Source organism: Ceratotherium simum, chromosome 3 (assembly GCF_057802395.1).
Source record: "Ceratotherium simum simum isolate JZ-2026a chromosome 3, ASM5780239v1, whole genome shotgun sequence".
NCBI classification, from domain to species: domain Eukaryota; kingdom Metazoa; phylum Chordata; class Mammalia; order Perissodactyla; family Rhinocerotidae; genus Ceratotherium; species Ceratotherium simum.
The window spans coordinates 2,137,625-2,425,982 of NC_141902.1; the positions used below are offsets into that span (position 1 = coordinate 2,137,625).

Sequence of the window (288,358 nt, forward strand, 5' to 3'; positions counted from 1 at the left end):
CCATTTCATAATTTCTGATCTGTTCAACAACCACATATAATAATATGCTTATGATATTCCTGACTAAAATACCATCTTATAAGAAAAATATTTACTTTTAAAAATGGCTTGGCTTTCTGCTTTTGAAATGAAATGAACAAGTCTTCTTGAACAATAGCACCCCATGCTGTTTTCCCCTATTTCTGGAATTCCTGGAGCTCTTTAAAAGCACTCATGCTGTATGATTCTGTAGTATTTTTCTTTCTATCCCATGCAGTGCCAAGAACAATTCTGACCCCATGGTGAGGGTGCAAGGGTGCTCTGACTACATACCTGTTTGAGGAAGGTATCATCCCCTACTTATGGCTTCAGTTTGAGCCCTTCATCCAGGCTTACTCAGAATTGAGTTCTATCTAGAGAAGGCGTAGAGCCCCAGGAAATCTTATTAGCAGTAGAAATAAAGAGTAAATAAGAAGCCATAATAAAGTATATCTTTAGATAAAAAAAAAAATTACTAATCCTTTCCAGCTGAAACTAATTGAGGCTGCAGCATTAGCTCTCCCTTGGTATTGTACCTATGTGTTTTTAAGCTCTCTCAGAGAGGTGTCGTGTTCTTTTCATTTTTGAATCTTTAGTGCCAGCATAATGCCTAGTATGTAGTAAAATAGAGTTTCAAACATTTTTTGATGATACACAGTAAAAGATTGAGACTCTCAAAAATAAAACTGAGAAATCCAATGAAAACAATTCATTTATAAGTATTCTTGGTAACTTTAATGGATGCAAATATGGTGGTTCCCTGCCTCATCCTTGCCCTGTGTCAGCTGAGGAATCACTTTCTAGTTCTTCCTATTGATTGATTGATTGATTGATTGATTGATTGATTGCAGAGAAAGAGTCGCCCTGAGCTAACATCTGTTGCCAATCTTCCCCGCACCTGTTTTCTCCTGAAAGCCCCAGTGCATGGCTGTATATCCTAGTTGTAAGTCTTTCTAGTTCTTCTATGTGAGCCACCACCACAGCATGGCAACTGATGGACAGATGGTGTGGTTCGTGCCCTGGAAGTGAACCCAGGCCACTGAAGCAGAGTGCACCGAACTTTAACCACTAGGCCATCAGGGCTGGCTTTAGTTCTTCCTCTTTAACCATGAAAAAAGTTGTATCCCAATCAAAACCTTGATGATTAATTTAGTTATGCCTGAGTATGAAGACTTCATTTCATTTTTAGCAATATTAAAAGTGGGAATAATAGAACTAAAAACAAAAGTTTAAATTATAGCTGATATTTTAGCAAACTGTTTAATAGGTACAGCTTCAGACCATAAAAATAAATGCTGAGGCAACATGGTCTAGTGGCTCAAGTGAAGAGAAAAAGCTAAATTACATCCTTAAACTACTCCCAACACTTGTTGACTTAGGTTTAACTTGGTTAAGTTATTCACCTCATTGATCATCAATTTCTCTATTTCCGTGGTAGAGAAATCTCTCTTAATTGATGAGGGCGGTGTGTATTACTCCTCTTTACAGCTGAAGGAGCTCGGACACTGAGAGGGTGAGCAACTTTCTTAAGATCAAGGACTGGTACAAAGGAGATTCAAACTAAGATTTTTTGATGCAAGTCTGGTGTTCTTTTCTCTATTGTACCAAATTATTGTGTGAACTCAGCAAGCTGGACTAGATAAATGGTTTTCAGCCCTGGCTACACGTTAAAATCACCTGGGGGCGTTTTTAAACCGCACAAATGCTTGAGCCCCACCCCAGATCAATGAAGTCAAAATATCTGCAGTAGAAGTTCTACCCACCATTATTTTTTTAAGGCTCCCTGAGTGATTCTAATGTGTAGCTAAGATTGAGAACCACTGAACTAATTGCTAACTTCCCCTTACGTTAAAAATTGTATGAATTCTGAACTCTACTTGCTTTGTTATTCCTCATCCCCAAGATTCGTACTCCCACACAATTTTTGGCATAGTATAGTACAATACTTTAATCACTGGTATAACTTACCAAGACATTAGACCTGTCAGACAAAGGCATAAGTATTTCTGAGATTCTTGCAAAAATTATTTTGAAAATACACTGTAATTATAGCTAGATTTATTGAATTATTAATAGAATGCTATCAACTAGTCAGTGCCATTCAAAGAATAGAAGGTAAGATAGAATACTTGGCAACCATAGGATGATCAAACTTGTGAGCCGTAGACCCAGACCTGTCCACGCCATTCAGCTGCGCAATATGCAAACACCCCTCTTGCGTGACTTAATCCCAAATTAAGTAGAGGAAAGATGAAGGTGGGCAAATAGGGTCTCCTTTTCCTGTCTCCCTGGTAGCTAGGATTTGGGTCAGTGAACTGGGCTCAACCGATTAACTAATCAGTGTCCTAGTCCAGGCTTTGGATTTTGAGAAATTCAAAATTCCAGAGTTGCTGACTGCACCCAGCAGCATGGTGGCAGATATCCAGTAGCGGAAGTGCCAGTGGCAGCAAGTGTCATAGGGAAAGCACTGTGTCTAAAGCCGACAGTTCTATGGCATAGTCCTGGCTCTGCCTTCTCTACCCTATCTCTACGGGCCTCCTGATACACTTCCAATCAAATTATTTTCTGCTCAAGGGTCAGTTTTTATTGATTGTAAATAAGAACCCTGAATGGTACACATTTTAATTTAAAGAATGTGAAATAAAATATTTTACCAACATTGTACAAATTGGACATCTGTTAGTAATTTTCCCATTAGGTGGTCATTTGAAAATAGACAAGTAGAATTCTGGAATCATCATCATTTCTAATCTGTTAAAATTATGTTCCTTCTCATGGAAGATTATGAATGTATTGTTTTAATATCAAGCATTTGAATCATCACTAAAATTGTTGGAGTGAGAAACATTTCATATGCTGGAGCTAACTGTAACGTCCCTGTTAAGAAGAAGCATATAATCTCAGAAATTTGATTTTCCTTTTTTTCTTTTTTTCTTTTTGTTTGCTCACAAAATCCTTTATTTCTACTATAAATTAAAAAGGAAGGAAATGACAATGAAATTGACCATCATCATATAAGCCATGGTTCTCTACCTTTGGTGCACATCATAATTGCCTGGGGAATGATTTTGGAATGCATCAAATAAAACCTGGTAAGTGGTAGTCTAAAACATATCAGATAAAACACACTTTCTAGGACAGGCAAAAGGCCAAGTCTGGTATCATTGGCTTCCATGTAGTGTATTTTTTCCAGGATTGGTTTGTAGATTTGTTGTTGTTACATGCCGTCAAGTTAGCTCTGACTCCTGGCGACCCCATGAATGAGTGATATCCACAATGTCCTGTCCTCAACAGTCCTACTCGGTCAGCTTCTATAGACTCATGTCTATGGCTTCCTTTATGGAGTCAATCCATCCCATATTTGGTCTTCCTCTTTTCCTGCTGTCTTCTACTTTTCCCAGCATTATTGTCTTTTCCAAAGAATCCTGCCTTCTCCATGATGTGCCCAGAGTAGGACAGCCTCAGTTTATCATTTTTGTCTCCAGCGATAGTTCAGGCTTAATTTGCTCTAGGACCCACTTGTCCGTCTTTCTGGCAGTCCAGGGTATCCATAGGGCTCTCCTCCAACACTGTATTTCAAATGAATCAATTTTTTTCCCATCAGCCTTCTCCACTGTCCAGGTTTCGCACCCGTACATAGTAACTGGGAATACGAGGGTGTAGATAATGTTGGCCTTGGTCTCTAGTGACACTTCCTTACACTTGATGATCTTTCCTAATTCTTTCATTGCTGCCCTTCCAAGTCTCAGTCTTCTCTTGATTTCTTGGCTGCAGCCTCTATTTGAATTAATGACTGAATCAAGGTAAACAAAATCTTTAACAGTTTCAATGTCTTCATTGTCTACATTAAAGTTGTAGGTTACTTAAGAGTTAAAAGCATTACTAAATAGTTGTATTTATTTGACTTTAGACACTTTTAAATTTGACTACATAGTTCAGTAGAAATTCTTAGGAATATGGAAGTAAAATAATGTACAATGGTGTAGTGATAAGATCTAGCTAAATTCTAAGTTCTAGACATACCAATGAGCTGTGGTCGCCATAGGACTCAAAAGTGGATAATGTGAGGAGAAATGTAATGATCTGATTTCCCAAACCTTTCTCAGCTGATGGTATAACCTTAATGGCTTACCCTGGTTTATCACTGCCCCCATGATATTTCTCAATAATTAGAAAGATTTTAAAACTTTTCTAGTCATAATTTGGAATCTCATATTTGACTATTTATGCACTTCAAGGATAAAAATGTTATGCTTATGTTATTTGAGAGACCTGGCAAGTGTGGAGCCTAGAAGAAATTTGATTTTCAATATCAGAAGAGTATTTTTAAGCTAAAGCAAGATTATTACTTCAACCTAAACTGACAAAGAGTTTATGATATTGATGCCCTGAGAAACAGTTTAGTTTTGTTTTCTGAGGACCGAGAGGTTAAGTATCAGACTGCTTAACTGAGTACTCACGCTGAGTAATGATGCAATAAACAACAGGCGTGTGGTGTCTGCAGTGACAGGTGTCGGCCCTGTGCACTCAGTGACGCAGATGTGGTGTTGCTGTGCAATGACTGCTGTATGGCGGTGTGTTGGTGCTGTCAGTGTGCTCTTCAGGATGACATTCAGGGGACACTAGAGATCTGAGGGCTACAGTCCTTGTCCTATCTTTATAGTGGTTCCAGCTTTGAATTTCCTAATTTATAGATTTTGTCTTTTCCTTTGTCTTATTTTGTTTGTTTTTGTTTTCCCCTGTTGTTAGAGATACATGAAGAAAATGGCATATAAGCAGAACACTGACCTCTAACTGGTGAATGAGTCCCAATGGTACTAAACAGGTTTAAGATGTCATGCAACAGTAGCCCTCTATATGGCTTTGCCCCTAGTATAATGTTCTGCGTGTGATCTGGCCTACTTCCTGACTTGCTGGTTACAGGTGCAGCTTCTCAAGGAGATCCCTCTAATGGCTAGGCTGGTGGTGAAAGAAGAGTGGAAGAGCTTTCCATGTCACAAGACCCAGAGAAAAGAATTAATCTTCCAAAGCTCAAGAAACAGTTGGTAAGCCAGAAGATGTACAACTGTTTATAGATTAGAAACAAATAAAATGACTTTAATTGCTACACAGTGCTGCTTCAAAGAGAGAGAATAAATGAATGAATTTAAAAATGTATGGGAAAGAAGAAAGGAAGGAAGATGGCAGCAAAGGAAGGAAGGCAAGCAGGAAGAAAAGAAAGGACTGTATTGAAAAATAGGGCTTGGCCGTGTGGTAACTGATCCGAACCTAATGCAGGCTCAGCTGTGGGTCAGAAAGGAAATATTCCCTGGAAAGCATAACCAGTGAGATCCATGTGAGACTTCCTCCTCCATAGCCGTCTTTATTTTGCTTTGTGCAAACACAGCATGGTTTTGCACATGTGTACCAAGCACAGACAGTGGAGCGATTTCTGCTGTTGGGTCCATTTGGACCATCAGTGTATAATTGTCTGAGGTAGCTCCTGCTCTAAGATACAGTGTTGAGCACGGTGACCAAGTTTATGTGTGGAAATGGTTGTAAAATCTTAGGTAAATGTTACACTATAACCAAGTTAATGATGGCTTAGCTGGGCAAAATTTATGGGTTTGTTTCCATTTCAAGGAAGAAAGATTTATATTCTAACAGGCTGTGAAAGACACGTACTGAATTATATGTCCACAAATAATAGTCGGATAACAAACCTGCTGAGCTAAAGACTGGCTTCAGGGTAACATTACAGTTTCCTAAACTGGGGTCAGCGGTGCTGTGACTGGTGGACTAGAGCAACAGTTCCTGTGCCCTCTTCACTGTGAGGAGGGCAGCTACCCTGTGTGCTGACTTCCCAAGTTAACTAGATTAATGCTGGAAAAAGAAAGGTCTAAAGCCTTTGAAGCAGTTTCTGATGTTGACTTCATTTCCAAATGTAAAAACGAGTCTTTCTGCTGCTTATTTTATCGTCTTAATGTTACAAGAAACGTAAGTCATGAATTCACCTTGCTTACGCAGGAGTAATCTTGGTTATGTAAGAAAGTTAATCTGGGGGGGCCCGGCCTGGTGGCCTAGTGGTTAAGTTTGGCATGCTCTGCTTTGGTGGCCCAGGTTCAGTTTCTGGGCACAGACCTATGCCACTCGTCTGTCAGTGGCCCTGCTGTGGTGGCGGCTCACATACAAAAAGAGGAAGATTAGCAGCAGACGTTAGCTCAGGGTGACTCTTCCTCAGCAAAAAAGTAAAGAAAAGAAAAGAAAGTTAACCTGGGACTTTATAACAATTTCAGTATGGATACATCTTTAACACTATATCAAAGATTCTAGGAGTAGAACAAAATACCAGTGTATTTGACACTTTTAGGATGTCTTGGGAAATGACCAAAAACATCCATTTCACAAAACCCCATCCACAGGAATACAGGAGGAGACTGGCATCCTGGTTTTTCCTTGTGACCCCTCAACACATACATCTCTGGCCATACCAACTAGAACACCGGTAGATGCATTATCCTAATTGGCTAATCAGATTCCTATTCCTGAGAATTTAAAATCAGACCTGAAGGAAAATAAGATCCGTCTGTCTCTTCCCAGTGGATCCATATCTTACTAACTAGGGATTATGTCACAGCCATATTCTACTTTGAATACTGAGCAGCAGACAGAAGTTAGTCTTCGGGGAGAAAGAAAAAAGCAGATTACGAAGAGCAGATGTGAAACAGATTATTCCCAGGGCTCCATTGCACAGTTCTAGGCCATTCCTGGGGTCTGTCTGCATACCAATCTTTGAGTTTCTTGAGACACCCTGTATCTTTATATAAAATTACCTTTTTGTGAAAGCAAGTTCCAGTAGCCTGCTGTTACTTATAAATAAAAGTTCTAGCTTTACAAAACGTGTCAATGTAAAGTAGTGTACAAGCAAAACAAAATTTTAACAAAGTAAATATCAAAGTCACAGACTTTAATGCTTCATGGAGAATTATAATATCTATGGTATGCAAATATATAACACTTATATGCTCCCATCACTGTTACCTAATAAAACCACCATTAGGGTGGGTAGGTGGACTATTGGTAAATCTAATTCAACTTATGAAAAGCTCTACACAGTTGTGTGACCTGGACTTTTGACCCACCCCTGAATTGCTTTGTAGAGCCCTTAGAATAACTTAATGTATTCCCTTATGTTGTAACAACAGTTTTCTTTTTTTTTTAAATTTTTCTTTTATTTATTTATTTTTCTCCCCCAAAGCCCCAGTAGATAGTTGTATGTCATAGCTGCACATGCTTCTAGTTGCTGTACGTGGGACACGGCCTCAGCATGGCTGGAGAAGCGGTGCGTCGGTGCGCCCGGGATCCGAACCTGGGCCGCCAGTAGCGGAGCACGCACACTCAACCGCTAACCCACGGGGCCGGCCCCAACAACAGTTTTCTTAATGTGGGAGGAGAAAGGGATATCACAGCATCACTGGAGGAGTTTTTTAATTAGTATCATTTGCCCTAAACAGAAAGTAATGACAAAATTAATAAAATTAATACAGTAGATTTCTGCTTCCTGGCAGTGAGCACTCACCCACTATGAAATAGACAATTTGAGTAGCCCTGTAATTATTAAGGAAATTGAATTTGTAATTCAAAATTCCCATAAAGGAAATCTGATGGCTCAGAGGGTTTCACTGGAGAATGCTACCAAACGTTTAAAGAAGTTTGGGAAACAGAAGAGGAGGGAACACTTCCCAATTCATTTTATGAAACTCGTATTACTCTGATACTAAAGCCAAATAAAACAGTACAAATAAGTACAAAAAAAGAAAAGTGCAGACCAATATCCTTTGTTTATATAGATGCAAAAATTTTTAAATATCAGCAAATAAGATTCAGCAATATATGTAAAAAAAATCATACACCATGACCAAGTGGAGTTTATTTCAGGATGCAAGGCAGTTTCAATATTTGACAAATCAGTGTAGTCCACCATATTAACAGGCTAAAGAAGAAAATTCACACGATCATATCTATCAATGCAAAAAAAGCATTTGACAAAATTCAACACCTATTTATGGTATAAAACTCTAAGAAAAATAGGAATCAACTCCCTCAAGTTGATTTTTTTTTTTTTCATCTACAAAATACCCTACAGCTAGCATTAAACTTAATGGTGAAAGACTGAATGCTCTCCCCCTAAGATCAGAAACAAAGCAAGATGTCCACCTTCACTGCTCTTATTCAACATAGTGCTGGAAGTTCTAGCCAGTGCATTAGGACAAGAAAAGGAAATAAAAGGCATACAGATTGGAAAGGAAGAAATAAAACTGTCCCTATTTGTAAAAGACATGATTACCTACATTGAAAATCCCAAGAATCTACCCCCCAAAAAACCTTTCTACAACTGATTAGTGACGTGAGCAAAGCTGCATGATTACCAGATAAACACACAAAACCCATTGTATTTCTATATATTAGCAATGAACAAATGGACACTGATTTTAAAAATACAATAATATTTATAATTACTCAAAAAAACTGAAATATTTAGGTGTAAATCTAACAAAACATGTACAGAACATGTATGCTAAAAACTACAAAACGCTGACTAAAGAAATCTAAGAAGATCCAAATACACAGACATAACGTCCATGGATTGGAAGATTCAACATGGTAAAGATATCAGTTTTCTCAGTTTAATGCAATTCCTATCAAAATCCCAGCAAGATTTTTTGTAGATATAGACAAAATTACTCTAAAATTTATGTGAAAAGGCAAAGGAACTAGAATAGCTAAACAGTTTTCAAAAAGAAAAGTGGGAGGAATCAGTCTACCCAATTTCAACACTTATTATATAGCTACAGTAATAAGACTGCATGATCCTGATGGAGGGATAGACACATAGATCAATGGAACACAATGGAGAATCCAGAAATAGACCCACATCATATATATGTATATTATATAATATACATTATTTTATATATACAAAAATATATTATTGTGGTATAATATACAAAACATAAAATTTGCCATTTTAACCACTTTTAAGTGTACAATTCAGGAGCATTGGTTATGTTCACAATGTTGTGCAACTATCACTACTATTTCCAAAACTGTTTCATCACCCCAAACAGAAACTTTATATCCATTAAGCAATAACTCCCGTTCCCCATTCCCCTCAACCCCTATCTATTTCCTGTCTCTATTTGCCTTTTCTAGATATTTCATGTAAGTGGAAACATACAATATTTGTCCTTTTGTGTCTGGCTTATTTCACTTGGCATAATGTTTTCAAGGATCATCTATATTGTAGCATGTGTAGGACTTCATTCCTTTTTATGGCTGAATAATATTCCATAATACCACATTTTGTTCACCCATTCTTCTGTTGGTGTTTCCACCTTTTGGCTGTTGTGAATGATGCTGCAAAAAGATCAGTGTACAAGTAACTGAGTCTTGATTTTCGATTCTTTGGGGTATATACCTAGGAGTAGAATTGGTGGACCATTTGGTAATTGTATGTTCACCTTTTTAAGGAACTGCCAAACTGCCTTTCACAGCAGCTGTACCATTTTACATGCCCACCAGCAATGTACCAGAATTCCAATTTCTCCACATTGTCCAACATTATTATTATCTATTTTTGTTTTTTAAATTATAGCAATCCTGGTAGGTATGAGTGGTATCTCATTGTGGTTTTGATTGCATTTCTTTAAGGACTAATGATGTAGAATTAATGGATAGAGTTAATGAATGAATGAATGAATGCACAAAGGGATTTACTATTTTAATAAAATTTTTTATCATAAAAGGATAAATCATTCTTCTAGTTTATATTATTATATTAATGTACAAGAGCATTAATATTAGTTTCGATAATGATAAATCATAACTCAGCATTCGTATCTATTTGTTTTGATTATACAAATACCCTTTTTGGTATATGCAATATTTATTGTTTATCCATACATCATGGTGGCTATAGATTGTCTCCTTTAACAGAATATATTGCAACTAATGTGTAGTGGTTTTGTCTGCCTATATTTCTTGCCACATGCCAGGCCATGCCCCCCTTGGGAAATGAGCTGTGCCACAAAATGAATTAGAGCTCTGTCACTGTACAGTGAGGGGGTTCATTTGAACAGGCACAGATGGCCTGTACCTTCAGGGATTCTCTGTATAGATAGGGCTGCTTTCAGGATGCATTAGCCCTAAAAGCAGCCCCTGAGGAAACTATGAAGCACTTTGATTATAAATCATCATACACAGAAATCATAGTGTAACACAGTATATTGTGAATTGTGCTAACATAATGTATTTGTAAAGCATCCCCTAGCAAGCACCCATGGTGCTATATATTCAACCATCGCATCATAAAATCTCAACAAGTAATATTAAAAAGTTGTCTAAACCACACATCAAAAGCTTAAAATTTCCCCCTCCAAAATAAAAGTGAAAGTAGGTTGCGATTTGAACCTCAGAAGGCCTCAGTGTTCTCCCACTGATTCATGGTAAGAGGAGGAGGTCGTGGGGAGGAGATATTACCTTCCTCACCACCTCCAGGTAGGAAGATCCTGAGGATTGTGACATGAGTGTACTCGGGGCCAGCAGTCAGGCAAGGTTAGACACTCTTCCAGTCATTCCTTTCTTAGAAATGATGCCCTTTCCTCTAGGGTCCAAGGTGAATACACACAAACTTATATATTAGACTATTGGTATCATGTCAAGCAAATTCATTGTTTCCCTGTTTACACTTTTATTCTCAAAACTAACCTTTATCCCCAATATTAACTAATAGTTAATTAGTTAATAGGGCACCTAGCACATAACAGGTGCTCAATAATTATTTGCTGGATGAGTGAATGAATGATTTAAGCAAAGAATGTTATCTTGATCCTCTCTCACCTTAGTCAGTGAAAGCTGTATGCAGTTTAAAGTATTTGTTTTCCTACCAAAAGCCAGGCTGTTCAAATACATTAACCTCAGCAAATAATTAGCCTTGAAAATAGAAATTCATGAAAAGCAAACCAATTTGCCAATTATTATGGCTGGGTGTGATATTAGCCTAAGACTACAGAGTCCTCAAACAAAGGAAGCACACTTCCAAACGTTATCTGATGAAAGTGAAACATTCTAATGAATTCTAATACTTTCAAACTGAATAAATTAAATACAGCAGAAAGCTTTTGCCACACTGGTGTGAAGAGATAGAATCAATAGCTGCGATAAAGTCTGTTAAATACTGGAATTTTAATGTATGAAGTTTGGTTTGGGGACGTGATTTATTCCACGTCAGATCAGAATCAGTGTAACAAATTGCTATGCTGTAATAGAGTTCTACCAACTTCTAAACCGTTAACACATTTCGGCAGAACTGCGGGATGAAAGTCAAAACATATTCAAACTGAAGAAAATAGCCCCTCAAGTTTAACAGAGTGACACTGCATAAGTAACTTTGTCCACTGTTAGGATTTATTCTGATATTTTAAAACCTGCACAAGAAATGAGTTTCTGGATCAATATTTTGTATTAACCATAGTAAAGTCTCTTCCTCGATGCAGGGTGTGGCTACGAAGTAAACGTTTATTATGTCAAAGTGTTAATTCTCGTTAATCCATTGTTCTTTTATTAAATATAATAGTATCAGGGTCAGCCTGCAGGGGCACGTCTCTGAAATGCAAATAACCTATCGTAATGGAAAGCCTCAGGCAAGTGGCCCCACTGCGGTGAGCGGCGACGAGCAGGCCAGTCTGTCAAAGGGCGGGAACAGGGGGCCTTCGTGGCAGGACGCAGCCCAGGACTGAACCGCGATTCGGCGCCCGAGGTCAGGACGGGTACTTCGTCCGCCTTCCCTTCCCCCGGGGGCCCCGCCCGTCTCTCCCCTGGTGGCCCCGCCTCCCCTCCTTATGCCCCGCCTCCCCCTCCCCCAGGGGCCCCGCCTCTCTCCTGATGGCCCGCCCCTCCCCTGAGGGCCCCGCCTCCCCCCTTTATGCCCCGCCTCTCGCTCCCCTGGTGGCCCCGCCCCTCCCCTGGGGGCCCCGCCTCTCCCCTGGGGGCCCCGCCCGCCTCTCCCCGGGCGGCCCCGCCTCCCTCTCGGAGGCCCGGCCCCGCCCCGTCCGCGGTGCTACCCGGCGCAGGTCCCTGTACTGCTCTGCAGCCGGTCTCGGCTGGCGGTCCAGCAGGTAGCTTTCCTCCGGGCGCACCCCTTTCTCTCTTAGTCTGTGATCTCTGCGCCTTCTTTCTTCGGCCGCGTCGGGCCTCCTCCTCCGCTGTTCTCTCGGGGCTTAGCAGTTGGGGCCTGTGCGGCCTGGATCCAGCCTCAGCCTGTCCGGTGCTCCTGCCTGACGGCTGCTGAGGCCGCAAGCCGGGAGCCAGCGTGCCCACAAGCTTTCTCCCCCGACCAGTGCAGAAAGCCTTTCCGTCTGACCCCATGCTCTTCCTCGTTTAACGTCCGGGAAGGACTAATTTATAAATGTCTTGAGCCCAACGAGTGCAGTTTTGTAGACAGACTGAGACATTCCATTTGGGATGAGTGCAGTATCCCTTCTAACGTTTAGTGCCTCAAAATTAACAGCCATTCGGGTTATGTTTTGAACGAGCAAAACCCCATGCAGCCAGACATGACCTTGGTTTTTGCACTCTTAAAAAGTAAACAACCATGATAACAAATGCTGGTGAAGATATGGAAATCCTTGTGCACTGTTGGTGGGAATGTAAATGGGTGCAGCCACTATGGAAACGGCATCGAGGTTCCGCAAGAAATTCAAAATAGAACTACCCTATGGTCCAGCCATCCCAGTCCAAAGGAAACAAAACCATCATCGGGAAGAGATATGTGCATTGCCATGTTCATTGCAACTTTATTCACACTAGCCAAGGTATGGAAGCAACCTAAGTCTCCGTCCACCAATGAATGGATCCAGAAAATGTGCACACACACACACAGAGGAATATTCTGCAGCCTTTAAAAAGAAGGAAATGCTGTCAGTTGAGACATGGATGAACCTGGAGGGCATTATGCTAAGTGAAATAAGCCAGACAAAGACAAATACTGCATGGTATCATTTATATGTGGAATCTAAAAAAAAAAAAAAATTGAACTCATAGAAACAGAGGTAGAAAAGTGGTTGCCAGGAGCTGGGGTGGGGGTGGGGGATACAGGGAGAGGTGGTAAAAGGGTGCAAACTTTCAATTATAAGATGAATAATGATGTAATCTATGCAGAAATAGAAGTATAATGATGTACACCTGAAATTTTTACGATATAAACCAATGTTACTGCAATAAACAAAAAATTTTAAAAAAAAGATGAATAAGGTCTGAGGATCTAATGTATAACATGGTGACTATAACTGATAACTGTATTGGATAACTGAAATTTGCTAAGAGAGTAGAACTTAAATGTTCTCACCAAAAAAAGAAAAAAAAGAAAAAGTAACTATGTGAGGTGATGGATGTGTTAATTAACCTGATAGAGGGAATCCTTTCACAATGTATATCAAATCATCACGTTGTACACTTTAAATGTCTTTCAATTTTATTTGTCAATTATACCTCAATAAAGCTGGGAAAAAATAGTCACAGAACCGAAAAAAAGGCAGACACCGATTCAAGTTTGTGCATAATTAACTTAGCACTGGATAGTATGCATATCAATACAGGTGAAATGTACAGAATGATGAAGTGGTGGTTAGTGTAACTGACAGTGGTTCAGTTTAAGTCATCATAAATTATGCATCAAACTGAGAGACTTACACTGCCACTGAAAGTATAGTGACAAATGAGAAAATCAGAACATAGTTTTATTTACAACATAATTATAATAAAAATGGATACGAATATAAATATTGTAGGAGGATGCAGGACTCAAACTAGAAAATCAGACTCCTTACAGGAGGCTGAGGCTGCCTCATCCCATTGGGGCGCCCTGGAGATGCCTGGAGCTTTTGGTTCCTGCCCTTTCTGAGTTTTGGTTAGCTGGGTTTTCCTCTGTGAGCTTCCCTATATCTGTACAGAGTACGCTGCAATAACAGAGACCCAAAAATATAATGATTTGAATGAAGTAGAAGCTTCTTTCTCACTTAACAGTCCAGAGGTAGAAGTGGCCCAGGCGGCAGGGTGGCTCAGCTCGAGTCACCTGTGGACCCTGGTTCCTTTCCTCTCGGTCCTCTGCCATACCTTAGGATACTTTCCTCTTCTGCATGGTTAAAGCTGGGGCACTGCCACAGGTTTGCTTTGGCGCCATCTAGCTCTGGGGAAGGGCAAAAGAGCAGAAGCAGAGGACAACTGGCTTTTTTAAGCAAGTGATACAGAAGTTGCACACATCACGTTCATTAATATTCTGTTGGTGAGAACTTGACCACACTTGGTTGTAAGAGAAACTGGGAAATGTGGTCTCTAATCAGAGCTTCATGTGCCCAACTAAAAACGTATTCGTGTAGTAAAAGGGGAGAACAGACTTTGGGGGACAACTATCATTCTGCCACACTTCCCCCATTTCCTTACAATTAATTCCTTTTTTTTTTGGTGAGAAATACTGGCTCTGAGCTAACATCTGTTGCCAATCCTCCTCCTTTTGCTGAGGAAGATTGGCTCTAAGGTAACATCTGTGCCCATCTTCCTCTATTTTGTATGTGGGATGCCGCCACAGTATGGCTTGATGAGCGGTGCATCGGTCTGTTCCCGGGATCTGAACCTGCGAACCTCGGGCCACTGAAGCAGAGCACGCAAACTTCACCACGCCACAGGGCCAGCCCCCAATTAATTCCTTCTTAAGAGGAGTTCGCTTACGTCAGTTTACAGTCCTTGCCGCTTGCAATTGAAGTACCCTAACTGATGCCTCGTTCTTCAGGCCCCAGTTCAAATGACACCTCCTCAAGGAGGCTTACCTGACTACTTTCTCTAAAGAAGGTCTTCTCCCCTTTTCCTGCCACCATGTTTATCTCAGCACTTTACTTCCTTTATGGTACTTGTCACAGCTTGTAATTACAACATTTTTCTGTTTTTGTCTGTCTCCCCAGCATGTCTTTTTCTTCACCACTGCTCTCCATCACCTAGCACAGTGCCTGTGATTGGAGAGGCAAGAGACAAATATCTGGTGTTAAATGAAGGAAACAGTGGTCAAGAGTGCCTCAGAGTTCTGAAGTGACCAACTAAACACACGGACAGAGAGTGAGAACACAGGAAGTTAGGCAAGTTTGGAGGGACGGATCAGAAGATGATCAGTTTTGCTCGCACATATTGAATCTGAAGTTTTGAATGATTTCAAGGTGACATGTAGTAGGCAGCTTAAAAATATGAATCTGGAGCTCTGGAAAGAGCATCACATGGGAGCTATAGACTTGAGAGCTTTGAGAATTGATGAGATCACTCATGAAGAGCATGGAAGTGACCAGAGAAAGTTTAGGAGGGCATACACAGAACAACACCTGTAGAGTGGGCAGAGGAGGAGAGACCAGCACAGCCTGGGAGGACCTCCAGAGGCTGTCAGCAAGAGCCACGGAGCAGCTTTCAGGGGAGGCAGTGGTCACAAGCAGTACAGATGGGGGGTGTAAACTATGTCACACAGCTCTGAGAGCGCCCCTTAGATCTGCAGGCTTAGGTATGGGAGCATTACTAGCGCGGTGCCAGTGGATTGGTGGGCTGTGGACTGAAGTAATGTTAGGAAGGGAATGTAGTAATTGCAGAGCATGCTTCAGGACGTGCAGCCGTGAAAACACAGATCTCGTTTGGAAAGAGAGCCAAGGTCAAAGGGGAGTTGTTTCCGAGATGAAAGAAAGCTGGAATCTCTCTATAAAAGTGAAGGAAGGAGAGGGGACGGGTGTGGAAATGATGATGGAGAAATGCTGACCTACTGGGTTGGAGACAGGAAGGGACGACAAAGGGTAGCCCTTCCTTGAGTATGTAGAGACGAATTCAGCGAAGGCAGGAGCAGCAAGGAGTTGAGGGAGTTACCCCGAGGTCTTTCCTTTGACCAGGAAGGAGAGAGCCGTCACCTGCTGTAAGGGGGACGGGGCTGGGCTGGCGTCCAGGAGGAGAGGGTGGAAAGACGCCCACAGGAGACGAGCCAAGGGTCCGCCGGCTGCAGGTCTACTCCGGGCGGGCCTTCTCTTCCCTTCTCTCCTCTCCCTCCTGACCCGAGCTTGCTCCAAAGGACCCAGGCTGCCAGCTCCCAGCGCGCCCCGTCTACGCGGACACCAGACCTCCCCGACGGCGGGCGGCGGGCACGGGCGACACTGCCCGCCCCGCGCTCTCGGGGCCCCCGGCCCCTCCCGTGGGCTCGCCGTGCGGCGCAGGCGCCTCCGGAACGCCGCGCGCACCCCGGACTGAGGGCGCTGGTCCCTGTCCACAGCGTCCCCGGCGCGAAGCCCGCAGCCCAGGCCCGCCACGGGAGGGCGAGGCCGAGCCGCAGGTGACACCACAGCTACACACAGAACAATCCTGTGACACCAGAGCCCCGTGTCTGCGCAGAACTCCGGAGGCCAGGCCGCAACCGTAACATCCCCTCGCCACGCTCGCCCCCCAGGCAGGCGGGACGGCGCCCACACGCCCTGACGTCACCACGCCGAGGCCTCCTGACCGCCCCGCGCTGGGCGCGCCTCTCCCCGCGACAGCCCCGCCCCCGCCCCGCCCTGATGACGCCATCGAGCCTCCGCCTCCAGACCGCCCCGCGCTGGGCGTGCCTCTGCCCGCGACAGCCCCGCCCCGCCGCCCCGCCCCCGGTGACGTCAAGCGCCGCAGCCTCTAGAGCGGCCGTGCGCCGCCTCCGAGCGCCGGGCGCGGTGGCGCGCGCCTGTAGTCCCAGCTACTCGGGAGGCTGAGGCAGGAGGATCGCTTGAGCCCAGGAGTTCTGGGCTGCCGTGCGCTATGCCGATCGGGTGTCCGCACTAAGTTCGGCATCAATATGGTGACCTCCCGGGAGCGGGGGACCACCAGGTTGCCTAAGGAGGGGTGAACCGGCCCAGGTCGGAAACGGAGCAGGTCAAAACTCCCGTGCTGATCAGTAGTGGGATCGCGCCTGTGAATAGCCACTGCACTCCAGCCTGGGCAACATAGCGAGACCCCGTCTCTTTTGCTCCCCTGAAGGGTCCCTATGCTCCCTACATCAGTAATAAAACTTTGCTCCTCTCCAGACTCACATTTTTCGTTTTCGGGAGTCTACTCACGCGTGCGTTAAAAATAGACGGGATGTAACTGGGCTCTGTTACTGGCTCCCTCTTCCCTCTGTTGACGTTTGTCTCCTTTCTGACGTCTCCTTTAGGGCTAAAGCTGACCGGGAGACTGGACACTTGAGGACATTTCGCCCCCTCACGACCGACCCCTACTGGAGACGCGTGCAAACGATTCTGCCAAGAGCTGCTATCCCGCTCCACGCCGCCAGGGGGTAGTCGTTCACCGCCGTCACTCTGGAGCCCACGGGGGGTGCCCGTTTGCTCACAAACGTTTGGCGAAAGGCCTCTGAACAGCAGTGCACGATGCGGCCCGGCTCCAGAAGGCCAAGTTCTTCCCGCGTTGGTGCCGTTTGCTACTCTGTTACCACGTCTCCCTCCCCACCTCCTGACGCGGGAGGACCCCTTCCTTCACCGCCGTCCTGTCGGGGTTTTTGCTTTTAAATGTTGCAGACAGAAGATCTGGCTGATTACAGCCTTGACCCCATTCCTTTCAAATGGTCAGAAGTTCTTGGCGGTCTGTGACGGTTAATCCATCTTTATGAAAGAACTATCTTAGTTCTCTGTCAAATTCTGGCAGGTTAGAGGCAGTAGAAATTGATCAAACATTCTCATCAGTCTTGACGTTAATCTGGTAATCTATTGGGAATCTCAAGACTCCAAGCACAGATTTTCAGTACTTGCAAAATGAAGAGGCAAGGGGACAATGTAATAAGCTTTTCATAAAGCTAACTATTCCATTTTTTTGAGATGACTCGTTCCATTTGAACAAACATGACTGTTAGAATAAGGTCCTCCTTGGGCTGGCCCGGTGGCTTGGTGGTTAAGTGCGCGCACCCCAATGCTGGTGGCCCGGGTTCGGATCCCGGGCGCGAACCGAGGCACCACTTCTCCGTCCATCCTGAGGCTGAGTCCCACATACAGCAACTAGAAGGATGTGCAGCTATGACATACGACTATCTACTGGGGCTTTGGGGGAAAAAATAAATAAATAAAATCTTTAAAAAAAAAAAAAAAAGAATAAGGTCCTCCTTGAATTGAACAGATTCTCTGCCCCACGGCTGCTTCTGGGTCTGCCCTCTACAACCATATGGAATAAGTCTTATTCTGATTCTTCAGGACAACTTTTCAAGAATTTAAAAGTCACCTCCAAGTCAATGCATTTTTAACTAAATGGAAATGCTTTTTTACTTTTTACCCCATTCCACCCAAAAGATGGGAGGCAAAATACTTTGGGCATGTCTCGTTTGTTTTTCACTAAGCGGATCCCTGAATGTGGCCCAGAATGACTTTTCACTAAGTGGATCCCTGACTGTGGCCCAGAATGACTTACTTGTGGGTGTGAGGACTGCGTTTGAGTACCCCTCAGGTTCCCACCTGCCTTCAGTCTTTTCCACCACCTCTGGGAGAACTTCTCAGCTTTGTGAAACTGAGATGTGGAAGGCAGAATAATCCACTTCACCCAAAGATGTGCCCATCCTAATGTCTGGAATTTATGTTACCGTACATGGCAAAAGGGATTTTACAGATGTGAACGAATTAAGGATCTTGAGATGGAGAGATTATCTTGGATTATCCCAGTGGGCCCAATGTAATTATAGGATCCATAAAAGAGGAGGGCAAGAGGGTCGGGGTCAGAGTCAGAGAAGATGTGGCCTGGAAGCAGAGAGGGTCATGCAGGGTCACCAGCCAAGGAAAGTGGACAGTCTCTGGAAGGTAGAGAAGGCAAGGAAACATAGCCTCCCCTAGAGCCTCCACAAAGAATGCAGCCCTACTCACCCATCTGGGACTTGGTGACCTTCAGAATTGTAGATAATAAATTTGTGTTGCTTAAGCCACTGAATTTGTGGTCACTTGTTACAGTAGCAACAGAAAAGGAATACATGAGAGGTGTCCAGGTTAGTCTTTACATGAAAAAACTCTATGAGGTCAGAAAGGAATCCTTCCAGTAACTGTCTTCTTAACATGCTCATACTTTTTTTTTTAACTTTTCACATTGAACAAGTTTTCAGGGTCAATACTTTTTTCCGTGTGTGTGTGTGTGTCTGTATGTCTTTCTCTAAACCATATTTTAATGATTCATCCATCCATCCATCCATCCATTCATCCATCTATCCATTTGAAAAAAGTTTAAGGCCAAATATTTACCATATCCCATGTTGATATGAGATAAGCAGAAATAACACTATAGATAAGTCATCGCCTTTGTAGAGCATCCAGTCTAGCGAGGGAGGGGGAGCAACAGTCATTTAAAAATGAGCCATGTAAGGTGTGATTTAGGGTTCTTGTGATACCCTGCAAAGTATATTTAATCCATCAGCCTGCCTGAATGCCTGAACTCTCCAATAACGAAGACTCTCTCCTGAGCTAGGGCATGGCTTTCGGAAGGCTGTTGTTAACGGATGCATGTTGTTTGGCATTTACTCAACACCGTTAGAGGATGCCTATTACAACACCCAGCCAACACTTGGTTATACCTTACAACAGCCTACAACATCCATGAAAGACATTCGTAGATCGTGAAGTCGACCATAATTTGTTAAGCCTTTAATTGTGCGAATGGTGTAATATTTTTGACATACGATGACTTTAAAGTTTTACATATTCAAACCTATTAATCTTATTTTTTATGCTTTCTGCTTTTGGCGTTTTGCTTGGAAGGGTCTCACGCATCCCAAGAGCGTATAAATATTCACATTGTTTATGACTTTGTCATCTTTAGAGTACACATGTCACTGATTTGAAAATAATACCCAGTCTCTGCAAAACAATTCTTTTTTGTTCTTAACTCTACTTTGTTTACTATTAAAATCAGAACACTTTAAAAAAATTTTTTTGCTCAAATTTGCCTATTTTTTGTGTTGTCTATTGTATATACTATGGACTGAATGTTTGTGTCTCCCCAAAATTCATCTGTTGAAACCTAATCCCCAATGTGATGGTATTTAGAGGTGGGGCCTTTGGGAGGGAATTAGATCATGATGGTGGAGTTCTTATAAATGGGACTAGTGCCCTTATAAAAGAGACCCCAGAGACCTCTCTTGCCCCTTCCACCATGTGGGGCCACAGAAAGAAGATGGCCATCTGTGAGCCTGAAAAACAGGCCTTTACCTGACATCAAGTCTGTGGGCACCTTGATCTTGGACTTCCCAGCCTCCAAAACTGTGAGAAATGGGTGTTCATTGTTTAAGCCACCCAGTCTATGGTATTTTTGTTATAGCAGCCTGAAAGGACTAAGTAATGTATAACAAACCACTCCAAAACTTAGTGGTTTGAGATAACAACCATTTAATTATATCCCATTATTTTGAAAGTCAGTACTTTGGGCCAAGCTCTTCTGGACAATTCTGCTCCAGGTAACACTGACTGTGGTCACTCCGGGTATCCAGCTGGTGGCTGGTCTAATCTGGAGGGTCCAAGAGGACTTAACACCCATGCTGGTGCCTTGACAGGCTGGGCTGTAAAGCTGTGCTCAGTCAGGCCCATCTCCCCTCCAGGTAGTCTCCAGGCCTCTCTGTGGCAGGTTGTGAGGAGTCTCATGTAGTCACTCAGGCTCCAGGAGACCAAGGTGGAAGCTGCCAGTCCTCTTAAAGCACAGCATCACTTCTGTCTGCTGTACTTTATTAGTCAAAGCAGTCACAGGCTAGCCCAGATTCAGAGATGGGGAGGGAACAGACCCACCTTACCCATGTCAAAGAACTTGTGGCCATTTTTAATCCCCACTAGACATATCTTTTAACTTTTAGTTTTGTTTTGTTTTTTACTTTTGTGAGATGTGTCAACTTAAAAAGCAAATTTGCCTGTTATTTTATCTCAAAATGAGTTTATTTGGGAATAGCCAAAAGAATTGCAATTTGGGATATGCATGCTGTGGCAAACCAGAGGCAAATCCAGCAAATAAAGAAGAGGAGCTGCCTTTATAGAGGAAAGGGGGAGCAGGGAGGGGCTGTTCTAAAGGAAGGTCCTTTGGGGAAGACTGACAGTTCAGGGTGGCAATGGCTTCTCCTTGGCCAGGCTGCGGTGTTTCTGATTGGCTGAGCTACAGGTTTCTGATTGGCTGGGCTGTTGCTGGAGAAACCCTTTGGTAGTAAAGTAGTTTCGCTTCCTCTCCAAGATGGGAGCGTTTGTCTCTTCCTGTTTGATGTAATTGATGATGTGTGATAGGGTGTGAGAGCTCCCCCTGCAGGACTTCCCAACCCCAATTTAGTTAAGGTTTCTTTTACTAATTTCCACCATGGGAAAGGCTATAAATGTAGTGTGAAGTTTAAAGAACTTGTAGAGTGAACAACTGTATAACTGTTATCTAGAAATAGAACTGGCTAGCGTCCTGAAGCCCATCCCCATATACCCCTCCCTCTCAGACATGACTACATTCTGACTTTGTGATTTTATCTTGTTATTCTCCATGGTTTTGTTACCTGTGTATGCACCCCTAAATAGCTATTCCTTCTTTGAACAGTCTTGACTGCTAGGAAGTTCTTCTTTGTGTTAAGACTTGATTAATTTCCCTGAAATCTCCTCTCATTAGTACTAGCTTTAATCATTGGGGTTACAAATAACAAATTTAACATCATTTCCGCCCATCAGCATATCAACCATTTCTCGCCTTACATGGTTTCAATCTTATTTCACCTTTCTGTTTGTCCAGTTTGTATATCTTTCCTAGAAAGTATGATCCCCAGTACGGAACACAGTATTCTACCTCCAGTTCATCATCCGAGCATAGGACTGGAATCTCTCCTCTCTCATTCTAGATCTCACACTTCTATAGATAAAGCCAGAGAGTGGTATTCACTAGTACTGTTACCACCCAACGTGGGGCCTTCTGCTCGCCACAAGACATGCCAGTAGTCAAGAGGCAAGGTGGTAGGAGAAAAAGGACTTTTTTATTACAGCTTGCTAGCAAGAGGGAAGATGGATGACTCATGTCCAAAAGAACCATCTTAAGGGGGCACAAAATCTTACAGCAGTTATATAGGCCATTGTGTTATTGGGGAGGGGGTCAGGAATGTTGACCTTCTGGTGTTACAGACCGGGAGTGCCACACCGGATCTTTCAGTTTTCACTGACGATGGCTATCAGCATAGATTCTTTGTTTGGGGGTCATGACATTCCTAAGGAACTCAAAAACACGAAGTTATCATCGTATCGCAGCTGGGAGGTACATGCACAAGCAGGGGTCATAAAATCTACAGAGCAGTTGACCACCTGGAGGGTGCAGATCCAGGTGGGTTAGTTTGTCAGAGGTCATTCAAAGTTACAATCGAGTTGTTCTTTTCTACAATATGGTTTCCCTTATGTCAACCTTGTCTTGAGCCGGTATCAGTACTGAGCTTATTGGAGACTGAAATATCCAATATAAAACAACGCCTGGGGCTCAGTTTGTGGCTATTGAACAAACAAATGGATGAATAAAAAAGCCTGGTAAAAATCTGGCAGACTCAAATATCGTGGAATAGAGAACTCCCAGGCTTTGTATCTGTCAGCAGCAACAAATAAGCTGGCAAAAACTGTCAGAATCAACTTTTTCAGAACTCTAGAATCCAATAAAAAACTTAAAACAACCAGGGAGATACTTAATGAAGAAAGAAACTGCAGAATCTCAGTACCAGAGCTCTGTGGCATTCTGATTTTCCCCGTTACTGTTCCCCACTCCTCCGTCCCGCAGTGGCCTTGAAGACGGTTCACATTCCTGGTGCAAGGCGCTGATAGCAGAAGGAGCAGCACAGACATAATTCTCAAAGATCATAGCTGGGCCTTCTGAGCTGGCTGGTGGCTCCCCGAGGGATCAAGAGTTTGCCTTTGTTTTGACTGCGTAGGGGTTCTTCTCAGGATGAGGAGGCTTCCTGAGCAGCATTCGTTGAAAGCATTTACAGGCAAATATATCAGCTGATGCCACCTGGGGCAAGAGATAACAGTCAGGGCAAGAAATAGACCCAAAAGGCTGGGCAGGAAGAAGCTGGGTAAGAAGCTACTTGGGGGAGTAATGGCTAAACAAAGCCCTGATATTCCAGGGAAACTAGGAGCTCACACACATGCCCAGGGCAGAACACAAGCTCAAAAAGACCTGAGAAGACCCTTAGCTCTCACCTCCGGCTGACCTTCAGGCTCAGAGCAGGAAAGAAGTGAAGGCTAAGGCGGGGTTGTGAACTGCCACAGTAAATGTTGAAGAGGTGCCCTGACGTGGTCCAATCTGCAAAGTCAGGGAGAGCTCTTTTTTTGGTTGGTTGGTTGGTTGGTTCTAGCATTTAAGGAGATCGCTGTCAGACTGTCAGTGGACCATGTTAATCTAATGGAACAGAGGCTTCAGTGGCTACAACAACAAAGAATAAAGACTTAACAAAATTAGTTCAGAGGAAGAGGATCCTGGGAAGATGGTGGCATAGAAAACACCAGGAATCTGTCTCCCCACCTAGACAACAATGGCACTGGCAGAATCCATCTGCTGTAGCTGTTTTGGAACTCTGGAGTCTATTGAAGGCTTGTGACTGCCAGGTAAGGGGCTGGATGGAAAACTGCTGTTAATTTCTGTCACTGTTAGCTCTTAGCACGGGAGTGGCTGCCCACCCTCCACTCCCAGCTCTGTGGCAGGCAGATGGATACATGTTCCTGAAGCAGCTGGCACACAGCTTTCCAGAGCCAGAATGGGCAAAAAGAATCCTGTTTTCCAAATCTCGAGCATCTGTGCTCTGATTGCTGATCGCTGCTTCTGGTCCCAGGGGTGCACACAGAGAGTCAGGTGGCCCTGCTCCTCCCACCCTTGTTGGCAGCCCCTGCCTCTTCCAGCCGAAGTAACTGCCAGGGGATTTAAAAGGCCAGCACCTTTTCTCATCTCTTAATTTTTTTTCTTTTTCCCCTTTTGAGAGCCAGACATTAAAGACTAGGACACTCAAAAGCAACTGCACATACGGGGAAAATTAGAAATTTCTGCTTCAAAGCACTTGATGGGGTTCAGGGCAGGCCGACCCAAGATGCACCATTCGGCTCCGTGGATTATTTCGAGCTGAAGACAATAAAGGCTCAGCAGACTCAGGAAGGACATTTGGCTTTCCCTCAAATTGCCTAAAAGAATTTAATATAGAAGGTCTGATCCAGGAAGGAGTGAATACCATGAGATAACTGTAATATAATGTAAAACAGGTGTGATAGAAAGGCACTAACAAGCCCATCTTATCAAAATTCTGTCTCTCAGGCCACATTCTCTATAGGTGGCCCAGTAAACAGTTGTCTAACAAACATCTGCTTTTCCTTCTCCATGTGAATTGCCTTCCTCCCCTTTGAAGCCCCAAACCACTACCCCCAACATCCTCCTCTGTCTTTAGCTGAAGATGCTATTTAAGATAACAACCTCAGCCAGATGGCTGAGTTGCTCAGTTTTTTCCTGAGTTTCTCCCATGAATACATGTTATTAAACTTTGTTTTATTTTCTTCTGCTAACATGCCTTTTTAATTATTTGACCAGCCATAAGAACCTTAAGGGAAAGGGTGGGGGGGCAGGATTCTCCCTCTTCCGCTACACACGTGGATAGACATTTCTCCAAAGAAGATATTCAAATAGCCAATAAGCACATGAAAAGCTTCTCAACTTCATTGATCATTAGGGAAATGTAAATCAAAACTACAACAAGGTATCACTTGACACTCACTAGGATGGCTACTATTAAAAAAAAAAGAAAAAATAAGAAGTGTTGGTGAGGATGTAGAGAAATTGAAACTCTTATGCACTTTTGGTGGGAATGTAAAATGGTACAGCCATTGTGGAAAACAGTATGGTGCTTCCTCCAAAAATTAAAAATATAATTATCATATGATCCAGTGATTCCACTTCTGAGTATGTACCCAAAAGAATTTAAAACATGGTCTTGAAGAAATATTTGTACACCCACATTCATAGCAGCATATTCACAATAGCTAAAATGTAGAAGCAACTCAAGTGTCCGTTGGTGGGTGAATGGATAAGCAAAATGTGGATTATACATACAATGGAATGTTATTCAGCCTTAAAAGGGAAGGAAATTCTGACACATGCTACATCATGGATGAATCTTGAGGGCCTTATGTTAAGTGAAATAAGCTCATCACAAAAAGACAAATACTATATGACTCTGCTTATATGAGGTACTTGGAGTAGTCAAAATCATAGAGACAGACAGTAGATTGGAATTTGCTAGGGCTGAGGAGAGGGGAAATTGGGGAGCTATTGTTTAATGGGTATAGAGTTTCAGGTTTATAAGATGAAAAGAGCTATGGAGATGGATAGCGGCGATAGTAGTACAACATTATGAATGTATTTAATATTACTGAACAGTACACTTAAAAGTAATTAAGATGATAAATTTTCTATAATGTGTATTTTACCACAATAAAAACATTAGAAAAAAATTAGTTCAGAAAACAAACGAAAGTGTTTAGTTCACTATACAAACAACCAACTATAACAAACAATAAAAATAACATTTGACCAAATATCTAGGCACTGAAACTGTCAAACAGCCATTGATGATTAAGCAGCTAGTAACTACAGGGGATCGGAATTGGCCACCTCAAAATATGTCTCTGCCTGAAAGAGACTTTGACTCTCACCCCCATTAACTGACCAAAGGAGTTTGGGATGGGAGGCCTGCCCCCAGAATGAGTAGACACCCTCTGGTGTCTAGACACCTCTGGGTATCTGGGAGGGTCCTTGCTAAGCACATGCTTAGTTCTGATTACCTTTTGTAAGAGATATTTACATTTGTAAAGGAAATTTCCATTTGTAAAGGTATCTTCTTCCCGGTACCAGGAAAAAGGAGGGGATGGCCTTACCCAGAAACTTATCAGAATGGAAGGTGAGGACTTAAATGTGCATGATAAACTTACCCATTGTTAACTGTGCTGTTTAGGCAATATGCTATCTGACTCCCACTAAGTTCCTATAGATAACATCTCCCTGGAGTCTGGGTCACCATGATAATGGGTGTTTGAGCTATTTTTTTCAGGAAATGGAATCCCTTGTCCACTTCAGGCCAGTCAAGACCACCAACCAATCAACTGGGCCCACGCAGACATATGTCCAATAAGTGACCTTTTGATGTCAAGATGTTAGAACTGCACTCTCAGGGCATGCTAATGCCACCCTTCTGTGAACATGCATCCTACGAAGAGGCATGAAGCCTGACTATGCTTGCACAGATCATCAATTACCTCATCTCTCCTCACCTCTAATCATTTCAGACCACATGCCCCCTACCCCATAAATATCCCTGAGTCCCTATTTTTTGGGAAGTGGATTTGAGATTCATTCTCCCATTTCCTCACTTGGCTGCCTTGTGATTAATAAACCCTCTCTCTCTGCTGCAGTCTCATCATCTCAGTGTTTGGCTTTCTGGGCAGCAGGCAAAAACAGACCTGGTGCAGTAACAGCACCATGGCCCAGACACGTTGACACATAAAATTAACCATCACAAGTCCACCCCTTGTCAACTAGACACCTATACACATCTTCTCAAATCATACTTAATTTCCAAATAAAGATAATAAAAAGGTCATACTTCTGCCTAACATGATACAACTATCCTGTATACAACCAAAAATGCACTAACCTCTTCCCTAGAAAAGGATGCAAAGTCCTTGGGTGATGTTTGTTCTTCTTCTTGATGTGCTATGACATAAAGTGAACAATACTTAAATGCTATGATATAAAGTCATTACATCTTATGTTACATGATAATGGGATAAGAGAGAGAAGAAAACAAAGATATGTGCTTGACATATACATATCAAAATACACACACAAACATATTCATAACAAAATAAGAAGGAAATACTCATGACAATTACAGTCCTTGTTTCTGTAACAGGTCATGTGGCTGTAGCTGAGATTTGTAACTACCTTATTCCTACCCCACCATATTCCCTTTGCCTTCAGCAATCACCTCGGCTGGTCATGGTTCTTTAACTGGTGGAGTTACCCAAACCTCCTTTCCTGAAGGATTTGAGCCATTAGTAGTCCTGCCTGGATTGGGTTGTTGTAGTTTTTTGTTGACTTGAATCTCAGGACATAGTAATGCTAAGAGATTCCCTAAGGGATCTACTATATTCTAGATATACTCTTCCTTACCTCCATTGTGGAGCAGGAGTCAAATTTCTCCGTGGCAGTCAAGACAAATCACCCCAGCCGGCATAGTAACTCCCTTCTTTGCCTGTTGATTCAGAGGCATGAGGAGCCCAAAGTGACTAGGCAGCTGTCTAAACTTCCAGTCCAATGGAATCATTATAGTGACTCCTGGTAGAAGCATACCTCCATTTAGAACCAAGACCCCTAGGAGAGCAGATTATAAGACCATGAGGGACAGGCAGCAACATTTTTCGCTAGTGGGTCACTAGAGGAGATGGTGAGTGATACCACTCCCATTTCCACCCCTTGATTCCTGGGCTTATGAATTTTGGCTATGGGAGAAACAGCACCATATATTGGACGCTGATTTGGAGCATGTACAGCCTCCTGGAGAACCTTGCCCCAGCCCTGCCAAGTACTGCCACCTAGCTAGTGTTGTAGCTGAGTCTCTGAAAGGCCGTTCCACCATTCTGTCAAGCCAGCTGCTTCAGGATGGTGGGTAAAAGGGTAAAACCAGAGAATTATATGAGCATGGGCACATTGCTGCACTTCATTTGCTGCGAAGTGAGTTCCTTGATTAGAAGCAATGCTGTGTAGAATACCACAACAGTGGATAAGGCATTCTGAAAGTCCTCAGATGGTAGTTTTGGTAGAAGCATTGTGTGCAGGGAAGACAAATCTCTATCCAGGGTAAGTGTCTATTCCAGTAAGAACAAAACTTCCATGATGGAAGCAGCCTAGTGTAATCAACCTGCCACCAACTAGCTGGCTGATCACCCTGGGGACGGTGCCATATCGAGGGTTCAGTTTTGGTCTCTGCTATTGGCAGATTGGGCACTCAACAGTGGCCATAGCCAGGTCTGCCTTGGTGATTGGAAGCCTATGTTCCTGAGCCCACAAATAACCTCCATCCCTGCCACCACGGGGTCTTTGCTTATGAGCCCGTTGGATGATGACAGAAGTGACTGGGGAAGGAGGCTGACTGGTATTCATAGAACAAGTTGGTCATCCTATCCACTTGATTATTAAAACCCTCCTCTGCTGAGGTCACCCTTTGGTAGACATTCACATGCGATACAAGTATCTTCATGTTTTTCACCTATTCAGAGAGGTCTATCCACATACCTATCCCCCAGACTTCATCACAACCAATTTTCAAATCATGTTCCTTCCAAGTCTCTGGCCATCCAGCCAAACCATTGGCCACAGCCCGTGAATTGGTATATGTCACATGGCTGGTCATTTCTCCTTCCCAAGCAAAATGAACAACCAGGTACACTGCCTGAAGTTCTGCCCACTGGGAGGATTTCCCTTCACCACTGTCTTTCAGGGATGTCCCAGAAAGGAACTGTAGTGCGGCAGCTGTCCACATTCAGGTGGTGCCCACATATCATACAGAACCATCTACACACCGGACGCGTCTTCTTTTCCTCTGTCAACTGATCATAGGGAATTCCCCATGAGGCCACAGGCACAGGCTGAGAGAGAAAAGGCAGTGTAGCAGTGGGGACCGTGGGAATTTGGGCCACTTCCTTATGTGACTTATTTGTGCCTTCGATGTCTGCTTGCCTGATCTCATATATAGCTCTTCCATTTGATGCTGCAGTGCTGCTGCGCATCCCCAACTTCATGGGTTGGTGGGTCAGGTAACACCCAGTTCGTGATGGGCAGCTCAGGTCACATGGTAACTTGGTGGCTCATGGTTAAGCATCTAGTCTCTACTAAGGTCCAGTAGCAGGTCAAAAGCTGTTTCTTAAAAAGAGAGTAGTTATCCACAGAGTTTGGCAGGGCTTTACTCTGAAATCCTAAAGGCCTGCACTGTAATTCGCCTAGAGGGGCTGCCAAAGTTTCCAAGGGCATCTGCCACAGACACTTCAAGCACCATTGGATCTGCTGGATCATGTGGCCCAAGTGGCAGAGCAGCTTGCAGGGCAGCCCGGACCTGTTGCAGAGCCTTCTCTTGATCTGGACCCCACTCAAAACTAGTAGCTTTTGGGTCCCTTGATAAATGGGCTGGAGTAGTACACCCAAATGAGGAATATTTGTCTCCAATATCCAAAGAGGCCCACCAGGCATTTTACTTCTTTCTTGGTTGTTGGTTGACTCAGATGCAACAACTTATCCTTCACATTAAAAGAGCTATCTTGACATATCCCACACCACCAGACCCACTAGAAATTTCACTGAGGTAGGTCTCTGAATTTTTGTCAGATTTATTTCTTCCCTCTGACACACAAATGTCCTGCCCATAAATCTAGAGTAGCTGCTACTTCTTGTCCAGTCAGCATAATGTCATCAATGTAATGGACCAGTGTGATATCTTGTGGAAGGGAAAGCTGATCAGATCCCTATGAACTTGAAAGGATTATGACACAGGGCTGGAGAGTTGATATACCCTGGAGGTAGGACAGTGAAGGTGTATTGCTGGCCTTGCCAGCTGAAAGCAAACTGCTTCTGGTGGTCTTTATTAACAGAGATGGAGAAAATGGCATTGCCAGGTCAATAGCTGCATACCAGATACTAGCGGATGTGGTAATTTGCTGAAGCAATGAAACCACATCTGATACAGCAGCTGCAATTGGAGTCACCACCTGGTTAAGCTTACAATAACCCACTGCTATTCTCCAGGATCCATCCGTATTCTGCACAGGCCAAATAGGCAAGTTGAATGGGGATGTGGTGGATATCACCACCCCTGCATCTTTCAAGTCTTTGACAGCAGCACTAATCTGCAATCTCTCCAGGAAGATGTATGGCTTTTGATTTACTATTTCCCTAGGTAGAGGCAGTTTTGGTGGCTTCCTCTTGGCCTTTCCTACCATAATAGCCCTCACTCCACAGATCAGAGAACCTGTGTGGGGATTCTGCCAGTTGCTGAGCATGTCTATTCCAATTATGCATTTCAGCACTAGGGAAATTTCTAACCACAGGATGGGTTTGGGGACTGTAAGACAGACCTGAGCTAAAACTTCATTGATCACTTGATCTCCATAAACCCCTACTCTGACTGGTAGACCACAATGATGTTTTGTGTCTCCTGGAATTAGTGTCATTTCAGAGTCAGTGTCCAGTAATCCCCAAAAGGTCTGATCATTTCCTTTTCCCCAATGCACACTTATCCTGGTAAAAGGCCATATGTCCCTTTGGGGAAGGCTGGGAGAGAGATTAACAGTGTAAATTTTTGGCAGTGTGCTAGAGTCCTCCCTCAAGGGGTCCTGGACTCCCTTTCATTTGAGGGGTTCTAGATCTGTAACCTGGCTCCAGTCTGGGACTTGATTGCAGGACTGTAACTCTGTTTTACAATTCAAGTTAGATTTTTATTCATTAGAGCTAGAACTCTTCTGCATATACAGATCAAGTAAGAATTTAGTAGGCTTCTCATATATTTCATTTCTAGAAAAACCATGATCAAATAGCCAATGCCAAAAGTCTCCAAGAGTCAGACTATTCAGACTGCTGCTTTGACTGTGCTGCCCACTATCGTAATCATACCCAACTTGCCCTTGGCAATGGAGTGCAGCTGCTTGGCCCCCGCCACTCCCGGATCCAACTACTTACATTTGGGTTTCCCAATTCAGTGGTAGCAGTTCCCACTGTAAGTTCCGGCCTACAGAGAAATGTGACCACAGAGCTCTTCAAGGATATTGAGGCTCCCCTCACAAATTTATTTCTCTGTTTTCGTGAAAGGTGTGTCCTCTGGACCCTCCCAGGGTGGGTGAGTAGGTCTTGAATGACAAACGCACCCCAGTTTTATGGAACTAGATAGTGGAGATGGTTGCACAACGTTGTGAATATTTTAAGAGTTACTGAATTGTACACTTTAAAATGGCTAAGATGGGGGGCCGGCCTTGTGGCTTAGCGGTTGAGTGCGAGTGCTCCGCTACTGGCAGCCCGGGTTCGGATCCCGGGTGCGCACCGATGCACAGCTTGTCTGGCCATGCTGAGGTGGCATCCCACATACAGCAACTAGAAGGATGTGCAACTATGACATACAACTATCTACTGGGGCCCTGGGGAGAAAAAGGGAAAAAAAGGAGGAGGATTGGCAATAGACGTTAGCTCAGGGCCCGTCTTCCTCAGCAAAAAGAGGAGGATTGGCATGGATGTTAGCTCAGGGCTGATCTTCCTCACAAAAAAATAAATAAATAAAATAAAATGGCTAAGATGGTGAATTTTATGTTATGTGAATTTACCTCAATTAAAAAACATCTCAAAGACTACGCATAGAAAATTTCCATGAGTTGAGTGGAAAGTGAGATTAATAAACTGTATTGTATTTTGAGTGAAACTGTATTGGCTTCTAGTGACAGTAATCATTGCTTTCTCTTCTGGAGATCAGTGAACTTCCAAGTACGGGCCACAGGCCCCTTTCATCCTGGTAGTTAAAAATGCAGATACCCTGAGCCAAAGTTAATGAATGATTCAGAATCTCTGGGTGTGGTGCCCAGGAATTTGCTTTAATCATCTCCACAGTAATTAATGAATACACACTAAAGTTCGGGAATCACATCTCTACGTGCCCATAAACCACCCATTAATAATTTCTTTGAAGTTTTAGGTTGGGACAAATGTCAATAGCGCCTGTCTGCAGTTTCAGACACTCACTTCCATCTTCTCTTTGAAAATCAGAAGATGATTTGCCCACCTCCCGTTGCTCTTATTTTTTTCACAAGTCCTCAAGTATCCTCGGTTCAGAAATTTCTCAAAATAGAGAAATTATTTCAAAAAATAGAAATGACAGAATTCAGTAGTAAATGATGCAGCTCCCTTGCAATTTTTACACTTATCTTGATCTACCGCTCTCCTTTAGGTATTTTCTTGCATTTTCCTTCTGACGCCCATTTTCCCCAACAGACAAAGCGGAAGCCGTGTATGAGTTCGTCGACGGGCTGACCGCCCCATGTATTAGTTAAATTAGTATCCTGCTGCCATCGTGTCTGTCTAGGGCCCTAAGGTGGGGGTTTGCTATAAAGTACTTCAGTTTTTGTTTTTAAAGAAGCACTTGAGTGTGTTCCTTTCAATGCGGAGTTTCTACACGGGTTGCTTTTATGCAAACTTATTTAGGCTTTCTTTTGGGCATGCCCTCAGAGTCAGCATAAAAACCTTTGTATTGTTTATGCACAATTAGACCTCTCACTTTTACAGTTTAGACTATAGTCAACTTGGCTCCCAGTCTTTCCTAAACCCTCCAAATGGCTTATTTCATAATTTTAGCTATTCTGCGTGGTTCACTGTGCCGCGTGCGCTACAGCAGCCCTCTTGGCGTCTATAGCAGTCGGGTTCTGCTGAAATGGCAACGCGCCCGTTCTGCGCAGGGTCGCCCTCTGCTGGCGGGAACTCTCGTGGTCACGACCTGCGGCCGGAGGCTCGAGCGTCCTCGCCGGCCGGCCCCGAGCGCCGCAGCCTCTAGAGCGGCCGTGCGCCGCCTCCGAGCGCCGGGCGCGGTGGCGCGCGCCTGTAGTCCCAGCTACCCGGGAGGCTGAGGCAGGAGGATCGCTTGAGCCCAGGAGTTCTGGGCTGCCGTGCGCTATGCCGATCGGGTGTCCGCACTAAGTTCGGCATCAATATGGTGACCTCCCGGGAGCGGGGGGCCACCAGGTTGCCTAAGGAGGGGTGAACCGGCCCAGGTCGGAAACGGAGCAGGTCAAAACTCCCGTGCTGATCAGTAGTGGGATCGCGCCTGTGAATAGCCACTGCACTCCAGCCTGGGCAACATAGCGAGACCCCGTCTCTTTTGCGTCCTCGTCACCACAGAAAGGGCGGTGTGTCGTTCCCCTACACCGTGAGCCCCCCGGGAGGGCTCTTGTCGTGTTTTAACTTCCTTCACCAGTATCTACGAACAACTGAACGTGCAGGTTGCCGAGCGTCCATGGAGCCCCTCCTGTACACGGGGCACTGCGCGGAGCCGAGGGGACACCGGGCGAGGTGGGACGAGACCCCACGTCCGCCCGAAAGCTCCGGGGACGGCCCGTCGGGACGGGAACGCCTCTGGGGGCTGGTCCGCCTCGACGGCTGAGGGTAACGCGGGGCCACGGAAACAGCTCCGCTCGGGACATCTCACAAGACTACACGTCAAGTCCCGAACGGGAAGGGGTGATCGCCGGCGTCCCCAGGCCCCGCCGACCCGCCGGGACAGCCCTCACGTGCTCGCGAACCACTAGACCGGCAGGGGGCACCACGGAGGCTGCCGGAGGCCCGAGCTCCCGGGGCCAAGGTCATCCGACTAGTCCGTCAGCTTTCCAAGAAGGAATGCAGTTCCACGAGGACAGGTTGGGTCTATTTCGAATTATTCTGGTACAACGAAAAGCCAGTCGACGGCAACTCGACCGCCGGACTCTCCCGCAAAGTGACGCAAACACGGTCGCCTCGAGGAGTATTGGGCCCTCTGGGCGGCCGTAGAGCTCCGCCAAGTGCGCCTGCGCAGAGCAGCGACGGCGTTGAGTCAGGCCGGCGGTGGGGAGGTTGCGGCGGCGACCCCCGGATCTCGCCATGAAGACCCGCTTCAGCACGGTGGACCTCCGCGCCGTGCTGGCGGAGCTGAACGCCAGGTACTGCCCGACGGGTGCCCGGGCCGTGCGGGCAGTGCGGGCGCAGAGGCCGGGCCCCCGGTGGGACGGGACCGGGGTCCCCTGCTCCCCGGCGCTGTGCCCGTGGACCGGCGCGGCCCGGGCGGGCGAGCGCGAGACGGCCTCCCGGACCCTCGGGATGCTGCGGACCCGCGGTCGCGGGCGCTCGCCGCGTCGGCCTGAGTCCCCGGTGCTGGCCGCGGACGTTTAGTAAAAGCCGAGGCGCCGGGTGGACGCCAGGACGCCGAGTGGTCGTTGCTCAGAGGTTTCCAGGCTGGAGGCCTGGCGTCTTGGACCCTCCTCACCCCGGAGAGACGGGACGTCGCCGTTTTAGCAGTAGCTAACACGTTTGGCCTGAGATCTGGATTCTAGTGTGGTTCCTGTTACTCAGCCGTGTGAGCTTTGTCGTATTTCCCGGCGCCTCGTTTACCCTTTTTTCTTTTGTAATAAGTTAAGTGGATTAGATTTTACTATAGATCCTAAAAAAAATATTGGGTCATTTCAAAGAAGCAGAGCATTGTATGGTGTTCCTAGGGCTGAGACACCACTTTGTTCTTAAATAGTTACATTTAAGTTTGGGCCGAATGCCCTATGGTCTTCAGACTCTGCTCCCTGGTTGACTCCGTGGCCTTAGAGTCGGGGATCCCCCTTTCGCAGGCTCTGCTTCCGCCTGCAGCTTTACATTGTGTGAAGTTTTATGTTTCAGATGGTAGTTTGACTTGTTACTTGTTTCTTTTCTCTTTTCAGCTTGCTAGGAATGAGAGTAAACAATGTTTATGATGTGGATAATAAGACATATCTTATTCGTCTGCAAAAGTAAGACCATGTTATAGGCTTGTTTTATCTTTGATGATTAAACATGAGAGTATTCATTTTTTTACCTGCTCTTTTATTCTTTCACCGAGTTAGCCTTGGCAAATGCCCTGAAAAAAAATTTGACTCTTTTCTTCTGCAGACCAGATTTTAAAGCTACACTTTTACTTGAATCTGGCATACGAATTCACACAACAGAATTTGAGTGGCCTAAGAATATGATGCCGTCTAGTTTTGCCATGAAGGTAAATTTTAAGTTATACTTGACTAAATTTTAAGGCCCTGAGATTGGTCAGGAACAATGGAAGTTTTAAATTGTTTGATTTTCCTTCACTGTTATGAGTAAAGTAGAGATAAAATAAAGATAGAGTAGTTGATGGACACTGGGATGAATAAAGTAAATGTTTATTGTCTTCTGTCTGTTACCCTTCACACCCCATTGTGCTCCAAATCTTTCTGTTCCCACAGTCACCGTTCTAGTTCAAGCTTTTATAACATTCTACCTTATAGTCCCTTAACTATAGTCCGCTTCTTGCTATCAGAACAAGTCTGTATTAGACCAACGTTAGTTTTTCTATAACATCATTTTCATTAGTTATCTCACCTTTTATGATTCCCTAATTTCTGAATCTGTATTCTGTATTCTGGCATTCTTGGCTTTCTACAATCTGCGCCCCCCCCCCCCCGCCCTTTTCCTAGTCTTATCTTCCACAGCTCACTTTTGAGCAACTAATCTTTATTTTGTTGGAATCTTCAATGACATTAGTATGTTACCAATCATTATATCTTTTTACTTTTCATTTCTCTCTGTGCTTTTTTTTACTATTAAAACTGAGATCCTGCATTTGTGGACATGTTACCTATTTGCTTATTGACATTACAGATAGACTGAATGTTCATGTGGTACAGAGGAAAGATGTTAGAGTGAGATATACCTAACTTTGAATTAATGGTTTTGCCACTAAATAGTTTTATAATCTGGAGAAGTTTCTTAGCTTCTTGGAGCTTAGTTTCTTTAAATGTAAAATGTGGACACTGCTTCCCTCGTGGGGTTTTTGGTGAGGATTTATTGAAGTAACATGTAAAGCACCTAACACAATGCCTGACACGTTAGGGCTCCATATGTATTAATTTCCTTCTTCCTCTCCTCCTCACTTTCCTTCAGAAATTTATTTGTTTTGGCATTGTGTTATTTCATTAGAGGCTTTACAGAGAAGAGCCTTATCCCCAGGAACTTAGAATCTGTTTTGGATTACAAGTTAGGTAAGTGTTTCCCAAATCACAAGGCCTGTCCTAAAACAATCAAGTTCTTAAAATTTTAATTTACTTAATAATAACCCAGAATGGTTCTTGTGGGGATTGTCCTTAATAATAATGACACTTTATATTTGTATAGCACTTTTCAAAATAGATGAATAATATATATTTCATTTAAGTTGTTTAACAACTCAGTGGATATGAAGAACAAATATCATTTTCGTTTTAAAGATGATGTAACAGATAATAAGATATATGATAACTGGAATTGTGTAAATATCCCCAAATCAGGCTACACCAATAGGAGGTCAAACACTCTAAAAAAATCTTAGAATTTTATGAGTTAGGTGTACGTGTCAATCTAAATTTGTAGAAAGATTCCCTCCAATGGAGCAGATAGTGTAAAGTGTTTTTTATTTACTTTTTATTTACAGTGTTGTTTTCTTTGTAAATAAAGAGCTGTTGTCATATGACACAGCCAGGGTCATGTCCAGTCTGTGTAAATCACAGTGATTGTTCCTAGTTCTCACATTTGGGAATGCCAGCTGTAGCTTTGTGGCACTGACAGAAGGTCATTTTCACCACGCTACTAATAGGGAAATAAATGAAAAACAAACTTTACATATGTGCTATATGTTCCTCTATGCTTATGATCAATAATCTTCCCTTTTTCACCATTCCATGGTGTAGACTTCTGTTCCTTTCAAGGATACCTTTTATCTTCATTTTAACTTTGTTTTTCTTGAGTAAAAATATTACTGGGGGACTCTGGAAGGATTGATTGTGATTTTCCCCTGGGGATTTAAAGATCGCTCTATATGTAGGTCACTGTTTGGGTCAAAATCAGTACAGGCCACTCTGAAATCAGAACTGTTGAATTTAGGAGAGGCAGATTGTTTATTTTATGGAGTTTGAAAAGTGTTCTTATGTCTGCCTGAATATATGACTACATAAGGTGAAAATTTTAATCAATTTGAACTATTGGTCTAGAGAAGAACTCTTTTTAGTTATGAAAGAGTTGGCATTAATTCTAAGAATGACTATTTCTTGTTTGTTTGTTTTAAGATGGTTTTAGATTAAATTTCTCTGTAAAATTTGTCTTGAATTTGAGTCTTGGGAAAAAAAAGCATTCTTTCTTTTTGGTCTTGCCTAAGAGGTCTTTCAAATTCAAAGTTATAAACAATTGTAAGATCATTTTTAGGGGCTGCAGAGTAGTCTTGTTTCTGGTCGATGTCGTACTTAAATATTTGTATTAAAGGGTGGCACTTAAGTGTAATCTAAAATGATAGTTATTTACCAAATAATTTGTATTTGGGTTCAACATGCTAATTTTATTTAATTGCTAATAAGAATAAGAACCTTATGACTAGAAATAGGAGGAATGGGAGTTGGTAAAGAATAGGCGTTATTACATTTGGATATGAGCTAGTGTGATCAAAAGCTTGGAGACAGTACCAGAAAAATTCTATTTGGGTTATATTAATAAAGTTTGTGGGAATAGAGGGTAATTGTATGTTAATAATTTGGAGGACTAATTTGTAGAATCCCAACAAGTTCATGGTTCAGAATTTGTATTTGAAGTGGAAGATTAGGGAAACCACTAATTAATTTTCAACAAAAGCACTAGAAAGGAACTTTAGGATACTTAAAAATTGGGAGTAGACAGAGAGTTAAAACAAAGTCACTGTTTTGAGTGAGGTCATCAGGGCAGTAACAATGGATTTAGCAGTGGTAAAAAGCAACAAGGTAAATTTTTCTGTAGGTCTGTCACTGTCTACTTAAAAATTGAGTATAAAATACTTTTTCAGTTAGCAGTCAGAGCTGTCTGAAATAAAATATTTTTCCTCTGATTAACCTGCAAGCTTTTATTTTATGACTATGCTGTTTTATTTACTACTTTAAAATATTATTCTTGATGGTAATGGAAAGAAGAAACTTATTTATAAACCAATACCTAATGATTAAGAATTCACTTCTACTATATAAATGCCTTTTTTTTCTGTTTCTTGCTAGTGCCGAAAACATTTGAAGAGTCGGAGACTAGTCAGTGCAAAACAGCTTGGTGTGGATAGAATTGTAGATTTTCAATTTGGAAGTGATGAAGCTGCTTATCACTTAATCATTGAGCTCTATGATAGGGTAAGTTAAATTTGAAGGATGGGATGAAGGAGAATTCATCAGTATATTGTTAATTATTCATGTCATAGTGCTGTAAAACATGGGCGTGGAACATTTTTTCTGTGTTAAGCGCTGTTGATAGACTAGGATCATAATCAAGTGCCACACAAGTAAGATACAATTTACCAGTAATAACCTTCATTTTATCTGGAGGTCAGAATTTAGGCAGACCTTAGCCATTGAAAATAGCATTATAGGGGCAGGCCTGGTGGCATAGTGGTTGGGTTCTCGTGCTCCACTTCAGCGTCCTGGGGTTTGCAGGGTCGGATTCCAGGTGCGGACCTACACCACTTGTCAAGCCATGCTGTGGTGGCGACCCACATGTGAAGTAGAGGAAGACTGGCACAGATATTAGCTCGGGGACGATCTTCCTCAAGCAGAAAGAGGAAGATGGGCAACACATGTTAGTTCAGGTCTAATCTTCCTCACCAAGAAAAAAAATAATCATAAAATAAAATAGTATTATGGAGCCAGCCCTGATGGCCTAGCCATTAAAGTTCAGCGCACTCTGCTTCAGCAGCCCAGGTTTGATTCCCAGGCGCGGAACCACACCACTTATCTGTCGGTAGCCATGCTGCGGTGGCAGCTCACATAGAACCAGAAGAGCTTACAGCTATACACAACTATGTACTGGGGCTTTCTGGGGGTGAAAAGGAAGAAAAAAGGAGGAAGAGTGGCAACAGATGTTAGCTTAGGGTGAATCTTCTCCTGCAAAAAAAAAAAAAAATAGCATTATAAATGTAGGAGACGAAGATCTGAGAATTGAAGAAATTATCTGGTGCTTTACATTTCAGGACTAGTGTGGTGCATCCAGAAAATAGTCAAATAGTCGTGTCATAAATAAGACAGCAGTTGAGACTCAGGGACATTGCCTTGTTTTCATAGTGACATCAGTCATTAAGAGGAAGACTAGGGGCTGGCCCTGTGGCATAGTGGTTAAGTGCTCGTGCTCTGCTGCTGGCGACCTGGGTTTGGATCCCGAGTGTGCATAGATGCACTGCTTGTCAGGCCATGCTGTGGTGGCGTCCCATATAAAGTGGAGGAAGATAGGCACAGATGTTAGCCCAGGGCCAGTCTTCCTCAGCGAAAAGGGACAGATTGGCATGGTTGTTAGCTCAGGGCTGATCTTCCTCACAAAAAAAAAAAAAGAGGAAGACTAGTGATGGCTTCACCACTCTTGCTTCTTGCCTCTTACTCTTTCCATTGGTCACCAAATTCTGTCTTGGAAATGTTTCATGGGCTACTTAACAGCAAAATAAATTGCATATGCATCAAAAATTTAAATATAAAAATTGAAACCATAGAAGTACTGGGTTTAAATATGGATAAAGATTGATGAATTTTGGATGAAGAAGACTTCTAAGCATAACAGTGAAAACAAATATTGGTAGATACGACTACTTAAATTTAAAACCGCGTAAGGCAAAAAACATTGTGAACTATGTCGGAATATGAAGAACTGGGGAAAAATATTTTAACTTGGGTGGTAAATAAGATGTTCATAACCTTAATATGCAGTTTTCACAAAGCACTCAAATGGGGAAATGGGCAAAGTGTTTGATTAGACAATTTAAAAAAGAATAAATACACGTAGCTTATGAAAGCATGAATACATGTCTAAATTCATGAATTACTGAAAAATAAAAACAATAAAATATTTTTCTTCCCCTCCTCTTTCTTCCTTTTTTCTTTCTGTGTCAATAGATAAATGATTGGAAAGTTTGACAATAACCAGTGTTAGCAAAATGTAGATGAACAAGGGCAGATTAGAACATTATTTTTGGAAGATTATTTGATGGTATAGAACATGATTTTTAGGTTTGTGTATATAACCTTTGACCCAGGAATTCCACTTCTAGGGATTTATCATAAGAAGCAAATGAGACAAGTTCTCAGGAAGGACCATGCCAAGGATATTCATCATAGTGTTTGTAATAGTTAAAACTTGGAAATAACCTAAAAGTCTTTGTTTTTTGTGTGGGTTCTTTCCTCTATACCATCTGGCTCTAGATTTGCTGACTGTAGTACAAGGAGGTTTATATATATTAACATTTCTTTTTTTTGTTTCCTTTCTGTGAGGAAGACTGGCCCTGAGCTAACATCCATGCCCATCTTCCACCACAGCATGGCCTGACAAGCAGTGCATTGGTGCACGCCTGATCCGAACCTGGACCGCCAGCAGCGGAGCATGAGCACTTAACCACTACACTACGGGGCCGGCCCCTATATTAACATTTCTTGCTGCACCTCTGTAAATAAATCAGGCCAAGAGACAATGAGAGTAGCTGTGTGTGTCTGTGTAATCAAAAATAATTTTAGACATTATGATCATGAGATGGGACTGTTAAAAATCCTAACTCAGGGCTGGCCCCATGGCTTAGCGGTTAAGTGCACACGCTCCGCTATTGGTGGCCCAGGTTCGGACCCCGGGCGCGCACCGATGCACCGCTTCTCCGGCCATGCTGAGGCCGCGTCCCACATACAGCAACTAGAAGGATGTGCAACTATGACATACAACTATCTACTGGGGCTTTGAGGGAAAAAAGGAGGAGGATTGGCAATAGATGTTAGCTCAGAGCCAGTCTTCCTCAGCAAACAGAGGAGGATTAGCATGGATGTTAGCTCAGGGCTGATCTTCCTCACAAAAAAAAAAAAAATCCTAACTCATTAATAAATATTTTCGTTTTTCCCCATATTTGCCTTCCATTTTCTAGGATACAGACTTTTTTTGTATCCTGCTATTTTTTTACTTAACATTATATAAACATTTTCCTACTTTTTTTACATAGTCTTCATAAGTTAACAGCTTTTAAATCTTTTATTATGTTGATATATCATAATTTATTTAACAGTTTCCCCAGTTTTTACATGTAGGCTGTTTCCATTTTTTTCTATAGTAACTAAACGGCAGTAAATATCTTTAAGCATGTAGCTTTGGGTTTTATTGACTTATTACATTAGACCACATTACCAAGTGTGGAATTACTTGGGCAAAGGGTATAACTATCTTTACTGATTTTTCCACATAACTCTTGCTATCAAAAGACAAATTGCGGGTGAACGCATAAAAAGCTCTTTGCTTGGCTTCTGAAATATATGTCTGTTCTGTTCTTAATAGTAAAGTGTTTGTAGACCTGCCTCACGCAATTGCAACAGTAAGGTCAGCTGGTGGTCATCCAGGCATTAATGGCGTCCTGTGCTTTTGTTAGTGACTTCTGCAGAACCATCAGACACTGAGTTTAAAGTTGCTCTGGATTCCTTTGTTGTGTTTCAAACTTGGAGTCTTTAAATTTGTTTATCTTTTTTTTTTTCCTTAGGAGGATTGGCCCTGCGCTAACATTTGTTGCCAGTCTTCCTTTTTTTCTTTTTTTTCCCTCCCCAAAGCCCTAGTAGATAGTTGTATGTCATAGTTGTACATCCTTCTAGTTGCTCTATGTGGGACGCCACCTCAGCATGGCTTGATGAGCGGTAAGTAGGTTGGCGCCCAGGATCCGAACAGGTGAAACCTGGGCCACCGAAGTGGAACTTGTGAACTTAACCACTGTGCCATCAGGCTGGCCCCTAAATTTGTTTATGTCACAGTCTGTGCTGGGCAAGTGCAAGGGGCACTGTTTAGACATGACTTGAAAGCTTTTTGTTTGTAACTTCATTTCTTTCTTTCTTTTTTTTTTTTTTTTTTGTGAGGGAGATCAGCCCTGAGCTAACATCCATGCTAATCCTCCTCTTTTTGCTGAGGAAGACCAGCTGTGAGCTAACATCTATTGCCAATCCCCACCCCCGCCAAAGTCCCAGTAGATAGTTGTATGTCATAGTTGCACATCCTTCTAGTTGCTGTTATGTGGGATGTGGCCTCAGCATGGCCGGAGAAGCGGTGTGTCGGTGCGCATCTGGGATCCGAACCCCGGGCCGCGAGTAGCGGAGCGTGAGCACTTAACCGATAAACCACAGGGCCGGCCCCTGTAACTTCATTTCTGTAGCCTTGATTAGGTTTTTAAGAGACTACATTTTCTTTCTCAGTTTTTAAGAAGTTTCAAGAATGATTTGGGAAAAGCATTAAATTATATTTTATTCTATTACAGGGGAACATCGTTCTTACAGATTATGAGTATCTAATTTTAAATATCCTAAGATTTCGAACTGATGAGTCAGACGATGTTAAATTCGCTGTTCGTGAACGCTATCCAGTTGATCATGCTAGAGCTGCTGAGCCTTTGCTTACCTTGGAAAGGTAACGTATTTTGTTTATAAACTCATTTCATATTGTGTTAAAAGGTGAGATAGATCATATGTAAGAATATGAAAACTGTCACAGAAAATATTTTGCTTACTGGCATAAAAGTGAGTAAATTGGGACTGCTTGGACCACACAGCTGTACAGGTAAGCAGGTAAGCCTTGTTTGGGAGTAGCAGAGGTGTGTCTTTTTAATCTAAGTTCACTGTTACTTCAGATGCTTATGATTTCTTGGTAAAGTGAGGGGACTAATTAGCTATTCTGTGAGAAGACAGATGGATATCTTGGGCAGAGTACAAAAGGAGGTAGAGATTCTGGTTTAGCTAAGAAAAGGGAGTACCGTGGCATAAGGTGCCGATTGTAAGTCTGCCCTTCTGGCTGGAAGGCTTTGCTGACTAACAGGCTACAGTAGTGAGAGGGCTTGATAAAACAGAGATTTCTGCCCCTCCCTCCCATTTCTGATTCAGTAAATCTGGTGTAGGGCCCAGGAATTTACATTCCTAACAAGCTCTCAGGTGATGTGGATGCTGCTGATCTGGAGACCACAGTGGCTCACAAGCATCCTTAAGAGTTGTTATTAAATGCTTAATTAGATAAAGCCATTTCAGGTATTAAGATATAGCACCAAGCGCCACCAACAACATTTAACTGTTATAAAAATGTCTCTTTCAATGTCATATGTGGCACATTGATGATAAGCAATATAACTTAGTTGAAAAGTGTTGATTTTTCTCAGAAAACCTGGTTTAAAGTCCCAGTCTGCTGTTAGGAACCTACTAACCTTGGATAAATTACTTTTATGATACATTTTCCTACCTACAAGTGAGCTAATTCCTCTTAGAGTATTGTGAAGATCAGGCAGATTGATGCATGTGAAAATGTTGTGAATAGCAATATTGCTGTAAGGTTTATTAAATATAAGATAGTGAAAGGTATGTCAATTTTGTTTCACAGATTGACTGAAATAATAGCCAGTGCACCTACGGGCGAACTTCTGAAGAGAGTTCTTAACCCGTTACTTCGTGAGTAATCCTACATAGGGCAATGAAATATTTGCAAGAAATGTAGTTTTCAAGAATACATGTAAATCTTTTATAGTTCTAGTAGAAAATTAGAACAACTTGATAAATGTAGAAAGGAGGTTAAAATGATCTTTTGAGTAAGAGTTTATTTTCAAGGAAAGAGAAATTGTTATACCACATGAAGTTTGACCTTTGTATATCTGTTAGATTTTATTTAAAAGCAATACAGTTATGTGAACTAACAGTATGTTATCTAGCACTTTAGTGCTAGCTGTAGTATTCTAAAAAATCGTGTTTTTCCAGTGTGAATCTTCAGTTTAATAACCACTTAGCTTGTTTTTGTTGTTGTTGTTGTTGGTGGTGGGTCTCAGGGCATGCCAGGATCTGCCAGGTACTTTTGATAACTGCAGTAAAGATAATTCAGTAGCCTTTTATGCTTGAGAAAATCATCACTTATCCCCATACTAGGGAATCTGGAGAGGACATTTGGGCAGGCAGGTTCCCTTGATTACTGAGCATTAGGGAGTTACTCTTCCTCTCCTATGAAATTAGAATGCGTTACAAAGTTATCTTTAGAACTTTCCAACTGGTTAGTATAGCATTTAAATTTAAGCATTTAAATTAAATAGCATTAAAATTTTTAAGTTTGGGTTTTGCTGTTATTTCTTTATTCTGTTAATATGGTGTTTTACATTAACCAATTTTTGGATGGTAAACCAACCTTGCATTCCTAGTTTACAATTCTTTTTCTATGTGTGGCTAAATTCCATTGAAGTCCTATAACTTTTATACTGACTGCTATAATTTTATTGTAGTCTCACATTTTTGTAAGTACTTGAATTGTCATCTCTAACAACATTTCAAAATAAGTAAACTGAGTGTTATTTTCACTGGCTACTATTATTGAGTAGATCATTTATATTGGGGTATAAATTTATATTTTGAATGTTACATTTTATAGGAAAATATAAAAAATAATACCCTCTGCTTTTATAGCCTATGGACCAGCTCTCATTGAACACTGTCTTATAGAAAATGGATTCTCTGGCAATGTCAAAGTGGATGAAAAATTTGAAAGCAAAGGTATATCTGCATGTTAGAAGTTTTATCCATTTCCTTTTTTCAAAACTATGAAAATTCTTTATGGGAAAGTAATAAGTGAACAGATAGTTCTAGACTTAAAAACATTTGACCTGTGAGTGTTCTGTCCGTACGGTATTCCTGGCTTCCTACTCTAATGTGGTACTTTATCCCTAGTAACGTGTAGTTCAACTTCTTGACCTATCTTATTACCTGTCGACTTTAGAATATTCTCCCCTGCTCCCTCTAAATTTTTGAAGTGGTTACTGAACTTGAGACAGTCTCTAGTACAAGGCTTGAAGGAGTCAAATTATACACCTTTTGACTCAGAACCTGGAGTGCCTCTAGAAATAGTATAATTATGCATTTTAATTCTGTAAGTACTATAGTGTGGTTATATGATGAATTAGGCTTTTGTAATAACTGTTAAAGGGAACTTAACTGCCACATTAGGATAATAAAAAGTTAGAGGAAATATAAGGAAAATGGAAGATTTAGTCTTTGACAAATTTTCACTTGCAGATTCTCATGTAAAATTAAAAAAAAAATCTTTCTTGATATTTATATTTTGGGATTATATATCATTTCTTAAAGTTTAGGGATAATTTTTATACTGTAAAATTTTTTTGTGTTTAAAAATACAAATTGAATGTTTTAGTGAATCATGTTTTTGCTGTTGCAGTCGTTCTTGCAATTCATTTATCATGAAATAAATCTGGTATTCATGTGAAATGCATGCAAAAATGTTCAGGAAAACTTTGGAAAATAATATTAATGATGGAGAATAACCTTTTCACAGATTAAAATATATTATGAGGCTATCGTAATTAAAATAGTAAGTTTTTGGAGAAGGAATAGAATAAAGAATTCAGAAACAGGCCCAAATATGTATGGGAATTTGGTATATGAACAGAGTGCCTTTCAGATCATGACAGGAAGGAAGGATTCAGTAAGAGCTATTGGAACAACAGGCCGGCCAGTATATGCTTATTTACATATACTGATCACAAACATGAAATAATTATATCAGATTTTCTTGAACACTTTTATCATTTCATATACACTCATCTGTTTTCTACATAGTTGTTTAATAAAAGTTAATTGATAATTGATTGGCCCGCTTTTTTTTCCTTTTTTATTCCCCTTTAGATATTGAAAAAGTACTGGTTTGTCTTCAGAAAGCAGAAGACTATATGAAAACAACATCCAACTTCAGTGGAAAGGTAGCACCACATATACTTACTGTGTATTGTTATGGTTTTATTTATTTAGATTTTTGGAATTTAAATGTTCATTAAAGGATCAATATATGTACATTTTTTGTTGTCATTGGGAAGTTGGTCATCTGTAATATGCTTGTTCTAGGGTAGTTTTTTTTTTTTTTATTGCTATTGGTTTGTTATTTTTGTTGTGTTCCTTGCCTTTTATAGAAAGTACTATATAGAAAGGTCAAGTCAATATTAGCACTCCAGAAAAGTTGAAGAAGTTGAAAATATTTCCTCTTAGGTTGATTTTAGATACAGAAGCACATTTTAATCTGCCAGCACTTTTCAAAAATTTGGTGATTTACATCCATCTAATAGTTAAATATCCTCTGAATTACCTCATACCTTGTTTTTTCCCCTATTCAAAGTACAATTTTACTTATTAAAATAGTTCAGACCAAATATACCTGCCAGTTTTTTAAATGAATTAAAATTTCCTACCAACAAAGTGAATCGAAGACTTGTTCTCTTGAAAGTAAAGTGCTTTTGGCTTTCTTTTTTTTTATTATTGATTTCATAATAGTTTATAACGTGAAATTTTAGTTGTACATTATTGTTGGTCAGTCACCATATAAATACATCCTTTCACCCCTTGTTCCCACCTCCCAACCCCCTTGCCCCTGGTAGCCACCAAACTGTTCTCTCTGTCCGTGTGATAGTTTATCTTCCACGTACAAGTGAAATCATGTGGTGTTTGTCTTTCTCTGTCTGGCTTATTTCGCTTAACATAATATTCTCAGGTCCATCCATGTTGTTGCAGATGGGACAATTTTGTCTTTTTTTATATGGTTGAGTAGTATTCCATTGCATATGTATACACCGCATTGTCTTTATCCAGTCAGCAGTTGAGGGACACTTGGGTTGCTTCCACTTCCTGGCTATAGTGAATAATGCTGTAGTGAACATAGGGGTGCATAAGCCTCTTGGATTGTTGATTTCACATTGGGATAAGTACCCAGTAGTGGGATGGCTGGATCATAAGGTATTTCTGTTTTTAATTTTTTGAGGAATCTCCATACTGATTTCCATACAGGCTGCACCAGTTTGCATTCCTACCAGCAATGAATTAGGGTTTCTGTTTCTCCACAACCTCTCCAACATTTGTTATTTTTGGTCTTGGTGGTTATAGCCATTCTGACGGGTGTAAGGTGATATCTTAGTGTGGTTTTGATTTGCATTTCCCTGATAATTAGTGGTGTCGAACATCTTTTCATGTGCCTATTGGCCATCTGTATATCTTCCTTGGAAAAATGTCTGTTCATATCCTTTGGCTTTTGGCTTTTTTTAATTGCAGAACATCTAAAAATGGAAAGAAAAAAGCAAAATGCATGTATATAATTCCACCACTTTATCAAATCACTAGTTTCATTTTCTTTATTCCCTGTTTTTTCTTGTCCATATGAATAAACCAGTATTTTCTAATAATTGTTATTGAGCCTAAAAAATGCCATTTTGAGAAGTGATAACAATCAATAGACAAATGCAGCTGATTATTTATAACTAGAGTAATTTTATAAGTTAAATTAATAAAATTAATGTCAGCCATGGAAAGTAAATCTTTGTTAATCATGGATAGACATGAGTTTTATTGTTGGATTTTTGTAGGGGTATATCATTCAGAAAAGAGAAATAAAACCAAGCCTGGAAGTGGATAAACCGACTGAAGACATACTCACGTAAGCGTGTAGGCATGGGTCGACTTGCTTTGGATGTTTATTACTGTTCTTGAATGTGATGTAAGAAATATGTTTTACAGGTATGAGGAATTTCATCCGTTCTTGTTTTCTCAACATTCACAATGTCCATATATAGAATTTGAATCATTTGACAAGGTGGGTTTTCTAATTCTGTTTTTTGACCACTTAGCATGATATGAGTTGTTAAACTAATATCAACTTGCTTTGATTGAGAAATTGAAAATATTTTTGTTTTACAATCTCTGAATCTGGTCATTGAAAATCAGTGCAGTCACAGATACAAACTGTTGGAAACATTTGTTTCATCTTTCATCTTTGTTTCATCTTTCATCTTTCAAGATGAAAGATCAAAGATTTGAACTTAATGTGATTCTTGACTGTTTAGCTATATAATATGTATGCAAATGAAAGTAGAGACCATGTTTTTCTTTTCAGCTAATTATTGTCTATTTTTTTTCAATAAGGCTGTGGATGAATTTTATTCCAAGATAGAAGGTCAGAAAATAGATTTAAAAGCTTTGCAACAGGTATGGTATTATTAAAAGCATTTCTATTAAACCAACTAGCCTTAGTGTGGTTTGCTGGTAGGTGATGCTTTCATATAGGAATGGGTAGCCTTTCAGAAGTAGTATGGGAACACTTTGATCTTGGTAAAGGTCCAGGGGAGGTATCGGGTTTGAAAAGTGTACCCTCTTTTGTTCTATCAGTATATCAGACATTCTCTACAACGGAAAATACAGTGGGAAGGGGAGGCCTGTTATTTATACCCCATATGATTTACTTTATTACAGCAACCCAAAGCTTCTCAGACTTTGATGTTAAGGGAATAATGTTCCAAGGAGATTTTTAAATAGGCCAAAGGAGAGGGAAAAGTTTTTTCTGTGCAAATAAGTATATTTGTTTATCATTAAATTGTTTTTTTAAGTAGACTCTTATACTGTGCTCTGCGTGTATCATGACTACACAAGGAGGGTTTAATATGCCATGTTTTCCCAGCACATTTGACCATGTTTTGAAGCGTTTGCTGCAGAACAGTTTCAGAAATTGGCCACAAGTCACTCTTGATTTGAAGGGGATTCAATTTTTCAAAAATAGTAATAAAGTCTTAAGATATGTGTGCAAAAATTTGAAGTTATGTGAATCCTTGTGTCCTCCCTTCCTCAGTTTTAAAAAATTAACAATAGCACAATTTCACAGCAAGTGGGTTGAATGAATTAAGTAGTGTGATTGCCACATGGTGGCAGCACTTCAGCTAGTAAACAGATATTAGCAGTAACATCAAAACCCATGTTTTTTTTGTGCATCAGAATACCCACGAATTATTTTAGTAATCGTTGTGTGTTCTTTTAATAGTCATCTTTCTTATAATTTAAATCTTTTTAATATTACATCAGCATTCAAACATTCATTAATTGGTGATGCTCTTACTAGTGTCAGAAAATTTGCCCCCAAATCAATAACCTTGAAATATAAATTATATATGATAAAATGCTACATAGAAGGTAAAATAACTGCCATGAGCCTTTGTGTTGTTAATTTAGGAAAAAGAGTACTCTGTAAAATATTAGAAACAATGCTGAGAAAATTAAAAGCAGCCGTAAAATAAAAAGAAGTTATTTTGGTAATTTATGCTCTCTAAGAATGCATTCTCCCCAACTTTACTTTTATGTCATAGGAAAAAAAATGTCTTGAATTCTGCCTGCTTGAATAATGCAAGGGCATTAGGGGCCTGTCATACATACAGTGTAACCTGGACTCAAAATACCTTCCTATAGGGAATGGGAGGGAGGAAGGTGAACAGGAGAGGTAATTTTGGAGAATGAAACACTTGGGGTAGGATAGACCTGAGACTGTGAGCTATGGGGAACTTCAGCTAGCTAGGTAACAACACTGAGGGGCAGAAGCGGGGTTGGGATAAGTGAGTTTCAGGAGATGAGAGAGAGAAGATCCGGGAGGTAGGAGAAATCTAATTTTTTAAAAATCTGTTTTGTCAACAAAAGGAAAAACAAGCATTGAAGAAACTAGATAATGTCCGAAAGGATCATGAAAACAGATTAGAAGCTCTTCAACAGGCTCAGGTATTATGTTTAGCTTTTTCAGATGCTTTTTCAAAAATGTTAACTTTAACTGGCATTATAGTAAATGTTTTTGGTTTGTTTCCTAAGGAAATAGACAAACTTAAAGGAGAGCTCATAGAAATGAACCTACAGATAGTTGACAGAGCCATTCAGGTTGTTAGAAGTGCTTTAGCCAACCAGATAGATTGGACAGAAATCGGGTTAATTGTGAAAGAAGCCCAAGCTCAAGGAGACCCTGTTGCAAATGCAATCAAAGAATTAAAACTACAAACAAATCATGTTACAATGCTGCTAAGGTAAGTTTGACGCTTAGTTAAGTGGTTAATGCTTGTCTTTATTTCAATATACATTAAAAAAATTTTTTCTTTTATTTGGAAGTTTATCCTTGAAGATGCAGAAAAAAATTAATTTACATTAAAATAATGCAACTATTTAAATATTGTAAACCATTTATAATTTCATTGAGGAAGAAAATTGAAAATAAAGTGATGTCATTGACATTAGTGAAATACTATTGAATATTTTTAATAGAAATCCATACTTATTATCAGAGGAGGAAGATGACGATGTTGATGGTGATATCAGTGTTGAGAAAAATGAAACTGAACCACCAAGAGGAAAAAAGAAAAAGCAAAAGAATAAACAGCTGCAGAAACCTCAGAAAAATAGACCATTACTTGTTGATGTTGACCTCAGCTTGTCAGCATACGCCAATGCCAAAAAGTAAGTCTTAAATTTAAGTACAAATTTTAGGTAAAATATCTGCAATAAATCAATTAGGGTGTTACGGATAAGAAAAAGCATTATTTTGCCTGTATATACTTTTGGGTGGAAATACTTTTTTTTTTTTTTTCATGAGGAAGATTGGCCCTGAGCTAACATCTGTGCCCATCTTTCTCTATTTTGTATGTGGGACACCACCACAGCATGGCTTGATGAGAGGTGTGTAGGTCCACACCTGGGATCTGAACCCACGAACCCCAGGCTGCCGAAGTGGAGCACACGCGCTTAACCACTACACCACCGGGCTGGCCCTGAAAATACTTTTTTAAATCTTGTTTTATGCATTATACAACTTTGTTTTTATACAAAACATACAAAGAACAAAGAACACATTGTGCAAAACAAAGTTGCACAGTGCACAAAACTTGTTCTGTATGATTTGAGAGTCTGTAAAATTAGAAATAACATAAATAGAAAACTAAAGAATAAAGATTTTACTTAAGATTAAGAGAAATGTATTTGTCTAGGTATTATGATCACAAGAGATACGCTGCTAAGAAAACACAAAAGACTGTTGAAGCTGCTGAGAAGGTACTTAATATTTCTTAGAGTGAATGTTAATTATTTTTCTCTGCTTTAATTTAACGGCTTTAGTTATTTCTTTTGATTAAATGAGATTTTCTAATTTAGAAGTATCTTTCAAACTTACTTTTGATTTAAATGTATGTATTTCCAGTATTTATTTTCTTCCCCAAACCTGCTCCTCCCCAGTCTTCCCCATATCAGTAAATAGCACCTTCATTTTTCCCTTTCCTCAGAGTAAAAACGTTTGTGTCGTCCTGGATTCTTCTCTCATAAACCATGTCCAGTCCATCAGCAAATCCTTTTGGCTCTTCCTTCAGAATGTAACCAGAATCTGGCCACTTCTCATTAGTCCAGGCCTCCATCCTCTCTGTTCACATGGACTGTAGTACAGTAGCCTCTTACTGAGTCTCTCTCCTCCTACCCTTTTCCCACTATTGTCTGTTCTTCAACAGCAGCCACAGTGATCCTTTTAAATCAAAAATGAAGTCATTTCTCTCTGTTCAGAGTCTTCCAGTTGCTTCCCATCTTACTTGACAATTCAGAACGCTTATTCCTGGCATATAAGGGCCCCCATGATCTGCTCCTCTCTCATCTCGTCACCTGCACTCCTCTTGTTACACACTCTGACCAGCTACACTGGGATCTTAGCTTTTCCTACAGCAGTGGCCCATGCTCCTTATCAGGGCCTGTGCATTTGCCCTCTTTCTGCTGAGAAAGCTCTTCTCTCAAGATTTCCGTGGCTTGATGCCCCCCTTCATTGTCTACTTAAATGGGACTTTATCAGAGAGGCCTTTTTTCACTACTCTAACTAGAAATAGTACTACCTCAGTCGCTCCTTCTTTACTCTGCTTTGTTTTTCTTTTTTTTTGTTTTTTGTTTTTTGTTTGTTTGTTTTTAGTGAGGAAGATCAGCCCTGAGCTAACATCCGTATGCCAGTCTTCCTCTTGTTTTTTGCTGAGGAAGATTGGCCCTGAGCTAACATCCATGCCCATCTTCCTCTACTTTATATGGGACGCCGCCACAGCATGGCCTGACAAGCGGTGCGTCGGTGCGCGCCCGGGATCCCAACTGGCGAACCCCGGCCCGCCAGCAGCAGAGCATGAACACTTGAATCACTACGCTATGGGGCTGGCCCCTGTTTTTCTTCTTAAAACACCCCTCTCAACATATGTTGATCTGTCTTCTCTCTAGAATCTAGATTGCATGAAAGTAGGATCTTTGTCTGTTTTGTTCGTTGCCACGTCCCAGCCCCTAGAATACCGCCTGGAACGTAGTCTGTTAAATGAGCGGCCCTCGTGACTTAGCCCTCAGTCTGCCTCTTCACCTCCTTTCTTGACGTTTGACCTTGTGATCACTATTTGCTGGTCACACTGGTCTTTTCTTTCTGCTTGTAATGTTCTTCTTGCTATTCTTGCCCTCTTAATTCCATTCATCCTTCAGGCTTCAGCCTAAATGCCGTTTCCTCAGAAGTACCTTCTTTGACCATAATCCGTTATAAATTAGTTTCCCTTGTTATACTCTCATAGTGCCCTTAGAAGCACTTAGCATGTTTGTTTGAATAGTTATGTGTTTTGTATTTGTCTCTTTCCTCAACCCCAGTGGGGTGGGGGTGGGAGCTTTGTCTTGTCTACTGTTCTGTCCCCAGTATCTAGCCCAGAACCTGTGTGGTGGTGGGCACTCAGTATCTGGTAAATGATTGATACTCTTTAATTTGGAGGTCTTGAGCAAATATTTGTGTACAGTAAGTCTTTGACTTAGATTATTTTAATTTTTGTGTGTGTGTGTGTGTGAGGAAGATCAGCCCTGAGCTAACATGCGATGCCAGTCCTCTTTTTTTTTTTCCTGGGGAAGACTGGCCCTGGGCTAACATCTTTGCCCATCTTCCTCCACTTTATATGGGATGCCGCAACAGCATGGCCTGACAAGCGGTGCATCGGTGTGCGCTCGGGATCCGAACCCAGGCCGCCAGCAGTGGAGCGCGCAAACTTAATTGCTACGTGACAGCCAGCCCCTGTTTTAATATTTAAGGCAAAAATCTTTTCATTCTTCACTGCTTTCATGTGTGTATGGTGTGTGTGTGTGTGTGCGTGTAGATAGTGCCATTTTGTGACATTTAAAAAATTATTTCTTGCCCTATCATTTACTTGGTGTTATCTAAATAAATTCTCAACAAATCATTTAAAAACTCTTTTCTCATAAATAGGCATTCAAATCAGCAGAAAAGAAAACAAAACAAACCTTAAAAGAAGTCCAAACAGTTACCTCTATTCAAAAAGCAAGGAAAGTGTACTGGTAAGTGTTTTACCTTTTTAAAATATAGTTTTTGTGTTTACCAAAATTATACATGCACTTTGTTTAGAAAATCAAGCAGTTCTACAAAGCTTGTTGCAAAAACGAGTAGCCCTACAATTTTTTACCCCTATTCCTATTGCCTCCTCTCTCAAGGAAACCACTTGGAGATGTCTCTTACGGTATATATCAAGGGTCTCTCACCTCATAAAACCAACTGAGAAGTGTCCTTTATCACTTGGCCTTAAATGCTTGATGGAATTCACCTGTGAAGCCAAGTCCAGAGGTTTCTTCATGGGAAAGTTTTTCATTACAGATTCAAATTCTTGAGTAGACATAAGGACTACTCAGATTTTTTAGTTTTGGTTAGCAGTGTTTTTCTAAGACTTTGTCTATTTTGTCTAAAGTTTGAAATGTACTGGCAAAAAGTTTATAATATTCCACTTAACTTTTTAACATTCCTAGGATCTTTAATGACCTCTCCCTTTTCATTCATGATAGTTATTATTTATACCTTCTCTCTCTCTCTCTTTTTTTTTTTTTGTGAGGAAAATTGGCTCTGAGCTAACATCCGTTGCCAATCCTCGTTTTGCTGAGGAAGACTGGCCCTGGGCTAACATCTGTGCCCATCTTCCTCTACTTTATATGGGACGCCCCCTCAGCATGGCTTGACAAGGGGTGCGTAGGTCCATGCCTGGGATCCAAACCTGCGAACCATGGGCCGCCGAAGCAGAACGTGCAAACTTAACCGCTACGCCACCAGGCTGGCCCCACCTTCTCTTTTTCTTGATTAGCCTGACCAGAGGATTATCAGTTGTATTAATATCTTTAAAGAACCAGTGTTTTGATTATTGTTTTCCTCTATTATATATGTGCTCTTTATTTTATTGTTTTCACTTTTCTACTTTTCATTGGGATTCATTTGCGGTTCCCTTTCTGATTCCTTGAGATGGAAGCTTAGTTGATTTTTCCACAGCCTCTTTTCTTTTTAAATGTGTATGTAAGGCAGTATATTTCCCTCAGCCTGGCTTTAACTGCATCTAAAGAGCTTTATGTAGTATTTTCATTATCTTTAACATCAAGATGTTCTAATTTCCATTGTGATTTCTTTACCCATGTGTTATTTAGAAGTATATATATTAATTTCCAAATTATGGGACTTTTTTAGTTATTTTTTGTTGTTATTGATTTTTATCTTAATTTGCATAATGGTCACAGATAGTATTCTGAATTATCTCTATCCTTTGACATTTGTTGTTGAAATTCGCTTTATGGCCCAGCCTATTTATGGTCAACTTTATTTATCAAAATGTTTCACAGGTGTATTCTACAGTTGTTGAGTACATTTCTCTAAATATCAGGTCACATTTATTAATTATATTATTCAAATCTTTGGCATCTTTACTAATTCTTTTTTTTATTGATTTTTTCCTCAATTACTGAGAGAGGTGTGTTAAATATCACGTAATTGTGGATTTGTCAGTTTCTCCTTTTACTTCAGCCAGTTTTTGCTTTACATATATGAGGGTATGTAATTAAGTGATACAAATATAGAACTGTTATATCTTCCTGGTGAATTGAACCTTTTATTAACTTTAATGAAATGTCGTTTTAACTTAGAACTATTTTTCCTTCTGTGTGAGGTACTAAAGCTCATCAGTTTTTTGGTTGGTGTTTGCATCGTATAGCTTTTTCCATTTTCATATTTCAACCTTTTTCTATCCTTATATTTTAAAGGAGTATATATATCATTATTGTTTTTCAGTCTGACAGTCTTTGCATTTTACCTGGAGAATTGACTACATTTACATTTAATGTAATTTCTGATATATTTGCATTTAAATCTACCCATCTTACTACTTGCTTTCTGTTTGTCCATATTGTTCTGTGTTCTTTTTTGTCTTCCTTATTGCCTTCTTTTGACTGGTTAGTTTTTTTTTTTTGCCTGTTAGTTACGCATTCCTTTATTAGGATGATTACAAAATACATCCTTGATTCATCTTTCTCATTCTCTTTGTCATTGTGGGTTTACCTCCTTGCCATCAATAGGGGAGTGGTTAAATATAGTACATCCATTCAGCAATGAGGAAGATTCATTTTTAAGTGAAAAAAGAAGGCATTATACAGAACAGTGCGTGTTGTGTCTAAAAAAGAGAAAAGGTTTGGGGCCGGCCCCGTGGCTTAGCGGTTAAGTGCGCGCGCTCCGCTACTGGCGCCCCGGGTTTGGATCCCGGGTGTGCACCGACACACCACTTGTCCAGCCATGCTGAGGTGGCGTCCCGCATACAGCAACTAGAAGAATGTGCAACTATGACATACAACTATCTACTGGGGCTTTGGGGAGAAAAAGGAGGAGGATTGGCAATAGATGTTAGCTCAGGGCGGGTCTTCCTCAGCAAAAAGAGGAGGATTGGCATGGATGTTAGCTCAGGGCTGATCTTCCTCACAAAAAAAAAAAAAGAGAGAGAAAAGGTTTAGAATAAGCATTTTATTTTAGCTTTTGTGTGTGTAAAGAAACTCTGGAGAAGGATACACAGGAACCCAATCTCAATGGCTCCCTATTTGGTAGTAGTGGTGGGAACTGAAGAGAGATGCAGGATCTCTCACTATACCTTTTTATATAATTTAAAAAATTTTGTGAACCATGTATATGTATTAATAAAAAATCAGATTAGAAAATAGGAATAAAATTCTTTTGCTATTATATTTTGGGGGGATATGAGGGAGTTTAGTTTAATGCCTGTGCTCAATCTGTCATCTTTAACTGTAAGTTTTTAAATTGTAGATTAAATTATAAAAAGATTATCTTGGTACTCATATATAATACAAGAAACATTTATGTTCATCTCTATTGCATGTCTAAATGTCATACAAATATGCACTCTACTTTTTATCGTGATGGTACCTATTAATCATGAAAACCCAGATTACTTTGTCTCTTGAGAAAAGTTACAATTTTATACATCTGAAGGCAATTCTTGGTTTTTTGTATTAAAAAAGTGTAAAGAATATCATATATGTATACATTCAGTTGATTAATTGAGGACAGAATGGGAAAACAACTTTTCTTTCTTACCCATGGTGCCAGAGCCTGTCCAGTGCCCCACTGAAAGAAAGCTAAACCTAGGGACCATGTGACAGTTTATCCTTTTGCTTTGGGCAATTCATTATTATAAGGTATCCTTGAGTTTAAGAAGGCTAGCTTTATGAGAGGGAGAAAAGGAGAGAACATACTTTTTTAAACCATAGAATTTAGTTGCTTTCTCTAAGACTGTCTTAAGAATATCCTAGGGCAATTTGTATTACAAATTTTCAGTAAAATTCAGCTTGATGCCTTAAGAAAAGAAATTAAACCATCCATTTATCTTAACCTATACAGGTAGGATAGCTTCTTGATTTGTTTTATTTTTAAAAAGGGTGTCAAGTCAGGCAATTCTAAAGGAAAAGAAATGTTAACTTTTTTTCTTTCAATTTGCTAGGTTTGAGAAATTTCTGTGGTTCATTAGCTCAGAGAACTATCTAATTATAGGTGGACGAGATCAGCAACAGAATGAAATAATTGTGAAAAGATACTTGACATCAGGTAGGTAAGATTAAAATTCTAAAGAATTCTCTCTTAATTAATTGGATCAGTTATCTCAACATTAGGTGTAGATTTTCATCTTATACTCCTTTGTTTGACAGATTTAATTGGTAGAAAGTGTTTGATGCTTAATGGTTTAAGTTTCATTGAATGTGTGCTTTGACACTTCTCATTTTAAGTGAGTATTCCTAAAGTAGTAATGCTGAGCTTATCTGCAGTAGTGGACTTTTGATTTTCTGCTACATTAACAAAATAGCTCTCAATCCTCCAGAGTCATCGTAGATCAAATTTTTAAACGCTTAATTTTTCAGTGCTGAAGTTTATAACCTGTTTTCACATTTAGAGCAAAAGCAAGCAGTGGCTGCTTTTATCCGTTAGGAACCATGTGCTTTCCTTTTCCTGGTTGACTGTTCACTCCTGCCTTCATCTGTTTGCTCATTTGTTGCTGTCACACACTTTGAATAAAACCAGAAGTCCTTATTGTGGCTTACAAGGTGCCTGGCTTCTTCAGCCTCATTTCTTACCACTCTCTGCTTAGTCTGGCCTCCTGACTGCTCTTTGTACAAGTCAAACATCCATCATCTTCAGAACCTTTGCACTTGCTAGGATGACTCACCTGCTCCATGTGTCTCTCACCCTCCAGCATGCTAGCCTGGGCTTGCTTTCATGGTAACTCAGTAAGTTTCTGCGAGAGAGAGGAAACACAGTAGGCCTCTCAAAGCCTAGGCTGGGAACTGGCACTTGGTGACATCTGCCATGTTCTACTGGCCAAAGCAGGTCACAGGGCAGGCCCAGAGTCATGGGATGGGGAAGTGGACTCCTCCTCTTGATGGGGGAAGTTCAAGGTCACAGAGCAAAGCTGTGTGGATAGAAGGAGAGGAACTGTGACCATTTTTGTAATCTACCCTATCAACATTGCTTTCCTATAAGGCCTATGAGAACTCTCCCAGGGGTGGGAGATGGATTTTTCTTTATATACCTTATTCCTTTGTATATCCCTAATCCCATTAAACAATGAATAATTTCAACTAAAAAAGAAAGAAAGAAACAGGACTTAAAGTATTATTTCTTAATTTCTTATTTGTTTTTAAGGGGACATTTATGTACATGCTGATCTTCATGGGGCTACTAGCTGTGTAATTAAGAATCCAACAGGTAATATATTTGTTATTCAAAACTTTAATTCCTTTCTTTAAAATGTTTTTAGCATAACTATAAGACAACAAGTGTTAGTAGAGATAAAGAAGGACATTTTATAATGATAAAGGGTCAATCCATCAATAAGATATAACAATTGTAAGCATATATGCACACAACAGAGCTCTAGAATATATGAAGCAAAATCTGAACGAAATGAAGGGAGAAATAGACAATTCAACAATAACAGTTCAAGACTTCAACACCTTTCAGTCATAGATGGAATAACTAGATACAAGATCCACAAGAAAATAGAAGATTTGAACAGTATAAGTTAACTAGATCTAATACATATCTGTAATATACTCCACCTAACAATAGTATATTACTCATTCTTCTCAAGTGCAAGTGAAATATTCTCCAGAATAGACCATATCATGAGTCTATAAAACAAGTCTCCATAAATTTAAAAGTACTAAATCATACAAAATAACTTTTCTGAGCATAATGGAGTGAAATTAGAAGCCACTAATAAAAGAAAATTCAGAAAATTCACAAATGTGTGGAAATTAAATACCATACTGATAAATAACCAGTGAGTCAAAGAGGAAGTCACAGAGACTGTTAGAAAATACTTTGAGATGAAATGAAATCAAAACATAGTATATCATAATTTAGGAGATGAAGCTAAAACTGCTTAGAGAGAAATTTATGGTTATAATGCCTATAGTCAAAAAGAGGAAAGATCTCAAGTCAGTAACAAAACTGTACACATTAAGATCTAGAAAAAGAAAAACAAATAACCCATAGTAAGAAAGGAAGGAAATAAAAGAGATTTGGGTAGAAATAAATGAAACAGAATAGAAAGGCAAAGGAGAAAATTAACAAAGCCAAAGTCGGTTTTTTGAAAAGATCAACAAAATTGATAAACCTTTAGCCATACTGACCAGAAAAGTAAAAGAGAAGATTCAGAATCCTAAAATCAGAAACAAAAGAGAGGATACCTTACTACTAACTTTACAGGAATCAAAAAGATTATAAGAGAATACCAGGTACAATTGTATAGCAAAAATTAGATAAGCTAGGTGAAATGGGCAAATTTCTAGAAAGACACAAACTACCAAAACTGACTCAAGGTGAAATACAAAATCAAACCAAACCCATAACACATAAAGAGATTGGATTAGTAATAAAAAGTCTACTTACAAAATCCCAGATCCAGAGGAGTGACGTCAGCATCATGGCAGAGAGAGCTTCCGCCATTTAACTCTCCCCCTCTAAGACACAACAAAAAGGACATTCATGTTACAACATAAGTTATTCACACAACACAAGAGACGTCTGAGGCACCCATGCAGCTGTACACCCAAGGACTGAGGTCCTGGAATCCCCAGAGGAAGTGGAAGGAGGTAAGAGGAGTTCCTTCCTTCTCCAAGCTCTGCAACCCTGAGATTGAGACCACGTGGCTCTCAGAGGAGGGGGAAGGGGCAACCCTCTTCCCCCCCAACAGGAAAACTGGCACTCTGGAAGATCCCTTACAGCCCGTGGGGAATCCCCCTAAGGAGACAGCAGAACTGTTGCGAGGGTACTTTCAACAAGCTAGCCCTTTAGTAGAGCAGAGAGCAATCGCAAATTGAAAAACCTCTGGGATTGGGGAGGTGAAAGTAAGCACCCCTTCCCCCCACCTGCCCAGCACTTCAGTACAACGGTCCTGCAGCCTCAGCTCAGCCGTGCTTCAGCTTGGCATTGGCCTGAGCACCAGTGGCGGCGGATCCCCAGAGCTCCGGCACCAGCAGCAACGGCACGTCTGTGCCCCGGCGCCTGTGGCGGTGGTGTGCCTGCACCCTGGCCTTAGTGACACTGGTGTGCCCGTACCCCGGCAACAGCAGCTCTGGCTCCCTGGCGCCCCAGCCCCAGCAGCTCTGGCCTGACCGAGCCTAGGCCCCAGCTGCCCCAGCTTGACTGTGCCACAGCCCTGGCTGCCCTGGCTCGACTGTGCCATGGCCCTAACTGCATCAGCTCGACCGTGCCCTGGCCACAGCTCCTTCAGCTTGACCGTGCCCCTGCCCCAGCTGCATTGGCTTGACTGTACCCCAGCCCTAGCTGCATTGGCTTGACTGCACACTGCCCCCAGTTCCAGCTGCTTTGGCTTGGCCATGCTTAGGCTCCGGCTGACTTGGCGCCAGCTCCTTTGGCCCAGCCACCCTCTAGTTCCAGCTTCTTTGGCCCGGTGGCGCTCCAGCTCCGGCTCCTACTTCCTTGGCCCAGCCACGCTTCAGCTGCAGCTGCTTCAACCTAGCCGCACTCCAGCTCTGGCTGCGTTGACCCAGCTGCTCTCCAGCTCCATCAGTTCCTGCACTCTAGCTACGGCTGGTTCTGCTCAGCCACGCTGAAGCTCAGCCGCCCTCCAGCTCTGGTCTTCAGCCCACCCTCACCCAGGCACCAGCTGCTTCAGCCTAGCTGCGCTCCGGTCCCAGCTGTTCCCATGCTCCAGCTCCAGCTGTTCCTGTGTACCAGCCCCAGCAGCCTCTGCTCAGCCACGCTTCAGCTCAGCTGCACTTCAGCTTAGCTGCGGGCCGACCAGAGCGCCTGCAGATTGAGGCAGGCACAGAATACACAGCTCTTGATCCCCAGCCAGCGGCAGCAAGAGGAAACTGCGACCAGATGTTTTCACTATGAGGAAAAATAAGCCAACACCTACAGGCACTATGCAAAAATATATTAAATCTCCAGACCAAAAGGAAAATGACAAGCACCCAGAAGTCAACCCTGAAAGCACAGAAATGTATAACCTTAATGACAGAGAATTTGAAATAGCTATCATAAAAAAGCTCAACGAAATACAAGAAAACACAGATAGACAATTCAATGAAATCAAGAATTTCTTCACAAAAGACATTGAAACTATAAAGAAAAATCAATCAGAAATCTTAGAGATGAAAAACACAGTAGAGGAGATGAAGACAAATCTGGAAGCCTTAAGCCTTAAGCTGACAATATGGAGGAAAGAATTACCAATATTGAGGACAGCAATGCAGGAATGCTTTAGATGGAAGGGGAAAAAGAGCTAAGACTAAAAAGAAATGAAGAAACTCTCCAACAAATATCCGACTCAGTTAGGAAATCCAACGTAAGGATTATAGGTATTCCAGAGGGAGAAGACAGGGAAAAACTAGCAGAGAACTTGTTCAAAGAAATAATAGATGAGAACTTCCCAAACCTGGGGAAGGAGCTGGGGGAAATACCAGTGAATGAAATCAGTAGATCTCCTAAATATATCAACACAAAAAGACCCTCTCCAAGGCATATAGTAGTAAAGCTGGCAAAAGTCAATGACAAACAAAAGAAAAAATATTAAAGGCAGCTAGACAAAAATAACGTACAAAGGAATTCCTGTCAGGCTCGAAGCTGATATCTCGACGGAAACTTTACAGGCTGGGAGCGAGTGGAATGACATATTCAAAATTCTGAAAGACAGAAACTTGCAGCCAAGAATACTCTATCCAGCGAAAATATCCTTCAGATATGATGGAGAAATAATAACTATCCCTGATAAACAGAATTTAAGGGAGTTCATTGCCACAAGACCCCCACTATAAGAAGTGTTTAAGAAGGCCCTCATGCCTGAGATAAAAAAGAGAAAGGGGATGCAAAGTTTTGAACAAGGAGGAAGGTAGGTTGACAAAAGCAATAAAATTGTAGCTCTCTATCAGAATAGGTTGGCAAACAATTATAAAACCAAAGATCAAGGGAAGGAAAACACCAAAAATAAATATAACCTCATCACTTTAAACACAAACTCACAACACAAGATGGAGGAAGTTGTGACAACAATAACTTAGATGGGGAAGAGGAAAGGGATCGAATCGATTTAGTCAGGGAATAAGAGGCCATCAAAAAATGGACTATCACATCCACGTGATTTTTTTATACAAACCTCATGGTAACCACTAACCAAATAATCAGAACACAGTCACACACGATAAATGAAGAGAAAACTAAGAGAACCTCCATACAGAACTACCAGACTGAATTGGTAGTCGGAAACACATGGGATGAGAAACAAAAGAAATGCAAAAGAACCGGAAAATGAGTGATAAAATAGTAACATTAAGCCCTCATATATCAATAATTACCCTAAATGTAAATGGACTGAACTCTCCAATGAAAAGACACACAGTGGTGGGATGGATTAAAAAATAAGACCGTACATGGGCCGGCCTTGTGGCTTAGCGGTTAAGTGCGCGTGCCCTGCTGCTGGTGGCCCGGGTTCAGATCCCAGGTGCGCACGGACACGCTGCCTCTCTGGCCATGCTGAGGCAGCGTCCCACATACAGCAACTAGAAGGATGTGCAACTATGACATACAACTATCTACTGGGGCTTTGGGGAAAAAAAAAGGAGGATTGGCAATAGGTGTTAGCTCAGAGCTGGTGTTCCTCAGCAAAAAGAGGAGGATTAGCATGGATGTTAGCTCAGGGCTGATCTTCCTCACAAAAAAATAAATAAATAAATAAGACCCTACAATCTGCTGCCTCCAGGAAACACTTCTCAGCTCTAAAGACAAACACAGGCTCAGAGTGAAAGGATGAAAGACAATACACCAAGCTAATGGCAAACAAAAGAAAGGAGGTGTTGCCATACTTATATCAGACAAAGTTGAGTTCAAGATAAAACAGGTAATGAGAGACAAAGAGGGGCGATATATAATAATAAAAGGGACACTCCATCAAGAAGACATATCACTTATAAGTATATATGCAACGCAGGAGCACCAAAGTACATAAAGCAACTATTAACAAACCTAAAAGGAGATATTAACAACAACACAATAATAGTAGGGGATCTTAACACCCCACTTTCATCAATGGATAGATCATCCAGACAGAAAGTTAATAAGGAATTAATGGACTTAAATGAAAAACTTGATGAGATGGACTTAATAGATATGTACGTAGAGCACTCTTTCTCAACACAGCAGATTACACATTCTTCTCAAGTGCACATGGAACATTCTCCAGAATAGACCATATGCTGGGAAACAAGGCATGCCTCTACAAATTTAAGAAGATTGAAATCACAACAAGCATCTTTTCTGACCATAATGCCATGAAGCTACACATAACTACAAGGAAAAAACGGTGAAAGTGACAAAGATGTGGAGATTATACAACATGCTACTGAACAACAGATGGATTACTGATGAAATTAAAGGAGAAATCAAATCATATCTGGAGACAAATGAAGATGAAAATACACCGTAGCAACTCACATGGGATGCAGCAAAAGTGGTCCTGAGAGGAAAACTCATAGCAATATAGGCCCATCTTAATAAAGAAGAAAAAGCCCAAATAAGCAACCTCAAACTACACCTACCAGAATTAGAAAAAGAAGAACAAACAAAGCCTAAAGTCACCAGAAGGAGGGAAGTAATAAAATTCAGAGCAGAAATAAATGAAATTGAAATAAAAAATCAGTAGAAAGGATCAATGAAACAAAGAGCTGGTTCTTTGAGAAGATAAACAAAATTGACAAACCCTTAGCCAGATTCAGCAAGATAAAAAGAGAGAAGGCTCAAATAAAAAAATTAGAAATTAAAAAGGAGAAGTTATAATGGATACCACAGAAATACAAAAGATTATAAGAGAATACTATGAAAAACTGTATGCCAACAAATTGGACAATCTAGAAGAAATAGATAAGTTCTTAGACTCATACAACTTCCCAAGAAGAAATAGAGAACCTGAATAGACCAATCAGAAATAAAGAGATTGAAACAGTAATCAAAAACCTCCCAAAAAATAAAAGTCCAGGACCAGATGCCTTCTCTGGAGAATTTGACCAAACATTCAAAGAAGATTTAATACCTAGCCTTCTCAAACTATTTCAAAAAATAGAAGAAGATGGAACACTTCCCAACACATTCTACAAGGCCAACATCATCCTGATACCAAAGCCAGACAAAGACATTACTAAGAAGGAAAACTACAGACCAATATCCCTGATGAACATAGATGCAAAAATCCTCAACAAAATATTGGCAAACCGAATACAGCGATACATTAAAAAGATCATACACCATGATCAAGTGGGTGTTATATCAGAGACACAGGGATGGTTCAACATCTGCAAATCAATCTGTGATACACCACATTAGCAAAACAAGGAATAAAAACCACATGATCATCTCAGTAGATGCAATGCATCTGACAAGATCTGACATCCCTTTATGATAAAAACTCAAAAAAATGAGTATAGAAGGAAAGTACCTTAACATAATAACGGCCATATTTGACAAACCCACAACCAACATCATACTGAACTGTGAAAAACTGAAAGCCATCTCTCTGAAAACAGGAACAAGACAAGGGGGCCCACTCTTGCCACTCTTATTCAACATAGTAGTGGAGGTTCTGGCCAGAGCAATTAGGCAAGAAAAAGGAATAAAAGGAATCCAAATAGGCAACGAAGAAGTGAAACTCTTGCTCTTTGCAGATGACATGTTCTTATATATAGAAAACCCTAAAGTATCCATTGGAAAACTATTAGAAATAATCAACAACTATAGCCAAGTTGTAGGGTACAAAATCAACTTACAGAAATCAGTCGCATTTCTATATTGCGTTTCTATATGCCAACAGCGAACTAACAGAGAACTCAAGACGACAATCCAACTTACAATTGCAACAAAAAGAATAAAATATCTAGGAATAAATTTAACCAAGGAGGTAAAAGACCTATACAATGAAAACTGTAAGACCTTATTCAAAGAAATCGATGATGACTAAAGAAATGGAAAGATATCCTATGCACATGGATTGCAAGAATAAACATAGTTAAAATGTCCATACTATGTAAAGCAATTTACAGATACAATGCAACCCCAATCAGAATCCCAAGGACATTCTTCACAGAAATAGAACAAAGAATACTAAAATTCATATGGGGCAACAAAAGACCTGAATAGCTAAAGCAATCCTGAGAAGAAAGAACAAAGCTGGAGGCATCACAATCCCTGACTTCAAAACATGCTACAAAGCGATACTAATCAAAACAGCATGGTACTGGTACAAAAACAGACGCACAGATCAATGGAACAGAATTGAAACCCCAGAAATTAAGCCTCACGTCTACGGGCAGAAATGAACAGACACTTCTCTAAGGAAGATATACGGATGGCCAATAGGCACGTGAAAAGATGTTAAACATCACTAATCATCATGGAAATGCAAATCAAAACCATGCTAAGATATCATCTTACACCGTTAGAATGGCTGTAATCACCAAGACAGAAAACAACAAATGCTGGAGAGGCTATGGAGAAATAGGAACCCTAATTCACTGCTGGTGGGAATGCACACTGGTGCAGCCTTTATGGAAATGAGTATGGAGATTCCTCAAAAAATTAAAAATAGAAATACCTTATGATCTAGCTATCCCACTACTGGGTATCTACCCAACAAACCTAAAATCAACAATTCACCCCTATGTTCTTTGCAGCATTATTCACTTATATCCAACTCATGGAAGCAACCCAAGTGTCCCTCAACTGATGAGTGTATAGAGAAGACATGGTATATATATGTGTATATATATAGAATGGAATACTACTCAGCCATAAAAAAGACAAAACAGTCCTATTTGCAACAACATGGATGGACCTGGAGGGTATTATGTTAAGCGAAATAAGCCAGAAAGAGAAGGACAAACACCACATGATTTCACTCATAAGTGGAAGATAAACCAACACACGGACAGGGAGAACTGTTTGGTAGTTACCAGGGGCAAGGGGGTGGGGGTGGGCACAAGAGGTGAAGGGATACATTTATAATGGTGACTGACAAACAATAATGTACACCAAAAATTTCACAGTAAAGAAAAAAGAAATCCCAGATCCAGGCAGGTTCACTGGTGAATTCTACCAAACTTTTAAAGAAGATTGAACACCATCCTTCACAAAGTCTTCCAAACAATAGAAGAGATGGGACCACTTTCTAACTCCTTTTGTAAGGCCAGTGTTACCCTAATAACAAAACCAGATAGAGACATCACAAGAAAAGAAAACTACGGACCAATATTGCTTATGAATATAAGCACAGAAATCCTCAAGAAAATATTAGGAAACTGAATCCAGCAGCATATTAAAAGCATTATACACTGTCACAAAGTGGGATTTATCCAAGAAATGCAAGGTTGGTTTAACATGAAAATTAGTCAGTGTAATACGGTGTATTCATAGAATGAAGGACAAAAACCACATCCTCATCTCAACTGATGCAGAAAAGCCTTTGGTAATAATGAAATACCCAATTGTGATAAAAACCCTCAACAAACTAGGAATAGAAGGGAATTTCCTCAATTTGGTAAAGAACATCTCTGAAAACCCACAGCTAACAATCTTAACGGTGAAAGAGTGAAAGCTTTCCTCCTAAGATCAGGAACAAGATAAGCATGCCTGTTCTTGCCACTTCTATTCAACATTTTATCGAAGTTCTGAGTAGGCCATTAGGCAGGAAAAAGAAATTTAAGAATATCCAGCTTGGTAAGGAACAAGTAAAACTATCTCTGTTTGCAGATGACATGATCTTTTATATGTAAAACCTTTAGGAATCCACTAAAAAGTAGTAAATAAACAAGTTCGGGGCCGGCCCTGTGGCTTAGCAGTTAAGTGCACGTGCTCCACTGCTGGCGGCCTGGGTTCGGATCCCGGGCACACACCGATGCACCACTTCTCCAGCCATGCTGAGGCCGAGTCCCACATACAGCAACTAGAAGGATGTGCAACTATGACATACAAGTATCTACTGGGGCTTTGGGGACAAAAAGGAGGAGGATTGGCAATAGATGTTAGCTCAGCGCCAGTCTTCCTCAGCAAAAAGAGGAGGATTAACATGGATGTTAGCTCAGGGCTGATCTTCCTCACAAAAAAAAAATAAACAAACAAGTTCGGTAATGTCCAGGATACAAGCTCAATATACAAAAGTCAGTTGTATTTTTATACACTAGCAATGAGCAGTACTAAAAGGAAATTATAAGACATGCATTTAATTTTTTTTTTTTTTTTTTTTACCCCCAAAGCCCCAGTAGATAGTTGTATGTCATAGCTGCACATCCTTCTAGTTGCTGTACGTGGGACGCGGCCTCAGCATAGCCGGAGAAGTGGTGCGTCGGTGCGCGTCCGGGATCCAAACCCAGGCCGCCAGCAGCGGAGCGCGCGCACTTAACCACTAAGCCACAGGGCTGGCCCAAGACATGCATTTATAATAGCACTAAAAAAGACTAAAATACTTAGGAATAAATTTACCAAAAATAAATGAAAGACATACATCCTAAACTACAAAACATCATTGAAAGAAGTTAAAGAAGACCTCAACAAATGGAAAGAGGTCCAGTGTTTATCGATTGGAAGTCTTAATATTGTTTTAATGGCAGTACTTCCCACATTAATCTGCAGATTTGATGCAGTCCCTTTCAAAATTCCAGCTGCTTTTTTTTTGCAAAGACAAGCTGATCCTAAAATTCATATGTAAATGCAAAGGACCCAGATAAGCCAAATCTTTCTTGAAAATGAAGAAGAAAATTGGAGGACTCCCACTTCCTAATTTCAAAACCTCCTACAAAGCAACAGTAATCAAGACAGTTTGGTATTGGCATGAGAATGGACAGATAGATCAGTTAAAAGCCTTGAGATTCCTTGTTCATGGTCAGTTGATTTTCAGCAATAGTACCAAGGCCATTCAAGGGGAATAGAATAATCTTTTCAAGAAATGATGCTGGGACAACTAATATCCATGTGCAAAAGAAGGAGGTTGGACCTCTACTTCACACCATTTATAAAAATTAACTCCAATGCATCAAAGACCTAAAGTTAAGAGCAAAAACTATAAAAGTGTTAGAAAAAAAATAAGGCATAAATCTTCATAATCTTGAATCAAAAAGTCATTTCTTAGATATGACACCAAAAGCGTAAGCAACCAAAGAAAAAACAGATAAATTGAACTTAATAAAAATTAAAAACTTTAATTCAAAGGACACTATTAAGAAAGTGAAAAGATAACTTGCTGAATGTGATAAAATGTTTGCAAATCATTTATCTGATTAAGGACCAGTATCTTAAGACTCAATAATAGAAAGGCAAAAAAAATTTAAAAATGAGCAAAGGATTCAAATAGACATTTCTCCAAAGATATACAAACAGCTAAGAAGCACCTTATAAGATGCTCAGCATCATTTGTCACCAGGGAAGTGTAGATGAAAACCACAGTGAGATACCACTTTACACCCACTAAAGTGGTTACAATGAATAAATAGACAATAACAAGTGTTGACAAGGATGTGGAGAGGTTGGAACCCTTATATGCTGCTGGTGGGAATGGAAAATGATGCAGATGCTATAGAAAATATTTTGGTAGTTCCTCAAAAATTTACCACATGACCCAGCCATTCCACTTCTAGATATATGTACTCAAGGTAACTGAAAACATATGTCCACATAAAACTTGGCAAATATTCATAACAGCATTATTTATAATAGCCAAGAAATAGAAACAAGCCATATGTCCATGAATTGAATAAATAAAATGTGGTATATCCATATAATGGATTATTATTCAGAAATGAAGTACTGATACATGGTCTAGCATGGATGAACCTTGAAAACATTATGCTAAGTGAAAGAAACCAGACATATATGATTTTATTTATATGAAATTCCAAAACAGGCAAATCCATGGAGACAGAAAATAGATTAGTGATTGCCAGTGGCTGGGTAAATAGAGAGTACCTATTAATCAATAAAGGATTTCTTTTGGGGATGATGAAAACGTTCTGGATGGTGGTAATGGTTGCATAGCTTCATGAATATATTAAAACCACTGAATTGCACACTTTAAAAGTGTAAATTCTATGGTAGGTGAATTATATCCAAATTAAAAAATATTTGAAGTGTAACTGTAGGGATTAACATGCTCCTCATTTTGAAGATTTTAGGCAGTCTATGGTAATTCTAGAAGTCTTCAAGCTTTAAATAGATTTTTCTAAATTATCCTTTCTGGAATGAAGTTAGAATTACGCATAGAAGTGAGAGGATGTTTTTTCTCTGACTTGTTTTCTTAGACCACTTAAAAGCCTGCTGTGTAAAAACATTTTTAATAAAAACAGTAACTTGTTATAATATTGAAATAAGAATGTGGTATTAGTATTTAAGATGCAAGAGGATTGAACCTGTAATGCTGTGTGTGACTTTCACATGTTGCTCTGCAGAAGGTCTGAACTTGCTACTGAAGGCTGTAGTGTTGTTCTTGCAGGAGAGCCGATCCCTCCTCGGACCTTGACTGAAGCTGGCACAATGGCACTTTGCTACAGTGCTGCTTGGGACGCTCGAGTAATCACTAGTGCTTGGTGGGTGTACCATCATCAGGTAATAGGGGCTGTGGTCCTTTTTCTTAATTTTTTAAGAGCTACTGGGTACCAAATTTTGAGGGCACGGAAGTGAACTCAAGGCAAAGTACCTACCTTCATGGAGCTGACATTTTGCTGGTAGAGAAAAGTGCATACATAATGTCAGGTAACAAGTGCTGTAAAGATTTTTTTCTTAAAGCAGAATAAGAAGATAGAAAGTGAGAGGGGCTGCAGTATGAATAAAGTGTCAGGGAAGGTAAGATTCGAGCAGAGCCCTAAATGAAGAGAGTGATCCGTGCAATTATACGGGATAAAGAGTGTTCCAGTTATGACTGGCGCACTGACCCAGAAGGTCTTTCACTCATCTTTGTTGGGATTTTCTGAATTCTCTTTGGCTATTCCAGAAAAGTAGGTATATCCAGTGGTTTTTTATTCACTTGGTTTTAGTAATTGTCCTTCTTTGTGGTTAATGCTGTTTTATTTGGTGATGCTTCATTCCATATCTGACTTCACATTGCTGTTGATTTCGCATTTTCAAGAATTCTAATTGATAATGATATACTTTTATAAGATCCTAAAGCTTATACAGCAAGATAAAGAGTTCAATACCACTATCTTCCCTTAGATATAGTTTTGTTTTATATCTATTTATATTCATTATTTTCTGCCATGCTGTGATACTGTGTTTTTAGGAAATTAATGTCACTTCTGGGATTATATTTTCTGCATTAGTACTGTTATAAAAGTGGCTTTAATTCTTTTATGAATATGTTTTTTTAGCATGAAATTTAGTATGCTTTTAATCCCTTGCATAACTAACACTAATAAAGATACTCTCAGATTTGGGGGTTTCACAGATGTATAAAATTTTTAAAAATTATGGGATTATCTTGCTTCCTATTTTGCCAAATTAGAATATATTTTTAAAAATCTGCTGTCATCTTTATTTCCTAAAATGAAAGGTTTATTACCCCTCAAAAAAATTATCTCCGAAAAGGATTTTATTTAATAAATATAGCTTTATTTTATAAGTATAGCTGTATGATAAGCTTACTAAACTATCATTTTTTTTCATTGTATCTCACACTAGAGGAAACGTGTGGACCAGTTCTGGCTCTAGTCCATGGCTTTTGAAAATTATTGATGTATTGTATTCTCCATTATTTCTTTTCTTTGTTACTGCCAAAGGGATATGTATCATTGAACAGATATCTATCCCTTCAGTGTTGAGAATTTTGGCTAAATTATAAACTTTTCAGGAGACAGTGCTGTTTACTTGAATATGACTTTACGTTCTCTAGTGAAAATTAAAAAACCATATTTCTTAAGACGAGTATAATGTATTATTGTGTTCTTCAGGTGTCTAAAACAGCACCAACTGGAGAATATTTGACAACAGGAAGCTTCATGATAAGAGGTAATGACTTATCAGTGGATTATGGAGACAGGTTTGAGGACCATCTACTAATATTCTCAGAACAGAAACTAATTGTTCTGATTTCATATGAAGTCTGTTATGAAGTAAGGAGAATTTTGCCCTGGTGTGGCAGATTTAGCATTTGTCATGTCATCTCATATATATTTTTATGGATGAGAATGTACTTTCACATAGTTTGAAGTTATAAGGAGTAGTAAGTATAGCATGACCTTTTTTCTAAAAATAGATTATTGAGGGTCTGACTAACCCAAAAGATGAGAACATTCATATTTTTATTTATTTGTTTGTTTATTTTTTGAGGAAGATTGACTCTGTGCCAACATCTGTTGCCAATCCTCCTCCTTTTTTTTTTTCTTTTTTCTTCCCAAAGTCGCAATACATACTTGTATATCATAGTTGTAGAGTGGTAGCTCTTCTGTATGGGACACCACCTCAGCATGGCTTATGAGCGGTGAGTAGGTCTGCACCCAGGATCAAAACCAGCGAACCCTGGGCTGCCGAAGTGGAACACGTGAACTTAACCACTCCAGCCCTGAAAACATTCATATTTTTTATTTCTGAATTCCTGTCCCTATACAAAATGCCAAATTCTGTAAATGGGAAATGTTCCTTCATGACAGAAAAGACAAAACAAATGTGACCATGGTGTCACATATCTTGCTAGCGTAAAATAGAGATAACGATTTTTTAAACATTTACTTACGTACATTATCTTTTTTAGGAAAAAAGAATTTCCTTCCTCCTTCATATCTAATGATGGGGTTTAGCTTCCTCTTCAAGGTACTCTTTAGCCTCATTGTTTTTTTTTCTGATTTTCTTTTGTCTCACCTGAGGTTCCATCAGTAAAAAAGAACTATTTCCATAGGTAGATGAGTCTTGTGTTTGGAGACATCGGGGTGAACGAAAAGTCAGAGTGCAGGATGAAGACATGGAGACACTGGCGAGCTGCACAAGTGACCTCATCTCAGAAGAAATGGAACCACTAGGTACTTAACAAATTTTAATAAAGAGCTTATAATGTTTTCTGTTGTCTAGTTTTGCTTCTAAATTCTTACTTAGAAGATCATGTCTCCTTTGGGGTAATTGAAATTTCAGAAAAGACACTTGCTATCAATTTTACTGAATTTGGTTTTTGGAAATGTTAAATATACTTATTCTAGTGAATCATAAAGTACTTAATTGGATCTATAAGTGATATCCTTGAGTACATGTTTATACAGTAAAACTTCAGTATTTAATGGGTAACATAAATGTGTTTAACAGAGATTCAAATATATCTGAGCATTTACTTTTGGGTTTAGGAATTAGAAGTGATACAAAGATGAGTTGATAACAAGTGCAGTTTCTCATAAGAGAATTTAGCTTGATTTAATAATATATTTGCTTCAAGTAGAGAGCAACTATGTTGCTGGAATAAATTTACCTTCCTACCTAGAGGAACTAGGGAATGTATGCCCTCTAAATTATTTTTACAGTTATTCTTTCTCCTAGGGTCATTCCTTTTTAGGAGTAATATTGCACTGTTTCATTTACGACTACTATTGTACTACAAGATTCAGTTTCTTTGAATTTTTACCATAATCTTGACACTGTATAAAGTGCTTTATTTACATTATTTTTTATTGAATTCTCAGAACCATCCTTGTTGGATGAGTGGTGGCATCTCATTTTATAGGTGAGGCAAGTACACCATATTATTACTACTAGACAGTGTTCCTTTTGCAAAAATGTGAACAACGCCTGCTGTGTGCCATTATATTTCATGTAGTATTTCAGTTCTTGGCAAATTATGATAAAAGCGGCAGAATTTATAGAACTACTTCTGTTGTCCTTTTTGGAAATACCTAACAAAGACAAGTAATAGTTTTCATTGTAGAAATGGCTGCACTCTCCAAGAAATTGACTGTGCTAAAGGATTTTGGAGATCATGTATTGCAACCAGTTCATGATACAGAGTATCTTTTTTTCTAAAAGTACCCTTTGGGGATGATCAAGCATTTTTCTGGTGATCTTTTGGAGAAACAGGGAGTCAATAGAATACTTTTATGAAGTTTTCAAGGAAATCATGTAGCTCTGTTGTGGGGATGGCACTCTGACTTTCCTTACGGCAATTCTACAGATGGAGGTGACAGTAGCGGTGAAGACGATAAAGAGGAATTACAGGAAACTCCTGTGCAAGTGGAAGTCGTGACTCAGGGCGACCAAGAGGATATTGTTGTTCAGAGTGGTGGAGATGAGCTAAATGAAGAACTGCTTCAGGAAGAAAGCTCTGAAGACGAAGGAGAATCTGAAGAGGTGGTGAAAGATCAGGACCCTGTGGGTGAGATGAGGGATGCCGGGGGAGACACCTTCAGTTACCCTGATACCACCATTGACTTGTCCCACCTGCAGTCTCAAAGGTAATTAAAAACCGTAATTTCAAGTTTTATTTTGTAAGCTGGGAATGATGAAGAGTTGAAGATAATCCTTACAAAGACAATACCAAGGGTGACTTCGGTGCTTTTACGTCCCATTGTCCTTTTATCTTTTCACCATTCACCTGGCGGGGAGATCTCTCTAAAGAAATTCCCAGGACCCAGTGTAGAAGAATACAGTAAATATAAAAGTGGCCAAGCTGGGTCAAAATAGAAACAAGTAAATAGTTATAAATGCTAATAATATAAGAAAGGCGATTTCATCAAAAAAAAAATAAGGTGTGTTAATCTTTAATGTCTTACCGATCACCAAGTAAACAATGCCATAGTTATAAAAGCATTATCACTGGAGTGGTTAAGAGCAGCTTAGGAGTCAGACCAGAATTGAGTCTTAGGGTGCATCCTTGGGCAGGTTGCTCTGTGTCTAAGCTTCAGTTTCCTTCTTGGTGAAAATGGAATGGTAGCCCCTTCGTAGGGTTTTGGTGAAGATGATATGCATGTAAAACATCTGGTAGTGCCTGGCACATGGGAAGTGTTGAATACGTGTCAGCTGTATAAGAATATATTTAAAAGAGTAAGGAAATGAACAGTTTGGTTGTATTTTTTCTAATTTTACCAAATTTGAAAATTTGTAGGATTGCCAGTAAGTAAGAGTATGATATGGGAATGTTTTGGGACTTCGTAAATGAATGCCCTTTATAGGCTAGTGGACTCATCTTTCTGTTTGTTTTTATAGGTCCCTCCAGAAATTGGCTTCAAAAGACGAACCTTCTAATATGGTAAGCTATTTTCAAAGTTTTATGAAGAATATCACGTCCTTCTCAATGAGTGATTTTCTACTTTTTAATTTTACTTTTTGAAAAATTAATAGTAGTGATGTTATTTGTATTTGCTTGTTTTTTTGTTTTAATTTTAATAGAGTGACAGTAAATTACAGAGCCGGAGACATTTGTCAGCCAAGGAAAGAAGGTAAACATATTTGTGATACCTAACTGAAAAGCACGTAGTTGTTTTTTTTTTTTTTATTGACAACTCAGTTTTGACAGATCACTTGGCTGCTCCTAAGACCTCTCTTATTAAAATTACCAAGATTTAGCATAAATCTTGTTTAGTTTTTAATATTTAGTTCTAATATTAATTAATCTAATAATTAATATTTTTCTGTTTTAGGGCCCTAATCTGTCACTACAGTCAGTAAGATAGGTCAAGTAACACAAGACGGACTTTTTAGTACATAAATACGTACAATAATGATTGCACTGTATTAAATCGGCTGCTTCTAGGATAATATTGGTAGGGATAAATGGGAATATTTGAAATATTAATTAAGAAAGTTTATGGAAGAGAGAAGACCTGTTGTTTTTTTTTAAATATAGCCGGTTTTGGGAGGCAAATAGAAAGGGACAACTGAGACAACTAGTGTGTTGGTGAAACTAGATGAAAACTAGTGAGGCACGTCAGGTGGCCCTAGATTAGAATGACTGTAAACCCTTTTGTTTTGAGAAAGATAATCATTAAACAATTACAGAGACTCTCTGAACGCATGACACTATGCTAGATAACATGTATACAAAGAGGCAAAAACAAAGTTTGTGTCTTCAGGAAGCTTTTGAGTCTTGGATTCAGGAAATAGCTGCTCATCTGTACATAGTGTTATCTGAAAATGAGTAAGAAAATGCTGTGAGTTCTGGTGTTTTGGGAAATACCATCAGAAGCATATCTTGAAGATATATTAGGACTTAGGTAAATGAAAGTAGGAAGGGCAGAGATTCCAAGGAGAATTGGCATGAACTCAGGGGGCGGGATTTGGAAGTAGTATGGCAGTGCTTTGGGGAAATGATAAAGAGACCAGCAGGAAAGGAGCAGAAAGTTTGTTTGTGAACTGGTAGATGGTAAGATTGGTGAAGTGAATTTAGACCAAAAGTAGGGAATTAGAATGACAAGCTAAGTATTTTGGACTTGATCCTGAAAGTGATGTGAGGAGGACTTCTGGAAGGTTTTGAGTGGGAATGTGAGATAGGTGTACAGTTAAGGGATATTCATCTAGAAGTTTATGTAGGGAAGGTTATGGGGAAACACTGGAGGAAGTGTGGGTGGGAAGTGATGAGGATCTGGGCTAGGGCAGTGGTATTGGGGATAGAAGAGACTGCACATGAATAATATTACAGCCATAGAATTTCCCCTTCCTCCTTAATCTGCTCACTTTTTTTATCCACTTATTTCTCAACTAACCAACCAACAAATGTTTGAATACCTAAGATCTACCAAGGCCATGTTGATAGAAAGACAGCAGATCCCAGTGCCTGGCCATCAAGGTGTTTAGGGACTGAATGTGGTACTGAGTAAGGGCAGGTCAGGGGCACAGTGTGGTGAGCCTGGACGACACAAGGAATGATAAATCCATGAGAGAAAAATTGTCAGCTTTCCCCTGTGTGATGATTTGCGCTTCTTTGTATACTGTAGCCTGGTGATTATCAAGTCAAGCAGAAGCCAGGATCTTTTATATACTGTACATGTTCCCCTTCCCATGTAATTTTTTTTAGGGCACTAAGACTTTGAAATTCTAAGAATTAGATGTTTCCGTTTGATTCATATTTAGGGAAATGAAGAAGAAAAAGCTTCCAAGTGACTCAGGGGATTTAGAAGTGACAGAGGGAAAAGACAAAGAAAAAGAAAATGCCCTACAGATTGAAACTCATCAGAACACAAGCAAAAATGTCCCAGCTGTGCAGCCAGTGAAGCGAGGACAAAAGGTAATAAAACTTTGGGGTGAACTCTTCACGTCAGTACTGTATGATTCACAAGTTGTGAGGTTCCTCTTAAATTTTTAAAGTTTCAGTGAAACAAGATATAGGCAAGACTTTCTTTGACTGAAAATTAGTTGGAAAGATGCAGTGTGTGGGGAACACAGAGATCACTGTTCTGTGTTCTTTGAGATCGTCTAGAGAAGCTCAGAGGAGTAGGAGACTGTGACTCCCAGATACTCGGCCAGTAAGTGGTAGTGCTGGTCCTTATTGATAATTTTGCTTAGTAGTTTCGTTTTCAATTATTAATGCAATTTTGGTTAGAGTTCTTATGTATTTTATTAAAGGTGGGTGATGAAGGAAGATGTAGTGGATACAGAATATATATATTTAAAAATGTAGCAGTGAGAAAGAGGGGATTGTGAGCTCATATATCAGTGTATCTTTATAAAAATTAAATTCCTTTGAAATCTTAACAAACATCATGTTTTATGATCTTTTCTCCATCCATAGTGATCAGAATTTCCTGTTTTTTCCAGTGGGCCTCAATAAATGAAGGGACATACACATATGGAAGGGAAGAACATCAATTCTCCCCATAATAATATGTAAATTGAATACAACTTTAATCAGAATTGAGATTTCAATTAACTTGATAAAGTAATTCTAAAGTTCATTTGAAAGAGGAACTCTTGAAGATTGAGGGGGGATTTCCCTACCAGTAGTAAAACATTTAATGTTAGAATTATTAAAACAGTATGGTATTGACATACGAACAGCCAGATTGAAAAGTGAAACAATAAAATCTAGACACAAGACTGTTAATTGTATATTTAAAAATTTCGTATGTGATAAAATAATATTACACATTGTTTGGGAAGGTATGAAATATTCAACATTAGTGGCTAGTCATGTTAAAAAATACTAAAGTAAATTCCAGGTGGAAAAAAGAACCATCAATAAAACTGAAAGGCAAATGGCAAATGTGAAAAAAAAAGTGATAAAAGAAATGCTTATGTAAACAAGGGGAATTTTTTCACTCATCAGATTCATAGATAACGTGTGTTCAGTCATTCACTAGGTGTTTGAGTGCACTCCCCAGGATCCCCATCCAGAGTCCTAGCAATACATTTACCTTTTGTGTCAGCAATTCCACTTTAGGAACCTATCCTAAAAGACATAATGTGTATGCACTAAGGGTATTCATCAAGTTGATATTCATAAAAGCAAAAAACTGAAAATTATCTTAAATGAAGATTTAAGAAATCTTTAATAGCAAAAAACTGAAATTTATCTTAAATGCCCAACAAAATAAAGTAACAATAAATAATATGATACATTTATACAATGAGATATTCTGCAGCCAGTTTACGTTCTAAGGCAAATCCTCATGGAATTTTTATTAAAATACATTAAATTTTTAGATTCTTTTGTGGCGAACTGTCATCTTTACCACGTTGTCTTCCTGTCCATGAATATGGACTATATTATATAAGAACATTTTACATTCTTCAATAAAGATACATTTTCCTGTCGAGTCTTACCCATCTTGTCTGTTCCTACTTAAAATTTTTCCTACTTTCTGTGAATGGTGTATTTTTAAAACTTTTACTTTCTGGTTATTAGTTGCTGGTATGTGGGAAGACAGTTTCCCTGTGTTGATCTGGTAATAGGCAGTCTTATTGAATATTTTAGTATTTCATCTGTAGGCAGTCATATTGTCTGCAAATAATGGTTTTTCTTTCTTCTAATCTTGATATCTATTTTTCTCATGTTTTTTGCACTGGCTCAAACATTAGTACAGTGTTGGGTGGAAGTAATAATGGTATACATCTTTGTTAATTACATCAAACGGACTGTTTCTAAGATTTTTATCATTGTGAGATTTTTCCTGTGGGTTGTTGGTAGATATCCTTTATGAAGGGTTATTTTTAATAATGACGAGTTAAATTTTATTGAATGCTTTTTCTGCATCTATTATTTTTCTCCCTTAATCAGTTAATGTGGTAAATTACTTGAGAAAATCTATCAAATTGGCCTGTAATTCCTCATACTGTCCTTGCCTGGTTTTGGTGTCTAGGTTATACCAGCTTCACAAAGTAAGTTTAGGACTTTCCCCTCTTTTTGTTTTCTCTAGAACTTTGTATAAAAGGAAGATTGTTCCTTGAAATTTGATAGCATTTGCTAAGAAAACTGGGCCTGATATTTTGGTTTTGTGGGTAGGTTTTTAAGTACTAATTAAATTTATTCAGCGATGATAGCTCCATTCAGGTTTTCTGTTTTATTGAAGTTGGTTTTCCTAAGTTATATTTTCCAAGAAACTCTTTTCTTTTCCATCAGTTTTCCATTTCTTGGTTCAATTTATTGGTAACGGTGTTCATTTTATTCTGAAGATTTTTTAAAGGTATAATGTCTATAGAGTAAAATGCACAAATCTTGTGTTTAGTTCAATGAATTTTTATATGCACACATCCCTGTAAAACCACCACCAGATCAAGACACTTGAACCTTCCAGTTCTCCACAAGGCTCACTCTTGCCCCTTTCTAAATAGTATCCCCACAGGAAAAAACATTCTTACTTTAATCACTGTAGATTATTTTGCCTGTTTTTGAACTTTATATAAAAGCAATCCTATGGTGAGTGTATATGCTCTTTTGTCTGGTCTCTTTCACTCAGCGTTGTGTGCAAGTTATCCGTGTTGTTGTAGGTAACAGTAGTTCATTTGCATTGCTACATAGCATTCTTTTGTATGACTCTGCCACAGTTGATCTATTATATTGTTGATAGACATTGTCAGACCTGTCTTTTAGGTCCACAAGTCTGCATTTCTGTCGTGTGTAACTAGGAGTGGAATTGCTGGGTTATCGTGTACATGTTATGTTTGGCTTTAGCAGATATTACCAAACAGTTTTCCAGGGTGCTTGTACCAATTTCTCACCAAGCAGTGGGTCAGAGTTCCAGTTGCTCCACATCCTCACTCAAATTTGGTATTGTCAGGGTTTTTAGTCATTCAGTTGTGTTATACTGAAGTCTTATTTTGTCTTCAGTTTGCATGTCCCTGATGACTAATGATATTGAGCACTTTTCATGTTTATTAGACCTTGGAATATCCTCTTTTTGAAGTGCCCATTTTAAAACCTGTGTTGTCCAGCTTTCCCAGTGATGTATAGGAGCTCTTTGAAATCCTGAATACAGGTCTTTTCTTGGATATATGTATTACAAATACTTTTCACATTTTAAGGCTTGCTTTTTTTCACTTTTCTAATAGTGTTTTTTGATAAGCAGCACTTATTATTTTAATGAAGGCTGATTTATCAGTCTTTTATAGGGGTTTTTTTGTGTCCTGTTTAAAGAAATCCTTAAAAGTTCATAAATTTGTTATCTGGGCCCCAGCTAAGACTAATCAAGACAGAAATCTTTGGAGGTGAGGCCTAGATGTCTGTGGTTTTAAAAACCATGAGGGTTATTGGGTGTGTAGCCAGAGTAAAGCATCACTAGTTTGGTTGATAAAGTTTAGTCTTACAAACCATCTGAGGTAAGTACCCAGCTTAGCTTTGCTGCCTTGTTTCCTGTCCCCCTCTGCGTGCATATCTTGACTCCACCAAATGTGATGACTTGCTGTTAATACTCTGTCCTATCTTTCCCTCGTAATCTTGCTTTTCCTAGATTCCCAGATACTACAGAATTTACTTCCTTGAAGACTAACTTTTAAGTTTTGCTTTATTTCTTTCCCACAGTTTGTGCTCAAGCTGAAAGAAATGTCTCCTTTCTCTGAATTATCTTAGAAATTGTTTGCATTTAGAATATGTTGCATTAATTTATCCTTACTCTTATATGTATCTTCTTTTTCCACCAGATGGTAAATTCCTTGAGGGTGATGACTATGTTTATCTATCTTTTTAGCCTCCATATCGTTTATTATAATAGTGCCTCACTCAATAAGCATTTTTTTTTTTTTTTTTTTTTTTGGTGACAGTGATCAGCCCTAAGCTAACATCTGCCAATCCTCCTCTTTTTTTGCTGAGGAAGACTGGGCCTGGGCTAACATCCGTGCCCATCTTCCTCCACTTTATATGGGACGCCACCACAGCATGGCTTGCCAAGCATTGCATCGGTGCACACTCAGTGCGCGCCCGGGATCAGAACCAGCTAACCCTGGGCCGCCGCAGCGGAGTGTGCACACTTAACTGCTTGTACCACTGGGCCAGCCCCTAAATAAGCATTTTTGACAGAATTAGAGAAGCACCTTTTTTTACAAACATTTGTTGAGATTTTTTTACTGCTGAATTTTTCCAAGCAAAATCTTTTGATTTTGTAGAGTAAAATGAAAAAAATGAAGGAAAAATACAAAGACCAAGATGAAGAAGAACGTGAACTCATCATGAAATTGCTGGGGGTAAGTAACATCTAAAAACATTGTCTTCTTTTGCTTTACATGGGGCATCCAAATCACTGCCTATAACATGCCAGGCATCTAGTACATTTTTGTTAAAATATTGACAATATTGAAAATATTGACAACATTAACTGTTTTTTCCCCTGTGCATTAAAGTCTGCAGGTTCAAACAAAGAAGAAAAAGGGAAGAAGGGGAAGAAGGGAAAAACAAAGGATGAACCGGTGAAGAAACAGCCCCAGAAACCTAGAGGTGGACCAAGGGTTTCAGACAGCATAAAAAAAGAAACTCCATCCCTTGAGGTTGTAACTCATGAGTTACAAGACTTGGCTGTAGAAGATTCACATGATGACAAGGTACGGCTACCACAAATGTGTGCTGCTTGCTTCTTACTTAGGGTGACCAACCATCCCAGGGTTCCCAGGACATGGGACTTAGAGTGCTAAAACCAGGACGAATGGTAACCCTATTCTTAATGGAAAGTCATTTTAGAAATAAAACTTAAAAGACTAAAATTGCAGTATATAACCATAAAAATGGTAGTGTTGATAGCTGATAAAAAAGTTTATCACAAGCCTTTAGAAAATAATTTTATGGAGAGGTTTTATTTGATTCTGATGGGAAATGACTTGGTTAAAATAAGACATAATTAGGATTGTCTTGAAGATGAGAGGAACATAAATTTGCACTTCTCTGGGTTTTTCTGTAGGAATATATGTTACATGATCTTACATAATGTTGAAAGTAGCTACACAGTTAGAGTGCCAAGTGCCCTGGTTGCAAAATAAGTGAGAAGTTAACATTTTTCCAGTTAAGATGGTTGCCTAATTGTTCTATCAACTGAATACAAGCCCAGTCTTAAGTATATCTTCTTGCATGAATATATACATCTTGAAATTCTGAGCAAAGGATTTATTGTTTTATAAATTTGTAGAAAATTTTTGATTGTGACTGTATTTTTATTTATAACAGTTAAAGCTTTGGTTATAATTGTGTGCTCTGTTCAGTGCAGGCAATGCTTACAGGGATTCTAAATGTATTTCTTTTTTCCCTGCTGAACAGTGTTGTTTAATAATATTAAAACTTATTTTGGTCCTCAGATTTTTTACACTATTCTCATATTTGTAATTTATTCTATAAACAGACTCATAAATATTCATTAGAGGTGTTAATTATGAATATTCTTTCACAGATAGGTTATCTCCAGATAGATTTTTTAATGTGAGTAAGCAAACAAAATTAAGCTTATTTTAATATGTGAAGAATTTATCCTAAAAGTGTTGAACAGAGACTGAAAAATAAAAGTTATGTTCCCTGGAATTCTCCATTTTCTTTTCCCCTGGCAAATATATCAAGCTTAGTTGTCATTTAAATTGTCCTTATAACATTCATTGCTTTAGCATATGCTCTATGTGAAAGTCTTTTTTTTTAACTTCAGAGAACAGTGCTTTGTCTCTGTGAATGGCATTGTTTCTGAAATATTAGACAGAAATCAGTTCACTGGGAGTCTTGGGGTCCTTATCCTGTTGGTTAGGTGTGACAGTCATGGTATATCACTGTTTCTTTCTCCACATAGTTTAATGGTGTGGAATTTCAGTTTAAGTTGTAGCTGACCTGTAAAATTTTCTGTTTGGAGCAGGAAGAGCAAGACCTGGATCAGCAGGGAAATGAGGTACGATACTGCGCTGGGCCCACTGCAGCACTCTGACTGCAGTCCGGTCCCCAGAGTGCTTGACAGACAACTTCTGATTAAAACTTAAAAGGCTAAGATAAGACTCTAGGCTCTGGAGTCAAACATTCTGGGTTTGAATCCCAACTTTGTTACATAAAACTGCAACCTTGGAAACATTGTTATTTGTGCATCAGTTTCCTCATCTGAACAGTGGGGGTAATAACTGTCCTACCAGGAGAGAGTTGTTGTGAGAACTAGGATAAGATATGTAACGCATTTAGAAGAGTTCATGGCATGTAGTAAGCACTCTGCTTCAGCACCAAGCATTTTGTCCTAACTCTGCATGTACTCACATTGTTAAATAAAGATGGGCAACCTTGTAGGCAGCCCACCAAATGGGAACTCTAAGAATCCCTAGGATTTCTCCTTAAGAAGAAGCAAGAGAGGGCCAGCCCCGTGGCTTAGCGGTTGAGTGCTCTTGCTCTGCTGCTGGTGGCCTGGGTTCGGATCCCAGGCGCGTACTGACACACTGCTTGTCCGGCCATGCTGAGGCGGCGTCCCACATACAACTAGAAGCATGTGCGGCTATGACGTGCAGCTATCTGCTGGGACTTTGGGGAGAAAAAGGGAAAAAAAAGGAGGAAGATTGGTAGTGGATGTTGGCCCAGGGCTGGTCTTCCTCAGCAAAAAGAGGAGGATTGGCATGGATGTTAGCTCAGGGCTGATCTTCCTCACACACAAAAAAACACAAGATGCAAGAGAGAAGACTGTTGTAGCCCAGGGTTTCTCAACTGTTTCTGGCACTGTTAGTATTTTGGGACGGATAATTCTTTGTTGTGGGGAGCTGTCCCATCCCTGACCTCTACCCACTAGAGGCCAGTAGCACTCTATCCCCCCGCCCCTCCGAAGTTGTGACAACCAGACATGTCTCCAGACACTGCCCAGTGTTCTCAGGGGGCAAAATCCGCCTGGTCAAGAACCACTGGTCTAGCCAAACTTATCAGTCCCCTTTCCATGCAATGGATTTAAATCTGTTTGTGGTCATTATTGTGCATCATTTTAATCCATAGTTTTCTGGAACTCGAGTAATATCCAACATGTTTTTTCTCCCTTTCTCTTAAATGTATCTTCAGTGCCATTTTGAAAATCATTGTTCTCATTTCTCACTATGCTAGGCAAAAATTACAGGTAGTAAAGAATATGTATTTAAATACCATTGGTCTTAAACTCTTCGGAGCTATAAAGCAGAGTTAAGATTGTATATACATCAGAAAATGATAAAAGTATGTTAAGATATTAATTTGACAGTGTTTTAGAGTATTCCTTTTGTAGGACTGGTATAAATACTTTTATAATTGTTTTTATTTTACTTTCCTTTTTTAGGAAAATCTGTTTGACTCTCTGACAGGGCAGCCACATCCTGAAGATATACTACTGTTTGCCATTCCGATATGTGCCCCTTACACCACCATGACGAACTATAAGTAAGTCATCATCAGTTTACTCAAGGCAGCTGACACAGCTGGGGACTGATAACAAAACAAATTGTTTTGTTATCTCTGTTTAGTAACACATGCAATTCTTTTTTTAAAGATATAAAGTGAAACTTACCCCTGGAGTTCAGAAAAAGGGAAAAGGTATTTAAAATCTCTTTTGAATTATGATTTTAAGCATTTCTTCACTGAACAGAAGTAGATTTTTCTATTTTCTATTTACAGCTGCAAAAACAGCCTTGAATAGTTTCATGCATTCCAAAGAAGCAACAGCAAGAGAAAAAGACTTATTCCGCAGCGTAAAGGTAAAGTATTCCTCCAGAATTCTTTGGAGATGGGTGGTGCAATTTAAAATGTTAGCAATTATAATTTTCTATTTTTTTCTTTATGTAGTAGATGCAAACTCTAGTTATTGTTTTGATAGATACTGTCTTAGTAGAAAGAGTATATAAAATAAGTAAACTCATTTCAGGTGAAAATTTTGGAAATGCCTTTCTTTTGACAGCAGAGGATATGTAATTATCATAAAAGAAACATGATTGACCACATAGAATGTGAAGATATTCAGCAATTCTCTTTTTTTAGGACACGGATTTATCAAGAAACATTCCCGGCAAAGTGAAAGTGTCTGCACCCAATCTTCTGAATGTAAAAAGGAAATAGCTGGAATGCAACACTAAAATATTTGAGAAGAGTCAATTTTATAGCCTTTTGGAAGTTCAGAGATGAAAACACCATGTAACAAGACTTCCATATTTAAAAATGAACTAAACATTGCCTTGCTATATTCGCCAAAAGGACTTATTCCTGTTCTTTTTCCCAGTTTTATAGAGAGGAAACACTGCCTCTGATGGGATTTCCTAAAATATTTGTGGACAGTTAAATGCTAATTGTATACATCTGTAGTTATTCTCCTACATTTTCTTGCAATTTGGGAGGTTAATGTTAAGTATTCATTTCAGGTTGTAAAGAAACAGACCGGTGAAGTGTCTCCATTGCTTAGACTACTGACTTGGGGGTCTACTGTCTATACCATCTAATATATCTGTTACTGCAGGCCAATCACAGTTTGTTTTTTTCTTGGTGGGGGTGGGGGTTGGGGGTGGTTAAACATTTAGAATTAGGTCTTGAAAACCCTGAGTAGTGAAGGAGTAGATTTCCTTCTGCCTTTTACTTATACTTGTCAAAAAATACATTAGACCAGATTTAAAGTACAGATAATTCCCATGACTCAGCTTAAGAAATAACACCTAGAAGAAACTGGTGTTGATCACTTCCATGCATTTATACACCTTCACTTTTCATCTTAATTTCCTTCCACCTCTAGTAATTATCACTAGCATGTTACAGAGTATCTTAACCTATAATATCGGAAGTGCACGTTTAGGCTCAAGACTCCTGACTCAGCTTTCTTCTGTCTCCTAACAGAATGGAAAATAAAGTCATACATTATTTCCATTCTTTTATGAGCCACAGAACTGTTACTTTTTAAGTGACTGATTGGACAATAGCTGCCTATAAGTCAATACCACACTTGCCCCAGCCGCTATACCAAAGCATTGAGGTCAAAGTACTAAACAGCTGTTGGTCCTTCCAAAATTTCTTTTACTAGCTTAGTCCTATTGAGAATATTTTTCCATTTGAAATTAATGTAAAAAGAAAAACTTTATAGTTATGTAGCCTAGTGTTGTAAATGCAACATAATAGACTACTCTTGCCATTTAAAAAAATCTGAAATACTGTTTTTAAAAATAAAGTCACCATTTTGATACTGGTAAGAATAATCAGTATAATGTTTCTACAGATGTATGTCCAAAAGTTACCAAAAAGCAATTATAATACCGTTTCTTGGTGTAAAAAGCCCAAGTATTCATTTTCTTTTGCTTTAATAGAAGACAGTTACTGGTGTTAAATACATTTATTGTAAACTTGAGACACAAAAATAGGTTCTCTAGGCCATCCACATGCACATTAAAACCAAAAAGCTGCAAACTACAACAGTGCACATAATTATACAAACGATGCCATTCTCTGGTGTTTACAGAATTGCTGTCCATGCAGGTGATGACAGGCATTATTGAAGCCTTAAGATCCACAAGTGTTGTTACTGCCAAACCTCTGGTTAACACTGTGAAGTAAGTGTTTTGGAAGGCAATTCCATGAATTGGCTAACATTTCTTTAAAGCAAATCACTGCCTCTAAGCTTAGCCTGAAAGTGGACAAGGAAAGAGAAAAACAGTTTCACTTAACTGTTTAGAAGTACATTCACTTGAAGAACTACAAAGAAAAAAAACCAAAAAAACCCCACCCACTTTCTTTAAAGATTTTCATAGGAACTAGTTGTATCAATGAAGGCTTATTATTGCCCTTAAATTATCCATAAACCTGGTTTTTCAAGAGCACTAATTTAAAGTGTTAAGAAACAACTTAATCTAAGTACCAAGTAAAAAGTCACTTACCTTACAAGAGATTTTGGTTGAACTGAAAATATAAGTATTTCATTACTGTGTGCCTGAAAAATAGATATGAAGAACACATTAAAAAGCAAGTACTTCACCAGTAAGTTTCAGCACTGTGAGGAAGTGTCCTTTAACACAGGCTAGTATACTCACAGCTCTGTGATGGACAAGAAGGTTATTGGCACACCCACCAAAAACAATTACTTCTCCTTCATCACTGGCACAAGCTGTATGCCACAATCTATATGTAAAACAAAAAAAGCTTTTGTTTGAATTCACCCAAAACACAAATTGATAATTTACACTACAGAACAGAGCTGATGAAATAAAGACTAAAGATCTTAGGTCAGACCAAAACATCATGGTAAGAAGCAGTTATCTCAAGGAAAAGTAGCAAGAGCTAGAAAAATCAATGTCTGTTTTATCTGGATGTTATCATTTTTTTCTCTCTGGTCCAGTCCTAGTTTATGCAATGAGAGGTTTGAACTGAATGATCTGTTCTGTAGGTCTTTGTTAGCAATAAAAATCTTACGGGAGATGAATGGTATATGCCCTCCCTCCTTCCTCTCTTCCAAGGGAAGGGCCAGTTGGCCTTACACCAAACATCTGAAGGGTGCTGGAACTGCCTGAGTAAACTGAAGGTATCTGAAGGCCTGGAAATTCTATGGAAAGAATATTTGTGTCAAATGAAGTCTCAGGGGCATGACTGTACTTAGGTTAGAGGCTTGGAAAAAAATGCAGGCTGACGTATCTAAATGTGCCTTGAACACCAATTTTGACCATTTCATTTCCTTTAGCAGGCTTGGTAACAATTCTTTTTGAGAATAACAAGAAAAATAACTATCAGTGTTTAATAGGCTCTTGTTTTTGGATGACTTGACTTCATAATCTTTGTTATACAGCACTACGGCACATCTAATTGAAAGTTCCTGATTTTTTTCCTCCATATACATTCTTTAAGGTTTTGAAATTCATTCCTTTCCAGTTCCTTTTTTTTTCATGACAAACCCAGATGCAGTTCAACTCATTTGAGTAAAGAGCTTGATTATAAATTTTAACTATATCAATTTTATAATAAAGAAGACACAAAAATCAAAATCTAGCCCTATTTTTCATACACAGATGATGGAAAAGAAAGCATATGATACTAGGATAACATTGGTTTTCTTTTCTTTCAAAAGCTATGATGTTAAACCTTAGTGAATGCTAGGATTTTTGTAAGAATGATGGATTTAATGCAGCCAAATTTTCTCAATCGTTACCAGTCTTAGACATCTGTATGGGCCTCATTAATTCAATATAAGAATTGCCTTTTAAATAGTTCATACCTTGGTTTTTCAGTATAGGGATGATTAAACTGTATCCATTCATTTTTACTGATGCAGTAAGTCCAGGCATCACCTGATTGAAGCAAAGAAAAAAAGAATTGTGAAGCATGTTCTTCTGTCAGTGTGACATTGATATTTAAAGGGCACTGCTTTAGCAAGAAAGATAATAAATCAGACTGTGAATAGATACAGGAAGTATATTTCCTTTTTTTTCACCTCTGCAATTAACCAAGTAAACCTTGCATATTACAGCTCTTCAGCAGGGCTCTGAATTGCTCTAGGTCATTTCTTTACTGGACAGAATGGATGTATGTCGTAGTATAAAAACAATTATTGGTATGTTTTAGGATCAAAATTTAGGGGGCCGGCCCCGTGGCTTGGCAGTTAAGTGCACGTGCTCTGCTACTGGCGTCCCGGGTTCGGATCCTGGGCGCACACCCACGCGCCGCTTGTCCAGCCATGCTGAGGCGGTGTCCCACATACAGAAACTAGAAGGATGTGCAACTATGACATACAACTATCTACTGGGGCCTTGGAGAGAAAAAGGGAAAAAAATGGAGGAGGATTGGCAATAGATGTTGGCTCAGGGCCGGTCTTCCTCAGCAAAAAGAGGAGGATTGGCATGGATGTTAGCTCAGGGCTGATCTTCCTCACAAAAAAAAAAAAAAAAAATTAATAGCAAACCTTCCAACCAACCCATAGCCCTCTGATACATCTAAAATAGACTGATTTTTTTCAGCTGTTTATATATTATATATGAATGATATATAATGATTTCTTATAGTTTTAAAGGACTTACTTAGCGGCTGCTTATCAGTTGTAAATCCTCCAAAGAGAAAGAGATGATCTGAAGAAACTGGTGTTAGTGAGTGCCAAGATCGGCCAACTGGGCATATGCCTTGTGGAATTCTGAAAATAATAGCAAAGTTACAATATCTCCGTTTAAAAGCAGCTACTGTATTTAATGCAGAGAAATATTGAAGTGTTTTTTTAAATTTATATGGAATTATGAAAAAAGACTTTAAATTTTAAAAGGCCTCTTGGTATTAACAACTACATGCTTCAGAAGAAACTATTTTCTTTGAAGGTGGAGTCAACTTTAGACCTTTACTTTTCAACAAATAGTGAGCACATGCTATCTGCCAGGCAACAGAGTTATGGCAACTCAGAATGGAAATAATAAAAGTCCTTTAAGGATCTAGTGATGATGTTTATTTAAATTCACAGTTACAGAAAATTTAAGCAAGTACGTTATATATACTAATAGTAGAAAATAAGGAAAAAAACACTGGAAATTTTTTGAAAAACTTTTCTAAATAATTATCTAAAGTGATACCTACAATTCATTCCATTCCCATGTATCCAGATTAAGATAGTGAAGATCATTCATTCTAGCATCCTAAAAAAGGATAATGAAGTAGTTATCATTTTGAATACTTCACAAACAAGTTACTGAAAACTGTACACTCACTCGATATCTGCCTCCAAACACAAAGCCTTTGTTTCCAACAGTTGCACAGGCGTGGGCCGCACGAGGCGAAGGTGCTTTACCCTGTTGAAGGCACGAGAGCAATTTAACAAATAAGGAAACTTTTCATCAAACTAGGAGTCTTCTCTGGATGTGGGATGAGAATATCCAAGACACTTGAGCTTTTAAGCTGAAGTGCAGACTTCTAGGCAACAGCAGTGCTAAAGGCTGACTACCAAAACTGGGAATTTATATTTTTGAGATGTATTACTGAATGGGCTAGTGAATATAAGAGAATGCTTGCTTTATTTTTATCTTTTAAAATAAAAGCTAGCACATCATATGACATCAGTGTTAGAGGAAAAAGAAACCTAATACTGGAGTAACTTAAATTCCAATCTAGTGCTAGGTCACTTATTACAGACAGTACCACTTAACATCTATCAGATAATAGATGTTGAGTTAGTGTATACATTCATTAAACTTTTCTAAGTTCTAGACTCCGTGGAGAAGAATGAAAGCTATGGACCTTCTCTTTCCAGAAAACAAGAATGAACCATCATTTACACCCCCTCCCAGCCCCTTCTCCTCTAAGTCGCCTTGCTTTCATAATTCATCACTCTTCAGTAACTCACAGTAGTTATAGGCTGGCTCCAGATAAATGTTTCAGTGTCTAAAATATGTACATGATCATTCCATCCTCTTGGATGACTTGAATTCTACAGAAAACAAATAATAAGAATCTCTGAGTTTTTTTACAAAAAATGTTTGTAAAATTTATAGCCTTTGATTTATTAACAAGGCAAAATGAACAAAACTAGCAAACATAAAATGTATTATTTCAACATACTAAATAGGACATGCAAATATGAAACTTCACTTACCCAAAAAGATGTTTCATCAAATTCAAAAGTTCCCAATACTTTATCTTCAGGTAAATATCCATACCCTCCAAAAAATATTAACCTGTTTGATAAAAAACCAAGACACTAAAAAATCAAACATCTACAGGTTAGGATATAAGAGATTTTTCTTATTTTGTCAAATGCTACGAGTTGAAAAGGGACGCTTGAGTATGTGAAAATACTTAAGTATTATGAATAAGTATTTAATACTCATTCAAATAATACAGCTAACACAGTGTCTTAGGTTCTGCATTCAGTGCTTTCATATATGAATTCACTTGTTCCTCATATAGGCCCTAGAAGGTATGTTCTGCAGTGACAATGGTTATTGGCTAAGACTTGAACGGCAAACCACTGTCCACGTAAAAGCCCAAATCTACAGTGCTGCTCACTCACTTGTTCTTGTAGACCCAGACACCAAGTTTGTCCTTTGACGACGGAGGGATTCCTTGGCAATCAATTCTTTCCCACTGCAATACTCTGTCTGTAGACCTTGAATCCAGCATGTAGAACTGTCAGAAGCAGTGATTTCAGTTAGATTTGGTTATGCGAAAGAAATCCAACCTTGGCATTTAATTTTATTGTGATTTAAGATAATAAAAATGTCATCTAATTCAGTGCTACTAAAAGTGTGATTGCAGACTGGCTGCCAGTCTGCAGACTAGTACTGGCCTGAGTCTAGATGAGGAACTTGTGCCAGAATGTAAATTACCAAAGTCACTAAGCACCCTGTTTAGTTCAAGCATATTTTTTTTCTGTAGCCACACTTTTTTGAAGAAGGAACAGAAGTGTGTTGATTCACATTATCTAAGTGCCTTAGATAGGCACTTTGAGTTGTAATAATCTAATTTATGGGTCTCGGGATGGTATTACCAAGAAAGTCAGACTTAGCAATTTCACCTTCAAATTCAATTTAACAAACGTGTCTTAAGTGCCCACTTAACTCTAGGAGCTAAGGATAAATTTTAAAAGATTAAGTATTGGTCTATCTTTCAAAGAGTGCACATCCAGGTACTTGAATATATCTGACCAGTATATGTAATATTTTCTTACTTCTCTTAAGACTCCTAAGCTTCCTTTCAGTCAAACTGAAAATACTCAAGCCTAGCCATCTGATGTACTAACTGCTGCCGTTTCTCTGACCACTCCCTAAAGCCACAGCTTCTCTCCTTCCCAAGCTTCCTCATGTTGTGTCAGAGTTATTTTTCCCCCTTGGCCCTGAAACATATATGTCTCAACCACAGCCTACAGCAGTGCCTCAAAACATCTCAAACCCTAATATGGAAAAACAAAAATGGAGCTACACTTGTTAACAAAGAGGAGGAAAGGGCCATCCGGAGCCTGCCTAACACCATTCTGCTCCCCCACAGGTGTCCCAGGGCATCTCAAAGAAATCCCTCTGAGTTCCTAGGAGCGCAGTCGGAAGCCATCTCAGCCATATGCTCCATTTACACCAGACCACTTGGCATTTCCATGAACAAGACATATTTGCTTATACCTCTGCGTCTTGCTGCCTGTATCTTGGCTACCCCTCCCAACTGTATGAGGCAATTCAAGTATGAGGCAATTCACCTCTTGGGTGAAGACTTTCCTTTTTCTGTTTCTCTGTCCTACCAAACACAATGTCAAGGATTCTTTTTCATATTCAACAATATTTACTGAGCTATTACTATAAGCCAGGCTCTGTGCATCTCTTTATCATATGCTACTGAATCATTCTGTAATTATATGTGTTCCTTCTCGAATGTGAACTCCTAGAGGTGGGGACTGTATCATTCATCCCTGTGTCTCCACTGTCTAACCAAATGCTCAGCATATAAGGTGCTTACTAAGCTGCTAAATAAATGAATTTATAAGAGCCACCCATATCACATGCACCTTTCTGACTGACTTCCTCTGTCTCTTAGTGGCCTGAGGGAAGGACTGTTATCTTTATCCTGTTTGGAAAAAATATGGACAAAGCCTGAACAATGGTACTTATGGTGCCATATTAGGGGAATATCAGTATATAACATTTAGTCAGTGTTAATTTATCCTTATAGCTTTCTGAGTGATGGTCTGTTAATTTCTGCCATGCCCCCCATGACTATATCTTGTTTTCATTTAGTTTACTAATATTCATCTAACACTGCAGGGTTCTAAAAGAACAAGCAGCTGCAAAGAGCACAGAGAAAAACAACCTAGGACGTTACAGCACACAGGTCACCAACCACCAAAGTTGATTTTTCAAAAGGCCTCAGTAAATAAAGACTGGCAGACAAAATTTACTAAAATGCCCGTTCATACCATAATCGAATACATATATCTTTTAACTGGGACAGGAGTAAGTATGGGCTAACTCTGAAGTTGTCTGAAAAAGAACAAAACTGCCTTGAACCATAACCCTTAGAAACACTAACCTTATTTGTATTGCCTCTTGAGTGGTGTCCTCCAAACAAGTACAGCACCCTGTCCACACACACAGCACAGCTTCCTGACATGGAAGGAGGAACGTCACCTTCAGTGTTAATTTTTTTCCTGAGGGGAAAATACTGAATGTAAATAAGTTTCCCAAAAGAGAAGAAATGCAAAAATCTATTCATTTTTCTTCCACTTCTATCCCCACAATAAAGGAAAAAAAATGAGCAGACTGACTAGATAATGTCTAGGGGCTCTTCTCCCTCCAACATTAGATCAATCAGCTCTTCGCTCTTCACCCTTTCCACAGGCTCTGCCAGCTGGTCCTACACACAGGCAGGAGGGGAGCTTCCAAAAGCCTGAGTGTCACATTTTATTATTCTAGGAGCATCCCAGTTTATGTTTCTCAAATTAAATTGTTTGCTTCTTATTTACATGGCCATAAGTGGTTATTTTGTTTTTGTTTTTGAGTGGGCCAGGAACCCAAAAGGAAAACTCAAACATCCCAGTCCTGACAGATTAATTCAATAGGTGTTTTTTATTGTCACCTTTTAGCTGTTTAGACACTTAGGTAGTACTTACTAGACCTTGGCACTCCTCTGAGTGCTCTGCATCTTTTAACTCATTCTCAATCTAAAAATGAATCTGAATCAAAAAACCTAAGAAATCTAAGATTCAGAATGTTATAGGACACTCAAGGTCTCCTCACAATATCGCTTTATCTGTGCCAACCTTTAAGTTTTGGTAGGCTTATTTTAAAAAATTCTTTATGGGACTGAAATTTTAAAAAATATGTAGAATCCCCCTATTAAAAGAATATTATTATAAATTTCCAATTCTCTAGAAAAAGATTACCAAACAGCTCAGATTAACAGTGATTTGCTATGTACAGAAATAATCCCGACTTGTTTTTAGTCTAACTCTTAAATCAAGTGGGACTGTTCTCCTAGTTCTGAGATCTCTGCTATGCAAAATATGTAAAATTCTCACAGGGCAAACCGTGGGGAAGACGCCCTCATAAATCTGCAAACATGGCTCACCCAGCATTCTGAGAATCACATTAATTCTGCCAAGGACATGCTCCCAAGCACCACTGTTAGGAGACTGGCAAAAGATCCTTTCAGACTATCCCCAGGTTATATGGAAGGCAAATTTAAGTTAGTTTTGTTTTTTAAACAAAATACACTATTTCAAAGAGATTTGCTTAGAAATTTTAATGTGAGAAGTCACTAAAATAGAATAACATCTTTATTTTTAGCAGATACAATCTAGAAATTCTTTTCTCATTCAAGATACCATATAACAGAAGACATACATCTTCACAAAATATATATATGGAACTTTTATTATATTTTCATTCCAGGATCTGAAGCCTCTACCTCTTTATTTTAATATTACTGATACTTTACAGAACCCTGAATAGAAATTTCTTCAAAGGTCATAGAAGCATCTTGCAATTACTGAACTACTTCTGAAGAGATGCTCAAGTATCTAAGCTTAGCAGCTAAGCTAAACTAGCAGAACACTGTTTTCAGAACATACAGATAGCTTAACATCTTTAATTAAAATATTTCTAGTCATAAAAATGGGTTTTACAGTTTCTTTTTGTTTGTAACCTTATTTGAATTTTTTAGTCCCCCTTATAATATCCACAGTTACCATCTTCCAGTCTCCATGTTGTAGATCCATAGTTCTTCTCTAGGCAGATAAAAGTCATATAATCCTCTGACTTGATTACTCTAAGAACCAAAAAAAAATTGCAAATATAAAAAATAATTGGTATTCTAAAGAGACACTATTGTATATTTTTTCATATCTATCTTATTTGAGATACTGAGAATTATGAAAAGTTAACTAGGTCTTACAGTTTTATCAAATGCACACTCTTCCCCACCCCATGCCACATATCAAGGTCATGCTCAATATGACAGCCCTTAATTCAAGTTTTTGATACAGCAGTTGCAGTGGTGCAGGAACTTAGATCTCCAGGAAGTCGCTAAGGCCACTTTATCCTGAAGAGACCATACACCAAATTTCAGTCGCATGACCTCAGGAGAGATTACCTGTGCATACAGAGTGCAGAACTGCAAATATGCAAATGTTAAATCCCTATGCAAAATTTTAAGTTCCTTGTTCTGCTCCATTTCCCTTCAGGCAATAATTCTTAACAGATTGAGCTTACCATATGCCAGAACTAGCTGAGTGCTATTCATGGATTCTTTAATCCTCACAACAACCCAAAAAAGTAGACGATATTACAAAAAAGTAGGTTTTCCCAAGAGGTAAGTAATTTGCCCAAGATTACTTAGCAAGTAATGGTGGAACCAGGATTCCAGCCTCCTTTCCCTGAAACTGCAACATCAACCCCTCCCTGATCTCTCCAGCCTTTGAACTTTCCTGGCCACTTTCTGAACACTGTCAATAGAGCAAACAAGTTGTGGAGTTCACTGAGAATGGGTGTCCGAGTCTAGTAAGCTTGAGTATGACACAGTCTAGTAAGCTTGAGTATGACAGAGTAAACATCTCTTTCTCCACTCCGCCACTTACGAAGGGAAAAGGCTGGAAGCAAGACAGCGGGCCGACCTGGAGTAGATCAGCCTGCCTGGGCAGGAAAGCTGACTACTGTGTATGAAGCTACGCTTTATGGCCTTCAAAACAATCTCCAAGGGCTTCCTGTGCCCACCCTGTGGTTAAACCAAAATGTACAGGACAGCCTGTTGTGGAACCACCTATCCACTTCACTGACCATGCCTCTCCACCCTGCCTCAGCGCTAGGCACCCAGGCCCTCAAAACTCACCATCAGAAATTTTCCACCCTGACCACATTCCCTCTCCCCACCCCCAAAGAAAAGTCCCATTCCCTCAATACTGCTGATTTTTACCAACAGAATTAACGAATAAAGTAGTTTAGACTGAAGCGTGACTGACCAACACGTTTCCTTTTCTGCAAGGGAATTATTTACATTTTAACGAGGGCACATACCTGCTGCCTGTCCTCCTACCAAGTACCCCCTCTAAACATCTATTCATTGGAGGCCGGGGAAAACACTGCACATTAATCAGGATTGGCAAAAAAAAAAAACTTCTGTGGTTAAACCAAAAGAAGTAATCGGGACAGCTACAGCAGTGTCTCCCATCTGTCTTTGAGAGTCATCTCAAAAGCGGTCAGCTGTACCCTAAGCTGAATCTATGACCAGAGTCCCAAAGCAAGTCACGGAAGGCACAGGTGTAGCGGACGGGACTTCAAGTCATTGGGGGGGGTCATTTTGGGGACTAAAAATATTATTTTCGGTAGGAACGGATCAGAGACACCCCAGCAAATGAAATGAGATAATTCTAGAACGTGGGGTGTTATTGGGAAGCTCTAAAACGAGCGAGCGAGGTTCACAAAGGAGACACTTGGGTGGGAGTCCCGGGCAGAGGCACAACCGCAGGTGGCCCGAAAGCGGTAACTCCTCGGCGTTTATGACCGGAGGTCCCAGAGCTGCGCTTCGTAGTTACAGTTGTGGCTGTGGATGTTTCGATTACTGCTGGAGCTTTTCCATTCGTTTTCTTAGTAGGGGTTTCTTCTGAAAAACGTCAGCCCGTTCTCAGGTGAAACCCGAAGGCCAGTGGCCCCGAAATGCCCGCACAACAGTGAGGGCCGAGTGCACCGGCGAGTCCCGGGGCCTCGGGAATGCGGGGTCCCTAGGCCGCCAGCGCCCTCCGAGGGGCGGCGCACGGGTCCCGGCTCCAGGGGGACAGTGCTCCCGGGGTCGAGGGCGAGGACATCGCGCCGCCACCGCTCTCGCCCTCCGCGCTTTTCAGTAAAACCCGAGTCGCAGCCGCGCGCCGCCCGGCCCGCCCGAGTGACACTCCGTGTCCGGAGGCCGGGGGCGCGTGGGGGGAGGGGGCCCGGGGCGCGGGCTCCGCGGCAGCGGCGGCGCGACAACAGCGCGGGGCCCGGCGCCGCGAGCAGACGCCCTCGCGGGAGGGGACAGCCGCCGCCCCCCGCCCCCGGCGCCCGCTGACCTTGTAGCCGCCCCACACGAACATGTGGCGCCCGTCGCCCACGGCTACGTGGCCGCTGCGCTCGGCGGGGCAGGCGAGCTCCAGGCCCTCGAAGCCCTCGTAGGCCGGGCCCGGCAGGTCGTCCGCCCGCGCGTCCTCGTTGCCGTCGGCCATCTCGGGGCCGCGCTCCGGCCGCGCCGCGAGGAGACAAAGGAGGAGAGGGCGAGGGCCGCGGGTGCCGCCGGGCGGGGTCGGTCCTCGGCGGGCGCGAGCTCTACCGCCGCCCCGCCTCCCGAGCCGCCGCCGCCGCGGCCTTGTTTACGCCCGCCCGCCGCCGCCGCTCCGGAAGCGCCCCGCCCCGCGCCCGCCCCGCGCCGGGCCTCCCGCCCGGCCTCCCGCTGCCGCCCGCCTGCGCGCTGGGGGCCGGGCCGGGCCGGCGAGAGGCAGGCGGGCGCAGCCGCGGCGCTGCAGGGAAGAGGCGGCGTTCAGCCCGATGCTCGCGGAGACGGTCCTCCGAGGAGCGCTCCGTGCGGGGCGGGACGTTCCCGCAGGGCCCGGCCGGCTGTGTCGGGTCTGGGCGTCTCCCGCACACCGGCGCCCTCTGCCCCCGGACGCGCCCGGCCCGCTTACGTTCGCGGGGTCCGGGCTGAGGGGGGTGGGTGCGCGGGGGTCCCGGCTGAGAGGGGCGGTGGGTGCGCGGGGGTCCCGGCTGAGAGGGGGGTGGGTGCGCGGGGGTCCCGGCTGAGAGGGGAGTGGGCGCGCGGGGATCCCGGCTGAGGGCCGCGGGGGCGCGCAGGGGTCCGGGCTGAGGCGGGGGTGGGCGCGCGAGGGTCCCGGCTGAGAGGGTGGTGGGCGCGCGGGGATCCCGGCTGAGGGCCGCGGGGGCGCGCGGGGGTCCGGGCTGAGGCGGGGGTGGGCGCGCGAGGGTCCCGGCTGAGAGGGTGGTGGGCGCGCGGGGATCCCGGCTGAGGGCCGCGGGGGCGCGCGGGGGTCCCGGCTGAGAGGGTGGTGGGCGCGCGGGGATCCCGGCTGAGGGCCGCGGGGGCGCGCGGGGGTCCCGGCTGAGAGGGTGGTGGGCGCGCGGGGATCCCGGCTGAGGGCCGCGGGGGCGCGCGGGGGTCCCGGCTGAGAGGGTGGTGGGCGCGCGGGGATCCCGGCTGAGGGCCGCGGGGGTGAGCGGGCGTCCGGGCTGAGAGGGGGGTGGGCGCGCGGGGGTCCCGCTGAGGGGGGAGGGGCTACTCGGAGGTCCCGGCTGAGGGTGGCGGGGGCGCTCGAGGGTCCTGCCTGAGAGGACGGCGAGGGCGCGCGGAGGTCCCGGCTGAGAGGAGGGCGGGTGCTCGCGGGTCCCGGCTGAAGCGCACGGGGATGCTGGCTGAGGGGGAGCGGGGGCCTGCTGACGGGGCTGGGGTGCTCGGAGGTCCCGGCTGAGGGCCGCGGGGGCGCTCGGGGTCCGGCTAAGGGGCAGCGGGGTCTCGCGGGGGTCCAGCTGAGGGCGGCGGGGGCGCTCGAGAGTCCCGCCTGAGAGGGCGGCGGGGGCGCTCGGGGGTCCCGCCTGAAAGGGGGACGGGGGCGCTCGAGGGTCCCGCCTGAGAGGGGGACGGGGGCGCTCGGGGGTCCCGCCTGAGAGGGGGACGGGGGCGCTCGGGGGTCCCGCCTGAGAGGGGGACGGGGGCGCTCGGGGGTCCCGCCTGAGAGGGGGACGGGGGCGCTCGGGGGTCCCGCCTGAGAGGGGGACGGGGGCGCTCGGGGTTCCAGCTGGTCCCGGCTGAGGACCGCGGGGGCTCTCGGGGGTCCCGGCTGACGGGTGCGCAGAGGTCCCTGCCGAGGGCACCCGTGCCAGCAGCGGTTCCCGCTCTCCGCTCGCTGAGCTCCTGGACTTCAGCAGGGATCTTAATTAGCGCTGCGTCCTCCACCTGGTTTTGCAAAATTGTGCTCAAAAAGCGTGTCAGAAATCGTCCCCGCCCAGCCGTCAGGGAGGAAGGCGAATCGTGTTCTCACACAGACGCTGTTTCTCTTACATTCTATAGGTCAGTTACAATCAGGTCAAGAAAACATTAAGAATGACTGTAATCTAAACTTGATTCCTCACCTGTAACGTGGGGTTGACCAGAAGACGTCTTCCATCCCTGATCTCACGGTGCCTCTGTGCTTGGATGTGTTTGGTGAGAGGAGTGTGCTTTATTATCCTCACGCTGGACCACTACGTAGGAGCAATACTTGGAACAACAACAAGGCTTTCCTCACGAGGATGTTCATAGCCTGAAACTCTTTCCCTAGCGATGCCTGCATGTTTACAACTTATCAAAATTCCTGGGATGGGTGAAAGCAGTGCTTAGAGGGAAATTTATAGCACTGAATTCATATATTCGAAAATAAGAAAGATCTAAAATTAGTCATCTAGGGCCGGCCCCGTGGCTTAGTGGTTAAGTGAGCGCGCTCCACTGCTGGTGACCCGGGTTCGGATCCCGGGCTCGCACCGACGCGCTGCTTCTCCGGCCATGCTGAGGCCGCGTCCCACATACAGCAACTAGAAGGATGTGCAGCTATGACACACAACTATCTACTGGGGCTTTGGGGGGAAAAAATAAATAAATAAAATCTTAAAAAAAAAAAATAAAATTAGTCATCTAAGTTTCCATCTTAGGAAACTAGAAAAAGAAGAGAAAACTAAATCCAAAGTAAGCAGAAGAAAATATATTATAAAAATTAGAGGAGTATCAGTGAAATCGAAAACAGGAACTCAATAGAGAAAAATCAACAAAACCAAAAGCTGGTTCTGTGAAAAGATCAATAAAATCAATAAGCTTCTAGCCAGGCTAAGAAAAGAATAGGGAAGACACAAATTACTAATGTCAGAAATGAAATTGGGGATGTCACTACAGATTCCATGGACATTAAAAAGACAATAAAGAAATATTATGAACAACTCTATGCCCACATATTTGATAACCTAAATGAAATGGACCGATTCCTTGAAAGACACAGTCTGTCAAAACTCACTTAAGAAAGAGACAATTTGAATAGGCCTATATCTATTAAAGAAATTGAATCACTAATAACCTTCCAAAATAGAAAGCAACAGGCCCAGACGGTTCACTGGTAAATTCTAACAAACATTTAAGGAAGAAACTATACCAATTTTCTACAGTCTCTTTTAGAATATAGAAACAGAGGATACTTCCTAACTCACTCGGAGGCCAGCATTACCCTAATACCAAAACCAAAGACATCACAAAAGAAAATGACACACTAATATCTTTCATGAATATAGATGCAAAACTCCTCAACAAAATAGCAAATGAAATCCAAAAATTTTTTTAAAAATCATACATCATAAGCAAGTGGAGTTTCTCCCAGGTGTACAAGGCTGATTCAACATTCAAAAATCAACTAATTTAATCCATCATATCAACAGGCTAAAGAAAAATCACACGATCATATCAATAGATGCAGAAAAAGCATTTAACGTCCAACACCTATTCATGATAAAAACTCTCAGCAAACTAGGAATAGAGAGGAACTTCCTCAACTTAATAAAAAAAATCTACAAAAAACCTACAGCTAACATCATACTTAATGGTGAGAAACTCAAAGCTTTCCCACTAAGATCAGGAACAAGGCAAGGATGTCCCCTCTCACTACTACTTTTCAACATCCTACTGGATGTCCTGGCTAATGCAGTAAGACAAGAAAAGGAAATAAAAGGTTGGGAAGGAAGAAATAAAACTCTTTGTTCAAGATGACATGATCGTCTAATTAGAAAATCCTGAAAATTATTGTGGTACATCCAAACAATGGAATATTATTCAGTGCTGAAAAGAAACGAGCTATCAAGCCAGCCCTGATGGCCTAGAGGGTAAGTTTGGCACACTCCATGTTGGCAGCCCAGGTTCGATTCCAGGCCCAGAACCACACCACTCATCTGTCAGTAGCCATGCTGTGGCAGCTCACATAGAAGAACCAGAAGAACTTACAACTATACACAATTATACACTGGGGCTTTGAGGGGGAAAAAGGAAGAAAAAAGGAGGAAGATTGGCAACAGATGTTAGCTTAGGGTGAATCTTCCCCTCCAAAAAAAAAATAAATAAATAAATGAGCTATCTTTTCAAGCCATGAAAAGGCATGGAGGAAACTTAAATGCATATTACTAATGAAATAAGCCAATCTGAAAAGGCTAAATACTAAGATTCCAACTATGAGACATTATGGAAAAGGCAAAACTGGAGACAGTTAAAAGATCAGTGGTTGCCAGGGATTAAGGGGGAGGGAGGAATGAATGGGATGAGCACAGAGGATTTTTAGGGCAGTGAAACGATTTTGTATGATACTATAATGGTGGGTACGTATTATTACACATTTGTATAGACCATAGGATATACAACACCAGAATGAACCCTAATGTAAACTATGGACCTCAGGTGTGTCTTAGTCAGCTCAGGCTGCTATAACAAAATACCATAGACTGGATGGCTTAGACAACAGACATTTATTTCTCATAGTTCTGGAGGCTGGGAAGTCCAAGATCAAGGTGCTGGCAAATTTGGTTCTTGGTGAGGGCCCTCTTCCTGGCTTACAGGTGGTGGGCTGCCTTCTCATTGCATCCTCACATGGCAGGGTGAGAGAGAGCTCTGGTCTCTTCCTCTTCTTATAAGGACACTAATCCCATCATGGGGTCCCCACCCTCATGACCTCATCTAAAGCTAATTACCTCTCAAATATCCCACCTCTAAATACCACCACCTTGAGGATTATGGTTTCAACATAAAAATTTGGGGGGAACACATTCAGTCCATAACAGGGTGATAAAAAAAATGTTCTTGCTGTACCCACATGCTGGACTGTATGGTAACTTCATCAAACTGGAAATTCCAATAGAATCACATGAATACAATGGAAAAACAGGCACCAAGAAAAGCTGGGCAGACGGCATTATTTGTTTCTTAAAATTGCTTCTTTTCCTTCAAAGTGTTCAGAATCAGAATTTTAATTTGTCAGTATGTAGTATCCTGAAAATTATTCTACCTTAATGAGTTATTTTATTATTTCTCTCTCATACACACATACATATAAATAATGTATTGGTGAAAACATCACTTTGTGCCTAGGCTGGCAGTATGAAGTCCTAAAGAATATTTTTAAGCTTCTAGCACAAGGCTAATATTTTTTTTAAAAGGTGTTTGTGCAAAGACACAATTTGGAAAAAATGTACCCTAATATTGATATGATATTTACTATATCATAATAAAAATGATAATACCTCAAAAGAATCCTTCTTAACAACTGGAAGAATATCCTGAGAGACATAATAAAGATGACCAGAAATTCTCTTTCCTTGAGAAAACCTATTTTGTGAACCACCCGGAAAAACCATCAACCTATCTAGAGTCACCTTTCAAACAGAGAGCCAGTAAGGGAGCGTTCAGAGATAAAATTATGAGGCTATCGTCATTTTGGGCTCCTGTGGAGGTCAAGAACACAAAAGTTGAGAGCAAACCATCAGCTGGTGGGAAGTGAGGAATGAATACTGCTTGGCTATGAAACTTCAGAACTGGCTTTGCCAGCTCCCAGACTTGCTGTGTCTCCTGATAGCAGGGAAGCCCTCGTTTAACTGGAAATTGAAGGTGAAGATCAGAATTCCCTGCCACTCCTACTGTGGAGCTACCTCAGGACATATAACTTGTTGAAGCATCACAGTATATTAAGTCAAATAAGAACAGCATCAGTTTTGTGCACCATAGATAATATATATAGATTTCCATTCTCTTGAAGCCTCAACGAGAGTGTGTATTTTGAGAGAGTAATCCAACTTTTAATGTTCTAAGTAAATCATTTAAAAACAGAAGTGCTTTTCTAACAGGCTAGAGAAGGCATTCACATAATCCAGAAGCCATTTTAAAAAGTGTTCATTCCACTCAATGTCATCTATCACTATCCAACAGGTTTTGCTATTTTTCCCTTAAACATAAAATGCTGATACTGAAGTTCATAATAATAAAATAATTACTTCTAAGATGTATATTGCCTGTGAGATTCATTTCCTAAATCTGTTATTCAGCCTAAAAGTAGTAAGAAAAAATGAAAACTTACACTGAAATATTGTTTGCACAATCAACTCTAATGACTGGTTCACACTAACAAAACTAGGAAAATAGTAAATCTATATAGTTTGTATAATAAATAAAATGTAAACAAAATATTTTAATATATAAATAGAAGCTTTACACATCCAAACTACAGTACATATATATAAAATGTATCTCTAAAATTTAATGAGATACTACAAACTACCATAATTTTCATTATAAATTATACATATATTTCAATATAGAAATATATTTTCTCTAACATTTTTTTTTTTTTAAAGATTTTATTTATTCAGTTTTTCCCCCCAAAGCCCCAGTAGATAGCTGTATGTCATAGGTTCACATCCTTCTAGTTGCTGTACGTGGGACTCGGCCTCACGTTGGACGGAGAAGTGGTGCCTCGGGGCGCGCCCAGGATCCGAACCCGGGCCGCCAGCATCAGAGCGCGCGCACTTAACCGCTAAGCCATGGAGCCGGCCCGTCTAACATTTTAAATTTCAGAGATAACTTGCATGGTGGCATTGTGGAGAGTAACTTTATATAATGAGCTTTTTAGTAATTCATTTTATTAGTAATTCAGTGGAAGGGTTGACTGATAATATGAACAATTTCTTAATTATGGCAAAAGTACTTTTTAAGAAATGAAGATAAATATAGTGTTCCATTTCTATATAGGCAGTTAATACTGAAAATAAAGGGGAAGATTTTCAATATCCTGGGTCTTGAGCACCAACTCTGTAGAATGGTGTGGGCTAAACTGAGGGGTTTCTATAAACGCAAATTACTAGGTTACCATCCCATTTCACTATTTATGGAAATTACTTCAGAAGTACTCTTCAAAGGCAAAATGTATTTTAATGTGTCCCAAAAGTTAATGAATGTACTGCTTCTCAATATTTCAAAGTCTATATGAAATAAACCTCCACTTTAGACACTTTAAAATATTGCCTTTATGTATATATATAATTGGACAAACTAATAATTTAAGGGTAATGAAAAGACAATTGAAGACATTTATTCCCCTACTCAAAGATGAGCAACAGTTATGATGATGCTGAAGAACACTTGACTAGGTGAGTGCTGGAAGGGTAGGAGTTCAATATTTAATACCAGACCAGTGTTTGCCTTTTTTATAATTTTGGCCCGCTGTATTAGTTATTTAAGGAGAAGCTATTTAAATAACTGAGTTATTTAATGAGAAGCTTTAGATAATTTTAAAGTGACTTGAGACAATCTATTCTTTCTGAAAGTTGATATGAGGTGTTTTTATCCATCTACCATTATGTTGGGGGATTTCTAAAGTCCTTGGATAATTTCTTATTCTCCTCAAATTTGTGTAATCTTTCCAGTAAAGAGTACAAAGTAAGTTGAAATCTCTTACAATTGTACCTACTTTCAGAAAGTATATTTTTGCTGCAGTTTATAAGAAAATTATTTTACAAATATAAACATAAATCAATCTGCCATTAACATCTTATTCCCATATATTCTACACCATATAATCACTTTAACATAGCATTTTTGTATCAAATTTTATCTTCTAAATAAAACATCCAATTTGGGGGGTAAATATACCATCTGATTAAAATGTTTAAACATTAAATATATAGGGTATATAACAACTTAATTGCTACTGATCTGCTGATAACTTGTTTTCCGTTTCTTCTTTTTGGGCTCTTTGTTCCTCTCGGTGATTAGCTGCAGTCCAAAATGTTATTTTTTTGAGTACTTGTTGCAGAAGTTTAGGAGGTAATAAAGATATCTGACTTTCTAAAATTATAGCATTTTTACCAATGCAGTCAAGGCATGACCTGTAAACAAAACATAACAGAATTATTAGTTTTTGAACCTGAAGTTATATTTATAGGTAATTATTCTTAAAAACAAAAATCATTATGAAAATTTTACATAATTATGTACTTCCTTTGGATTGTCTGGAACATGAAAGGATAACTGTTCTTTCCAGAGCATCACAGTAATTGTATATTTTGATAGCATAGGGACTGTATCTGACCAAAATCCAATGGAAACAGAAATTACAACTTACCATGAATAATGTTCTTTAAGTAAAAAGGATGCAGACTTAATTTCAAGGCAGATTAGTCTGTAGCAGACCCCTTTTCACACATCCTTCCAGCGCAATAACCATTTACTCTTCTCTGAGAACTGTCTGTTTCTTCTGCCACCCCAAGATGAAGCATCTGACATCTACTTTTATTCCACGTGACCCAGTCCTCCCATACCCCTTCTATAAATGACTGCACGGGGTTGCACCCTTGACTTACGCCGACCCCGAGAGAGCAGGTCTGAAGAGAGGAAGGGAGCATTTCTTAAAAACAAAGAGCCAACAAGAGACCACCTAAGTTTCTCCCCTTCTCGGGGCCGGGGTGTTCATTTTTCCCCTTTGTCCTTCCAAATACAATTCCATTTTTATCTTAAGCTACTTTGAAGAGGGTTTTGTACTTTAAAGCCAAAAGAAACTTTATTAAGAACTATCAAAAAAGCATCTCTTTCAAGTGATAAACTTTAATTCAAAAAGGTAAGTAAATCTTTTTTTAAAGTTTTAAAAATAGATTCATTCGATTCTGCTGTGGTTAACCTCAGTTGTCATTTTTACAAGGGTTTACACTCTAGCGATTTATATCTTCCTCCGTACTTTCACGAAGCCTTTTCTCTCTACTCTGCAAAAACTCTAAATAAGAAGTAAGAGTGAAAATGTTCCACGTATATACAGAAGAAGTACAAGAAAATGAAATTAATCTTATATCTGGTGTAAATTAACTCTGCTGCCGTGGGGACACAATAGCTCCTGGGCCCCTTCGACAATGGGGGAAGGGAAGAGTCACATGAGGAAATGGACTCCATCATTACCATTCATTCACTGACACAACAAATATTTATTAGTGTGCACTCCATACTAGGGACTGTCTTAGGAGTAGGAAACCCCACATTGAGAAAAACTCTATTTCAGCCTTTAAGGAGATTACAATTTAGTGAAGAAGATAAACAATTAACAATAAAGCTTTATAAATGTTGTGAGTGGGATAAAATGAAATTCCCATGACAGGGTTCTATGGGAATCAGGTAGGAAGAATAACCAAGACAACCTTAGCAAACCAGGGGAAACTTTCCAGATGGGAGGTCCAAGCTGAGACCTTGAGAGTCTCAACAAATTAAACAAACTAAGGCATTCCAGACAGAGGAGCCACACCTGCAAAGCCCTGGAGATAAGTAAGATTCATTACAGAAACTGCAATTGAGTGGTTCAAATATAGCTGGAGGGCAGAGTGGGAGAGTGGGCATGGCACGAGGGGAGGCAGAGGGAAGTGGTGGCCCTGGACACCATGGTAAGGCATCTGCAGTTCGTCTAAGGGCAGAGGGGGCCACTGAAGAGTCATCATGATACAAAATGTGCATATGCTCTGATCCATTAATATCCCTTCTAGGAATTTCTCCTGAGGAGACATGCACATTTTCCAAAGGAATATACAAGAATATTACACATGTAATTTTTATAATAGTCAAAAATTGTAGATATTCCAAATATATATCAATAGACTAGCAAATAAATTGTACTTCTGTGAAATAGAACACTATATAGTCATTACAAACATAAATATATACCTATGACACTGGATGATTATATATTTACATGAAAGATATCCATAATATAAGTTTTAAAAGCAGATTATAAAGCAGCATGCATAATTTGACCCTTTATACACACACATGCATATATGTATACTGCTTTCACTAAGACCAATGTCTTCTTAGCATGGTTAAATCCACAATGTTTTTCATTTTAAAGTCTAGAAGGATAGACACCAAACTTAATAATGATCATCATAGGTGATGGTTCATAGGTGATTTTTTTTTTTACCATATACTTTTCATATTGTATGAATTTTCTTGGTAAGTACACCTTATTTTTTATCAGAATAAATAATAGAGCTATTTCTTTAAAATATATATCTCTCTCTCTCCAAAAGTATGATGGGCATGATCCCACAAGTACATTAGATCATATATATTCTTTGAGATGAGGAACCGCATCCTATTCATCTTTGTTTTTTCCCAGTTATCTCAACACAGTAAATGCTGAATGCCTCTGACTTCACATTTAAAATAAATTGATCACACTGGCTACATGGTGGACCACTGGCTGTGGCGAACATGCTTCATGCAGTAAATACTACTAAATTCCTGCTATGTTCAAGTTTTGATTATGAAAATATGCTCAGAATCAAAAGGGCACGTGCTCGTTCTCAGCAGCCCTGTACTAAGTACCAAGGGCGACACGGTCGCTCTTCGTCCTGGCCTCAAACACAAGCCCATCCAGTCTGTCCTTCCGCTTTCTCCCATCTCTACACTGGTTCATCTACCCCATCGCTGTTTAGCTTCCTTTCCGAACCTCTTCTGTGTGCTCTTTGGAACACCAGCTGTGAATACAAACACCTCTGCTCCCTCTGACTTTCTGTCTTTGCTTTAACGGAAATCTACAGAAAACTGCTTTGTGTGCAGTCTTCTTGAGAAACGAGTATGAATTGCCCCTCATCTCCGTTTTCACAGTCAAGGAGCCAATGTCAGTCTTCTCCTCGCCCCTCAAGGCTGCTTCCAGGCTGCTGTCAGGTCAGCTTCAGGTGCTGCCATCCATTAACCTCCTGCTCATTCTCCCCGGCCACTGAGGACCTTGGCTCACCACAGGCTCCTCTCTTGATCGAACTTAGCATCTGTGTGCAAATCCCTTTTCCTCTTTATGACTTCACTCAGGACAGTTCCTCCTCTGAAATCTGAAACTTCCATACCCTCCTCCTGGACCAGAAGAAGACCCCTCCAGTTTTAATTGTCTTTCCTATCCAGCTTAGTCCTTATGCACGTCCTTCTCTTACCAGCGACTTGAATCCCGTTCTCCACGGTCCCTCTGTTATACCCCCCTGACTAAACTCCAACCATGGGTAAATTCAGCCAACCATCTCCTTTGCGCATCTGCAACCTGGCTGCTGAGTGCTGCGAGAGAGAACCATGTTTCTACAGCCCTGGCCCTCTGAAGATTGATTCTACTCTCTCGGCTGAGCCCTCCCGAGCACCCAGCACTTCCATGTTACACGTCCCTTGCCAGCATCTTCTCACAGTCGCCTAAGCAGCTATCTCAAATCTTCACCACTCTTCTTAAGTTCATATCCTCACCTCTCTGCTTTCCTATCAGATATCTCACTATCAGCCAAACCTTTCTCAGTACCCTGCCCCCAACCAACAAATTCATGTCTTTATAGCCATACTTCCTTCCTTCCCCACTATTTTAAAAGAAAAGTGGGCCGGCCCTGTGGCACAAGCGGTTAAGTGCGCACACTCCGCTGCGGCAGCCCAGGTTTCGCCGGGTCAGATCCCGGGTGCGCACCAACGCACTGCTTGGCAAGCCATGCTGTGGCGGAGTCCCATGTAAAGTGGAGGAAGATGGGCACGGGTGTTAGCCCAGGGCCGGTCTTCCTCAGCAAAAAAGGAGGAGAATTGGCAGATGTTAGCACAGGGCTGATCTCCTCACACACACAAAAAAAGAAAAGTGTTCTTCCCCCAGTCAAGGGCTAATTCAATTACCTGCTTGCTAAAATCCACTTCCTCAAGACCCTGCTCCACCAACTTTTCCCTCATTTCTTGTGTTTCCAACAACTTACTCCCCACTGGTTTCTTCCCCTCAGCACATAAACAAATATGCTCAGTCCTTCCTTGGTCTTGGTAATTGTCCCCAGAAGTCATCCTGGCTTCCACCATCACCTTAACCAACAACTTCCTAGTACTGCCAAACTCCTCGGCATTTTCAACCCAGATATTCTATGACCTACTTATAGTAATAGTCTCTCCATCTTCTGTTCCCTCCTCCCTTGGTTTCTTGCTCCCATTCTCTCCTGGTTCAGTTTTAACTTCTCTGGTCACTCTCTTGTGTCTTCTTTTCCTCTACCTACTCCTCGGATGTTATGAGTTCTTAATGCTCAGTTGTTGGCTTCATCCTTACTCTTGAAACTCTTAGAGCTAACCTACACCCATTCGTACCCCAGTGATTCTTAAATCTTTTATGTCTAGCCGGGACCTCTCTCTATACACGGAACTATTTAATGGATAGCTCCACTAGAGGTCCCATAAGTCCTTCAAGCTCAATATGTCCAAAACCAAATTTATCATTTCTACCCATCCCACCTTCAAACCCACTGCCTTCTCCATAGTCCCTCTATCACTAATTTTTCCCTCTTCTTTCCCTTGGCATCCATTCAACTACCAAGTCCATTCTATCTCCTGAATATCTCTGTCTCCCTCCCTTCTCCAGCTCCTCTGCCACTGTCTAGATCAGACCCTCACTTTGTGCCTGACCACAGGAATAGTCTCTACCAATTTTCCTAACCCACTCACATCTCCCTCCAATCTCTCATCCACACTGTTGCCAGAGGAATATTCTAACTTGTAATATGATCATCTTATTCCTCTGCTCCAAATTTTTCAATGCTTCCTAATCTCCCACAAGATAATGTAAACACCTCTGCATGAGAGACAAAGGTGCTAGATGACATATGGTTTCTGATTTCTTGTCCAACCTCATTTCTTACAACTCCCTACTCATGCTTACATCCCAGGAATACTCAAGAATTCACAATTCCCAGAACACACCAGGCTCTTATATGTATATCTTGCACTAACACCTTTGCACTGCTTGTTCATAGCAAATCCTTGTCTCAAATTCTTTTTCCTCTGCAAAGACTTCCCTATCCTTTGCCACCTTAACTACGTGGACAGAGGGCCTTCTTCTGTAGTATTCTCATGCACTTTGTATATGTTCCTCTTAAAGCAATTTTATTTTTCTATTATAGTTTTTTGAAAGCCTGCCTTCTATATTTTTGGCAATTTAAGGGAAGGTCATGACTTTTCATTTCATAGCACACACTGCCTTCCTATGCGAGGCACTCAAATATTATATTTATTGATCCCTGCATATAAGGAACTTGCAATCTACTTGGGGAAAGTAGTATGTTCACAGTGCAAGTCAAGTAATAATACAAGCCAGTATAAATCATTACAGCAGCTATTTCCAAACTTTGCCTGCACATTGGAACTACTTTGGGATCTTTCAAAAATTCCCAAAATCCAGGTCACACCCAGACCAATTAAATCACGATCTGTGGGGGTGGAACACAGGCATCAACATATTTTGAAGTTCCCCATGAGATTCTCATGCACAGACCAGTTTGGGAACCACTGCACTAACAGAAGGAGCAGCTAAGACAGACCTCAGGAAGGTCCAGTCTGAGCTGGCACAGAGGTGTTGAAGGGATTCCAGCTGTCAAAGCTCTGGAAGTTACAGTGTCCTCCTTGACATACAGCATGTCATCTTCTCTCTCGCCCTCTCTCCCTCCCCTCACCTGCCTTCACTCGTTATTCATGCTGCATAAAGTACCCACACTTGTTCACTAGGCAACTTCTACTTCACTCAAATCCCTCCTCCTGACTCCCACAGGCAGAAACAGGGGCTTCCTCCACAACCCCCTCTAAAGTTCATATACACTCCTTTTAAAGTAAGAGTGAGTATATGAGCTCAAACACTATAAGTCACACCACCAATTTAATGACAGAGTTGAAGTTTGAGGTTAAAAGAAAGAAATTCTACTAAATTAAATGCATGTGTCTATTATTAGACATACTCTGATTTCCGAAAAGTAAAGATATGAAAAAGTCAGGCCTAGAATCAAGGAAATACAGTATGTTAATATTCCCATATGAACTAAATGTAATTTTACAAACAAAACAAAAATGTGACTGTACTGTGTAATTTAATTTTTAAAAATCCCCATGGTGTGTGGGTCACTATTACAAATTTGATTACATTCTCAGGAAGATGTAAACATTTCTTAAATTCAAGTCATAAACTACCTGAGAAATATAATAATGCTTCCCAAAAGGGGAAGAAGAAAAAATTATCACACATTAATAACATTTATATTTTAAAGTAATGAATTTGCTTACCTGAGTAATGAATAAGGCTGTGTTTGAAAGATCAATAAATCATTACAGTGACCCTGATCAACATAAAAAAGGAGTTATCAAGATTTTTCATAAAAATAACAATACATTAATAATTGAATATTTTTATTTTATAAATGTAAAAGAAATTATGTAAAGCAGCAAATAAATCTCTCTAGCTATTGACACACACACACATACAAGCACACACACACACACACACACCTGCTACCCACACAAACTTTGGACATGTGGTTACCATTTTTTCAGTGACCAAATTTTTACCAAACCATAGTCTATATAATTACAAATTTAAAAATCAGAAACATTTTTTTCTCTTAGAACAGTGAGTTCAAAATGAGAATAGTAGTGGTTTTCAAGCTTTTTCGTTTTTTAAGCAGCACTTTTTTCCTACAAATGACTCTTATTTTAAAATTTCCTCTCTATCTTGTCTTCCTTTTCCAGGTGGTGGATTTCCTGGAAATTTTTAATTTGAAAATCACAGATCCAGAAGATTTTTTGAATAATGACTCTCTCATCTAAAAGTTAATGTGAAAGAGTAAACAGAAAATTTCTCTCATCCTTTCAAATAGGTCTTCAGAATTTCATAATTTATGATCACGATTTTAATCAGAATTCCCATTTTAATGATAAACTTTGTATCCTAATTAAATATTTCTAGTGCCAAGAAAAAGAAGACAAACCACAAAATCTGCTTTTCAATTAAATGCAAAGTTGTGGTTTTAATCTTTTACTGAAGCACTGAATTCTAAGAAAGTTCTAAAACTTTCAATATAAATAACATTTAAATTGGAGGCCTCAAAACTTTAAAATAAACCAAATTCCCTGGAGAGAAGCCCCCTTATTTCAGGGTTCACCTCTGTAGGGGCAACTCTAGAGATAACTACGCTGACGAGACAGAAGTAGGGGAGCCGGGACCCCTTGGTTGGGCCCTGGCCCCTAAGGCCCCACCCCTGCCGGCTCAGAGTCCTGCTCTTCCCAAGTGTCCTATGCAAACCAGAGCAGCCCATCCTGAACTCCTGTCTCATCACATACGGAGTATGTGTCACCATCCTGCTCTGAATGTTCCACGATGCTAGGAGTGAAAGGACAATCCACTCCAAATGCTCCTCAGTTATTCCCTTGACTTTAGTTTTATCAGATTTTAAAACTGGAATGCTTTAAACTCAAATGTAAAACAGGGGTGAAGCAGTGGCAAAAAGTACATAAAATAAAAATAAAATACACTCAAAACATTTCAAAGTAGTTTCTTCTTGAGGGGAGAAGCTAGTGTGGATGATGTTCTGGTTGTTAATTTAGGTAGCAAATTTCATAGGTACTTATTATTATACTTAGTAGTTTACATATACATTATATATACTCTTTTATGTATCAACTATTACTTACAAATATTTTAATTCAATAAAATTATAAACACCCATACTATGGGGAGGTTCAAAGAGAAAAGAAAAAGAAGAGTCACTCTTTAAAAGCTCTTCTTAATAATTTAACTAATCAAGTTAATAGACCTATTTTGTTTTGTAAACCCAAAATATCCTGAAATGCTTCATAAAACCCACTCATTCTAAAGATGAATCATACAACAGAGTAATATTTCATGCCCTTCCATAGTTTGCAATGTGGGAATATCAACAATCCTGTTGAATAACAATTTAGCTTGAATAACACAATTACTCAGAGGAAATATTTAGATATGAAATTTTCTTACTGTATCCAAGGAAAGTAAATCATCTTTGCTCCCACCAAATACCATTATTTCATTTTCTTTTCCCAAACAGGCTGTGTGCCATAACCTGTGATTGAAAATTATAAACAGAGTGAAATACTATCAAGGAAGAAACTGTACATCACATATAAATCTATTTTAAATTGCACACTCTAAAATTCAATCTATTTCAAAAGAGGCATGATTGAACTCAAACCTTTGGCACATCCTCAAAGAGGTTAAAGATTTCTCTAGAATCATTAGAGGATTAGATTCTAGAGTTCATTAAATCAAATCATTTCAAATAAGGAGATGCCTCCCAATAACTCTTTCCATTATATCCCTCAACCTTTTTCTAACCTCTTTATTTCATAGATATTATCATGAAATAAAATAATTTTAAAAAGGAACTGATCAGCCCATTGCAGAAATAGACACCTTTCCCAATTTTCTCATTACTATCCACCATGTTACTGTTCTCATCATTTTTGTCTCTTTTTTCCTGTTCTCTGCTCCCTATCACCTGACACCCAGTGTGGCATCTCTTGCATTTACACCGGCACACAGTTGTCACCCTGGAGACGGAACCACAACCTGTTCCTCACTTTCTGTCTCTCCTCTCTCCCAGCTCCGTATGGCTGTTAAGTCATGTTTTCCAAATATTGTTTTTAACCATGGACATTTCCTGAGCAGGAAGGATCTGTGCCATTTTTCTTGGCCTAATATTTATGATCAACAGCTATTTCTTTTTCCCATAAATCTTAATTCTTGCCTTTCCCCAAATGAACCCACTATTTCAGCCAAGTTCATTTATTTGTGTCCCCTGAGAAGGAAGCTTCTATCTATTTCTAGGCTTTTGTTCACCCTGTTTCTTAGGCTTAGAATGAGAAATCATTCTCTCAGGGTTTTAAAAGTGGCTCAAAATCCCCAGGAAGCGTTCCAAATACCACCCAAACTGGCTCTATCACCTCTCTGTTCAGCACCTTTCAACATTTACGTGCTCGTTCCATTATCTCCTAACTCACATTTGAAGATAAACTGCTCTACATACTACTTTAATGGCTTGATGTCTGTGTCTTCTAGCTCCCTACAAAGATTGTAAGGTCTTTAAGGTCAAACTTGCCACAACGGTGTGTTGGGACCAGCTGACTGTGCTCATCTCCATCCCACTCCACGTTCAGTGACGCCACGTTGGTAGCTTGAAATTGGGCCGTGGTGGAAACCAGCAAATGCTACAAATTAAGGCTTTTTGTTTTGTTTTTCCTGGAGAGCAATTGTTAACTGTTTACCAGCACATCCCTGGAAAACTTGGGTAATCTAATTTTATGTTCTCCTTAAAAGTGCCTAATGTTGGGGCCGGCTCCGTGGCTTGGCAGTTAGGTGCGCGCGCTCTGATGCTGGCGGCCCGGGTTCGGATCCCGGGCGCGCCCCGAGGCACCACTTCTCCGTCCAACGCGAGGCCGAGTCCCACGTACAGCAACTAGAAGGATGTGAACCTGTGACATGCAACTATCTACTGGGGCTTTGGGGGGAAAAAAATGAATAAATAAAATCTTTAAAAAAAAAAAAAGTGCCTAATGTAGTGTTCAGCAGCTAGTAAGTGCTCAAAAACTTTTGATTAACGAAAGCAAACACAAAATACCAGCATAATTTATCCAGTGATTAAATAAACAAATTATTTCATAAAGGAGTGAAGCATCTAATGTTCTTTTGGAAATGGTCTGATAGCTCATATTCATCTCCAACTTCACATTATTTACCAAAGATAATTTTATGGTTTTACAAAATTCAATATTTCCAGGGGCTCTAACTCTCAGAAAAAAAACACACATAAATTTCTCAATTTTAGAAGATAAATTAGGGTTCTACAAAATCATTGCTTTGACTCTGAGAGTACTTTGATTACTTTTCTTAACAGACCAAATGGCTGAAGCAACAGATGCCCCAAACCATTACATATTATCACTTATTTTATCACCACGTAACTTATTTTTAGTACATTAATCTTTTTTACTTAAGTTCCACAAGTACAAACAGTGGGATTATGCACAATTTGTTAAATCAAGTGGTTTCCTGGAACAATCATGACACGTTCAATGACAAATGCACTTGGGACCCAGGATAGACTGAGTCATTAGAGATTTTGTTTGGGAAATACTCTCCCCAATTCTCCAACTTGTGTGTTGGAACATAAATTGATATAAACCTTCAGCAACAGGCAGATTATGTTGTGGGGTTGGGGTGTGGACTGGGCAAGGGAGATGGAACAAATGAATGCCCTCATATGTGGGAAGGAAGAGCTCCACTTCCTGGAGAGAAGGCCATGTGTCACCTTGGCAACACTCATGGGATCCAACAGTACCTAAGGCTCTATGTGTCAACACCTTATTGGACATCTTTTACAGATACACATGAAAGGGTCCTTGCTGACGGCCACCTACACAGTGATCAGATATGGCTGTATAGATGGCTTTTCAACCAAGCACAGTTTTAGCCAAGGTGAGACCCAGAGAACAGAGTGTTGTGTTCTAGAACAGTGGTTCTCAACCAGGGGCAATTTGGCCCCCAAGGGGACATTTGACAATACCTGGAGATATTTTTGATTGTCACAGCTCCAGGTGTAGGGGGGCAGTACTACTGGCACACAGTGGGTGAAGGCCAGCGATGCTGCTAAACATCCTGCAATGCACAGGACACCCTAACAACAAAGAATAATTTGGTCCGAAAAGCCAGTAGTGCCGAGGTTGAGAAACCTGCTGTAGAATTACACGACGAGAATTGGGCAGCTTACATTTCAAATTATAACTTGGCAAAGTTTGCACAAAATGCATTTATATGTTAAGTAAACTCTCACTTTCATAAAAAAATAGTACATATACACATACACATGTTCTCCTTACACTAAACTGTATCCCACCTGTTCCCCTCCTCACCTCGGACCTGAAGATAGATCTGCCTCTGTCTTATCTGCCTTAGAGAAACTCTGGCCTGGGCTTCGCAATCGAAGAACACTGGAAAGCCTTTCCTGCCTTGATTTTGGTGACATCTAGCTTGGAACCCGATGTTTTTTCTACAGACTGATAGTTTATATCCTCTCACAGCTGCTCTAAACTTATCACCTAAACATTCTGATAAAGCATATTATTTACATGACACATCAGCTGAATTCAAAGAAATGTGTTTACATAGCTCAAAGCTTACAGTGCTAACTAGTGTATTACGGACAACAGTTGTGCTGCTCTAATTACCTATGAAGGATTGAAATAAAGAGGAGGAATGATTTAAAAACTAAACATTTTACTATCACTCTGGTCTATAATTAATGCATTCATACAATCAAACAACTGGAAGAGAAAACAGAGCTTATCTAGCCCAGCTCCTTCACTTCACAGACGAAGAAGCTGACGCTTAGTTTCTTTAGGTGACTTTCCCAAAGCCCAATAGCTAAGCAGTAGCTGGACAGAGGCTAGAGCTCTGGGCTCCCAGCTCTTAAGATAAAACTCCTTAAATTACAAATATATTTCGAAGACCCAGAATTGCTAAAATAATACATTCCAATGAATTTTTATATATGAAAATATAAGAATCACAAATGTAATTATGATAAACTCTAAATGTAGTATGCATATTAATACAGATACACACACTGAGATATATATAAATATTTTCAGGCTTTTTCTCAAGTAAGTTACTTGACTGTCATTTATTAAATTTCTGAAATGCCTATCATTAAGTTGACTTCATACTAGTATAAATAATCTATAATTTAAAAATTCTGAAATACATGGCATGAAAAAGAATAAAATCTATTATTGGTTATAATGATTATAATGTGCTGAATTTGAATTTCCTACGAATATATCTTTATTATATTACTCAATCAAATTAGAAAAAAATAAGAATTACAATACTAATATAGTTTTCTTTGTAGTCTAATAATAGTATATTGTTTCTACAATTTTTACTTTATAATATACCACAAATAAGTAACATGTTTTCTTTTTCAAAAAATTCACATTAACACATACATCATACACTTAATAAAGAAAATAAATAATCTGTCATCTATTTGACCAACATGAAAGAAATTTCCGATTAAATTGCTCTAAACCTCTTCCAAAAACAAATACTACTAAAGCCAAGCCCATTCTTATCTACTTATTAAAAATATTAACATTACATGATGCTTTCAATTTCTTAGCATTTTCATATATATCAGGCAAGATTATACATTTACCTAAAGAAATATTTTCAAATATGCAAATATGAGTGGAAACAGAATAGATCATTTCTAACAATCAGATACAATTAAAATGATAATTAAATGATTTAGGTAACATCAAGCCTTTTTGAAAGATATCCTTCTGGATGATTTATGGTTTTAATGGCAAACACTATAAATTCAGTGCTATATTTTAATACTTTAAAAATTCTTAACTATATTACTATTTGTCAACTTCTGGGCTTACCTGGGTCTTGTTTTAGGTAAATGCATAAGTTGTTTCCAACAATTTGTCATGACATTATAAATCCAACCATCACCTGCAAGATTACGGCAGTTCAGAAGTTAAGATTCGGTCTTTGGGATAAAATTTTAATTTTTTTCCAAATTTATAATGCTACATTTATATGAATATTTTTAGTGTGTGTGCATATTTTATCATAAAAATTTTCAGACATATACAAAAGTAGAGTGGACGTGACAATGAGCCCTCACCTATCCCAGATTCAACAACGATCAAGAGTTTGCCACATGTGCTCCATCTCTCTTCTTGTTATTCTTGTTGCTGAATGATTCTAAAGCAAATCCCAGATCTCCTACATTTTCCCCATATACACTTCAGTAAGCATCACTAAAAAAATGGACATTTTTTACATAACCACAACACCATCATCACATAACCACAATGCCATCATCACAGTCAACAAAACTAAAAATAATGTCTTGGTATCATCTAATACCCATATGACCATATCTTAAGCTAAATCTGTAAGGGAGGAAACTGACTGGACCAAGAGTTAGAACACTGAGTTCCCCAGAGGTCAATGACCAAAAACAGCAAGAAGGAATTCAAAACACGAGAGCTCATGAAGATATGACATTAAACAACCCCTAGCAAAAGGAACAGAATGTTAGATTTTGATTAGATTCCAAATCTCTTCTAGCTGAAAACCCCACAAATTGGAGAAGCATAACAATCTGCAATAACTAATATGCCGTACAAGGAACTGCTGCTTCTCCCACCAGCCTCTGGAGTTTGTTGGCCATCAGACTGCCAGACGCACAGTTGCTGCTCAATAAATTTTTGTTGAAAAATCAGGGACTGGCCCCGTGGCTTAGCGGTTAAGTGCGCACGCTCCGCTACTGGTGGCCCGGGTTCGGATCCCGGGTGTGCACCGATGCACCGCTTCTCCGGCCATGCTGAGGCCGCATCCCACATACAGTAACTAGAAGGATGTGCAGCTATGACCTACAACTATCTACTGGGGCTTTGGGGGAAAAAAATAAATTAATTAAAAAAAAAAAAGAAAAAAATCAAATGGTTGTATCCAGATCTTACATAAAATTATATAAATGGTTTTAATGGTATATAAGGTTTTTTAATGAAAACATCTCTAGCCATAGAAAACTTCTGAGTCAAGAAAATACAAAACATCTAACATGTCAAACTAAGAAGTCAATGTTCTTGGTCATTTGCCCATCCTGAGGGCGCAATTCTACTGCTGAAAGAAAAACTGCATTACAAAACCCATAGCCATTGGGATCAGCAGCAACAGGACGTAAAAAATTTTAGCTAAGCATTTTCCTTTATACTTCTGGAACAAAAAGAGAAGCAACTGGCCTACCCACCTTCCATTTCCAAGCCTCCTGGGAAAGGCTACTCTTCTAATCCCCATTCCAGCCTGCTGTATAAGCATGTGGATCAAAAACAAGAACACAGAATCACAGAGTATTACAGTTGAAAGGGGCTTTAATTCAGCCAGGTTCAACCACCCTTCCTTTTCTCTATGCCCAGGGAACAGGAGAACTCGGAGAGCCACGAGCATGAAAGCAAAGGGGTCTTCTATTCTAATTCTTCTTTTGTGTGTGTGAGGAAGATTGGCCCTGAGCTAACATCTGCCAATCCTCCTCTTTTTGCTAAGGAAGACTGGCCCTGGGCTAACATCTGTGCCCATCTTCCTCCACTTTATATGGGACGCTGCCACAGCATGGCTAGACAAGCGGCATGTCGGTGCGTGCCCAGGATCCAAACCGGCGAACCCCGGGCCGCCGCAGCGGAGCGCACGCACTTAACCGCTTGCACCACCGGGCCGGCCCCTTCTGTTCTAATTCTTAATGCAAGCATACAGTTGGGGATCAAGGCAATTCAGCAAAAAAGGAAGACATCCTAAGTACCAAATACAATTAAGAGAAACGAGTAAGATAATAACTGTAGGCTGAACTTCAATTGACTTACTTAATGGAATATTGTCTGCACTTAGTCCACCAAAGAGGAAAAGCTTATCATCAGCTATTGGCGTTAAAGTATGCCATGACCGGTGTTTGGGATTTTCTCCATTAACGGGAATCCTGTGTCAAGGGGAAAAAATATAGGGACTGTGTTAGCTAAAATAAAAGGTTTTTGATCATCTCAGATCTTAAAGGAAAAAACTGGTCTCACTACTTTAAAAAAAAAGTTGATTTTAGGGGCTGGCCCTGTGGCCTAGTGGTTAAGTTTGATGCGCTCCACTTCAGCAGCCCGGGTTTGGTTCCCGGGCGCAGACCTACACCACTCGTTAAGCCATGCTGTGGCAGCAACCCACATGCGAAGTGAAGGAAAACTGGCACAGATGTTAGCTCAGGAACAATTGTCCTCAAACAAAAAGAGGAAGATTGGCAACAGATGTTAGTACAGGGCGAATCTTCCTCAAAAAAAAAAAAAGTTGATTTTACTAATCCCACCTACATGAATATTTTAATTTTTTTTTAATTTTTATTTATTTATTTATTTTTCCCCCAAAGCCCCAGTAGATAGTTGTATGTCATAGCTGCACATCCTTCTAGTTGCTGTATGTGGGACATGGCCTCAGCATAGCCGGAGAAGCGGTGCGTCGGTGCGTGCCCAGGATCCGAACCCGGGCCGCCAGCAGCGGAGCGCGCGCACTTAACCGCTAAGCCATGGGGCCGGCCCATACATGAATATTTTAAAAACATTCTTAAATTCTTAGATGAATTTAAACAATCTTTCCACTTAGCATCTATGCCACCTGGTCACAGAACACAGGCTGAAAATTAAAAAATCAAGTCCCAGTTGATTCACAATGCACACTCAGCATCATTCTTGTTCGTTAATCAATATAACTTCTTCGTTTTTTTAACCTAATTTTTTCATGTCTGTAACTTTTTACTGTTGTTTCAATGTTTAATTTTGTGTTTTCAGCTGATTTCTTCAAGGACATTTTGGGCTTTTGTTCTTATTGTTTTTACTTTGGTCTATTTGTCGTAGAATTTCCCAAAGCATTATCTTCGCCTGAAAATGCTTGCTTCTCTAACTTCAAAATAAAAGCATGCAAGCCATTGCAGATGCAAGATAAACCCCTAATTTCAGGCAAATACTGTCATATTCTTAAAAAAATAAAAACAGAAATAAAAACATAAGCACAAGTTAGAAGCACAAATGTTTAACTATTTAGGAGGTGAGAAGACACCATTCTCCAGCATTCTGGAATGCTCCAGAATAACATGAGCCATTTGTAGAAGATGTAATTTATTTTTTCCAAACTGGAAATATTTTTATTGTTTTTGTTGACTATAAGAAACATTTTGAGAAAAAAGAAAGGAAACATTTTGGTTACAAAACATTCAACAACCACAAAAATATTTTTTTAAAAAGGAGAGCTCGCCTATAATCCTGTCCTCCAGCATAAGAAATAATACTAGTTTGGTATATATCTTTCTAGACTTTAATGCACATATAAACATATTTATTAAAATATATACATGATATCATATACTCTATTCCATAACTTTTTTTCACTCAACTAGTATGTTGTAGAATACTTCCATGAAGTATAGTCTCCTTTGGTAACGGAAGCATGGCAGCCCTTTGGGCAAATGTACCACAATTTAAACAATCCCCACTTGTGGACATGAGGGTTGATATCAAGTTTTTGCTTTTATAAATAATGTTGCAATAAACATCTTTGTATGTGCATACATACATAAATATGTGCAAACATATATACACTGGTTTAAAATATGAAACTCCATTTTATATTTTAAACATATTGTCAAAATACCTTCCAGAAAAATTGTACCAATTTATACTCCTACTAACTGTGTTGTTGCAACCTAACACACACTGCTCATTTAAAATTATTTTTATCTATAAGTGAAAACTATAATTTTTATTTCCATTTCTTTTTTTTTTTTTTTGATGAGGAAGATTTTTGCTTGAGGAAGATTGTCCCTGAGCTAACATCTATGCCAATCTTCCTCTACTTTGTATGTGGGATGCCACCACAGCATGGCTTGATGAGTGATGTGTAGGTTCACGCCTGGAATCCAAACCTGAGAACCCCAGGGCGCCAAAGCGGAGTTCGTGAACTTAACCACTACACCACTGGGCTGGCCCCTCCATTTCTTTAATAATCTATGAAGTTGAACATCTTTTAAAAATAATTTTTGCCTATTTGCATTTCTTCTCTGAATTGCTCCTTCATGTTCTTCGTCCACTTTCCTAGTGGATTACTTCTCTTTTTCTTTTTCTTTTGTTTTTTTGGTGAGGAAGATTGTCACTGAGCTAACATCTGTTGCCAATCTTCCTCTTTTTGCTTGAGGAAGACTGCCCCTGAGCTAACATCTATGCCCATCTTCCTCTATTTTGTATCTGGGATGCCTCCACAGCATGGCTTGATGAGCTATGAGTAGGTCTGAGCCTGGGATCCAAACCGGTGAACCCCAGACTGCCGAAGTGGAGTGCTTGAACTTAACCACTACGCCACCGGGCGGGCCCTATTTCTCTTTTTCTTACTGATTTTCTTAGTTCTTGTGGATCTTAGCCCTCTCTGTTAGAAATACTGTAAATATTACTTCTAGGGTATTTTTGTTTGCATTTTCCAGTTTGCTTTTTTAACTTTTTTTGTGGTATATTTTTCCAAACAGAAATATTCAATTCTTAAGTGGTCTTATCAATCAATCCTTTCATTTATGAATTTTGGGTTTATATCATCTTTAGAAAAGCTTTCTCCATGCCAAGATTTTCAAGATAATCTGCTATATTTTCTTCTTGGCACTTGCATGGTTTTATTCTTAATAGTATTTATACTTTGGAATAATATATAGCTCTGGTTTCATCTCATTATATGAGCAGCTGAACTGATAGCTAAATATACTTATTTTATTGCTAAATCTATATTATAAGCCATGAACAAAATCTGACTTTTACTCACTCCGTTATCTGTTCACTGTGATGACCCCATTAAACTATTTCTTCATTTATTCTACTGAGCAGTCATTGAGAATACATAACATAAAACCAGTACTTTGACATAATCAATTTTCAACAGCTAGTATTCTCATGTTTTATATAGTTTGGTTAAAGAACAACCTCTATATTTAAATCTGTATATTCCTTGCTTGGACATATAATCTGAAGGGAAAATTACCAGTTCAGTTTTAGAAACCTAAACTTGGATTATGGCATGCACACAAACACACACACAGAGAAATGTCGATAGATTAAAACATACTTAAATTTCAAACTTACCTTCCAGACCAAGTCCAGGTATCTAAGTTTAGATAGTGCAAATCATTCATCCTAGTTTGCTAAAATAAAAGTGTGTTAAATGGGTCAGTGTTTTACATCTTTCATGGGCTAAAATTTTGGTTTTAAAATAAGTTCAGATTAAAAATAGATTCTATTTTACTTAACATCAGAAGTTTACAAATTGGGAAACAATGCTAAGCATTAATAAAATTAACATAGAGCTACCAAATTAATATGTCAAGGGGGAAAGGAAGAAATGAGTTTAAACTAATAGGATTTAGATAATAAGAAATTACATTTTTCTGATACTACACTGAAGTGAAGGATTCTCCTCATTAAAATATGATTTATAATCATGTGTGATTACTCACGTATAGTCTGTTTGGGGAATAGAAGATAAATAAAAGATATTATTGAATGCTATTTTAATCTCTAGATTATTTGAATGTTCAGTTGTTCCACAAAATCAGAGGATAAATTTTTATAAGAAGCATCACACATAAAAAGACCATTTCCATCAGAAACACTAACCAAAACACGTCCACCAAAGACATAGCCCTTATTTCCAAGAACTGCACACGTGTGGGCGGCTCGTGGCTGTGGGGGTACTCCACCCTGCAAGCAGACAGCAGAGAACAGCACAGGGACTTGAAATATCTGGAATGAGGTCACGTTCCAACGCTCAGCGTGAGAAATACTTGACCGCTAAGGTACCATCACCTATGTAGCTCAGTTAAAAACCCTAACGCAAAAGGTCATTCTAAATAGTAATAACTATAGACAAATACTACTCTTCAAGAATGAAATTTTTTTACCCTGATCTTTACTTTTTAAAGTGTTTTTCTTAAATGCCTGACACTATTCAGCAAAATAAGATTTCATACAAATTTTAGCTTAAAATATAAGGATTTACACATCAAGTTTAAAAAGATTCTCTCCCTCCCTCCTCCCCGCCCCCCCCACCACACGAGTGAGCAGTACACAGTGTGATGATCTCAGAGACTAAAAAAATCAAATCTGTGCCCAAAACTCCTAGTGCTTCAAATTCCACAATAAGAACTTCATTTTTGGCTTAAGCCAAACAGTGCTTTATCTCTTACTAAAACTCTGCTCATTAACTGATAACTTCTTTATATTTTGAATAAATATAGCAGATCTTGTCTTCAGAGAAGTTTTGGATTGGTGGGAAAGGAGAGTATAATGGGTAGATGAATGAATAAGATTTGAAGGAAGAATTTTCTGCATCATTTCCATGTGTTCACGGTGGGTGCCTTTGTTTATGTATTTCATTCCACCTTCTGAAAGAACTCAGCATTTTCAGCTCATTGACTGCTGAACGTGGGCATAGGAAATTTAAGTTCCACATCCAGTATCATAATTTCCTAGACTTTTCAGGCTTACCTGAGTGACAGTGCTGAAGTCAACACGGTAAGAAATAATTCAGATATTACCTATGTAACACTTAAATAAATGAGAGAGAAACATTTGAGTTGTGGTTCCCAGTCCTTCCAGCAAAACAAAATTTGTATTATTACCCCATCCCTGATTTGAAATTTGAGAAAAATTCTTCTACTATACACACATTTATTATGAAATAAATACTGAATTTCTCCTTTCTTATTTATCAAATACATTTAATAGCCAACCAAAGCTGCTGAATAAACCGAGTTTATACAATTCCAAGCAAAAACAAAGAAATGACATTTGCATTAGTCTGCGTGCTTAACTGCGCAAATAATGCACAAGGATTATTAGGTATGAAAATAACTCCAAGATCCATATTCCTACATATTGCTCTTATGGGGTAAAAATCCCACAGAGGAAAACACTGTCGACCCTTCAGTTGTACAGATGACACGGTACACGGCTCATAAAGAACACAGCTCTCTTCTGACACAATTAGAATGCAAATCCATTTCTTTCCACTTCAATGCCAAAAATTGTTACACTCTACCACGTTGCCTTGCCTTTTGATGGAGATATTTGGGAATAATGAAGTAATTGAAGAATGTCTCTAAAAAATAAACATTTTAAATAAAAATTTTAAAGTAACATTTATTTATTTTAAATAAAAATAACAGATTCCAGCTACAACCATGTCAGAAAAACTTTCAGATGGAACACCAACAACATAAGATTTTATTTGAAGACATCCTCAGGGAAATTACAGTGAAAACATTGTGAAGTAGTAACCAAAATAGCATCATCAGCAGATGTCATGTACTTCTGTTGGAGCAGAGGAGGGGAGGGATAGCGATTAAAGTAAGGAGAGAGAGGAGTCAGAGAAAGACCAGAAGCCCAAAGAACTGATGATAAGCTCCCTCAGCTCCCTTACGTGCAGGAGCATACTCTAAAAATATGCCTGCGGTGGCTCCAGAGCCTGGCTCACTCTCTAAGGATGTCGAGGGTTAAGAGGCCTGAAAGAGATCTAGGATGAGTTTCAGCAGATCCAGTCTCAATACTATTTCTCTCCACATGCTTGCTAACATGAAATTATTTTAACAGAGATAAAATGCTTTTATGTCATTAATAAAAGACACAAATTTTAAAATTTAAATGCTGACTGAAGGAAAATTCAATCAACAAGTATAAAAGACTGAGAGTTGATCAGTTCTAAAATTAGAAATGGGGTGAAGAGAACAGGAGAGCATGGAAACCTGAAATTCACTGCTTGCACAAAGAGGACGCTGAGCAGGTCAGACTGTAACACTGACTGTTTTGCATCAAGCCTCCCATCACTCCCACCAAGAGAAGCTGGACTGCAAGGAGTGTGTGTACTTTGCCTGTTCTGCATCCTATTCTGCATGGTGCTGGTGAGCTTATCCATCATAAGTCCCTGCTCCCCTGGACAGGCCTGAGACTAGGGCCTGACCAGTCATCCCCTTGGCAGCAGGAAGTGATGTAAAGAGTGGGAACGTGCCCAAGTGGAGCCAGAGTCCTTTTCTACAACTGATCTGTAGACACTGAGAGAATACAGCACCAAGAGAAAGAACTGCTTGTGTAGCCAGGGCCATATTCCCTCCTCAACGAGCCGGCCGGTCTCCAGCAGACAGAAGGAGGCTGGCTCACAAGGAGAGCCAGAAAGTACCATGATGGTGCTGAGGACCCTGCCCCAGGTCCTGAGGCCCTGGGCCCCTGCAGCTCTGGCTTCCACTGTGTGAGCCACTCCAAATACACTTTCCAGCTACGAGAAAATTCATTATTGCTTAAACTAATTTGAATTTGTGTTTGCTCACTAGCACATGACAAATGTTAATAATGTATTTTTGTCATGCTATAATTGCATTTAGCTCTAATTTCAAGGGTTTATGAAATCATGGGCTTTGTTATGAAAGGACTTTTTTAAAGAGCCTTCATTAAGTCAGAGCATCACATTTGTGAAAAGAATGATGATGGCACCTCTGTAGAAGATTTTTCTAGAAATCTTAGCTAACTTGGAGAAAAATATGTATTAAAAAAAGAATTAAATGATTTAAAAAATAATAAAAAAATAATATTAGTGACAGTACTCAAGAGAACTCCTTTGTATGTGATTACAAACTCAATTATTAAAATCCAAATAATTTAGTAAAAAAATAGATTTTATTTTTTTAAATTTTTTTTGGTGAGGAAGATCGGCCCTGTGCTAACATCTGCCAATCCTCCTCTTTTTTTGCTGAGGAAGACTGGCTCTGGGCTAACATCCGTGAGCATCTTCCTCCACTTTACATGGGATGCCGCCACAGCATGGCTTGCCAAGTGGTGTGTCAGTGCGTGCCCAGGATCCGAACCGGCAAACCACGGGCCGCCACAGTGGAGCGCACGCACTTAACCACTTGCACCACCAGGCCGGCCCCAAAAAGTAGATTTTATTTTTTTATTTTATTTTTTTTTTTAGATTTTATTTATTTATTTTTTCCCCCCAAATCCCCAGTAGGTAGTTGTATGTCATAGCTGCACATTCTTCTAGTTGCTGTATGTGGGACGCGGCCTCAGCGTGGCCGGAGAAGCGGTGTGTCAGTGCGCGCCCGGGATCCGAACCCGGGCCGCCAGCAGCAGAGCGCACGCACTTAACCACTAAGCCACGGGGCCGGCCCCAAAAAGTAGATTTTAAAAGTATCAATGAATAATATGAATATAAAGGTAACTTTTCACAATACTTACTTTAATTTCTGGTTGAAACCAACTCTGTGTCTTTGTGTCAAATACATGAACATCATTGTGCCATCCCCAGAACATCTGCTCTTCCTACGACAGAAGTTTTTAAAATATTTAAAAGCTTTTATAATTTTTAGATTATGGTTATAGTTTCATTGCATATTTACTGGTGAAATAAGAGACACCTTTACAGAAGCAGAGTTAAGTGTGACCATAGTCATACAGCTAACGCATGCAGCAGTGGCTCACAGAGTGCGGTCCCCAGACCAAGTGCAGCAGCACCTGGCAACGTTTCTTCTCACAGCACTGCTTGCAGTGAGTCATACGTTTACCTGCTGACAATCTTCCAGTTCTCTCAAAGGACTGTCTCTTTTAAAATTGCAGAGGACAGAATGATATTTACATTTTGAAATCTGTTTTCCTAAAGTATAAGCTCAGAATTCCTAATTTTTGCTATTAGAAAATTTAGGGGACCATAGTTCCTTTTTCCAAAAGTTCCAATCACTTCTACTTAACCAAGCAATTTGTTCTTGTATGCTCACTCTCATCTAAGAGACAAACTGTTGGCAAGGCAAAGAGTCAGCAGTTTTACTGTACTCAGCATCTTCCAGAATGCTGAAATTCTCTGTCACTGCTCTAGCTTACCTCTGTGCCAGTTTTATGTTCTATGTCAAAAATACATCATTAATTTTTGTCAGGACTTGTCAAACAAGTCAAATAAACTAAACAATTTACTTAGTATAGAATCTAAACAAAAAAGTCTACTTGTATACCAGAAACTTCAGGACATGATCATTACCCTAACTGTACTAAGGGAGGGAAAAAATGAGAGATTTTGCTAATGAGTAAAAATAATTAGATATAAGTAATTGGGAAGTTATATTTCTGAAAATTATCAGTACTACTGTTAAGTAGAAAAGCTTTAAAGTTATTTCATTTAAAAACTCAAAAACCATGAAGATACATGGAGAATTTTTTAAAGATTCACATACAAAGAGATATGCACAAAATGTACAGATACATTAATAACTTACAATAATAATATACATTGGCAGAAGGCATAACTGAAGAGTTACTGTGTACCTTGGTGGTGGGATCAATGGTTTTTAACATTTTCTTTTAAAAGATTTCATTTTTATAAGTCATGACTTCTTTCTTTAATAACAGTTTATTCTCTTACCAGTAATAGTAAGTAGGAAAGGTAATATCACTACCAACTTCCTCACTCTTACAGAGGCCAGTCTGAGCTATGAATAGTTCTGGTGGACAGACCTAAAGGAAGGCGTATGCCAGCAAACGGCCATTGTGGTTACCTATGAACAAAGTATTTCCAAGTTGTGCTCAAGCCTCTCTTTGTCTAACAGAAGCAGGTATAAGTGATTAACCACGTAAGAAGAGAAACTGCTCTGCCAGCAGCCATGAAGTCTAATATCATCAGGCAAAAGAACCTCTTCCAACCAAATTCAAATCCAAAGACAGAAAACGTATTTTTTTCATAGTGTCAATTATGGCAAATTACAATGAGAAAGAGTGGGCTCATTATTTCTAAAGACTTTAAGGAAATACTAAATTAGAGGAACATGTAAACAGTGAAGACTCTCTTACCCAAGATGCATCATGAACATCAAAACAGTCCTGGAGTTCACTGTGTCTCCTACACCCATAGCCACCAAAATATATTAATCTGAAAAATAAACACAAAAGAACATACCTTAGGAGTTCCACTTCCAATCTGTCCAGAGAAAGTTGAAAGAGAGAGTTTCTCTCATCCTAACAACCTGAACAAGCCAAATAAACTATAAAACCATCGTTTAAAAAGAAATCAAAGGGCCAGCCCCGTGGCTTAGCGGTTAAGTGTGCGCACTCCGACACTGGTGGCCCAGGTTCGGATCCCGGGCGCGCACCAACGCACCGCTTCTCCGGCCATGCTGAGGCCGCATCCCACATACAGCGACTAGAAGGATGTGCAGCTATGACATACAACTATCCACTGGGGCTTCAGGGAAAAAAAAGGAGGAGGATTGGCAATAGATGTTAGCTCAGAGCCGGTCTTCCTCAGCAAAAAGAGGAGGACTAGCATGGATGTTAGCTCAGGGCTGATCTTCCTCACAAAAAAAAAAAAATCAAAGAGCTAAAGGGACGAAGAGACCTTACTGGACTAACTCCAGAAAGTGACGAGCTCCAAGTAGCAGAGACGAGACTACAACTGCTTTCATCCGTGGTGTGGACAGCAGGAAGAGGAGGAGGGATCCAGCACAGACAGGGTTTGTAACAGAAACCACCCCAAATTTTAACAGCCATATGTAGGCTGACATGGCAAATTAGAATCTTAAGAAACTCAGCCATGGGGCCGTCCCGGTGGCATAGTGGTTAAGTTCGGTCACTCTGCTCGGCGGCCCGGGGTTCACAGGTTCAGATCCTGGCACGGACCTGCACACCGCTCATCAAGCCATGCTGTGGCAGGTGTCCCACATACAAAATAGAGGAAGATGGGCTAGTCTTCCTCACAAAAAAAAGAGAGAGAAACTCAGCCACAGAGGGAGTTTGAACCCTCTCAACAACTCTTTCATACAGTCTTCAGGGAGGGCTCAGGGTCAGTTACCAACAGCAGGAAGCAGAGGGGAGCTGAGCAAACCTCCTGCAGACAATCTGAGGTGATTATCTCAAATCAATAATATAACTGTATACCTTAAGGACCAGAAAGAGAAGAGCAAACTAAACCCATAGATAACCAAAGGAAAGCAATAAAAATTAAAGGAGAAATAACCAAAATAGTGAATAGAAAAACAACAAAACCAAAAGCTGGTTCTTTGAAAAGATCAACAAAATTGACAAATCCTTAGCTAGATTGACTAAGAAAAAAGGAGAAAAGCCTGAAATTACTAAAATCAGAAATGACAGAAGGGGGCTGGCCCCGTGGCATAGCGATTAAGTGCACACACTCCACTGCTGGCGGCCCGGCTTCGGATCCCGGGCGCACACCAATGCACCGCTTGCCAAGCCATGCTGTGGCGGCGTCCCATATAAAGTGGAGGAAGAGGGGCACGGATGTTAGCCCAGGGCCAGTCTTCCTCAGCAAAAAAAGAGGAGGATTCGCATGGATGTTAGCTCAGGGCTGATCTTCCTCACAAAAAAAAAAAAAAAAAGAAATGACAGAAGGGACATTACTTCCAACATTACAAAAATAAAAAGGATTATAAGAGAATACTAGGAAAAACCGTATGCCAACAGACTGGATAAATTAGATGAAATAGAAAAATTCCCAGAAAGACACACTACCAAAAATGGCTCACGAAGAAATAGAAAATCTGAATAAACTTATAACAAGTAAAGAGATTGAATCAGTAATCAAAAACCTCCCAACAAAGAAAACCCCAGGACCACATGGCTTCAGGGTGAATTCTACGAAACATTTAAAGAAGAATTAATACCAATTCTTCTCAAATTCTTCCAAAACTGAAGAGGAGGGAACACTTCCTAACTCATTCTATGAGCCAGCTAGACAAAGACACTACAACAAAAGAAAACTACATATATCTGATAAGGGTTTAATGTCTAGAATATATAAAGAATTCCTACAACTCAACAACAAAAAGACAAATAACCAAACTTTTTAAATGGGCAAAAGACTTGAATAGACATTTCTCCAAAGAAGATATACAAATGGACAATAAGTACATGAAAAAATGGTCAATCTCATACAACACTGGGGAAATACATATCAATACCACAGTAAGTACCGCTTCATACCCATTAGGATGACTATTATTTTAAAAACTAAAAAAAAACAAAACAGAAAATAGCAAGCGTTGGGAAGGATGCGGAGAAACTGGAACACTTGCACATTGCCAGTGGGAATATAAAATGGCATAGTCACTGTGGAAAACGGTTTGGTGCTTCCAGAAAAGTTAAACATAGAATTCATATGACCCAGCAATTCTACTCTTAGGTATATACCCAAAAGAATTGAAAACAGGGACTCAAACAATACTTGTAAGCCAATGTTCATAGCAGCATTATTCACAATAGCCAAAAGGTGGAAACAACCCAAATGTTCATCAACAGATGAATGAACAAACATACAGCGGAATATTATTCAGCCTTAAAAAGAATGAAGTTCTGATACATACCGCAACATGGATGAACCTCGAAAACACTTTGTTAAGTGAAATAAGCCAGACACCAAAGAACAAATATTGTATGATTCCACTTATACGAAATACCTATAGTAGGCAAATCCATGCTGACAGAAAGTAGATGGGAAGATACCAAGGGTTGAGGAGGAGGGGGAAGGGGGAGGTATTACTTAATGGATATATAGTTTCTGTTTGGAGCGACAGAAAAGATTTGGAACTAGATAAAGGTGATGGTTGCACGACATTGTGAACATAAATAATGGCACTGAACTGTACACTTAAATACGGCTAAAATGGCAAATTTTGTATTATATATATTTACCACACTTTTTTTAAAAAGGTATAGTAAAATAAGTCTCCCTCTTACTGTCACTCAATTCCCCTCCCTAGGGCAACCCCTATTTTCAGTCCCTTGTTTACACAAACAAGAAAAACTTCAAGGATCAAAAACACTTTGTAGGGTTGGGGTAGATTAAGTCCTGGAAAAACAAAAGGAGAAAGCTCTAGTGGCTTACAGGAACATACTTCATTGTCCCTAAGTATTCAGAGAAATACTCCCTTTATGCAAGCCTACCCAAAGCTCAGAGGTATAGTTCAGTTCTCTTTTAAGCTCCTATAATGCTTTTTCCAAACAGACATGATAAAACAGATAAGGCCTAACCAAGAAACAAATTGACAAAGTTATCAATTACTCTCCCTAAAAAATTCTGTGTATATCTGCAAATAGAATTCAAAGTATGTTGAAATACTTGTTAGAACCAAGTATGATTTATATCTGAAACACATTTGAAAATATAAAATATATCACATCAGTATTTAAATTAGGAAAAAAATTTTGATCACCTCAAAATAGAGGAAAAGTATTAAATAAAAATCAATATTCATTGCTCATAAACATCCATGTTCAAAAAGGTAGGAATAGAAAAACATGGTCCTCCTCATATACATACATAGAAATTACATATACGTTAAGGTGGTATTTCAAAAAACTTGGAAAAAACTTAACAATTTAATAAATAATGATAGAACAATAATTAAGCTGGAGGAAATATACAGTTAAAGTTACCTGACAGTATACACAAATATGTTTCAAATGAAGTAAAAATATCTAATGTAAAAAAATCAAAATTTGAATTTTTGACTTTGGAAGAATGTAAAATACTATATGATTACAAAAACAAAATTAAAATTAAAAAAACAAATCCTAAAAATAAAAAGTAAAATAAACAAATGACTCTATGTATCAAGTGGGCAGCATAATTTCCCAGAGGAGAACTTTGAAAGGCGACTACAGAACACACTACATACGACTGTACATCTCTGACAGTACAGAACCTAAAAATAAAGGAACTGTGGCAAATATTAAAACTGTTTTAAGTTATCATATTTTGGGTGGTATTACTGGTATTGTTGTGTGAATTACAGGATAAAGCAAATGAGTCATTACGTTGGTGACGCCAAGAACTGGGGCTTTCAACACAGGAGAAGGACATGCGAGTGTAGGGTCATTGAGGCAGAGCTCAAAGCTCAGAGGTTCTGAGTGTGGAATGGAAGATCTGCATGAGGCAAGTTGTGTTTTATCCTTAAAATTTTGTATTTCATATCTCTAGCTGCTGAAAAAGTATAGAAATAATAACTCACCCAAAAGCAATGGCACGTCTGGCACTGCACTGAGACTGAAGTTTCTAAATACCACTTGCCCCTAAGCAAAATCAGAACTCCTTGGAGAAATGGCTGATCCCTGGTCTAGGATAGGAAATACCCGAGATGAGCCTGGAACATCTTGTCACTCTAAATGAATAGAGGAATACCGTGTTCATGGACTTGAAGACTCACACGGACTTGAAGTCAGTTCTCCCCAACTTGAACTCTAGATTCAATGCAATTCCAATTAACATTCCAGTAGGCTTTTTGGAAATTAACAAGCTAATTCAAAATTTATACAGAAATGCAAAGGCCTAGAAGAGCCAAGACATATTTGTAGGAGAAGAACAAATAGAATAAGTCTACTGGCTCTCAAGACTTGTTATAAAAGTAAACACATTAAGACAATATGGTACTGTGCAAGGACAGAAAAATTGTTCAACAGAATAGAGAAGAGACTTCAGAAACAGACCCATCCATATATGGACACTTAATTTATGGAAAAAGCAGCATTGCAGAGCAATGGAGAAAGTATGATCTTTTCGATCACTGCTGCTGGATCAAGCTGTTATCCAAATGAAACCTGACCCCTACCTCAAACCACACACAAATCAATTCCAGGTGGCTTGTGGATCTGAACGTGAAAGGTAAAATAATAAAGCTTTTAAAAGTAACTCAGAGGAATGTCTTCATGACCTTTGGGAATGAAAAGTTTCTAGGACACAAAAGCACTAACCATAAGGAAAAGACTGGTAAATTAGACTATACTAAAATTAAAATCTTCGGTTGATCAGATTACACCATTAAAAGAATGCAAAGAAAGATGTCCAACAGAAATGTTTATCCATTATGTGTGACAATATATAAACTAATGTTCACAGTTGTATTATTCCAAAGAGTCAAAAGCAGAAATGACCCAAATGTCTATCAACAGTAGAACAAATAAATATATTATAGTATTTCATTTAATAGAATAACATACAGGAAAGAAAACACACTATAGATTCACACAATATGGATGACTCTAAAAAATATAATTTGAGTAAAAGAAGCCAAACATAACAGAATAAATTCTATAGGATTCCATATATATATATAAAAGTAGAACTAATTTAGGGAAGTCAGGATAAAGGTTTCCTTTAGGAAGGAGGCTGAGCATAGTGATGAGGAGTGGACATAATGAGGTTTTCTAGAGTGTTGATAATGTTTTATTTCTTTACTTGGGTGGTGGTTACATAAGTGTGTTCACTCTGTGATAATTATTTAAGTTGTACGCTTATGATTCGTGCTAGTCCTATAAGAATGTTCTGCAAAACTTCAGTATCTGAAATAGTGAAGTATTTGTACATGAACAGAAAAAAGATCAATGGAGTAGAATAGAAAACCCAGAAACAGATCCAAATACAAATGAAAATGTAGTAAATACATGGAAAAGTGGCATCTCAAATGACTGACTTAAAGACAGGTAGCCATCTAGAAAAAGACGAACCTGGATCCGTATCTCATACTATTTGCAGGATAAGTCCCAAATGAATCAATGATTTAAATATAAAAAATGAAATGCCAAACATACTAGAGCAAAATATGAGAAAATTAGTTTATAATCTTGGAGTAGAAAAAGACTTTGTAATCAAGACTCAAAATCAAGAAGTCACAAAAGAAATAATTGATAAATTTTTCTAAAACAGTTTCTTAAAGCTGTTTTATATGTGCAGAAAACACTCCAAGCAAAGTCAAAAGATAAATGACAAACTGGGAAAAATATTTTCATATCATATCACAGTCAAACATGAATCTCCTTAATACATAAATAACTCCTTGAAATCAAGAGTATAAACGCCAATCAAACAGAAAATAATTAGCAAAGGACGTGAACAAACAGTTCAGAAAAAAAGAAATACAAATTGCCCTTAAACATAGGAAAATACATTCAAACTCACATAAATTTCTTAAAAATGAAAACAGAAATTAAAATAAGACTGAGACATCATTTCCCACCCAACAGTTTGGCAAAAAAAATCTAAGTTTGCCAGCAAACTCTTGGCAAGGCTGTGGAGAAATAATCACTCCATTGCTGAGAATGTGAAATGGCACAACTTCTGTGGAGGAAAAGTTGGCAAAACCTATTGTTATGGGTTGAATTGTGTCCCCTCCCAAATTCATATGTGGAAGTCCTAATCCCCAGTACCTCAGAATGTGACCTTATTTGGAGACAAGGTCTTTACAAAGGCAATCAAGTTAAAATGAGGTCACTACAGTAGGCCAATCCCATGTGACTGGTGTCCTTATAAAAAGGGGAAATCTGGAGACAGACAAGCACACACAGGAAGAGTGCTAGGGAAAGATGAAGGCAGAGATTGAGGTGATGCTTCAAGATGCCAAGGAAGGCCAAAGATTGCCAGCCAATCCCCAGAAGCTAGGGGAGTGGCACGGAATGGATTCATCCTCAAGACCCAGGGAAGGAAGCAATCCTGCTGACACCTTGATCCCAGACTTCTAGCCTCCAGGACTGTGAGACAGAACGTTTGCGTTGTTTAAGCCACTCAGTTTACGGTACTTTGTTACAGCAGCCCTAGCAAACTAAACAATTACCAAAATTATAAATGCATTACCCTCTGATCCAGCAATCTAATTCTGGAATTTTATCCAACAGATAGATCTGCAATCATATATATACAAAGATATTCATTAAAGCATAGTTGGTAATAGCAAAGGAATTGAAACAATCTAAGTGTTGTTTCATCTGCAGGGGAAAGGCTAAATAAACCACGGTGTATCCACAGAGGAGAACAGTATGAGCTGTGAAAAAGCAAGAACAAACTTTGTAACTAACTAGGGATACAGTAAGATGAGAGATCTCCCTGGGATACTGTTCACTGAGAGAAGCGGCAGGGTGCTGAACACGGTAGAGTATGCTGATATTTGCACAAGCAGGAGGGTGAAAAGAGGACCACACCCCTAATACCTGTGTGCGCGCATGCGCGCGCACACGTATCTGCTTCTATTCGCGTAAAGTAACACTGATGGCAGTAGTTCCCAAACTTGTCTGCATCTTGGGATCATCTGGGGAGCTTCAAAACCTCATTCCCCTGAGACTGTAAGGAGTCTGGGCTGTCACCTGGCTTTGGACTGTCTAAAGGATCCCCAGGGGACTCCAGTGGCAGACCAGTTGGGAACCGCCGCTGTGAGAACACAGATGTCAAAGCAGCAGCCATGTGTGCAGGGGTGGGACAGGAAGGGGAGCCAGACCTTTCCTTCATACTTTTTACTACAGTTTTGATTTTTGAACCATGTGAAGGTATTAAATTCCCCCCCCCCCAAAGCCCCAGTAGATAGTTGTATGTCATAGCTGCACATCCTTCTAGTTGCTGTATGTGGGACCCGGCCTCAGCACGGCCAGAGAAGCAGTGCGTCAGTGGGCACCCGGGATCCGAACCTGGGCTGCCAGTAGCGGAGCGCACGCACGTAACAGCTAAGCAACGGGCCGGCCCTGAAGGTATTAACTAATCAGAAAATTTCATTAGATAAATTAATTTTAAAAACCAGATCGTTGCTTCCAAAATGTTTATTTTTATGACATGCCTTTTATCCAGATTCAGAACTGCCATTACCATCAGTGTAAAACAGGTTTGTAATTGTATCTTGACAAAATTCAGACTTTCAAGTTTTCTCTATTTTGGCCACAAGCTATAATCCTTACTAAGTGCAGTTTCTGAGACAATTTTCCTGCATTACCTGTCTTTGTATACCCAGCAAGAAAGTTTATCACGTGGCGTGGGTGGTTGTCCTTCAAAGTCGGTGATTTTTTTCCAAATGTAGGTTCCATCTCTTGTTCGCAAATTAACAAAATAAAGCTTTTAAAAGAGGAGAACACCATTAGCAGACAGGGCACTTGAAAATTAAGTTTATATCTGAGAGATATATGATCCAAAAATTAATATTACTTTTTTCTTTTTAAAAATTTTAACTGTGGACTTAATGAAAATAAGACTATGTTTTAGAAGCAAAAATGATATATAAAACATACTGAAATGGGTCTTTTCCCATCATGCTCTTGCCCTGTGGTTGTTAACTAAGTATGTAGTTAATTAAGGATGTAGTTGATTCTGAAGCAGAAGGACAGGGAAGAAGAGCAGAGCAGGACTGCCGCCGCGTGTAAAACCGTACAATCGTAAACACAAGACTTGCTACATGTATCTTCTTTTTAGAATATTTATAAACTGATGAGATGAAGTGATACATTAAATATTACATATTGCTGCACTCCTGAATTGAAAGAAAATATTACTCGATTGCTGTATCCTTTGTCATCATATCCTCCAAAAATGTACAGCTTTCCATGAATGCAAGCTCCACAACTTCCTGACATGGAGGTGGGGAGTTCTCCTTCCATGAGGTGCATTGTCCTGCAGCAAGAATAACATGGAATTCCATCACTTTCCAGAAAGGCAAATTAAAATTCCCTTTGAACTCCACGGTTACTTTTTCAAAGAAAATTGTCACTGGCAGTTACAATTAAAATGTAATGGTAGCCAACACTGTAAAAGCTCTAAGAAGATCCACCGGAAAGATTTTTCAACCTACTGGGAAAAAAAATTATAAAATCTTCACGTGTCACCAGAATTTGGAACGAATTAATAGAACAAAGCAAAGTCTTCAGAGACAGCCTTAATCTTGAGAGGAATGGTAAAGGACAGAGTAGGGAGAGGAAGGGAGCAGGGGAAAGAAAGAGCCAGAGAGAATAAAGCACTGAAGGAAAGGAAGTAAGACAGGAAACGCTGCAGTGTGTTCTCAGCATGGTCTGAAGTTCCCTGTAGTCTAGGAAAACATTTACAACAGACATTAAGATTGGACATTCTGCAATTTACTTACCACAACCCACTATCAATATCATAGGTCCAAATTTCATCATTAGGCAAATATACTTCATTGTCTTCAATAGACTAAAAACACAGAATACATAAAATTATGTTTATCCATTAGTAACATTTAAATAGTTCCTCAGGATGGGAAAACTGCAATTAAAACACTGCAAAACACAAAATCATAAACAGGCTTATAGATGGTTTTTTCAATATAAAGATAGAGCAAAAGAGAAGGGAAACAAAGACATTTTCTAAGAGAGAGTGGGCAAACAATAAAGGTTTAGAATACAAAATAGCAAGTACACAGTCTCAAGAAAAAGACTCAGGGCAATGAAACCTTAAATGGGTATTTTGAGTAAGCGAAGATAGCAAAATAATAACAGTCAGAGCAGAATATTGAAGACTATAAAGCCAGGAAGAAAAGGAATATCAAAAAAGGGCAGTGTGTTTTGGGTGAAGGGAAGGAATTAAGGAAGGACATTTTTTTCCTCTTTTTTTGCTTGAGGAAGATTAGCCCTGAGTTAACATCCATGCCCACCTTCCTCTATTTTGCTACCACAGCATGGCTGTTGAATGGTGTAGGTCCACGCCCAGGATCCAAATCCGCAAACCCAGGCCAACGAAGCAGAGCGTGCTGAACTTAACCACTACGCCACAGGCTGGCCCCAACGAAGGACATTTTTATAAGGTGTAATTAGAAGACTGTATCAGAGACCTTGATTCACGGAACATACTTTTGACTACCTACTATGTGTAAGGCATAGTGTTAGGGGTGTATTAAATACAGAAGCTAAGGATCAAGATAAATTTAACTAATCAAAATGACAACTCAGAATCTGAATAATCTCTAAAGCAGATAACATAAATAGAACAGTACATTCTGACATTTATGATGAAAAGAGAAATAAGAATAGAATAATAATCTTATTTATATTAAGTTAAAAAACTTAGGGGTTCAAACAAATCCTCATATAAATCCGTCATAATTTCTTAGAACATATGAAATAATTCACAAATAGCTAGTTTTAAAAAATAGCAGTTCAAGGATTTCTAAAACAGTATGATGCACAAATCATTAACATGTTAAGTAGATTTAGCTAATTTTCTCATTGCTATGTTAAACTTTAAAAATAGTACCTTGACTACCAGGTATCTGTCTCTCTCTCTCTGTCTCTCTCTCTCACACACACACACACAGCAGAAAAGCACTGTATTAATTCTGAGGAATCTTCCACTTGTGTTTGACTGAGACAGCTCAGTCAAGAATCACTGTAAGAAGGGGGTTAACTGTATGATTCTAAGGTTTAACGGCGTCAGGCTCCAGCAGCCTCGTGTGTGCACCTTTACAGCAGAAATATCATGGAAACGGATCTGTCACGATTCTGCCTACCTCCCTTCAGCGCTTCTCTGTGCTCTCGGGAGACTCTCCAATGCTTCTGAGGCGCCTGACATCCCCTCGCTCACGCTCTAGTCTTCTTGCAGTCCCTAAACCTCGGCACAGTCCTTGCTGCCACAGGGCCTTCGTCCACGCTCTTCTCTCCCCTGGCATGCTCTCCCAGAGTGTACCTGGCCCACTACTCACTCTTTGGGAATCAGTTTAAATGCTGCTTCTCTGATCTCCCAGAAAGAGGTTAAGGGATTAAGGTCCCTATTAAATGCCCTCATACAATCCCGTACTTCTCTTTGAAGTCCTTTGTCTGTACCGCACCCACCCACCACCACCACTAACCTATAAGCTTCAGGAGTGCTTGTTTATCTTGTTGTAATTCTGTTCCCAGAGCCCAGCACAGTGCCTCACACATAAAAGGCAAATGGAATGTTTGTTGATTGAGTGACTGAATGGGTAAGTGAATAATACCTGTTAAACTGACGGTGTGCTCACCTCAGCCTGATTTAAAAACAAATCCCTTTCACTAATCTTTAAAAGGGGCAAAAACACAAACGAAGCACAGAACTGAAAAACCTGGACCCAGTTCCTTCTCACTTTCTCAGAGATTCCACTCCTAAGTTATCCCTCTTTTTCTACATCATCAAGTTTTCCTTCTTTACTAGATCATTCCTATTGATATATCCAAACATACCTTAATATCACTCATTGTTTTTTAAAAAAACAACACTCCATTGACTCCTTTTCCTATTTCTCTGCTCCCTTGATAACAAAACTCCCATCCTGAGCTAACCATAGTGAGGTCTGCACTGCTTCACCTCTCATGCTCTCGTCAGTCCAGATTAGTCCGTCTTCTGCGCCCATCATTCCACTAAAACTGCTCTTGTCAAGGTTACCCTTAAAAGAGAGTTAGTTAACTGATGTATTCAGAAATATGGCTCAGAGAGGTGGAATATATATATAACAAAGTTAAGAGACATGGAGAAACAGAGAAAAGAACTAAGTCTAGTCAGAATTACATCAGGACATAACATTGTTACATACTAGGAGAATGAGAAGAGGCACTATTTGAGGAGACAAAGACTAAGAGTCTTGCAAAACTGTTGAAAGTCATCAATCCCTGAGATCTAGGAAGTCCTAACAAGCTCCAAGCAGAATAAGTAAATAGAAATCCATACCTGGAGACATCATAGTAAAACTACAGAACATCAAAGAAAAAGATATATTCTTAAAATCTGCCAGAGAAAAGACAAATCACCTTCAAATGAATGGCAACTAGTGACTGAATTCTCATTAGCAACAACACAAGACTAAGTAATATTAACCGATGTGTTTAATAAAGTAACTGTCAACCTAGAATTCTATACTCAGTGAAAATATCTTTTAAGAATCCAGGTGAAATAAAGGAATTTCCAGACAAACAAAAAATAAGACAGTTGGCTAGTAATAGACCATCCTTTAAAGAAATTACAATAGCTGTGCTACTTCAGGCAAAAGAAAAGTGATCTGAAATGCAACAAGGAATATGACAAGATATTGGTAAATGTGTGGGTAAATTTAAACATTTAAAAAAGGCTAAACTTTTTTTGTTGCCTAATTTGAGGGGGAAACAGCAAAGAACTAGGGAAATGGGTATCAGACTTAAAACTTTCTAAAATTCTTTAACTCGATGGGAAGAAGGAAAATTATTAACCTTGAACTTTGTGAAGTATTCGCATTGAAATAAAGAGAGTAGCTACAAGATGGCTAGAAATAAATTATACACTTCTACACAAGCAAAGAGAAAAAAATGGAAAGAGAACAAAAAACTCCACAAACAATCCTCAAATGGGAAAGTTAAGAAGGAGGAGGAAGAGAAGTAGAGTGGGGCACATATAAAGCACATCTGATGAAAAAAGTATATCAGAATTATATTAAGTGAAAATAGACTAAACTCTCCAGATAAAATACACATAACACCAGACTGCATAAAAATAAGATCCAGTTATTTTCAGGTTATAAGACACACATCTAAAATATAAAGATATACAAAGTTTCTATTACAAGGTAGAAAGATATGCCATGCAAATATCAACCAAAAGAAAGCTGGTGTAGCTGTATTAATATTAGCAAAATAGATTTTAAGGCAAATAACATCACTACAGATAAAGAGGATCATTACTAAATAACAAAATATTCGATTAACCAGAAAGATATAACAATTCTAAATTCATATACACCCAAAAAGGTAGCCTAAAAACGCATATAAAGTAAAAACTGACAGGACCATAGGGAAAAACTAGCAAATCTACAGTCAGAGTAGGAGTTTTTGATACCTGTTACAGTAACTGATAGAACAAGACATAAAATAATCAATAAGGATATAGGAGATTTGAACAGCACAATTAGCAAGGTTAACAAAATGGACATATATAAAACACTTCACTCAATAACTAGAACATGTATTCTTTATAAGAGCAAATGGTATATTTATGAAAATTGATCACATGCTAGTCTTTAAAGCACACTTCAACATTCCCAAGCACTGCTATCAGATATAGACCGCGTTCTCCAAGTTCAACACAATTAAGTTAGAAATTAATAACAGAAAACTCACTATAAAAATACTGTATGTTTAGAAATGTAAAATATTTTCCTAAACAACTTATAGGTAAGAAATAACAATGGAAAGTATAAAATATTAGAACTGCAAAATGACAAAATATTGCTTATCAAATAGTCAGGAATATAGCTAAAGAGGTACATAGAAGAAAATTTATAGCCTTACATACTTACATTAAAGAATTAAAAAGTCTCAAAAAGAATGAGTGGAACACCCAACTTCAGAAGTTCAAGAAATAACAGCATAATAAACCCCTAGAAAGTAGGATAAAATAAAAAAGAGCAGATATTGATGAAATTTTAAAAAACAACAACAGAGAGGATTAAGAAAACCAAAATCTGGTGTTTCAGGAGGTTGATAAACCTCTGGGAAGATTATTCAAGGTGGGGGGGCCTGGGGAGAAAGGAAGGACTGTTAAGCAATTGTAGGAATGGAAAAGGGGACATAGCTGTGGGTACTACAGAGATTAAATCAAGGGTGTTACAAACAACTTAAATTCATGCCAATAAATTTTAAAACCTAAATGAAATGGATAGAGTCCTGGAGGTGGAAGTGGGGGTGAGGGAACCTTATCAAGCCTGATTCAAGAAAAAATGGGAAATGTGAACAATCCTATAGCTTTAAATAGCTTGAATAAGAGATTTAAAACCTCCCCACAAAGTATGTACCAGGCCTAAGTAACTTTATAGATGAGTTCTTTCAGACATACAAAGAACAGATAATTCAATCTCACAAAACTATCCCAGAATATAAAAGGAACACTACTCAATCCACTTATGAACATAGATGTAAAAATCCTAAAAAATAAGTGCGAACAGGATCCAGTAATGTATAAAAAAGTCATCCATTACACTAACTTGTGTTTAATCCAAGGAACATAACATTGGTTTACTATTACAAAACAATTCGTATAAATCCACACATTAAGGGATTAAAGGAGAAAAAACATGATTATCTCAGTGCGATGCAGAAAAATCCACTCTCCAAAATTTATCATCCATTCACTGAAAATTGGATAGAAGGAAACTTCCTTAATTTGAAAAAACAAACAAAATGCTAAAGCAAACATCCAAGTTAATGGTTAATAGTTGAAAACAATCCCTCTGAGGTTAGGAACAAGAAAAAAGTAGCTTCTACTTAACACTGTACTTCAGGTCCACCAGTGCAGTAAAGAAAAGGAAATAAAAAGGAATAAAGATTAGGATGGAAGAAACAAAACTGTCATCACTTGTAGATTATATGACTACATAGAAAATAAAAAGAAAATTAACAGATGAATTATGAGAACATAAATTTAGAAAGCTTGCTAGAATCAAAAGTATTCAAAAGTCAACTGCATTTCATAACACCAGCAACAATCAGGACATCCAATCTTTAAAAAATTAACAATAGAAATAAAAAATATAAAGAATAAGCCCAACAAAAGATGCAAGATCCCTATGAAGACACTATAAAACTTTATTGAAAGACATCAAAAAGTCCTGAATAGAGATATACCATATAATTGGATTAGAAGACTCAATTTCATAATGTCGACCACTCTCAAATGATCTAAAGATTGAATACAATAACATAAAATCCCAATGGGGTACTTTATTTGACAGTCTGATTCAAAAGTATATACAAATGAGGAAGTGCTGTAGAAAACAATTTGGCAGTTTCTCTAAAAGTTAAATGTAGAATAACCATATGGCTCAGCAATTCCACTCGTAGTACCCAAAAGAATTGAAAATAGGGGCTCAGATACTTGTATGCCTATCTTCATAGGAGCATTATTCACAGAGACAAAAAAGGTGGCAACAACCCAAGTGTCCCATCAACAGACAAATGGATACACAAAATGTGGTATATGCATACAATGGAATATTATTCACCCATAAAAAGGAATAAAGTTCTGATATATACTACAATATGGATGAACCTTGAAAACATTATGCTAAGTGAAATAAGCCAGACACAAAAAGACAAATATTGTATAATTCTATTTATGTGAAATATCTAGAAAAAGCCAAATTTATCAAGACAGAAAGAAGATTGGAAGTTAGCAGGACTGGGGGAAGAAAGAGGGGGAGTTATTGAATAATGGATACAGAGTTTCTATTTGGACTAATGAAGAGTTTTGGAACTAGACAGTGGTAACATTGTACAACATTGTGATCTGAATTAATGTCAATGAATTGTACACTAAACTATGGTTAAAATGGCAAATTTTATGTTTTATATATTTTACTACAACAAAAATAGTAAAGAAAATTTATACAAAAGAACAAAGGGCCCTAAATAACCAAAATATCCCTGAAGAACAAGAACAAGATAGAGAGTGGAGATGGGCTTTTACTCCTCAACAATTAGACTCTAATAAAGCTATTATAATTTAGATAATGTGGTTCTGTCACAAGAACAAACAAACAGACCAAGTGAACAGAATAAAGAACCTAGAAACAGATCACATGCATGAAAACCTGATGTACAACCGATTGAGTGTGCATACCAGCAGGGAAAGGGGCGACTACCCAATAAACGACTCAAGGACAAGTGCTTATCCGTATGGAAAATATCATGAAATCAGATCCCTACCTTAAACCAACCAAGTGAAAAATTCAGATTAAAAAAAAAAAAGATTTAAACACGGAAGGCAAAATTGCTTAGAAGACAATATAAGAGACTCTATGATCTCCACGTTGGGAAAGATTTCCCATATAAGATGCAGACAGCACAAAGCATTCAGGAAAAGATTGAAATTACATTAAAACTAATAACTTCTGTTGGAAAAAAGACAATCATCAAGGAAGAACAAAGACAAGCTACAAGCTGAGAAGACACATTCAACTCATACAACTATATATATAAAGAATTCCTACAAATCAGTAAGAAAAAGACGACCCAACAGACAAATGAGCAAACGACATGAACCAGCATTTTTACAGAAAACACAAATACTAGTTTATAAAGTTACGAAAAGACACTCAATTTTATTAGTAATCAGGGAAATGCAAACAAAAACCAAAAAGAAATATCATGTTACACTCACTGGATTGGCAAAAAATGTAAGGCCAGATGGTACAAATGTTGTCAAGGATGTGGAGCAAGGAGGAGGCTGGTGGGAATGCAAATTGATACAAATATTTTGGAAACAGTGACATCTCCAAGTAAGGTTGGAGATGTGCATACCAAGTGCCCCAGCATTCCATTCCTTGGCGTATGCCCTAGAGGATATACATGTACAATGCAAACATGTGCATGTACATTAGGAGACATGTTCTAAGAATGTGCAATGTAGCACTGCTTATAATAGCAAAAAACTAGAAACATTCAAATATTCATCAATAGCATAATGGATAAATAAATCGCAGTAAATTCACACAACAGAATATTATACAGGACACACATCAAATGAATGAATCCAGGAATTATTTTCAAAATATTTAACAACTGGGCAGCGCAGGCACTGACCCACCAGAATGAACACCAAGTGAAAACAGGTACAGCCGTGCAAGTGTACGCCAGCTGAATACAAGCAATGCACGAATCTAAAAAACATAATGTTCACTAAAAGAATTAGGTGACAAAAGAAAACACATGCTGTGATTCCAAAAGCAAATCATATATTGTTTAGAGATACCGACACATATGGTAAAACTACAGAGAAAAGAGTGATTAACAAGAAATCAAGATAGTGGCACCCTGTGGGGTGCGAGCAGCAATTTGACCAGTGAAGATAAACAGGAAGCTTCTAAGGTCCTGGTTCCAGTCAATTTCTTAATCTGGAACATAAAGCGATGTTTACCTCTAAATGATACTTATTTTATACATTCCTTTGTACATACATTTCACATTTAAAAATTAAACATTTCACATTTAAAAATTAAGAATATAAAATGGTAAGAAATGAATATGAAGTAGCTGATAGAATCATTAGGGAGGCTGAAGAACCAGCATCTGATCTTTGTGAGCAGGAGCAAGGCCTGAAAGCACGCCATAGAACAGGTCTGGTGAGCATTACAATACAGCTTGTAGCATCGCCTCTCATGCCAAGGACCTTGATCTTCCTACAAATTCTATCGCTGGGTAAGAATCCTCTTCAGATCCTGATTTTCACATCTTTACCCCCAAGTCCAGATCTAGCACAGATTCATCTAACAGAGTCCAAGCGGTTTGCCCACAACCTAGCTGCAAGGGAGCCTGGAAAAGTGAGTCCCCGGCACTCAGGTTTTCTTTTTGGGCATCCACTGTGAGCTATACCCAGTTCTGGACACTGGGGATACCACAGGGAACAAAATCCCTGTCCACATTCCACAGCGGTAGAGAGGAGGTAGTCAGACAACTAAAATAAATACCCCAACAAGGCTCACTCAGTGGGGGACACTACAAATAGAGGAAGGAGGTTCAAATTCTGGGCATCTAAAAAGGATAAATGTCTTCTACATGACACAGGTGGCATGTGTGGCCATCTGTGAATATATAAAGTGGAACTATTAGGTTAAAGAGAATACACACTTAAGGCTTTTGATACACATTGCTAAATTTCTCCTCAAAAAGGTTACACAAATTTGTACTCCCACTACCAGTGTATAAGTAATTCATTTCCCCATGCTCTTCTCAAAAATTCTTTTCAATCTTTGCAAAATGGAAAAGAAAAACCTCATTGTTATTTTCAGCTGGGTTTCTTTGATTCATATTAATATTTGTATTTCTTCCTTTGTCAATTGCTTGTGTATATCCATTGCTCATTTTCAGTGGAGATATTAATCTTTATTTTTACAGGACCTTTGCTTATCATATATGTTGCAAATATTTTCCCCAGTTTGTCATTTCCCTTCTCATTTTATGGTATTTAAAAATCACAGTTTTTAATTTTTTAAAAGTTTTATCTGCCAATCTTTTCCTTTACAGTTTTTCCCAATTCGGGTTTTTTTCCCCAACTCAAGACTTTACAAGAGGCACATATTTTCTGCTGGTATTGTATAGCTTAATTTTTCTACATTTAACTCTACAGTCCTAAGGCTCCAATATCATTTTCCTCCAGGTATCCAGGACCATTTATTGAATAAGCAATTGTTTTTCCAGAATTGAAATGCTATCTTTTAAAGACAAAATAGTCTTACATGCTTGGCTGTTCATGTAATTTCTTTTTCCATTCCATCATCTACCTCAACTTGCATCTGGAGCACTGATTTAATTATTATCATATTGTGATATGTTTTAACATCCGGTACTGTGAGCCTCCCACCTTGATTCTTTTCAAATATTTTCTAAATTGATCCTTATTCTCTTTAAGTCCATATCCATAACAGAAACATGTACAAGCATATTTATGCAGATATTTCCAATAAGGAAAAGTTCAGGACAAAGTGTATTAATGTCAATTGTATTATTGAAATAAAACTGTTCAGATTAAACCCTAAGAGGAAAGACATCATCCACAAGCATGCTAAGACACTGTGATTTTCCTCCAAAATTTGGGAAAACTGCTTACAACTTGTAAATCTTCCTAGTGGAGCTTTAAAGTTTGTATGAAGTTCAGTCATGTGGATAGGATATGGAAGAACCAAGAGCAAAAGAATATTCTGGCACCAATTAGAACTGACCACTAACTCAGCCTGGCCACTCTTACCCCTAGGGGCAGGGCTGTTTCCAGGCAGTGTCCTTTAGGATATGACAGAGTGATAAATAATTCAGACAGACACCTGTGGGCCATTCAAGTCTTAGGATATAAAACATGTCTGTCAACTTGAACACCCATTGTTTGCGTTAACGAGGAGGAAAACTGTGACTGGGCCATACAATTGGGAATCATCTGATCACTCTTCCTAACTACTGACTACCGGATTACCTCCAGATTCCAGGGCCTTCTAGCTAGCCTCTGTTCAGAGGGGTCTGAAGGAAAGAATAGTCAGAAGGAGTCTATTTTTTCTCACCCGACGCCATGTCTTCTTTTTTGCCTTCCACTCTCCCTTTCTTTCCATTTATGCCTTAGATGTATGTTAACTGCTGATAAAAAAGGAGTAGACTCTATCTCAATCTGTGTGGTACTTCCCCGGGTGGTTCTTACAGCGCTCTACTCAATGGATCAGTAGCTAGCAGGAAAAGAAGTATTTCATTTCACTGCCACCAGAAGAACTGGAATTTAATCAATTACACAATTTTCAAGATTAAAATAAGATATGAAAAATTCAGACATTTCATTTATGGGCCCAAAAGAAATCTATACTGTCCCAGATATGAGATATTACAGATTACTATTTTTAAGTGAAGTTTTTTTCCACAACTTCTACCATATTAAGAATCAATATAACAGATGAAGTTTGACACCTCTGCATTTTAAGTGACAGAGCTCAAAAACAATCAAAATATTCTTCTGCATAAAAGCATCACTATATCTGGACTACTTTTTCATCAGGAACAAACGGTAGAAATATTAGACATTAAGAAAGCATAGTCATCTAATTTATGTCAGTTATCACGGAAAAAAATTGCCTTTGGGAATCCAATATACCTAGGCCGGAATCTGCTGCCCTCGAGTTCAAATGGCCATTAAAGTTGACTCATCGTCCTTATTTTTAAAATTGGGATATGACTTACAAGGTGTCGTAGGATTATACAAGATTGGGGACATGCGAGTTCCTAGCACACGCCGGGTACAGTAGGCACTCAAAGGCCAGCCTTAGTTCTCTCGTCCTCATACTGCACCAAATCAAAAGTAAACACACAACACAACCACCACTCCAACTTGGATCTGAGAATCAACAACATAGAAGCACGTGCTTTATTTCGGGGAGTGATTCGGCCAGGTTACATCTGTCTCGTGACAGCATCGAGCGTCGGGAAACGTAGGTTCTACTCCCGGCAGAACTTCCAGAGGGCTCGCTTTTTTCCATCTGCAAACTAAAAGCGTTGGCATACATTCCCGCTTTAGCCTCCTCGATCTATACCCTATGATTACAGAAAGGAAACGAATACCCACACTCAACCCTCCCCTGTAATCAGAACGCTTTGGTACACTGTCGCTACTGTGAGTCTCGTTGAGACGCGAGCAGAATTTCGCGATGACCCACGGGCAAGGGGACGCACTAGAAACTGCCCAGGACACGGGACCCCGAGCGACCTCGCTACACACGCACGGCGGCCCGCGAGCCCGCACGGACGGCCCGCGGGGACTCGGCGCGGGCGCACCGGAAGGGACGGCCGGGCTCGCGCGGCGGAGGGCCGGGCGGGGCGCGGGGCGCGGGCCGGGGCGGGTCAAGCGCGGGGCCGCCCCGGCCCGCCTCTTCCCCTTACCACGTAGCCCCCCCACACGTAGAGGCAGTTTCCGTCCACCACCGCGCAGTGGCCGCTGCGCTCCTCGGCCACGCAGAACGGCCGCGAGTCCGCCATCCGTGCCGCCGCCAGCGGCCTCCGCACGCCCGGCCTCCGCGCACGGACGGGGCGCCGCGAGGGTCCAGATTGGCGGCGGCGCAGTGCGGCTGCGCGCCCCGCACCCGGAAGCCGAGCGGGCGCGCGGGGGAGGGGCGGGCGCGGATGCTCGCGGGATCGCGCCCCGTGGTGCGCCGTCCGGACGGCGCCTGGGCCCCGGAGGAAGGCCTTCGGCCGTGGGGCAGAAGCCGATGTGTCGATGAACAGTGCTCGCTGAGCGTTTGCCTGTCCACCCAACCTGAGGCGGAGATGGTTGTCCACGAGAATAGTCTGTGTGTATTTGATATAAATATATGTTTTTTACAATTAGGAACTTTCTAAAACATGCCCGCAAACTGCGGCCTGAGGGCAAATCTCGCCCGCCGCCTGTTAGGGCCCACAAGCTCAGAACGTTTTACATTTTGAATGGTTGGAAAAAAATCAGAAGAGTGGTATTTCGTGACTCGTTTAAATGAAATGAATTCGAATGTCAGGCCTTGTACATAGAGTTTTGTTGGCACACAGCCACCCCCATTCGCTCAAATGTTAGACTACAGCCACAGGGTGAGTAGGCAGACTAGTTGCGACAATGACCGTGTAGCCCACACTGCTGAAAATATTTAATCTCTGGGGCCTGACAGAAAAAGTTGGCTAACCCTTGTCGTAAAAGGATGTTACTGAACGAAAACTAGAGCCAGGAGGGAAGGTAATGATTCTACCAGTGTCTATAAATGCCTTTGTCCACAGTCACCCTTTGGAGAGATTGTGGCTGCCCAGCGCTAGGAACAAGTTAATTCATTCGTTTATTCACTTATTAAGTGCCTGCTGGCTGTAGGTAGTTGGTGCTGAGGCTCTATTAGAGTGGAAACTCTTCGAAGGAATCAAATATTACTGACTCCCCAGAGCCCAGTATCAAGTAGATACTAAATAAATATGTTGACTAAATGAGTGAATAAACAAAGTGAATTTTAAGATGAAGAAGACACAGTTGTACCACAGAGGCTTCAAAGTCCAGTCAGAGGGAAAGATAAGAAACGCATGCAGTGTGGGATGAAAAGTGGTATAGTATAAACGTGGACAAAATACAGCAGAAAAACAGGAAGGAAAGATGTGATCTGTTGGGGAAGGGAGTGCACAAAGGGAACACGAGTTTTTCTTACCAGTTGCAGGAATAGGTCAACATGGCTGTGGAAGGCCTGTAGGGCGCATGCAAGCATAAAGCTGGAACAAGCAAGAAGGCAGCCTTGTGTGTCCTGCTAAGCAGCCTAAACTTTAACTGTGAGCCCATGGATCTTAAGCAGGGAGTAGATAATGTAACTTGATTTGAACACTTACTTTGGATTGTGGGAGGGGGGTAGTCAGGACTGAAGGCAGAAAGATGGATAGCACGTAACACAGCTCTGCTGTAAAGTAGGTGCTCAGAAAACGGTAATAGCAGTAGTAGTAGTCGTCGTTGTTATTCATGTTGTGGAGGATCAGAATTGGCCACCCCAAAATGTGTCTCTTTGGCTTGATTATTTTTAAGAACAAAAGACTCTGAAAGAAACTTTGATCTTCCTCCTAACTGCCTAAAAGAATTTAAGATGGAAGGCCTGTCCCCAGGACAGGCCATCACTGTAGATAACTCTGGGTATAGGTACACTGGGAGGGTCCTTGCTAAGCCCAGTTTTATTCAAGTTCTGTCTCTCGGGTCACATTGTCTATAGATGGCCCAGCAAACATTGGTTTATCAAACATTTCTATCTCCATGTAAATTGCCTTTCTCCCCTCTGAAGTCTCAAATCACTACCCCCAACATCCTCCTTTGTCTTTAGCTGAAGATGGTATTTAAGGTGGTGGCTTCGGCCATTCTGGCAAGTTACTCAGTTTTCCTGGATTTCTCCCATGTATACATGGTATTAAACTTTGTTTGATTTTCTCCTGTTATTCTGTCTCATGTCAATTTAATTCTTAGATTAAATTGACGCAGCCAGAAGGATCCAGAGGGTAGAGGAATAGTTCTTCTTCCCTACAATGTGTGTAACCATATGTCCACTCACAGTCGTTTGTCCCAGGAACCCCCTTTCCATCTGCAGCAGAATTCCAAGCCCTCTCCAAGATTTCTGTGAATTCTTAGAAGGCTTGTAATCTCTTGTCACCTCTGGCTTCAAACTCCTGCTACTGGAATAATTCCATTCACAGAGTTAGGGATCTTCTCCCTATGGAGCATGCTATTTCTCTTCTCTGATGCGTCACCCCAGACATGAAACTCATAAGCATACTGTATTTTCTTTAAAAACCCACTTTTAAAAGTTACTTGTATTTCTACTAAATTTTACTGAAGTAAAAGTAAAAAGATGATGGAGAAGGGATTTATATTCATTGAAAGAAAATAATTTCAAGTAGAACATTATGTACCCTTTCTGGGATATAAGGTATGAACATCTTCAATTTTACTGGATAATACTAAGTTGTTTTCCAAAGTAATTGTAACAATCTACATGCCCATCAGCAGTAGATAACAAGTTCAATTGCTTTTAATCCTAAATACTATCTGCCTTTTTAATTTTTGCCAACCTGACGACTATAAAATAGTATATCTTCCTGATTTCAAACTTTATTACAAAGCTATAGTTATCAAAACAGTATGGAATTGGCATAAAAATAGATATATAGGGCCGGCCCCATGGCTTAGTGGTTAAGTGCGTGCACTCCGCTGCTGGTGGCCTGGGTTCGGATCCCGGGCGCACACCGACGCACCGCTTCTCCGGCCATGCTGAGGCCGCGTCCCACATACAGCAACTAGAAGGATGTGCAGCTATGACATACAACTATCTACTGGGGCTTTGAGGGAAAAATAAATAAATAAAATTAAAAATAGATCTATAGATCAATGGAACAAAAAGAGGGCCCAGAAATAAACCCATGTGTATAAGGTTAATCAATTTATGACAAAGGAACCAAGAATATACAATGGGGAAAGGATATTTCTTCAAAAACGGTGTTGGGAAAACTGGTCAGCCACATGCAAAAGAAGGAAACTGGACCCTTACCTTACAACGTACACAAAAATCAACCCGAAATGAATTAAAGATTTGAATGTAAGACCTGAGATAGTAAAACTTCTAGAAGAAAACATAGGGGTAAGGTCCTTGACATTGGTCTTGGCAGTGATTTTTTTGGAGATGACGCCAAAAGCACAGGCAACAGAAGCAAAAATAAACAAGTGGGACTACATCAAACTAAAAAGCTTCTGCACAGCAAAGGAAACCATCAAAAAAAGGGAAAAGGCAGCCTACAGAATGGGAGAAAATATTTGCAAACCATATATCCAATAAAGGTTAATATCCAAAATATATAAGAAACTCATAAAATTCAATAGCAAAAAGACAACCTGATTAAAAAATGGGCAGAGGATCTGAATAGACATTTTTCCAAAGAAGACATCCAACAGGCCAACAGGTATATGAAAAGAGGCTCAATATCACTAATTATCAGGGAAATGCAAATTAAAACCATGAGCTATCACCTCATACCTAGTAGGATGGTTAGTATTAAAAAGTCAAAAGATAGTAAGTGCTGTTGAGGAGGTAGAGAAAAGGGAACCCTTCTACACTGTTGATGGGAATGTAAATTGGTTCAGTGATTACAGAAAATAGTATGGATGTTCTTCATAAAATTAAAAATAGAACTACCTTATGATCCAGCAATCCCACTTCTGAGTAGATAGCTAAAGGAAATGAAATCACTATCTTGAAGAGATATCTGCACCCCCATGTTCATAGCAACATTATTCACAATAGCCAAGACACAGAAACAACCTAAGTGTCCATCAGTGGATGAATGGATAAAGAAATTGATAAAGAAAATTATATATATAATGAAATATTATTCAGCCTTTAAAAAGAAGGAAATCCTGCCATTTATCACAACATAGATGAACCTGGAGGACATTATCCTAATTGAAATAAGCCAGATACAGAAAGACAAATATTGCATGATCTCATTTAGACTTGGAACATAAGAATGTCAAATTCATAGAAACAAAGAGTACGGTAGTGGCTACCATTGGCTGAGAGGTGGGGGAAATAGGGAGATGTTGGTCAAAGGGTACAAACCTTCAGTTATAAGGTGAATAAATTCTGGAGACTTAATGTACAGCATGGCAACAATAGCTAATAACAATGTTTTATACACTTGAAATTTGCTAAGAAAGTAGATTTTAAGTGTTCTCATCACACACACACACACAAAATGGTAACTGTGTGAGGTGATGAGTATGTTAATTAGCTTGATTGTGGTAATCACTTCACAATGTATACTTATACCAGAACATCATGTTGTATACCTTAAATATATACAATTTTTATTTGTCAATCATTCCTTATAAAGCTGGGGGAGAAAAAGAAAAGTCACAAAAAAATACCTGCTATTGGATTTCATTTATATGAAGTTTAAGATATACAAAACTAATCTACGGTGATAGAAAGCAGGAAAGTGGTTGTTTGGGGGTAGGGAGGGGATCTATGGGAAGGAGGACAGGGAGCAGTCTGGGGTGACGGAAGTGCTCTACATCCTGATTGCGGTGGTGATTACGTGGGTTTATACATTTATCACAATTCATTAAACTTCATTCTTCAGATATGCGCACTGTGAATTATACCTTGATAAAAAATATCTATTTTTAAAGTCCTTACTCTATCATTTTCTTGTTCCTAGGAATATTGGTACTGTATTTTTGAAATGTCCTCTTGGACCTTAAAGTCTACTGGAGGCTACAGACCAGCAAACAGACAAACATCACGCTGTGCGGTAAGTGTGATGAGAGCAGAAGGTCCGGGCCCTTGGGGCTACGTAGGAGGGCTCCTAACTCTGGAGAGTCAGGGAAGGTTCCTGAGAGAAAGTGAAGTCTATGCTAAGAACTGAAGGCGGAGTGGAAGTTGTTCAGGTAAACAGAAGGGTGGCGGGAGGGGTGTTCCTGGAACACTTACTATGGAACGGGAAAGGAAGAAAGGGATGACCTGTTCACTTTATCCTAACATGGGGAGATTTGGAAGCCTTTTAAGTGGGGAAGTGACACAATAATAATTATGTTTTAGAAAGTTTATTCTGGGGCTGGCCCCGTGGCTTGGTGGTTGGGTGCGCGCGCTCCGCTGCTAGCGGCCCGGGTTCGGATCCCGGGCGCGCACCGACGCACCGCTTCTCTGGCCATGCTGAGGCCGCGTCCCGCGTGCGGCAGCTGGAGGGATGTGCAGCTGTGACATGCAACTTGTCTGCTGGGGCTTTGGGGGAAAAATAAATAAATAAATAAAATTATTAAAGGTTAAATTTCATTACTATATAGCATATATTTTAAAAAAAAAAAAAAAAAAGAAAGTTTATTCTGAAGGCAAGATTGGAGGCAAAGAGACTAGTTAGTAGGTTAGTTACTGCTGGCTAGAGAGGCTGGTGTCCTGAGTGAGAGCTCTGGCCACAGAGACAGAGAGAAGTCGACAGGTTTGAGAGAGACTTAAAAGGTAGAACCAAAGGGACTTGGTGGCTAATTGGTTTTTGGGGGATGAAGGAGAGGGCGGTGTCGAGGATGCCGCCTTGTTACTAGCCTGGTCACTGAGTGACAGGATGGAGCCCTTCACTAGGGAGCTGGACGTGGGAGGAGGAGCAGATTTGGGAGGGACGATGGCAAGTTCATTTTCGGGCATATTGAATTGGGTTTGAAGCCTGAGATAGGGGCGAGAAATATGGATTTTGGAGTCATCAGCCTATAGTTGTTCATGTAAGTATTAGGACTTTATGAGCTGCCAGGAGAAGGAGCCATAGGGGAAGAAATTGAAAATTTATGGGAGAAAGAGAATCATTGTCAGAATGTGGAGGGAAGCTCGGAAATTGGGATAAATTCTTTCATCTCCAATTTCTTAATATGAAAAATATCAAGCATAAAGAAAAGCTGAAAAAATAGTTCAAAGAATACCTGTGCACCCTCTACTTAAGTTTAATAATTTCTAATATTGCCATAATACTTTATATTTGTTTCTATGTGTGTGCCTATATTTTTCATTTTGCTGAATTATTTGAAAGTTACATTTTAGCATGTATTTCCTAAAAATGGGCACATTTATGTTACATTCAGCATGCATTTCCTAAAAATAGGGACATTCACATACATAACCACGATATCATAATCACACCTAAGTAATAATTATCCCTTAATATAATTTAATATCCAATCCATATTCAAGATTCCCAACTGCATTGGGAATAAATAAATAAAAAACATTTATTATCTCACACAGTTTGTGTAGGTTGGGAATTTGGGAACAGCCTGGCTGGTGGTTCAGTCTCTGGTCTCATGCGGCTGCTGTCAAGATATGGGCAAGGATTGTCATCATCCGAAGATTTCACTAGGGCTGGAAGATCTGCTTCTGAAATTGCTCACACGCACTGGCATATGGAGGGCAAGTTGGTGCTGGCTGTTGGCAGGAGGCCCTGATTTCTTAAAACACAGGGACCTTTCCATGGAGCTGCTAGAGGGCAGCGGGCTTCCCCAAGAGCTAGTGACCCAAGAGAGAGCAAGGCAGAAATAGCAAAGAATTTTCTGCCCCGGCCTTAGACGTTATACCATCCTTTTCATGACACCCTACTGATTACACAGGTCAGTCCTCTTCATTGTGGGAGGGGAGCAGACAAGGCATGGATTCCAGGAAGCAAAAATCATTGAAGGCTCTCGTGGAGTCTAGCTACCACAACCTGAATCAGTCCTTCCATCTGTTCTCCTCCCAGGACGCTAACTTTCTGAAGAGACCAGGCCAGTTAGAATGTTCCACATTCTGGATTTGTCTGATTTTCCTCACAGTGTAATTTAACTTGTTCCTCTCTCCCCCATATTTCCTTAAACCAGAAGTTAGATCTAGACTTGATTAAATTGTGGTTAACATTTTTGGCAAGAATACTTTGCAAGTGATGCCATATATGTCATATTGCATTATAATAGTAACATAATGTCAAATTAGCCCACTATTTGTGATGCTAAGTTTGATACTTGGTTAAGGTGGTAACCTCTGAAACTTCTGTTGTAAAAGTAAGTTTTTCCCTTTGTATTATTAGCCAATAATCTGTAGGGTGATACTTTGGGACTGTGCAAACATCTTGTTCCCTAAAATGCTTACCTAACGGTTTTAGCATCTTATATCCCTATTCCTCTCCACTTTCCTGCCCACAAATAACCATTTGTTTCTTGTTTATCATTCTAGCGGTTAAGCAGATACAGTCGTTTTGCATTATTTGTGCATTCCATATTTTCAAATTCACCTACTCACTAAAATTTATTTGTAACTCTCAAATCAATACTGGGGGCTTCCATGGGCTGGCCCTGTGGCTTAGCGGTTAAGTGCGCGTGCTCCGCTACTGGCGGCCGGGGTTCGGATCCTGGGCGCGCACCGATGCACTGCTTCTCTGGCCATGCTGAGGCCACGTCCCACATACAGCAACTAGAAGGATGTGCAACTATGACATACAACTATCTACTGGGGCTTTGGCGGAAAAAAAAAGGAGGATTGGCAATAGATGTTAGCCCAGGGCCAGTCTCCCTCAGCAAAAAGAGGAGGATTGGCATGGATGTTAGCTCAGGGCTGATCTTCCTCACACACAAAAATAAATAAATAAAATAAAATGCACAATTCAATGGTTTAACAAAAAAATACTGGGGGCTTCCACGGTCATTCTCAGACATGCACAGAGCAGTGAAAACTTTGAGTTGCCTATCCCACATGTTCTCAGCTGAGGTTGAGCAAGGCGACTTTGCTTTCTCATTTCATCTTTCATACTATAATTTTATTTATTTATTTATTTTTCCCCCAAAGCCACAGTAGATAGTTGTATGTCATATCTGCACATCCTTCTAGTTGCTGTATGTGGGACGCGGCCTCAGCATGGCTGGAGAAGTAGTGCGTTGGTGCGCGCCTGGAATCCGAACCCGGGCCGCCAGCAGCGGAGCGCACGCACTTAACCACTAAGCCATGGGGCCGGCCCAATCTTTCATACTATAAACAAGTGTCTTTTTTGAGGCACATTTAGTGCCACATTTTCTGCATTTTTATAATTTTCTTGGCGATTTTGCTGTTTAAAATGGCCTGGAAGCATAGTGCTGAAGTGCTGTCTACTGTTCCAAGGCACAAGAAGGCTGTGACGTGCCCTAGGGAGAAAGTACACATGTTAGATAAGCTTCCTTCAGGCATGAATTATAGTGCTGTTACCTCTGAGTTCAATGTTATTGAATCAATGATATATATTAAAGATCTTCAAACAAAAACACACCTAAAACAAAGCTACGTATTGATTGGTTGATGAAAATGTTGTGACCAGAGGCTCAGAGGAACCTCACCCTGTATTTCCCCTGGTAGCAATGATTATTTGCTAATTCATTATTGGTGGCAACTTTATAGAACATAACTATCTCCAATAATGAGAATCGACTGTTTACCTATTTTTATTTCTTCTCCTTTCTTACATAACAGTTCAAATTTTCTTTGCAGTTTTGTCTTTAGAATATATTTCACTGAAAATATACAGAGAACTGTTCAAAAATCACTTTTCTCTGTGATGTTATGTTACCAATTTAACGTACAGTTATGTGTATTGGTTTGAGTGTGCTTTCAATTTTAAGATTACTTTTTTCTTTGAATATGTAAAACATGTACATGGGTCAGTGGTTAAGTCTCACCACAAAGAAAGGTCTCACTTCCATCCTTATCCCTCCTGCCTTTTACAGTTAACCATTTTTTTTAGTGTCTAGTGTAACCTTCCAGAGGTTTTTTAAATGCAAAAACAAGTAAATACACATCTCTGTTGCCCTTCTTTACCATACTTTGCTTTTTTTTTCAAGTCAACCATATACCCTGGAGGTCACCGTATATCAGTGCTTAGAAATCGTCCTCGTGTTTCACAAGGCTGCGTGTGCACTTATAAGCACTTGTGGTTTTACCCAACTCATTGAGGCCAGCCTTTTGAAGCGTGGCAGATTAACAGTCCACTTGCTGGAATGAGAGTTCAAATCCTGCCTCCACGACCTATGGAACGTTTCATCTTGAGCCAGCCATCTACCATTTCCGTGTCTCAGTTTTCTCATCTGAAAAATGAAGATGCTGAAAAAACAGCAGCCAGCTCATTCGGCTCTATGCGCAAATACCGCAATTGATACCTTTAAAGCGCTTATGACAGTGCCTGGCGCGCAGGAAGCCCTCAACCTAAACAAAAAGCGGGGTGGGTGGGAACGACGGTGACGCGTAGCAGCTTCGAGTGGACGTCGGGGAAAGCCCGACGTGGCGAGCATTTCCAGGGCCTGTGTGAAGAAGATCACGTGGTCCACACGGGCCCCCAGTCCCACAGGAGCCCGACGGGGTCACGGGAGGTCGAGGCCAGCGATGAAAGGGTGGCCCAGCGATGCACCCGGGATAAGGGCAGCACGTTCCCAACCCGACCGCAGGGAGGGACGCTCTCGCCTCCAGTCTCCGGGCGACAAAGGAGTGCGGGGTCCTCTCCTCCTTCATCCTACAGCCGCCCGGGGAGTCGCGGCGCGCTCCGCTCTGGGGAGCGGCTCCCGGGGAGACTGCCGGGCGGGGCGGGGCCAAGGGGGACGGGGCGGGCCAGGGGCAGGGCCTGGAGGGGCGGGGCCTGGAGGGGAGGCAAGGGATGGGGCCTACAGGGAAGGGGCGGGGCCTTGGTGGGGCGGGGCCAGAAGGGGACGGGGCGGATAGGGGCGGGACCTGCGGTCAAGGGGCGGGGCCTGGGAGAGACGGGGCGGGGCCGCGGCCGTGGCGCCAAAACGCGGGCATGGCGCCGGAGCGGGTGCGGAGCCGCGCGCTGTCCGCCTTCAGGCTGCGCGGCTTGCTGCTCCGCGGGTGAGTTGGCTGGGCAGCTGGCGGGACGGAGGGGTGGGGTTCGCCTTTAAAAGGCTCTAAGGAGCGGGGCGGATCCGGCCTGGCCGTCGGGCGGCGACGCCCCCCAGGTGTCCCCACGCGCGGGGGCCGAACGCTCCGTTCTGGCGGGACGAGGCCCCGCACGCGCCGCCCTGCGCGGGGGAGCGGATCCGTGCGGCAGCTGCGGGGTGGCCTGGGACTCGGGCTCCGCCCCGCACAGTGGGCCACAGCAGAGCCACTGCGGGCGTCCCTGAGCCTCCCGGGAGACCCGGGAGAGCCCGCGCGCATGTCAGTCGTCAGCTGTGTGCTGGAAGACGTTGGGACCTTCCCAACCTTCCAAATTTGGGGTCGGGTGTAATTCCTGGAGAGAATTCCTGCGAGTTCAAAAGTGGGCAGCTTTGGAGCATGTTCCCAGGTCTCCTCCTGGGCCTTTTTGTTTTTTATTTTTTTGAGATTTCCTTTAGAACTTCTCTGATAGTCAGGTTTCCTGGCCATATCCGTGTTTTGTAGGACTTATAGAGTGAAGTTTTCCAAGATTTTTCTCATTAAATCTGCCTCTTTTTTTTTTTTTTTGAATATAATATTTTCTACATATTTAAATACCTTCTGGGTGGGATATACTTTTTACCAGGTTTTGGTTGCTCTTGTGTGTGGAGAGTTTGTTTTTGTAAGGATGAGTTTTATGGGACTTTTGACTTTGCTTTTGGGTTAGTGGTGAACAAGGGCAAGAGTAGATATGCCCTGGGAGAAAATAATGACTTTTGTTCACTTGATCTCTGACACTTTGAAAATATAAGCAATTAATCAATTAATTTTTCTCTGTTTTCACTTAGAATTTTACCTAATATTAAGCTGTCATTCATTAATTAACAGTCAGAAATACACTGAAATCTATCAGCTGCAAAGCCTGTGCTGGGAGAGTAGATATTGTGGAGCTTGGGGGGCAGAGAGTGTATTAGTTATTTATGGCTGCATAACAAATTACCGCAGAGCTTAGAGGTTTAAAACAGCACACACTGATTTTCTCACATTTTCTGCGGGTCAGGAATTCAGGTGGGCTTAGCTGAGTGCTCAGCTTCAGGGTCTCTCACGGAGCTGTGGTCAAGACGGCGTCAGGTCAAGTGTCAATTGGGCAGGATTTGCTTCCAGGCTCATTCAGTGGTTGTCAGGATTGTTGGACTGAGGGCCTCAGTCCTTGCTGGCTATTGGCTGGAGGCCACCCTTAGTACCTTGCCGTGTAGGTCTCCCTAACATGGCAGGTTACTTCATCAAAGCCAGCAAGAGAGAGAGTTCTACTAGCAAGACAGAAGTCACAGTCTTTCGTAACCTAATCAAGGAAGTGACATCTTGTCACTTTTAAAATTTTATTTTATTTTATTTTATTTATTTTTTTTTTTATTTTTTTTTTTTTTTGCCCCCAAAGCCCCAGTACATAGTTGTCTGTCACAGCTGCACATCCTTCTAGTTGCTGTATGTGGGACTCGGCCTCAGGCTGGACAGAGAAGCGGTGCCCTGATGCACACCCGGGATCCGAACCCGGGCCGCCAGCATCGCAGCGCGCGCACTTAACCACCAAGCCACAGGGCCGGCCCATAAAATTTTATTTTTAAAATTATAATACAGTAAAATATTTCATCACTTTTGCTATATTCTATTGTTAGAAGCAAGTCACTAGATCCACCCCATGCTTAAGGGGAGGGGATTGCACCTGGATGTGATTACCAGGAGGCAAGGATTATTAGGGGTCATCTTAGAAGTCTGTCTGCTGTGGATATTAAATAATTCACAATTATTTAATTTCAGTTGTGAAAAGGATCCCAGCAAAGAATTGCTTTGGTGATGTATAACAAGGTGACTGCTCTTGAGTGAAAGAGTGGTGTGAGCTGAGTGTTAAAGGATGAGCAGGACTTGACTAGGTGAAGAGAAGAATGAGGGGAGATGACTATATCAAGACCCTGGGGCAGCAGAGCCCCAGGAAGGCCAGAGACACTGGCTGAGTCTAGTGAGATTCTGCAAGGTGCAGAGCCTGTATGGCTTTACAGGCCTTGGTCTGTCCTAAGAGGTGTCCCAAGATTCACCCAATATGTGTGTGGTTGTAGGGACTCAATCACTGAGTGTTTATGGGTCACCTTCAGTGTACTTAGCGCTTTGCCAAAGGATGACACAGCTCCGGTTCTCAAGGAGCGTCATCTATACTACATTGGAGGGATGTCAGCCCACACGTGAAACAATCAATAAGCAACCCAAGATCTAGAACAGTTAGTGTGATGACTATAACAATAATATTGACATAAAGTGTGAAGTTGTGTGCTACGAATACAGAATGCCATGTAGTGAGCTAATTGTTTAAGTAGGCAGTGTTCATTCTGAGCATTATTTGTATTTAAATCAGGGATTTAAATACAAATTTTTTTTTAGGTGGGGGGATTCATGTGATCTTAATATGAGTGTTGCTTCTATGACTATATTCAAATGTCAAAGTTTTTTCTAGCCTAGTTTATTTTTCTGATTTTACAATGAAAACTATTGAAATTATTGGAATTTACTTTAAGCAAATGCATTATAAAATTAATAAATACATATTTGAGTGTCTGTTATGTTCAGAACATTGAAGCAGATGGAGTCCTGCCTTAAGTGTGAGGTAAGAAATAGTACAAGGCTGCTGTGGTGTGCCAGCTCTCAGGTATAGGAAGGCAGACTTTGAACAATTTCAGGAGGAAGGGGAGATTGCAGCCGGTAGGGCTGGTCTGGAAGGCTTCTTAGAAGAAGGATGTGGTTTGGGGCTTTAAGAACTGTTGTGTTGGCAGGGGATAGAAGGAAGACTTTGTTGAGGAAGCACAGGAAGGATGAGTACTGCTTGCAGGGAGGAGAGAGCGGATCTTAGTTTCAATGCCGGATGGATGAGTGTTTGCCAGTTTTGGGCATAAAACTTTTAGCCTTAATTACCACTGACCTGCCTTGTCTTTTCTTTCCCTCTCTTGTCAGTGAAGCGATTAAGTGCCTCACAGAAGCTCTTCAGTCTGTCAGTGAAGTAGAGCTTGAAGCTGCACTGGAGAAGATCATCGATGCGGTTGAGAAGCAGCCCTGTCAGTAACATGTGCTGGTGGCCCTTCAACTGTTAGGAGACGTCTGCATCCTCAGTTAGACTTCTAGGTTGAAGTAGAAGGCGGGCATCCAGTATGAAGGCGTCCCACCGTATGAGACGTGCCCCTGGGGGCATTCCTCCTGAGCGGAACCCCTAGTTCCATTGGAGACGCTTACAGCTCTGCCCTGGTGCAGCTGTCACCACCGTCTTTCGTGCACTTGACTTCTAATTTTGACCTGGGCCTATATGGTCCCTTTTGTCACTCTGCAGGCCTGTTACTTTGTCTTACTTAAGTTAGTTTCTCCTAAATGTTTGGGGGGAAAAAGAGTAAGTGAGCAGGGCTAACTCTGCCTTCTTCAGCCTTTCTTCAGGGGTCTTTTGTCAGACATGTAACCTTTGCCATAGCGTGGGCCTACAAAGCAGAAATACTCTTCTTGAAGAAAATGTCCAGTGTTTTCTAGAGCACTGAACCGTAGAAGTGGGTGCAGCTTGCTTTCAGTGTTGGATAGATGCTAGTTTCTTCAATTATATAGGAAGAAATGTGTTCCATGATACAGGAGAAATTGCTATTATATCTCATTTCCACTTCTAAAGGCAGAATTTTAAATATACCTTTGCTTATAAAAATTCCTTTACAGTTGGAAATTTAGAAAGTGATTAAATTTAGAAAATTAGTGTGCCTTCATTTAAGATGGCACCTGGTATTTTGCCCGAGAACATACCAAAGTGGTTAAGGGCACCCACTCTGGCTCAGACTCGAGTTTCTGCTGCTGTCTACCCCTAGCTGTGTTCTTGGGCAGGTTATGCAACCTCTCCAAGTTGCACTTTCCCCATCTGTAAGATATGGGCATACTAACATCAACCTTATAGGAGAGCCGTCTACTGGAGTAATGCTTGTAAAGTCCTGAGCATAGTGCCACATATTTACTAAGGGCTTCATAAGTGGTAGCTGCTGTTGTTATTCTTGGTACTGTCATGCCTACCGAAACATAGCACTTGTGATAAAAGGTTATCCTAATGTAACCTGATTATGCCTCGGAGCTTACAGGAGTATTTTTATAACTGAATTTATGTTACTAAATAATATTTAGAGAAGTAAGACATTTGACTATGTATTAAAGTATTACACATGTACTTAAGTGTGGAAATTAAGGTATTTGAGATACAGCTTTTGTTATTGTTCTTTCCCCCCCCCCCCAAAGCCCCAGTAGATAGTTGTATGTCATAGCTGCACATCCTTCTAGTTGCTGTATGTGGGACACGGCCTCAGCATGGCCGGAGAAGCGGTGCGTCAGTGCATGCCCGGGATCTGAACCCAGGCCACCGGTAGCGGAGCGCACGCACTCAACCACTAAGCCATGGGGCCGGCCCATTGTTATTGTTCTGACCTAACACTTTTTTCCTCCTACAGTCTATGTAATGAGAATCTCAGGGTCAGTGTTTGCAGATTATTTTTAGGAAAAAAAGCTATCTGTGGAAAGAACTGATTTTTATGCCTCTTTTTAAAATTTGACTTTCAAATTCTCTTTTCAGTGTCATCAAACATGATTGAACGGTCTGTAGTGGAGGCGGCCGTCCAGGAATGCAGTCAGTCTGTGGATGAAACTATGTATGTGGATAAATGAACTTTTCCCCCCGTTGGAGGTGTTATTAAGTACTTATTTTAAATTATTTTATTAGGGTAATAATTAGTGGTCATCATTTCTACAGTGTTTTTTTTTTCAGTGTTTCTTTTTTAAGTGATAGCCTGCGTTATAAACTTCATTATCAAAGGACTCAGTTTTTTCTAGGATTTGAGATTATAGTGGTGTTTGTACCATAGCTAACTTTTCCCACTTACCCAACTGATCTGACTTTATATTCTGTATGCTACAAGTTAATTGAAGTGAATATTCAGAAGTATAATTTACTTTTGCTCTTAGGAAAGTGCTAAGTCCAGAGAAGTTCAGTGACTTACGTTGGGTCACCTGGTGAATGGCAAGTGAGGGTAGAACCTCAGTTTATGACTTTCCCCTATCTCATGCTATTAGGGCTTAGGAATTTATATGGCAGTGCTTTTGCCAGGTTTTATTTCCCTGAGTGTCCCTTTTTTCTTTCCTCCTTTGAATGTGATAGTTCTTTCCAAATTCGTAGGGTTTTACCAGGAGAGAAACATCTGGGAAAATGGACAGGGAGACAGTTTTTTTTTTTTTTTTTTTTTTTGTGAGGAAGATCAGCCCTGAGCTAAAATCCATGCCAATCCTCCTCTTCAGACTGGCCCTCAGCTAACACCCCTGCCGATCTTCCTCCACTTTATGTGGGAGGCTGCCACAGCATGGCCTGACAAGTGGTGCGTTGGTGCGCGCCCGGGATCCGGACCCAGGCCACCAGCAGCGGAGCGCTCCTGCTTAACCGCTACGCCACAGGGCCGGCCCCGAGACAGTTTTAACTTGAATAGTTTTTTGTATTTGAGGAGATCATTGAAAGGAGTCATGACCTTATTTTGGTCAGTAGTTTTAATGTTTTCCCTGTTAGACCTTATTAGAACTGCTAAAAAATAGAGAAATTGAGGACTTTTAATTTTATCCTTGCAAACTCATTATTTAAGATACTAGAGTACAGTGACATGCCCCTAGAGCCATCAATAGAAATTCAAAATGACTGCATCAAAGTATAAGGATTAGAATCCTAAAATAGGCATTACAGTTACCTGTTGTTTCTGTAAAGCTGTTTATATGCTATAGTCAGCCAATGTAGAGGGCTGTGGAGACTGAATGGTAAATGATCTTTGCAACTTCAATTGTGCAGAAATAGCACAAGAGAGAGGCTCTCATTTTTATAGATGGAGAAATGGCCTGGTAAGTTAAATAACTTGCCAACATTGACCCACTAGACAATGGTGGAGCTGGGCCTGGATTCTAGGTTTTCTTCAAGTCCACTGGTTCTCTGCTGCTCTATGCTTAGTGCCACACGGGGGTAGCAGGAACATTTTTTGACCATTTTCCATTTGGGAGACAAACAGATAAAATTTTAGGGCAGATGTTTTTGGTTGGAATATTTATGTAATAGTGCTGTGAATTTTTTTAAAACCTCTTTCAAACATGGTTATGTTATTAATAGTATCTGAAAGTAAGATTATTTTGTTGATTTTCCTTCTCTAACACTGGAAGTGTCAAGGATATGGGCAGAATTTTGGGAGTCCTTTTTCTATTTTACAACTTTTCCTGGGACACTTTTGCATAATATTTTAGATTTTAAAAATTATTGGAAATGAATCATGTCCTTTAATAATATTGTAGCTCATAAAAGGAGTACATATGGGGAGAGATTTCTTTAAGATGTGACTATTTTATACATAGATGTTCTTTTCAACAGATGACATTCTTAATTAGAAGTTAACTTTATTTTTTTTTGCTTGAGAGTGTTGGCAATGCTTTCTTTTCTCTTGAAACGAAAATCACAAGCTAAAGATTTTACCCCCATATAAGTTTTGACACTATAAGAAATTGTGTACATGACCTGTGAAAAGTATGTATGTGGGACATAAGAATATAATGCAAGTTTTCATGTTCACCGAAGAATACTTATGTTTTAGTAAATCAGGTCTGTGTTTTTGTGGGATGTTTTTCAGAGAACATGTTTTCAATATCATAGGAGCATTTGATATTCCACGCTTTGTGTACAATTCAGAAAGAAAAAAATTTCTTCCGTAAGTATACCATCTATTGATTTTAAGCTAATTTCAGATGTACATTTTTTTCAGAAGGTATATAGTCTCATGTTTCATTTTTGGCCTACCTTGTGTATTATGATAGTCAGAAATAGGCATTTCTTTTTTTTCTAGTGTTTTAATGACCAACCACCCTGCACCAAATTTATTTGGAACAGCAAGAGATAAAGCAGAGCTGTTTCGTGAACGATACACCATTTTGCATCAGGTAAGTTGCGGGGAAAAGAGACTGTTTCAGCTTAGGTAAGACTCAGGGATAATTAAAGGATGGAATTTTGTATTTTTCATTCAATAGACTGATCTCTGTATTTGAGACCATATAGGAGAAACAGAAATAAAGAAGATACTTTCCTTTTAGCAATAACGATGATGATAAAAATAGTAGTTGATGCTCATTATACGCTTTTGATATGCTGGGGCCTGTGCTTAGCACTTCACAGACATTATTTACCTTGTTTAATCATCACATCATCAGTGTAAGCATAAATGCTGTTATTATCCCCATTTTACAGAAGAGGATTTGAGGTCTAGAGAAGCTTAATGACCTGCCCAGAGATCCATCTAATAAGCAGAGACAGGGTTTGAACCCAGTCTGTCTGACTCTGGAGCCAGCCTTTGCCTACTGCACTGCACTGCCTTCTAGCAGCTTACAGGCAGTGAAGTTAAAGACATTTGCACAAGTGAAACATAAATTAGAGTTTTAGATGTGCTATCACAGAGATACAAACAGAATGCATTCAATAGAAACATGAGGAAAGGCTTCAAGGGAACAGTGTTTGACCTGGGCCTGGATTCCTCTGATCATGTGGAGATGGGCAAAAGGTGATGGCACGGGGTGAACAGCAAAGGGAACACGGGCTCTGCAGGAGGGGACAAGCAGTCAGTCCACCTCGTGTGGAGAGGAGGGCTCGTGAAGAGGAGTAGTAGGGGATCAGTTTGGAAAGGCTCGGGGAGCCACATCGTGGGAGCGCCTGGATGCCACTCCGGGAGGTGGGACTGTTTCTTGGCACAGGGAGCGTGGGATTCCAGAGACCCCATCACAGCGGGGTGTTTGAGCACTTCCTCTACTGGCAGATCTTGGGATGAGTTAGAGTGTGAGAGAAGCTTAGAGGAGTCTGTAGGATTGGTCCTGGCAGAAATGACAGGACGGAGGAAGTGGCAGGGGAGGAGGCAGAGGGGACAGCACTGGCACAGTGGAAGCTGTAGTTCATGTGACTGATTAGAAGTGAGGGAGAAGGGAGAGAGTGAAGACTCGGAGGGTTAAGGCTGTGAGCCTGAGAGAGTAGACGGGCAGAAAATGGTAATGTGTTAACAAAATAGGGAAAAGAGCATGTTTGGGGGTAGAAAATGGTACTGTGTTAACAAGAAGGAAAAAGAGCATGTTTGGGACGATGACAGCAGGTTCTGTTTTGGACATTTGAGTTCGGGTTGTTAGTGAGATGTTGGGTGAAATGTGCATCTGGAGCTGAAGGAGGAGATCTGAGCAGAGTGATTTAAGGGCACCTGCCTGGGGAAGTAGAGGAAAGTGCAGGGAGGAGACCAGAGAGAGAGAGAGAGAAGGGAAGAGCGTGGAAGGTGGTGGCCAGGCCAGGATGGGGTCACAGGGCAGGAGCACGCAGAGGTTTGGAGGGGGAGAGGGTGGCCAGCAGGAACAGGCACTGAGAAAGGGTGAAGAGAGTGAGCACTGCAGATTCTGTCTCTCTGCTTCCGTCGCCCACGTAGCGTGGCCACGTTCATCTTCCCAAAGTGTAGCTCTGAGCTTCAAGGAAGTTGACTGCCCCCTGAGTTCAATACAGATTATATTTAAATTTGACATCTTCTGACACATTTTTGGCCTAATCTCTACTTTTCCTCTAATCATACTCTGTGCTGGAGCCAAAACTGAGATCTGGAATCATCGTTTGTGTTTCTCCCACTTCCTCTGTGACTTTGCCTCTACTGTCCACTCTCTAGACTGCTCCTCCCTCTCATCTCTGTTGTTGAAACCCTCCTAATTCTGGAAGGTCCTCTCCAATCGCCCCTCCTTTCAAAGCACTTCTTGATCTCCAGATGGATGCAGTCTCTTCCTGCTTTAAATCCACTGATGTCTCCTACGTACATCTCCTATGTCGCTTGTGGACTTGGCTCTGCCTTGCCTTTGGGGTGCTTATCCCCGTTATTAGACGGCAGACTCCTCGTTTATTTCCTCTGCCACGTTTGTCACTGTGCTTTTCACAGAGAAGACGCTCAGGAAATACCACATTTCTTTTTTCTTTCTTTTTAAAAATTGTGTTTTAAAGCCCACTGTATTATTTTGGGTGTGTCACTTAACCCTTCTGCGCCTCATTTTCTCATCTGTCAAATAAAAGGGTTGAATTTTAGTCCATTCATATTTTTATTGCAGTTGTCTTCCTGAAAGCAAATCTGATTTTATTGTTATCCTACTTCAAAATTTTTGTTCTCCATTGTCTATAAGATAAACTTCTTAGTTTGGCATAGAAAGTCTGTATTGTTGGGCTCTTTTATTGGAAGTTATAGAAACTCAAACCGATTAAAAGGGAAAATATTTATTGGCTTGTGGAGAAGTCTAGAGGTCCATCGGTTTCAAGCATGGCTGGATCCAGGTGCTCACACGATGTCGTGAGACATCTCCGTTTTTCTGTCTCCCAGCACTTTTTTTAAATTGATTTTACTTTCAAACAAGTCTTTCCTATGAGGTGACAGAGATGGCCACTGGTAGCCTTGGCTACTTGTGGAAAGAGAGTTCCTCTTTTCTAATAGTTCTAGCAAAAGTCTCTTATTGGCCCAGCTCTAGGCACTTGCTCAACCTGAACCATTCACTGGCCAAGGGGACGGACTACTTTGATCCTCTAGGCCGTGCTGGTCTGTCTGTAGAAGGGGGAAGGGGCACCGGCCCTACCTCAACTACATGGACCACAGTAGGGGAGGGACGTTCCCCAAATAGATGCTCCAACTCATCTCTAGCCTTGTCTGACCTGCCCTGTGCGCCGTGTGACCCCACTGCACTGAGCCCGGCTCGCTTCCTGAATGCTCCTTTACTCTTGAAACTCTTCCTCTGTCTTGTCTCGGCCTCCTTTTGTTTCTTACCAGCAGAGTCTTCATCCTTTGGGATATCGTTGGATGGCCCCTCTGCCCAGGGTCCTCTGTTGGCTTGTAGCCTGTGGACGCTTCACTCACTAGTCCCCGGGCTCTGAGGATGAACTTGCTCTGTTGTTTTCATGTCCTCAGCCCAGAGGTGCAGCTGCCAGGCACACAGTAGACCTTTTAAAAAAATTCTTTTCAATAATTTTATTTTTAAAATTACCTTTGTAGGTATTTGTACATTAAATTTTATGGGTTTTCAAATTTGTCGAGACTAGGTAATAGTAACATTAGTTTAAGGACAGTGTTTCATTAGGGTACTGTTTTAATGAATCATAGTTTTAAATGTCTGCTTCAGCAATTCATGTGAATCTTTCTTTTCACAGCGGACCCACAGACATGAATTATTTACTCCTCCAGTGATTGGTTCTCACCCTGACAAAAGCGGAAGCAAATTCCAGGTTAGAACGTTATCCTAGTTATTTAGGGGGTGTAAGTGTACAAGTTTAATATTTATTGCTTAATTCTAATTTATTGAATTTTAAGTAAAAGTGAACCACTGGTAACTGTTCAACTAGCTAACTGACCTGTGCATGCCCCCTGTTGATAAAGTCCATACCCTGTGCGCGGGGTCCTACAGTCTCTAATAAAGCTACTGCTCCCTTCTTTGGGGCAGGCCCTGAGACTGTGGGAGCCCCCAGAGGGTCTCTGGCCACGAAGACAGATCCTAGTCCTCCTGGCCCATTTGCTGGGTACTGCACTGGATATCTGACCCTTCCTGCCCTCACTCATACTCCAGAATACTGGTCCTTGCCCAGCCTTGCCCTCTAGTGACCACCACGCACTTGCTCAGCTAAAATGTACTGTGTCTGTTGGAGTGAAAACTTCACTTAAGGCCTGAAGGAAACAGCACTTCTGGAATGGATGAGAGCCGATGGGCCCCGGGGTGGTGGGGCCCCGAGGAGCAGAGGGGAGAGTGAGAATGTCTTCTGTTGTGTGTGCCTGCCACGTTTATACTGTTAGACTTGGGAAAGTGGTTACAAACAGCACTGTCCCTTCTGTTCCAGCCACACACCTAGTCACTGTCAGTCCGTCCGTGGCTTTGTTCCCCTCTCCAGCACCCAGAACCCTTCCAGGGGACAGTCCTTACCTACTTCTGTCTAGGCCCCCCATTTCTGTGAGGTTCCAGATAGGTTCTGAAGAGGCCATTAAATTCTCTGCCATGTTAGATCAGAATTCATGATGATGAGTAGCCTGATAGCTACTAAAACAATAACACTAGGGGCCGGCCCCGTGGCTTAGCGGTTAAGTGTGCGCGCTCCGCTGCTGGCGGTCCGGGTTTGGATCCCGAGCGTGCACCGATGCACCGCTTCTCCGGCCATGCTGAGGCCGCGTCCCACATACAGCAACTAGAAGGATGTGCAACTATGACATACAACAATCTACTGGGGCTTTGGGGGGAAAAGATAAATTAAAAACAAAAAAAACAATAACGCTAGATCATGCTCACATCCATGTTTGATGGCAGCACCATAAGGAGTAAACATTTATAGTATTTGACAGTTTCTGCTTTTAACTTTTACTAGAGAAAAAATTGTGGTAAGTTTTGGAAATTGACATTACTTACATTTCCGTACCAAAGCCCATTTGTGTGTTTTCTCATATATGTGTTAGGTTTCTATGGCAACTGAGATGCCCACAGCCCAGAAGCATTACTACTCCTCTCCTCCTTGCCAAAGTAACTTTAAGGCTTAGCTAAATAATTTATTGTTCTTTTCAGTCTTTCTCCGCTGTTTAATTCTGTATCCCTGATGGTACGTTCCTATTAAACTACATTTGTAGTACCTGTGTGGTCCTCTCCCTCTATAGATGCAGAAATGGTGTCCAGTTATAGCTTTGGGCTCCTGTGCTGCTTTATTTATTTTATGTGAATTGCAATATTTTCCCCAGTCTGTAGGTTGTCTTTTTATTCTCTTAACAGTCTTTTTGAAGAATGTAAGTTCTTAATTTTGTTGAAGTCCAACTCACATATTTTTTCCTTTTATGGATCATATTTTTGGTATTGTTTCTAAGAAATCTTTGGCTAACCCAGTTTTTAGGATACAGGTCTTGCATATCTTTTTCTTCAGATTTATCCCTAAGTATTTCATTTTTTAAAACTATTTTAAATGTACACCGTACTCCTGTGTTGCTTTAGGTTTGTGTTTCTTAGGAAGAACTCCAATATCAAATGTTAACAGTGATTATTATGGGATGATGGGATTATGTATGCCTTTATTTCTTCCTTCTCTATATTTTAAAATTTTTTCTGTAGTAAACATGCATTATTTGTAATAAAAAACATAATATGGTAGAGATAAAAGATGCTCCACCTGGTAATTCCTATAAAAATGAAAAATTATAGACCCTTTCATCCAGCAGTCCTGTTTCTGGAATTTGTAGAAGTTTGTCCAACACTTATACCCATGAAGTGGGCCAAGAGAGGGGCATAGAAATATTAAGCCTTGTTTTTATTGGCAGAAAATTAAGAATACTTTAAATGTCCTCTAATAGGGTTTGGTAAAATAAGTGTTGTATATATACTATAGACATCTCTATCCATTAAAAAGAATGAAGTATATCTAGACATAGTTAAATGGAATTATATCTAAGATATATTCAATTTAAAAAGTTAAGTTGCAGAATAATGCAAATAATATGATATCTTTTCAAATAAAACAAAAATTGGGTATGTGTTTAGAAATTATATATGTGTATATTAAAATATATTTAGGATTATATATAGAAAAGGATCTGAAAGGATTTTTTAAAATGGTATCCCAATTGTTACTACCTTTAACTTTCTGATAAAAATATAATGATCAGATTGAGAATGTAAATAATAATGACAGCTTTTCAAAATATTAAATAATTTAGAATATAACTTTTTAAATAGCCCGCTAATTTTCAAGAGGTACTGACCAAATAAAATAAATAAAATTTATATTCTTTTCTATATTTTAAAAATAAATGTACTTACCATCATTCAGAATAACATGGTATAAGACTTCAGTCATTGGTCCGGTCCTGAGTTGATATGGTATTTTTTTAGGCATAATTCTTCCAAGCCATTGTCAGTTGATATTTAGCTTTTTGTAGGATAAAATTATATTTTCTAAGTTTTATTTCATTTTCTACTGTACAGTAAGTGTAAATACTGAAATGTGCACTCAACATTCACTTATTTATCAAAATATTAGTTTCTTAAAATAACATATTTTCAGTCTTTAAGAATTAATTTTGTTTTATTTTAGCTTAAAACAATAGAAACCCTATTGGGCAGTACAACCAAAATCGGAGATGTGATTGTTCTTGGAATGATAACCCAGTTAAAAGAGGTAAGTTAAACTAATAAGCATCAAACTTTTATTTTCAGCCCTAGATTGATGAAATGTCGGTTACATACCACATTTCGACAGAGAGCATGGGAACGTATTCTTCATTGAAGGCTCCTACCTCAGTCACCAAGGAACCTTCTCGTCTGTGTTGGGTTTCCTGAGTAGACATCAGGAAAGAGTGTCTTGTACAGGCCACCAGTTTGCATAGCCTGAAATTAGTCCCCAGTGACCTCTGGTTGAACTGAGAGTACTGGATGTCTGAACAGGCAAAGCTGCAGACCACATCCTGCCTTGGAGACACTGTTGACTCTCTCAGGTGAAGGCACCTGCTGAGGCCCTGCTCATGGCAGCCAGCAAGGGTCCCTCCTGCCATCTCTTGATCTGCAGTGGTCATTCTCCAGGTACCTACGAGGAGTCTGAGTCTCAATTAAGTGGTTAGTCTGAGGGCACAAGACTAGTAAATGGAAAAGTCTAGACTAGGAATTGCTGATTTTTAAAAATCCACTGTACTCTCTACTATATTCTGTTGTCAAAATTATCAGCATTTTAATTATTTTGTCATAGTATTCATTTTTACATAAATGTGGACATATTTCTTTTAATTTTTTTAGGGAAAATTTTTTCTGGAAGATCCCACGGGAACGGTACAATTGGATCTTAGTAAAGCTATATCCTTCACTTCCGTTTTTTAAAAATCTGTATTACTTGAGTTGGGGAAATTGATTATATTTCATTCTCAAATTGACCTATTTGGGTTCCCAGTGTAACTTCCATATGGTGGTAGGGTAGGAATTTAGAGACATAATCCTAAACAGAAACAAAAAAACTTTAATTCCCCCTTATTTGGAGAATCCAGACAAATCACTGAGGAAGTCTATAACATGCTAAGAATGATCTATACTGTCAGTATTACCAGGCATGGGGACATGGAAATCTAAAATTTTTTAAGCTATGATCTATTCAGTTTCAAATGTGAAGCCTTTGAGTTTATTATTGAGAAGTCCTGTTGGGTCCAGAATGTGTGTTGACTTGATCACCAGCTTGAATGTAGACCTGGGATGATTTTCCTCAGCTCTCGTTTACCAGTTCCACAGCGGGCTATACACAGACTCGTGCTTTGTCTTGGCAGAAGGTGAGTCAGTGCACTTTGTTCCTGTGCTCCTCATTCTGCAGTAAAACCGTGTCTACGGTGGTTCATGTGTGTTAACGTGATGTAATTTGGGAGGACAGTGATTACGAGAGCATACTTTTGACAACAGTAAATAACTCTCAGACTGCTAATGGGCACGACGTTTCTTTTTGGGGTGATGAAAATATTCTGAAATTAGTGGTGATGGTGGTAAACTTGTGAATATACTAAAAGCCACTGAATTGCATACTTGTAAAGGGTGATTTGTATGACAAGTGAATTATATCTCAATAAAGTTGAAGAAAACCCAGATTTTACGTAGGGTCATAAAATGAAACATTTCCTAATCTGTGCACCGTCTCTGTCTGTACTCTAACATGTACTGAGAGATCAAAACGTGAAAAGTTTTACTTCTGAATCTGTTTCTATTTCATGAATTTTTTTATAGAACTGAGACCATATCTGGATCTGAAGTTTAGTGGCTCAGTGGGACTGGCATCCTGCCGTTAGTTGAGGGGACGAGGCGAGAGCCTAGCTTTACTGCGTCACTGCTTTGTGTTCCGTAGTTTTTCCTGTCGGACAAGGGGAATTGGACAAGTGAAAGTGATTTGTTACTTATCTTTCCAGGTTGGTTTGAAGACCAAGTGTTTCATGTCAGTGCCTTTGGGTTCCCGCCCACTGAGCCCTCCAGTACTACCAGGTATAACGATGTTTACCTCAGACTTGTAGGAATCTCGTAACACTGGCAGTAATGAATGTGAGGTGGTGTATCCTATCTCAGTTATTACAAGTGCTCAGGCTTTGTGTCAGAGGGCAAAGAGCAACGGAAAATGAGAGTTAGAAGACCAGGCTTTATATGTAACTGAAAACTAACAGATTGACCCCAGAGTAGTGCGATAGCATCTCTGCGCTTCGGCTTTAACTGGGAAAGATTTCCAGTCTACCTGTCTTCTTATCTATAGAGTTGATGAGAAGTTCAGCTGAGATAGGAGATAGGAAAACACTTAGAAGAATGTAATTCCCATGTTAATATAAAGTTCTTATTTTTTATTCTACTAATGAGTAAAAGTTACAAGAGGCAGATTATATAGCTCTTTAAAATAAGCGAAAGCATCATAATATTAGAGCGTTTCCAAAAGGGCCTTCTCTGAGAGGAGTGAGTTCCCTGTCACTCGAGGTATTGGAGCAGAGGCTGAATGATGGTGTAAAAGTTGTAGCTGGTGGCCTGTGGGTTGAATGTAGTCACAGACCTTTCTTTTCTTTTTCCTCCTTTGAGGTGTTAAAACACATTTTGAATTAGTTGCCAATGTTTAAAAATGAGACTTCTCGTAGAAGTCTAGATTTCTGAGTTCTCTTGAACATCAGCTCTGGCAGCATGGTGCCTGCATGCTCACCTGGCTACAGCTCCACTGCAGCGACTGCCCACCTGGGGCAGGGCATGGTGTATGCCAGCCCCTACCCAGTCAGCCTTGGCGGCTGCTGCTGGGAGAGCTGGTGTCACCTTCCTGGAGCCTGGAAGCACTCGAGTCTGCTGGCTCTGGGGAATTAAAGTTGCCTTCTCATCTTGAGAGTCTGTCATGACAGTGAAGATTTCAAGAAGAAGTGTAAGGGTTAAGATTTGAGTCCTAGTGTACCTGTGCAAATTCAGGGGGCAAGGGCCACGCTTGCTGGCTGGGTGTCCCTGCAGGCAGCTCGTCTTCCTGCTGAAGTAACCTAGGGAGAGTGCAAGTCACACCTAGGAGAACACACGCCCTTGTCAGCCAGCTCACTCTTGAGTGCTTTTAGTGCTAGTTTGTGGCTTTTTACCACATGGTGGGTTTTCTTTGGAATATATTTAAAGCAAAATTGCTATTGTCTTGGTATTTTAGTATCATCCAAGCTTCAAAATTACTGCTTTGGAATGAGAGGTATAATCAAGTGGCTGGTCATGAGCATTACCATTCGTTTCAATTTAGCCAAGAGATCATCATTGTAATGTCTCAAATAATTTTCCCTTTAAATCATGCCATTTTCTCTAAATTCAACTGTTGTGTGTGTGTTTAGTACACCAAAGGACTGGTATGAGGTGTCATAAAGTACATTAAAATAAAAGAATCATTTTATTCCTGTTAGGGTTATAAATTACTTTTCTCTTAAAATACCTTCAAGGGGCTGGCCTGGTTGCATAGTGGTTAAGTTCGCACATTCCGCTTCGGCGGCCCGGGGTTCACAGATTCGGATCCTGGGTGCGGACCTACTCACTACTCAGGAAGCCATGCTGATGTGGTGTCCAATATAGAAGAGCTACATCTCTACAACTATGATACACAACTATGTACTGGGGCTTTGGAGAGAAAAAAGGAAAAAAAGGAGGAAAGATTGGCAACAGATGTTAGCACAGGGCCAATCTCCCTGGAAAAAAACCTTCAAAATAAAATTCAGAGGGCTGTAGTCTGGTGGTAGTCATTGGATTCAACAACAGATATTTTATTGAGTACTTTGTATATGTAAAATACTGTTTTAGGGATACAAATAAGTACAAAGAGGTCTGTAACATGGTCCGGCCCCAAAAGAATTTACACTGACCTAATAATGCCTTCCCACTATGGCATAGTTTATCATTTTTTTAGGATGCAGGTTTGCCGGGACTTCACTGCTGTCTTGCTAAGTCTTTCACTGGTACAGTGCATGTGATTTGTGTTTTCTGAGCCCAACGTGTTGTTCGAGTTCCTAGAATTCCTAGAATATTTCTTTCTTTTCAGATTGAAAGCTTAGGAAAATAGGTACTGTCAGCCTTTCCTCTCGCTCCTGTCTTTGCACCTTGTATTCTATGAACCAAGGATGGAACATGTTAATAAGGCTTTTTTGAGCTTTACTTTCTCAAGATTCAGCTGAATAGGTATTCTTTGTGTGAAGCTCTGGTTTATGTGTGGGTATATACTTAATTGAAATTGTTGTACAATTATATCAGCTTACTGCATTCTCTGATAACTGCAAGGTTACAACCGAGAGGCCACACCTTTGAAAATGCCCAGTCCAGTTGGTGGCACCAGTGACAAGTACCACATCTGGGAGCTCATGGTCCCTGAGGGCTTTCTGTACATTCTCTCCTTCAGTCCTTCTCCTAACCCTTGCAGTAGGTGTGAATCCAGCAGTGCCCCATTTGAGGACCGTTGGGTTAAGAGGGGTTGGGTAGCTTGTCCAAAGTCACAAACGTGTTAGTAGCAAAAATGTGTTTTGATCCCAAGATTTCTGACTCCAGCCATTACGCTGCATTGGAAAAGCAGTTGAGTCACTTAAAAAAATGTTTTTTCATTTTATGCAAGTAGCATATGATTGCTAAAAAATTTAGAAAATACATAAAGGCACAAAAAAGGAAAGAAGTACCTATAATTCCACCAAACATAGAGAAAAACTGTTAGTATATATATTACACATATTAACATTATCTATATATAGTTTACATTATATATACACATTATATATATAGCAGATCCTCGTTATCCACAGATTCTCGTGAAAACGTGTGTGTAACCGCAGAATCAGCGCTCGTGGGGCTGTAGCGGCCATTCGCACACATGCGCAGAACGAGTGGAGCCGGGCCGGGAGGCGCTGCCCTGGTTCGGCCTCCTACAGAGCCGGCCGGAGGGCGGAGTGGGCAGGGGCGCGCAGTGCGGCCTCTCGGGTGTGGGCCTCTCGGGTGTGGGCCTCTCGGGTGTGGGCCTCTCGGGTGTGGGCCTCTCGGGTGTGGGCCTCTCGGGTGTGGACGGGATTTGAAACCCAAGGCTGGCACGTGGTGGTGGGGCGCCCTCAGCCAGGTCGCTTAACCCTTCTGACCCTGGAGCTCGATTTCTCTTTTGTAAAATAAAGAACATAGACTCTGCCAACATGAGGTTTTTTAGGGTTTAAGATTATATCTATCTAAGTATATACGTACATATTTTCCTTAGGAGCGAGGGTTCAGCATTCCCTAATGCAGTGTTTGCAGTGACTTTATAAAACACGACTGCAGCAAATAACAAGATAAATACACACGTACACAGAGTTTCTTTTCGTGCCTGGATACATAGGTCTGTATCATTTTTTTGACGCTAAAAATGGACACACATTGCTTTGTAACCTTCTTTTACAAATATGCAGTCAACATTTTTCATTACCATGAAATATTGTTTTATGACATGATTTGTGACATTCAGCAAATAGTTTTGAGCGCATGCTGTATTGCCCCGGGCTCTGTGCTAGGTGTTGAGGGGTGGGGGGAGATAGACATGAAACCAGCACCCGAATAATGAGCTGATTACAGATTTCTTAAGTTCCACAAAGGAGAACTTCAGGTCCTACAAGAGTGTCTGATGGGAAATCGCACCTCTTTTGGGATCCTCGGGATGCTTCTCTGGGTTGGTAACCGTTAAGCTGGAAACTGCAGGATGGCAGCTAGTGAAGGGAGGCCGGGTCTGTGGAAGACCCCTGTTTCCTACTGACACTTTCCTGACAAGCTCTAAGCTTCCCTCCAGATTTTCACAATTCTGGGATGTAGGTCAGTCTTTGTGGACATCGTAATTCCTTAGAACAAATTTCTACAAGTGGAATTGTTTGGTCAAATGGCTTAGCACTTTTTTTGAGCACTTTTACTAGGTATTGTTCAAATTGAGTACCCATTTCTCCTACTTTCAACTACATAGAAAATTATGATTTAGTTTAATATTTGCTTTAGTCAGTTTTAAAAGGCACAGATATAGCCTGTACTTAAGTATTTTCTTTACTGCTTCTGTATTGCTTCCTTTCTCCTTTGAGAATATTTAAAGAAATTTGCTCTTTAAGTGCTACAAATAGTATGTTTTCATGGTACTGTTTACATTGATGGGAAAGTAACCCCATCAGATAGGAAGAAGCTAAATTTGTAAAATTATTAGAAGAATATCTCCAACAGAATGTAGGCTAGAAGATAATAATGTTGTAATTCCCTAGGGCATACTATGGAAATATTAATTTTTTTGGAGGACCTTCTAACACGTCTGTGAAGACTTCTGCAAAACTGAAGCAACTAGAAGATGAGAACAGAGACGCCATGTTTGTGTTTCTGTCTGATGTCTGGTTGGACCAAGTGGAAGTGTTGGAAAAGCTGTGCACCATGTTTTCTGGTAGCTGTCACTGTTTTCTGTTCTTTTTTGAACTCTTATGAGGGGTCATGTCTTAAAACTAAATTCTTTAAAAATGTGTCTTTCTGAGTAGTCTATTTTTAAAAAATATTTTAAATGAGTTTATCTTTTTTTTTTTTTTTTTGTGAGGAAGATCAGCCCTGTGCTAACATCTGCCAATCCTCCTCTTTCTTTGCTGAGGAAGACTGGCCCTGGGCTAACATCCATGCCCATCTTCCTCCACTCCACACGGGATGCCGCCACAGCAAGGCTTGCCAAGCAGTGTGTCGGTGCACGCCCGGGATCCGAACCGGTGAACCCTGGGCCGCCGCAGTGGAGCGTGGACACTTAACTGCTTGCGCCACCGGGCCGGCCTGTAAATGAGTTTATCTTAAAGACTTAAATTTTTACATTTGAAAAATACCTGTATGTGTGTGTATATGTCATGATAAATAAGAATCAGTCCTAAGTGTAGTCTGAGAGTGGGTAAGAGCGTTGGCTTTGGGGTCTGACAGAACTGGGTGTAAGCTGCAGCCTGATGCCTTGGGAGGTTACTCAGTCTCTGAGCTTGTGGGGACATTGTGAGGATTAATCAAGCCATCACAGGGCCTGGCACGTTAAGTCCTCAGTAAATGGCACTATTACTACTACTATTTTTAAATAGTAAGTTGTTAATAAAATGAGCTATTATTAAAATAGTAAGTTGTGGGAGCTGGCCCAGTGGCCTAGTGGTTAAGTTCATGTGCTCCACTTTGGTGGCCCAGGGTTCGCAGGTTTGAATCCCAGGCGTGGACCTACACACCACTCGTCAAGCCATGCTGTGGTGGCATCCCACATACAAAATAGAGGAAGATGGGCACAGATGTTAGCTCAGGGCCAATCTTCCTCACCAAAAAAAAAAAAAAAAGTAAGTTTTTATTAGTAAAACCCCGTGGTTAAAGGGTTTTTAACCTGATTTCTAGACTAGAAAAAGTGATGTTCATTTATTCCCTTATTTTTAGGTTATTCACCAGCGCCTCCAACCTGCTTTATTCTGTGTGGTAATTTCTCATCCGCACCGTATGGAAAAAATCAAGTTCAAGCTTTGAAAGGTATTGAGGATCTATTGAATAAGTGTAACTACGTTAAAATAAACTAAATTGATAAGAAATGATCTATAATATTTTAATTTCATTCAAAAGATGTCGGGTTGTATCTAATCAAAGACAATTTGATTTTTATGTGCATTATATGCAAATTAAATTTAATATCCCTTTAAAATTTTAGATTCCCTTAAAACTTTGGCAGACATAATATGTGAATATCCAAATATTCACCAAAGGTAATGATTTCTACTGTTATATTTTTTATTTAAACAGTTTTGTTTAAAAAAAACAAAAAATGAATTCTAAGTTTGAAATCAGTGATTATTAAGAGATGAATGGAAGAAAAAGTTAAGAAAATTAGTATAGCTAAGAGAGAAAATTCTCCTCACATCACGGTAATGTACATTACACTGCACTAGAGATTTATCGTGAAAAGTATTAAAAGGAAGAGTGATAACTTCAACCATATTTTGAATTCCTTGGTGACGTTACTCAAGTGTCTGGAGCTGTACTCTTCAGTGTGATGGTCGCAGGCTACAGGTGCGACTATCTTTACACTTCAAGTTAAATAAAATTTAAAATTCAGTTGCGCTAGCCACAGTCCAAGTACTCAGTAATTGGACAGTACAGATATAGAACGTTTCCAGCATTTCAGAAACGCCTGCTCGTCAGTGTTGGTCTGGGGACTTTTAGTAGTTCATTTATTAAAACGCATGAAACTTAAAAATTTTTTTAAATTCATTATTTAATTAAAGGCAATGACTTGTTTTTAGATTATTGGATGCTGTTGCAATAATATATATTTTAAATGACTTATGTTGAATTTTGCTACAGTAGTCGTTTTGTGTTTGTACCTGGTCCAGAGGATCCTGGATTTGGTTCCATCTTACCAAGGTAAGCTTTATTCAGATTTTTGTAACAGTAAGGAAAATTCTGTAAAATTTAAAAATATACATGGTATCACATAAGTTGTTTTTCTAGGCCACCACTTGCTGAAAGCATCACCAGTGAATTCAGACAAAGAGTACCATTTTCAGTTTTTACTACTAATCCTTGCAGGTAAATATTAGAATTTTGTGTTACATTTCGTTTCCTTTCATTTAAAAATTAACTTGATTCTTGGGGCTGGCCCTGTGGCCTAGTGGTTAATTTCAGTGTGCTCCACTTCAGCAGCCCGGATTCAGTTCCCAGGTGCAGACCTACAACACTCATCAGCCATGCTGTGGCAGCGACCCACATACAAAATAGAGGAAGACTGACACAGATGTTAGCTCAGGGAGAATCTTCCTCAGCAAAAAAAAAAAAAAAAAAAATTTAGGGGCTGGTCCAGTGGCGTAGCTGTTGGGTGGGTTCGTGTGCTCTGCTTCAGCGGCCCGGGGTTCACCGGTTCGAATCCTGGGCGCAGATCTACTCACCACTCATTAAGCCACGCTGAGGCGGCGTCCCACATAGAAGAGCTACAACTCTACAACTATGATATACAACTATGTACTGGGGCTTTGGGGAGGAAAAGGAAAAAAGAGGAAGATTGGCAACAGATGTTAGCACAGGGCCAATCTTCCTCAAAAAAAAAAAATTTAGCTTGCTTCTTAAAATTTGTCTCTGAATTTTGACTGCTATGGGATAAATATAAAAAAATCCTATTTATTTTAGTTTTCTCAAAACTTTGAAAATATTTTGCCTCTATTTAGATAATTCACTAATAATGAATTTAGAAGCTTGAATAATGGGTGGAGATTTAAAAATAGATATTCTCATTACACACCCTTTAAGGAGAGTTATAGGAAGATAAATGGAAAGATGACACGTTTACTGTGTGCGCTGCTCGCTGTGGTCACAGGCTCTGACAGAGGGGATGCCCTCACTCCGTGGTTCTCCTCTCTTTTCGGCCTACATTCACCCCTTCCGTGACCTTATCAAGTCCATGGCTGTCAGTACCATCTATGTATTGACAGCTCCCCATCTGTGTCCCCAGCTCAGACCTTCCTCTCAGACTCCAGACTCACGCATCCAGTAACCTCTTCATCTCCCTTGGGTGTCTAATGACAACGTCAGTCAGAACCTCTGGTCTTCCCGTCTTCCTCCCTGCTGTCAGCCCCAGCCTGTCCTGTAGCCGTCCCCACCTTAGTTCATGGCACCTTTATCTTTCTGGTCATCCAGGCCAAAAACCTTGGGGTATCTCCTCACATGTGGTTTTTCAGGGAGTCCTTCAAAAATTTGAAGGAAAACTTCAAAATATATCCAGAATCTGGCCACCTCTCTACACTCTACCTTTCTACCATCTTGTGCAGCCCAGATTGCTGTTGCAGCCTCCGAGTTGGTCTTTAGTTTCTACCCCGCCCTCCCCCTAGTCTGTTTTTCACATAGTGTCAGAGTGGTCCTTTACAACCTAAGGTTTATCACGTCCTTTATGATCCTGACAGGTGGGGCCCTTCAGGTGATTCAGGAACAGCATATCCTTGCAGTGGTGGTCAGGGCCCTGCATGATCTGGCCCAATTCCGTCTCTAATTTCCTCTCCTCATTTATTCCAGCCACTCTGGCCTCCTGTTCCTCAGAGGTGCCAGGCATGCTTCATCTTAGGGCCTCTGCTCTACCTGGTCCCTCTGCCTGCAGTGTCCTCCCTCTGCCTGTCTGCTAGACTGACTCTCTCACCTCCTTCAAGTCTGTGCTCAAACCAAGCTTCATTATGAGCCCGACCTGTTCTGAGCATCCTGTTTAATTCTCCAGCCTTCTAGACCTTCTCTCCCTACAAATGATCCTGGTAGCCTGTCTTTTTCCCACACACTAAATCATCCTCCAACATACTGTATACCTAACTTGTTTATTGTTTACTTTCTCTGCCCGCCTCCCCCGATTAGAATGTAAACGGCATGGAGGCTGGTGTCTTTTGTGCTGTTCATTCATCCCTAGAATAATGCAGGACACACACATACTAAGAGCTCATAGGGCCAGCCGGGTGGCGTAGCAGTTGGGTTCACATGTTCTACTTTGGTGGCCCAGGGTTCGCTGGTTAGGATCCTGGGCACGGACCAACTCGCTGCTCATCAGGCCACACTGGGGCAGCGTCCCACATGCAGGAACTGGAAGGACCTGCAGCTGGGATATGCAACTATTTGCTGGTGCCTTGGGGAGAAAAAAGAAAAGAGGAAGATTGGCAACAGATGTTAGCTCAGGGCCAGTCTTCCTCAGGAAAAAAAAAAAAGAGCTCAGTAAATAACTGTCAAATAAATGGATGAATAGGTAAATTCTGGTTGCATTTTTGCTGTAGTGAACAATGGGAAGTGGGATGGCTTTGTATTATAAAACATTTTGCCTTTAAAATTCTCTCATATTTTGTCCTGTGGAAGTCAGATTCAACTAGCGTTTTCATTTCAGAATTCAGTATTGTACACAAGAAATTATTGTCTTTCGTGAAGACTTAGTGAATAAAATGTGCAGAAACTGTGTCCGTTTTCCTAGTAACAATTTGGATATTCCTAACCATGTAAGTTTTAAGTCTTCTTTATAAAGTGTCGTACATGTTGCATTATATAAAATTTTGTTAAGCCACTTAATAATTTGCCCTTTTGTTATGTCTATTTATAGTTCAAAATAATTTGAACATACTCTTGCCAGTAAGCTAATTTTTGTTACTAAGTCAGTGTGTCTCAACTTTCTGAGTGAAGTATCCCCTAATGGGCAGAGGAAAGCCCAGAATGAGCAGGAAATTTCTTTGGAGCTTCTTGTTTTGCCTTTAGAACTCATAAATCATGTTGTACTTCAAAAAATATATATATATTTTAATAAAATGTTCATGTTTATGATGTTTATTAAATATTTCATATGGTATGTTCACATCAGTAGGAGGTGTAGTGTTTATCTTGTAGCTCTAAGATTCCCTGACATACAGTTGTAAATCCCTGGTTTCATGTACCCCCACTTATGATGTATGGAAGTAGGTCATAGAGAGTATTTTTAGTATTTATAATATTTAAAGTGTATGCTGGCTAAATATCTATTCTTGGCATTACTCAAGCTGTGGAATTACTTTTAGATGAACAGAATTAGTAAATGAGCTTATTACACAGCTATAAGCACAGTGGCTCCAATATGACTTATTTGGGGGAATAGCTTTTATGGTATATGGTATTAAATGAAAACTCATAGATTTCTCCTAAAATACAGGATAGTTCATTTCATTTTATATCAGTGTTTCCCAAAGCTCTGTGATTCAGTTTTCCCAATTGTTTCTCAAATTTTCTAAGTCTTTTTGGTAATTAATGTTTAATTAGCAATTATTTGTTAGCTATCTTAACGTTCACAAAAGAACTGAAGTTTGTTTTGTATCACCCTTTTGTAGTTTGTAAAGACCATCTTGTCCCAGGGACACCTGACTCCTCTCCCGCTCTACGTGTGCCCGGTCTACTGGGCATACGACTACGCCCTGAGAGTGTACCCTGTGCCTGATCTGCTTGTCATCGCGGACAAATACGACCCTTTCACCTTGACCAACACCGAATGCCTCTGCGTGAACCCTGTAAGAATGCAGTTAACGTTACGCAGTCATAGTTTGTCAAGAGGAGAGGGTTATTTCTTTAAATTTAAGATACAGCTTTAATAAATTACTGTTGGAGTAAAAATATACTATTAATGAAACACTGAATTAATTTGGTATACACAGAATTTTTTTTTTCTTTTCTTGAGGAAGATCAGCCCTGAGCTAACATCCGTGCTAATCCTCCTCTGTTTGCTGAGGAAGACCGGCTCTGAGCTAACATCTATTGCCAATCCTCCTCCTTTTTTTCCCTGAAGCCCCAGTAGATAGTTGTGTGTCATAGCTGGACATCCTTCTAGTTGCTGTGTGTGGAATCCCACCTCAGCATGGCCGGAGAAGTGGTGTGTTGGTGCGCGCCTGGGATCCGAACCCTGGCCGCCAGTGGCGGAGCGTGCGCACTTAACCGCTAAGCCACGGGGCTGGCCCAACACACAGAAAATTTTTAAACTTTCAATATATTGTGTGACTATAAAGTAATGTGACTTTTTCTAAAAAACAAATGCACCAAAACTTATAAATCCAAATGAGTATTTTCCCCTTCAGAGTAGCGTACCTTGGGATTCCTTTCTGGAAATTGCTTTCAGAGCCTGTATCCCATTCTCCTTAAATATATTAATGGCACTTGTCTTTTGAGGATGATTTTGGTTTTTCGAAATTGCCCAAGTCCCAAAAATCTAAGCCTGATGAGTGTGGAAATTCTTATTGGGATACATTTTATTATTTCATTTTTATGCAGAACCTTGAGATTGCTTCAGAATCCTGAAGTTGCTTCTGAATTTCTACAGAAGTATGATTGACTTTTTGAACTTGGGGAATAAATGTGCATAAACGTTGTTTATGTCAAACAAATATCTTCACTAGTGATTTTTAATCTGTATGCTTCCTCAAGTCTTGTGAATTTTAGACTTGAATACTTTTTTGTTTCATCTAGGTCATTTCTAGAAACATCATGCCTTACTACTGGTTACTGCTTTCCTAAAACACACATTCACTTTGTCCAGCTTCCTCTAAGACAGGGTTTCTCAGCCACAGAAGTATTGACACTTTGGACCAGATAGTTAGGTGTTGTGGGCACTGTCCTGTGCCTCGTAGCATGTTGAGCAGAACTCCTGGCCTCTACCCACCAGATGCCAGGAGCAGTACCCAGTTGTGACAATGGGAAATGTCTCCAGATATTTGCCAAATGTCCCCTAGGGGACAAAATTTGTCTCTGATTGAGAACCGCTGCTCTAAGGATGAGCGTAGTCAACAGATTTGGTTTCATTGTTTGAAATTTGTGGCCTGATTTTTGTAGAATCTTTCTTCACATTCCAATAATCTTTCACAGTGAGGCTATTTCCTTATTTAAATTGAACTCTTTGGGCATTCTCATAGTTAATGTTCTATTTGAAAACACTTTATTTCTGGATTTTTCCACTTTTCATCCTATAGGTGAGTAAACAACCACCTTCTACACCATCATTGCATCTTTTTTACCTTTTGGGCGAGCCCAAGCTTGCTTTTGACATTGCTTCTTCCCTTCTTGATACTTCCTCACATTGATGAGTGCCTGTGATGGGCCAGAAAAGACGGTCCCTGCTCACTGCCTTTAGGCGTGAGGAACGGACAGACAACTGTGTGTGATTACTGCTCAGCTAGCTGCTTTACGGCACATGAGAGGGGCAGTAAACGCAGATTTTCACTGGTGAGAGGGCCAGGAAAGATTTCTTGAACATGTTTGAGTGGCTTTCAAATGTATTGAGCATCACACAGTGCTGTCTATTTCTTTACTAAGTAGCACCACCCCTAAGCATTTCCAGTCACACCTGTTAGCATAAGACTGTCAGCCAACTTGAAAGACTTTTGCTTCAGGTGGGTCATAGTAATACCTTCTCTCTATAAATATCACGCAGAAATCTGCCTCATTACTTTGTAGTCACATCTTGTAACTTAAGTCATGCCAAGGAATTTGATTTAAAAAATAAGAATTCTTTTATACCAGTCGAGTATTCACTTACAGGCATTTTTCTCCCCAAAGGGCTCTTTTCCAAGAAGTGGATTTTCATTCAAAGTTTTTTATCCTTCCAATAAGACCATAGAAGACAGGTAAGTGTGCCCACAGCAACAGCAGGAGCTGTCTCCTGGTTACATTGCTAAAAAGCAGATGTTTTGTAGGTGTGTTTCTTTGAAAATGTCTACAGTAGCCCACTGGAAATGTTCTGGGCTGAACTTACTGTGGTCATGCTGTGTGACATAGAATCGTGTACTTGATGGCACGTTTGTGAATGAAGCAGATCGAGAACTGTTTCCTGAGGCAGATCTTGGTCCAGCTGTGGAGGGGGCTGGTTCTACAGGCTGACTCCTGGTGATGCTCTCACCGTCCCGAGAGGTCAGCCCTGCCCTCCACATGGTTGTTTCTCACAGCCTAGGTAATCTGCCTTAAATTGGCAGCAAGAAGTGGTGGGGTGCTGGGTGTGAGTGTGCTGGTGGTGAGGGGCTGGGGTTAGAGGGAGTTTATAGGGGAAAAGAGAAAGCAGCACCTGGTGGGTAGTGGTTCTCAGAGTGATCTATAGATCACCTGCGTCCGTGTCCTCCAGCATGTCCAGTTCCAGGACCCCACCCCAGACTGGTCGACGACTCTCTAGTTGTAGGGCCCAGGAATAGGCGTTTCCAACACTGTTTCCCTTGGATTCGGGCATCCTAACATGCAATTTCTCAGTTAATTGTATTTTGAAAAAGCTCCCACCTTCGGTTAAGAACAAGTAACCAGATAACTGCCCTCTAGGTTCTTGTCAGAGAATATAATCTTGAACCCAGCTCAGTTGTCTTTTGGTAATTAACATATTTATTCAAATAAAAATGAACATATGATAAAAATTTCAAACAATGCTTAAAAGTATAAAATTGAAAAGGAAAAATACCTCTGCTTCCCAACCTTGAAACTTTGACTAACAGTTTCTTAATATATTTCTTGGAAAAGAATTTATGCATTCTTTTTGCTGCTCAGTACTCATAGAGGATTAAAGTCCATTCACTTCATGAGATAGTCTAAATTTTATTCTTGGATTCACTCATTTGACGCGTATTTGATTCATACTGTGTTCCAGGCACTGCTTAGTTTCAGCAATATAACCAGACAGATACTCTCTTAAAGGTCGCAGATATTCTAGCCCCTATTGCATAAGCCTAGTGTGTTTGACTTCACCTAGCCCACAGTGAACCCTAAAAAAAAATTGGTGGGCCGCCTACAGGTAAGGGCACGCGCTCTTCTCCAGTCTCCCCGCTCATGTCGTCCACACCTGGATGCCCGAGGGCATTTGATTTTGTGACCCCAGGACTAAGTCGCCTCTGAGGCCATCTGCCTGGCACGTATTTTGTCCACCTTTAGATTGACTTTTACCGAATTGAGATTTGGCATAAAACATTCTGCTATGAAACCAGTACTGGGAACTCTGAACAGGTCTGTTTCTGTCCCAGACACCTGTTTATCTTGGGGAGACTGTAAATCTGACTCCCCTTGCCTGAGCTGCAGGAAGCACAGCCACCTGCGCAGCTGCAGGGGCATCACCAGCGTAAGTGTGGGGCGCAGCCTTGGCTCCATCTTTTCTGACCCCAACTGTCCCCTTACCTGAATTTCCTCATGTACCTACTTCTGTTTTTATTCCATCTATCTCTGCAAACATTTTATCTTCTTTTTCTTAAGGAGTTGGGCTATAAATAAATCAACCACAGGAGGAAGTTACCTGCTTTATTAATTTTGGTGGCACACACGCCAGGTCCAGTTCTTGTAATGCTCCCTGCCTGCCAGGCAGAGGTGGTGTGTGTTCCGGGCACTGTATGCAGCTGTCTGTGAGCGTCTCAGCACACCGCCTGCGAGGCCACCTGTGCCTGTCCCTCCTGAGCTTCCAGCTGATGCTCACTGTTGAGATGGTTGGTCCCTTCATCCTCTGTGGACTTGGGTGCTGAAAAGCCTGGCATAATTTCCAGGCTATAATTTAGCACTGATTATTTGAGGAATTTTTTCAGTGCTGGATCAAACAAGTTGATGTATGTTTATTTTTGAGAGAAAAAATTTTCAAGATACAGTGAAATCATATTGCAGAGTTAATCACAGAAACACAGTCAAAGTAGATAAGGTCAATCCTGTTTGAACGTGTACTCTCAAATACAGTTGTTTTATTTACAAAACACAATATGGTGATGTAGGGGAGAAATACCCATTCTCACACATAGTTGGTCAGAATAAGAAATGGTAAAAACCTTTATGGAGGGGAATTTGACAAGGTTTCTTAGGACCTAACTGCATATACCAGCAATTCCATTTCTAGGAATTTATCCGACAGGTACACTTAGCTTGTGCACAGAAGTAGGTACAGCTGTTTTTACTGTAGTTTTTGTAATAGCAAAACAAACAGTTTAAGTGTATATCCATTTAAATGTGTATACTTATTCAGAACTTTTCTAATTTATTTAAATGTCAAAGCCATAAAGGAAGGGATTAGTTTTAAAAATTATAAATATAATGTATTACTAATTGAAAACAGGTGTAGAATAGTGTTCACAGTACTCTGCCACTTGTGTGTGTGTTTAAAGCATATCCCCACGTACACACAGGCTCATGTATGATTAGGCTGTCTATAAGGATGTATAGTTGCTTCTGGGGAGCAGAAGTAGACTGTGAGACTGACTTATTTTTCACTGTGTCCCCTTTTGAATTTGGAACAATGCAAGTATTCACCTGTTTTTAAAATTAACTAAAACTAAATATTAAGAAATGGACAATAACAGGTCTCTAACCTATTTAATTTTATGAATATTTTCTATTTTCAGCAAACTTCAAGGTTTCTGAGATTCTTAAAGACCATCTGAAGAAGCAAAATTCACCAATTTTCTGTTTAATTTTATATTTTATGTAATTTTGATATTAAGTTACAATAAAATTATGGCAAACTTTAGAATGTTCTGCTTAAATTTGTATTTTATGAAATTTTGATATTAAGTTATAATAAACATGGTATACTTTACAAAGTTTTATAGGAAAAATATTTTCTGCATAGTCTTCTAAGAAAAATATGAAAATATATATAAAATCTAATGATACATTTCCACTCAAAAACTAAAGGTTCATTATTTCTTTTGTTTGTGTGTGAGGAAGATCAGCCCTGAGCTAACATTCATGCCTATCCTCCTCTTTTTTTACTGAGGAAGACTGGCCCTGGGCCAACATCCATGGCCACGGTCCTCCACTTTATATGGGACGCCGCCATAGTATGGCCTGACAAGCGGTGCGTTGGTGCGCGCCCGGGATCCAAACCCGGGCCACCAGCAGCGCAGCTCACGCACTTAACCGCTATGCCATGGGGCCGGCCCAGGTTCATTATTTCTATGCTAGCATACGCTGTCCATTTTTAAGAAAAACACAAATATTTAAAATTTTCTGAATCATTGTTTTAGTCTAGCTTAGGTTTTTATCATCATAAGAGTCCTAACAGTATATTAAGCAATTTTCAAACTGTTCAAATTTCAAGTCACAAATTTATTCTAATCATAGTGAAAACCTTTGTTTCAGGATATTACCATGATAGTTGTTACATAATTACCTTTTGGCACTGGAAATTTAAAAACACACAGTTCCCACAATTTTTACATTTAGAAGACATAAAGTTTACTCAGAAGCAGCTTGTTTTGCTGTTTTGGGTGAAGTCACTCAGCGCCGTCTTCTTCCTTACCTTTTAGTTTATGGCGTTGCAACACAGCCCAGAATCAACCTGGATGACAGGAAGTCTTTAGGTAGAGGTACAAAGAGTGTTTCCTATGCAGGAGTAACCTCAATATTACAAAGAACCTGGGATAGAAGACATTTCTTTCAAAGAAAATTAGCTTTTTGGGGAAGAGATACTGATTAAAAAATTAAAATGACAATTGAAAATTCCTGAAGGAAACTGAATCTGAATGTAGTGATAAGTGAATTAACAGTAAAGGATGAAGTGGCAATTTGAGTTGTGGTTAGAAGATGGAAAATTGGAGGAGAATGTTAGAAGGGGCCTGATGTTAGAAGAGCAAGACTTAGCTTTAATTTTAAGAATAGCCTGGAAAAACTGAAGTTAAAGATGAAATCAAGGCATAAATTCAAAAGCTAATACATTGCTTGGAACAATGTACAATTTGGGTCTTTTTTTTTTTTTTTTTAAAGATTTTTTTTTTTTTATTTATTCATTTTTTTCCCCCCAAAGCCGCAGTAGATAGTTGTATGTCATAGGTTCACATCCCTCTAGTTGCTGTACGTGGGACTCGGCCTCGCGTTGGACGGAGAAGTGGTGCCTCGGGGCGCACCCGGGATCCGAACCCGGGCCGCCAGCATCAGAGCGCGCGCACTTAACCGCTAAGCCACGGAGCCGGCCCTCAATTTGGGTCTTGAGAGTGGTAGTGAAACAGACAGACAAGGTTGTTGGTCCATTTACAGAACCATAGAACTAAATATGAATGATGGTTAGAAAGTTATAAATGGAAACTGGATACCAAGTCTCCCTCATTCAGTCAACAAATACTTGCTTCTATAGTTAAAGATGGGCTTTTTGAGATCTTTTCAGGAACACAATGGCTAGAAAGATAGGGTGCATTTAGGATTCAGCAAGGTGAAGAGAGAGGAAGCAAGGCAGTTAACTAAGAGCAGGCAAGTTGCCAGAACCAGGCAGTAAGTTCCGGAGTGAGATAAGGCAGGAACTAGAGGCGGCTGGGATCAGTAGCATCTGGGAACGAACAGGGAGCAGAAGGCTGCAAGATGGGCAGCGGAGGAGCAGCAGAGACGCCTGTGTTAATCAGCTGAAGCACGGCTGGCCTCAGCGCAGGAATGAGCACGAGGCATTGCCACGTGAAGGTCCCTCAGAGCAGGGGCCAGGCAGCCAGGACAGGAGGGGAGTGGGCACGATTCTCCACTGCGAGAGGAGCCAGCACTGGGGCTCCGTGTGGGGAAACCAGAGGTGGCAGGCGCTGGGCAGACGGGAGCACCCAGCCCAGCCACGGGCACTCAGCAGTCCTGCGCTGTTCTGCTTCAGCCAGGTGTGGCCAGGCAGGAATGCCGGCCTACCTGGCCATTTGTGGGAAATCGGGAGTTTCAGGTAAACCATCCCAATGTGTCAAGCACTGGTGACTAATTTAAATCGCAGTTTGCACCAAAGAGGACATGATTACAGACTGGATGGTGCCCATGAACTGCTTCTCTGCCTTATAAGCACAGGAATTTAATCTTGTGTTTTAAAATATCCCTATTAAATAGTAAGATGAGGTGGGTCCCAATCTACTGTGGAATTCACTGTGACCTCTTGTGGTGGTGACCGCCCAGAGCAGGCAGGCAGAACTGAAACGGAGGTCTCGCGCTGACCCTGTGCCAGCCACATGTTTTCTGTGGAGCCGAGGCCCCACCCGGCGTGTTCACCCTGTGAAGCTCCACTTTCACGGTGCTTGGACTCTCACCTTCATTTTAGACAGGTCTTCTGAATTAAAAAAAGGGGTGGATTGGGAAAGGGGCTTTAAACCACTCCTCTCATTCCTTAAGACCACATTAAATGCTTCCTCTATGAGGGACTAAGTGCTGCTTCTTCACTGTGCAACTTAATCCCCATTACCTTTAATTTATACACGAGGAAAACAGGCACAGGGAGGTTAAGTTGCCCAAGGTCACACAGCTGGTAAGGGCCAGGGCCAAGATGACTCCGGTTATTTGCCTCACCCACATTGTACTGTCTCGCCTCTCTATACCTCCTCACTGAGCAGTAATTCTTACTCCACACTACTGCAGCTATGCAGGATCATTTATCTAGAGCAGCGTTTTAATCTGAGGGTTGAGCTCATCAGAGGGTTAAAATATTAATGGGTCACAGCACAACAGGAACTTCCACTGTATTAAGTATCGTTTCCTGAGAGAGACTGTTGTTTCAGTTATGTGTTAGAACATGCAGCAGCTGGCATGTTCTGTCACAGCTGTCTCACTTGCTGAGGCCTCAGGCCGTCTCCTCTGGACCTCTACTTCTCAAGAGTCCTCTCCTTGCTGGTGTTGAAAAGATCCCAAGTGCAGTGTTTGTGGAAGGATGAGATACAGCAGTTTGCAATGAGGGGTTAATAACTGATAATGGCCCTGAAAGTCTCTTCAATAAGTGGTACTGGGAAAACGGGACAGCCACATGAAAAAAAATGACAGTAGACCATTATCTTACACCATACACAAAAATTAACTCAAAATGGATTAAAGACTAGAATGTAAGACCTGAAACCATAAAACTCCTACAAGAAAACATAAGCAGGGCCGGCCCTGTGGCTTAGTGATTAAGTGCGCGCTCCACTACTGGTGGCCCAGGTTCAGATCCCGGGCGCGCACCAATGCGCCGCTTCTCCGGCCATGCTGAGGCCGCGTCCCACATACAGCAACTAGAAGGATGTGCAACTATGACATACAACTATCTACTGGGGTTTTGGCGGGGGGGGGGGAGGGGGAAGGAGGAGGATTGGCAATAGATGTTAGCTCAGAGCCGGTCTTCCTCAGCAAAAAGAGGAGGATTAGCATGGATGTTAGCTCAGGGCTTATCTTCCTCACCAAAAAAAAAAAAAAAAAAGAAAGAAAAAAGAAAACATAAGCAGTATGCTCTTTGACATTGGTCTTAGCAGCATCTTTCTGAATACCATGTCTCCTTAGGCAAGAGAAAGAATAGAAAAAAAAATGGGACTACATCAAACTAAAAAGCTTCTGCACAGCAAAGGAAACCATCAACAAAATGAAAAGACAACATAATAATTGGGAGAAGATATTTGCAAATCATACATCTGATAAGGGGGTTAATCTCCAAAATATATAAAGAACTCATACATCTCAACAACAAAAAAACTAACAAGCCAATTAAAAAATGGGCAGAGGATCTGAAGAGACATTTTTCCAAAGAAGATATACAGATGGCCAACAGGCACATGAAAAGATGTTCAACATCATTATTAGGGAAATGCAAATCAAAACTACAATGAGATATCACCTCACGCCCATTAGAACGGCTATAAATAACAAGACAAGAAATAACAAGTGTTGGAGAGGATGTGGAGAGAAGGGAACTCTCATACACTGCTGGTGGGAGTGCAAACTGGTGCAGCCACTATGGAAAACAGTATGGAGATTCCTCAAAAAATTAATAGAGCTACCATTTGATCCAGCTATTCCACTGCTGGGTATGTAATTGAAGAACATGAAAACATGAATGTGAAAACATTTGCATACCTATGTTCACTGCAGCATTATTCACAATAGCCAAAACTTGGAAACAACCTGGTACCTATCAATGGATGAATAAATAAAGAAGATATGGTATATGTATACATCTATACACAATTGAATACTACCCAGCCATAAAAGACGAAACTGTGCCATTTGCAACATGGATGGACCTTCAGAGTATTACGCTAAGCAAAATAAGTCAGACAGAGAAAGCTAAATACCTTATGATTTCACTCATAAGTGGAAGACAAAAACAACAAACACACACACAGATACAGAGATTAGACTAGTGGTTACCAGAGGGGAAGGGGGGAGGGAGGAAGGTGAAAGGGGTGATGAGACACGTGTGTGTGGTGATGGATTGTAATTAGTCTTTGGGTGGTGAACATGATGTAATCTACACAGAAATTGAAGTATAATGATGTATACCTGAAATTTATATAGTGTTATAAACCAATGTTACCTTAATAAAACAAATGCAAAAAAATTTTTTTAATAAATAAGTAACTGATAATGGCCCTAATACTCAGTCCTTCTCCCTCAAAGGGTCTTCATATTTTAATAAGGGTAGCCTTTCCTCAATGGATGGATTTTAGGCAACAAATCGTTTGTTTTGGCCACTGGGCTTTTCCACAACTCCATTGTCTTTTCTCAAAGAGCTTCTTCTCGGAAAGGGGATGTCACATGGTAAGAAATTTGGCAAGGTGGAGGGCATGGACCCACCCTTCTTAGAGAATCTAATGAAAGCTAAAGGCTCTCTACTCAGAAAAATCCACATACCTGAACCTATCCCCCCAACCCCTACACACAATCTCAGAGGGTGTTCTCATTTCCAAACAGCTAGGTGTGGTCTGTTGTCATGTGAGTAGTATGATGTATCCATGTTTGCAAACACCTTTTTAAGATGAAACGTGTCCAGAATTTTGAAGTTCAAAGGTAACTTAAAATAAGTCGACAGCTAATCATTGGGTATGTTCATTGACATCAGGGTTATAATACGAAAGGGTGCAATTTTATATATCCCTCACAAGCTTTGAAGATCTTCTAGAACTCATCTCTATGTCTCCAAGCTACTTCAGATGTAAATCTTTAAAGCCCCAGTACACAGTTCTAAGTCCTTCTAAGTTCTTCTACGTGAGCCACCAACACGGCGTGTCGGCCTACAGATGAATGGTGTGATTCTGCCCCCAGGAACCGAACCCAGGCCACAGAAGCGGAGTGTGCCAAACTGTAACCACTAGGCCATCAGGGCCGGCTCAGACAAAAATTTTAATGACCACCAATTCCACCACCAGAGATCATCTGTTAATATTTTGGTATATGTCCTTCCAGATTTTTCTCTATGCTTATTTTTTCCTACAAAAATATTTTGGGATCATACTATACATACTAAATGTGCTTTTTTCTGTACTGTATTATACTCATTCATTAGATATCTGAGGGCCTAATGTTCCAGGTACTGGGAATCCAGTGGTAAACCAGAAGGGCAAGGGCTGCATTTTCATGATCTTACCTTCAAATGGGGCAAGCCACACCCTAAAACAAACAAGAAAATGCCAAATATGAACCACGGTGAAAATAAGAATGACATGGGCAACTTCAGATGGGGTGCTGGAGGCGGGAAGAGGTTGTCACAGGGAGTCAATGATGGTGACACAACTTCTTGAGATTCAAGGGCCCGTGTGCAGGCTGCACAGGAGCAAGACTATTCTGCCATCGGGAATGAGGTATAACGATCCGGGGGGAGAAAATTCGGTGGCGAGTATGGAAAGGGTTAGGGATCAAGGCATGACGGGCCTTGTAGACACAGCAAGGAATGTGGATGTCAGGCGACGGGAAGGTGTTGAGCAGATCTGGTTTTAAAGATCACTAAGACTAGCACGTGGAGACGAGGTCATGAGAAGGGAAGAAGTGAGGAGACCAGTCACGAAGCTACTGCAGAAGTTTGCGACAGAGATGACGTGGTCAAGACCAGACCCGGCAAGAAGTGGGTGTGTTTGGGGAGTGGAAGAGCCGACAGGACCCGGTAACTGAACGGCAGTGCAAGGTAGGGGGAAGAGGAATCAAGGATCACCCGTAGGATTTAAGCCTAAGCGGCTGGGTGGACAGTACTGAGACTGGGGAAATAACAGGTTCGAGAGGGGAGAAGCAAGATTTCCATTTTGAGATGCGTATCCGACATTCAGGCAGAGGTATCTGGCAGGCAGTGGCATGAGTCTAGAGCTCAGGTATGGGATAAAATTTTGGAGTCACTAGTCTCATCCCACATGAGATCCACGAAGGCAATTTTTTTTACAGGTATTTAAAAACTTTTAGATTGAAGTACACGATACATACATAAAAGCCCCCTATTACTAGTGTACATACAGCTTAATGCATTTTCACAAACTGCACACCCTGTTAGCAAGATTAAGAAACGTTACCCTCACCCCAGAAGCTCACTCCTGCCCCCTGCGCATCACAATACCCCACCCCACGCCCCCTTCACAATCATCAGCCTGATTTTTCACCGATTTATTTGCCAAGTTTTGTCTATTATATAACAGAATCATAGGGTATGTACTAGTTTGCACCTGGTTTCTTTCACACATTGTTAGTGATCCATCCACATTGTTCCTTCATGTCCATTGTGTGGATATACACATTGTATTTATCCATTCTACCACTGATGGGAATTTGGGTAGTTTCCACTATTGGTGTATTACAAATAGTGCTGTTATGAATATACGAATTTTAGCATATGTCTTTTGATAGGGATATGTACGTGATTCTGTTGGGTGTATATCTAAGAGTAGAATTTCTTGGTCATAAAGTATACATTATATTCAACAGCAATTTTCCAAAGCGACTGGCCCAATATGCACTCCAGCATCTGAGAGTGCCAGCTGCCTCACATCCTTGGAGCACGACGACTGTCCTGCTCCTTCCTTACCTACCTGTACAGCAGGTGCACCGAGTGTGCCACAGACAGCCGGGAAAAGAACCCACCTGAGCACAGATGGCAGTTAAAGCTGTGGGCTTGAAGATCATCTTGGAGGAAATATGATTAGCTAAGAGGGCTAATGAACGAGACCTGGGTGACCCCTACATTTAGAGAAGGGGGAGAAGAGGAGCAAGCAGAGGAGGAAAAGGGGAAGCACGGAGTTCTATAAACCAAGAGAAAATGTGTCTCAAGGGGGGCAGTCAATCGCTTTGCATGCTGCCAGGAGATCCTAACCTAAGAGGAAGGCAGAGGCTGGAAAAGGAGAGGAGTCAGGAGTTCTAATTTTGGTCATTTCAAGCCTGAGGAGTTTATGCGTTAAATCATTCAAATGGAGACCTAAAATGGGCAGCTGGAGTTTAGACCCTGACAGATGAATCTGGTATTTGTGAGTGTAAATATACCTGCGAAGGAGACAATGTAAATGGAGAATGGATGGGGTCACAGCCTTGAGGTGTTTCCACTTAGAAGTTGAATCGAGGTAAACACCTGCAAAGCAGACCACACGGCGTCGATGTCTGATGAACTAGGAGAGAAACCTGGAAAGTGTCTTGTCATAGAGTAATGCCAACAACAATTGTAGTAAATGTTGCTGAGAGTTGCAACAAAATGAGCACTGGATTTAACAACTACTCCAGTCAATGAACTTGCTTCTGCAACATCACTTTGAAGGGCTGCACAGAATCCCATTTGCATGGCTGTATCAAAATCTGCTTGGGCCGGCCTGTGGTTTAGTGGTTAAGTGTGCGCGCTCTGCTGCTGGCAGCCAAGGTTTGATCCCAGGCGTGCACCGACACACCGCTTGTCCAGCCATGCTGAGGCCGCGTCCCACATACAGCAACTAGAAGGATGTGCAGCTATGACCTACAACTATCTGCTGAGGCTTTGGGGGAAAAAATAAATAATTAAAGAAAAAAAAATCTGCTCAACCAGTCCCACTGTTGAATCCTTCCATTCTTCCCCAACCTTTAGAATCATACATAATGTTGCCTTGAGCATGCTGTTGGAGTTGGAATTGCTGGATCAATAAAGTATTACATTCTAAAGGCTTTGATACAGCTACCAAACGAGTCTTGAGAAACGCTTTACTAACTTCTAGCACCACCCCAAGGAGGTACAATATGTGACTGTAATAACAGCCTTTGCCATTTGGATAGGTGGTATGTGGTATCTTATATTTGCATTTTATTAGTGGTAAAGTCATTATGTTTATCGATCACTGGTTATTTATGAACAGCCTGCCGAGATGTCTTGCTCAAATGAGAGTTGTTGCAGGGCAAAATGTATGGAGACATATCCACAAGACTGAAATGTTGGTTTAGCAATGTGAAAAAAGCAGATCAACTCCAGCTTGAATCCCAGCCTGTGAATACACTAGCTGTGTGACCTTGGTTAGGTAACTTCTCAGGTCCCATCTTGTCTGTGAAAGGAGGATCAAGCCCACCTTGAAGTGTTGTGAACAATGCCGGATATTACAATTATGATGATGGTTATTCTGCAGAAGTACCTGCACCATGTCACAAGAATCTAAAAAACGCGGGATGCAGCATAGTTGGTGGGTCTGAAGTTGCTACTAAGTCTACGCTGGCCTTTGCACCGTCCCTCCCCGCCTCCTGCCCCTCCTCCCTCCCGGGTGCTGGCGGTGTCCCCACGGCAACCAGCACGCGCTGCCCACGCTCAGCTCTCCGCCGGCGGTTGCGGTTACGGAACCGGCCGCCGCACTCTCCGGACAAGCGGCTCCGAGGGGCACCCACCCCCCAGTCCGGGACCCATCTCCCGCGGCCGAGGGCCGGAGCCGCGGGCAGCATGGCCAGGGCGGCAGCCTCTTCGGCGCTGGAGGACTTGGACCTGAGCGCAGAGGAGGTTCAGCGGCTCACCTCGGCCTTCCGGGACCCGGAGTTCCGGCGAATGTTCTCCGAGTACGCCGAGGAGCTCACGGACCCGGAGAACCGGCGGCGCTACGAGGCGGAGGTCACGGCGCTGGAGCGGGAGCGCGGCGTGGCCGTGCGGTTCGTGCACCCGGAGCCGGGCCACGTGCTGCGCACCAGCCTGGACGGGGCGCGGCGCGGCTTCGTGAACGTGTGCAGCAACCCGCTGGTGGGCGCGCCCCGCGGCCGGCCCGACGGCCAGTGGTCGCTGCCCTACAGCCTGGCGCCGGGCCGCGAGTACCTGGGGCGCCGCGGCGGCCGCTACACCGTCTACGACGTGGTCTTCCACCCGCGCGCGCTGGCGCTGGCCCGGCGCCACGAGCGCTTCCGCCGCATGCTGGACGCCGCGGCCCTGGACGCCGTGGAGACGCAGTGCGGCGTGAAGCTAGACCGCACCAACGCCAGGACCCTCAAGATCAAGTACAAGGGCACCCCAGAGGCCGCAGTGCTGCGCACGCCCCTGCCCGGGGCCGGCCCGGCGCGGCCCGACGGGGAGCCGGAGGGACCCCTCCCCGGCCTGCCCTACCCCTACCCGCCGCCGGCCCCGCGCCCGGCCGCCCGGGGCCCCGCGCCCGCCCCTCCGGCCGCCGGCCCGCCGCACACACCCACCGAGCCCCGCTACAGCGTGGTGCAGCGCCACCACGTGGACCTGCAGGACTACCGCTGCGCCCGCGACTCGGCCCCCGGGCCCGTGCCCCACGAGCTGGTGGTCACCATCGAGCTGCCGCTGCTGCGCTCGGCCGAGCAGGCGGCGCTGGAGGTGACGGGGCGGCTGCTGAGCTTGGACTCCAGGGCCCCCGACTACCGCCTGCGCCTCTCGCTCCCCTACCCCGTGGACGACAGCCGCGGCACGGCGCACTTCCACCGGGCCCGCCGGCAGCTGGTGGTCACGCTGCCCGTCGTGCGCCCCGCCCCGCGCCCCGCGCCGCCGGAAGAGCCTGCCCGCGCGCCCGGAACTGACGGACGGGGGCCGGAGGAGGAGGAGGAGCAGGAGGAAGAGGAGGAGCAGAGGGGGGAGCGGGAGGAGCAGGATCATCGAGAGGAGGAGGAGCAGCAGCGGGAGGAGCGTGGGGAGCAGCGGGGGGAGCAGGAGCAGCGGGAGGAGGAGCTGGAGGAGGCGCAGGAGGAGGAGCGGGGAGAGCACCGAGAGGAGCAGGAGGAGCGAGAGGAGGAGCGGGGAGAGCAGCGGGAGGAGCAGGAGCAGCGAGAGGAGGAGGAGCTGCAGGAGGAGCGAGAGGAGCAGGAGGAGGAGCGGGGAGAGCAGCGGGAGGAGCAGGAGCAGCGAGAGGAGGAGCGGGAGCAGCAGCGCGAGGAGCGGGGCCCAGGCGGGCCGGCAGTGTGGACTCCGGCCGTCGGGGAGGAGCCGCCCCCCGGCGCTCCATCCAGGGCCTTGGGCAGGGGCTCCGGTGCAGGAGGAGGAGACGCGCGCGGGGCCCGGGCAGGCGCGGCCGGGGAGCCCCCGGGTGCGGCCATGGGTGGTCCCGGGACCGCCCGCCGGGAGCCCGTGTGTCCCCCTTCACGGTGCAGGCAGAACGAGGAGTCCGTGACTCTGCTGGTGCAGGTGCCTCGGATCCAGCCGCAGAGTCTCCACGGGGACCTGAGCCCCCTGGGGTACCAGTTGCGCTTCTCCACCCGAGACTCGGCTTCCTACGCCTTGGTTCTGCGCTTTGCTCCGGAAAACACGTTGGGCCCCCGGGAGCCCGTGGTCAGCGTGTCCCTCGACAACGCGGTGATAGAGCTGGCCAAGGCTCCAGAGTGCCGCGGGCACTGGACGGCCTGGTGGTACGGCTTAAACAGCGATTCTTTGGAGGTAACGGTCCTTGCTAGAGTCTTAGCGTTTGAAATATTCCGTCCCACTTTAGATTTGCTGTTACGGGCGTTCTCAGTTTATCCCAAACGCAGCGTTTTCCATTGTAACTTCTGGTAGTGACTCGAAATTGGTGCACGTGATGAAACGTGCCAGCGCGCGTTAGACGACCATCGACCAAAAGCTGACGCGCGTGCCCTCGGTGGGCGGGTGTCACATCTTAGCCGCCCTTCACGCGCTGGTCTCCCCGGAGTGACCCCCGGGGTCACTCTGCAGTTGTGGGCCGGAAGTCGAGGTGCTTTCCTCTGGGGAGAAGGGCCGTCTTTTGAGTCGTATTCTCTGAGGGGCTCGTGACCCACATAGGTTTGTGGGGCACTCCATTGTGGCCATATTCTAAGTTGGTAAATAACGTTTTCCGACTTTAGAAGGTACATTTACTTCCGGAGAGCAAATGTGACCCAGCCGGCGCCACGCAGTTCTTACGTGGGAAAACGGACTCAGACCCCAGGGGTGAACTAGATCCCTTGCCCTTTGGGCCACATGGTGCTGCCGACATATAGTCGCTGACAGGGGTGGGGTGTCCTCTGGTGGGCGTTATATATTACATTGAAATCGCCTCTTTTTGAGTCTGTTTTAATTTACTTGAGGTCTCCACCAGTATTTGGCACAATGGCCGGCAGGTAACAGTGTAATATAAACGGTTGTTCAACTGAACAGCATCAACACCAGCTACGCCTCTTCTGGGCGAATGCTCTAGAACCGGGGCTGCGCTGACCTAGTTTACTTAGATACATGCGATAGGATATAATTCGGATGAATAACGTAGTGTGTCCTGTTGTAGTTGCTACTATACTTTTTAGGTTATTGAGGTTCTTGAATTTCAGATTCAATACTCCAGTACTGTTGGCAAATATTGAAAAAAAACCACTTAAAATTTGAAGTTCTAAAGAACTTTTTAATCTCATAAATAAACAATTGGTGTGGTTGAGGTTTGTATCAATGTTACATGTAATTTTTTTTTAGCTTTTTTAACATATTCAAGGGTTAAATTCCCAGAAATACTAGTTGCACAGATTATATATTAAAAATTAAGTTTTTGGCCTTGGGCTTTAACCTGCTAGAAATTTTCACTTCTTCCCATTGTTTTTCTAGAAATTTGCTAAGTTACATTTATATTTTATGAGGGTTATCTAATGTGAGAAGTGGTTAATTTGAAACCCTCCAAAAATGGTAAAATAAATAGCCAGGGCTGTGTAAGATGCTTTGTGAGGATATAAAATATGAAATTGACTATCTGTTTATGTCATCAGAAGGGAGAAATTTAGGAAAGGGCAGTCATTTTCCTGTAATTGTTTTAATAAATGTGAAAATAACTCACAATGTGGGAAAAAAGCTCTACAGACAGTTGAGAGAATACTAAAGAATATATTTTAATCTGACTTTCTAGTATGCTAACATTATTTTAACAGAAACTAGATGAAAATGGGATTAGGGCAACTGTGTTTTATATCTGAAGCCTGAAATAAATGTATAATTCATTAATCATCACATTTGTTAAGGCTGATAGAACCATAATGTTCAATTTTTTTCTTTATATTTCTTTGGACCAGGGTCTAAGGATTAAAGTAAATTTTTAAAAAATCACGAGAGTGGGGTATGTGGCGTAATGGTTAAGTTCACCTGCTTTGCTTTGGTGGCCTGGGGTTCGCAGGTTCGGACGCCGGCCACGGACCTATGCACCATTTATCAAGCCATGCTGTGGCAGGCATCCCACATTAAAGTAGAGGAGGATGGGCACGGATCTTAGCCCAGGACCAATCTTCCTCAGCAAAAAGAGGAGGATTGGCAACAGATGTGAGCTCAGGTCTAATTTGCCTCACACACACACAAAATCACAAGAGTGGTGGGTGGGTAGACATATAATATATAATGATTATATTATATGCATTATATGAAAATAATTATCATGTAAAGAGACTGATTTGTTGCTGTCAAGGTCAGAATTGTTATTTTACACAAAAACAAGTACAAAATATATTTATATAAGCCTTAAAAATTCACTGGGAATTTTCCTAGAGCTTTAGGACCACTGAAATAAGTATAGTAAAATCAGTCATTATAGAATGAGAAGGCAAGTTTATGCAAATCCTTTGTATTTTAATCATAACCATTTCCATTATAAATATTATTTTTCCTTGGGTTACCTAAAGACTAAGCTATTGGTGTATTTTTTGCAGTTAATGTGTAAATCTCTTTCACATGAACCTTAGAAATGCTTTTGATGGGGGTGTTTCTATAATACAGTGTTATTCTGTTCACAAGTTTAAATAATGTTTAATAGAACAGAACTTGAAACTTCTTTCTTATCCCCCCTCATTAATGAATTGTGACTAAATAATTCATTATGTGGCTAATTATGTGAAGTAATTCAATTGTGACTGTTCATTATGACTAATGAATTGTGTTTATCTATAATTATAAAATCTGTGAATATGAAAGTACAGAGGAAAATACTTTTATTTTGGGCAACAATGACCTGATTTTATGAATTTTAAATATGGTTATTCCTTCAACACCCTAACTATAAACCTGTATTCACCTGACATGAATATGAACACACCGCTTTGTGTTTAGGATTCTGGTGAAAGTGATTTTTGCATTTTTTAACAGTAGTTTGGAAATCTTTTTCCACGTCAGCATCTTGAAATCTACCTCATTCCTATAAATAGCTATATGCTAGTGTCACACTGGACTATCTCAACACTTAAAACAGAATATACTTCTCTTAAATAAAATATTATACTGGGCTCTTACCTGGTCACAAAATTTGAATAGCTCCTGTCATGAATATTTCTTAGTGGACTCATTAGGAAGTGTTCTAAAATTAACATTTTATAGCTGGGACTGCATTTATAGCCCTAAAGGTGATGTTATTCTTATATTAAGAGAAAAAAAAAGAAAATATCATTTGTAAGTAAGATTATCTAGGAGAGAAAACATACCTCCCATTTAATAGAGACCTAGAAAAGGAACTGAGACTTTTTTCTTTTAGGGTCTTTTCCTATATTTGTGTGTATTCTTGCTATTCTTTTTTTGTGTGTGTGTGAGGAAGATCAGCCCTGAGCTAACATCCATGCTAATCCTCCTCTTTTTGCTGAGGAAGACCGGCTCTGAGCTAACATCTATTGCCAATCCTCCTCCTTTTTTCCCCCAAAGCCCCAGTAGACAGTTGTATATCATAGTTGCACATCCTTCTAGTTGCTGTATGTGGGACTCGGCCTCAGCACGGCCGGAGAAGCAGTGAGTCGGTGAGCGCCCGGGGTTCTGAACCCCAGGCTGCCAGTAGCAGAGCACGCGCACTTAACCACTAAGCCACGGGGCCGGCCCATGTATTCTTGCTATTCTTATTGCTCTGTACAATACTCAGAGAAAAAATGTCTTTCTTTTGCTAAGATAGCACAGGAATAACATTAAAATAAACATTTTAAAAGTGTAATCCTGAACTGTGAGAACTTTTATGAACTAGTTTTAGATAAAACTGTGTCAAGTATGATGTGTAAGGCAGAATATTTTTTCTCTTTTTATTTTAGGAAAGGTTGTTTGTCAATGAAGAAAATGTTAATAAAGTTCTTGAAGAGGTCCTGAGTTCCCCATCCACACAGACAGACCCCCTAATTCCACCATTAATCGAAGTTCTTCAGGTCACTGAGAGCAAGATTCAAATTCACGCAAAGGTAAAGACCTCGTGGGCTTTACAGATCAGTGATGTAGGACGAGGTTAAAGGCTAACAAATAACTTAATTCTTGATGTTGTAACTTTAAACTAAATATGGGTAATGGCTGGGAAGAGTGATGTTAAGAGGAGAAAAGACTTCTTTGTATATATTTTACTAAGCCCTACACACTCTGCAATTCATTTTCACGTATTATCTCATTTAATCTCCAATAACTGTCCAATGAGGGATAGAGAGAAACTAGCATTTGGGAAGTTTGAGTCTTTGTGACTCTCAAACCATGGCAACTATGTCTGTCATACAGTTTGTTCATTCTTTCTGGTTAAACCTTAAGTTTGGTTATTTTTAGTCTTCAATATTGAACACAGAAATAATTTAGTAACCAGCACAACTGACTTATATATAAATTGGGGGAAGAGTGGCTCTGAAGAATCACAGAAATTCAAGAATGCCCTTATAAGAATGACTGCTGAAGGACTTTGTAGGACAGGTTAAAGGGTTTGTAGGCCAGGATTACTTTATCCTGAAGGAGAGGAGGAGTCATTGAAAGGAGTTAATCAGAGAATGAATGCCAGGTTTGCATTAAGCAATGACTGGCAGCATCTGGAGGATGACTTTAAAGGGCAAGCCCCCAGGAAGCCTATCAGCAGGTCTGCAAGTCATTCCCTCACAACTTTTTTAAAAAAATCTTATTTCCAGAGGGTACTAAAATTTAATTTTCTATTTGTTTCAAAGAACTATTAATGTTGTTTCCCTTGACACAGTTGCAAGAATGTAGTAACTCTGAGCAGCTTCATGACAACGAAAGAGTCAATGAAGGAAGTCACCTAACTGAAAAAGAAAGTACAGAACATCCTCCCACCTCAGCGGCTGATTCTGATTCATCTAGAGCACAAGTGCTGGAAACAGACAGCTGTGGTTCAGCTGCACGCTTGCAACAAGAGTCTCTTGGTATTTCTCAAATGTTATTTGGAAAGTCTCAGCAACCCGAGTCAAAAAAGGAACCTGAATTTATAAGACAAAAAGGTGTTCTTTACTCAAATGAGGAAAAAGATAATTTAAAAGAACCAGTAATAACTGAAGAGGAAGAGTTAGACGGAGATCACCTATCTTCATTAGTGAACAAAACTACATTTCACGATAGATCTGGTTTTGACCACATAAAGGAAACCAATATGCAGGATGGTAGTGTGCAGATTATTAACGATCATGTGACTCACTGTGCATTCAGTGTTCAGAATTCTCTGCTATATGACTTGGATTAATTCTATATAATTTTAGAATTTATAAAAAAGTTTTGGACTTACATTAGATTCTTTCTGTTAACTACTATCTTAAAACTAAAGGTATTCAAGAAAGTATAAAATTACAATTTGCAATTTTGATTCTAATGGGGAAGTTGGAGATATTTTTTTGCATGTAGAGTTTATACAAAGCTTCCTTAATTATGGGGATAAGTTTTGTGATTCCTCTGAAAGATGTGAATTTTTTCCAATGGGGAGTTAAACATTTAGTGTTAATACAACCTATATATATTTAATTCTGTGTTGATTTTGGCTTCTTTTTACCATTATTTTAATAAAATTTCAAAATAAATATTCACTAAGTTGTGTGTCACAAAAAGTAATTCTCAAGAATGCAATTAACTAGGAATATGAGTGTGTGCGGGGGGCTAGAATCTCAAAACTATGCATTTATAAATCTCACTGAATAGGAGGTATTGATGCTTGAAATAGATTCTTAGAGAGGAAAGAACTTTACTAACCAATATTAACGATCCAAACAATTACACTATAAATAACACTGAATGAAATTTAGTATTTTTGCCTCAACTCTGTATTCTACTCTTTTCCTATATCTGTCACACAAATTATATGTATAATACAGGTTGTTATTTAGTAATGACTGCAAATTCAACTTTTTAAAAGAAGTTTTTGGAAGTTGCTATTACAATATTAAAACCTCTTGGTTTTATAAAATACATTTATGAATTTCAGGACAGTTAAAAAATCTGGGAATTTGCTCTCATAGGAAAATTGTCTTCAATTGTCTTTTATTACATGAAAATAACAACAGAAAAAGCTGGTGTTTTCTAATCAATTTCACACCTAAAAGAGGGCAGCAGATAATGTATCTAACAGTTGCTAAGTTATTAATTTTGTGGAACAGTATTTTTGAGGCCAGGAGAAAATTCTAATAGATTTTTTCTCACGAAAACTTTTAGTACAGATTTTTAGTACAACATGAAAGGAAATGTAGAAAGGAAAATATCTGATGTAATCGCTGACCCCAAGGCCATGAGCTGATCCATTTCTGTTCCAAACGTGGCTACTAACTCAAACCACTGGTCTTATCTTAGTCCTGGAAATTACCCAATTGTCCTTCGAACTGCGGAGGTCAGATCAGAGCACCAAAAGCTGGTACGAAGTCTGGCAATGCATCCTGATTTACATTTACAACCCCGATCAAATCTGGACCCAGACTGGGTTGTGAGGGCAGTACAAACGGAGCTCACAAAGCCAGAGAACTACCTGCTCCATCTCAGATGACCATGTGCATTTTTCAACCATAACATGAATCTTAATTGATGCAATCATTTTGAGACTGTCCATTTAACACAATTTTCTTAGACTGAAATGACTAATTGTGGTACCTACACAAATTAGTCTGAGTAATTTCTGGTTGAATGCAATTATATACTGTTAAGGAAAACTTCTATGTTAAATATAGAGTAAATTTCAAGCCTGTTTCCTATTATTTACTGTGTCCTTTTAAAAAGCATTTCAGTTAAAATAAAGCTGGCACTAGAACATGCTTCACTTCAGCATGACTGAACTTTGTATCTTGTCTGGCTTTTGAAAACAATTCAGGCTGTATTTCACTTGACACAGTAGCTTTTTATTGTTCATTATCTATGCCTGGCTAATCTCAAAGCCAGTTTCTTCTAAAGGGAATAATGCGTTGTCAAGAGCTGGGTTTTCTTTATTTCAGACTCAGTTATACAATATGCAGAGAGTAAATATGAAAATGTAATTTTAAAACTTCTAGAATGGCTTTACTGAATTCTGGTGTAAAGAGTAAACAAAATTTATTCTGAAAAATGACTAGGAATCTTTTTATGCAAAAATGAGTATTTATTTTGGCAGCACTAAAAGAAAAAACAAAACCACTGTATTTCTACATTGAGGTGAAAACAGTGTCTAAACTTTCTTATCAATCAAATACATTCCACAAGAAACTGCGTTCTATGAAGGTTCCAAAGCACAGGCAAATCTTAACAATACAGGAATCTGTAATACTGAAAATAACTGTTCTGACAGGGTGTTTAACAAATATCACCTTTGAATTATAAAACCAGTGAAGCAATCCCTTCCTAGTAACTGTCAAGTGTGAGACTGGGCTTATACCATGAATACTCTGACAATTTCACTGTAATACTTTTTACTGCTATGACAATTTTAAGTAAATTTTGCTGCACTTAAAATAAGTTTTGAAAGTGGAAAAGAGTACAAAGTTCCAGATAGAAAGATTAATAGATGCAATTTAAATAAAATTTACCCCTTTCTCTCTCTCTCTTGTTCTCATTAACAATAATGATTTCCTGTAGCAAATACAGATTGAGCTTTAAAACGTTAACTCCCAAAATGAAAACTTGTGTTTTAAATCTTAATCAGACGTAAAAGGAAAAAACTATTATATTTGGACATCTTTTACAAGAAATTTTTTTTTTGTATTAAAGCAGAAACCAGTTCCTAAACCCTTTTATTCACTTGTATGTTTGGACAAATATCAAAAATAGAAGACTGTCACTTTTGCTTCGTACTTGTGATTTTTCACTGCAGTCTTCTATAACTTTTACAGAGTTCATGGTCCCTAATATCTCCCCACCCTCCATTTTTCCTAGGTGGGGAAATGGCTGCCATAAACTTCTCACTGACAACTAGAGTTTCTGGAAACAGGTACTGTTTGTTATTATTTAAGAGTGACTCGATTTGGGCACTCTGGGTGGACGGTCTACAGGTTTGCTTGTGGTGCATACCACAGTCTCCAGCATGAAAAATCCTAGGAGCTTGAGGAACCAGCACTTTCCAGAATTTTGGAAGACAAGATACAGTCAAATATTGAAGAGTCCAGTCCCAGTTATAATCATCATAAGTACAGAAAGCGTCTGTGCACTCGATGAGTTTCTGATACGCATCCCGGGTCAAGGCTAGACCCATATTGTGCTCTGTGGATTTCCAAGTTTTCACATCCACCTTGTCAGCAATGCCATGGAAGCTGCGACTGGCAGTATAGGTCCCCAGGGACAGCACATCACACTCCGGACACTCTTGCTGCTTCAGGTTCCACATCTGTTTGAACACGTGGTAAAAGTCCGGGGCTAAGTAGTGATCCTCCTCCAGGAAGACTACGAGGCCAGCATAGTCGCGAAGGACCTTGACCCTCTCCCACACGAAGTGCAGCTTCCACCACCAGTGGTGCTTGGTTTGGGAGAACTTGGCCTCCCGGTAGTGGCCGAAGGAGTCGGGGTACTCGGCGTTAATGCAGCCCATCCTCAGAGCCGCGTTCTTCTTCAGGTCCCGGGGGCAGTCCCTGGGGTCGCTGCCCGGAAACTCGTGGGGGTACAGCTGGATGCTGAAAGGAAAGAAGATCTGCAGGACCGGGCAGAAGTCCACCGCGGCGATGAGCCGGTTGATCTCGGCCGACCAGACGTCGTGGCTGAAGATGACGAGCACGTCGCTGATGCCGCGGGCCCTCCGCAGGGAGCGCAGCAGCAGGCTCAGGTACTCGGGCCGGTCGTGCACCTGCACCACCAGCACCAGCTCGCGGGGCGCCCAGGCGCGGCCCGCGTTCCGCAGCGGCTGGTCGAAGTTGCGCTGGTACACCAGCGCGCGGTAGCGCAGCGTCACGTTGTCCGCCTCGGGCTGCGGCGCGCCGGGCACGGGCGGCGCGGCCGAGTCGTTGGCGGCCCGGCGGGCGCCCGCGGGCTCGGCGCGGTCCCCGCGGACGGCGCGCGCGGGCTCGGCGTCCGGCGGCGGGGCCTCGCCCCTGCGGCGGCGGCCGGCGCCGCTCCAGAGCACCAGGCCGCAGGCGGCCAGCGCGAGCGCCAGGCCGAGCACCTTCCGCTTGTACACGCGCAGCCGCATGGTCCCGGCGGGCGCGGACCTCTGCTGGGCGGCCGGCCGGCCCCGCTCACCGCGCCGCCCGCGCTCCGCTCATGCCGCTCGCCGCTCTAGCAGCCGCGGCCCGCGGCCCCGGCCCCCTCCATCCGCGCGGCCGCGCCGTTACCTGCGCCGCCAACGGCCCCGCGTCCTCCGCGCGCTCATCGCCGCGGCCGTCCGACCCCGCGACTGGCCCGCGGGCGCCGCGGTCGGGCCACCCCCCTCGGCCCGGCGCTCGGCGCCGCCAGGACACGTCGGAGACGCCCATTGGCCCGCCGCCCTGTCGCTCAGGCTCGGCGCCCACTTCCGCTTCCTCTTCCCTTCCGGTGAGGCGCGTGCAGTGCGGAGTGGCGCGGACTCTGGTGCTGGTGAGCTGAGGGCGGGCGCGGCGGGCCCCGCGGCAGACGGGGGCGCGGGGCCGGGACGGACGGGCCCGCGTGGGGGGAGGGGGGACGGCCGGCGGGAAGGGAGCGGCTTCTTCTCAGGAGGGGCCCGCGCATGGCGGCCGCGGGGCCGGGCGCGCTCGTAAGGACACGTCAGCCTGCGGCGCGGGCGGCGCGGGGACCGGCGGGCGTGGCGGGGCTGTGCGCGGGCGCCCGGGCCGGCGGGAGCGGGGCCGGAGAGGAGCCCCGGCCTTTCTGCCGCGCCGCCCGTCACCGAGCCTCGTCCTGCGAGCGCCGCCGGTTTACCCCGAGGCGTGCCTGTGTGCGCGTTAACTCGTGGAAGGGAGCGCCGCGTGGCTTCCCACGTTACTGACTGACGCAGTGGGATTTTCCCAGAAATACTTACGTGGGCTGTTAGTTTTCACAACGTTTAACGTTTCCCGCCGTATATTTTAAATATTTTGCCAGTTTTCGTCGTGTGGTCAGCCCTACTGCAAAGATGGTCAACGTGCCTAAAACCCGAAGGACTTTCTGTAAGAAGTGTGGGAAGCACCAGCCTCACAAAGTGACCCAGTACAAGAAGGGCAAGGATTCCCTGTACGCGCAGGGGAAGAGGCGCTACGACCGCAAGCAGAGTGGCTACGGGGGGCAGACGAAGCCCATCTTCCGGAAGAAGGCCAAGACCACGAAGAAGATTGTGCTGAGGCTTGAGTGCGTGGAGCCCAACTGCAGGTCCAAGAGGATGCTGGCCATCAAGAGATGCAAGCATTTTGAACTGGGAGGAGATAAGAAGAGGAAGGGCCAAGTGATCCAGTTCTAAGCTTTGAGATTCTTCTCTTATTTTTGAGAGGAAGAGGTTGAAGCCATAGAAAAATTACCTGTATGAAAATAAATGTTGATAGTCTTACTCAAGTCTTTTGTGTTTTTTGAAATATAAATAGAATGGCATACTTAATGTGCTTCTAAATTAAGGAAATAGTAAATTATTTGTAGGTGAATTAAGGTTTGTCCTCGTCTCAATTTCTCATTTAAATGTAGTTCCACAAGAATTGGAATTTTGTATTTATTCATAAAGAAGACAGGAGTCCTCCCTCAAACTTTACAACTGGGTTATGGAGATATATAGCAGGGAAAAAAAACTGAGACTTCACTTTTTTCTGGTCGATTTCAAATATATGTGTTGGGTGAATTCATAATCATGAGGGATGAACTGCTGGGAAAGGTCTCAATCAAATTTTGAAAAGTAAATGAAGAGGATAAACCAGGCCTGTATATAGCACACAGGGTGAGGCAGAGGATCCAAGTTGGGGAATAAGAAGAGCTGACTTGTTGCAAATTGTGCTGTCCGGCAGGGACCACTAGCCACACGTGGCTAATGCCTATCCTATTGGACAATACAGATACAGAACATTTCTGTCAGTTTTTTTGGACACTAGTTTTAGACTGTGGTCTTGAAGGAAAAAAATTGACGACTTATAACTACAAAAAGTTCTAAAGCTAGTCATGAGTCCATGACAGCATAAACTTTGTTGCAACTTTTAGAACATACTCTGGGAGGTTCTCAAATGTTACAACTTCTTGAGTATTGGGAGGGTTGAGGAGGTAAACGGGACTGAAAATAGAATGGAAGGTTGAAACTCAGAATTAAAGAAGTGAACCTAGTAATTACCTACAAAAGAAAGAAAGAAAAGTTGAGTATCAAATGAAAGGAAAAATAAATGAAAGGGGTATGAGTTATGAGGACAGGAAAATCTTTTTGTATATGACTTTTGAGTCACCTGCGAGTTACACGGGGATGGCTTGTACATGTGTAGCAAGAATGCAAAGGGCTAGTGCGTAGGAGTAACAGACCGTTAGCACTTATTCCCAACACAGACTATTATATCTGCATTTGTTGATAAGACTTTCTACAAGAACGTGTAAAAATCAGATATGCACAAGGTAAATGCCACAAAACATCGCTTTTTAAAGAACCTTTTTTTTTTTTTTTGGGTGAGGAAGATTGGCCCTGAGCTAACAACCGTGCCAATTTTCCTCTATTTTGTATGTGGGATGCTGCCATGGCATGGCTTGATGAGCAGTGTGTAGGTCCGTGCCCAGGATCTGAACCTGCGAACCCCAGGCCGCTGAAGCAGAGCGTGTAAACTTCACAGCTATGCCACTGGGCCAGCCCAAGAACCATGTTTTAATGTGATTTTATAATATTTATGGGCAATCCCTCACCAATTTATGACTTTAGAAAATCCTAACATATTACTTAGTAACAGAACTCTTGGTTTTAAAGACCAAAACTGAATTAACTTTAGAAGGCAGTATAAAGCCTGGGCTAAAAATCTGATCTGGGTTCATGGTACCTCCCTCCTAGGGTGATTTGTGAGGATTAAATACAATACTGTATATAAAATACCCGGAACAAAGTAGGTACCAGAAAAATGGCAGCTCTTTTTATTTAAGGTATGTGTGTACTATATATAATTTTGTAAGTGAAAGACTAGAAAGAATATCTTTTGCAAGAATTTAACTGACCACTAGCCATAGAAACCTAAGGTCACCCAAAGAATTACTCTTCTGGACAATGTCGTCTCAATCAGCTCTGAGAAGAAACTAGGTTTTGGAGATCATATACAGGAAATTTTAATAAAAATGTTCTAAGATTTAAACAGTATTTACTCAGGAATACTTTTATTTTCAGAAAAGAAAAAAAATGCCCCAAATGACAAATGTTTTAGGAAGACAAAGGAGGTAGTAGTTAAGCCGTAGGAAATGGTCTTATATAGACTCCACCGCTCACTCCAAGGCCACAGAGTAGTGACATGCTAACACTGGAGAGGCTTTCCTCCAGTCACTTTCTCTTGTCCCTCCTTGTTTCCAGAACCAGTTAAGGGACTACTGCAGTGAGCCAGGAGGGAGGCTGGTCTGGAGAAGGGCAGTGGGAGTGAACAGAGTGAAACAGTTCTACTGACCAAGTTCCACGATTCTTTCAAGTTCGTTCCTTCTCTCTTCCCTCTGCCCTAGTTCAAAGTCTCATGTTCCTTTAGCTGGTGTATTGCCACCACTTTTACATATTAAGTTACTAAAATAATAAACAGAAAAAGAACAACCCTCAAATAATACAGAATGTAGTCAGTAAAAAGTAGCAATTTTCTGCTCCCACCCAACCATAAAACCTTGTTCCAACCCTAAAAATTAAAAAACTTAGAAATCACAACAAAGATTACGTGATTAACATTATAAAACTTATAAAAGCTGAAGTCTGTCCCAAAGCAACTCCTACTTTATGCCTGGTGAATATAAAATTCCATTTGTAGAATATACTTGAAAAACACAAAAAGTGATATGCTAAAAATTTATATGTAGTTTCATACCAAACAAGTTTTCACTATAATTTAGACCATAGTCTTCCAAGGTATATTTTCTGCATACAGAAACTCAATTTCTTTAATTGAAATGCAAGAAGAAAGTTGATAAGAAAATTCCATGACCAGAGTGATTGGGATCAATATCTGTTTAACGTTAAAAGACAACCCACAACCCATTCTGAAAACACTAGGCTGAAATCAACACAAGTGCAATAAACTGATAAAAAGTTACCCCACAATAAAATTAATCAGGTTTTAATGGAATTAAGGTTTTACAAATAATTGAAAATGTTAGAATAACACACATTCTTCCCCTCAAGCAAATAAACAAAAGCTTCCCTTTCTCCAATTTGACAGTTAAACCATAAATGAATCCCAAAATGATCGGTAACTAAATGAAATTTCTTTCTGTGGTGTCACCTATTACTTTAACGTATCACAGGAATTTACGTAACAGGCTAGAGAACAGAAGTAAGAGATGACCGGTGCTTCAGTACCCCCCATGTTATCTACTAAGACCACAGTGTGAGCAACAGAGTGTAGATTCATGGTAGAAGTTCCTTGAATAAAACAGCTTAGACAAAATTTTCCACAAACACAGGTTTTTGCAGTATCCAAATCTTCGCAAAGATGGAAAGGAATGATATGAGAGCCATATGGAATCCTATTGGAAAAAAATGTTGAGAAAATATTTTTAATGTTATGAGATGTAGAACTTCACATACAGTAGTTCCCCCCCTTATCAGTGGGGGATACATTCCAAGACCCTCAGTGGATGCCTGAAACCGCAGATAGTGCCGAACCCTATATATAACGTTTTTTCCTATACATAGATATTTGAGATGTGACAGCAAAACAACCTTGAATTTCTTTTTCCTTCTCCACAGTTTCACAAATAGATTTGTTAACATAGATCTTAGCAACCTCAGCATACAATTTTTTTCCTTTCCTTATTAAGTCGAGAACTTTCACCTTTTCACTTAAAGGAAGCACTTTACAGCTTCTCTTTGGCATATCCCAGTTACCAGCATCACCACTGTTGCACTTTGGGGCCATTATTGAGTAAAATAAGGGTGACTTGAACACAAGCACTGTGATACCCGAGGGTCGACCTCATAACCCAGATGGCTACTAAATGACTCATGGGTGGGTGGCTTATACAGTGTGGATCCGATGGACAAAGGGATGATTCACATCCCAGGTGGGAAGGAGCCAGTCAGTGGGAGATTTCATCACGCCACTCACAACAGCACACAATTTAAAACTCATGAATGGTTTATTTCTGGAATTTTCAATTTAATATTTGGACCACAGCTGACCACAGGTAACTGAAACTGTGCAAAGCAAAGCCGTGGATAAGGGGGACCACAATATTAGGACGTGAATTACTGGGCACTGAATTATAACCATGGAAAAATAAAATTACTCAATTAACCGACTCAGTATATTGCTTTATCTTTCAAACTGGTAAGAATGGGGAAAATACACTAATAAAACAGCATATGACATATTGTAAACCAGAGAGGATCTATATCACTTCATAAAGTATCTTTTAGCATAGTCACTTAATAGCATAACTCATTGACTAGAATGAGTCATCTGTGCTGTATATAATTATACTGTATGACCAGTGTAACATGATAATTTAAATGTATAGCTCTGTCATATAATTCTCTTCATGGTAATGGGAGAATTACTGAGTTCCATCTGTGAAAAAAACATTTATTTAAATAAATCCATATACTCTCCTATGCATCAATTGTTCAAAATGGAGTTTTAAACCGTGTGTAACAAATTTAAAACACGTGTTGTTTGGGGCATTAGTTTTAGTTTACTGGCTGAGCAAGTAAGGCTCACCTCACCTTGCTTCGATCATTCACCCTCCTGCTTAAAGCTTCAGTGGTGCCCAGTGCAATTAAAATCAAGTCAAACTCTTTGCCCTCATGTACAAGACACTAAGACACGATCTCCCGAGATTGTCTGCCCACTGCCCAACTCCTCCCCACTAAACACAACCATGCCCCAGTCACACTGTCTCTCCTACACACTGTCTTTTCTTTGTTGTTTCTCTGCGGCCTGGCCTAGGCTGGCACATATAGGTGTTCAGATCTTTTTCAATAAATAAATAAAACCTACTCTTATAGTTTAAAACGGAGTTTAAACCTTATTAGAAAAGTCTCAAAGGATGTACATCAAATCAAAAAGAGATTTACTTTTCGTAAGGGATTTGAGATTGGCCTTGTTTGCCATTTTTCATTTTTTCATATGTACTAATTTGTTGCTTATGTAAGTAACAATTTTTTAAAAACTGCCAGGAAGTGTCTACTATGTGTTTACATTAATTTCTTTCAAGCTATTGGATATAGTCTAAGGAAACAGGCAATAGTTAAAAACTATATTTCCTATCTACCATAATTTAAATTCCCAAATATTTTTTAAATAGGCCATAACTTTATGTTTGTAACCAGTAGTTTTACGACAATTTACCAAGAGCTAGATAATAGGTATTATTCTTATGGCTTTGGATCTATATTCTTTTTAAAACAAGGGGGCTGAAAACATGCAAAATTATACTTTAGTAAAGGTTAGGGTCACCTTATAAGAACTTACATTAATAGAGGTCAAGTTTAAAAAAACAATAAATACTACAATGCTATATCATTCAGCACTAACCAATTATTTTTCTGCCTTATCTATTATATCACATTTTGATCATCTATTTTTTCCTTCCAACTCTGCACTTTCCCATGTTGGATGTCAGTCTGCGTTTTTTGATCATTTGGCCAATTTGTTATGGTCTTTTCAAATTATCAGAAACCATTTACAATATTTCTCATTTGGACATAATTTTCAAATTTGAATAAATATATATATTTTTTCACATATAAGGCTCAGAGAAAGTATAGAACAAGAGCCTCGGGAGCAACTCATTGCTAAAAGACACCGTTTAGAGTTCCCTCAAATCAGTTGTCTTACCCTGGATCATCAGTATCACTTCTGGAGATTTTTAAAATCTATGTCATACAATAGGGGCCCATCTCTGGAGATTCTGAACTAGTTGATCTGAGGTAGAATCTAGGCATCTATATTTCTCATGTTATTTAAAAGCTCCTCCTGGGGCCGGCCTGGTGGCGTAGTGGTTAAGTGCTCGGGCTCTGCTTCTGCAGCCCGGGGTTCGCAGGTTCAGATCCCTGGGCGCGCACTGATGCACCGATTGTCAAGCCATGCTGTGGCAGCATCCCAAATAAAGTAGAGGAAAATGGGCACAGATGTTAGCCCAGGGCCAGTCTTCCTCGGCAAAAAGAGGAGGATTGGCATGGAGGTTAGCTCAGGGCTGATCTTCCTCACAAAAAATAAATAAATAAAAATAAAAGCTCCTCCACAGCTAATAACAACATTGATTGATTTTTAATTGCCAGATAAGCAAATTACATTTATACATCTAATAAATATTTTTGAGACCTATTATGAGCCAGGCACTGTTCTAGGCACTTACATGTACTGTCATTTAACAGGTAATTTTTTTTTTAGGAAGATTAGCCCTGTGCTAACATCTGTTGCCAATCTTCCTCTTTTTCATTTTTTCTCCCCAATGCCCCAGTACACATTTGTATATCGTAGTTGTAGGTCCTTAACAGGTAATTTTTAACTCCTAGTTAAGAGTCAATGTCTTAAACCAGTGGTTCTCAAAGTGAGGTCTGCTGTCCAGAAGCATCAACATCACCTTGGAACTTGTTAGAGATGCACTTTCTTCAGCCCCACTCCAAATTTACTGAATAAGAATCTCTGAGGGTGGGGACCAGCAATCTGCTTTAATAAGCATGATTCTGATGCACTCTCAAATTTTGAGGACCACTGCCTTAAAACAACAGTGAATCCTTAGTTACTTTTAGAGCCTTAGTACTCAAAGTGCAGTTCATGGACTAGTGGCCTCAGCCACACCTGGAAGCCTGTTTGAAATGCAGGATCTCCACCCCAGACATCTGAAACAGAGTCCACTGACGAGACTCCTGGGCAACTGGAATGCACAGTAGAGTCTGAGAAGCACTGGTATAAAGCAGTGGTCTTAATCCTGGTTAGCTGTACATTAGAATCACTGGGAGATTTAAAAAAATACTGGTCCTGGGCCGGCCCCGTGGCTTAGCGGTTAAGTGCGCACGCTCCGCTGCTGGTGGCCCGGGGTTCGGATCCCGGGCGTGCACCGACACACCGTTTCTCCGGCCATGCTGAGGCTGCATCCCACATACAGCAACTAGAAGGATGTGCAGCTATGACATACAACTATCTACTGGGGCTTTGGGGGAAAAAATAAATGAATAAATAAAATTATTAAAAAAAAAAACAAACAAACACTGGTCCTGCTCTCAGACATTCTGATTTACTAAGTCTGGGGTGGGGACTAATCATCAGAAGTTTTAAAAGCTCCTCAAGTGCTTCTAAATGTGAAGTAAAGTTTGAGAACCACTGCTTTAGAATAAGAGCTCTCAAGCAAAGGATGGCAAGGAGGGAGAATTAAATTGGGTTTCAGTGGGGTCCACAAAGATTATAAAGTTGTATGCAAAACTGTGTGTGTGTACTCATCTGTGCATTTTCCTAGGCCCATAACTTCCTTTTTTTTGGTGAGGAAGATTAGCCCCAAGCTAACATCTGTTGCCAATCCTTCTCTTTTTGCTGAGGAAGATTAGCCCTGAGCTAACATTTGTGCCCATCTTTCTCTATGTGGGACACCGGCCACAGCATGGCTTGATAAGCAGTGCCTAGGTCCACGCTGGGGATTCAAACCCATGAACCCCCGGCCGCTGAAGCCGAGTGCGTGAACTCAACCACTATGCCACCAGGCCAGTCCCCTCTTTTTTTTTTTTTTTTTGCGCCTCTTCCCCACTAAAATAGTTAAGAACCTCTTCTTTGAAATATGGTCTTCCTACCATTTTATAGGCACTCAACAATAATTTAGTCTACATCTTAGCTTCCACACCTATATGAAAGAAGCATGAACGAAATGAATAACTGGAGTTCGGTGTCTCATGAAACCAAGTGCAGTTAGTGTTCAAAGACAAGGGGAAGAGAAGCAACAGCTACTGAGCCCCACTATGTGCCAAATGCACTGGCATTACATTAGCTCATTTATCCTCACAACTCTGTCAAGTGGGCACTACTGTTTTTGGTTCACAGATGAGAAAACTGAATCAAAGAGGTTAAACAACTTGCTAAAGCCAGACCGTGGAGTGAAGCCAGGAATCAAACCCAAGCCTGACTGCAAAGACCACACTTTGCCACTGTGCCAGATTGGAGTCGCACACTTGAGAGTGCACTGGAACTCCCTGGAGGACTTCTTAACACAGACAACTGGACCTCACCCTCAGAGGTTCTGATTCAGCAGGTCTGGGGTAAGGTTCAACAACGTGCATCTCTAACAAGTTCCTAGGCAATGCTGCTGCTGTTGGCCAGGGGACTACACTTTGAGAATAATGCCATTCACTCATTCAAGTATTTATTAAGTGCCTAAAATATGGCAGGAACAGGGGATATCACATTTTAGACCTTAGGGGAACAGTGGAGAATAAGACCACATCCATCTCCTCATGGATCTTACCTCCTAGCGGCGAAAACTGACAGAAAACAAACAAATGTAAAAAAATATATAATGCCAGGTAATAAACCCTATGACTAAAACATTAAGCAATGTAAGGGGGTAGGAGATAAAACTTTACATAGGGTGGTCAGGAAAGGCCTCTCTGGGGTGCCACTTGGACAGAAAACTAACGAAGTGAGAAAGGGAGCTCTGAGACTTTCTGGAGGAAAAGCATTCCAAGTAGAGGTAAGGAGCAGCAAGAAGGCCATGTATCAGGGGTCAGATTGTGCACAGCATCGTAAGCTATGTTAAAGACTCTGACTATAACCCTGAGGATGATAAGAATACTACGATGCTATCAAAAGTACCATATTTTATAACTATAAAGTCTTACCTATTATATAATACGGTCCGTGCAGAAGATTCCAATAAAGTTAACGGCGTCTGCAGCATTAGAACTGGAAGGACTTCTGGTTGTTCAAAAGTATTTCCAAAAAGATCAAGGTACTCAAGGGATAAATTTTTAAATTCACTAGGCAAAAATGGAAGCTTATTTCGAGCTGCTGACAAAAAACGCAGGTTTGTCAGTTGTCCTATCTTGAAAGGAAATCGAATCAATTCATTATCATCAAGTTTCAAATCTGTAAGTTCTCGGAGTTGGCAAAACTGCACAGGGAGTGCCTTAATTTTGTTCTTGCTGAGATCCAACCTCCGAAGTGACTTCTGGAGTGTAGACTGACACAAGGCTACACTAAATGACTCCAAGTGATTGTCATTCAGGTTAAGTTCTTGAAGGTGGATGAGGTCTCCAATTGTAGCTGGAAGCTTTTTTATATGGTTGTGACTCAAGTCTAATTTCCTCAGGTTTTTTAAGCAAAGCATACGCATATCAACTCGGACAAGCCCACAATAAGAAGTCTGAAGATGTTCCAGAGAATATGGGAAGTTTTTGCTTAGAGGATAGTCCTTTTTGGATGTGATAACCATTTTTGTTTTAAATTTTTCAAATTCTGAAGTCTTCACAGGTGTGAGGGTTGAAAGAGATGCCTCAACATTACAGCCTCTATGAGCCAGTCTCACAGCTGAAAGGAAACCCTTTAAACTGCTGGAATTGGCCTGAATAAATAAAAATAAGTTGTACAATTATAAATTCCATTTTAGATAATGCATGCATGATAATTCATCCTATAATAAATTCTGTAAAGAGTTATATATGCAAATTATGCAATCATTTATTGAAAACAGCTGTAAAAAATAAATTTTTTAGTATTTTGACTAAATTTCAATCCAGATACAACAAACTTTAAAAGTGTTTGAAAAAATTATGTTGAGAGACACACTCTAAATAAAACTGTTCAAAAGGGGAACCATAAGAGTATAAAATCAGCCAGGAAAGCATGAAAAGATTCCACTTAAGATTTGGGTTTAAGGGGCCGGCCCGGAGGCACAAACGGTTAAGAGTGTGCGCTCTGCTGCAGCAGCCCGGGGTTCGCCAGTTCGGATCCCGGGCACGCACCGACACGCTGCTTGTCAAGCCATGCTGTGGTGGCGTCCCATATAAAGTGGAGGAAGATGGGCATGGATGTTAGCCCAGGGCCAGTCTTCCTCAGCAAAAAGAGGAGGATTGGCAGATGTTAGCTCAGGGATGATCTTACTCACAAAAAAAAAAAAAAGCTCTATGCAGAAATAGAAGTACAATGATGTACACCTGAAACTTTTACAATGTTATAAACCAATGTTACTGCAATAAACAAAAAATTAAAAAAAAAAAAAAAAAAAGAGATTTGGGTTTAAGATGAATGGACTCAAATCTCCAGGCTGCTGTGATAGGCTGAGATAGCGCCGTGCAGTGCAAAATGCCCAGGGGTGCAATTCACAAAGACTAGGAATTGTGGAAAGCAATGGCCCTGTCAAAAGTGCTAGAAAATATCCAAAGCAAGAGAGATTGCTTCCACGTGGAAAGAGAAATCACTAATAAAGTAGTATGCGAATTAAGTCATCAATAAAAATAACATACTTGCAGGATACCTTAGAAGTTTGCTAAAGTTTACTGTGAAGGACTAGTGAACTTTCAGCAAGTTTGGGAAACTAAGTATGGGGTCGTATTTGGCTGGAATAAGGGAGCTTTGTAGAGGAGTAAAAGGTTAGAAAGAAGTATGGGGATTGATGATAGACGAGCTTGATGTCAAGGTAAGGAGGACAGAATGATCAGGCTGTGGGCAATCATTCTGAGCAAGAGAATAACATGACAAGAGCTAAATATTATTTTGGCAGCAGTGTACACAGTAAGTGGAGTGAGGACAGTCTGGAGACCTGGGTCCAGTAGGTCCAGTAGAGGGTACTGACTTACAGACTTGGGAGTTATACACAATAAAGGTTAAGCTATGAGAATGGGAGGCAGACATGGTAGAAAACAGGCAGAGGACTGGAATAAAGCCTTTGTTTGGGGGATAGAAAAAAAGGTTGCCCGAGATAGGAGACAAAGGAGTGGCTGAGAAAACCAAAGGTAAGCCAGGATAGTGCCCTGTCACAGATGCCAAGAAAGGAAAGTTTTATTAAGAAGGGAGTGGTCATCAGTGTCCAAGTCTAGAGCACTCAAAAAGGATGAAAAATAACAGCAATGTGATCGGCAAATAAAAAGGAGATGACTAATCTTTGAAGCAGTGTTTTGAATAAAAGTCAAAAGAGATAGTAAGAAAGTGGAGGCAATTTTGTCTTTCCAGAAATGTGTCTTTTCTATTTTTTAACTGGTAAGAGCTCAGTTTGTTTTTAGGGGGAAGGAAGGAGTTAGTGGAAGGACAGGCTGAATATCAAGAGCAAATGAAAAACCACAAGCACAGGAGGAGCTAGGACAAAAGGATTCCATCCAATACAAATAGCTTGAATGGGGGCTGGCCCCGTGGCTTAGCGGTTAAGTGTGCGCACTCCGCTGCTGGCGGCCGGGGTTCGGATCCCGGGCGCGCACCGACACACCACTTCTCCAGCCATGCTGAGGCCATGTCCCACATACAGCAACTAGAAGGAAGTGTGACTATGACATACAACTATCTACTGGGGCTTCGGGGGAAAAAATAAAATAAAAATAAAAAAAAAAAATTAAAAAAAAAAAAAAACAAATAGCTTGAATGGTTAGTAAACTTTTAGTGTTTGCAAAGCACTTGGCTTGGTGTTAGGATAGTGCAAGATTGAACAAGACACTGCTCCTCCTCTCTGGGGAGTGGGAAGAGGAAAAGGGGCGACAGGGCAAAGAAAACATTTTTTTATTCTTATGGTTCATATATATATTTTTTTTGGTGAGGCGATCAGCCCTATGCTAACATCCATGCTAATCCTCCTCTTTTTGCTGAGGGAGACTGGCTCTGAGCTAACATCCGTGTCCATCTTCCTCCACTTTATATGGGACGCTGCCACAGCATGGCTTGACAAGCAGTGCGTGGGTGCACACCCGGGATGCGAACCGGCAAACCCCGGGCCACCGCAGCAGAGCGCGTGCACTTAACCACCTGCGCCACTGGACCAGCCCCTGGTTCATGTATTTTTAAAAATTATTATAGTAAATAAAATACCCCCCAAAATGGTACTAGATCCATTTTATCCTCTTTTCTTACACCGAACTTAGACTCGCAACCTGTAATTTAGCTGGCAAAATGTAGACCTCTGCTACTTGCCTAATAGAGTTCCAATCTAAGAACACCCTAAGGCTCCATCTTGGGCACAGAAGCAAACCCCGTTTTTCTCCCCCTCCTGGACATCCATACCAAGGCTGACTCTGTCCTTTACAGCCCCACAAGCATGCCTGGGAGGCTGCCATCGCTTCTTCAAACACACCTGCAGGTGTCCAGCCCTGTGCAGCTATGTGGAATATCAGGATGCTCAAATATCCTCTTCTTTAAAGAAAATACAGCCAGCCAACCTAACCATTAATGTTTTTAATACCATACCTTACTTAGATAGATATCCACAGGAGGCTCCTTTAACCGAACAGTGGCTCTCCCCTCATCCACAAATTTGGTGAAGAACTGCTCAATGTTCTCCTTTAGCTGCTTAAAACCAAGGGGAAAAAAGGACAAAACCAGGTATTGTTATTCAATAATATTTATTACGACTAGAATGTGCCAGTCACTTTGCCAGACTTTGGTTTGGCTTTTACTCCTTAAGTCCAAGTGTTGTGTGGTTTTAAGTTTTAAAGTTTTTTGTTCGGTTGGGTTTTTTTTAGCAGGTGGGTAATTACACTCCTTATCTAGTTTCTGGTAGATACTATTGTTCTATCTGCCCAGTAACTCTTTCCTCTTCTGAGAACAGAATCCTGTATTTGGGGAGAATGCTCCTCTTCTCCCATTCCAACTATGTTGCTGCAGGAAGAGTTGCCAATAGCAGTTACTTGCCTTCTTAACTTCAGTCCATTAGTCTGGGGTGGGCATGCCTCCTGCAAGACTATAAACTCCATGAAAGCAGGGATCTTGTCTCCTTTGTTCACTACTGTATCCCCAGAGCCAGCACAGTGACTGACACAAAATAGGTGCTCAAAATTTTTAATGACTGACGTTGCTTCTGCTTTAGACTTCAATTCAACAACTATTTATTGAGAGGCCACTATGTGCTACATACTATGATGGGGGCCTGGGACAAGAGTGGTGAAGAAGACCAGCATGGTAATTATACTTATAAAGCTGCCAATCTGACGAGAGACAGTTATTAAACAAGTAATTATAAGCATAACAAATACTAAGACAAGGGAAGTACAGGCTGCTATAAGACTTTATAGCAAAGGAATCTTATCTAGTCTGGGGGTATGAAGGTGACCTTAAAGGTAAGAACTGAAAGATTAGATACCAGGGCAAGTGAAGATACCAGGGGAAGAGGGAGGGGATGGCATACCAATAAGAGGGAACAATGTGTGCAAAGCCTTGAAGGCAAGAGAACTCAGCAGCTGAAAGAAGTTCACTATGGCTGAAGGAGCCAGTGAAAAGAGGCAGCTGAGTCTGGAGAGGTAAATAGAGAGTAGATGGTGAAAGATTTTGTAAACCATGTTAAGAATCTTGGATTTTATCCTAAGAACAATGATACCTGCTTAATAACTTTAAGCTGAGAACACGGTTGGATCCTCATTTTGAAAAGTTTCCTTTAACTACAGTGTAAGAATGAATTCTGGGGGAGAGGAGAATGGAATGGGAGAAGGACAACGGTAGAGGTAGGGAGGTCCTTTAAGAGACTAGCCAGGCAAGGGAAAACGGTGGTTTAGACTACAGCTGGGATGGAAGGAGTTAAGAAAATGTGAAAGATACCTAGGAGGCAGAACTGAAAGGATTCAATAGGTAGGATGTGGGGAGGCAAAGGCTTTAAGGTTTCTGGATGGGCAGAACACTGTCAGAAAAGCAGGTTTAGGGGTGGCAAGGAAAATTAATTTTTAGATATTTTGAGTCTGAAATGCTGCAACACATCCAAGTGAAGATTTCCAGTAGATATCAGACTCAAGGCGGAAGTTAAGGGGGAGGACTAGCTAAAGATAGTCAGGTGGGTGGTAGCTGAAGTCATGGGACAGGAAAGTGGAAGGTGTAAGCAAGAGCCCCAGGTCCATCCCACACTTAGCACTAACACTGACTCTTCAAGGCCCAGCACCAACGCCACCTCAGTTCATCCAACAAATGTTCACTGAACACCTACTTTTCCCAAGCCCTGTGGCACCAGCTTCTACAAAACTTTCTCAAGCCCCTGTCATCAGAATTCATCTCATTTTTGATACTATACTGCTGTGCTTCTACCTTTATTACAGCACTTACCATAGGCCACCTTGTGTTGTCAGTAGTGGTTTGTGTCTCCCTTTCTAGTCTCAGAGGGACAGTGCCTAAATCAAGTGTATCTCCCACCGTATCTAGCACTGCACCCTGCACACAGTAAGTCTTCAACAAGCCGTTTACAATAAAATTCTGATTAGGATTACCACCTGCAACTGACGATCAGCGCACGAGGAGTCTTAAGGGCGAGATCATTACGGACTTTTTCAATAGACAGTACCTGAGCTGGGCACGAGAGCGAGGTTCTGGGGCAGACAGCGGGGGAGAAAAGGGAGACCCAACTCTAGTCATGAGTTTGCTTCTGTCACCCAACAGTTCTCTAACCTATAATATGCTGGGTGATTTCTGAAGTCCTTTCAACTTGAAAAATGACATGATTCCATGAACAGGGGGAAATTATTCAGACTTTCACCTACTTAACGTCAACATTAGGCGTCTCTGAATGAGACAGGAATGCCCCCTTTCCTCAACTAGGAGTCCTCCTGTAAGGGAAATAATCCCAGGAATTGTACAAATCCAGTCAAGAGTCAGATGCAGGGGTGGGCGACGAACTGCCCCCTCGCCTTTGTTTATAGCAGACACAAGGGGATTCCAGTCATTTTGACGAAATATCATAGAGCCCGGTCATGAAAGGAGAAGGATTTTATAAAACCTGCGCTTCAAAACTTCGATTTCGATTTCCAACTGCTTTTCGAGAGCTGACTACTGCTCTGCAGGTAAGAAAAAGCCCGGGACCTAGAAAGTCAGGTCTTAGAAAATGGGACAACGGGAAAAAAGAGACGCAGTCACCAATCACCTGAATGAAAACCCCCGGAGCACCCCGCTTCACGACGGCCCAACCCGCTCCGGGCCTCGGACCCCCCCCTCCGCCGAGGGAGGCCCGGCCCTCAGCCCAGCCCGCTCGCCGTCCCGGCCGCCGCCGCCCCTCTGGGCGCCCCCTCCACCCGCGCGCCCCGCCCGAAGCGCCGACGGGGAGCGGCCCGGGAGAAGGCGCGCCCTCCTCGGGTCCGCGGGGAGACGCCGGGGTCAGGGGCCCGCACGCACCTCGTAGCGCGTCCCGCGCTTGTCCCGCAGGGTGGCGACCAGCAGGCCGGCGCGCGGCGGGCCGCCCCGGGGCGCGGGCTGGCAGAGGCTCAGCACGGCGCGGGCGCCCCGGCCGCGGGCCCGCAGCCCCAGGGCCGGCAGCCGCCGGCTGACCACCTCCACCTCGCAGTGCAGCTTCATGGCCCCGGGCCGCCGCCCGCCCGCAGGCCGCCTTGAAACTTCCCGCTTCCCGCCGCCGCCGGGGTCCTCGCCGGGCTGCCCGCGGGCCCGCCTGCCGCGCGTCGGCCCGCCTCCCGGGGCCAGCCCACCTCCTCCCGGGGCACCGCCCACATCCCCCCGGGGCACCGCCCACATCCCCCCGGGGCCGGCCCACAGCCTCCCGGAGCCCGCCCACAGCTTCCGGGGCCGGCCCACAGCCTCCGGGGGTGACGCCCACCTCCTCCCGGGGCTCCGCCCACATCCCCCCGGGGCCAGCCCACAGCCTCCCGGAGCCCGCCCACAGCTTCCGGGGCCGGCCCACAGCCTCCGGGGGTGACGCCCACCTCCTCCCGGGGCCGGCCCACAGCTTCCGGGGGTGACGCCCACCTCCTCCCGGGGCACCGCCCACATCCCCCCGGAGCCCGCCCACAGCTTCCGGGGCTGGCCCGCCTTCCCCCGGGGCGGGCCCACAGCCTCCGGGGGTGACGCCCACCTCCTCCCGGGGCACCGCCCACATCCCCCCGGGGTCGGCCCACAGCCTCCCGGAGCCCGCCCACAGCTTCCGGGGCCGGCCCACAGCTTCCGGGGGTGACGCCCACCTCCTCCCGGGGCACCGCCCACATCCCCCCGGAGCCCGCCCACAGCTTCCGGGGCTGGCCCGCCTTCCCCCGGGGCGGGCCCACGGCCTCCGGGGGTGACGCCCACCTCCTCCCGGAGCCCGCCCCGGCCCACAGTCTCCGGGGCGCGGCCTGCGGACTCCGGCCCTTATCCCTGCCGCCCAGCGCGCACGGTGGCGGCGGCCTGGCGGGGTGCGGACACCGCCGCCTGAGGACCCGGCGCGGCGACGGCGCGGCGCCGTGGTGGGCGCCCAGTTTCCTGGGGGGAGGCAGTGCCCCTCTGCTGAAGGGACACGCTCTTCACCTGCATGGCTTCGGCCTGGGGACGTCCCGAGGCGCCCCGTGCCGGCCAGGCGACGGTTCCTGTCCTGTGGCTCCGCGCTCCGGAGCCGGCACCCGTGCCGTCAGGACGGAACCGGACGGGACCGCATCCGACCTGTTGAACAGTTCCCTCTCTGCGACCCTGGCGGGTCGGGTGGAGTGACTGGCCCCGGTGCCGTTCGCACCCCTCATTCCATTGACTAAAGCAGGGCCAGGCCCGGGTGCGCCAGGGAGGCGCTCACCCCGTGTCGTCGTCCGGCCTCCCCTGCCTCCCCCAGGTCCCGGCCTGGTACTCAATATTCCTTTAGTCAGCTGCACCTTCCCAGGTGTGAAAGGGCGTCCAGAAATACATAGTTTCAATTCTCGACGACAGTGTAACGATATATCCTTAAATGAGAGAGCCTGTTTACAGCAGGTTGAACCTAAAGTATTATCTGTTGATTCCTCATTCTGAAACACGCAATTGGTTCATGAAAAATAGTAATTAAAACAATAAAAAATTACCTTTTTTTCTATTTACCATTCTTGCATGTAGAGCATGAAAACACTACTCAGAATTTAGCAACAATTAATCTCATGGCTAGAGAGAAAACAAGAAAATAATAAAACACCATCCTGAAGCATTACATCAAATATACTCTGAACTTCTAGGGACAATTAGGAGCTGGGAAAATCTTAAATGTTGTACAAACCGTTGTAATTAGAGTAGAAATGTACAAAAATCAAAGACACCAAAAAAAACCAAAAAGTCCTGAACCCTTTATTTGGTGTTATGTGCGTTTTACTTGGATTGTTGAAGCATGGATTCAGTAATTAAATGGTAAATAATCTAAATATATGAAAGTTGCTTAACAGTTCCAAGGTGATTTTAGAGTAGAACAATTTTAGAGTAGGTGCCAAAAATTTATCTTCCTAATTGCCAGATTCTCAAAAGAGACATGTGATTCCTAAAATATTTAAGTAAGATTAAATAAGATTATCTTGTTAAATAAGATAATGCTGGACTGAAACTAAAACAAACATGTATCAGTATCTGAGATCTCATCCCCCTCCCTCCATCTTCCCCTTTGTCCACCATTTTTAATGGCTGAAATACTGGAATCTGGCATTTATTTTGGTCTTAGTGGACTGTTTATGAAGCAAAGGATTCTTTGAACACCTAGTCACACTTTTCTCTTTACCACAATACAAATACAGTCTGCTGGCTGACCTCCTCTACCCTCAATTACCTCAAGCTAGTTTGCATTGTAGACTGACTGCACGTGGAAATACACAAGAATTTTAAATTGGGCTACCAGTTTTTGACAAAAGGAACCCACGAAATAACATCTAGATTTGTTTTCCTTCTATAAAATTGGTTCCTCTCCTTCCTGGTCTACACCTCTTCTCTGTTTTGTTCATGCTAATTAACCCTATTAATCTTTCAAAACCCAGTTCAGTTTCCATTAAGCTTTCTTTAACATCTTAATCTTCCTTTTTGGAGTTTGAAAATCCAATTGCAATTAAAATTACTTTTCATTTTTTTTATGTCCCTGGGTTTCTGGCACATACCAGGCATCCAACAGATGATTAATTGAATCTCTCTGAATTTTCCCTTCATTTGTGCCCATAGTAAACTTTACTCAGGTTCGTGGCTCACTTGGGTTCAAGCTAGTAAAATCAGTTATGTCATATTCTTAAAGAGCGAGGTTACAGTCTATGAACAGTGTAGACTTGTCTGCCCTAGCACATTGGGACCAGATCTTGAAGTTGTTTTATTTTTTTTTTTGAGGAAGATTGGCCCTGAGCTAACATCTGTTGCCAGTCTTCCTCCTTTTTTTGCTTTTTTCTCCCCAAAGCCCCGGTAGATAGTTGTATGTCATAGTTGTACATCCTTCTAGTTGCTCTATGTGGGATGCTGCCTCAGCATGGCTTGAATGAGCAGTGAGTAGGTCCACACTCAGGATCCAAACTGGTGAACCTGGGCTGCAGAAACCGAGTGCACGAACTTAACTGCTATGCCACTGGGCCAGCCCCGAAGTTTTTTTTTTTTTTTTTTAATAGTAAACTTCATCTAAACAAAATAAAGTTAAATAGGTACATACACCTAAGCATTAGACCCCATAGTGCTCCCTTGCCCCTGTTGACAGTCTTGGATCATGACTTTAGGTTGTGTCTCCAGTATGACTTCCTAATTAATACCCACCTTTCCATTCTTAGTACTGCCATGTCAGCTCAGAGCTGCATTACTTCCCTCCAGAACTATTCCTAAACCTACAGGTCTTCTTACTTTAATTTGTTCATTCATTGACTATTTGTGGTGTTCTTGCTGTATGCCCGCATCTATGCTAGATGTTTAGAAGGTGAGGGAGATCAAAATTGGCCACCCTGAAATGTGTCTCTTTACCTTAATTATTTTCTCTGACAGACATTTGACCTCCCCTAAACTGCCTGAAGAATTTAACATAGGAGATCTGTTTCAGGAAGGAGCCACGATCATATGATGGCTGTAATATAATGTAAAATAGACGTTACAATAGGACAGGCACCAACAAGCCCAGCTTATCAAAAATTCTCTCTCTCCCAGGCCACATTCTCTAGGTGGCCCTGCAAAGAGTTGCTAGACAAACATTTACATTTGTAAGGGAAATCTCCATTTGTAAAGGTATCTCCGTCTCTGTATTGGGAAGAGAGGGGGATAGCCTTATCTGTGGAAACTCTTATCAGTACAGAAGGAGAGGACTTAAATCTGCATACCCTTGATTACTGTGATTTCTGTCTCCCTTCTGTCTCCCTCCCCACCCCCAACATCCTCCTTTGTCTTTAGCTGAAGATAGTATTTAAGATGAGAATCTCTGCTATTGTGTTGAGAAACTCAGTTTCCCTGGTTTCTCCCGTGTGTACATGTTATTAAACTTGGTATCATTTTCTCCTGCTAACCTCTCTTTTAATTATTTGGCCAGCCATAAGAACCTTAAAGGAAAGGGCAGAGGGGGATTCTCCCTGTTCCCAACAAAGGCAAAGATGAGTTTACAGTGTTTAGGAAGACAAGTCAACCAACAATTATACTACAATGGGATAAATGTCAGATGAGGACATTAGAGGAGTAGAAAGCAGCTGGATGAGGGAAACAATTTGTTTGCTAAACCACGGCCTTTGAGGTTTAGCCTGAAAGTTCTGGAAAACCATTGAAAATTTTCAAGCAGGGGATAAAATTCAGACCTGTTTAGGAAACGTTACTGTGGTCAGTAAAGAGGTCACTTTGAAGGTGGAGCAAGTCTAGAGGCAGGGGTCAGTTAGAAGGTTAATGCTATCAATAATCCACCATCTACACTGCTGCCAAATTAAATTTCTGAAGCCCCCCCCCCCATAGAACTCTAAACTTCTGGAGCTGAAACATAGTTTACAGTTATTCTAATTCATGTTTCTCATTTTACACAAGGGGAATAGAGGCCAAAAAGAGTAAAGGGATTTGCCCACGACCTCACAGATAGTCTGTGTTAGAACAAATAGTGCTAGAACTCAAGTCTCATATGCTGCACTGAATTCTTCCCGGAAAATATTCATGAATTTTCACTCTTTGCAATTTAATTAAATACAGTTGCCCAAAGGCTTGTCTCTTGCTGTCTTCAGAATCCAGGTCCTATTACTTAGCTGCACAAATCTCCCCAGGGCAGCCTCTGTGGTTTTTGGTTCGTGCTCAGCACCTGCTCTGGGGATTCCCCAGAGCTCAACTCTGCATTTCAGAACATATGATATTTCATCTAGCACTTTTAGGTGTTCACAGCAAGAAGAATCTTAGGTTATCTTGTCCAAAATATTGCTATATGAATACTTATTTAATGCCTGTCTTCACTTCTAGACTACAAGCTTCCTGGGGACAGGTTCTGAGTCACTACTGTTATATGCAAGGCCTAGGGTAGTGTTCACATATAGTAGGTACTCAGTGTAAATTTTTAGAAACAAGGAATGAGTAAATGACTATATGCTCTTCATTTAACAAATATTGATGAGAGCCTGCATTGTGCTAGAACAGAGCAAGCCTACAGACTAGTGTGCCTTCAGTTAGTATCGCTTGTGTTGAAGTACAGAGCTAGCTATTTGGGAGGGAGGGAGGCTGGATTTCTCCCTCACTCCTGGGGAACAGGGCAATACATTTTAGGCAGATTCAAGATTTGAAATAAAAACTGATAATGTAAAAGTACTAAAAGAAAACACAGAGTTTTAGAAATCTGACACAAAACCTAAAAGAAGTAATGTAACAAATTGATACATTTTAGTACATAAAATTTAAACATTTTGCATGGAAGAATATACCACAAACAAATTAAATAAATAAGAATCTGGGGTTGTGGTGCACAAAATAACTTTGCAACTAGGGTGAAGGACAAGGGCTCTTTTCCTTGCATGTAAGCATTTACAAATACATGAACTACAGACTGGCAATAATAAGAAAGTGGGCTGTAGACTCAAAAGAGAAGTGCCCAGGTGGAGCCACACGGCTGGCTTACACACACAGGAAAACATGCTCTGCCTCACGAAACTCAAACTGAAACAACACCTGTCATTTTTAGGCTATCAGAAGGACAAATAAAAAGTCTGCTAATTTATACCCTTGGGAGATTGTGGGAAAACAGATATTTTCTATGGGTATGAGTTTGAATTGTTACAATTTATATAGAGGGCAAATTGGTAATATCTACGAAAAATGTAAAAACTTACATTCTGTGTCCCATTCTAGCAGTCTCACTTCCAGAATTTTATTTTATAGACGTACTTTATTATATTGATATACTACATAAATATAGATATAATGTAAGTATTAAAAAAAAAACGTTCACCTATGGATGTTTCAATTCATCTTAATTCCCTGTTTTTGCTATATTATTTCTTCATAGTTTTTATATCCTTCTAAGATGCTTTATGATCTATTTATCTGTGAAAACATTGGGTGTGGTATCCTTCTGTGTGTGTACATGGAAAGAGATGTAATAAATATATAGAAATATCAATACAAGCATATGTATATGGACACATTTATACATAGGTATGTCCATAGATATACATATAGGTACACACATACACACGTGTGTGAGTGTGTAGATAGAATGTTTCTTTAAGGATCCCTCCAAAAACTAAGATGATGGTCTGGATAGGGAGATGAAGAAATAGGGGTCTGGGTTGGAGAAAGACTTACTTAAAAAAATATATTTTATGTATGTATTTTTTTTTAGAATATATAGTTAATTAAAATATCAATATTTGCTGAAATGGCTATATATACACACACACGCGCACACACACACAATTAAACATTGGCCTTAAAAATGTCAATTAAATCATTAAAGACTTAAACCTGACCAGCTGGAAAGAACTGGCTGATGAAGCTGAAATGTACATACTGTGATAGCCAAACATGCAAAACATGTATCTTAGACCTTGTTGATGGTAAAATAGATTTTTAAGTTTAGAGAGAAAGTATGATTCTATTCCTAAAGGTTCTGAAATTGAAGATAACTCAAGAAAAATATAGGTCATTAAATAATAAAATTCTGGATGTACAATCACAAATGATTGTGAGAATAAATTGAGGAAGAAAATAGGAGATATTTGGAATAATAGTGTCTTAACATGCAGATCATTCCAATGTGCTTAAATTAAAAAATAATGTCCATACTCTGTACTGTTAGAACGTTTCAGTCTTATAAGTATTTTGTTTTCTCCATAAGAAAATATCAGCAGGGGTTATCTGGGCAAGGAGATTATGGCACATTTTTTTCTTTTTCTTTGTACTTCATTGTATTAAAAGAAACCAAACTCAGTAAGCATTCTATTAGAAGAAAATGTGTCTAAAAGAAGTATTTAAAAGCCAAATACAAAAGAGTACTAAGAACCTGTAAGAAGAGTACAGGAGTAAACTAAAAGGTCTTTATAAATACCAGCTTAAAATGGACTTTTAAAGCCATATTCTTGTTGAAAAAGAAATTGATAATTCCATTGGTTGAGATAGATTAAAACATTATCTTAAAACTGAGAGGAAGTACAGCTTCTGCAGTTTTGTAATATCTCCATCAAGAATAACTTTCAAGACCAGAATAAATATTAAGAACTACTTGAATATCAAGATAGTTTAAAAGATTGTTAAAGTGTAACTAATTGCTTCTTATTTGTCCTTTTTCTTTTTGTTTTTAAATGAGTGCACTTCTTTAGGCCCAAAGGATTATGTATCAAGAGTGTTGAAAATATTTACGGAATTCACCTCAGAACCATTGTCATCTTTAAAAAATTATGGAGACCAACTAGGAAAGGCCTGAGAAGGCTATAGGTGGGCAAATGTTAGACTAGCTTTTGCGAGGCACATGGATTTTGGAAACTGCACATCAATGACTGATATAATTTCCAGGAAAACTGTGGAAGGTTGACATTGGACCCTCCACAGTCAGGCTTTAAATAAAATACCTTTTCAGTTTTATCTATCACTGGGCTTTTTGTGCATCCTCCACTTTAGCTATGTCACCAAACTAGGTGCCTTCACAAACTCAAAGGTGGGTTTGGAAGCCATTAACTGTCCAAGTTGTTTCTTTTCCTTTTGTATGTTAAGGAGGTGTAACCACCAACCATCCTGAAACTGACAAGCCTCACCACAAGAGCTATGCACACGACCTTTGCCTTATTTTTAATACAAAGATCTCTCCAGGAGGAGCTTAGGCCTTATTATGTGGAAGCATGTTCTCCAACTGAGCCTGTGCAAGCAAATTCCCGCCTCTCCCTTTTGAATATTCATTCCCCAAGCAAAATAAAAGTTCCTGCTTCCCTTTGTTCCAGGATGCCATGACTTTGGAAATGATTCCTAATGGCCTCCTATTTGCTGCAAATACACTTTACTTTGTGAGACAACTTCCACTGGTGTAGAGTCTTATTTAACTCACCAGGAGGCGAGCCCACTTGGTTCCATAACAGTTACACAAGGCTGTTCACCTTCCCCAAACCTTTTCCAATTCCAATGTTTGGCTCAAATTCTTCCTCTCACTAGGCATCCCTCTCCTGTAGAAAGCCCACTCTTTAAAGTTTACCTCAAAGGCCCCTTAAATGTACCTCAAGCTGGAATTAATTTCTTTTTTTTTTATTCCGCCCCCTCTTTTTCTCCCCAAAGCTCCAGTAGATAGTTGTACATCATAGTTGCACATCCTTCTAGTTGCTGTATGTGGGATGGCCTCAGCATGGCCCGACAAGCAGTGCGTCTTGGGGCGCTGGGATCCGAACCCCGGCTGCCAGGAGCAGAGTGCGCGCACTTAACTGCTAAGCCACAGGGCCAGCCCCCTGGAATTAATTTCTCTCTTTGCTCCCCTTGAACTCCATGAGCCCATGCATCACTGAACACAGAATGTTCTGCTTACTTAGTTGCATACGTGTCATTGAAAAGCCGAAAAAGTTGAAACCGGAGGGAAGGGCTGCTTTGAGATAATCCGGTTTTCCTCAACGTGCTTGCAAGCTTTAAAGGCAAAAATCTAGTCATATCTGGTCTTTTAATCTCTGACCTGCCCCCTTCCTTCATCATGTAACAAAGTCCCTAATTTAATGATTGGGAGGGGCATCCCACTAGAATCCTGAAGTACCGTACATGCAGAAGTGTTGTATTTCAGTTCTAATGTGAGAGTTCACATGTACAAGTTTCCTGGATCATTGCACCTTGTGGTACATTTCATAGGTAAAGCTTTGATTTCAGATCCATGTATGTTCTAGGTTTATCTAGAGGCATTATAAACGACCACGTGGACTTTAGACATCTTTCAGCAGATTATCAGATGGCATTTGGTTTTCACTAGTTGTTTCGTCACCAAATCATCTGGTCAAAGCAACATACATTGCACATTGCCTCTTTCCTCACTTTAAACTCAACCAACTACATTTAAATATCAAACACACTAAGCCTCGCATCATTTTTCTGGAGTGGTGTGGGTGTATTTCTAGGAGTGTGTCAATAAAAGAAAAAAACAAGTTTGAAAACGTATTCTGTTTGAGGAAACAGAAACTCCTACCGTTGACTCCTAGTTATTACAGCTGATTTTTGTTATTTTGTAACTTTATCCCGGTAGGTGTCAGTGCTGAGTTTAGGCAAAATCCTTTTCTCAAATGTAAAATTTTAATTAAAAGAACGTAAAACACTGAGGCGACGAAAAAATGATAGGATCAGGAGATCCTTTGTTTCCTTCCTGAGGGTCCAAAAGAGACGGGGTCTCGCTATGTTGCCCAGGCTGGAGTGCAGTGGCTATTCACAGGCGCGATCCCACTACTGATCAGCACGGGAGTTTTGACCTGCTCCGTTTCCGACCTGGGCCGGTTCACCCCTCCTTAGGCAACCTGGTGGTCCCCCGCTCCCGGGAGGTCACCATATTGATGCCGAACTTAGTGCGGACACCCGATCGGCATAGCGCACGGCAGCCCAGAACTCCTGGGCTCAAGCGATCCTCCTGCCTCAGCCTCCCGAGTAGCTGGGACTACAGGCGCGCGCCACCGCGCCCGGCGCTCGGAGGTGGTGCACGGCCGCTCTAGAGGCTGCGGCGCTTGACGTCACCGGGGGCGGGGCGGCGGGGCGGGGCTGTCGCGGGCAGAGGCACGCCCAGCGCGGGGCGGTCTGGAGGCGGAGGCTCGATGGCGTCATCAGGGCGGAGCGGGGGCGGGGCTGTCGCGGGGAGAGGCGCTCCCAGCGCGGGGCGGTCTGGAGGCCGAGGCGCGCTGACGTCCTCAGCGGCGCCGGCCTGGAGCGTTTCCAAGACTTCGCTCGGGTCACTCGCGCGAACCAGCGTAGCCACTGTGCGCACGCGTCACTTGTCAGCACTGCATTCTGGGTAAAGTGTTCCCAAAATGTGAAGAGCGCATGCGGGCGCCAGCCTCTTCCTTTCGCCTCATTGCCTCCGAGAAAGCAAGATGGGTCATCAGCAGCTCTACTGGAGCCATCCGAGGAAATTCGGCCAGGGTTCTCGTTCTTGGTGAGGAACGGAATGTGGTTGTGGTGAGGGCTGCTCTGGGGCGCGACGCTGCGTGAAATCTGCGCAGAGGAGCCCGGGCGGCGCGGGGCGCGGTGGCGCGGTGCCTGCCGCCATCGCAGGCCTCTGTGGGGTCCGCGGGCGGCGGGGCGGGCGGCGGCCCCGGGCGCGGATCCTGTGGCTCGTGCGGCGCGCGGTAACGCCGTCTCCCCTCACAGCCGCGTCTGCTCGAACCGGCACGGCCTGATCCGGAAATACGGCCTCAACATGTGCCGCCAGTGCTTCCGCCAGTACGCCAAGGACATCGGCTTCGTGAAGGTGCGGGCCCGGGGGCGGGGGCCGGGGGGCGGTGCGGGCCCCGGCTCGGTGCGGGCCGTCGGGCTAACTGGGGGCCTGGGAGCAGTGCTTCCGACGCCTTCGTGCCCGCCTCTGCCCGTTCCAGGTGCCGTGTACATGTTGGGTAAAATCGCTCAAGTGTTAGGTGTCTTCAAGCGTATCTAGACGTTTTCCAGCAAAGAACGTGTGTTGCCCACCGCCCTGGAATGTTGGGTGGCTGGATGTACTGGGGTGTACTGGAATGAGCTTGAGGTCTGGGGCCGGATAGACCTTGGCAGGATGCAGCCCGAGGTCTGCCGTTTCGTAGTCCTCTGACTTGGGTCAGGTCGCTTGAAGCTCAGCTGCCTGTGAAAACACGCCAGGGGGGTTGCAAAAATTAGCTAGATAGTGTATACGAAGCTTTCTTGGCTCTTAAAAATCACTTAAATGCTAGAATTTTTTTTAAGGTGAAAACGAATTTTTACTCCTTTAATGGCTCTTTGAGATACAGTCACTGCCCTTATAGTTCATAATTACATTGAGTAGAACTACTTGTTAAAAAATAAATCTTTGATGTATTATAGTGGATAAAAATTGTTAATGTGGGATCTCTGTGGCAGAGAAAAAGTATCTTAAGCTTAGACTTTCAGCTTTGACCAAGGACTTAACGAGTGTGCGTGATGTTACGATGTGGAAGTTCAGTAGCTTCTTGGTAGGTGGTATATCACAGAGGAGAGAAGGGACTTGGCCCACTAGGCAGCTTTGTGCCCCCAGTTTCTGAGGTTAAGCTTAAGTGAGTTAATTTATCAATGATTTCTAGAGTAGTGTGCAGCACACTTAGTACCAAAATATTAGCTGTGTAATTGCTTGCTTAATGACCATGCTGAGCTGTTGGTAAAGATCATTTTATGTAGTAGTGTTTTTCTAGTGGGAAATTCTGTGGGAGAAGTGAGAATACCAAAGTTCATGGGCTAAAATATAATTGTTGTGGTGTGTGGAGCAGCTTGTAGTTAGGCATTCGGTAAATATTTAAGCTATTTAGCTCTTGATAGCTAGTGTGGGTGGGTCACATTTCCAGTTTACACCTGATTCTTCTATAATAAACCAGTTTTGTGAGAATAAAATGGATATTGAAAGCATTTTGAATTAATTTTCTTTTTTTTTTTCTTTTCAGTTGGACTGAGTGACTTTCCTTGAATGGGTCATCCAAGACATCTACCCACAGCAGAAACAATGCTAGTTGTTTGTACATAAAATAAAAAAAATACTTCAATTATGAGTGTTGTAATGTGAATGGAATATTCAGTTGATTATAGAAATCTCTTCTTTAAAACTTGCTATTACTTTCTCAATGAATTTATCTTCAAATGTGTGGCTTATTTTTTCTCAGTTATGTCAGAGTATTCATGCTGAACTCTGATAAATGACGGTTTTGTTCTTACACTGTAAAAAAGCATTTTTTGTTATGTAAAATGCCTGCTCTGTGTAGGAGCATCCAGCATATAACCGGAGACAGACTGTCTTATGAGTAATTGACTCTACAGGGAGCTGGGGCAGTGGAAGTAAGACTTGAAAATGACGTTGAGAAAGAAGGTTATCACTAAAACCTGCTCTGGGCACTTGCCCAGAGGTGGCAGTCCAAGCTTTTGGGAAAATTCACAGATACAGCTTGTAAACTTATCAAATACTTGTATGTGGAAGGGAGCAGTGACTAAAGGTTCACTGGGTCTTGTGAGCAGAATGGATTTTAGTGGGGCGAGGGTGGAAGCCAGGGAACAAGTCTGTCAGAACAGGTTAGGAAGTGATGTTGGCTGGGATGAGGATAGAAGGGATTGGTTGAGGTAGTTGGGAACAGTGGTGGGTACAGTGTCATCCAACAGGAGGGAAAGTGGTGGGAAGCTGGAGTGGAAAAAGCCTCTTAACTGGTTGTGGTTAAATTATCTGCAAGTTTTTCAAAAACGTGGCTGAACACTTAGTGTACTTCCTAGGGTCTTAGAAGGAACTCAGAAGTTAGGGACACTGAAGCTTGTTTCATGAGCTTTTTGGTAAATCTTCCTGCTCCTAACCCTGAGTCCCAGGAGTATGTGATGATAAACTGCAGTTGCTGTGCAAGTGTCTTTAGGGAAGAACCAGGTTTCAAACAGGGTAAGGTGGAAAGAAGAGGCTGAGGACGTAGGAAGGTGTCTGGAGTGGAGCTGGTGAGGTTGGGTGAGAACCTGTGTCAACTGAGCAAACGTACGGGTGTGTGAGGTAGAGGAAAAAGGCTTACACATCTAGTGATTTAGGTAGGTGAGGTGAGACGTGTTTGATTTGGTTATGAGAGTTGATGAGCTGGGCTCTGGTCTAGTGGGATGGCCTTGTGTAAATGCTTGTGTAAGAATTGTGCATTGCCTGAGGAAACACTCCCCAGCCAGTCCTGGCCCTCTGTAGTGGTGGTAGCAGGTGCGAGGGCTGGTGTGGGTAGGTGTATGGCTTCTCCATTAGGGGTTGAAGGACTTAGTGCTAAAGATTCTGTTTTAAAATGTATGTGCCAGATGTTATGTAAAGTGCCTTATGTACATTATCTTTTTCAAGTCTCAGAATACTCTTCTATAGATATTATCCTCGTTACCTAGCTGAGGAGACTGAAGCTTAAAGGTTAAATAATTTCCCCAAAGTCTCCCCAGGTTAGAAAGGGCTCAGAACTGGACTGGAGCTGGAGTCTGTCTGACATCAATGCTAATGCTCTCAATACCCACGACACACTTGCTGTAAGGTTGAATGCCTGCACCTCTGGTCCCCAAAGGTCTATTACATGAAGGCAGGAACGGTTATTTTGGTATTTACCACAGCACATAGCAGGATGCCTTGTGTATTAATAGTAGGTCCTCGATTGCTGGGTTGAATTAAATTACCCAGTAAAAGCTCAATGGTGTTGATGGCAAAATATGATAGATCCTACAAGAGAGGTCCAAGCAACCATTGGAGCATAAAGGATATATTCTTAGCTTGGGTCCCTTGATTTATTAAATTAGGGTTGAGTGAGATCTGTCACAGGACCTGTCAAGGGTTTTATTTAACTTGTTAAAGAAACCAGTAAGATGTTTCATCCTGTTCAAAGGAGAATGCAAAGCATCACACTTAATAGATGAATCCAGGATGTTGAGATGAATTGACACCTGTAAAACAGGCTTTTTCCACAGAGAGTGAAGTCAGTTACCCACCAGACAGAATTTGATACTTGTCTGTGGACAAGTACCATTTATGTACAATTTTCAGAGTTGTGCTACGGCTCAGACGTTGAGTCCCTCACCCCAAGATTGTGCTAGACAAAGTAATTTCTACGTGACAAGATTTTCACATATTGAGGTATGAGATAGCCATTCTGGCCTGAACTAAGGAAGCCTGACTTATGGCATATCAAACATTGTACATCTGCTTTAACCATTAAAGAATGCATTAAACATCTCAAAGTAAAAGGATGGGCTCTTTTAAGATAAGAATGTATACCTCCCCTCCTATGCCCACCAGTATCGGTAACGCCCACCTGTACTAGCACTCCTGAAGATAAGTTGACCTGCTAATTTGCAACTGAATACCTCTTTGAAACTTTGATGAATATGTATCCTGGGCATGTTCTTTGTTCTGAAAAGGTATAAAGCTGTACTGAAAACCATGCTCAAGTAAAACTCACCTTACCTCTCTTATCTATAGAATGGTTATTGGTTATTTTGAGTTGACACATGAAAGACACCCAGTAATTTTTTGGTCCATTTTGAAGTCTCACAATTTTTCTCCACAGATTTCTAGGCTTTTACCTATAATTGGTAAGACTTTTGAGTGCATGGTATGTGGCAGGCACTGTTGTTAGTGCTTTGCTTGAATTAACTAACACAACAACTCTGTGAGGTGTAATCCTCATTTTCCAAGTGAGGCAACTGAGGCACAAAGGAGAAGTAACTCCCAAGATGGCCAGGTCAGGAAGCGAGACTCAAACCAGAGCTCCTGCTCTTATTGCTGAGCTGTAAATGTCCAACAGTTAGGGAATGCTTTGGTAAATACCGGTAATCTACAAAATATCCTGGAGAAATAATTTTCAATAAAAGGTGGAAAATTGTAATTTCACTATGTTAAAAAAATGCACAAGAAACCCCAGAAGGCAACATGCCAGTATGTGGGCAGTGATCGCCTTTGGTGGTAGAATTAGAGATGAATTAGAATTAGAGATGATTGCCTTGAAGCAGTCAGGGTAAGATTTCTGTAGGGGTGGGGTACCCCGTGACTGGTATATAGTGCGGCAGGTACCAGTACTGCTAACTAGGCCTCTCCCCAAGCAGCTCATTCTGTTTTTAGATTGCTCTGATAGCGAGTTCTTTCTTAGTGTCTACGATTTCCTTCCACTGATCACCCATTGATACTAATTCCGTGTGGTCCTGTACAAAACAAGTCTAATCTATTTTCTGCAAGAAAAAAGGTTAAATGTTTAGGCATGAGAGCTCATGGTTCTCTCAGAAGCTTCTGATTTCAGGCTAACCATTCTGGATTATTCAGCTATTCCTTGTAGGACATGATTTAGAGCCACCTTTGGTGTTGTCTGAATTAATTCCACTCCATCTAGATCCTGACGGTGCCTCACACAGCATGCTTCACAGCGCAGGCATACAGTAAAAACCTGTTGGATTTGGTAATGACTTTAATTTGGGTCTCTTTTTATGGGCCATCTTTTACCATTACAGAAAGACCAGAGACCCTGGCCTTGGACAACCGTCTATGTGGCTAATGCCCCCAACAGTTTTAAAGCAGCCAGCTCTGCATAACCTCTGCCTAGGATGTAGTTCTTGTTTGTGCCTTAGAGATTTGGGCTTCTGCGTAGGCAGGGCAAAGCTCTTCAAGTGGTATGATCAAGGAGGGTGTAACAGGGTGTTTGAATTTCGGCAATATCCAGAAAAGTCAAAAAAAGGAAACAGGAAGAGAAGGCTGAGCCACCAGATGTTTCTCAAGGGTTAATCTAGAAAATGAAAGGCTGTTTGTTGATATCACTGAGTGTGTGTGTGTGTAGGTATCAAAACTATATGAGAGCTAAAAATTAGACTAGATTGGGATCTGACTAGTTCCAGGTGTCCTGTCTTTCGGGGCCTTAAAAGAATTGAGATTGGAAGTGACAAGCTTAATCCAGATGGGCTAATTATTTAATGTCTCAACTTGAAGTCATTTGGTTAATTAGAAAATAATTTAAAGAAGCCAGGACTGGCTTTCTTTGTTTACTGAAAATCTTTTTGTTAAATTCAGTCCATTACGTAAGTCAGTCGTGCCCACTTCCTTGAGCTGATTGCAGACTGGACCTTCTGACTCCTATAAACGAATGCTGGATTCTGACGTGTCTCGAAGGCCCGTAGAACCACAATGCCCTCCATTCCCTTGTCACCCCACCCTCTCATTGTTCCTATTAGTCCTCTTATCCCCTGGACACGTTTCTGTTTGCTTAGAATGGGATCTCCGCCTGCCTGTATAATTTGAGAACCACTGCTCTCGGGGTGTGGACTTCAAGTGGGCCCCATCCCAAGAGTCTGAAGGACACATTTCAGGAAGCTGTGCTCTGGGCCAAAATGACCAACATTCCTCTCACCTGTGGATGTATACCATGGTGGCTTTCCTGGACTCCTGTCTTCAGGGCCTCCCGTTTCTCTGTGGTGACTCCTCCTGACCACTGCTTTTGATTCTTTGGTCAGCTCACTTGGTCAGCCCAGCAGGCTGCCACTCAGCTGTCTCATTGTAAAACCTTTATTAATTCAGACAACCTTAAAATATTAAGGTAACAGCAGTAACGAGTAAGAAAGGGAGTGAATTTCCAATGACAGAGACTGTGAGGAGGGTTGCTGAGGTCTGGAAGGAAGGGAGGAGAGTGGAGAAGTATCTGGAGAGGTGGGGAGGGAGAGGCTGGTGTTAAGAGAAAAGTCATGCCTTCTTTCTGCCTGTTTATTACAGTGGTTCCGGGACCAGTAGTGCAGGATCCCACCGGCCTCTCTGAACACATTTTAGGACAGGTCCACTTGCAGGAGCTGGCTGTGTGGCTTCTTGCTGTGTAGGATCACTGCAGATGTGTGTATGGTTTCAGGTGTCGCAGCAGTGAAAGGAAGGAACAGCTTTATTCGTAAAGTTGTAAGAGTGTAAGTACCGGGGGCCTCATGCACATTTGACAACCCGGTAATAATAGTGCTGACTGTGGAAGCAGCTCCCCGTGTGGACGAGCTGAGCCACCATCACCAAACACCCAGCATCAACCGCAGGTGCTAGAAAAATCAGTAAGCCTTTACCCAGGGGACGAAAGATGTGTAGGTTACTAAAACAACAAACAGTGGCCCATAAAGAATAATGCCTCATTATATTAATGCTAACGGAGGTTTTGTTCTATTTCCTAAATAATAAAAAGACTGCGTATTAAAGGGCTGGTTGACGGAGGGATAAACATTCACGGCAGCACAGATAATTCAAGAAAAGCGCAAAATCAGAAGAAATGAAGCCTGGTTCTTGGCAATCCGCTGAATTTCGCAGACTGAGTCTGGTTTCCCTGGCGTTCTCTCTTCAATACCCACAGATCCCACTTGATAGTGGCACTTGTGCCTCTGTCTTCCTCTGATGCTGGCGAACCCTTGTTACCATTCGTGAAGATGACTGTGGACATCCAGCACGGATGAGGTATTCAGTCAGTCACAGCAGGATAGTGTTTGTGAACACGAGTTCATATTGGGAACTTTGTGGGCAGGTAATCTCCGTAAGCACAATTTCCTTTAAAGTTTTCTCTGTGTTTAGGAGTCTTCATTATCTGATTTCTGAGTATTCTAGCTTCTTTATTACCAAGGGAGCAAATCAAGGTGATGACTGCTCCTCGTTGGGGTCCTTCGTTGTAGGTTTTCTAAATAAACTTTTCCCTTGTTAATGACTTTAATTTGTTCCTGAAACCCTGCCACTAAGTTAAAAGCTGTTAAATGAAAAAAATTCCGTTAATTTTATGGGGAAAAAATGATGATGTGTTCCATTGCACCACAAGATATTCAATTTTCACAGAGAGAAAAATATGCCAATTAAACAGCGAAAAAAAAGCTTATAAAAGTAATAATTTGAAAGTATTCTGACACCAACTGAAGTTCTGACATTCAGTTCTGGCACAGACCCTGCACGTTAAAGGGCGCAGCTCACGATGAGGCTGCCCTTGCTTCAGACGCTAGCGCACCTGGGGAGTCCTCAGGCGCCCTGCAGGATAATGTTGACTTCCTACCTCTCAGCGCAGTGCTGTGTGGGGAAAGGAGACAACGTCTGTAAAATTTCTTGAGAGAAACTGGTCCGTGAGTGGAAAGCAGAGCCTCTGGCACTAGGTTTTGAGGCCTCACCTAGCCTCACTGCTCCATGTGGATGCCTGAGCCAAGAGCAGAGTCCTCGGGCCTGCCTGGAGTTAGACGGTAATATGATTTTGGGCATGACTGAAGCTAAACCCTCCCAGGAGATGAGGGGGAGAGAGGGAGATGGAGAGAGGTGGAGACAGAGGAGTCAGGAGGTACAATTCCTGAGGCTCATTTTGTGAGAGCCTGTAAAGTAGGATAGATCGCATCTACTCCAGCTGTGGCAACCTTGAGGCAAGAATATTCCTCAAAATCTCTCCTTGCTTGGTATTAGAGGTTCAACTTCTCTTTCTTTCTTTTTTTTTTGTGAGGGAGATAGCCCTGAGCTAACGTCCGTGCTAATCCTCCTCTTTTTGCTGAGGAAGACCGGCTCTGAGCTAACATCTATTGCCAATCCTCCTCCTTTTTTTTTTTTTTTCTTTCCCAAAGCCCCAGTAGATAGTTGTACGTCATAGTTGCACATCCTTCTAGTTGCTGTATGTGGGACGCAGCCTCAGCATGGCGGGAGAAGCAGTGTGTCGGTGCACGCCCAGGATCCGAACTCGGGCCGCCAGTAGCGGAGCGCGTGCACTTAACCGCTAAGCCATGGGGCCGGCCCTCAACTTCTCTTTCTTTGACCTATATTTACATGGAGAATAGCTGGTTTACACTGTTATCTAATCACCCAAAATAATCCTTACTCTTCTAGTGAAAAATTCCCACTCCTTCATTTAAATACACTAAATTGAATAGTTGTTTTCATAATACAATGTCAGTGAAACGTGGGTCGTTCTAGAAGACAATAACCTCATGTATAAAATAAGCATAATGATTGTATCTGGCTCACTGAAGTGTTGCATGTATCAACTGAGTTAATGTGTACAGATGCACACACAGTTGACTGTGGATGGTGCAGGGCCTTGATGCGAGACTCATCCTCCAGGCGTCTGAGGGCGCGAGAGGAGGCTGGACACACTGGGAGCACGCGTCCCACTTTTGTTGCTCTGTCAAATAGTCACCCAGAGTTGGACTGACCACGGCTGCAGGCGCGTGAAGAGTGCGTCGGCCCTCTGGGCACTACAGTTCCGGGGGGCACAACCTCAGAGCGCTCCAGAGTGAGGGCCTTGGGCGTCCGAAGGGGCCACGCTTTTTCTGGAGAGCAGGGTTCCACTTTCATTGCTGCTGTCCTGGTCCAGTGGTCCCTGCGCCATGCAGGCTCCTGATCCAGGAGGAGGCTGCAAATAGAGGCATGCAGCGCTCCTTAGACTAAGACACCGGGACAGTGGACCGCTCAGTCTCAGGATGGCACCCTGAGGGAAAACAAATGTGAAAGAAACCAAACTGTCAAGGGGTCAGAGCTGAAAACATGATTTATGGAGAGAACTATTGACAAGAATACTGTGTGTGTGTTTGTCATGTATTACCTTTTGTTGACATTTATCCTTCTAATTCATTCTAAACTTCTTTTTTAAAAAAGTCGAGATAGGGCCAGCCATGGTGGCCTAGTGGTTAAGATCAGTGTGCTCTGCTTTGGCAGCCCAGGTTTGGTTCCAGTGCATGGACCTACACCACTTGCCTATCAGTGCCCATTGCTGTGGCGGCAGCTCACATACAAAATAGAGGAAGACTGGCAACAGATGATAGCTCAGGGTGAATCTTCCTCAGCAGAAAAAAAAAAAGAAAAAATTGAGATAAAATTGACATAATACTGTGTAAGTTTGAGGTGTACAGTGTGTTGGTTGATACATTTATGTATTGCAATGTGTGTACCACCATAGTGTCAGCTAACACCGCCAGCACTTCACATAATTATCATTTCATTTTGTGGTGAGAACGTTTAAGATCTAGTCTCTTAGCAACTTTCAAGTATATAATACTGTATTGTTGACTATAATTACAAGGCTGTGCATTAGATCCCCAGTCTTATTCATCTCCTAACTGGAGGTTTGTACCCTTTGACCAACATCTCCCCAGTTCCCCTATCCTCCAGCCCCTGGTAACCGTCATGCTACTCTCTGTTTCTACAAGCTCCTTTTTAAAAAATTTCCCCATATAAGTGATATCATACAGTATTTGTCTTTCTCTGTCTGACTTATCTCCTTAGCATAATGCCCTGCAAGTCCATCCATGTTGTCACAAATGGCAAGATTTCCTTCTTTCTCATGGCTGAATAATATTCCATTCCACATCTTCATTTATTCATCTGTTGACAGACCCTTGGGTTGTTTCCATATTTTGACTATTGTGAATAATGCTGCAAAACATGGGCATTCAGATATCTTTTTGATATCCTTTTTTCATTTTCTTTGGCTATATATCCAGAAGTGGGATAGTTGGATCATATGATAGTTCTATTTTAATTTTTCAGGAATCTACATATTGTTTTCCATGGTGGCTGAACCATTTACATCCCCACCAACAGTGCACAAGCGTTCCTTTTTCCCCACATCCTTGCCAACACTTGTCATCTTGTCTTTGATGATAGCCATTCTAACAAGTGTGAGGTGATATCTCATTGTGGTTTTGATTTGCATTTCCTTGATGGTTAGTGATGTTGAGCATCTTTTCATGTACCTGTTGGCCATTTGTATGTCTTCTTTGGAAAAATGTCTATTCAGTTCTTCTGCCCGTTTTTTAATTGGATTTTTTGGGTTTTTGGTATTGAGTTGTATGAGTTCTTTATACATTTTAGGTATTAATCACTTATCAGATATCTGTGGTTTGCAAATATTTTCTCCCATTATCTCTTTTCTTTTTGTTGATGGTTTCCTTTGCTGTGCAGAAGCTTTTTAGTTTGATGTAGTCCCACTTATGGATGTTTGCTTTTGTTGCTTATGCTTTTGGTGTCGGATTCAAAAAATTATTGCCAAGATCAATTCAAGGAGTTTCCTCCTTTGTTTTCCCATGGGAATTTTACCGTTTCAAGTCTTTTTTTAAGACTTTAATTCATTTTGAGTTAATTTTTGTGAGTAGTCTAAGATAGAAGTCCAATTTCATTTTTCTGCGTGTTATCCAGTTTTCCCAACACCATTTATTGAAGAGACTGTCCTTTCCCCATTGAGTATTCTTGGCTCTTTGTCAAATATTAGTTGACTGTATATGCAGGAGTTTATTTCTGGGCTCTTGATTCTGTTCCATTGATCTATGTGTCTATTTTTATGCCAGTACCATACTGTTTTGATTCCTATAGCTTTGTAATATAGTTTGAAATCAGGGAATATGATGCCTCCAGCTTTGTTCTTTTTCAAGATTGCTTTGGCTGTTTGGGGTCTTTTGTGGTTCCATACAAATTTTAGGATTGTTTGTTCTATTTCTGTGAAAAATGCCCTTGGAACTCTGATAGGGATTGCGTTGAATCTATAGATCACTTTGGATATTATTGACATTTTAACAATATTAATTCTTCCAATCTGTGAGCATGGATGGAATATCTTTCCATTTATTTGTATCTTCTTCAGTTTCTTTCATCAAAGTCTTATAGTTTTCAGTGTACAATCTTTTTCCTCCTTGGTTAAATTTATACCTAAGTATTTTATTTTATTAAAGCTATTGTAAATGAGATTGTTTTCTTAATTTTTTTCAGATATTTCATTTTTTTTTTTTTTTTTGAGGAAGATCAGCCCTGAGCTAACATCCATGCCAATCCTCCTCTTTTTGCTGAGGAAGACCGGCTCTGAGCTAACACCTATTGCCAATCCTCCTCCTTTTATTCCCCTTTTCTCCCCAAAGCCCCAGTAGATAGTTGTACATCTTAGTTGCACATCCCTCTAGTTGCTGTATGTGGGATGCCACCTTAGCATGGCTGGACAAGCAGTGCGTTGGTGCGCGCCTGGGATCCGAAGCTGGGCCACCACTAGCGGAGTGTGCGCACTTAACTGCTAAGCTGTGGGGCCGGCCCCCAGATATTTCATTTTTAATGTGTAGAAACAACGGATTTTTGTATGTAGATTTTGTATCCTGTAACTTTACTGAATTCACTTTTTAGTTCTAACAGTTTTTTTGTGGAGTCTAGGGTTTTCTATATATAATATCCTGTCACCTGCAAACAGAGACAATTTTACTTCTTCCTTTCTGATTTGGATGCCTTTTATTTATTTTTTACCTAATTGCTCTGGCTAGGACTTCCAGTACTATATTGAATAGAAGTGGGGAGAGTACACACACTTGTCTTGTTCCTGATCCTAGAGAAAAGCTTTCAGTTTTTCACCATTGAATATGATAGCTGTAGACTTGTCATACATGGCCTTTATTATGAGGTAAGCTTACTTGAGGTATGTTCCTTCTATACCTAACTTGCTGAGAATTTTTACCATGAAAGCATGTTGAATTTTGTCAAATGCTTTTTCTGCATCTATTGAGATGATCATATAATTTTTATCCTACATTTTGTTAATGTGGTGATTGATTTGCTTATATTGAACCATCCTTGCATCCTTGGGCTAAATCCCACTTTATCGTGGTCCCCCATGATCCTTTTAATGTGGTGTTGAATTTGGTCTGCTAGTATGTTTTTTTTTTTTAAAGATTTTATTTATTTATTTTTTCCCCCCAAAGCCCCAGTAGATAGTTGTATGTCATAGCTGCACATCCTTCTAGTTGCTGTATGTGGGACTCGGCCTCAGGATGGACGGAGAAGTGGTGCCTCGGTGCGCGCCCAGGATCCGAACCCGGGCCACCAGCATCGGAGCGCATGCACTTAACCACCAAGCCACGGGGCCGGCCAATGGTCTGCTAGTATGTTGTTGAGGATTTTTGCATCTAAGTTTACCAGGGATATTGGCCTGTAGTTTTCTTTTCTTGTAGTGTCCTTATTTGACTTTGGTATGAGAGTAATGCTGGCTTCATAAAATGTGTTTGGAAGTGTTCCCTCCTCTTCAATTTTTTGGAAGAGTTTGGGAAGGATTGGCATTAATTCTTCTTTAAATTTTTCGTAGATATCATCTGTGAAGCCATCTGGTCCTGGGCTTTTCTTTGTTGGGAGGTTTTTGATCACTGCTTCAATCTCTTTGCTCATTGTTGGTCTGTTCATATTTTCTATTTCTTCATGACTCAGTCTTGATAAGTTATATGTTTCTAGGAACTTATCCATTTCTTCGAGGTTATCAGTTTGTTGTATATAATTGTTCATAGCAGTCTCTCATGATCCTTTGTATTTCTGTGGTATCAGTTGTAATATCTCCTCTTTCATTTCTAATTTTATTTATTTGAGCCTTCTCTCTTTTTTTCTTAGTTGGTCTAACTAAAAATTTGTCAATTTTGTTTATCTTTGCAAAAGACCAGCTCTTAGTTTTGTTGATCTTTCTATTGTTTTTCTGGTCTCTATTTCATTCATTTGTACTCTGATCTTTGTTATTCTCTTCCTTCTGCTAACTTTGGGCTTAGTTTGTTCTTCTTTTCTAGTTCCTGGAGATATAAAGTTAGGTTGTTTATTTAAGATTTTTCTTTTTCCTTGATGTAGGTGTTTATCACTAATAACTTCCCTCTTAGAACCGGTTTTGCAGCACCCCATAGGCTTTGGTATGTTACGTTTTAATTTTTGTTTGTTTCAAGATATTTTTTGATTTCTTTTTTGACCCACTGGTTTTCAGGAGTGTATTGTTTAATTTCCACATAGTTGTGAATTTTCCAGCTTTCCTCTTGTTATTGATTTCTAATGTCACACCACTGTGGTTGGAAAACATGCTTGATATTTAATCTTCTTAAATTTATTAAGAGTTGTTGTGCAGCCTAACATATGATCTATCCTGGAGAATGTTCCGTGTGTATTCTCCTGCTGTTGAATGGAATGTTTTGTATATATCTGTTAGGTTCATTTGGTCTAAAGTGTGGTTTAAGTCCAATGTTTCCTTGTTGATTTTCTGTCTGGATGATCTATCCATTGTTGACAGTGGAGTATTGAAGTCCCCTACTATTATTGTATTGTTGTCTATTTCTCCCTTCAGATCTGTTAGTATTTGCTTAATATATTTTGGTTCTCCGATGTTGGGTGCGTGTATATTTAAGATTGTTATATCTTCTTGGTAAATTGACCCCTTTATCATTATATAATGACTTGCGTATCTCTCTCTCTCATTTTTTAATTAGAAAATGAATTTATTTAAATATAAGGCCGGCCCCCTGGCTTAGTGGTTAAGTGCTTGCGCTCCGCTACTGGCGGCCCAGGTTCGGATCCCGGGCGCGCACTGACGCACTGCTTCTCTGGCCATGCTGAGGCCGTGTCCAACATACAGCAACTAGAAGAATGTGCAGCTATGACATACAACTATCTACTGGGGCTTTGGGGGAAAAATAAATAAATAAAATTATAAAAAAATAAAAAAATAAAAAAATAAATATAAGGCCAGAGAATCTGAATCTACAGATAGGAAAATGTCTTACATCACTGTAGGAGAGGGGGCTTCTTTAGCGAGAATACTTCTGCTGCCACTGATGCTCAGAACTAGATGCCAGAAATTCCACTGCCGCCACTCCCAAAGGACCCAGTGATGGTGGGGTGGAGGATGCAGTGAGGATGAGTGTTAGGGTTAGAGAGTCCCGGCTTCAAACCTCTAGTCCTGTAGTTAATCCAGTGAAGGGAAGATGTGCTCATGCATTCACTCATTTATTCCACAAATATTTATGGACTGTCTCCTTTATGCCAGAACTGTGCTAAGTGCTAGGGATAAAGTGATGAAGAAAGCTTAGGCACACAGTTCTTGCTCTCATGATGCTTAGAGTCTACTAGATAAGACAGAGCTAAAACAAATAGACACATGGGGAGAAGGACAGAGCAGGGTTTGGCTGAGGAGGGTGGGGTTGAGAAGAGAACAGAGGAGGAGGCTGAACTCTTTCAAAAGGCAGCCACAGTTCAGCCCTCTGTGAGGCCTCCTCGGGTTTCAGCATCTCAGGAGAGCACGGTGCCAGGATCTCCTAGGCCTTCGGTTATGGTTCTTTCCCACCACAGATCTTGGCTCATTTCTCTAGGAAGTGGTTCTCCTTCCCTCTGCAGATGCCAAACGCAAAGGTATCACACTACCTGGAGCTGGTGTTAAGGATGAACCTGGTTCTCAGGGCCCTGTAGGGTCCTGGAAGGGAGGCTCTAGGCAGAAGGCAGGCACTGGGACTTGGGAAGGGGTACTGATTTCATTCTACTGGGGGCCTGTTGGTTCACACCAAGTCTAGCTTGCGGGTCAACCAGTGGTCACGTCTTCTCAATGACCTCCTCCAACTGTGCTGACCACCAGGATGCCTAGGAGGACAAGAAGAACTGCAGAGAGAGAGCCGGTTCATATTCATGGTCCCAAGGGAGGGTTCCTCTAGGAACTTGGGGGCTGACAGAACTCTACAAATTCCAAAGCTTTTTTGTCTCTTGTCACCATTTTTGGCTTAAAGTCAACTTTGTCTGATATAAGTATAGCTACCCTTGCTCTCTTTTGGTTTCCACTTGCATGGAATATCTTTTTCCATCCCTTCACTTTGAGCCTATGTGTGTCCTTAAAGCTGAAGTGAGTCTCTGGTAGGCAACATATAGTTGGGTCTTGTTTTTTTAATCCATTCAGCCACCCCGTGTCTTTTTGATTGGAGAATTTAATTCTTTTACATTTAGTATAATTATTGATAAGTAGAAACTTACTAATGCCATCTTAATTGTTTTCTGGCTGTCTTGTGGTTCCCTTGTTTCATCCTCTCTTGCCATCTTCCTTTGTGAATTGATGATTGTCTATAGTGATATTCTTTATTTTATTTTTTTCTTTGAGGGAGATCAGCCCTGAGCTAACATCCATGCTAATCCTCCTCTTTTTGCTGAGGAAGACTGGCTCTGAGCTAACATCTATTGCCAATCCTCCTCATCTTTTTCCCCAAAGCCCCAGTAGATAGTTGTATGTCATAGTTGCACATCCTTCTAGTTGCTGTATGTGGGACGGGGCCTCAGCATAGCCAGAGAAGCGGTGCGTTGGTGCACGCCTGGGATCCGAACCCGGGCCGCCAGTAGCGGAGCACGTGCACTTAACTGCTAGGCACAGGGCTGGCCCCTATAGTGGTATTCTTTAATTCCCTTCTCTTTATCTTCTGTGAATCTACTGTAAGCTTTTGCTTTGTGGTTACCATGAGGCTTACATAAAACATCTTATAGATATAATAGTCTATTTTATGCTGATAACAACTTAGCTGTGGTCCCATACAAAAACTCTACCCTTTTAATCCCCCCTTTTATGTTTTTGGTATCACAATTACCTCTTTTTATACTGTATGTTCATTAACAAGTTATGGCAGCTGTAGTTATGTGTGATGCTCTTGTCCTTTATCCTTCGTGTGAGAGTTGAGAGGTTACTCCTCCACCATATTACAGTGTACTGTGACATACACACACGCACAGACTCACCAAGGCTGGTGGGGCTCCACTCATTTTTCTCAGCTCCTCACCAACGTAGGACTTCTATGCACCTGATTCTAGTTCTGATACTGCATCCCAGTCTGAGTTAATCCTGACTCCACAGAGGCGGGCATGGAATGTCCCAAGGCAGTGGGGAGGGAGAAGTAAGAATGAAACTCAAAAGGGACCAGAGTATGCCTCTTTGGCATAAGGATCATTTTGAGCTGAGTACCTTGAGAAAAAGCAGACACAGGAGAAGCTCTGAAAAGAGAGCGTAAGTCTCCCTTTTGTAAGGGAAATTTACATTTATAAAGGAAATTTCTGTTTGTAAAGGTGTCTCCCTTTCCCATACCAGGAAGGAGGAGAAAAACTCTTAACAACTCTCATCAGTGGAGAAGGCACAGACTTCAATCTGCATAACAGACCTCGCTAAAAAACCCTTGTTTAACATACATTTCCTGGTCACCTTCCTATAATTGACCCCCCGCCTCCCCGCAAACTGAAAAATGCCTTTTCCTCTGTCTAGCTGGAGATGGTACATAAGCCACCCAATTTTGTCCACCTCCTTGAGCCACATTTTTCTTTGTGAGCTCCTGGGTGTATGTATGTAACAAAATCTGTTATTACCCCTTTTATCAGTTTGATTTGCAGGCCCCACACTGACCCTAGGAGAGTAGAGGAGTGCTTTCCCCTCCTGTGAACTCCAACAGCTCTCTCTATTTGTTCTCCCTATAGCTGGATAGGCTACGTCACACCTCAGAGGAGCTGTCTCTGCCACCTCCCCACCCCTAGTTCAAAGCATCCCTCCATCTCCCCAAGTGTTTCTCAAAATATTATCTGTGTTTTGATGTTTTTCCTTTGTAGTTCCTCCAGAGTTGATCTGGGAGCCAGTAGTCCTTGTGTGTGAATTCAGTATCTTGGTGGGAAATGGAGTCAGAGTTCTTTCTATGATGATGATGGGGTTCAGGGCAGGCTGCCCCAAGATGTGCCACTCTGGTATGCAGATTATTTCAAACTGAAGACAATGAAGGCTCAGAAGATGCAGAGAGACACTTTGACCTCCCTTCCCCCACTAACTGCCTAAAAGAATTTAAGATATCATCTTGGATAACTCTGGGTATGGATCGACTGGGAGGGCCCTTGCTAAGCCCATTCTTATCAAAGCTCTGAAAACTGAGTAAAAGTAGAAGTTATCCTTTGTAAGAGACATTTACATTTGTAAGGAAAATCTCCATTTGTAAAGGTATCTCCCTCTCTGTACCAGGAAGAAGGGGGGATGACCTTATCTCTAGAAACTCTTATCGGTGTGGAAGACAAGGACTTAAATCTGCATATTAACCTTACTCTTGTTTACTGTGCTTTTCTGGTAATCTCCCATAGCTGACTACCCCCACCCCCAATCCTCTTTTGTCTTCACCTGAAGATAGTATTTAAGATGAGAATCTCCATCATTTTGTCAAGTTACCCAGTTTTTCCTGGGTCTCTCCCATGTATACATGTTATAAAGCTTTGTTTGATTTTCTCCTGCACTTCAGTCTTGTGTCAATTTAATTTGTACCCCAGCCAGAGAGGACCCAGAGTGGGTAGAGGATAGTTTTCCTCCCCTGAAATGACAATCAGGTTACAATGCTCTTGGGAATACCAACAATAGGAAGTGATGCTTCGACCTTGGAGGAGACCTTAGAAATGGGGTAGGGGTGGGTCTCAAATGTAATAAAAGTGTTTTTTTTTGTATCTCTGATCACAAAGTCTTCAGGTTCAATTCTTACCCTATTTATTATTGTAAGATATTATAGTTATATGTTTTGTAAAAGAAATGTAGAAAATAATAATAATCATTTGTTGAGAGTTTAGTACCCATCTGTCTCTGCCAAAGGCCTTTAAATCCTCACAAAAGCTCTGAGAGAGAACAGCTTATTTTTCCATTTTACACACAAAGAAATTTGAGGTTCAGAGAAGTCAGGTCAATTGCCTAGAGGTAGAGTTGGGACTTGAGTTCAGGCTGTCTGACTTTGTAGGGGAGCAAAATTTGCCACCCCAAAATGTGTCTCTTTGGCATGAGGATTATTTTAAGCTGATTATTTTTAACAAATAGAAAGACTCAGGAAATCTTGCTTTTTACCTCCTCTTTAACTGCCAAAAGGAATTTAGGTAAAGGCCCTGTTCCGGGAAGAAGAGCTATCATCAGAGTTATCTACAAAGAACGTGAGCTAGGTGTGGTGGATTGGAAAAACTTAGCAAGGCCTGGTTGTTCAAAGTCCTCTCTGTGTCCCATTGTCTCTGCATGGCATGACAAACATTTGTTTACCAAACATTTGCTCTTCCCATCTTCCTGTGAATTGTCTTCCTCCCCTTTGAAGCCCCAGACCCCTACATCCTTCTCCTTAGCTCAGGACTGCATATAAGCCTCAATTACCTGACTGTCTGGGAACCTCATATCTTTAGGGTTCCTGTACACATGTAATTAAATTTGATTTTCTCCTGTTAATCTGTCTCATGTCATTTTAATATTTAGACCAGCCGGTAGAACTTAGAAGGGTAGAGGAGAAATTATTCCTTCCCAACAACTTCTGAGTTTAAGGTCTTAATTACACTGCCCTGCACAAAGCACAAAGCACAAAGGGGTGGTGGATAAATTGAGGTGTTTTTTCCCCCAGTGTTGTCTTAGTTTTAGGGATGCTCTGGATACTGTTTGGTTGTATGAATTTCCATGTCTATGCTATGAAATAGTATGTTTTTGGAATATTCTTATTTAAGGAAAAGAGAAGTAATCATTGTGCTTAGCAGTTTGTCTGTAATGTGGTGTCTGAGGTTCCTGACTGTGCTGGAGAAAGGCATGATGGATCCGAGCTGGTTTAATCAGGGGGCTGGCAGAGCAGAGGGCTCCCTGGCCCACAGGTCACCCCTTCCATGACACCCAGGCCATGTGGCTCAGACCTGAGCCTGAAGCCCTGGCCAGAGAGTGTGCTGCCCCGTCTCTCGTAGACTGAGGCTGGGGACTTCGGAGAAAAACAAAGGAACACGTAGCTCTTTTTCCTCCTGCTGCCTGATTTCTGCTGTCTCCCAACTGCTGGGAAAGAAAATCAGTTCTCTTAGAGGCTAATTTTAAAAAAATGGTAATTCATGAGTCTCTTACAGATATGAGTAAGTAACTAATGAGAGAACAAGTAAGATGTTACAACCAGTTCAAAGGGGAGTTCAAAGAGCAGAGGCAAAAATAGGCCACAGAATAAATTGACAAATGGACCCAAATTGGCTTTTTCTATGGGTGGAAGGAAATCAACTGTGCCTCCAGTTGGCAGAATCTATTTGCATGTCTGTAGACAAGAATTCCTTGCATTGCTCTCAGTTATTTACATATTTATGAATAGATCAAAGACAACAAAACCCATAGAATCAGATAACCCAGAAAGGAGTGCAGTGAGCACACATATTTTTCATTGAAAACACCCAGCAATCTTTTTGGTCCCTTTCAAAATCTTTCACAGTTTTTCCTTTTGGGTCACATTGAGTATCTGATCACTATATACTTATCTCTCCCATTACAATTGATCATTAAAAGCTGACTATGGAATGAGAAGTGTACTTTTTTTTCACTCATTCTAAACTTAAGACATTTTAGAACTAGATACCTCAATAGGAAGCAAGATGTTTAAATGTGTTTGTCTCTGTGTGTGTGTGTGTGTGTGTGTGTGTGGCAGGGCCACTCTGGCAAAACACAGAACATCAAGAGCTCCAGTGTAACTGAGTACAAATCCGTTAATAACAAAAGAGCGAATTCACAGGAGCAGATTCAGGTCCCATTCTGTGTGCAAATAGACTTGTCTCCGCTTGGCTACTCCTGTGTTCACACTCTGCTGGCAACGGGGTTGTCTAGCCTGAAGGAAATAAGGAAATTTATTTCCTGAGATTGGTAACTTTACTAAAGAACTCTGTTTCAATATGATCTCAAACCCAGGTTCAGAGCAAAACAGAAATTTCCCCTCATTTCCTGAGGCATGTTACCATTTTCTAGGAATAATAATATTTATATAGTAAATACTATTCTTAGTAACTTAGAGGTAGCCAGGTTAAAGAAACGGCTGTTAAGGAACATGGACTACTAGGAAAAGCTTTCTCTTTTCTAGTCAATTTTTCTAGAAGAAACTTAATTTCTTCTACATTTACAAGATTTAGTCAAACAACAGATGGATACTCAGTGTTTTATCTGTTGGCTTTTCATGTTAACCTCACTCACTTTAAGTCTAAAATCTGCTTTCCGGATTCTTGAAAAGAAAGAATCCTGTTCCATTGATCTTTTTTTTTTTTTTTTTAATAAGCAGAAATCTCAACTAGCTTGGGGTCTCCATAACATTCTAGATTGACCTTTCAAACAAGGACTTCTTTTTGTTGAGGAGGAGACATGGTGCTTCCTCTTATTGCTGTGTGTGTGTGCGCGCACGCGCTTGTGTGTGTAGCATCACTGAGCATTTGCTAAGTGATCTAAAACAATGCATTTTAAACCAAAGCAGTGCTTAGCCCTAATATGCCCCAGGAGAGTCTCATGAACAGCTATATGGGCTTAGGAAGCTAGATGGCAGAGTAATCACACAGTTAAAAGGCTTCACATGGAACTGCAGAGAGAAGCTAAGCCCTGTCTTCAATTTTAAAATATGGAATTCCTGCTTACCTGTCTGAATGGTAGAAAAGAGGTAATCTAATGTAATGGTTTAAGAGGAACAATTTTTTTTTCCAGTTTTACTGAGATATAATTGACATATAACATTGTGTATTGTGGGAGATCAAAAATTGGCCACCCTGAAATATGTCTCTTTACCTTGATTATTTTCTCTGATGGATATTTGACCTCCCCCACTAACTGCCTAAAGGAATTTAACTCTGGGTGTGGATGGACTGGCAGGGTCCTCGCTAAGCCCTTTCTTATCAAAGTTCTATTTACCAAATATTTACATTTGTAAAGGTAGCTCCCTCTGTGTACTTGGAAGAGGGGAGGATGACCTTATCTCTAGAAACTCTTATCAGGACAGAAGGAGAGGCCTTAAATCTGCATACCCTTGATTACTGTGATTTCTGTCTCCCTTCTGTCTCCCTCCCCACCCCCAACATCCTCCTTTGTCTTTAGCTGAAGATGGTATTTAAGATGAGAATCGCTGCTATTGTGTTGAGAAACTCAGTTTCCCTGGTTTCTCCCATGTATACATGTTATTAAACTTGGTATCATTTTCTCCTGCTAACCTCTCTTTTAATTATTTGGCCAGCCATAAGAACCTTAAAGGAAAGGGCGGAGGGGGATTCTCCCTCTTCCCCAACGTTATGTTTAGGGTTTGCAACATGTTGACTTGATACATTTATATGTTGCAAAATTGTCACCACCATGGCATTAGCTACCACTCCCATCCCATCACATAGTTACCATCTCTTTTTTGTGGTCAGAACATTTAAGATCTACTCTCTCAACAACATTCAATATACAATACAGTATTATTAGCTATATTTACCATGCTGTACATCAGATCCCCAAACTTGTTAATCTTATAACTGGAAGTTTGTTTCCTTTGTCCTGTGTCTCCCAATTTCCCAAGCCCCACCCCCTGGTAACCACCAGTCTGCTCTCTGTTTCTAAGAGGATCAATTTTTTTTTTTTTAGTGAGGAAGATCAGCCCTGAGCTAACATCCATGCCAATCCTCCTCTTTTTGCTGAGGAAGACCGGCTCTGAGCTAACATCTATTGCCAGTCCTCCTCCTTTTTTTCCCTTTTTCTCCCCAAAGCCCCAGTAGATAGTTGTATGTCATAGTTGCACATCCTTCTAGTTGCTGTATGTGGGACGCTACCTCAGCATGGCCAGAGAAGCGGTGCATCAGTGTGTGCCCGTGATCCGAACTGGGCTGCCAGCAGCGGAGCGTGCGCACTTAACCGCTAAGCCACGGGGCCGGCCCCAAAGAGGAACAATTTTTACGGTTAAAAAACATTTTGGGAAGATTTCCCCTATGCCAGAGATTTGATCATTGTAACCAGCTTCACGCATTAGGGCTCTTGAGAGTGATGGGGTTGTGTTAGAGGTGAGGAGTTGGCAGAAGCCTGGACGAGGAGTGGCTTCCAAGCCCTTCTAATGATTAACCTGTTACCTAACCTTCTATCGTTGTGGCTCTCATTCAAAAAGTGTGCATCAAGACCTTTCAATTGTGATGCTAAGTAACAAATGCAAATGACTTGAAAGCACCTAAGACAATTGATTAAAAGGCTGTGCAGCCATGGTGGAAGATAGTAGAGTAGTAAGTGCCTAGAACTCACCAAGAAGAGTCACGAAGTTTCAAATCCTCAATCCTATGACCTTGGCCTCATGTAGAGCTTCTTCAAGTCTGACTTTTCTTATTACTAAGAATGGAGATTGTAACAGCACCCACTCACAGAGTTGCTCTGGTTATGGTCACTGTGAGGAGTGACCACAGTCTCTGGTGCACAGCAAACAGTTCATAGATGAGAGTTGTCACTAGTACTGCCTTTATTTATATAGCTTTGCACTTAAACATGCACATTTCTTTGTATCCTCACAACATTCTGTGAGGTAGGCATTACTGTCTCCATTTACCTGCAGTGGAGACTGGGCCAGACAGAGTCATCGATTTGAAGAGGGGAACCCGGAACTGACCCAGACCTGACTGTATTCAGGGCTCTTCCCACTCACCACTCTGCTTCCTAAAAATAAAAACGATCGCAAATGAGGAGCCTTGGGATCCTTTTGAATTGTGGGCACATCTAAACACCCTAGAGGTAGAAACATCCTAAGGGAAGATGAGATAAAAAAGTTGCCCATGCCAAGTCCATCCAGAGAGCTGGGGGCCTATCTGATCAGCGCACACCTGGAGTTCAGGTGCGCAGTCTGCATCTCCTGATGGGGGCAGAGGGTGACTAGGAAGGGAACAGTCAGCTCCAGTGCTCTCAGTCCTGGGGCTGGTGAGCCAGCTGTGAGGTCCTTGAAGGCAGACATCTTCCTCATCTTCATAACCCATGTCCTAGTGGGTGGCACAGTAGGTGCATAGTAAATGTCTGTTGGCCTGTGTGTACTGATACCCTAGGAAGAAATCCTCTATTATAATGACTGTGTTGGGATGGGGTAACAATGACTAATGAGAGAGTATTTGTGGACTTCCCATCCCTTGTCCTGGAGCCCATCAGAAGAATTCTGCAAGGGGCTAGCCTGGTTCTCTCTCCACTTCTCTATTGGGAGGTGTTTCTGTATGTGTGTGTGTCTGTGTCTGTGTGTGTGGTGGTTATAAAGTAGACCCCTATATTAGTTTGCTTGGGCTGCCATAACAGAATATCAGAGACTGGGTGGCTTAAACAACAGAAATTTATTTCCCCACAGTTCTGGAGGCTGGAATTCCAAGATCAAGGTGCCAGCAGGGCTGGTTTCTGGTGAGGTCTCTCTTCCTGGCTTGCAGACAGCTGCCTCCTTGCTGTGTCCTCAAATGGCCTTCTCTCTGTGCGTGCATGCACTCCTGGTGTCTCTTCCTCTTCTTATGAGGACACCAGTCCTATTAGATTGGGGCCCACCCTTACGACTTCATTTAACCTTAATTACCTCCTTAACGGCCTCATCTCCAGATATAGTCATATTAGGGGTCAGGGCTTCCACACGTGAATTTTGGAGGGGACACAATTCAGTCCATAACAACCCCCTTCAATACTAATTGAGGAATGGAGGAAATCTATTTAAAATTAACTTTAGTACTAAACACTGTACTTCTTTGACTGTGGCACAGTCCCAGGGCTGGCCCTGTGGGTCCACAACTTTGCTAGAGTCACAAAATACCCTAATCCGCAGAGCTACCTGGGGTGACCAGCACAGCTGGAGGAAGCTGCCCTAGAGCACAGATTCTCTCTGTCTTTGAAGGTCAAGGTTAGTGGACTCACTTCTGGAGTCTCATCCCTCATTGCTCATTTTGATTCCTTCCTCCCCAAGTAACACCCAGAAAGGATGGCTTAGTGCTGTTTGCATTTGTTGATTGTTCAGTCAATGTGTGGAATTTGCATTCACATTTTAAGCCTCAATCTCTAATCACAGAAGAAAAGACTTTTCAGGAATCAGCAAATAAGTAGGGAGAGGCTTCCTTGGGTAGTGACTCTTGAAATCACGGTAGGTCTCCTTTTAATATTGGCCTTGAGAATACCCTTTATTTACTATCCCTAGACAGGGCCAGGAAGAGAGGCAAGGGGCTGTGTCTCCCCTCTAGAGGGCACCCCAGTTTGTGAGGGCTGATGGAAATCCATCCTGGATCTGGGGGAGCCCTGCCCTGGCACAGATGACATAGTGGGGCCTGTCTGTCCCCTGGCTGCCTCTCCTTGCTGTCTATTGCCAGGCCTCTCTTTCGGCTTTCCTAACCTTACCCCAACCTTTCTCTGCCGTTAAAGATCAAGACTCCCAGGGGTATATTTTGCTGTTTCCAGCCAGTCAACCTTACCTTAATTAGAATCCTTAATGACTTTTATCTAATTACTTTTTCACTCTAGAAATCCTGTCACCACCTTTCCAGAACACAAGTCTGTATCTCTTATGTTATTTCCATTTCTGACAATTTTACTGAAAAAGCTGTGTTGGAACAGTATCTTCTTCATTAAGAGGAATATCTCTAGAAAATACAAAGGGAGCTGCAAAGAAAACTAGGCTGGCTGTTGGACCCTAAAAGGGGCCATTTCTCTTTCAGTGTTATTCTGAAATTGGTATCTACTTACGTTGTTTTAAAATTCAGCATCCACATTACTGGGCCTGGATGTAGGTCTGTTTGGTAAAATACTTATAACAAATCACAATAACAACAGATAAACCCTGCTTGGGCTAAATGACACCACGCACAGAAAGACAATGAACAGCTCTCAATGGGCGGCAGAGGCGAGGGCTCGGAGGGTTTGAGTGAGGAAGATGGCATGGTGGGCTAGCGTAGCCAGAGGGCTTGGCCAAGGAGGCAGGCCCTGCTGGGGCCTATTGGGATCGACAGGAAGGAGGGGAATAGGGGTGAGCAGAGAAAGGGGTGTGGAGGCAGGAGGCCAGGAAAGCTTGAGAGAGGAACTGAAACCTTCTGAAGACAATGATAGTTTAACAGCATTTGTGGAGCCCTCTGTGCCGGGACGTTTGTAAGCACTGTATTTACGTTGTCTTGTTTCCTGCTTACCTGTGACCTTGGGAGGCAGTTAACATATCCTCCTGAGGAATGAGGCTCAGAGAGGTCATTCACTTGCTCAGGGTGACACAACTGGTTCTGAAGCCCACGTCTGAACCCCAGCTGTCTCCTTGTGGAAGAGGGGTGTAGGCCAGGTCGGCGGGAGGAAAGACATCCTGGAATTGAGAAGATTGGGGAGTTTGGTGCCTTAGGAGAACAAGAAGGTGCTATCGAGAATTTAAGTACGCTGCTCCACAGGTGGTCCTGGACTGCCCCGCCTGGATAACTCAGAGCCGACATTTAGGGCTGCAGGACCGTGGAGAAAGAGCCCTCACTCAGCGCGGAGGTCTTCTCCGGAAAGTGAAAACAGAAGGACTCCACCTGGTTCCCTCCAGGAAGGGGCTGATGCACTTCCAGGGGAAATGGCTCCCAGGTACAGGGAGGCAGAGAGGGAGTAGAAGGAAACCGAGAGCAGCCTCGGGGAAGGCAGAAATGACGATGCGCGCTACGGACGGGCAGGCGAGAAAAGGAGAAGGCCAGGGCGCCGACAGCACAGGGGTGGTGTTGTCATAACCAGAGGGGGCGAGTGTTGGAGAGAAGCATTTCCTGCAAACCAAAGACCTGAAGTGGCGGGGACTGGACGGTAGCTGAGAGGCCTGGCTGCTGAGAGGAACCCCTCTCCTGTTTGCGCAGCACGTCACAGTCTGCCCACTGCTCCCCCATCTAGGGCCTGTTTGCCATCAGTGCTGTGAAGTCTGGCACTGTCAACCCAGAGTGACAAACAAGGAAGTTAGTTTCAGAAGGGAAGGGTCTTCTCCATGGTCCCGTGACTGGTTAGATAGAGCTGAGACCAGAGCCCATGTCTGAGCCCTGCGGCCCTGGCCTCATCCTGATGCCAGGAGGACAAGAAGACCCATCCCGGAGCAGGACAACACTGGGAAAGAGGCCACAGAGCTGCCCTGGGGAAGCTGCACTCTGGGGAACATTGCTGGGGAGTCTATTAGTGTACAATGACTTTGGAAATTTTCCTGAAATCCTTCCAGTTAAGACTGAATTCACAGGAACATCTTATTAATTTATATTCAGGTGACCAGAAAAAGCCACTCTGTACAAAAAGTTTGAATTATCTCTTACTCTTTGTTCTAGCAGCAGAAAAGTGAAGCATTCATTCTGATTTAAAAAATGTCTGATTAGGGCCTGGCCCTGTGGCCAAATGGTTAATGTTCCGCGCGCTCTGCTGCAGTGGCCCAGGTTGGTGGGTTTGGATCCTGGGCGCGGACTGACTCCACTCACCAGCCGTCTTGTGGAGGTGTCCTACATACAAAATAGAGGAAGATTGGTACAGGTGTTAGCTCAGGGACTGTCTTCCTCAGCAAATAAATAAATAAATAAATAAATAAATAAACAAACAAATAAGTAGTTAAAAAAAAAAGTCTGATTATTTGACTTTGTTCTCTTTCCCCAAGGAACAGACTTTCTGTTTCCACTCTCCCCTGAATAACAGCACTTTGCATCTGTTGAAAGTGCCTGAGTTTCTACGGGCAGTGCTCCCTGCAGTAACAGAGCCACCTCAGTGATCTTCAGGGTCCAGTTTCACCACTGAGCTTCTTGTGGTTCGTGATATTTGTTTCTGCTTTTTCCATATTGGCATGCCGCCATTTGTGTGCACGCTAACGCTTGTGTATGTGCCGCCATTTGTGTGCACGCTGCTGTTCGTGTGCACGCTGCCACTCGTGTGCACTGTCGCCTGTGTGCATGCTGACACCTGTGTGCATGCTGACACCCGTGTGCACGCTGCTGTTCGTGTGCATGCCGCCACTCGTGTGCACGCTGACACCTGTGTGCACGCTGATGTTCGTGTTCTCCCACTTGCTTCTCCTGACACTTCATACACATCGGTGACGCTATTTCCAGTCCATCCTGTCTTGTTCATGGTCTGGGTGTTTCTCTGTTGTTCTTCAACCAAACTGCTAATATCTGGAGTTTTACCGTCTTTCCACATGATTAGTTATTTGTTGCTGCATAACACATTACCCAGATTTGGCAGCATAAAACCACAAATGTTTATTATCTCACAGTTTCTGTGGGTTGGGAATGCAGACGCTGGCTCAGGGTGTCTCCCAGTTAAGTGGGGGCCAGGGCCACAGCCGTCTGGAGGGTCCACCCAGCCTCTTTCATGGGCAGGAGCCTTCAGTTCTGTGCCCTGTGAGCCTTTTCATAGGGCTGCCCCGTGGTAAGTGATCCAGGAGAAAGAAGGGGCGAGTGAGATCACCCGAAACAGAAACTCCAGTCTTTTTATTACCTGCTCTCAGGAGGGATAGCCTATCACTTCCGCCTTATCTCTTCATGGAGGTGACTCAGTGAGTCCAGTCCACACTCCCCAGAGGGACACCAAATCTACCTCTCAATGGGAGGAGTATCAAAGCATTTATGGGCCTCTCTTGAAAACCACCACGCTAAACAATTACCAATGGGATTACAACTGTGTGCTACACACTGTGCCTGGCTTTAGGGCTCTAACAAGCTCCCTGACCTCATGACAATTGTAGTCTAGAGTCCAAGCTATTTTCTTCTCTCTTTGTCCTTTCTACTCCCTTTGGCCCAAAAATACATCACTGAGCCCCAGTCTCAGAAACTCACCTCTTCCCTCGTTCTCTACTGATGGCAGCTGGCAGTCTGACTTCGTAGCTGAAGATTTTCATTCAATCTGGAGCACAGGGGCTGGAGGCAAACTGAAATATTTTTTAAAATTAGAATCTCTCTAAGGTTCTTGGAAAGCCAGAGCTTTGGTACTTTTCCCAGTGTTCTTGTTCTTCGATATTTGGCTCAGTTTTTTTTTTTTTTAAGTTTTGTTTCTCTTTGCTTTTTCAGTTTTGGAGGTTTCTTTTTTTTTTTTTTTGCTGAGGAAGACGGCCCTGGGCTAACATCTGTGCCCATCTTCCTCCACTTTATATGGGACGCCTCCACAGCATGGCTTGCCAAGCAGTGCGTCGGTGCGCGCCCGGGATCCGAACCAGCGAACCCAGGGCCGCCGCAGTGGAGTGCGTGCACTTAACCACTTGTGCCACCAGGCCGGCCCCTAGTTTTGGAGGTTTCTATTGATGTGCTCTCAAGCTCAGAGGTTCTTTCCGCAGCAGTGTCCAGGCTGTAACAAGTCCATCAAGGGCATTCTTCATTTCTGTCACAGTGTTGTTGATCTCTAGTGTTTCTTTTTTTTTTTGGTGAGGAAGGTTAGTCCTGAGCTAACATCTGTCGCCAATCCTCCTCTTTTTGCTGAGGAAGACTGCTTTGGGCTAACGTCCGTGTCCATCCTCCTCTACTTTACATGTGGGACGCCTGCCACAGCATGGCTTGACAAGCGGTGCGTAGGTCTGCACCCAGGATCTGAACCTGCGAACCCTGGGCCACTGAAGCAGAGCGTGTGAACTTAACCATTACGCCACCAGGCCGGCCCCTCTAGTATTTGTTTTTGCTTCTTTCTTAGGTTTTCCATTTCTGCTTACATTGCCCAGCTATTCTTGCACGTTGACTACTTTTTCCGTTAGAGCCATTAGCATATTAACCATAGCTATTTTAAATTTTTGGTCTGAGAATTCCAACATCCCTGCCATATCTAAGTCTTGTTCTGATGCTTTCTCTGTCTCTTCAGACTGTGCTTTGCCTTTTAGTATGCCTTGGAATTTTTTGTTCAAAGTGGACATGATGTACAGGGTAGAAGGCAGTCCTGTAAACAGGCCTTATGTGCTGCAGTGGTGGGGGGTGTGGAGGGGAGAGGAGGTGTCCTAGGCTGAGGTCTAGGTCTTTTCCTGAGCCTGTGCCCTGGGCTGGGAAATTCACAAATACTTCTCATTCCGCCCCCTCATCGCCCCTTAGGTGGGACAACATGGCTAGTGGGGATTGGAGTTGGGTATTTCCCTTCTGCTGGGTCCGTTAGGCTCTGATAAAACCCCAGTAAGTGAGGCTCTGGTAAAGTAGTTTCTCCCAAGGTCAGTCCTGTGAAGAAGAACAGGATGCTCTGGGGGATTTCACAATGGCTCCTTTTCCCCTCGCCTTGCAAGAAGCACAGGGGATTTTTCTCCTGTCTGCACTGTGAGAACCTGGTAGAGCTCCTCGAGGTAAAACTCACACATTTCCCCTCCGTGACTGAGTGCTTTCTCTCTCTGGAGCTTTTCTCTCTCGGGCTTGCCCACACTGAGCCTCCAGCAGCTGCTCAGTCACAGTTCGGGTTTTCCGACCCCGGCGCTGGTTTCCGCAGAGGTTTCTGCTCCGGTGAGCTGTGATTCTCTGTATCTGCCTTCTGTCTCTACAGTTTTGAGGACAGTGCCCTGTGACCTCACTTCTCCAACAGATCTAAGAAGAGTTGTTGATTTTCAGTTTATTCAGCTTTTTGCTTGTTGTCAGGACGGAGGAGCGACTTCCAGTCTCCTTACCTGCTCACCGAAAGCAGGGGGTTTGTAACATCATTATCAGGATCATCTTATCACCACTTTTTCCTGGGCCATTTTCTACTGAGACTTGTTGGGCAATTACTATATGCCAAGCACTGTTCTAAGTGCTCTGCTTGTTTTATCAATAATTCTGTGAGAATTTCGGTTCCCTAAAAGCAGAGCCTGCAAGGGCGATATGTGTGCATGAGATTTATTAAGAGAATCCTTTCAGGAAAAGCTGGTAAGGGAGGGAGGGAAGCAGAATAAGAAAAGAGAAGTACTACACAAGGAAGGGAGGTATTTCAGGTGAAGGAGAGGTCTCAGGTGAGGATGGGATCTCAGGTGAGGGAGGGATTTCAAGTGAAGGAGGGATTTCAGGTGAAGGAGGGATTTCAAGTGAGAGGGGATTTCAGGTGAGGGAGGGATTTCAGGTGAGGGAGGGATCTCAGATGAGGGAGAGATCTCAGGTGAGGGAGGGATCTCAGGTGAGGGAGGGATCTCAGGTGAGGGAGGGATTTCAGGTGAGGGAGGGATTTCAGGTGAGGGGATTTCAGGCGAGGGAAGGATCTCAGGTGAGGGAGGGATCTCAGGTGAGGGAGGGATCTCAGGTGAGGGAGGGATCTCAGGTGAGGGAGGGATTTCAGGTGAGGGAGGGATTCCAGGTGAGAGGGGATTTCAGGTGAGGGAAGGATCTCAGGTGAGGGAGGGATCTCAGGTGAGGGAGGGATCTCAGGTGAGGGAGGGATTTCAGGTGAGGATGGGATTTCAGGTGAGGGAGGGATTTCAGGTGAGGGAGGGATTTCAGGTGAAGGAGGGATTTCAGGTGAGGGAGAGATCTCAGGTGACCCACCTGCAGCTCTGGAGTGTCAGCTGCACCTGTCTCATTGTTCGGAAGGGAGCAGGGCTTTTGTACCCCTGCCCCAGCCAGGCGTTCGTCACAAGCCTTGGTAAGGCCTCTGCTACTCCCCCCATCTTACAGTTGAGGAAATTGAGGCACAAAGAACTCGAATATTCACTCACGTCACGTGGCCAGAAAGTGGTGGGACTGTGTTTGCACCCCAGGCATTCTGGCTCTGCAGGTATATTTTTATGTTGTATTTTATAAGGAAGATTCCACTATTTATCTCACGTGACCTTCCAAAATCTTTGTGAGGTAGTTGAGGCACCAATGGTTGTTTTAATTTTTCAGATGAGGAGATTGAAGGTCAGATCTAGATTTTTAAAAAAAAATCCGTGTGCTGGTCTTATTCTGTCTCTCTGTGATGTCTTGCTCTCTTGAATCAATCTAGTTTGTTTCAGTGACCATAGGATTAAAACAGTCATCCTCTGATTTAGGAGCACAGAACTTGAAGAGTATAGAGCATCTGTACTTGAAGGTATTCATAGGATGGAAATGGAAAACCCTCTCTCTCAATAGGGGGGTGGCCCTAGTTTTTATTTAGAGGTATTTTAAATCGCTGGCTGGCTGTCTTTCAAGTGGATGGATTTACTGCTTTGTAATTATGAAGTAATACCAAGAACAGCACCCTCCTGCTGAATTCCTGATGGCAGAAGAGTTAAAAATTGTGTAAAAAAAGAGCTCATGCACGGAGGGAACTCAGGATGTTATTGGGGAGAATCATATAATGACTTATTATCTTCATTAATATTCTGAAAGAAAAGGAATTATAAGTAAAACAAGAGATTATAAATTTCAGCAGGAAAGGAGGAAGGAGAAACTTGGGAAAAAGCTATTCCATCTGGTGAAAAATAACTTGAAATGGAGCTTTTTAACAGCTTTTTGGAACCAGTTTCCTGAAAATCTCAGGAATGTAAGAATGCAAAGAGGACAAACTTGCTCTGAAACACCAAAACAGCGCTATCGACTGAAATGTGTGGGCTACGTTCGCTGCTTCTGTTTCTTATTCCTCAGTTCCTTTTAAATCCTCTGAAATCTGATTTTCACTGATTTATTTGTGGTTGCTCCCAGATTCATTCTCTACTTTTTCCCTGTTCTGTCTGTATGCAGCCTGAGTAGGTCTGGCCAGTGGGAGGAGCTGGCAGAAGCCTCCAGGTGGTTTCCCTGGCAGTGGTTCAGTGTCCTCTGCACTCAGGTCCTGTAGACCAGGCCCTTTTCCCGTAGTCCCAGCCCCTGTAGGCAGCCTCCATCCTTGTTCTAATTCGCGCCGGCAGTCCTGGCCTCTGGCTCTGGTACCACCATCTCCTTCTCGTGTTCCGGTTTTTGCCTACGAGTGGCAAAAACCTCCTGGTGTTGCCAATACCTGGGTTGCCTCATTGTCCATTCAGCTTCTCAGGTCTTCCGTCACTTGGGTAACCAATTCCCTGTAATACATTTCCTCTACTTGAATGGCCTCTCTCCAATTTTTAATTATTTTTGCCTCTCATAGCTCTGTTTGTGCGCTCCTTTGACTAAGTGAACTCGTCCACTCCCACGCCTTCAACCACCGTCTCTGCCTCTCGCATCCATATCTCTGGTACCTTTTTCCATCCTGCCTAGAGGATGTCCCCACCTGGCACTGCTGCAAAAGCTTCGAGCTCTAGATGTCCCAAGTTACTCAGCGGACACAGGTGATGGTGGGGAGCCCACAGCTCAGAGATATTTGGAGATTTAACATCAGCGGCAGGAACGGCAACAATATAAAGGATATTATGAGTAAATGACATGAAATTTAGACGATTTTCCTGTGTTCCACTGCGTGGCTCTAGTCCAGGCTCTCAGTCTGCAGTGCCTACAGAGTTCCAGGCAGGTAACATAATTGAGTGAAGTGGGCTGGGAAAAAGAAAATTGGTCTCTTGATTTCTCTTCTTTTGATACAGAAACACTTTGTGTGCATACGAAAACACGTCAGAATACTCTTCCCTTCTGTAAGGAAAATGTTCTTTCTTTATTCAGGAAACATTCTGCCCTCTTGGTCTATCTTTTGTTTTCTGACTTTGATATAGACAAAAATACAGAAAAGTACTTTTTTACTGTAAGAAAACACCCCTGCAAGCCTAAGGCTGGTTAACAACTCCAGAATGAGCTCACCCTTGATGGCAGTGTTACGGTGTTGGGGCGGTGGTGGCGCGTCAGGAGGTCAGAGGGGCACGCCTGTCTGAGGGGCTGCAGTACCTCCAGCTGAGTGTTGCCCTATAGGAAATGGATCTGGTGTTGCTAGATCTTCCAAATTTTAAAGAAAGCCCAGAAATCCATATTTTTATGTAATATCTCATGATTTGGAAATATTCGGAAATATGTGCTATCATTTTTTTTTTTTTTTTTTGCAGGGAAATATTTACCCTGAGCTAACATCTGTTGCGGATCTTCCTCTTTTTTTTTCTCCCCAAAACCCCAGTACATAGTTGTGTATTCTAGTTGTAAGTCCTTCTAGTTCTCTATGTGAGCCGCCACCACAGCATGGCAACTGACAGACGGGTGGTGTGGTTCCGTGACTGGGAATCGAACCTGGGCTGCTGCGGCAGTAAGAGCGCCTAACTTTAACCGCTAGGCCATCAGGGCTGGCTCCATGTGCTATCTTTGATTTGAAAACATATATGCACATATGTTCTCTGGGCCAAACAAAACCTCATTACATGCTGCGTTTCCTGGGGCTCCGGTCTAGTCCCCATCTGCGTGCTAAGTCTCACGTGGTTCTTTAAACTAGTGTCTCTGAGCTAAAGACATTCTGGGGTATCGCCACAGCTGTTTCAATCCTTGTTGACTTTGCTGGATATGTGTCGTTTCCTCCTCCGCATCCACTCCTCACCCTTCTCCTTCCTAATCTCTGTCCCGGGAGGCTAACTGGTGTCCTGCATCAGTGGCCGTTCTATCTGGCTTTCTATTGAGTTGGGCCAATGAGAGGCACTGGTGGGAGATGGGCGGGAGGGAGGGAGGAGAGGGAGGTCTCAAGGTGGATTATGCTCATGTCTGGGCAGTGAGGTCACTCCTCTTGGACCATGACTTTGGCTATTACTGGGGAAATTACGAATCGAGTGATGTGTCAAGCTGCTATCTAAAGAAGCCAGCTCTATGCCTCTGCAGCCGCAGTCCTTGACCAGTCTTGGTACAGAATATTTGGGTTGCAACCATTGTCAGAAGCAGGAGTTTGCTTCACATGGATCTGTCTTCCCCAGATTGTCACATATGAAGCTGGATGTTTTATCTCGTTGGCTTTACTGCCTCTAGCTTTTTATATAGCAATGCCAGTAGCTGGCACATCTTTTGCAGTTAGCCATTTTAGGTGAACAGAGGGTCACTTTTACTTTTTAAAGTAGTATTTGCAGTTCATAACCACACTCGGCCTTTACCCCATTCCCTCATTTCCCAAGGTAAGGTAATCACAGTCAGAACCCTTTGGTATGTCCCATATTATTAGACTCGAGACCCACCCTTGAACATTTCCCATACTGTGGAGTTGAAGTTCCATCTGCTTTCTCTCTTCGAGGTCATCTCCAGGCTATTGCTCCCTCATTCTTCCCCCAGGTCCTCAGTCCTTCTTGGTTTCATTTCTTTGTCATTCCAGATGAAATTTCATGGTGTATTCATCCTTCAGTCTCTTTCTTGCTGGCATCCTTAATTCCTTTGTCCCCATGTCCATCTGCTACACCTGTTCTGCAAACCCTCAACTCATTTCTTCTTCACATCTGAGGTGCTCCTTCTCCAAAACTTGAGATGCTGAGAGATGCTAGAGGCAGTCACTCAATACGTGTGTGTACTGGGGTAGATGTGCATTTATAGCATCCAATGTCAATGGAGCGTACAAGTGTGTGTGGCAATCCTTTAACATCTCCTTTAACCTTCTCTCACTCTTCCCAGGCTCCCATCTGCACTCCAGCTTCCTCTCTTCCTATGGACAATCTTATTTAATATTTCCCAGGAAAAAGACAGACAGTAATTGCTCCTATGCACACATCATCTGTGTCTGCAGCAGCCTTTGCCTCCGTCATCGTGCTTCGAGGACGAGTCCCTCCTACCCAAGGTCATCTGTGAGCTGAAGGGCTACCTCTCCAGTCTCCTCCATGAACTTGCTCTGTCAAATTTCCCTTCTGTTTCTATATTTTTCTCTTCTTTCTCTACATTGGCTTCTTCCTTACAGAATAAAAACAGTTACAAATCTTTCCCATTAGAAAACAGTAGAATGAAAGAACATCTGCTGGCGACCCAGCTCCTCTTTGCTATCCCTCCCGCCAGCCCCCAGCTCTCTCCTTCCCTTCACAGTCAAGTCTCTTGAAGGGGCTGTCTGCACGGCTCACCTTCATTTACTCTTCAACCCTCAGTAACCTGCTTTCTGCCTCCATCTGGAAAAGGTTACCAATGAGTCTGCAGTTGTTAAATTCAACATACACGGTGCAGTTGACATTTTATTTGAACTTTATGGGACATTTGACCTTTGGACCACTCCATTCTTGAAATTCTTCCCTTAATTTCCTTGGCCTTGTTCTCCTGGTTAATCTAGCTGCCTTGTTCCTTCTCAGTCTCCTCTGTTTAGTCCTTAAATCTTGGTTTTGCCCGGAGTCCCCCTCAGCCTCCTATGTTTCTTATTCTATGTCTTCCTTTTGGGTGGTCTCATCTGTGCTCATGACTTCGGTCACCACTGATACGCTGTTATTTCTCTGTGACCAGACTAGACTACCTTCCTGACCTCTAGGCTTGTATATTCAACATATTTTTGCTGTATGTTCCAGCAAGGCTTCCAAAACAGAACTGAACTCACTCTCTCCTCTTCCAGCAGGCCCCGCCCCACCTCACCTCTCTGGAATTCTGCCTCTCCTTACCTCAGTGAAGTGCACTCTCAGAGCCCGAGTTCCCTGGGTAAGAAATCTGGGCATCATTCTAAATTCCTCCTTTTACTTTGCTTCTACACTTCCAGTTAATCAGTCTTGTCTATTTTCTAGAAATGTCTGGTACTGATCGCCTCCTCTCCAGACCCCTTGCCCCTCCCCTCAAGATCGGGTCCTCCTGCTTTCTCTTTTAGAAGACTCCTGAGGCCCTGTGCCCCGCCTCACCTGCCATGGCCAGGCCTGCTGTGAGCTCCTTGACCCCCCGCTGGGCGGTCACACACCTGCCACAGCACAGCATTCAAGGCTGCCAAGAAACGGGCTGTGCAAGGCTTCCTCCTTGAGGAAACACTCCTTGTTTGACTTATTCAGAGAGCACAGAGGCCCGCACAACTGCAGGCCGGAGGAGAAAATCTGGCTCCATTGCTGCTAAGACCCAGCTCAGACTCCAGCTCCTTGAGCTCCCTGCAGGGTGATGCTACCGACTGTTTCCCCAGAGGGAGACCCCACTGGGGCCTGTCTGGCTGTGCTAGTCTGGATTTTCATGTTTTGTTATTTTCCTGTATCTTATCAGTGGGAGAAACAGCTTGGAATTTATGAATACGACTGCCTCACTGTTTTTTTCCCTTAGTGTCTCAAATCTTTTCCTGTGTCCCATCCTCCCCTCACACTCCCCTGCCAGTGTGAGCTTTCCTATATTTAGTCAGACTCCTTTCCTCGCTCCTCCATAGGCAGCACTTGGCCAAGACACGAAGAGGAGCTGTGGGCTCTTGGGTTTGGGGGAAGGGTAATGTGTGGTTCCTCCTGGTCAAACTTGAGGGCTCTGCAATCCCAGCCCTCCTTTCCATGAGGTACAGCTCTAAGCTTTCTTCACTTTTCAGCTCAAGCACCTCCTTCCTGATTCCCCAGGCAGACTGTGCCCTTCCTGGTCCTCCCCTCACTCTGGGCAAGGCTCCCCTGCTCCAGCGTCCACCGTCTGCCATCGTGCTTTGCCTGTCTGCTCTCCCACCACAGTGTAAGCTCTGTGAGAGCAGGTCTCTGCCCTTTCTTGTGGATGTGCCCAGGGTCAAGCACATCCTGCGCATGTTATTACAGCTTGTTGAGTGAGTCAATCAGACTTCACATCCCTCCCCACCAGCAAGGGAAAAAATGCATCAGCAAGAACAGATGCATCTCTCATTTGGCTGCATCACCATGCATCTGGTCACCTAGACAAGAGATGCTCAAACTTCCCTTTTCTTTACTCCCTAAATCCAAGAAGTCAAGAAATCTTGTTTTTTTTTTTGTCTTTCTTCTTCTTCAATGGACTGGACTTCACTCCCCATGGTCCATTCCATTAGTACCACACTTACCCGAATTCTTGCTTCCTCTCATCAGGAATTGAGTAGATTTTTTTCTTTTATTCTTTTTTTTTTTTTTTGTATCAGTTTTCTCTCTCTCTTTTTTTTTTTTGTTAGGGAGATTGGCCCTGAGCTAACATCTGTTGCCAGTCTTCCTCTTTTCTTTTGTTCCTTTTTTTCTCCCCCAAGCCCCAGTAGGTAGCTGTATGTCTAGTTGTACGTCCGTCTAGCTGCTCTACGTGGGACGCCACCTCAGCATGGCTTGATGAGCGGTGTTCAGGTCCGTGCCCAGGATCCGAACCTGTGAACCCCCAGCCGCCAAAGCGGAGTGTGCGAACTTAACCACTACACCACCTGGCCGGCCCCAGGTATTGAGTAGATTTTTTAATTTTTGCTTAAACACTACTATTTGAGTGACTATGCCAGGTGCTGGTTGGTTGTAAGATTCTTCTCCAGAGATTTTTAACCGGGAATTCAGGGATACCCCAAAGAGTCCTCTGGATGGTCTTTAAAGGTCCATCCACCCTCTGAAATATTATGCAAATTGTTCAGTGTGTGTATTTTTTTTCCTGGGTAAAAGGTCTACCTTTGTGTTGGCTTTCAAAGGCCTCTGTGCTCCCTCACTGGTCTTCTCGCCTCCTAGCTCTTCCTATCCCAGCATCAGTGCTGCGGGGCCAGGCCCCCTCCTGCGGCTGGTCTCATCACGCCACTCCCAGGCAGAGAGACCTGTCTGCTCCTCTGTCTGGCCCCGTCTGCTTCTCCAGGCTGATTTCATGCTCCCCTCTTGTCCTGAGCCCTTTGTGCTGGGAGGCCTGCTCTGCTCTAACCCAGTCCTGACTTTCCTCCTGTACTGGGCAGAGATTCCCGGCAGAGAGGCGGAGTGAGGGGGCCTTGCCAGGACATTCACGGAGCTCTGCAGAGGGGGCTGCAGAGGGCGGAGGAAGCTGAGTAGATGTGGATAAATGTACCCAATGGAGCCTTGTTGTCTGACCCTGGACAGGTGCAGTTTAGGGCAGAGCGTGTTTTGGAGAAGAGCCCTCAGAGATTTAATGATCTGGTCTAATCAGCCGAGAAGATGGAAAGGACGTAGTGGTTGGCTGGTGTGGTGGACTTGTCTGCTCCTGGAGGATGGCGGGAGGGCCCAGAGGTGGGCAGTGAGCAAGCAGCCACTGGGTGCGAGTGGAGAGAGTACGTTCCAGGGCAGCACCAAGGAGACCAGCAGAGGGTAGCTGGTCAGTGAGTCAACTAATATTAATTGAATAGCTGCTTCCTGCCTGGCAGAACTCCATCGTGGGTCTGGATTACAAGGAGACAAAAGGTATGGAGTTAGTGGTAGAGGGATTGGACACTGGGCGGATGACCAAGGCAGGGACACAGTTACAAGTCCTCCCAGGATAAGGCAGGAGTCTACCTGGGCTGCTCAACCTGGGAACGGGAATGGAATAGGCTGGACCCTCTGCCTTCATCCCAAGGAATAGGGCTTTAATGGTGGAATTTCAGGCACCGTGGTAGGCGATAGATAGTAGCTCGCATTTATTGAGCACTTACTGTGTGCCAGGTGCTGTTCAAAGTGCTTCATTGGGGCTGGCCCAGTGGCGCAAGTGGTTAAGTGCGCGCGCTCCGCTGTGGCGGCCCGGGGTTCGCCAGTTCGGATCCTGGGCGTGCACCGATGCACCGCTTGGCAAGCCATGCTGTGGCAGCGTCCCATATAAAGTGGAGGAAGATGGGCACAGATGTTAGCCCAGAACCAGTCTTCCTCAGCAAAAAGAGGAGGATTGGCAGATGTTAGCTCAGGGCCGATCTTCCTCACACACACACACACACACACACACAAAAGCGCTTCAGGTGTGTCATTTCACTGAATCCCCATAACCACCCTGTGAGGTGAGATGTTTTCAGATGAGGGAACCCAGGGGGGTAACAGTTAAGGAACACCTGGGCCGAGGTCACACTCACATGCAGGTAGGGATGGAGCTGGAATCTGAACCCAGGCATGCGTTTCTGAGCAGAGCAGTCTCTCAAATCCACCTTGCAGGCGGTTGCCAGCTCCGCAAAGCAGACCCCAGGGTCTCCTGCCGCCTCAGGGCGCAGTGGGTGCTCATCTGTAAGCACTGCTGCCTCACAGAGTGTCCTGCCTCTATTGGCCCCTCTGCTGGTCCCCGGTGCCCGTACCTCCTACCTGTGCACGGCCCTGACGCTGAGATTGGGAAGGCAGAGACAGAGTGGGGAAGGTTCAGAGAAAAGCAACAAAAATGATTCAGGAAAGAAAGGGCTTGATGTATGTGGAAAGATAAAAGGAGATATATTAATCTGACTGGGCTGGGTGATAGCTGAGGAAGGATGTGAACACCCACGAGGGCAAAGAATGGGCTGGACCTGTCTTTTTTTAGGTACTTTACAGCTCCAGTGCCAACACTTCTCTCTCTGTGGTCTCAGGCTGAAATTCAACAAGGATTTATGGAGTGTAGGAGGCTTTGCTTTTAGACTCAATGTGTTTCCAGAGGCTGCGTCTTAAGCGGCTCAGTTGTGAGGTAAGATCCCGAGGGCGCCTGTGTTAGCGCCTTCATCTGATGGATTTTGGCATCGTTGTTGGAAATCATCAAATGAGTGGGATAAGATAGCAAGACATGATTTTTATCTGTGAAAGAGACCTTAAAGTTCATCTGATTTTCATTTTATAGGTGTGAAGACAAAAGCTCCAAGCTGTTAGGGGATCTGCCCGCAGTCATGTGGTGAAGTTGGCGACGGGAGGCAGGGAGGCATCCTGATTAGAAGAACAGCTTGAATGAAGCTGTGAAGAGAGCCAGGTCAACCACAGCGCAGATGTGCTGAGGGACCCCTTCGTACCAGACCCAGTTCTAATCCCTGGGATCCAGCCATAAGTCAGACAGGCCAGGTCCCTGCCCTCACAGTACTTACCATTCTCAGAGAAACTATAGGAGTTGGCAAAATCCGTGTTCAGCTCAGCTGTCCTTCCTCCTGGATCTGTACCCGTGCAGCCAAAGTCAATGGACAAGAGCATGCAACTGTGCCTGCTGGTCTCTCCTTAATTCGTGACGGCCTGTCTCAAACGAGCCCTCCGCACAGCCCCGCAACTTTACTCTTTAATGTTTTGTTTTTCCACTTGCAGGGGTTTGGAAATATCTCTGCAAATCCTTTGACATTTCTCCCATTAAGAGATAGAGTCTTGGGCCGGCCCGGTGGCTTAGCAGTTGGGTGCACGCGCTCCGCTGCTAGCGGCCCGGGTTCGGATCCCAGGCGTGCACCGACGCACCGCTTCTCCGGCCATGCTGGGGCCGCGTCCCACATGCAGCAACTGGAGGGATGTGCAGCTATGACATGCAACTATCTGCTGTGGCTTTGGGGGAAAAAATAAATAAATAAAATCTTTAAAAAAAAAAAAAAAAAAAGAGATAGAGTCTAAGTCCCCTTGCCTTGAATCTGGGTGGGACTTTCTGACTGCTTCCATGTCTAGAACACAGCAGAAGGGATACCGTGTGAATTCTGAGGCCAGGTTAGAAAAAGCTATGAAGATTCTGCCAGTTTCTTTTGGGACACTGGGAGCCCTCAGCTGCTGTGTGAAAAGTCCAGCTATTCTGGGGCCACCGTGTGGAACAACCACATGGGTCACATGGGTAGGCTATATTTGTTGTTAGTGCCATGGAGTGGATTCCGACTCCTAGTGACCCTGTGGACAGCAGAGCGGAACCCTGCCCGATCTTTTTGCACCATCCTCTCACCTTCTGGCGCTCTATCAGGCAATGCTCTCCTGCTGTTCATAGGGTTTTCATGGCCAAGTCTTAAAGAAGTGGGTGGCCAGGTCCTGCTTCCTAGTCTGTCTTGTCTGGAAGCTCTGCTGAAACCTGTCCACCATGGGTGACCCTGCTGGTATTTGAAATAGCGGTGGCATAGCTTTCAGCACCACAGCCACATGCAGTCGCCACAGTGTGACAACCGACAGAGTGGTGTGGTGCCCTTACTGGGACACAAACCCAGAGCTTGACAGTGAGGGCGCTGGATGTTAACCACTAGACCACCAGGACTGGTTACAGACTCTCTCTCTCTCTCTTTGTATATATATTTGCAGAGAGAGAGAGAGAGAGAGAGAGAGAGAGAGATCTCCAAGGAGCCCGAGTTGTTGCCTTCCCAGCACAGGAGCCAGCCTTGCATGTGAGCAAGCCTTCCAGACGACCCCAGACCCACCCACCATCTCACCACAATTTTATGGGTCTAGCTGGGCACACTCAACCCCTAGATTCTTGAGCAAAATAGATGATTACTACACTTACGAGTCTCTGTGTGGGGCTGTAAATTGCTGGGATACCACCCTCCAAAGGCGCTATATCATGCCTTTTCTTTTCTCAGCTCTCTAACTCTGCTCTCATTTCTCTTTCAGCTGATAGTCCTTGTCATAACTCATTGAGAAAACAGAAGCAAGCCGTCAGAAATTCCTTCACCTCCGCCCTCCAAACCCACCTCCCTACCACCGTCTGTGCCCAAACTATCTGTCTACCTTCCCGTTAGAGAGTGAGGGTCTTGTTTCTACCAAACCCTCCACTTGGTCGGGTCCTCCTCCTGGCCCACTGGCTGCTCCTGCCCCGACCCTTGGGGTGAAGGCACAGGACAGTCAGATGGGACCCACTGTGGTGGCAGAGCCGAGGGTCCATTGGCTTGTGAGTGCAGCCAGTGGTGGTGGCCCATCCGTGGCAGCATCCTAGGTGGCTGCTCGTTACCGTGAGTTCTGTCACATCATTGGGGTGAGGCTCTGGACTGCCTTGGATCCTGCCTGTTTTTCAGCTGATTCTTTAGCCTTCGCATCAACTTTGTCAGCCACTTGGAGCCTTCAGACACATTCCTATTCCGTTTAATGTAGCCAGGGTTTGTTTCTATTTTTTTTTTCAATCGAGAACCTGACTCATAGAAGAGTGATTACTCGTTCTACAAAAGGACTTGCTGTGGGATTTCTCTTTTCTTTCTTTCCTCCCTTTCTTCCTCACTCCCTCCTTGCCTTCCTTCCTTCCATCTTTCCTCCCTTCCTTTCTTTCCTTCTAATGAGATTTTTCTCTTAAAAATGTTTGTTTTAATACAGAAAGGTATAAAGAAGAAAACAAGATGTCCATGATCATACTTCCCAATTACCTTTTGTGGACAGTTTCCTCCCTTGCTCCTTTAATCAAATAACTAATATGTGAATGTGGTTGGAAGAATCCAGACAGGGCCAGTAGGTCTTCACTGAAAAGGCTGCATTCTCTCCCAGCCCCTCTCTCCAAGGGAGACTACATTTATATCATCACACACAGACACATCACACACTTTTAAATATCACTATTTGTATGATTCACTCATTCATTAATTTTTGGGGGCCTAGACTCTGTTCTAGGGATATAGTGGGGAGCAAAGCAGGTACAATTCCTGTCTTCCTGGAGTTTATATCTGTGACATGTGGGGGCCTTCATGAGGCCCTTCAAAAGCATCCTTTTTCCCTGCTCAAATTCTGATCAGATTGAAATATAAAGATTTATTTATTTATTTTCCCCCCAAAGCCCCAGTAGATAGTTGTATGTCATAGTTGCACAGCCTTCTAGTTGCCGTATGTGGGACGCGGCCTCAGCATGACCAGAGAAGCGGTGTGTCGGTGCGCGCCCGGGATCTGAACCGGGGTCGCCAGCATCAGAGAGCGTGCACTTAACCACTAAGCCACGGGGCCGGCCCTAGATTGAAATCTAAAAGAGGAGATTGACATATAAAGTCATTGACCAATGACCAATTTACCGCTATTGTTCTATAAGTTTTTATTTATTTATTTTCCCCCAAAGACCCAGTAGATAGTTGTATGTCATAGCTGCACATCCTTCCAGCTGGTGTATGTGGGACACTGCCTCAGCATGGCCGGAGAAGCGGTACGTCGGTGCGCGCCTGGGATCCGAACCCGGGCCGCCAGCAGCGGAGCGCGCGCACCCAACCGCCAAGCCACGGGGCCGGCTCACCTCTATTGTTCTAAAGGCTAAGCTGAACCATACAGGACAGTGTGCAAACCACATAGACTGCCAATGCTGATGTCCAGCCTTGGGCCGCTGCACCCACAGTCACAGGCCGTTCTAGTGTCAGCTTCCCCATTTGGTGGACTGTCTGGTGAGGACTAGGGAGGAGCAGAAAAGAGCTCCTGCTCCCCGCAGTACAAGGGGTTTCTGAGCAGATCACATCCACTTATTCTCCCCAAATCTACCAACCGCATGGGGCACTCCACCACCCCTGGGTTGCGAGGTCAGCGTGTATCACTAACCAGGGTTCTTTCCATGCAGAAGGAAGCTTCGGAAGGGGGAACAAGTGTTCTCACAGGGAAGAAAGACAACGATAATTCAATAATCAAATATGCTTAGGTAAGTTTTCCATTGTGACCCATAAGCAGGGGTCATGGTAACTTAATCTCTTATTGATGGACGTTTCAGGGGTTTCCTGACTGTGCTCTGATGACAGTGTGGCAGTGAGCATCCTGGGACACGGATCTCGTGATGCATTTGCTAACCAGCTGGTGACAAGTGGATTCCCAGGAGTGGAGTTGCCGGGTCAAAGGACAGGTGCATTTCTAATGTTGATCGCTGTTGCCGTTTGCTCTCCAAGAACGGACACTGATCTGCATTCCCATCCACAGAGTGAGAAAGCAGTTATAGGCTGAACCTGGGATGCACAAAGTCTGTTGTAAAGGATCTAGATAGAATGTTCCATTGATACAAAATCATATAAAGTGATAGCAGGAAAGTGTATAGAGTGTTTGCTGGGCATTTTACTCATGTGATTGTGTTGATCCTCAAGCCTCTGAGGAGGGTATTCTGATTTCCATTTCAAAATCGATGATATTGAGGCTAAACAGGATTACACTGCCCGAGGTCGCAGAGTTATAAGTGGCAGAGAGGGTTCAAATCCGGGCAGCCTGGCTCCTGTGGTTGGACTCATCACCTTGGACACCACATGCCACACTACTTGCCAGCTGCGTGACACACGGAGGCTCTGCAAGGAGGAAAAGACTGTAGTAAAACGACACTGATGTAGAAAGATGAATTCTTTTAAGAAAAGGTGCTGCTTTCATGCAAATGTTCCCAATAATGAAAGTATGAAAGAATCATCGACAATGTGCGCTCTATAAGAAGAAGAACTGCTAAATCAAGTGTTTTCCAAAGATTTGCATGAAGCGTCAGCTGGGTTTGATGCTTGCCGGTTGTTTCAAATGTTTATTCATGTTGAACAATGTTTATTTATCGAAAGTACCGTCTATTTAAATCAAATTATCTCCATAACTGAATATTTATACGGATGCTTTATTGAATATTCCTAAACATTTGCCCAAACCACAAACGATTTATTCACAGTTATAAATGTTTGCTTCTTTAGAGTAAAAAATTGCTTAAAAGGAACTTAAAAGCAAATTGACATTTCTGTAGTTTGTGAACATCTGCAATGCTTTCTGCATGTTAGCTGCTAGACGTTTCTGCCTTAGAAAATGGTTAGATATTCTAATTATTTATGTTCAATAAAATGTTTAAAATTTACACAGCATCTCTTTTATTGTGTCATATAACAGCAGCAGCTCTTGGCTCTTGGACAGACTGGTAATAGATGGATTTTGATATTTTTCAAACACCTCAGCTCTGTGCCAGCATTTAATTAGCTGAAACCCCATTTATTTCACTGTACACTTCAGTGCTGTGAACATTAGGCCTTAAATAATCCTGGGCTGAACAGATGCCAGTATGAGCCGTGGGAAAAGCAATAAACAACGTGATGTAGTGCCTCTCAGTTTTATTCACTGACTGACGGTTCCCAGGGACTAGATTTGGAAACTACTGATATCTGTAAAGGACTTTTGACCCCCTCATTGATGGGTGCAACCACGCGCTCACCAGGATTAGGGGAGGGCGAGCGCTCGGGGGTCTGGAGGCCTTGGTGGGAAGCCTTGATGTCCTCGCCTGCAACGTGGGGGCTGGGAGCACCAGATGAGCACCTCTGGACCCTCCGGCTCTTCGTCTATGACTCCATGCCTCTGACGGCTGAGTCCCTAGGCTGAGAGGGACTTTGGTGCTCCCTCTCCCTCTGGGTGTGCCGACTACTTGTTGTGGTTACTGAGCACTATTGTATTGCTTTTGAATCAGGCGGGGGATCCAGTTTTCCAGGGTTACACTGGACACCCTCTCCACAAACACGTCCTCCCAACCAGTGTCAGCCTTAGAATTGCCCTGTCTTGGTCCCCACGACAGAAGCAGTGAGCACGCTGTGAAGACTGAGCCAGTCTGGAGCAAAGAGGCACACGCCTGCCAGGAAGGTGGTGGGAGGTCTGGTTCTACATGCCCCCAGTAGCCCTCGTCTCCTCCCCCACTGCACTCATGTTCTTGGGTGTACAGGGACACTTCCCCCCAGGTGAGGTCTGCTGTGATGGGAGAATAACCTGGAAAACAGGAGGAGGCTCACCTCACCCTGTAATCCTCACTATTCTCACTTCCCTGCTCCAGCCTCTCCTCAAAGGCCTCTGGCTCTTCTTCAACACTTCTTCAAGGGGCAAGAACATTACATGAGAAAAGTGAGGGGAAAACATCAGAAGACCGTGGAATAGACAGGAAGAAGAATAAATTAGACTTGGATTATACCCACCTTGGAAGGCAGATGGGGTAGGCAGCTGAGGATAGACGCGGACTGGGCCGCCCCGTGCTCCCCAGCACTTGCCTGCTAGTTGAGGACTAGGGGTGAAACCCAGTGAGAGGGAAGTTTGGGTTCTATCGGATTTCCCAGTTGCTTCCAATTTGGTTTTAAACCACTCCTGTGCTTCTCTTCTGGGGGACAACTGTGAGGCCACTGCAAGGCCACAGATCATCAGGTACCCCTTCGTTCTTCGTGGAAGCGACAGTGGAGGAGGCGGGAATGACTGTGTGTGTGAACGGAAGCCAGGACCCGCCTTAGTCTCCTCTCTTCTGCTTGGCTCCTCTTCTCCCGTCCACAGGCCGTGACTGCTGTGACCTGGAGGACCCCTAAGCTCTCCTCTGTCCCACCTGACCACGACAGGTTCGGGGCCGAGGACAGAGGTCATGCTGACTTGCTGTAGCTCCGTCTGCCTGGCTGTGATGCTTTGCTCGCCCCAGCTCCAGTTTCTGGGCCTGAGTAGGTGCACTCTGGAGGGCGGGTTAACCGGCTGTCTTAAGAGGAGACTGTAAGCAAATGTTGCCTTGGACATCTGGTTTTCTTAGCTATTAGGGAGTTGTCGGCTGTATGCTCAGGAAGGAAATGCTTTGACTTTGGGTTGAGGTTTAGGGATTTAGATTAATTAGGAAAAGTCACCTATTAGATACATATCTTCTTGATTTTTAACTCACGTTTTTCATTGTTGTTGTTTTATTTAATTAAATGCTCATAAAAATTATAGTCTATGAAACTATGTCTAGTAAACAGTGAAGATTGCCCCTCCTCCCTCACCTCTCTGTAGTTTGACACCTTGTTCTATAGTTTTTGGATCATACATTGCCTTATTAGCATATCAATAGTTAAAAAAATAATTTTAAGGGCATGATGGTGTCCACTCACCCAGAGAGTGTGAAACTGATGGTGGCTCAAGAATAAAAATAACATGGGGACAGAATTAATACGTCATCACAAAGCTCTTCTTTTTTTTTTTGGTAAGGAAGATTAGCCATGAGCTAACATCTATTGCCACTCCTCCTCTTTTTTGCTGAGGAAGATTGGCCCTGGGCTAACATCCGTGCCCATCTTCCTCTACTTTATATGGGACACCGCCACAGCATGGCTTGATGAGCGGTGCATAGGTCCTTGCCCAGGATCTGAACCTGCAACCCCCTGGGCCGCCAAAGCGGAGCATGGGAACTTAACCGCTATGCCACTGGGCTGGGCTGGCCTCCAAGAGCTATTCTTTTCTAACTATTGTACGGCAGTTAGAGACAAACTTTATTTAGTTTTCTCTTAAGACATTAGACTCATGTATGCCTATTTGTACCAAAATTTCCAGTTTTTAACTTGGCTTCGTAAACACGGCAGCCTTTTGTGGTCTTATTGACACTCACTTGGGTTACGAATCACTTAACACAGCTGATTTCCATCACAGAATTTTTAGGGAGGAGCGCAGGTCTTTGATTATTTTTCTGTCACACGTCCTGTGATTGTTGCCAGTCAGGTCCCCCTTAAGAGCGGTGATGATCTCTTACCTGATGAGTAGAACAGTGGCCTCCCCTAAAAAAGGAAAGGTTTGTTGAATGAACAAATGTGTTCTGGAAGGTTTTAGGGAGTAATAACGATATCTTACATCTACCTATATAGAGCTTTCCATTTCTTCAAAGAACTTTTATATTCTTCATCTCGTTTGTTCCACAAAACAATCTTATAAATGAGGTACAAAATCTCTCCTACTTCTGCCGATGAAAGAATTGATATTCAAAAATTGTTGCAGAGATGGGACGAGATCTCCTAGTCCAGAACACTGAGGTTTCGTGTTGCACAGAACATCATAATCTTAGTCCTTTTTGTTTTTCTTATTTCAAAGAGTTACATAAGCAATGGATAAGTGCATTTAAATTCCAAAATATCAAGTAATACAGAAGTGTAAGGAGCAGGAGTCCATTCCCTTGTTCCAGGAACATCCCTCCCGGTTCTTCTCTCTGCTCACCTCCCCTGGCCCCACGGTGGTGTGTGTTTTCTAATTCTCCCTCTATGTAGTTACACAAATAGGTATATACACACATGCATGTGTTCATGTAGATGGAATCCGATTTGTTTTATCACCTAACGGTCAATTCTGGAACATCTTCCATCTCAGACATGTAACTCTGCCTAATTTTTTTTGCTGAGGAAGAGTTGCCCTGAGCTAGTGTTTGTTAGTTTCTTTGTCAAGACGTTCTTGTTTATTTCCAGCCTGGAATTCATTTTTTTTTTTTTTTTTTTTTTTAGTAATTTAAGCCCATTTATCCTGCAGGTTGGGTGGTTTTACCTTGCATCGTAAAATTAAATGATGTCACATGCACTTTAACTATATCTTAGGACTAGGAGAGATTTTATGATTTATGAGAGAGAGAGCATTTTTGGTTTTTCTTCTTCATACTTCATGGCAGATACCGCTAAATCTCCCCCTTCCTAACATCATCATCCTCCATGTTCTTTACTAACAACCCAGATTTTGTTTGGGGCAATAATGGAATGACGTAAAACTAGATTTCCCAGGCTTTCTTATAGAAAGAGTGACAGAGTTCTGGCCAGTGAGATCTAAGTCCAGGAGAGCTATTCTTTTCCTGACAAAAGGGACAGATTCAGTAGGCACACATCTTTTACCTTTAGTCTTTTGCCCTTCCTCCTTCCTTTCTCTGGCTGCCTGGAAGAAAGACTCAATGACTGGAGGTTAAGCAGTCATCTTGTGACCATGAGGACAATTGCTGCATGTTAAAGATGGAGGAGCGGGCAGTGAGAAGAAGCCTGGATCCTCAGTGATTTCCTTGAGCAGCTGCTCCAGCCGTGGTCTGCCTATCTCTGGATTTCTGCTTCCATAAGAAAATAAACCATAATTTTGGAAGACCACGTAGTCTGCTTCCTATCATGTGCAGCCACACACAGTTGTAACAGAGTCACGTCTTTGTTACTGCACAAACACAAGTCAGCCCGAGAGAGTGGTTATCCCCACCTGAATTCCTACCTCTGACCTTCAGGATGGTGTGTCTGTGTCAAAGACTGTTTTTTTTCCTAGCAAAGTATTTTTATTTATAATTTATACTTATTAGTCTTTAATGTAATTATTTTTTGAACTATTATGCAAAAAATTAAAGACATCTTGAGGATCGTGACAAAAATTTGTGCTTGCTTAGATTTTTTTGTTCTTTGTCTCTGGCCTTGGCTGTCTGTTTTATGAGAAACTGAATTTAAAACTTCTAGAATGTGGGGCCCCGTGTTCTGAGGAGCCCCGGGGAGGACAGCGTAGTGTCAAGCCCTGTCGTTGTCACCTTCTGTCCTCAGAGCATATCCAGCAGGTTATCTCCTCCTGGAGCCAGGTTTGTAATTTTATTTATTTATTTATTTATTTTTCCCCAAAGCCCCAGTAGATAGTTGTATGTCATAGCTGCACATCCTTCTAGTTGCTGTATGTGGGACGCAGCCCCAGCATGGCCGCAGAAGTGGTGCGTTGGTGCGTGCCGGGATCGAACCGTGGCCGCCAGCAGTGGAGGGCGTGCACTTAACCGCTAAGCCACGGGGCCGGCCCTGGAGCCAGGTTTGAAGGGGGCCTGTCAAACAGCAATAATGTAATGTTGTTTAAATAAATAGTTCATCAAAGTAAAAGCATGTGGGAGAAACATCTTTTTCACTTCCTTGACAGGTCGAGTTTGCTTTCATTAAAAAAAAAGTTTGAAAGTTCTTGATAGTGTGTGTTAAAGGGATTGCTCCTCAGGGCCGTCGCCTTCTGGGAGCCATGGAGAGGGTGTGAGTGCGTCTGGGGGTGGGAATTGCTGGAGGACGGTGTGGGAGTCAAAGTGAACGTGTCTGAAAACATCTGGCATGTGTGATACTTTTGGAAAAGCAGGTGTGTTGGTTTCCCAGGGCTCTGTAACAACACACGCTCATTGTCTCACGGTCTGGACGGTGGAAGTTGGCAATCAAGGTGGCGGCAGGGCAGGCTCCCTCTGAAACCCGCAGGGGAGTCCTTCCCGGCCTCTTCTAGCTTCTGGCGGTTTGCCGGCAGTCTTCCTCGGCTCGTGGATGTGTCACTCTGCTCCTCCGTCTTCATAGCATTCTCCCCGTGTGTCTCCAGGTCGCCTTCCCGCTGTGCATGTCGTCTGTGTCCAAATCCTCTCTTGTAAGAGGGCACCAGTCACAGTGGATTTCAGCCCACCCGTGATGACCTCATTTCGACTTGATCACCTCTGTAAGGACTCTTTTTCCAAAAAAGGTCACATTCTGAGGTTCTTGGGGGTGAGGACTTCAATATGTCTTTTTTGGAGGATATAATTCAACCTGTAACAAAAGGTTTTCTAAATCTAACCTGAGATAATCAGGGAAGTTTCTCGCATGTATCCTCCATTACTAGAATTTTGGAGCACAACAGTGAATTTGGTGCCATTTGTTGTAAACACTTTCCCTCTTCTTTGAGGTTCCCCTGCTAGCTGTCACGTTCCTTTTGGCTCCCCAGGAGGACTTCTGCCTGGTCCTAATCAGGTTCCATTCGGGCCTCTCCTTCTGGTGGTGTCCCGAGGTTCTCCATCTTTCCTGACTCCCTCCTTCTCATCAAGGGTGCTGGGTTTAAAAAAGTCATTTTTCATGGCCATTTCTCTCCACTTTTTGGAGTAGTTCCATCACGGTCCCCACTGAGATGTCCCCTGTCCATTCTCACGAGGTGGTCTCACTGTCTCTGGGCAGTTACCCTTAAGCACAGTGGTTGTTCTCCATCTGCAACTTCTCATTTCCTCGCCCCTCCTCGAGTGTCGACCCTTTTCCTTATCTGCTGCCTTCTCTTCCAGTCGAGCAAAACGTTTACCCTTTCCCCCCACTGGTTTCTTTCAGAGTGGGGCTACTTGCCCATCAGGAGGCTCTGGAGTTTCTTCGAGCGAGGCCTAGACCCTGGGGCCTCAGAGGGGCACATCCACTTTTCCTGGAGGAAGGTCTTGGCTTTAGAAGTGCTGCAGGCCAGAGGAGAAGGGAAGAGAGATGCTGGCGTCCGTTGGAAAGGTTGCTTTTTCCCCCCTGATGGGCAGAACGACTTCTAAATGCAGCAGAGGAAGACAAACAACGGGAGGTTTCATGTTGAGAACAGGTTGGAGGTTGGCATCCTGTTACAGGTGGATTCCCAGGGCCAGTCTTGTCTGAGCAGGCCCACATGTAAACCTCGTGGGGGACGTGCGAGTGGGAGGCCAGAGGCTTTGTCATGGGTGTAGTCTCAGTTCTTTCTCTTTTACAGACACATATTACTCATTATGAGGTGTATTTTCTAAGCCTGAAATAACCTTTAGTTAAGATTGATGTGAGGAAACTTGGGTATTTGTTATATACTGCCACTATAACAAATTACCAACTCTGATGGCTTAAAACATCAGAAATTTGTCCTCTCAGTTCTGGAGCCTGGAAGTCTGAAGTCAGCGTCACGTGGCTGAAATGCAGCTGTTGGCGGGCTGCACCCCCTCACAGGCTCTCTCTTCCAGCGCGTGGGGCTGCGGCGTTCCGTGGCTTGTGGCCCCATCACTCGTGTCTCTGCCTCCGTGGTCACCTGGTCTTCTCCTCTTGCATCTGTTCAGATCCTCCCCTGCCTCTCTCTTACGAGGGTACTGGTGCTTGTGTTTAGGGCCCACCCGGGTAATTCAGGATAATCTCCCCATCTCAGGTTCTGGACTGCATCACATCTGCACAGTCTGCCACGTAAGGTGACTCTTGCCGGTTCCAGGGATTGGGACCTGATGTTTTTGGGCACCATTATTCAGCTCACCACAGGCATTGTGTGTGACGGACGTGAGTCTACATTCAGGCACTGGGGACCTCTCCACACCGGGCCGCCTCCTTCTGGATAGGACGCTGTCCCAGCCGGCGGGTCCTCTCTGTGGTACAGAGGCCCCAGGACGCCCCCTGGCCCTGGCGTGTTAGCAGGGCGAGCTGTGGAGGTTGGTTTTCATGTTGCCCGACATCTCGGCTACAGCCTTAGCAACAAAGGGCAGCCCAGGAACCGTGGTGAAATGGCCTCGGCCCACAGAGGTCTCTGAGGGATGTGTGTGTGTGTGTTCACTGTGTTCCAGCGTGTGTGTGTGTGTTCCGTGTTCCTGTCAGAGAGCATCGCACTCCCCCTGTGTGTGTGCGCGTGTTCCCTGTCCTCCTGTCAGAGAACACCGCACTCCCCCTGTGTGTGTGTGTGTGTATTCCCTGTGTTCCTGTCAGAGAACACCGCACTTCCCCTGTGTTTGTGTGTGTGTGTGTGTGTGTGTGTGTGTGCATGTTCCCTGTCCTCCTGTCAGAGAACACCGCACTCCCCCCCCCGTGTGTGTGTGTATTCCCTGTGTTCCTGTCAGAGAGCACCGCACTCCCCCTGTGTTTGTGTGTGCGTGTTCCCTGTGCTCCTGTCAGAGAGCACCGCACTCCCCCTGTGTGTGTGTGTGTGTGTTCCCTGTGCCCCTGTCACAGAGTGCTGCCCTCTCCCCTGCACTCTGGGACGGGCTTCTGCTCTGGCCTCGGGGCTGCAGAGCGCTGACGCTGAGTTGCACAGAAACCACCCTAGCTGAAGTCCTCCCTCCTCTCAACAGGGCGTGGAGCGTCCCTTCCTCCAGGTCTGGATCCTCTGGAGCCCGCTCCCTAGAGCACAGGAGGTAGGAGGGAGCCACTTGCGGGCCCAGGACCCTTGCTCCTGCTCAGCGGGAGCTGACCCTTGCCCGGTGCAGGGCTGTATGGGGCACCGAGGACGGCTGGGCTGGTTGACTTTGGAGTCTTCCTTGAGGCTTATCTTGTTGAAAGCCCAGGGGAGTGTGTTCCCCACCTCGATCCCTGGCATTTGGCTGTGCTGTTTGTTATTGATGAGGTTTGGGAAAATGGTATAATTTGACAAAGGTTATTGGTTTTACTCTCCTGGTGCTTCTTCAATCAGGCTGCCGACACCTAGCAAGGCAGGGTTTTGACGTTCAGAACGAGGGTCTGAGCTGCAGTTAGCGCCAAACTCAGAGTCACTAAGGACCCGGGAGGCAACTTTCCTGGACCCAAGTAGCACTTAAATTTGAATTCATCAACTGGGCTCTTTGGATGCAGAATTTTCCCTTCATTGACCTTTTCCAAACAGGAACCACTGACCTGGAGGGTTATCAGTATATTAACAAAACATGTGGTTGGTAATAAAACACAGCCCCCTTTTCTCTTGTGTTAGTTCTTAATCCCCATATACACTTTTTTTTTTCAGAGTTCCTGCATTTTATTCTAACATGCTCTTATCTTTTTGACAAAAAAATGAATCTTTATAGTTAGAAAAAGCATTATTTATTTATTATTTTATTTATTTTTTTATTGCGGTAACATTGGTTTATAACATTATATAAACTTCAGGTGTACATCATTATATTTCGATTTCTGTGTAGATTACATCCTGTTCACCACCCAAAGACTGATTACCATCCATCACCACACACATGTGCCTAATCACCCCTTTCACCCTCCTCCCTCCCCTCCTCCCCTCTGGTAACCACCAATCCAATCTCTGTCTCTATGTGATTGTTTGCTGTTGTTTTTGTCTTCTACTTACGGGTGAGATCATATGGTATTTGACTTTCCCCCTCTGACTTATTTCGCCTAGCATCATACCCTCAAAGAATGTACACTTTTCTGAGCCAGGGGGTTCTCCATCTCTCCTCAGTCCCAGGAAAGTCACTTAGCCCTTGCCCTAGCCTGTGTTTATGGTGTAGCTAACACCCGTGATCCCCTGTGCAGAGGATGGGTGTACTGTCTGCTGAGGAAGGCCACATCTACCCCGTGTATCCCTTTTGGGTCAACCATGGTTGTTGCCTTATTGCACTCTGGACGCGGTTTCCATTCGGGAAAGGAACCAGTGGCGATGTTCGGGATGGTGCATGAAAGCAGCTGCTCTCGGGCTGTGCTGCTGTGGACACTGGTGCCCTTATGGCATCCACCATTGCAGGCAAAAGCCAAAGACGACCAAGGAGCAGGTGAATGTTAGTGGGGAGACCCTGAGACTGCGGATCTGGCTTAAGTTATTTTTCCTGTGGCCCCGGGGACTCTTAGTTCTCATGTTGCTTAATGGCAGACATCTGCTGCAGTAGAACATGATCGTTTTTTTCTATTAATACAAATGTTTCTAAGCAGTGTGATGGAACAAATACGTTTCATGGTGTCAAAAGGAAAGGATTTAGGTGCCTCGAATAGAGCCGAAAGGCTTCACTCAGCTGGCGTCCATCAGGCAGCACCTGCTGACAGGTGATTCCTCCGTCAGCGGTCAGAGCTTCGACGGGCAGGGAGAGCTGAGTTCTGTCCTGTGCCGTCTCGTAGGCGGTGGTTGTCCATGTCAATTGAAACTCGCGGTTGGAGGTTGTTCTGTTTCCAGGCCCCTGGCTTGGGGTGCAGAGAGCCACTGCAGCGCTGTTTTCCGAGGACTGTTTTTGTAAGCCTGGTGGTTCACTGGGCGGGTGAAGTCAGGGGCAGGCAGGTGGTGACCAAAGAAAGAAAGGAAGGGAACAAAGGCAGAGGACACCACAGAAGCTGAGCACCTTCATCACGTTTGTCCGAGTCCTTGACACGTTTGTAAAGAGCACCCGGGCTTCCGGCTCTTTCCTCCTTTAGTGTTCCGAGAATTACTGGGATAAATGAATGGCTTCAAGCAAATTCCATTTGTAGAAAGCTGTAAATTATATGTAAGTATATATTTATGTTATATTTAAAATACAATTAGATAAAATAAATATACTATATAAATATACAATAATTATAAAAATTTATAAGTATTAATATTACTTATAAATACTATAAATATTTATATAATTTAAATATATAAAATAAATTATATAAATATATAATATTTTAAGGTAAATATTATATAAAATATAAATGTATATTATATAAAACAAATATATAAAAATAAATATATTTATTATATAAAATTAATATATTTATTAAATATAATATATATTATAAATATACAAATAACATACATCATATAAAATAAATATTATGTTACTATAAATATATATTATATAAAAATTAATTATATACGAATGTACAAAATTTATGAAACTCAACTGTCAAGATTTAGTAATTTGGTAATCTTAGACATCCTCTCTTTACTTAACAGAGATAATAATTCAACCCAGCCCTAGTGGGTGGTAGGAGGCTTAGTAATAGCAGCTACCATTTGTTGAACACCTTCCTTAGGGGCACTGAATATATATCTTAAAAATTACCTACATCTACAAAGTAAAAAACCTGATTCTTTTAAAAAACACATATTC

At 41.9% G+C, this 288,358-nt stretch overlaps 9 protein-coding genes, 1 long non-coding RNA gene and 3 other non-coding genes across 17 annotated transcripts; 7 read left to right on the forward strand and 6 right to left on the reverse strand.

Annotated features, from left to right (window-relative positions):
* Nucleotides 1–13,777: 13,777 nt before the first annotated feature.
* On the reverse strand, nt 13,778–16,499 carry LOC147917388 (uncharacterized). Its single transcript, XR_015549553.1, has 3 exons — nt 15,842–16,499; nt 14,880–15,056; nt 13,778–14,242 (listed from the first exon to the last, which is right to left on the reverse strand). It is a non-coding gene; the product is annotated as an uncharacterized LOC147917388 (long non-coding RNA).
* Nucleotides 16,500–16,762: 263 nt separating this feature from the next.
* LOC147917389 (signal recognition particle RNA) lies at nt 16,763–17,062 on the forward strand. Its single transcript, XR_015551759.1, has one exon.
* A 15,627-nt stretch (nt 17,063–32,689) lies between these two features.
* LOC147917390 (signal recognition particle RNA) lies at nt 32,690–32,989 on the forward strand. Its single transcript, XR_015551761.1, has one exon.
* A 255-nt stretch (nt 32,990–33,244) lies between these two features.
* NEMF (nuclear export mediator factor) lies at nt 33,245–84,376 on the forward strand. 2 transcript variants are annotated; one of them, XM_004436353.3, is made up of 33 exons: nt 33,245–33,803; nt 34,569–34,637; nt 34,777–34,879; nt 37,905–38,030; nt 42,149–42,297; nt 43,255–43,322; nt 44,319–44,405; nt 45,552–45,625; nt 47,273–47,343; nt 47,424–47,499; nt 47,829–47,891; nt 49,365–49,442; nt 49,530–49,738; nt 49,974–50,165; nt 50,693–50,756; nt 52,954–53,042; nt 56,519–56,622; nt 57,715–57,777; nt 69,065–69,177; nt 70,518–70,575; nt 71,318–71,376; nt 71,462–71,582; nt 72,716–72,995; nt 73,747–73,789; nt 73,930–73,979; nt 75,610–75,763; nt 80,074–80,151; nt 80,308–80,505; nt 81,789–81,821; nt 83,205–83,305; nt 83,415–83,458; nt 83,540–83,619; nt 83,900–84,376. In XM_004436353.3, the coding sequence occupies exons 1-33, from the start codon at nt 33,745–33,747 to the stop codon at nt 83,975–83,977; spliced, it is 3,234 nt and encodes a 1,077-aa protein (XP_004436410.2). In that variant the 5' UTR covers nt 33,245–33,744; the 3' UTR covers nt 83,978–84,376. The 2 variants fall into 2 exon arrangements, with proteins under 2 accessions (XP_004436410.2, XP_087278104.1); XM_087421978.1 differs by lacking the exon at nt 33,245–33,803 and adding an exon at nt 33,961–34,216.
* Nucleotides 84,377–85,217: 841 nt separating this feature from the next.
* Nucleotides 85,218–96,153, reverse strand: KLHDC2 (kelch domain containing 2). Of its 2 annotated transcripts, XM_087421991.1 has the most exons (13): nt 95,883–96,147; nt 93,531–93,610; nt 91,874–91,991; nt 89,871–89,986; nt 89,454–89,535; nt 89,205–89,288; nt 88,573–88,653; nt 88,442–88,500; nt 87,901–88,010; nt 87,102–87,174; nt 85,927–86,014; nt 85,774–85,826; nt 85,218–85,523 (listed from the first exon to the last, which is right to left on the reverse strand). In XM_087421991.1, the coding sequence occupies exons 1-13, from the start codon at nt 96,033–96,035 to the stop codon at nt 85,400–85,402; spliced, it is 1,221 nt and encodes a 406-aa protein (XP_087278117.1). In that variant the 5' UTR covers nt 96,036–96,147; the 3' UTR covers nt 85,218–85,399. The 2 variants fall into 2 exon arrangements, with proteins under 2 accessions (XP_087278117.1, XP_087278126.1); XM_087422000.1 differs by lacking the exons at nt 85,218–85,523; nt 85,774–85,826; nt 85,927–86,014 and adding an exon at nt 86,093–86,435 and having other exon boundaries at nt 95,883–96,153.
* Nucleotides 96,154–102,042: 5,889 nt separating this feature from the next.
* On the reverse strand, nt 102,043–147,595 carry KLHDC1 (kelch domain containing 1). The gene is given in 14 exon segments (XM_087422014.1): nt 102,043–103,594; nt 103,596–103,758; nt 109,955–110,007; nt 111,681–111,765; nt 116,147–116,219; nt 118,136–118,248; nt 121,427–121,485; nt 121,958–122,041; nt 125,570–125,653; nt 127,169–127,247; nt 135,079–135,197; nt 135,632–135,749; nt 136,216–136,286; nt 147,476–147,595. Coding segments are annotated over 14 exon segments (1,221 nt in total). The 5' UTR covers nt 147,572–147,595; the 3' UTR covers nt 102,043–103,570.
* Nucleotides 147,596–157,363: 9,768 nt separating this feature from the next.
* On the forward strand, nt 157,364–187,534 carry POLE2 (DNA polymerase epsilon 2, accessory subunit). The gene is made up of 19 exons (XM_004436356.3): nt 157,364–157,461; nt 160,465–160,565; nt 162,098–162,173; nt 164,175–164,252; nt 164,388–164,481; nt 167,741–167,815; nt 170,648–170,731; nt 171,343–171,399; nt 171,815–171,863; nt 172,488–172,560; nt 176,808–176,980; nt 177,979–178,068; nt 178,244–178,298; nt 178,897–178,956; nt 179,044–179,121; nt 181,439–181,547; nt 182,403–182,579; nt 184,615–184,682; nt 187,407–187,534. The coding sequence occupies exons 1-19, from the start codon at nt 157,394–157,396 to the stop codon at nt 187,423–187,425; spliced, it is 1,584 nt and encodes a 527-aa protein (XP_004436413.1). The 5' UTR covers nt 157,364–157,393; the 3' UTR covers nt 187,426–187,534.
* An 8,948-nt stretch (nt 187,535–196,482) lies between these two features.
* DNAAF2 (dynein axonemal assembly factor 2) lies at nt 196,483–203,877 on the forward strand. Its single transcript, XM_087422021.1, has 3 exons — nt 196,483–198,550; nt 202,138–202,281; nt 203,046–203,877. The coding sequence occupies exons 1-3, from the start codon at nt 196,619–196,621 to the stop codon at nt 203,544–203,546; spliced, it is 2,577 nt and encodes an 858-aa protein (XP_087278147.1). The 5' UTR covers nt 196,483–196,618; the 3' UTR covers nt 203,547–203,877.
* A 1,517-nt stretch (nt 203,878–205,394) lies between these two features.
* MGAT2 (alpha-1,6-mannosyl-glycoprotein 2-beta-N-acetylglucosaminyltransferase) lies at nt 205,395–207,619 on the reverse strand. The gene has a single exon (XM_004436424.3). It carries the CDS (start codon nt 207,426–207,428, stop codon nt 206,115–206,117), a length of 1,314 nt encoding a protein of 437 aa, XP_004436481.2. The 5' UTR covers nt 207,429–207,619; the 3' UTR covers nt 205,395–206,114.
* A 118-nt stretch (nt 207,620–207,737) lies between these two features.
* Nucleotides 207,738–208,733, forward strand: RPL36AL (ribosomal protein L36a like). The gene is made up of 2 exons (XM_087422070.1): nt 207,738–207,811; nt 208,295–208,733. Exon 2 carries the CDS (start codon nt 208,326–208,328, stop codon nt 208,644–208,646), a length of 321 nt encoding a protein of 106 aa, XP_087278196.1. The 5' UTR covers nt 207,738–207,811; nt 208,295–208,325; the 3' UTR covers nt 208,647–208,733.
* A 2,691-nt stretch (nt 208,734–211,424) lies between these two features.
* Nucleotides 211,425–223,848, reverse strand: LRR1 (leucine rich repeat protein 1). 3 transcript variants are annotated; one of them, XM_087422038.1, is made up of 4 exons: nt 223,597–223,842; nt 220,699–220,800; nt 217,152–217,873; nt 211,425–211,849 (listed from the first exon to the last, which is right to left on the reverse strand). In XM_087422038.1, exons 1-4 carry the CDS (start codon nt 223,774–223,776, stop codon nt 211,609–211,611), a joined length of 1,245 nt encoding a protein of 414 aa, XP_087278164.1. In that variant the 5' UTR covers nt 223,777–223,842; the 3' UTR covers nt 211,425–211,608. The 3 variants fall into 3 exon arrangements, with proteins under 3 accessions (XP_087278164.1, XP_087278171.1, XP_087278175.1); XM_087422045.1 differs by having other exon boundaries at nt 220,699–220,797; nt 223,597–223,841; XM_087422049.1 differs by lacking the exon at nt 217,152–217,873 and having other exon boundaries at nt 220,699–220,797; nt 223,597–223,848.
* A 9,088-nt stretch (nt 223,849–232,936) lies between these two features.
* Nucleotides 232,937–233,236, reverse strand: LOC147917391 (signal recognition particle RNA). Its single transcript, XR_015551760.1, has one exon.
* Nucleotides 233,237–233,533: 297 nt separating this feature from the next.
* On the forward strand, nt 233,534–235,289 carry RPS29 (ribosomal protein S29). Its single transcript, XM_004436359.3, has 3 exons — nt 233,534–233,701; nt 233,917–234,016; nt 235,188–235,289. The coding sequence occupies exons 1-3, from the start codon at nt 233,640–233,642 to the stop codon at nt 235,194–235,196; spliced, it is 171 nt and encodes a 56-aa protein (XP_004436416.1). The 5' UTR covers nt 233,534–233,639; the 3' UTR covers nt 235,197–235,289.
* Nucleotides 235,290–288,358: the final 53,069 nt, after the last annotated feature.

What these genes read in the sequence shown, in the direction of transcription:
- MGAT2 (XM_004436424.3), bottom strand. Translation starts at nt 207,428, where the DNA reads ATGCGGCTGCGCGTGTACAAGCGGAAGGTGCTCGGCCTGGCGCTCGCG.
- DNAAF2 (XM_087422021.1), top strand. Translation starts at nt 196,619, where the DNA reads ATGGCCAGGGCGGCAGCCTCTTCGGCGCTGGAGGACTTGGACCTGAGC. An exon ending in TAAACAGCGATTCTTTGGAG is followed by an intron (nt 198,551 to 202,137) that starts GTAACGGTCCTT and finishes TTTTTATTTTAG; the next exon opens with GAAAGGTTGTTTGTCAATGA. An exon ending in AGATTCAAATTCACGCAAAG is followed by an intron (nt 202,282 to 203,045) that starts GTAAAGACCTCG and finishes CCCTTGACACAG; the next exon opens with TTGCAAGAATGTAGTAACTC.
- POLE2 (XM_004436356.3), top strand. Translation starts at nt 157,394, where the DNA reads ATGGCGCCGGAGCGGGTGCGGAGCCGCGCGCTGTCCGCCTTCAGGCTG. An exon ending in GAGCCCTCCAGTACTACCAG is followed by an intron (nt 172,561 to 176,807) that starts GTATAACGATGT and finishes GTAATTCCCTAG; the next exon opens with GGCATACTATGGAAATATTA. An exon ending in TTTACTACTAATCCTTGCAG is followed by an intron (nt 179,122 to 181,438) that starts GTAAATATTAGA and finishes TTTTCATTTCAG; the next exon opens with AATTCAGTATTGTACACAAG.
- LRR1 (XM_087422038.1), bottom strand. Translation starts at nt 223,776, where the DNA reads ATGAAGCTGCACTGCGAGGTGGAGGTGGTCAGCCGGCGGCTGCCGGCC. An exon ending in TGGATATCTATCTAAGTAAG is followed by an intron (nt 217,874 to 220,698) that starts GTATGGTATTAA and finishes TTATTTATTCAG; the next exon opens with GCCAATTCCAGCAGTTTAAA. An exon ending in CGGACCGTATTATATAATAG is followed by an intron (nt 211,850 to 217,151) that starts GTAAGACTTTAT and finishes TTTTTCCAATAG; the next exon opens with GATTCCATATGGCTCTCATA.
- KLHDC2 (XM_087421991.1), bottom strand. Translation starts at nt 96,035, where the DNA reads ATGGCCGACGGCAACGAGGACGCGCGGGCGGACGACCTGCCGGGCCCG. An exon ending in GGAGCCAGCCTATAACTACT is followed by an intron (nt 88,654 to 89,204) that starts GTGAGTTACTGA and finishes TGCCTTCAACAG; the next exon opens with GGTAAAGCACCTTCGCCTCG. An exon ending in ACATGGGAATGGAATGAATT is followed by an intron (nt 88,011 to 88,441) that starts GTAGGTATCACT and finishes TATTATTTTCAG; the next exon opens with AATTCCACAAGGCATATGCC.
- NEMF (XM_004436353.3), top strand. Translation starts at nt 33,745, where the DNA reads ATGAAGACCCGCTTCAGCACGGTGGACCTCCGCGCCGTGCTGGCGGAG. An exon ending in CATCCAACTTCAGTGGAAAG is followed by an intron (nt 45,626 to 47,272) that starts GTAGCACCACAT and finishes GGATTTTTGTAG; the next exon opens with GGGTATATCATTCAGAAAAG. An exon ending in TGGATCAGCAGGGAAATGAG is followed by an intron (nt 81,822 to 83,204) that starts GTACGATACTGC and finishes TTCCTTTTTTAG; the next exon opens with GAAAATCTGTTTGACTCTCT.
- RPS29 (XM_004436359.3), top strand. Translation starts at nt 233,640, where the DNA reads ATGGGTCATCAGCAGCTCTACTGGAGCCATCCGAGGAAATTCGGCCAG. An exon ending in GGCCAGGGTTCTCGTTCTTG is followed by an intron (nt 233,702 to 233,916) that starts GTGAGGAACGGA and finishes CTCCCCTCACAG; the next exon opens with CCGCGTCTGCTCGAACCGGC.
- RPL36AL (XM_087422070.1), top strand. Translation starts at nt 208,326, where the DNA reads ATGGTCAACGTGCCTAAAACCCGAAGGACTTTCTGTAAGAAGTGTGGG.